The following is a 288,358-nucleotide window of genomic DNA, read 5'->3' as shown; positions in this document are numbered from 1 at the left end:
CCATTGCTTCACACACACATTCCTAATCACTTTGAAAAGACAGTAAATATCAACTCATAAATTAATTATTTGCATCTGCCTGCTAATACCACAGTCAGTATATAAGAAGCCACCTGTGGGATATCTTTATTCTTTTCTTCTATGTGATAAATATGGACAGATAATCCAAGGTGCTTCAAAGAACTGTGTTGTAAAGTATTTGAACCTTGATAGTGTGCCCCAGCAAACCATTTTTAGTTATTTTTACCAGAGCCCTCAGAGTGGGACCAGGCTGGAATTACCCTCACCAGCTTCACCTGGCCTTTCCACCTTCACCTGTAGCACATCAGCCCCAAGAGGGTTTTTAAGCTCCAGTCTGAAGGCTCTAGGAGAGAGGTGGGATAGGTTTATAGTTGTTTCCTGTTGTTTGCTGGTTTCTTGTTTGGAGTTCCTGGACTAACTTGGCTGCTGATCACTGGATGGGTTTTGTTGCTGTATCCATCTTGATGCTGCTTGCCTGGATCAGGAGCCCTGCCTGTTAGCGCCCTCAGGAATTCATTGAGGACTGAAAGGTAAACTAAATTGGGAAAGAAGAAGCTGAAAAACTAAATACCAAGGCTGCAAGGAATAGATAAAAAAGGACTGTGCTGTACTAGATTAAAACCAATCATATTATCAGAAAAGTGCTTGTGGATAAAATAGAGAAACCAATCAAGTAATGCGAGATTTCATGCACAGCAGTTGTAAAATGTATACATACTGTATTATGTAAAAGTTGTAGGGTGTATAAGTAGAGTAGTATGTATAAGTAAGTAACATGCATAAGTACTGTGTTATGTAGAAGTTGTAAAAAATGCAAGTAAGAAAATGTATAAGTAGTATAAGATAAGCAAGTGAAATGTACAAGTAGGTAGAATGTATAAGTAAGCAAAGTGTATAAGTAAGGTATTATGTCAGAGTTGTGACATGTGTGAACATAGGGGTATTTTAAACAGTAAGATGCTTCTGCATAATCGTATTGATTTGTTAATCAGAAGGCATGACTTACCACAGAACTGGTCAGGGAATTGCTTATTTTCCTCATGAAAATGCTTGATTTCTATGAAAATCAAACAACCCTAAAAGGTCACAAGTCTCAAAACTATGTAGGAATTTTCTTTGAGGTGAAAAACAGATTTTTTTTAATGAAAATTTCTGTATTTTTACCTTTTACAATGCAGATGGGAAGTTTTTTGCGTGGTTCTTTTTGTTTGTTTGGGGTTTTTTTGTGTTGTTTGTTTCTTTTATTTTGTTTGGGGTTTTTTGGTTGGTTTTGGTTTTATGGCAAGTTCCAGCAGTTTTAGTTTCTGGTTTCCTTTGTTTGAAAAAAATGTGTCCACATATATTGAAATTTGTTTATTGAGGTATGTTTTATAAGATTATAGTACTGAGGCCTTTTTAACATTAACTGAAGCATTTTTTTAAACTCTTTTAGAAGTCTGAAGGCAATTTGACCAAGTCATGCAAGTAAAATACCCTGTCCCTTGTTAGAAACTAAATGTGGATGTTTTTAGAAGTTTTGGAAATGTATGTTGTACTGCTGTACTCCAGCATTTCTAAGGCATCTAAAACAGGTACTATCCAGTTTGTTGAGTGGAAATTTCCCAGTACAGTAAATTGGAAGCTTTAGTTATGCCATGTGGCATTCTGTGAGAGTATTTTATTCCTACATTGAAAGAACCCAAGGTTTAAAAAACACAAAAACCACAAGAATACTATGTGTTTTATGGGCATTCACCTCAAAAGTTGTATGCCAAAAAAATGCAAATATATCTAAAAGGCCTGGGCACATATGATGGAAAATATAAGACATTAGAATGTTTCTCTACCTTTGACTGTAAACATTGAATTTCTTGGTCAAAGAGAAGGGATAGAAGGAATATTCAACAAACCGTAAAATGGGATTAATAAATCCAGTATGTTAACAAAGTATGGAGGCTACTTGGATGGATGGCTGCCAAGCGCACGGGAAGAAGTGAAAACTATTGAAGTGACTATGCAAAAGGCTTCTGCTTTCCTTTTGCTAGAGGGAGATACCCTTCAAATAAAGGCAAAGGAGGTTCAGTGTGGTGGGGAATGCATTTGCCCAGGTACACACTAAACTTGTGTTTCTCAAACTGGGGTGTTTATGGAAGGGCAGTCTTGAAGAGCTGAATCTATGTTTTGAAAACAATTTTTCACTACTAGGAAATATTTCTGGAAAGCATGCATTTATTTGTTTTTACTGCCAGCAGCTGCTCATGCTCTAGAGCAGGTGAGTCAGTATTTAGACTTGTAGCCAATATTTGCTGGTGCTTTTCACTCTGTCTGGTGGGGCATAACAGCTGCTCCCAGTGGAGAAGTGCTGGTCAATATGGCAGTGGCATCAAAGGGGGGGGATTTACTGCTGATAGCTGTGTAGGCATGGTTTGTGTGGTTTCAGACAAAGCTGGTTTGAAAGAAGGGAAGGATAACCACATGTAGATGGATAGGTGCAAATAGAGAGGCATGTCTGCAAAAAACCTAAGATATGTAACAAATTTAAGGAATACTGGTTTCTAGAGTCCTACCATGAGACAGGGTTTACTCCATCTTTCTCCTACCCTGCAGGGCTACTCTGAAGCTAAAAATTTAAAAATAAGAATGTAATACATACACTCAATAAATGTAAACGGTTTGTTTAGCCCTTTCAGAATGGGGCTCAGTACTGGGTGTGATACACAGGAAGGAATGGAACAGTGGTTTTTTGGTGTCTTTTAACCTAGCCTAAGTGAGATGGACACATCAGGACAGTTTGACCTCTGAAGTCTTTCATTCTTTCCAGTCTGTTGATACTGATGAGGCTCTCAGGCAGAATGATTTCCCCTTTTCTGTCATATCTTCACTTCATGCATTCCTGGCACCCTCTCTTTGTTCTCCACACGGAAAGCTCATTTACTTGTTGTCTTGCTGGCTGTAGCTGCTGGGGTTCATTTCCTTTCTGTGCCTTTTCTTCAAAAGGATTGAAATGTCACATAGCTACATGTCCTGCTGAGATGCTCTTGTCTTATTAATGTACCAATGGGTGTTTTTTAATGAGAAAACATGAAAGTACCATGAGCCTCCTCTGTACCTCCCCAGACTGATCATGAGAAATTGATGAATTGTGTGAAGTCTGCAAAGACTTGGCAATTCATTTTAAGTCTTTGGGCAAATATGCACAAATAAGAGTTTTTTCTTCAGGAAATGGTTTGAAATTGGCTTTTCCAAATAGCATATTTTGATGAGGGCTCAGAGCTCTGAGGCTGAACACAACCTGACAGTATCCCCAGAATAATATGACTAATGAATTCCCCTAGTGTCATAAAGGCAGCTTACATCACAGAGGCTTGCATTAACTGTTTTCACTGACCTCAATCTCTTGAGTTAGTAATTTGGGGCTCATATATATTCTCTAGTAAGAGCCATCAGATGCTCATGGGGTGGGTGCTTACTCTCCACTGCTGATCTCCTGAGGAAGTAAAAGCAGCATAGACCTACTGATGGGGACCAGATTCCTCATCTCAATACTGGGCTTGTAACGCTGATGGTGGTGGCTGTTCCTTCATTATAAGCTGAGGCAAAAGTCATAATCCCAGTAATGTTCTTGAAGATTTAGCAGGTGTTTTCTTGTGAGTTTGGGAGCTTCACTTTCTACTCTCCAACATCAAACTCTTGGTCTAAGTGATGTTTGCTTTGGCTGCACTTTTTGTTCCACAGTGTTCATTGTATAAGAGAGAAGAAAAGGCAGGAGAGCAAGAAAAAAAGGGTAGGCAGCAGGGTATGCAGCTGTGGCATCTCTGTACTGTGTTTTAAACAAGTCTGGAGATAACTGTCTCACTGTCTACAGTTACACTGTGTGAGGCAGGCCCATTGCAGCTCACTGAAGGAATGGTTTGGTGGTTTCCTTAGTGGAGACCTGTTCGAATTGTAAAAAGACGAGAGGCCTGGTGACTCCAGCGTGGGGAGAGGGTTGCAGACCAGCCAATATGGTTGATAAGAGCAAAACTCTGTTTATTAGCAATCCAAAGGCACTTATATCGTATACCAGCTTGTTAATTCCTAAGTGGCTTAAAGCTTATCAAAGCACATTTCTACTTCTACATAATTGGACTTACATTGGCAAACTTCTTCAGATATGTTATGATTAAAAGAATTCAGTGTTCACCCTCCTCCCTCCGGGTCTTATCTCCACAGCTGTACCTTTTCAAAACTCCCTCTTTGGTCCCAGCCCTGCTTGTTTTCTTCACACCAGAATTTTCTCATGGAGAGTTTTTTCTCACACACAGGCCCTTTGCTTCCAGGCCTATTGCTTGTACAGTTCTTCTATTGATCCCATAATTCTATCAATGATCCATGCCCTGGATCCTTTAATAATTGCAACAGAGACCTCCTTCTCTTGGTTCTTTCTACCCACCATGTATGGTCTGTGCATGACTTTGAATTACGGGATGTGGTTGGTATCAGTAGGAATCAAGTACTTCTAGAACCAGGGCAAAATACCCAGGACCACAGATTTTTAAAAGCCTCAGCTTTGGGTTAACAAAAGGGTAACTGCTATGGCAAGGGTTTTTTCTGTTTTAGTTTTTGAGTGTCTTTGAAAGTATGTCAAGCTCAAGAGGTGATATAATGAATTATTTGTGCCTACATTACTTTCAGGAGAAACTGAAGCACAGATTCCAGACCTCAGGAGTTTCAGAATAGTCACATTGGATTATATGATAGGTGGGGACATGTGCTAGGCTGCAGCTGGGAGTGTGCCTTTGACTGCTGTATGGCTTTTCTGAGCAATGTTCCCTGCCAAGACACCTCCCATGCTGCCATGCAGCATCCTGGTGTCCCTGCTGCTCCAGGGCTTCCCCATGCATAGTATTGCATAGTTCCAACCCCCAAGTGATGACAGGGGAGTTGGAACTAGATAATCTTTAAGGTCCATTCCAACCCAACCCCAAAGCTAGGGTTCTCTGATTCTATGCCAGATGGAGCCACTCAGCACAGCCTTTGCCCTTTAGGCTGGCTGGATGCACTGTGGGGCTCTCAAAGCCAGACTGGGCTCTGTGCTGCAAGCATGTGAGAGGCTGCACTCTCAGCAAGGAGTAGGTTCAGTACCTGAGATTTGCTGGGGCCTGCATTATATTGTGCACTTTGTAGCTGAGACTAATCTGCTTGCATGAAACTGGAACAAATGGGGCAGAGTCCACCTTCTATCGCCTACAAGCAGTTCTGTTTAAGAAATGCAAAGAGCCACCCAAAGACAGGAGAAAGGTTTGTCTAATCACTATCCTGTCACATGTGATAGCCAGCTGGGGAAGCCTGGGGAGGAACATAAGAACACAGCAAGCCTGTAGTGATCCCTCCACAGAATACCCCCCAAAATCCAGGGATTTATGGCTCAGGTACTCCCTAAAAGCAATGGTGGTAACTTTGTATTCAGGAGTCCTTGATGGATTTTCATTGTGAATTTTCTGATTTTGAACATATATACACCTTTACACCTATTCCTGCTAAGATGTTTTGCAGCTTTAACCATGTATTGTATCATAGAGAATCTCTTATTTGCTTTGAACTTCTTGCCACCTGCTAATTTCATTTAATGCCCACAGTGGGAATTATACTTTGAGACCAGAAGATCCCTTGCTGAGCATGTGATGTGTACTGAAATGTGTGCTGCATGGGCAAATGGGAGTCATAAAACGGAGATGCCTTTGGTCTGTGCTTTGTGAAGGCACGTCAGACTACCACTAAAACTCCTTTTCCACTGCAGGAAGAGCTTCCAAAGAGTGACTCACTTTGTACTATCAGGTACAAAAATTTAAATCCTGAAATCTAGTGTGAAGGCTAGGGGAGGAGGTGTGGGAAAGGAATGATAAGGAAGTTTCAGATGAGACCTTGTCTTGATACATGCATTAAATATTGTAACCTAAAATCCATTTATAGTTATGTCAAAAGTTCAAAAGAAAATAAAGCACTAGAGGAAAAGTACAGCAGGGATTTCCCTTACAAAAATACATCTCAAAATGTGAAACTGTCCTTGAAAATAAGAACAGTAAGATATAACAACGGAGCACAAGACTGGATACATAAGTTATTGATGGCAGCAGATGTTTAAATTGCATACAGTGGTGGGGAACACCCAGCATTGAAAGATAACACATGCATATCTGCATATTGACACGTTCTTTTCTAAAATCTGGCCTCCTGTGTTGGTGTTTTCATTGGCAGCAGCAAAATAAATTTTGCCTGATCTGATTTTCATTCCAGATAGCATCTTCCTTTTTCCAGCTGCCAGTAGTTACAAGGATATCATGCAAGAGTAGTAGCTTACTGGTATGAACTGGTGCCTTAGCCTTGCAAATCTCATCGTTCTGACTCCTGTTTTCATGAGCTGTGCAGCTGTGCTGTTTCCTTTGTGGGTTCCATACCTTCAGGTTAAAGGCCATTACCTGCATGAGTGAGGCTTATGGAACTGAGATAGTTGTGAGTGAATGCTGTGTGCTCAAATTAAGTTTTTGTGTTATAAAAGCATATCATTAATTCCTTCTATATAGTTGTGTGTGAGTGTATCTAACCCTTATTGCAATCCTAAAATCAAAAGAGAAACCACTCAGGGGCTTCTAGGATTGAGGTTTCATTATGCCTAACATTCATACATTTTTCCTTACTTACAGCCCCACACGTTTTGAAACAGAAAAGCACTGTTTTGGTGGGCTAACACATTAAACTTTGGGATGTTTCAGTCATCACAGTGGTATGCAAGCAAATGTAGAAACATCCATTTTGAGGTGTTTTACCCATCACTTTTCTTGAATGTCATCCCTGCCAGCAGGAGTCTGAACCAGACAGCTGCTGCTAAAACAACCCAAAAAAATCTTTTCTAGGATTGTAAGTGTAGGATCAGTGGATACTGTGAGAGCTTCTTGAATCCACTCCCCTTAATTGTTCTGACCAGATAATGTCTAATCTCTTCTTAAAACCTCTACTGATGGAGATTCCACATTTTCCACATACAGTCTTTGAGTGCTAAACTAACCTTCCCACTAGAAAGCTTTCATTATGTCAAATTTGCATCTGCCTTGTGCAATCAAAGCCATTAATTCTGTTCCATTGCAACAGGCAATTGGGAAGAGTCAGTTTCCTGCTTTACAGTAGCATTTTATGTACATGAAGCTTACAGTTTTCCCTCTGCCTTCTCTTTTCCATATTAAATCTCCCCCATTCCTTTGATCATAACCTGCTGTTCTCTAGATCTCTTCCCTGAAGTGGGCTACCAAAAATGGATGCAGTAATTCAGACCTTGCTGGAACATCATTTCACAAAGCAGAAGCTTTAGAAATTTCTTTGAACGTATTTCTATAGTCTAGTATGACATTTAGCTTCATCCATCTAAGGGTAACCTTTGGCTTCTTTGTGGCAGAGTGGAACCATAACAGGAATGGCAAACCTCTGTTGCTGAGTCACGTGTGGCCTGCAAGGGGAGCACGTATTGGGCTGTGCAGGGTACTTGGAAGCATTCCTTGTGAATGGAGCCAGAGAAATGGCTTAGACACTAGAATTTGTTCCTCAGACTGAAGTGTGGAAGACTCATTTTCAATTTGGATTGAATCCTACAGTTCTCCTTAAGAAACTGAGCTTGAAGAACTGGGATGAATGCTGCTGCCAGTTGAAGGCAGCCAAGTAGTCACCCAAGCTACCATTGTAAGACAGGGCAGTGGTTTTCCCTGATCATCCCTGCTACAAAGAGTAAAATCTAGCCAACCACTCCTCATTTGTAGTACTTGTGTTTAACTACAAAAGCAGCACTGTCCAGACAGAAACTGTCTGAGCTGAAGATATCCGAAGGGACAACTTCTGCTGAGTGAAGCCCATTGGTTATCACTGAGATGGAGAAACAGGAGCAAGGAATCACTGGGATCCACTTTTGTGATGCATAACACAGCAAATATAAAACACTGTCTAGAGCTAGTCTTACATACAAAGTACTGAGCTGTGTGTTAACAATCAGCACCAGTGATCAGCACAGCTCCATGAGAAACCTGTGAGGACTGCTTGTCTTCCCAAGTACAGACATGCATTTGCAGCTGTACACAAGCGCTTCTCTATTAGTCCAACCTGTGAATGAATAAACACTGATAAGAGACGCTGAAATGTTGTGCCTGAGCTATGTTTTGACAGCTGTTGCTTGTACTGTCTCCTTCTAGGTCTATCTTTTAATTACATCAGGTTAACACAATGTTTCATCTGTCACCCTTGGCTGATAGCAGAAAGGGACAAATTCAGCCATGGAATGAACAGGTTTAGCTTTTCTCACTGCCAGGATGCAGTGCTTGCTGCTCTCCTCTTGATTCAATCCTCTTGAATCACTCACTACCCATAGGCAGCTATCATGGTTAGAAAAAGAAATGGCCTGTCTGAGGGTTGAGCAGTGGTTCAGGGAATTGGGACGTGCTTAATGTGGCATTCTGGTCCAGCAGCTAAAGCATTTTTAGCTGAATCTGTGGCATGTGGTAGAAATCTAAATCCCAAGGGTTAACTGTATTTTCATCACTTAGAGGCATCTGAGAACTGACTAGAGAATGAAAAAAAGTAGTCTTAGCTCTTGAGCAATTACTTAAGCTATGTACATGTCTTTCCATAGCCACTTTAGTGTTGCTGGAAGTAGGAATTGCTCAAATATTCCCAGAGAATAAAATGGAGGGCCTTCAAAGTTAGTGTTCCCTCTATGTGCATCTTCTAGATGGGGGATGTAGGTAATTACCTTTAATGGCAAATTTATGAAGGCAGGATCAGTCTTCTGGGAAAGTGATTCCATATCACACATCTTTAGTGAGTTCTGTAGTGTTGCTGGGATCTCACGTGTGAATAACAAGTCTTGGAAATACTCTTTGCAAGTGGGTTGGCTGCTGGAGAACAAAGATTGAAACCAGTTCAAAGAAAAGTATCTGCTAACAGCTTGGAATATAATATATTTTTTAAATGACCCTGGAAAATGAATTTCCTTTGGAAAATTTGTAACTGGGAAGAACTCTGAATAGACTCGTTGCTGACTGCTGCAGAACTGTATTAAGATGGAGCAAAATATAGTAAGGTACAAGTAGTAATGTTACAACTTGAATATAGAAGCTCAGAGTATTGAAAGGTTTTCCAAATACAAGAATTCTAAATTTAAGGAAGACTGGTTAGATTTTCCCTACCTTCTACCATGCACTAATGTGCACTAATAGAAAGTAATGTGCACACTTAGTAGTTTCTTTGAGATGCATCCTTAAGTAAAAATAAGGACATTCATGGTAGTGATAATTCACTGGAGCTGACAATTTGTTATCCTTATGCTCCAGATTTTATTTTACCTTTGTCTCTCCCAGAAAAGGGAGAGGGTTATTTTTTAAATGAAAAATGAAAAGTAGTTCTACTTTCATGCATTCCAGCTCCAGCCAATTCTGCAAAGGCCACTACAGTGGCAGTCCTATGGCTGGCTGTCAGCCTGACACTCTTCATGCTCAGCTAGGTAGGTAATGGTAACACAGGACAGACCACACTGAGGGGCTGATGTTAAACAGGGCAATTGCAATGGACTGTCAGTGTCTTGTGTTGGCATGAAAGTCTGAGTTTCCAATTTCTGTCACACAAAACTTCACTAATTTGTTCTCACTCCTTTTCTCGTTTACATTCTAACAGTCTTTCTTTGCTTTTGGGATTGTTCTGACATTGCTGAGATAGCAGACAGAACACAGGTAGTTTTTCTCAGAGAAATAATGACTCTTGTGTTTATGTCTGATCTGGCAGATTCTCTCTTTTTTAAATTTTTTTTTTTTGGTTGTTGGTTTTTTTGTTTTTACACAATTTGTTTTGGTAGCAGATAACTTCCCCTATTCATCATCACTGTTATAACAGGTCTCCTGTTTCCATTCTGGGCTGCAATCTCTCTCACAGTCAGAGGGGAAACTGTAGATGACTGAGCATTCTCTATTCCAAGAAAAATCATGGAAGCAGAGGATATTTGTAGTTGGGAGAGACCCACAAGTATCCTCTGAAGTGAATGGCCCATATGGGAATCAAACCCACAACCTTGGCATTATTAGCACCATGCTAATATCCCTAAAAGAGATTGTCCCCTCTCCTTGCTGGAAGGAGTTGTCTGCAGGTCAAATGGGTGAGTTGAAATGAATCACAGAGGAGAGAGTGAACAGTTGGTTTGGGGTCGTCTTTATTCTACTTCCCTTGTCTCTTTTCTTCCATTTTCTAGTCTCATTGAAGTTAGCTCTTTCAAGATCTTTCCTGAGAGCAAAAGGAGGCAAAGAAAGCACATCTCTCTCATTTTCTCCCTAGTTGTCAGCCAAAAGCTAGTCAGACTTTAGCACCCGTGAAACTGTTGAGGAGTCATTTCTCTGCTTCTGTGCTAGTTCCTGCTCATCTTGGTGAAATGCCTCCTACCTTTCTACTTTTGTAGAAAGGAGAACCTATCTGAAATGCTCTGCATACTGACATAAACCCAAAGCACTTTCCTGGAGTGAGAAGAGGTTTGTGATAGCATGAGTGTTATGGAACCTGTGTGTGCTGCAAATCTGAAACTTCCCAGCAACAAGAAAGGAAAGGCTGGGGTATGCAGTGTGTACTGTGGCTGCTCAGCAGACTTCAGCTTCACCTACCTGCAGCCCTGGAGCACAAGGGCTCAAGGGCCCTGTTCCAGCCAGAGGGCTGTGGCAGTCCATCGTGGCACTGGCACTGGTTTGCTCTTGCTCACTGTTCCAAGAAGTGGTAGCCCTGCCCTTAAAAATCTTACCTGCCAGAGCTGCTTTGCTGCTGCTCTGTGCTGCAGTGGGCAATTGCAGCTGCACCTAGGTCTGGTGACATTGCTGCAAGAAGCATTAACTTTGACTGAAAAATGTCCTGGTTGTTAAAGGTAATTCTTTTTCCAGGGACTGCTGGCTGGCTTCTTGAACAGATTTCAAACTGCAGTGTAAATATGGAAGAAATTCTGCAAACTTACCAGGAATATGGGGCAAAGCTCTTTCCCATCTCATCTGTGCTTTTGTCTTGTCCTTTCTTCCAGTTTGCAGAGCCCTTTGCTCCTTTTCTCGCTGTGTAGTAGATAGGAACATTTGGCTTTTTGCAATCAAAGCAGCTGGGGGGGGTCTCAGTGGGATTATTTTTACATGTAAGCATTGCACAAGTCCAGCTCCAGGAAAAGAGGCCAATATTTTCTTTAACACATGCTGGTATAAAATAGGAACAATTCTTCTAAAAACTTAGGAACTGAGATGGCCTTGAATTAGATCCAAGGGCCTCAGATTAATTACAAAACTAAATCAGAATGAATGTTCTTTTATAGTTCTGCTGCACAGTGGTCCCTGGACTTAGTGAACCTGGATGTCAAATATATAGATAAGGATGATCTATACTGGAGCAGAATAAAGGGCATATTTATCTTACTGTGAATTAAGGGTCCATTCTTTGTGGAATTCTGCTGTTACTTTACTGTATTTTAACAAATCTAAGAGCAAAATTAGATCTCTGCTACGGAAGAGAGGAGTTTGCAAGGCATATGCAGCTTGTTTCACTCAGTTGTGCTCCTTTGCCAGAAACTTGTCTCTTCTCTCCCAAAAATGGTGCTGTAATGTTTTGTGTGCTACAGAAACCTACAGCACATGCCACAAAGGTCATCTGTCCTCCTTCTCATTTAAAGGCTGTCAGGGTAGAGTGTCTATTAACATTGTAAGTTTTAACTTGCAGAGTGAGAACCTGAATAAATTGTAAAGAACTCCCATTGCCTTTCACAAAGAGATGAACATTCCTTTTGTGCTTTACGTAACTGCAGCATGCATTGGAAACAAGGTTACATCTATTTCAGTCTTTATGACCGAGGCAATGCAGGCAGCACTAACTGCAGGCAGGTTTCCAAGCAGAGAAAAGAGTTGGGGCCTGCAACATTTTGGGAAAGATAGCATTTGGGAATGAAGGAGCCCCAGGACCTACACTTGCCAGGAGCCACACGTTCACACAGATGCCCGGTACTCCTTGTAGGTTGATTGGCACTGTCACCCGCTGAAAAGGAAGCATCTCCTGCTGGCTTCCTACCAGCATGCAGAGTCTCTAATTTAGGAAAGCAGAGTACAGTCTTGCATGCCAGTCCTGAAAAGCTACCAACCCTGATGTGGAAACAAGGACAGGCAAATCTGTAAATCTCTAGCCAAGAATAAAAGCACACTCGCTTCTGAATGGAAACAATTTCAGCACATGGTGAGATGAAGGGACTTTGCTAAGCCTGGAGGAAACTCAGGGAGATCTGCTTGCAGCTAGAAGGGGTGAGGAGATGGAGCCAGGCTCTCCCCAGAGTTGCACAGTGACAGGCATGCAGTGGCATCAGTCACACACTGCAATGAGAAACACCAGCTTGATACAGGGACAGAAATATCACAGCCAGGGGGATGCGGCATGGGGACACCTTGTCCAGGGAAGGTGAAGGGTCTCCATCCTTGGAGACCAGTAAAGCTTGCTTGACTGGACAAGGGTCTGAGCAACATGCTATCCTTTTGAAGGTGTCCCTGCAGGGACTGGAATGCTGCATGAGACAAGCTCCATACCTCAATTTTTCTTTGATTCCAAGTTGCTACTTATGTTATTTTTAAGTAAAGTGACTGTGGAAAGTCACCTTGCTCTGTTTCTCTCTGCTTCCTTACTTCCACATTGGAAATAGTATTTTACTTCCATGAAGCTTATGTCCTTCATTTTTATTGAGGTTTTTTTAGTTCCAGGCTATGCTTGAAGGTGTATGACTCATAAAGAAAATGCCAATCTTTAGGAAGGCAAATACTGAAAAAAATGGCAGGCCAGTAGTTCAAATACCCTGACACTACTGTAACACTTTAAAAAAAATGATAGGGATTGAAATTTTAAAGCGTATTTGTCAATTTTCCCCCTTTTAGGTCTCCAGATAAGCACCATTAAGTGGAGCAAAAATAGTGCCATCTGGTTATTCTCAGTCATGTCCACATGCACATTTGCTTGAAATGATGTAGAATTGGTCCAGTCTTAACTTACACAGACCTTGTGGGCATTTGCAATGTGAGGCTGAATTTAAACAACAGCTGCAGGTGGAAGGCTGCATAGGACAGGATGTTCTGGTTACAGATATTGAGAGACAGTTCAATTTCCTAAAACATCAGTGATGTAAAAAAAGACTTCTACTATGTAGCCACAACCTCCTCCTTTCCCCTTAGACACTTCACCCTTAGAAAAAGCAAAGCTTTTTCCAGTAGTAATGCTGGAAATATTTCATTGGCCTTCTTGCAGGGGAAGTTTTCTCAATGTACGGATACATGAGCATGGTCAGATAATGAATGAGCCAATTGGCTGAACATCTGTAGGTGCTCTATAATGACAACAGTTAAGCTATTCTCGAGTCATTACCATATTACATTAACTTACCACAATACTATTAATTAGAATTCATGTTCTAGAAAGGAAACAGAGCAGCAATTACATTGGTATTTAATGACCTGTAAAAGTAAAATATAAAAATGGTAAATTTCCTCATGTAATTAATTTAAGGCTGGAAGATGGTGGGTCAGACTGCTCCCCAGTGTAACTCCAGCCCCTTCTGTACTTTAGCAACATGAAGGATTATGATACTTGTTATGTTTTGTCTTGAAAAAATATTATTTGCATCTAAATAAAAAGCTCTTCTAAACAGCTCTTCAACAGGTGTGCCAAAAGCTGGGTATCAGGCAAAGTTCAGTTGTTCTCAGAAGTCTGAAATTTGATATGATTTTGGGAAAAAATAACCTTTGAGTAAGGTTTGTGACTAAAGCTGTCAGTTGACCTCAGCAATGTACATTTTACAGACAAGGTTTAGCAGTGATTGCTTTATTGAATAACATTTAAAGGCTTTCTCTTTACTTATTTTCTAGCCCGCCACACCTTGACAGAAGTAAATATAAGTGGTTTTGAGTTATTATTTGATACTGGAATTCTCAAATTCTATGGCACAGTGATTTCTTCAAGGTACGTCCTTGGAAAATGAGACAGATGTGTCCTGCCTAGCTCTCTGAGGGATTATAACATCAGGGCCTGTCTGTCCTGGGGTGCAGAAGCCTTTGCAGCTGTGTGAGTTCCATGGAGCAATGGAGTTCTCTCTCCTTGTGTGCTCAGCACAGACCTGCTTGGAGCCCTGAAACAGAACTGTTTGGGTAAGCCCAACCAGTTCAGTCAGGAACCCCTGAAACAGCTCTTGCTCATTATTTTGGGCTCCCTTACAAGTGGGTACTCTGGATACCATCCAGTCATGAATCACAGCATTGTGAAACAAAGTAAAGAGAATAAGCTGGAGCAACTGGAACACTTGTGGGTTGCTATCTGTAACAGCAATAGAAACTGGGCTAGACAGCTCCTATCCATGAGCTATCATCCAGTATAGGCTGAGTCCACAGAGCACCACGGGTGCTGCTTTTGGCCTGAGGGAGCTCTGAGCCACAGCTTCTTCCAGCTCTCCTTGATGATGACTGTTACAAAAGGGATAGTTGTGATGCACATTATACTTCTGTAATGTCCATAGATCCTGGCTGCTTGTCCACACATTTTCTACTGCATGTTTTTCATGGAAAATGCAGAACCATGGCCCTGGGCATTTGCAAAAAATTATCTGGGTGAGAAGCTACTATACTTACCCAGGGATCTTCCATAACAATGCCTATTTTCAGACTGATTTTCTTCCCCTGGTGAGAGAGAAGAAACTGTGGGATTTTAATGATTCATTTTATTGAGGGACCTGAATGTTTATTGTTGTTTTAACTATAAAAACGTACAGAGGCTGGAATCTATCCAGAGAAAAGAAGGCGATTTCTTTTATTTCCTTACACTGCATGGGGCAGTTGCAGGCGAATATTTCCATCCTTATTACAATAAGAATTTTCCTGAGCAACAGTGGGGCACTGAAGTCTGCAAACTTGAAGAAAAACAGGATGACAGTCAAAAGTCAGAGATGAACATTGTGGTGTCTTTTCTTACTTAATGTAAGTCCCTGGTTTTCTAATCTTCTATCTATGCAATAATAGTCAAAGCCATTAAAAATACTATCTTAGCAACTCAGAACTTCAGGTTGTAGTCTCCTTTACATCTGTTTTTCTAAGGATTGATGCAAGGATTCGGAGTATTTATTTTTCATTGCAGTAAGTTATTGTATGTGTGTGTCATGTGCTTTATGTGCAACTACAGATGTAACTGACATAGCCTGTATGAAATCCCAGGAAGGCAACTTCTGTTGAAATATTAAACATAGTTTAGCCTCAAGTGTTTTAAATCAGGCTTAATCCCTTTTACCTCTTAACCAGGCTATAGTACCCCATCGTTTTAAAAATAGTTTCATATACCTGAGCAGGGCAATGTAATCTTGACATGCTGCCCTAGTTGTCCTCCTAAACTTTTGAGGCAAGCTTTCAAGAGCAGAGATGGAAAAAAAGTCAGAAGGCCCATGACTCTCTTCTTGAATATATATAAAAAAGGACGATGTGGTGTTGCAAAAACGGATTAAAGGATTGTACGTAGAGGTTTGTGATACTTCAAACTAAGCCATTATAAACGTTCTGATTTGACCTTTTGCTTAATCTCTCTTGGAACTTTTCCTGTAGAATCTGTTGGAGCAGAGCTGTGAGACAGAAGTTCCTTGGTGAGGCTCTCATATGGGGCTCAATTTCCAGAACAAATTGTGTTCTGTATTAGTATTATTTTAGTTGTTATTTCATAAAAATGGCAATGCGCTTGATCAACTTTTCCTTTTAGTATGGATGGTAGAGGCTCAAAAAATAAAATTGCTTATTGCATCTTGGGGGCTATTTGTCCAAAGCCCAATATATTTTGAAATGTATATTAATAATTGAATCAGACCTGAATTTGTTCCTTGCAAATTTGGCACTAACTACTGTGTCCCTAATTACAGGAAGTTCCTTGTGTTAGGGTGCTAAAGTTTACTGGGAAAAAGATGTTTCAGGTTCCACCATTTGTTGTGTGGATTTTCACAGGATGCAGACAGAAATCCCAAAACTCTGCATAACACAATGGTCTCATGGTAAAATCTGCAGTGGATTCCTCATGGATGCACCTTGCCTTGGCAGGTTTGTAAATTCAGAAATACTTGGTGACGCATTCTCTGAAATCTTAATGTTATGTCCCAGGTGTCTGTCCACCTCAACAAAGCCATGCTTTTTCCTCTTACTTGCTGCTCCTGGTGATTAAACAGAGCCATCAATCCATGAGACACAAGTATGGGAAACAAAAAGCTTAAAATAATTTTTCCCTGCCACACAAGTGAGAATTTGGTGTAAGGATCTGAGCCCACACAGCATTATGGGTACTAATTTTAGACAGTCACCTTTTTGAAGCTTATCCTAACCTAATTAAGTCTCTGTTTTACCCTTAGGGTTGGCACTTTTAGTAGATGAGATAACAGCTGCATCTCTGTGAGAAGCCTTGTGAAGGGCAAAATATTTGTTAGCAGTTGCTATTTTCAGCCTTGCCAGAATAAACAAAGAACGAGGCACCTGCAGTCATTTCTTTTGAAAAGTCAGCACAATTTGTACGTGCTCTGGGGTCAGCAGAGGAAGGTGCAGGGAGGATGGGCAGGCTTACTCGTGAGGCTTCAGGAACATGCTTCTGGAGGGAGAGATGGGCTCTTCAGTTTGGAGACATATGGGACTCCTAGGTGATTAATAACTCTTGTAGCAAGGGTGAGGAATGCACAGAGGAACAGAGTGCTTTGAAATCATTAATGCATCTCAGGACAGCCCACTGTGAGATCCACACTGGCTATAAACAAGAGCTAGCACAAACAAACTGGAGGAGTTCAGTCAGAGGCGAAGAAGAAAACAAGAGATTTTATTTCTTATTCCTTTTTATAATTAACCACAACTAGTCTTTAGAACGTATCATTTTAGACCCTGATTGTCTAAACAATACATCCTCATCTTGAAAACAGTTAGGCATTGGGCTTAACATGCTTCAGAGGGTTACATAAACTAGATCCAGGATAACTCCTTACCAAAGAAAAACATTCCTGACTGTGTGGGAGAGCAGATGGCATTGATGTAAATTGTGTTTGCAGGAAACCCCCCTGTGCCATGAAATGGCAAACGGCTATTGTCACTGCTGTTCCCTTGCTTGGGTTTGTGGGAAGCTATGGAAAAAAGAAGAGCTTGACAAAGTATGCCAAATGCTGTGGGGATGAAGCAGGGCGTTAATCTGCAGACAGATTATTCCAAGGGTCAGCACTGTTGTACATTTACAAGTGCCTGTGGCTGGTGTGCCACATCATACTCTATTCTGGGCAACGGGGGAGGAATTAAGGGGGATTTGTGTGCTGGCAAGGAAAGACCAGGAGTCAATGCAGCCACAGGTAGGTCTGGATGGGGAAGACGGACCTACAGCTGCTCCCCATCACATGGCTGAGGGCATCTCATACTGGGAAGAGCTGTACGGATTGGGCTAAACATCTGAGACTCTTAAGCAATCTCATTTTGAAAGGCAGTAGGAAGACTATACCGATGTGTGGCTCTGAATTTTACACCAGCTGTTCCTTCTGTAGGAAGATCTATGTTGTACTGGATAAAGGTATGTGAAAGAAGAGTGTCATAGCCCTGGAGGCACTCACAGGTCTTAATGGCCCTTGTAAGTCTTACTTGGGATCACCCTGCCCATGATCCAGAGCCCCTTTTGAATCCTTGTTGTCAGTCCCTGCTCTAGTCATGTTGCAGCAGTGCTAGTCTCCATGACCCTGTTGAGGTAGGCCCATGTCCTAGCTTGTCCCTGTGGTGATAGTCAAAGTCCAGGGAAGAAGTCACTGCTTTGAGTGAAGGTAGAATGATGGGCCTGGAGTGGAGATTCAATGGATGTTTCTGTGGGTCTTAGGCTATTTATTTCTGTGTATTGCGAGAACTAGAGGAGACTGAACGGGACTGGAGTGGAGCTGATCTCTCCCAGCTACTTTGCTGGGTTGGGTTTGAAAAAAAGTTATTAGTGTCTGGTTTCTGCTGCTCTGCTCACCTCGAGACTAAATTCTTTATTAAACTTTTTTTTTCTGTGATAGAATTTATGAATTAATAATTAAACCCTTGTGACTCAGTAACCATGAGAGACATTTGCCCAAGAAGTTTAATTCATCTCCCTGGCTTTGGTCCCTCATGGTCTAATGCCTTTCCCACAATAACTGTTCCGCCTTGATTTGTTGCAGTTACACAAGGGTTGGTTTATTTTTGAGCCTACTTTTGTATTATTACTATTGTTACCTGTAGTATTTTTATAGGAGGATGGGTATTTGAGGGTGGAGAATATGCAGACAAAAATGCAGTATTTGATTGTGTTGCCATGAGTGAAAAAGCTTACCAAAAGTCAGATTTTCTAGGTCAATAAATGAATATTTATTATTAAAAAATCTATTGTGAAGAGGAAGAAGTTCAGAAACAATTCAAGTTATTCATCATTGTCCAGTTTTGAACTCAGAGATATCGAAGGGAAAAATAAATATCTTTTTATAGAAGGGGACTAAAAGAGACTGGCAGAAACGATATATTCTGCCTATTTGTAGAACAAGTGCTAAACAAAGAAGATTTTAAAGGTCTAGTGATCTCTTTCTCCCTTCAGTTAGTTTTTGCAATGTTTCACAGCCTTTCATAACTTCACAGTAGGTTGGGGCATTGTGCGAAGGTAGGGATGAAGGTGCCTGATCACTGAGCTTTCACGTTGCCAGCAGCTGTTCCAAAACCAGAGCTCTTCCAGCATGCTGTCAGTAACTCCATCTCTTCATTTGCTCAGCTCATCCATATAAATGAGCTCATCTTGCTTTCAAGAGAGCATGTTCAGCTGAGCTTGTGGAGGAGCAACTTTCCCTTTGGCTTGTACCTCATGGCCAATGCCAGTGGTAGGAACTTAGGAAAAGAATCAGTCATTTAGAAAAATAACATTAACTGAGTGCCCAATGCTTTTGGCACCCAAGAGATGGAGAGAGTACCATTCTTGATCAGTCTAGAGAGCAGAAAAGGATGCTATTCACAGGCTTCCAACCTATCTTTATGTTAATCCAGCATTCATCTAAGGCCCAAAGTTCACCACAGTAGCGCTGGAAATAAAGACTGACTAACGGTTTGTGTTGATTGCCGAGAACAATGACTATAATTTAAAGGAACCTAATTTAAACTTACAATCCTTCTTAGTTGATCTGGTGTATCTTAACCATCAGGTCAGCCTTAAAGTATCTCCAGTGTTTCAAATCTAGTTAGCTTGATCTAATTTCTTTTCCAAAACTGGAACTAAAGTGTGTGCTGTGAATTATCCCTTTGCTTTTGCCATCTCTCTTTTGGTAGAAGGGCTGTGTTTCCACCACAGGTCCTTGGACAATAAAATCAGAAGGATCTGAGAGAATCCCATATGTGCTTTCCCACAGGATAAAAGGAAGGAGCAAGGGTGTCTGGGGTGCAGCTGGCTGAAATGATTACTTTAGCACTGCAGGGATCATCAGTATGTTGTCAAGGTTGCATCATTGGGCCAATGCATCCAGCAAAGGCTGCAAGTACACTGAGGAAGGGCTATTGTACATGTGACCTTTTCTTAAGAGTTTTTACTGGACCTTTAGTTACACCCAGTACAGCCTACTTTGTAAGGTCTTAGATAAAACAGCTTTTAAAACTCAGTGTATAATTATTTAAGTAAGTGGCTAGTTCCCAGTGGAAAGGTCTTTTCAGCTTATCTTTGAAAGACAGGCTTTATTGTGCTCAGGCTCTGTGATAACTTCTCCAGTTTGTCCTCTGCTGAAGGTAAATGTGTTCCATAATTTACAGCTTCTTACTCTTGAATTTGTATGCTCTGAGGGCTAACACCTTTAAATGTGGTGCATCCAAAGGAAATTAATCTAAGAATAGCTGACTTGAAAAATATGCTTATTAAATGCATTAGTGAGATGTCAGAGTCTCCATATTGTTGTCAATCTGCATCTACCCACCTCCTTGCTTGCACTAAGTAATTCCAGGACTTGCTCCTGGAATTCAATGCTACTTCTGTTGTTAAATCTGATAGGTTCCAGCTAAGAGTTGACATCAAATGAGTGTATCTCCATGCTGTAAAAGCAGGCAACTCGTCTTTTTTTGCCTAAGGGAGAGTAACACAGAAGGCAAAGCTCTTGTTTTTGCCAAGAAGCCTCCAGTCCAAGTGCTTGAGAAATCTGACTTAGTAAAGAATTTTTTTATCTTTTGTTAACAAGTTAAAATTTCACTTTTTCTATAGTAGATTCAAGCCTGAATAATGTAATAGGAACTGTATTATAAGCTTTATATCCATGCTTAAAGCAATAGTTACTGGAATCCCAAACCATCTGAGCAAATATGCTTCAGATTTTGCTCATTGTATTTTATACTTTTGAGACCAGAAACCAAGTTTAGAGTCAAAAGTTAATTTCTTATGATGGGCTATAGAAAAAAGAGCATATCACACAAATGTATTCTGTGCTAACCCAGTCACTGTGGAATAGCTTTCTGTAGAGAAAGTATTAAGAAAAAATGTAAGAAGCTCTTTGTATCAGATCTAATGATTATGCAGGAACAGTGAAATCAAACTGAATCACAAAATGCAAAATACATTTATGGGTGGTGCTTTTTCCCTTGTGGAATAGGAATGGGCTGATAACGTTGTGGGGCAAATTTAAAGTTAAAAATTGCAGTTCCTACTCCAGTCATTACATGTTTAAGTGTGTATTTAAAGGATACATTCTGGATGGTTAAAGCAAAATTAATTCTAAATATAGAGGTTAAGTATCTATTTGATAGATACTTTTAAAAATTCACCATGAATACAATACAGAATGATTTATTAAGCCCACTAAAGCTGGAGTCATGCATAAGCAATGAAGGAAGGCATGCTCTAGCTTTGCAAATTCTGCTGCTGGTTTTAAAGTTCATAACTTTTAAAGCTCTCTTCCTTTATTGAAATGCAAATGTCAGTCCATCTGTTGTATGCCATGTGCTTTTCTTAACAATATTATTGTTTGAATGTTGGTTTATTTTTAAAAAAATCTTTAAATACTCTCTTCTTGTGCTTTGAAGACTCTTGTTTTAGTTTTTATAGATTCTACCAGTGTTTGCTGAGACATTAAACCTAACTTTTGACTTTGATCAAGCTGTCATTCAGCTTTATTCATACTGGTGCTCAATATACAGTAGTGTTTCAGACAACAATAAATTGAAAATCTTCTCCTGAAGAATTATTTTCTAGGCATGAAGGTGCCAACTGAATTGTCAAAATGAATGAATGGAAAACTCAAAAGTTTTGCAAAGCTATCTGTCTTTTGCATGAAGTGTGTGACAGTGAAGTCTTGAATCCAAACAGTTCTAAAAGTTAAAGAAGGATGTTGCAGCTTTTTATTTGGGGAAAATATAATCTGTGTCCAGCTGTGAAAGACCATGTCAGTTTTGAAAAGAGAATGCTTAAATGTTGCTAAGAAGGTAAATGTAATAAAGAGATACACAAATGAAAATAAGTAGTAGAGGGAGGTTCAATTCAATGATTTAACTGAACTGGTTCTACTTGGTTGAATGAAGAGCAGTTCTGGAGGTCTCAGATACAAAAAGAATAAAGACTGGAGACAGTGGGATCTGTAAGAGTGAACGTTTTAGTTTCACTTTCTGCTTTATTTTCGAAGTTCATGAGAAGAGCTGCAATATCTGCCCTTCCAGCTACATTCAAGGCTCTCTAGCACAAAACCTGGGATTGGGGGGCCCTGTCCTTTGGAGAGAAAAGATAACTTTGAGATTATGCTCTTCCCTAGGGAAAACTGGTTTATACCAATCTCTCCTAGATTGTGGACTGGAATCTGCCATATTGTGAAGAGGAAAATGCAGTTCTTGAATGGGAAAAAAGTGAGGTATGCTGCTCTACACAGGCATGCACTAAGATCTGTGGGCAAGGCTTGTAGGGATTTGGCTCCTTTTCCCTGCCCTTTCTATATGAACCATTGGATGCCTAGCCTGACCTTTTGATGTGAGCAGAGAGCAAGCAGCTACTTCCAGGCTAAACCAAAAATACAGCATTGAGATGGCACTGAGGGATTGGGTAGATACATGCTCTGAGCTTGTCCCAAATTCTCAGTAAGGTGCTTTATGCTACTTTGGGAAACCTTTTCTGTTTCCAGTCTGATCTCCAAGGCTACATGTATAATAGTAAATACAGCAGGCTGTGTTTACTCTACCTTCCAACCTGTCATCAAATAGAAGATCATTTAAACATCTTCACATTCTTTTTCTTCTAGACAGGGACAGTCTTACGTGGTCTGTTTCCTGGCAGCTGGCCCAGTCCATGCTGTCCCCCAGCCCAAGCCTGCACATGTGGACAGGGCTGCTGGGTGCAACTAAAGCCCAGCTGGTGCGCTGCAGGCTGTTAAACAGCATGGCTGTGCATGTACCAGGGCACAGGGCTGTGCTCTGGGCCTGCTTAGTTTATTATTTTTGACGTAGCCCAAGTACTATGTCCCCATAACCATTTGAATTCCTTTCTGATGTGAGCTCTTCTGTTGCCAGCAAGAGCTGGTGTTTGATGCCCTTCCTGATTACACATGGAAGGAAACTTCTTCCTAAACATTGATGGTAAGAAATATGTACCGTAAGTCACTTCCAGCATACATAGAAATGCATTTTCTTTTAGTGAAAATGCAACTTCTACTCTGACTCATGTAAATATTTACCTCTCTTTAGAGCTTCTTGAACTGCATGTCTTGTTAGTGTAGTTTGATAGCAGTTAAGTTATCCTTCTCATGCAAAATTGTTCAGGCATTTGAAGGGTCTGATCATACTGCTATGGTTTCATGTTATCATTAAGTTTTTGTGTGTTCTGGTGTGGAGGGGTTTTCAGCCACTGGGAGCTGGCAGAAGGGGGTTTTACCCCTCGTGTGCCGACATAAAGAAGCCCGGAGGTCAGCGCTGAAACCCCTCTGGAAGGCGGCACTCAGTGCCCAACACGCAATGAAAAGGGGTTAGAGCTCCTCACCCAAAGGGGCTGTATCCTTCTGTTGCTGTTAAGCAGGCACGCAGGCGAAGGCAAAGAAGTAAAGAGAGGGGACTCTCTGTATGTGTTCCACGCAGGTTTATTCCTGTGAAAAGACAGGGATGAAGAGGCCAATTGGTGGGAGGGTCCAGGGATCTTATACTGGGTACAGAATAGGTGGGGAAAGGGATCTCAGCCAATGGGATAGAGACAAGCAGGTGGGATTGACGGGGAACCAATGGGAACAACACATAGGAGGGACTCAAGGAAGGATCCAATGGGGCGTTGAGGAACAAAGAACTTTCTAGAACTAATACATATTACAGAAGGAAAATGACTATACATAACTTTATACATAAAATAAGGAGACAAAATATTAACCAGTCAGGGGAAAACATGCAAAAGGCAAAACAAGGGAATCATGGGTTCTCACCATGACTGAAAGTTACATGCTAAACTGGGGTTGCTAACCACCACAGGTGGTTGTCTGAGTTCTCCTCAGGAGAAAGAGTAGCTGCAGCCATGTGCACCGCTACACTGGTGGGCCTAACTTAACAATGACTGAAGATGAGTAAGGGACCTAAAGGATTTCTTTAGTCTCACTTAAAGGGTTTTTTTCCCCATTCAACTGCACTTTGTTCTACTAGAGTTTTGGTTGTTTATAGACATAAGCCACCAAAGTATGTTTTGTTCCATTACTCATAATTTGTTTTTCTGGATAGAATGTCCTTACTACCAATTACTTGCATGTTGCCTGACTGGTTTCATTTTGAAATTGGTGAGGGAAAATCCTGTAACAAATAATCACATAAACATTGTATTAGTGCCTGAAAGTTGACAAGGAAAGGAATAATGGCCAGCATGGACTTGTCAAGAGGAAATTATATCAGACTAATCTATTTTTTTCTATGACCATATAGACAGGCTGTTTTGATGGGGAGAATCAATAGATGTCACAAGTCCTGACATTAGAATGCTCTCACATTCCTGCAGATAAGCTGGGGAAACATGCTCTGGATGTGAAATTTCTCATGTGACTGGTTTTGTGTTCTCAGTCTATAGTTCTCCATGGGTCACTGATCAAATGGTGGTAAGCAGTAGTGAGGCATTTTAAGGGTCTGTTATGACTCTGGGCATACTGGAGCTTTTCATTAGAAACTAATTGATAGGAGAGGGAGCATGGCTATTATACTTGCAGATAATACTAAACAGGGAGAGACTGAAAGGTGTGCGAGTTCCTATGAGGTCCTAGAGAAACTTGCACTGGAGTAACAGTGTATAGGTTAGGGTACTGTATTCCAAGAAAGATGTGTATGGCTCTTATTGGAAAGCAACAAGAACGACCACTGGCCTGTGAGGGAAGGCTGAAAGAGCTGTCATTGTTTGGTCCAGAGGAAAAAAAAAAAAGAGGAAAGACAAGTCTTAAGTATACACAAAGCTCTCCTAAGAGAAAGGGAAAAAATTGCTTTCTTTGTCTGTGGCATATAAGAGGGAAAATAATGGACTTAAATTGTATCAGAGGACACCGAGGTTTGACACTGGGAAAACCTTTTAACATTCAGGATAATTAAGCACCAGAATGTCCTGCCTCGGGAAGATGCATAATCCCTCTTACTTTTTTTTTTTTTTTTTTTTTTTTTCCCCTATAAAAACAAGCTAGACAAAAATCTGTCAGGACTGATATAGTTACAAGTTGATTTTTGCCTTAGGGAAAGGGGATGGGTTAGATGAATTCTTGATTTCTTCAAGCACTATTGCCTGTAGTTCTGTATGTCACTGCTGAATTCAGCACTTCCCTATTCACATCTAAAAGCTAGCTGAACATATAGGGAGCCTGAGCTTTCACTCAGACCTTTCCCCTGTGCTTTCCTCTAATCCATAAAATGAAGCCCAGAAGGGGTAGGTCTAATTATGTTTTAGTTTAGAGGCACAAGTATTAGGGAGGCAAGAGATAAAGAATCTCGGGTGAGAAGTGCCTTGCTTTCCTAGTGACGTCCTGCCAAGTGTACTGAGTTCAGTGTTGTTATGCTCCCAAATGGCCCATCTATGATTGCCTTAGCACAAAGTATCGCCATCTGAGAAGAGTTCACATGCAGAATTTGTTGAATTAAAATTTAAGGCAATAAATGAGGGCTTAAAATGTATTGGCAACATTATCAGTAGCAAGATTGCCAGCATATTGGTGACTATGATGGATTGACTACTGGGGAATTCATTAAATTTACAAGAGTCTCCTCAAATGAATCCACTGGCTAAAATACTAATTGCTGCCCTTGGGAGCACTTTGGCCATTTAGTTTCCAAGCAGAGTGTACTCTGAGAAAAGGATTATGCTACTGATGTTTGCTTGAATTTAGGAGCAGAATCAATTTATGTTAGCATTTTTCAACATTGACAATAGTTTCTGTTTGTACAAAGCTTGCTGCCCTACTAAACATAGAGCCTAAAAGAAATAATTTTAGAGTGAAAAATACATTATTTAACACAAATGCTCCAAAAGCATAAATATAAACAATAACCAACATTATATTTGTGCAATGAAGCTTAATCTAAAGGCTGTGATTGTTTGGTTTCACAGAGGATGGCAGTGATTTCTGTCTGCGCAGTCACTTTTGCTAAAAGAGAATTGCTGAAGCTTTAAAAATGAATGTAGAGAAATCCTCTGCTTCTTAAGCTGATGGACATTTCAAGGTTAATGTTGCAAAGTCAAGTGTATCTGCATACTTGTGAAAGTGCACTGGAGAAATTCTCCAAAGATTGAAACTGTAACTCTCTTCAGCAATGTGGATCTGTGGAATTTTCTTGGATTAACCCAAAGTGGAAAGGTCACAATCTGGATTTAATTTTCTTATTTGCAAATTCTGATTCTGGTTTAGACAACTGGAGAAGGTATAAGCAGAACAGACCTTCTCCAGGTGCTTGTGATTGAATCGCAAATTGGTTTATTGACTGCAAAATTGGGATCTTTAATAACTTTCATGGGTCAGTACCTGCAGAGTCAATCCCTTCAGTGGAACTAGAATTAGAACTCAACTGTAATATAGAAAAGATGAACCATTTTTGGATGAGGTGACATTTTTTTGATAGACCCTTAGTGTTATATACTAAATGTTAAAGATAGCAGTAACAAGTTACCAATGGCTGAGAGAGCACAGGAAATCTAGGGCTTGTTCATCTGGTGCTGATGGGCTGCTATTCTGGGACCCTGAAGACCCACACGTGAATGAATCACTGTCTGATAGTAAGGTGAGTGCTGGGGCAGGAGTTTTCTTACACTTTTGATCTTTCTTTCACAGCTCCAGGTAAACCCAAATGCAGGTGCAGTGGTAGCTGGAATAGTCTTATTGTTACAAATACAGTCTTTCCTTTGGGCTTTTGTTTTGCACAAGATGCAATCCTGGCATGCCAAACCTGGAGAATCAGTGACTCATCTATTGTATTGCCCTGTCCTCAGTAAATTGCAGTGTGATTCCCAATTTACCTGCCATATGGTCAGTTCTTAAAATTCCAACTGCACAAGCAATTTATGCCCAAGAACATAGGGAAGGAGCACATTACTTATGAAGTATGTAATCAAGCAGTGTGATCCAACCCATTAACTGTGTGACATCCTTCTCTTTATCTGGACAGTTTACTGGCTCTGAGGTTTCAAGTGGGAGCTGTCACTTACACTTTCTGATAATAAAACTTAATTAAAATTTCATTCCGGTACCAGCAAGTGCCAGGTCACCAGATGGTTCCTAATAGTAACGTCCACATATTTGGTGCTGGATTGCAGCAGGCGATGTTCGTGCTAATGTTACTGGGACAATTGCTACGTGTACTTTGGAAATGTTTGATATGCATACCTTAGTGTTTAAATAATGTAAAAAGAATTGCTTCAGTATTAATCCATGTAAAGTAATAAATTCCCACAAGACCTAAACAGCTTTTTAACGTCAATAAACTAGTGAGTCCTCATTAAAAAATCAGAATTTGGGAGATTGTAAAAACTGTAATCCAATCAGGGAGGTAATTCAAGTCACACTGTCTTGTCATATCAGTATGTGCAATATAAGTAACACTTGTCCTGAGGCAAATGCTTTCCACAGTATGGGATAGGATACCCAAACTAGGAATTTAGAGTAGATGTTAACAGGAGAAACAAATGCAAGAAATCTCCTGAGTATAGCAGGTTTATGAGAAGCAAGAAAGGATACACACGGAGAGGATGTGCATCAACACACTTCATACTTCTGGAACTCTTGCTTAGGACCTTTTGGGCCCAGAAATGCACTTACTGTGCTGGGCTTAGAAGTGTGTGTCATGAGCTCCAGGCCTATCCTTGGCAGAAAGGGAGGATGATCACTAAAGCTGGGTAAAATTGCCGGCATGGATTGGACCCTGCTTGCCTGCCTGCCTGTGTCCTTGGAGTTCTTTTCCCTTTTGGTCATGCACATGAAGAAGTGCCTTTTTCTTGTCAGTTGGCCTTTTTCTTGTAGCTGATTCTGTGACTGTATGAGGGGTAATGAAGGAGCAGAAGATAAAGTGGTTGCAGAAGATTCTTGTAAGAGCAGACTTGAATTTGAAGTGCCTCTGAGTAAATGGCAAGAGGGAGCTGTCATGCAGAAATGGACACAATTATTTAGGTCTCTTCAGGAGTAACAAGCATGATACTGACAGAACCAGCTGCCCTCTTAGACATAGGAACTGAGGACAATCACAAAGACAGCTTTTGGAAAACGGAGTGTAATAATAGATGATGTGGTGATTGATGGATTTCCTTACCACTCCCTTGAGTGGGGACAGGAGGTTTCCTAGCTGATGCATTCGCTTCAAGACACAGTTTTGCACTTAACTTCTAGATGTACCTGAAACTCTTGCTGATGTTCCCTAATGCTGTCAGGAAAATAATGAAAAAAGAACAAGGAATCCCAGTCACCACTGGTGACTTTCCAGCAATTTCTAAACTTTGAGTGGCAGGGCTTTCCTCTTTGCTTCTTTGGTTGTTTTTGCTTTATTTTGTTGTCTTTAATTGGGGTATCAAAGGATGTGTGGTGATATGTGTGTTTCTGTGTGTACTGCTTGTTTTTATCCAGAACAAATCTCAAACTGAAAAGAAAGAAAAGATCAGCAAATTGTGGTGTGTTGTGCAGGAATAGTCAAAATGTCATTTCTGATATATTAGCAATTTTTATTCAGATTGTCTTAAAAGACAAATTCTTCCTTGTACAATCAGGAAGGTAATTGAGAGACCAGTTGAGATGCTTAAGTTAGCCAGGGGAGAAGCAAATGAAACTAGGTTCCATCCAAGAGGGACTCATCCCTAAAACTTACTCCCTCCTTCCTTTTATTGTCTGTCTTCATTTTAATGTCCAATGAGTCAAAATGCAAGGCCTATGGAGCTGTTCCAGAAACACATACTTTCTTTGACCAGGAGTGCAGGGATCAAACTCTTGTTACTATTGCATCAGTAAAGCTTTACTCTGCTTTCTGCTGTACATCTGATCCATAACTTTGGTATTTACTCCAGTTGAGGAACTGTTGGCAGGCCTGTGTGAAATGGCTCCAGTAAAAGCAGGACTGCTGGGATCTACACTATTGCTAAACTCAAACCAAAACAAAATGTGCATCTTCACAGTTCTTCCTGTTGAGATCAGAAGTAGAAATAATAAGTACAGTGAAGGACGCTGTTCTCAAATTATTTGGGATGTTAAGTGGAATGGGAAAGTGCTTGGAAATATTTCTCAAATGGTTTCTGTAAACATTCCTTGAATACCTTTCCTGTGTCTAGGTTTGGTATGTGTTTAAGAAGATAGGGACACTTCCTAGAAAATTAGTTTTGTCTTTCCATTTGTTTGTTAGAAATCTCATAGAGGCTGGGGAAACAAAATTTCAGTTCCATTTTAAGACTACAAAAGAAGCAAATAAAGTTTCAGAGTAACATCTGGAACTTAGCCCCCAACTTGACACACTTCTCTAAGTTTGGCCATGACTCACTGTTCTGGACATAAAAATGCGATGCCAGTAGCTGACAAGGGATGCTTCTTTGGCTGACTAACTACTGTGCTGCTAAAAGGTTTCAGAAAAACAAAAAGCAAATTTCAGTTAGGACTTTGTTGCAATAAGTGCTTCCCAAGCACTGGCTGTATCAAGGCATACTAAATTCACATGGCATGTGTGTAATTTACAGAATTTAATCAGTAGCTAAAAATTTGAAAAAAGAATGTAATTAAAAAGTGGTGTTGTAACAGTGATGAATACAAAGGAAGCATCGTATTAGTAAATCTGCTGCTCTGATTGAAAATGAGCTAAATCTCCTGTTGATAAAAGGTTTTGATAATGGTGTATGTGCTCCAATATTTTGTTATTAAAAATGGGTATGTAGGAAACGTACTGAAGTACCTTGAATTCGAGTTCTTGTCTTTTTGTTGAAGGATCCTGAACCCTGATGAAGGTTGTTTTGAAGAAACCCTAAGCATCTATTCCCCTTTACAAATAAAGCCACACAATGTTTGGAGGGCTGCAGAAGCAGCAGGAGATTAAAGACCTGCAACAATCAAAAGGCTGTTAACAAACAGCTTTTCATACGCACTGTAATTCTATTGCTGAATCTTGTTAGAGTTATGGATAAGAAAATTAAAACTGCATCCCATGGTACATCAGAGCTTTCCTCATACTGTGTTTGATGTTAGCAAGGTTTGACAATACATCCTAAAGAGTTTCCTTCACTACACATGCCATTAAATTTTGATCATTACCTTAGTCTTATTCCAGTGTTGACACCAGCTGTCAGGAGTAAGCATATGAAATGTTAAGGACTGCAATGTAGAGAAGATCAGACATGATCTGATGGTTTCTATCTAAAATTTTATGTCTGGCATGTTCCTGTGGACAAGAACTCTAGGCAATACAGGTACCCACAAGGCAGGAAGATCAGGGGTGATATGAAAGAAGGAAAAACAGATGTACAGCAATTTCCATATTTTTTAATTTTTTTTTTAATGGATGAAGGTAGAGTTACATAGAAATGGGTGCAGAGAAGGAAACCAAAGTTCACAGAAGGTGGAAGGGGATAAACCATGCAGAGCCCAGCAGACAATGGTCAGAACTTTAGTTTGATATCAAAGATAAGAACAAATCAGTGAAAGTGTCTGAGAAGTGTTAGGAGTTTTTCTGAATGATAAGTAGGGCAAGATGAATTCTAAAGATGGCATGAAATATGTGCTGAGAAACTGGAACAGGCAAGGCATCAAGATGAAAGCCATAATGGGGCGGGCAGGGGGAGATGTCTCTGAAATGAGGTTCTGGATATCCTGTTGGCATTGAAATTCAGGGAGGAGTCAAAGGTTATGTACTCAGTACATACGCATAAGGGACAGGAAAAATACTGACTCTGACAACAGTTAACTACAAGAGAAAAAGAGCTGGAATATCCTTGACACCAAGGGAGTTTCTTTCAATCATGATACTATTAACTTTCAAAATGCCTCTGAAAATATTTGTTGAAACATGACTTACCTTCTTTCAAAAACATTTTTGCGTTCCAAGCGATAATATGGTTAGAGTCCTCTACATGGGTTTCCACTCCACAGCCATTTTTGAGGTGACTAATTCTCATGGAATTTCAGGGGATTTGACAATTTAAATACCTTTACTTCCTTTTAAAAACCTGCTACCTTCTGTTAATAGATACATAGAGAATATGAAGGCATGAAGGAAACTTTTAGGCTAATACCCAAAATGTTTGTAAAATCTCTATGATTAGAATAAAAATAGTAATAGACATCTGAAATTGTTTTACTTAGCATTTTAGTTTTATGGAGGTTTTTTTGTTGTTTAAGAAGGGAAGGTGGGTTTGTTTGGCTTTGGGTTTTTTTATTATCTGTACCTGAATCAACTTTTAAATGTTCATTTAGTTAGGAGTAATATGTATTTCAGATGTTATTTAATCACTTCCTCTACTAAGCCATGCTATTTTAAACAATTGGTAAATGAATCATTTGCAGAGGTCTCTGCAGAATTGAAGATTAATACTGTTTTCTCCAGCATGAGACACTCAAATTTATCCTCTAGAAAACAATAGAGAACACTGACTACACTTCTGGGAATATGCAAGCAATTCTGTAAAGTCAGGGGAGGTTTGCATTACAGTTGTCATATAAAATTCAGACAAGTGAAATCATAAAAGCCAAACCAAAGCAAAAAGAGTTTAATGCAGGTGAATGTCAATGCCAAACAAGAAAAAGACAGTGAAGTTGCAGCTTGTCTGGGTGACTTCAACATAACAGAACTGCACGCATACAAGGGATTAAACATGAGGGAAGAACCTCAACGTGAACAAAACTGAAATTAGAATTGAGCAGTATACTGACTGAAAGAGAGGATGGAAAATGCAAGCAGCTATCTGGTAGCAAACATTAGTTATAGCAGATGCGATTGCCATTAGCTCTAAATGCATGTTAAATTAAAGCCAACATCTGTTCTCACAGAGATGGCCTCAGTCATCTTAGAAGAAAGGTAATTTGGAAATCAAAACTTTAGAAAAGGATTAAAGGCAGGGTTTGCTAGAGGTAGAGAAGCCTGATGTCTGCCACAGCAAATGATAACTACAGGCAAATGTTCACAGTCCTGGACAGTCGTTCTACAGCTCTGAATGAGTGGTGTTACCCAGCAGCTGGTGAAGGTACTGCACGTAGAAGTCAACAAAAAGGGTTAGGGTTAGGTTAAGTCACCTTTTAAGGGTGTAAATATAGGATTCAATTATTTGACTTCTTTTTAGACAATCAAAGATGAGCAAGTAGTAGATGCTGGTGACAAATGCTGATAAAAGCAAAGCAAAGTTCCAAAGATTTCTAAATGATGACTAGCATTTAACTCTGAGCACCGCTTACACAAAGAGAAACAAAATTATTACAATACCAGGCATGATAAAATACTGGGACCTAGAAAATGGAAAGTAGCAAGAATGGGTCAAAAGTTCAATCACACAGTTACCAAGGCTGGATGGAATTTCAGAAAACTGAGGGAAAGAATTTCCAAAATGATGAAGGGATTACAAGTAGTAAAATAGGTGGTAGGATCTATCATTAGAGAAATCACAAACAGAGAAGAAACTGTGTCTTCTAATCAAGAGTGCTGAGAGCTGAGGATTAAAAAAAAAAATGAAGTGGAGGAAACCTACCTGGCTGGGACTTCTTAGCACTGTTCTTAGCCACCAAGTAATAAGACTTGTAGGAAGTACTTAGCAGCAGGAAAATATGACAATAGAAGGGGAAAAGTGCCAGAAATGATCAATATTTGGTATCCTGCTCTTCCCATTCCATCATCAGTTACATAGTACTTTAATAAATAGTATGCTGAAATAACTGTTTAAAAAGCATTATAGCAACAGTCATAAAATCTGAATTAATGTGTAGCTCTAAGAATTTATTTCATGTTTTGGGTCTTGTTGTAAAACATTAAGTTCAATTTTATTTGGGCAGATTTAACCACCCTTAATTTAAGCAATGAAACTGTTTTTGAACACCCATCTAACTTATTTCTAAAATATCATACAGATTTAAAGCAATGTTACAAAAATAACAAGTCTAAGTAAGAAGTTAGATGCTTTGTTTAGTGAGGATCTATAATAAGTAATTACTTCTCACCTTTTAATTTTGCTGTAGTAAAGTTTAAAGTTTAGAACAATATAAAACTTGAAGTGACTATAGTTTCCTGTTTAATAGTGTGGAGCAAGGAAATTTTTAGATGTAATGAGTCAATGAGACCATGTATTCTTAAGTATTTATGCTACTGCTGGGACAGTTACATAGAAATGGGTATAGAATTGCAGTGTATATGCTACTATTATTTGCTTCTCCCAGCATATTGTCCTATCCCCTGCACAAACATCATCCATGCAATTCAGCCCTTAAAATTTAGAAACGATGTCTTTATGAAAGAATGGTATCATACCTCCATAAGAGAAATCTCTTATTAAACCTCTGATGTTAACTACTTGATAACAGGGGTACAGGATGCAAGTTATAATAACAAAATTGGCTAGCTAGTATCTGTAGGTGTAGAATATTACAGGAATTGTACAAAAGGGAGTTTGTTGCTGCCATTTAAAAAATATTTTATATTGGCAGTAAATATCTGTTTTGTTCTGTTGGGTTGACATAGAGTCCTCTTGTCATTAGCAGCTATTTCTTGTCAATATATTGGTTTATGAGTTAATAATAAAGTTATTTCCCATTTTTGTTGACTGAGAGTTGCTGTTTGAATGTTAAGTAAAAATTCATTTACTCTCACAAGAAGATAGTAATATCTGAAAAGATTATTATCCCTGAGGGTAGAAACTATCTGCTAACCTCTCCATGCAATAACTACCTGGAGTCTGTATTTGAAAAGAAAAAACCAAACTAAACCATGCAAGCGTGATGCTGCAGTTTTGTTCTTGTGTAATGTCTCCTATTGTCTTCCTAGTATGCGTTTTCTGTCATTTTCATTGTTCTCCTGATAAAATTATAAATGCTATTACATAGTAAACAATAGAAATGTTATTTCAAATAAAATTAACTGAAAAGAGATTAGTTTCATTATTTAAATAAAAGAAATATTGCTCCTACCTTACTTGCTTCTGGAAATTGAAAAGTGGAGATGGAATAGGGGATAGAAAAAAGACTGGAAATTTGCCCTATGTTTCAACCCATTTAGGGTTGAAAATAAACTTCTATTTTTAAATTAAAATTTTCTTAAGTAATGTTCTTCAAATTGTAGACTTGTAGCATTAGCAACTCATTGGTCAGCATTGTATTTTAATGATAGTTTTGCTCATGAGAAGTGCAAGACATTATTCCATCAATAAAATCATAATTACTGCCATGTATAAATGACAGTCTGAATCCATCTGTATCAAAGAAGTCCATGGTATTAGAGGAAAAAGGAAAAAAAATATTTTGGTCTAAAATTGTAGCTGATGAAAGACACCCTAAATAACATTTAGGAATTGCTCTGGCCAGAGATTCCTTTGGTATATAGGTAATTTCAGCTGCTTACCTTTAGATTAAAAATATTAGTAGTGGTGTTCTCAGACGTCAACACTAGATACTCCAATAATCCTCACAGATGTTCATACTTTAAATAGGAGAGGTACTGTCATTCCTACAAAATAAACACATAGTAGGAGGGAAAGGAAAAAATCCCTCCAAGATGCTAGAGTGTAAACACCAGCTCTTGCAGTAAAGTACATGGAAAATTACAGTGAGAAAGTAAAAAGTTGTGGAAAAAAGTCCGATTGTAAATTATAAAGAAAAGGGGAGTCAATAAACTTATCATTTAACCCTGAGGGTAACTGTCCTAATTCATAGTTAGGAATGTAAAGCTGACACAGGAGATGAACTACTCAAAGAGAAGAGAAAGGGGGGGGGGGGGGGGGGGAGAGAGGGTACATGAGACTAAAAACTAAGGCAGGAATTCAAGTCAAAAAAACATTTCTAAAATTTCTCATAGGGATATGGACTCTAGAAAAACCTCCGTAGTTAAACAGAGGACATTAAGTTCAGTGATCAAACTGGAAGCCATAAAAAGCAAACATCAGTTCAGTTATCTTAATGGCAAAGGAGACATGGCAAATTTCTCATTACCTTGTACCTTTACATCATGACATAATATGCTCGTTTATTCCAAGTTTCTGGACTGTGGGTGCTGACCCCACCTCTTTCCCCAGAGTCAGAGAATGCAATCAGGGAGTTGTGAAGCGTTGAAGATTTACTGGGCTCTTCCCCTACTCCTTGCACCCCTTAGTCTTCAAGGTCAAGTAAATTCCATCCACTTCTTAAAGCTTTCCCAGATTATATAAATTTACTCTTACTGACCAATAATTCTTATGCTATTCTATAATAAATTGTGAAAATCTGACTTAAATGAGGAACTTCAACCTAAGGAACTCTAGAAGGGCTTATCTAGTTCTGGTCACTGTATTTAGTGAGGGAACAGGCAAACAAACACATCATTATACAGACTGGCTGATAAAATTCTGTGTTGCTGCTCACTGTGACTGTATGTTTTAAGTAACTATTTGTAATGAAAAGGAAACTTGGAAATTTTCAGGAGAAATAAAACCTTATGTTCGGTTAGCAATGAATTTTGTACTTGGCTGCTTTGGTAGCATGTTATTACTTCTACCCTGGACAACTTTTGTGGATGCTGACTGTTTTTGCTGCTTCCGTCTTCATTTCTGCTTTGACAGTAAGTTATGTTTCATGTGCTGTTTGGATTACTTTTGGGTTAAGATACTGACACTGAAATCACGCTGTAGACACCAAGTGTTAGAGATTCAAATAGTAGTTTATTTAAAAAAAATCTCATAACTAAATTCATTGATGTAATAAATGTGCATGATAAAATCTTAAATTAACTAGCATATAGTGCAGCTAAATGTAACAGGATTAACAAAGTTTAAATATTTTATCTTAATCCAGACAGTAAAAACTTATAATTACATTGTGTATCCTGGGAGCTTGTTTATTACAAGTTCACTGATGTCTTTGTACTGATTAGGACCATGTAGTTTTTCCAGAAAATCATCTTCTTTGTCTGACATACTGTTTTCCAGGACACTAAGTTCAAGATCAGACATGTCAGATGGCAAGTAAGAGCTAACTTGAGTCACTGACTGCTTTTGTCCTGCAGAGATCTGCCCCTTTCCTATAACCAGATCAGTATCAGATTTAACCTGTTTGCTTCTCAGTGTAGATATTTCTTTAATATGTTGATCATGCCTGTTCTCTTCCTTACTTATCTGTTGGGCTTTCTGCTCTTCATCTAATAATGATGCCTCCATCTCGGCAAGGTTAAGTGAATCAGCAGATTCAGCACTAGTTCCCTTGCTGGTTTTAAAGTCGCAGTTTCTCCTCAAAGACTGGATTGGAGATGAAGCTGAAGGAACTGGCCCAAGATCTGAAGTACTTTGAGCTCTTTGACTTGTCTTTGAAATTCTGGACCTGCTGGATTTTGGCTCTGTATCTGACCTATCTCGCCTTGGGCTTTCAAGCCACAGAGGTTCAGGACTGCTGTCAAGAACTTTCGAGTCTCTGCCTGTACACTCATCATTGGTGAAATTTTCTGAATAAACTGTGTTCTCTAGACTAGCAACAAAGTCATCTGAGTATATGAATTCAGAGTTGTTTTCAACACTCCTGCTGGGGCTTAGTTTATGACCGCTTACAACAGACACATCATCGTGCTCCATGGTTTTATGATGGATTAAGTGTATTCCATCGTCGTTACTTCCTTTTGCATTAGCATCTGATGGGAACGCTGCTGGGAGTTGAGCTTTTGAATACTTTTCCTCAAGAGCAGATTTTAACAGAGTTTCCTCCAGTAAGGGGGCTGCAGTTACTTTGTATGGACATTCCTTGCTTGCAATTGAATTGTTCCTGGATAGACTTGAGATAGCCTGTTTCTGCAAGCCAGGGGAGACATCTCCTGTCACAGAAATGGTCTTTGAGAGAGCACTGTTTTCCAATGAAGTCTGAACAATTTTATCCAACTGATTATTCTTCTTTGAACTGCCTCCCATGCTACAATGCCTGCAAGACACATGCTGTTCTTCAGTGTTTCTGACCAGCTTTCTCTTGGGTAAGGGGCTTCTCTCCTTCAGCATCTCTATTTGCTTTTTCCTGTATTGCTCTCTCCTTTCATGAATTATTAGCTTATCAGGGTTGGTCTGCTGCAGCCGTAGCCTCAGTGTATTTGTCAGCCCATACAACAGTTTCTTTCTGGGAGGTCTGTTCTCCTTAGCTTTGCAGTTCCTTTCGGAGGCTGGCTGTCCCTGGGGCACAGCTTTCTTGGGTCGTCTCCCAACCCCACAAGACCCTGGTGCGCTGGCCTCCTGACAGCCTTGTATGACTTGAGGGGTTGTGGCTTCACTGCTCCTGCCAGGCCCCACAGGTGTCTCTGCAGGCCTGACGGCAGCAGAGCAACTGGGGGACCGTGAGGCCATGTCCCCACTCCCCGGGGCCTGGTAGAGCCAGGCAAGATGGGGGTGGACAGCAGCAGCAGCAGGCTCAGCGCTGCGGGTGAGCACCGACAGCTCCGCCAGCAAGGCACTGAGTAGCGGCAGCTGCACCAGGGCGTTGTGGGGCTGTCGAGGGCTGGCGGGGTGCAGCAGCGAGGGCCCAGCACTGGGACGTGGTGGGCTGTGGCCCTTGTCCCGTTCCTGCAGTCTCTGGGGCTCGACATACTCCCATTGCTCCATTGCTGCTGGCGGCCGCTGGGGCTCAGCCGGCTCACGGCTGTAATAGAGCAGCGGAGGGCAAAAGACGTTGCCTTCCAGCTCCTCACCCTCCTCCTCTTCTTCCTCCTTCTCCTTCTCCTCCTCCTCCTCCTCGTCTCGCGGTTCAGGGGTAGTGGCAGGCGGTGTGGCAGCGCGGGGGCTGGCGGGATTCGCCTCACCGGCCTCCAGGCTGGTGAGGCGGTAGCCCAAGACCAGCTCTCCGACGGGGCGGCCCGCGGTGTCTCGCAGCACGAAGCGGCCGCGGCGGCCGCAGGAGGAGGGCGCCCCGGGCCGCTGCAGCAGCTCGGCGGCGGCGGGGGCCAGGGACACGGCGCAGCTGCCGAGGAGGCGGGGAGGGCCCGGGGCGAGCCCAGCGGGCAGCGCCAGGAGCAGAGCGCGGAGCGGGCGGCGGCGGAGCGCGGCGAAAAGCGAGTGCGGGCGCCAGCGGAACAGGCAGCGCTTGCCGCGGCCGAAGGGGAAGGGCTGCCCCGGCCGCAGGGGTGGCGCGGTGGCGGCGGGGCGCAGCACGAGGGTGGGGAAGTCCAAGAGGCGCAGCGCCACGGTCGGGAGCTCCGCGGGTCCCGGGAGCTCCGCGGGTCCCGGCTCCGCCACCCGTACCGCCTCCACCAGCAGCTCCAGCGCGAAGAGCGCATCCATTCCGGCCCGCGGACCCGGCTCTCGCGAGAGGCTCCTCTGGGTGCGGGGTCTAGCCGACGCGGGCGGCTCTCTCGCGAGAGTCGCGCCGCAGCACCGCTGCCCGTGCGGCGCGTCCCGGGAGCCGCGGCCTCGCAGCCCGCAGCGCTGGGGAACTCCGGCCCAGGGGCCCTGGGGGGTACTCGGCCCCGGGTCCCGCGGGCAGGGGCTGTGCCTCTAGCAGCTCCGGTGTGCCTCCAGCAACCGTGTTGCCGCCTGCCCTGGCGGCTGGGTCGTAGCCCGTGAAAACCGGTGCTCCCTGGTGTCTGCTCACAAGTGCCCGGTGTGTCGTGGCAGCAGCCGTCGTGTCCCTGCCCTCGGCTCTGAGTACCGTGGTCGTGTGTTCCACACTGTAGTTCTCAAGAGACAGGAGTGGGAGCGAGATGGGCCCTGTGCTCAGGCAGCAGGAGTGGTGTTTGTGGAGGCATTGAGGGACCTTAAACTGTATGCACCTTCACAGAATCACCGAATCAATTGGGTTGGAAAAGACCGCTGAGATCATTAAGTCCAATTTTTGACCGACCACCACTGTGTCAACCAGACTGTGGCACTGAGTGCCATGTCAAGTCTTGCCTTAAACACCTCCAGGGACGGTGATTCCATCACCTCCCTGGGCAGCCCATCCCAATATCTAATCACCCTCTATGTGAAGGAATTCTTCATAATGTCTGTCTAAACCTCCGTTGGTGCAGCTTAAGACTATGTCCTCTTGTCCTATTGATAGTTACAGCCTGTTCCCGCTCCAAGAGAAATATGGGGGTCTGTGTCAAGGGCTGTATGCTGAAAAGTCTCTCCACACTATCTTGGATAGGCATTGATAAACTCATATTTTCTCTCCTGTCTGCCTGTAAAGTGGAAGTTGAAGTGAACACACCTGTGAAGAATTTGACTCCTCAGTCTCCTGCCTGGCAAAGAGAGTGTCCTTCCCTCTCTGGCTGTCCTTCCCTTACACCAGTCTCCTTGCCACAGGCACAACAAACACTTGTTGAGATAGAAAGAAAATTGTGTTTGTTGTTTTCTTCAATTAGTAAGTTGACTCTAAAACAATGTGTCCTAAACTGAGGGTGTTGGGTTAAAATTACAGTACACCCCTCACCAGTTACCAGCAGGAAAGTAACTGAAAGAAAGACCAGTCTCCTCTCTCTTTCTGGTTATTTCCTCCTTTTTTCCACTTTCCTTCAGCTATCAATTGACAATTTTTTAGAAAAGTAGAAACCAACAGGAGGTGGTCAAAGAATCCAACTCTTCACTGTTGGTCAGGTCCCTTGATTATTATTTAAAGGACACCTTTCATTAGCTGTTGCATCTGAGAAGAGAGTTAAGAAGTCTGACTTCTGTGTTGTGATCAGGACTTAAGAATTACATAAATGAGTTCTCAGTTCCTCCACTGCCACTATTCTTAATAGTGCTTAAGCATATGAGTCTGAGAGCTGCAAGTCCTCTGCCATCAAGGCTGCCAGTGTTCACGTGTGGCATTGTACTGGCATTGCAGCAAACAAGACAAAAGGCCAGTCCATTTCACTACTGCATTCATGTCCTGCCATCTGTCACCTGCTTTCCTTGTGTTTCCTTTTCCTCCAACCAGTTCCCACATCAGGAGGGCCTGACAGTTTAGTAGACATTCTCCATAAAGGAGAAATGGCAGAAGAAAGACTTACACTGAAATTGACAGAGATTTCACAGTGGTCAAAGGTTGCCCAGAAAGACAATGGATCGGCATCTTGCCTATTTTATAGACAGACATTACTGTGACTATGAGGTTTAGTCCATGATTTCTATTCTCTTATATTTGAAACTTCCAATCTTTGTAGAGGAAGATGCATCTTTCTGTGTGGTAACTGCAGCTGGAGTTAGAGGGTGAATTATAGAGGAACCATATTCTTGTTTTAAGATGCTGAGCCTTTGCACTCTGAAGTTTTCAGTTTCATGGCCCTGAAAGTCAGATGATTCCTGTATTCTCTTCTGCACAGACAATATGAATAAAAAGTACTGAATACTTGTGTAAACTATAGATGTTAATAAGCTGTGAAAGATCAGTCAGCAAGCTAGTGACAAAACAATTATTTAAATAGAAAGGAGTAAGGAATTTTAAGTTTGTTCCAGTTGGTGTGTTTTTAAGTCAGTCCTCTGGTCATGAGAGTATATTTCTCTTCAAAATAAACAGAAAACAACATTTTTGTTTTGAGTTGCCAGTTAGGAAAAAAAAAGGTGGTTTTCTTTCCAGCAGTCTTAGTTTCTACTAACCACCATTTAAAGGATAAGAGTTGTGATAAGACTTCTTTAGATTGCATATCACCGAAGGGTGATTTAGAAAACAGTCATGCTGTGGAAGTAGGGTTATGGAGCCAAGTTTCATGACCTGTTACCACCCCAAATACCACAGGCACATATTCAGATCTACATTAGTTATATTTAATAATCTTTTTAAAATAGCTCTGCTTCTTCTCAGTCCTCCTTTCTTACAAATAGATTTTAAATCTTCTGGGTTTTTTTTCTAAAAGACTGGAAGACTGAGGAATTTTTGCTGATTCAGTGAAGTCTTTCACTGACCTTGTTTGTATGTTTGAAGTACCAACTTTCTGTCTCAAAAAATTCCAACCCGGACAATTGGTATCATTAGCAGCAACTCAGCAACTTTGGTTCAAATCTATCTTTTGAAGGCTTTGAAATGTCTTTTTTTGCCCTTAATTCCTGTACAATTTCAGATTTATCGATCTCTCTACACAAAGAGATCTATCTATACAGTTGTATGTCTGTTTATGGATTGAGACATATGACACTTAAAAAAAAAATCTTGAGAAAGCATGGATTTTGCTAGATTCACAATTAAATCTGTCTATTCTGGTGTTGTTCTAAAAATTGCATTTTTTAGAGATCAAATGCTAGTGTAAAGAGCCACTGCTTACCTGGATATAAAATTGCTCTTCTCTGTGCAGAATGTACAGGGCGATGCTTGGAATTTGTGCAAATATTTAGTGTAGTGGCACTCTGATTCAGAAAGGAGTCAGACAGTCTGCTGGAATATTCAGCTGCAACATAATAGCAGTTCTTAAAATACTCCAGCTTAAAATGCCACCCAGAGAAAACTTATTTAGTCTTTTCTCAGTTGTCTGTTGAGTCAGCCACTTGTGAAAGGGCAATAGACATGAACAAATTCAGGAATTAGCTTGGCAGCCTTCGATAACTCTCTTCTTAAGTTCAGAAAAAAATGAAAATTTGTAAAATACATGAGCAAAGCATTTGAAGTTTTTGCAATATATTTAGGTTTCTCTCTTGAAGAATCTAGAAACAGTTTTGAAAAGGAATAAGGTCAAATTAAGAAAGCTAAATCTGTTCAGAAATTGCTGTTTGCATATGTTTCAGTACATTGTGCAGTGTCTTACAGGGAACTTTGCTGTTTCCTGTGTCCAGATTCTACTTAATGATCCTTAATTTTGTGCTGACCCATATCTAGTGATGTATGGAGCAGTCTAGGAACAGTTGCAATAGTATTATTGGCATAGGCATTTTGTTATCCATCAAAATGAAGGATACTGTGCTTTTGCCCCGCTTCTCGGTGTGTACCCTCCTGTCCACAAAGTGCCCCATTGTTTGGGTGGTCAGAGCAGCTGGTACAGAACCTACTCAGACATACAGCTCCAAAATTCCTCCCTTGTTGCTACCCTAAAGATGCTTGTGAACTCCTCTTACTTCAGTGTGATAGCTCTCACGTTTATTTTCACTCTCTACTATCTTTAGCAGACTTTGGGAGTGCTAAAATAAACATTCTTTGCCTAGTCATGTGGCCCTTCTCCATTTGGCAAACATCCATCTGTTTCCTGTCTTTTTTAATGATTTCATTGTTGTCCTTAGTATTTTACTTTTTCAGAGTGGTGAGAGTTGGGGCTTATGGCAGAGTACTTCTGCCAAGTCAGCAGGGGTGGCACACAGGATTGGTGGGGGAAATGATTGGCCTTTGAGATGCATGTGGCTTTCACAGCCAGCTGAGAAATACAACCCGTGCCAGGTTGTCTTCTGATTCCAGATTTCTTCAGGGATTAATGGGACTGTGGCAAAACACAGCTTCTCCTTCTGTACTGAGCAGTCATCATCGTCTTTCTTACATGCAATGAAACTCAGTCCAAGTAGACACCTAAGGGAAACATGGAAAAATCTGGCATATACTGTGAGAGCCAACAGAAAGCAGGATGTCACAAATACAGGAGCTCAGACAACTATATTGAACATGACAGTGACACATGTCCATAAGGGTTGCATCTGAGGTGATTTCCTTTATTTTAAAAAGGTTCTTATTAAAGCAAATAGACATTTTTGCTTAAAACAAAACAATAGTGAGGGGTCAACCTTAGGATTCAGCTCATTGAATATCCTTTGTATAATGCCCAGCAACATTTAAAGCCAATTTCCTTAAATATCTGGGTGTTATTAGCACATGGAGGCTTTTCTATCAGTTTCTCATTTTATATAAACCATCATAAAGTCATTTGGTATTAACAGAAATTCCATGGCTTCACATGCTGTCATTTATAATTAATTAATGTATCATTGTTTAAACTGTGTTACTTCCCATCCAATAGCTGTGAAGCTCTCAAAAGTCCTCAGAAGGATTTGATTTATTTACTTTGGCTTCATGGTTGCAGCCCATACTTGTCATGCACATATGTAGTGAATGAGGAGAGGATTCCAGGTGCTTAGCCAGCCAAAGAGAACAGCTTAATCACACAACAGAGCAGTTGCCTGGATGTGTTTGAGAAGCACAGAAAACCTGCAGCAAAAGTTTTTGTTAGGGTGTGGGGATCCTTACAATTCCTGTGGCAACTGTACAGCCAGAGAGGTCCTCAACTTCTCTCAGAGACATTGTCTTTGCAGGCAGTGATTTTTCAGACTCGTCATCTCCTAAGAGGATATGTTTACAGCATTTCTCTGGCACAAGCTGGGAACCATTGGGGGCAAATTGCAGTTCAAATATCTGACAGAGCTTCTGACAGTGAAAGCTCTTGTGAGCCTCAGGATGGTTCTTAAAGTCAATTTAATAGTTAGATGAGATTTCATTAAAATAAAAAATTGGAGATGTCTGCAAATATTTGAGTAGGAAACATTATTGTGTGCTTTGTACCATCACACTGATGACACTCATTGTTTATCTGTCATAATTACCATTGTAAATTATGTTTTTTCAGAGCTTTTTTTCACAGTACAGCTGTTTTGTTTGCTGCACATTTTCAACTTCTGCTGTTTCCCTTTTTCCCTTTAAAAACAACTTAAAACCAATTTGACTTTTTTGAGAGCTCTCCTTTAGAGAGAGCAAAGTAAAAAGAGATAGGGATGTTGCTGTGCAGAGCTGAACCAGATCCTCCTCACTGGATGTACATGAGGCTGAGTTATGTCCAGGTGCCTGTGCCTGGTAGGAAGGAGGGCAGGGAAATCCCATCCCACTTAGTGAATTGAATTTATGAAGCTGCTTGTTGAGGTTGCAGAAAGAGGAACCAATTAGTCCTGTATTTTTCATGTCCCTTCTTGTTTTCCAAGGAGACATGATGGAAATCCCATGGTTCAGTAAGGTGGATTGTGAGAGAGATAGCTCTCTCGTGAATGTTTGTCCCTGGCTTGCCTGACTGGGATTTCCAGTCAAAAGGTGAGGTCCTTTTCTTGGCAAACTTGTTCCAGGGATCTCAACAGTGATGTCCCTCCATCATGCTTCATCCTTTCTAGCTTCTGTCCTTACTCTTGCTTTGTCAGGCAGAAAGTGTGGAGTACTTCCCACTGGTGTCCTGCTAATGTCGGTAACTTGCTGACTCTTTCTCACTGTGGTCATGGCTGTGATGTGAAACTTAAATGTATGGACAGGGAAAAATCATGGCCCATAACATGGCTTTATTGGTTAGAAAGAAAGAATAAATTGTATTTTAGGATGATAAATGTGAGAATCTGTAGATCTAGCTTCAATTTTCTCTTTTGACATAGATTTCCTTGGGAAGATTTAGTTTCTCTGTGCTTGAATTCCTCTTAGAAGACATGACCAGTGTTTCACAGAGGTGCTGAGTGATTAAGTACCCCCTGGAAGGGAACAAATATCTGATTTGCTGAGAACACAGCATCCCTGCCCACCCCCCGCAGGCCCCTTTACCTGGGAAGTGATGGCAAGTGGCTATCATCTGGTTTGTTTTGCTTGCCCCTGAAATGCAGCACCACAGCGCAGTGGTGAGGCCGCCAGCCCTCCACCGGCAGCAAAGAGCAGCTGGAAGCAAGCAATTCCTTATTGCAGGACCCGCCCAGCTCTTTCCCGCGTTTCCGAAGTGGCACTGCAGCACAAGGGGAGCCACTGAGAGGCCGGTGCATCGGCGAGGCTCCCTGTGTTGCCATGCAGGGCTCTTAGGCGCTGAAAATGTGGCAGCCTGCCTGAGCTCATCACCTTCCGCGCTCCTGAGAGGGCTGGTCCGGGCACGGCACTGTGCTGACACAGCTGCGCTGCTGCCGCTTCCTCAGCTGGCCCGGGATGGGGATCCCAGTGCTGCGCTCTGTTGCGGAGTGTAGCTATGCCTGTAGGGACTTTTTACAGCTAGTCACAAAAGTATTCATTCACTGCAGTGCAAACAGCTAGGGAGGAAAATAGACTTGTTTCTCTTGTGCTATGCTGTGTAGTCTGTGTGGCAGGACAACAGAGTGCTGTCTGTTGTAAGCCCCTGATGCAAGCTCAGACAAAAGCTGTGCCAGTGCAGAGGCCTGGCTGGCCAAATTCCATCCTTGCGAGCTCCATTGACCTTTTGTGAGCTAATTCAGGGATGTCTTTGGCCCAGTAAGTTCAGCTAAAGCATCTCTATTGCCCTAACACAAAACTTCCTGGGTTTGCTGGTATGTATTTTAAGCTTATTGCTATTTTAGTGCAGTTTCTTGCATTTCCTATTTGCACAGTTCCTGTCGGAAGCTTGTATTGTTTGGGAAGACATGGCATTAATTACTGTGTGAATTATTTGTTGTGCGGGTACCATGGAAGAAATACATGGGACCTGTTCCAAAGAGTCTTTAATGAGTTCAGTCATCCAAGATCCTGATTTCCATCTCATAAATAATAAACTGTCCTTAATATGCTAATTTAAATTTGCCTTTAAATTGCTTGTTTTCATTTTGCAGGGGAAATAATCAAGAAGAAAAAGTTCTGAAAAATGCAGGCCTGTTCTGTTTCTGTGCTAGGTCACTGAGAGGTGCAGTGGCTTGTCCTCTTCTCCATGCTCAGTCCTGAGACAGTGAACGTATGACTTGACTGGTTATGGTTTCATGTTGTGAAGAGTGAAATTTGAAATGCAGTGAATGAGAATATATATGAAATCTTTGCTCCATAGAGTGTAACCTTATGAAGTGAGCTCTTTGCCATGTCCTTTTGATGGGATCTCCAGTCTCAATTTCCACACTGCTCGTTTGCTGTTCGGGCCAACGGAGGCCAAAAGTGTTGCTCTGACAATAGACCCAGCCTCTGGCAAGGTAATAAATAGTGTGTGCTCAGCAGTGACCCATCTGCTTCATCAAATGCAACATCAACAGTCTTTTAGATAAGTCTCATCCAGTCTTGCAGTAGTGGGTGAAGGTTTTTCAAAAAGCCTTCTTATATTTGCAGACACTTGTTCAAGGCATGGATGTACTGGTAACTGGACTAATGATTTCTCACTGTGCTGACTATAAATAAAAACGTTTCTGCTCCAGGCAGGCAGATCATTACACTCAGAAGGTTTGGTACCAATATAACAGTTACCCGTGAGATTTTTCTGTTCTGAAAGCATCCTTTTAATTCCCTTTTTTTTTTTTCTCCACTCAGCCTTTTAGCTTCAGTAAACACATTTCATGATTTTACATGAACCTGTGTTCTCTGGGCTGTCTGTAAGTTCAGACTAAACAGTAGTGCATAGCCTAGCAAAAATACTTCAAGAAAAGAAAAGTAAGTGTGTTTTGCACATGTACTAGCTGATCACACATCATTCAGATTTGTTAAAACTCAGTACCAGATAAATAGATGGAAAGAGGTCTGGATGGTTGTGCAGACACATCTTACTGGAAATACAGTCACCAAAATTTCATTTCAAGAGCCAAACCAGTGAAAAAACCCAAAGTGGTTATTCTCTTTCCCACCCTGGAAGGAATAGCAGCTTTTTAAAACATTAATATCCTCAGTCAGGCATCACAAATACTAGTTCTCAGTTCCTTCAAAGGGTAAGAGGAGATAAAAATAGAAGCCAGTCTGAGACCTCCCAGAAGCTGACAAATGCATTAATTCATTTCCTTATAATGACATCTTTCATGAAAGCCTTAACACTGGAAATTCTCAGAGAAAGATTCCTTTCCCCCAATAACTTCTCACTTCTGTTGAAAGCTGTCTGTATCATTGCAAGCAGGCAGTGGGTAAAATACTTTCTGAAAACTCAGCTATGCTTCTGTAGGCTGATCTTAAACAGGAAAAAGTCTCATTCTGCTAAGTGCACTGAGCAGGTGGTGCTGTGAGCTGTAATGGTGTGGAGTGCCTGGCTTGACAACCCACAAGAGAGGGGATGGCTGTGTGCAATTCTTAGCAAGAGGTGAGCAGACTGAAACCCCTGCACCTCTAATCTGTGTGTGGAAAACACTGCACAAAACAGATGTCAACTTTGCAGTAGCTTTCATTTCACTCTCTGCTCTTCTCATCTGTATGTCTACCCTGTTTGTTCATCTCCGCTCTAAGGCCTGCTTAGAGGAGGCAACCTGCCCACATTAGCCCTCTGCTGAAGGGAAAGAGAGGCTCTTCCAGAAGTGTCACATCTTCACATTAGCAGACTGCCTCCCTGAGGAGCCTCCTGTTGTGTGTTGGTTGTACAGGAGCAAAGACATGTTTAGCTGCCTTGGTTAAATATCTGCAATTGAGTGGGGTGATCTTGAACCTACACTTGGATCTTTGGTGAGGTTGGCAGACAAACAGAGCAGTAAGTTGCTTTATTTTTCTTGCACTAAATTTTAAGAGTATTTTTCACAACCAGAGCATAAAGTGAAGCCCAGCACATTGATGCTGAGAGTTAGAGATGGAGCCTGAAATGGTACCGTTATTGCAGGTGGAGCTCGTCTGATCAAATGCAGGCTGAATATAGAGATGAATAGAGATGAATCCTGAAATATTCTGTTTCACTTGTTACACTATAAATGAACCCACAGCCAATAGCTATGGGGTAGTTATGTGAATCTAGGATTGCATCCACAATTCCCTGCAGAGCTCCCTCCATGGCAGTCTTTCCAGAACAAGGGATCAACCACACAGATCGACTGAAGACATAGGACTGAATGGCACCACCCAAGTTGTCCTGTCAATGTCTCTCCAAATGCAGAGAGGCATGCCACGGATGTGCAGTTATGTGCTCTGTAGCTCATATCACCCCAGGATGCTGTACATTTCCAGGCTTCTCACTACAGACTCCAAGGCTGTGTTAGAAGACAAAATGCCACAATAATCATGTCACAGGAGGATAACAGGGGAGATCAAGGGCACTTCTAAGTCCTCCTGACTAGCAGGAGATTTGCTGGGTGACATTTGCAGATGCTTCTGGACCCCGCATTATGCTGCAGAGAAAGATAAACAAAACCCAGCAGTGTCTGTTGAGCTAATCTGAAAGGGGGTTGCTTCCCAGTTCCAAATCTGGTGATTAGCTCAGCCCTGAGCATGCAAACAAGCACAGACAGCTGATGGATGCTGATACCACAAGGAACACTGTTGAACCTTGCATCTCTCAGTGACCATGTTTACGCCCTTAACTGACCCAACATGAAGTAAAATGCTCTGTCTTAAATTCCTGTGCAAAAAAAAAATGGGATCAGGAAAAAGTATATTGTTCAAGAAAAATGCCAGCCTTAATTATTGAACTGCTCTAATTTTAGTCCTATAGTTTCCCATGTACACAAGATCTTCAGTAGGAGGTTATTTTTTCTTAATAAACAAAGGCTTTGCTTTGTAATGTACTGCAGATTGGCACAGTTGCTGTATAACATACAAAGGCAGATCTTTAAACAATGTGCTGTGTTCTTATCTGATCTCCAAGCTGGATAATATATTATCAATATAATTTGTGGCAGGATATTTGTATAGATGTGGTGAGGTGTGTTGGAAACTCCTCTGAAATCACACAGACAAAAAGGAGACAGTATAAAAGATGCTATCAGCTTTACAGCTCCATGAATATGTGTTCTTACTAGAATAGGAAATCACAGTTTGCAGATACTTAGAGCCAGCTAAGAGAAAACACTGTCGACTATGATTTTCTGTCACTAAAATGTTGGATCACACAGGGAACCAGTAATTACCTACAGAGATTTTCAGCTGTTGTTCACAGGTTTGTATGTGGCTCTGTAGTTCCATCACTTGTATCCAAAGGCTGGTTTTGGCACCAGAGAAAGAAGGACTTGAAGGGCCTGGCCCCAGAGCAGGGCGCTGCTGAAGTACTTAGTAGTTGAGAGGTGGCATTCTGCAAACAGTCGCTTCTGCCACAAACAAAATTAATTGGTTCCTCTGCTGGTATTCTTGAAAGGATGAATGGACATTGCCAGCACTGTTCAGGAGACCAAGTTAAATTGTCATAATAGACCCTTCTGGCCAAAAATTCTGTGCATCACTGAGAGGTGCTCCTTTTGTGTCAAGGGACAAGACATCTAACAGTATAATTTAGGTACCAAGTGCTGATCATGGTGTCAGTGACTCTACTCATACTATGGATGAAAATATACTTTAGCTTTTACAGCAATAATTTCAGCCACTTGCACATACTCTGTGTTTGCTTGAAGAAAATAAGTTGTGCTATATAGTTCATAATAAAGGGTTTCTCTTTCCTGAACAGTACTTAAAGTTGTAACCTATTAAGAATACTAGGGAGGCTGGAAACATCAACTTTGCCCAGACGACCAAAACTTTTCTTTATATCGTGCCAGTGGTTGCACCTTCTGGAGCCCTGATGCTGTAATGGGAAGTGTGAAGGCTAGAGATAGAGTAAAGCTCCAGATCTGGAGCTGAAGCTTCCCCAGTGTGAGAAGTGTTGGTTATGGTTCCTGTCTAGCTGCTTTTTAAGTTGCAAAAGGTTTCCATGTCTAGTATAACACCCTGTAAAACAAGAGCATGCGCTGACTTCTCTTGTTAAAATTCCGTTCAGTTTCTTAGTTCTTTTTCCTCCCTTTATTAGTAAGGAATGGTAGAGGTCAGTGGAGCTTTGTAAAGGACCTTTTCATCAAGGGCAAAACATATTAATCATGCTGCAAATCCTGCCTGCTGGCTGATGGGGTGCTTCTTTGTGCTGGTGTACAGGCCTGTCAGAGCCCCAGGAGAGCTGTATGCACATGTGTGCACCTGATGTATGGGTTATCTTGCAGGGATGGAGAGCAGCTGAGAGTTGAAAGAGTGAAAAGCAACAGTTCTGCCAGATGCAAAAAGTAGAGTAGAAGAAAATCCAAAACTACACATTTTCTTCGTCTGGACAAGTGTGATATCCAAAATAGCCACATTGTCTTTTTTTTTTTTCTTGTCCTTGACTGTATTTGTATCTTTGCATTCATTACTAGGTTTTGTCATGTTATCAGCTTCTAAGAGTGGTATCCCAAATCAGACATTTCTGCTCAAAGCAGTAAGTCTCCAAATGAGACAAATGAGTTTGATTTCTTCCCTAAAAGTTAAAAATGTCCTTGCTTGTTCCAAGGGTCCTCTTTGGACTGCTATTCGTGTTAAATTCAAGAGCTTAGTTCCGGAGTCTTTACTCCATGAGGGAGATCAGGCTTCTTCTTTGAGAGTTTGCTCCTGCCCTGAATAACAAAGGAACTGAAACAAGCGCAGGGTGAGACTAGGGAAGGTTTGCTCGCTGCTGTAGCTCATTAGAAGACTTCTCTGCTTTGCTACTAAGCCTTTTGGTTCTGCCAAGTTTCTTGACAAGAGCTGCAGGACTAACAATGGAAAAGTAGGTCAGGAGTAGATCTTGTAAATCTACTCAAAGGGCCAAGAGCATAGTTTGTGTAGGAAAAGAAGAAAAGAGAAAGGAAAAAAAAAGAAAGATTTTAGGGTGAAGAGAAGGACAGGAAGGCCAGAGGTTGGTAGGACTTCTTAAGTGAACCCTGATGCGTAATTATACATCTGATTACAGATTACTTTCTAATAGGGTCTGAAAAGTTCTTTGGTTTCTTCAGCAGGGCTTTCATTAGCACTTCAGAATCTTTTATTTTGCAATTGCTGTTAGCAGTAAGGCCAGCCTGCCTGCTTGTCTGCCGGGATTTTGTCTCTGCAGTGGGTGAGCAATGTGCTGGCCTGCTGTATACACATTCAAGTGTGTAGCTGCACCCCTACTGAGACCCACAGAAAAGCAACAGCAGAAAAACAAGAGTTTTTGCAGGATGGACACTTTCCTTTGTAATGTGGTAGGTAAGTGGCTTCTTTAAATGGAAGAAAAAAATCAATAGAAGGAGTTTCTAGGTTGGAAAAAACACCATCCCCAGTGTTGTCTTTGGGAGTGATCTTCGAAACACATCTCAGTTTAGGCAATGTGCACTGGTTAAACAGAACACACACAGCATCCACCTCAACTTTTTATTCAGCTGAACTTCTTGCCACACTGGTGAAATTTCTAATATATAGCTGGTGTCATGAGTTCTTTATACTTAGGCCTAAATTCTTAGGAGGTTTCTGTAACACACAACCCATAACACACTGAACTGTAATCTGATTTTAAGCAAAATCTGACTGTGGGTTTTCCACCACTTCCATAATTCCAGCTAGCTTCCAGCAAATATTGTATATGTCTACATTCTATATGTATTTCTTCTGCTTTATATTATAACTCTTGTTAACTGCTAGAGTTTTTGCCATCCTTTTTGGTTGTGATTGTTTTTAACTTTTTACTTTTGTTTTCCTAGCAGTTAGGATACAAGTTTAAAAAGCATGCTAATGTGATACACCATTTCAGCTGAAGTAAAAGCCCTTTAGCATACACCTTTACTCAGAGAAAGTGAGAGTGAGAGAGCAGCAGGAATTATTCTTACAAATGTCATCCTTTCATGTACAAATTTCCCCTTAAAGATGGTTTTGCATTTGGAACAGTTTCCTGTGAATCAGGCACTTTCTGCATTTGGTTTACCAGCCAGGATGTTTGCCCACCCTCAGTCAAACTGAGTGCAGTGCTGCCTGCTGGTTTTCGCCTATCAATAATTAATACATCAGTTGATGGGCAGTGAACATTTTATAGAGGCCATTTTAACAAAACAGAACAATGCCTTCCTTGCATCTATCAGTGAGAGACTTTTTCATCTGTCTTCCTGAAATTCTCTCATTTGCCTTCGGAATGTTGGAAGCTTCTTCCAAGAAAACACAAACAGGAGACACTTCATTATCATCGTGACACAGAATTTTGAAGGAATGCTCTCAACTTAAAAATCTACATTTCTGCCTGAAATGTTTTACCTCCTAGTGTTACAAGGACAGCATGAAATTCACTGCGAGGTTAGGGAGATAGCTTTCTCCTTGTTTTCCACTTACTTCCTCCTTCTGACAGTTTTCTCACTACCTAGCCTCAAGGTTTGCCCCCAGCCCATCACCAAGCTCCCTGTCCTTGTACAATAAGAGCACAGGCCAGTTTTAATCATAAGAGATGCAGAATTTCAGTGTATGTGCAGAAATTACAGGTGTACAGCACCAAAGCTGTTTTGAAATTAGGACTGGGGTTTATTTGGTTTCTAGTTTATCTGAAAATCTTGGTGGTTACTCTTTAGACAGCTCTTTATTTATCTGGAAAATGGATTTGATGTGGTCAGGGATAGTTTTCATCCACAAATTCCCTCCTCCTGCAACTGCACCCTGCAACATGACTTGGAGGCTTCTGAAAAGGCACAGGCATTCCAGGGAAGGCTAGGGAAGTCATACACTACAGAGGTAGCAATCTGCAGGAGTGGTAGTGATGGATAGGAGCTATTTATATTTTGGGAAGTGACCACAGAAGTCCACTGTGTGGAGGCCTGTGACCACTGACCACACTTGTTTCTACACTGGAAGAGTCCCCAGGGAGTAGCATGCTATGAGTGACCTCACACAGTTGGCAGAACCAACCAGCCTTGTAAAAATCTTCCTGCATATTCTCACTCTCCCTACCACAAGTGACAAAATGTATATTTACTCTCCTGAAAAAATGTTCTCTGCTTGGGTGAAAACTTGAAACACTAATTTTTTTCTTGGCCATCACCTGGACTTGTAACATGGCCTCAGAGGTGCTGTGTGCTCTTTTCAGATGGCTGGGGGTATTTGACCTACCTGCCAGGTTCCTTCTCTACCTGCTCCACATGCTCTTGGTGTAGGGCTGTTTATGTGTTGTTTGGTCCACTCTCAGCACTCCCATGTGCAGTGCCAGTACTTGAGCTGAGTCACAGGTTTGTAATAACTCTCACTGGCTGAGGATCTGGACCATCATGTGCTGCAGTGTCCCACCAGAAGGAGTCCAATACATGAATTGCAAGTACATAATCTGTGCTTTGCAATGAAGGGTTTAAGTCACTTATTTCTTGGCATTTTAAGCTTGGTTTTTGCATGCTTTTCAAATAAAATATAACAGTTTCTGGACTACATCAGACTCTTTTCCATTTTTGTTATGTTTCATGTCTTTTCCTCACACTATCTTTCAATGGCTGGCATTTCCCAAGTGTTTTCTAAGACAGCTGTAAAATTTTAGGATTATAATAGGTATATAATAGTTGATGCAGTTTTACATAGCTTGCTATTTGTACTGTACATTAACTTAATGTTCCTTATGAATTATAAGATTGTCTTTAATAATGAATTATGTTCCTTACTGAATCGGTTTTCTTTCCATGGAGCTCAATGCCAGGTTTTAGTTGAAGGAAACCTTGTGTGTCCATTGTCTTTCTCCCTCTCTTTTGTAATTATTATTATAATTTCTAGGTTGTTTTCAACCAAAATTATGTGGCAGGACAGTGAGGAGTTAAGATTTAGACCAGGCAGAATTGATAAACCAGCAACTATTTTGGGGATAGGCACAGAAATATTTGGAATGTTATCAAGCAGTTGTTTTGGTCTTTTAATCCTCTAGGGTGGGAGTTGCTTGGGTAGGGAGACAAAATTATTTTTCTCCCCATTAGTGGGATGATGCATGTATACAGATTACTTACAGCTGTATGAGCAGAATAATAATGATGTTACTGTGTTCTCACTGAAGTATTTCTCAAAGATTTCCCATATACCTGTATTTTGTCCCCCATCCCATTGCTCAGTGTTTTAATTAAATTTTATCCTGAATTGATTACATCTACATTTTCCCATGGGGCTGTAGATGTGAATTTGCTTTTCTTCTCCTATCTGTAATGCTTGTTGTTTAAATCTTTTCTCTCAGTCTGTTTTTTTTTTAAGAAGATTTGCTGATTGCAATTTGATTACCTGTTCACCATTTTACAAATTATGTTACTCTAATTGAGGCCTAGAAATAGAAGTCCAATAGATGGCTCTATTCAGAAATGTTTGATTTTATATTATTCTATTCTGTTGATCTCAAACTTCCATGTTAGAGTAGATGATTTTTTAAAGTAGAAAGTACTAAACTAAAAAAGCCAACAAGGCAGAATACTTGCATTTATTTATTCAGTAGCTCTTCTTAGAGACTGCAAATGTGGACAGATACTGAGTCTATTGTCATTTTCAAAAAATACAACTGTTATCTTGGTGAAAACTGGGATTTTTAAAGAACGATTTTCAAAACAACTCCTTAGGAGTTTAGAGGCATGAGTTTCATTCAAAGGCAGATTTACACCAGTCAGAGATTCCTCTTACATGGAGGGGGAGGGGGCAGGGGGAAGGACGTTGTCAGAAGGATAGGCGAATTCACTTTGTGTATGTCTCTGAGTGAATTTTGCTTGTGGGCAAATCTGGCTATCTGCAGCAGAAACTTGATATTCTTCAGTGTCCCAAGCAGTCCCAAATTCTCACTTCAGCGCTAAGTTGTGCATAAACACTTGTCTGGCTGGAAAGGCTTTTCTTCACAGCATGCTTTCCCAACACAGTGGTCCCAGCAGCACCGTCCCCAGAAGCGTGTTCCCCACGTGTTTCACACAGAGGCATTTCCATATTAACCAGGTGCCGTGGGACACCATGGAATGGGCTGTTTCATGGCTGTTCACCTTTTGGTTCCATGCTCCTCTGCCTTCTGATGTACACTACAGAATTCATGTACTTTGCTGCAGCTTAACTGAATTACTCTTCTGTCACCCAGGCTCTGTAATGCTGTAAAGGCTGGTTAACATATATATGAAAGCCATGGCTCACCACTGCACTTTCTGTGACACGTGCTCTTGTCAAAGGCTTTCATCACAAAAAAAAATTAAAAAGTCGTGGTTGCTACTGAAAAGATCCAGAAACAGGACTAACAAGTAAAGAAGTCAAGAAGTACCCTACCCCCTCCTTCACTGGGTTTTGAATGGGAAGAGAAATCTCTTGGTTTAGCCAATTTTTATCTTCTGTGCTCCCTCAGCGCATGGTGATACAGCAGTTAATGCCTCACTTGGTTCACATGAAGGCCTCTTGCTGCCGAACACCTGCGATCAGTAGCTCACCGTTTGGCTGGGAAGTCAAAGGCAAGACACATGTGATGCTGAAACCACATCTCTCCCTTCTCTGAATGCTGCAAAGCTGCAGGAGGGGCACCCAGCAGTGCCTTAGGGTTTGCAGTCAGCTCTAGAGCATGTGTTGGTCTTACATGTGCTCAACAGTTATGTACAGAGAGTCTCTGTGGAAAGCATTGCATCCCTCAGGATCAGAGATAGTGTGCTACATGGACAGGATGGTGATAACAACCCTGCTGAGGCACACAGAAGGCCAATTTGTAAGATGTTGCTCATGTTGTTCTCTTGAACAATTATTATAAGCCATGTGTGTGTAAAATGTGCTTTCTGTGGTTGTATCATTAACTGTAGCATGGTCAGTGTGCTCCCCATCTGCGCTTCCTTTATCCAGCTTGGCAGGGTTAAAGCACGGGACACACTGCAAAGGGGGAGGAGTGTTCACAGCACCAGCTTTGCTGGTGCCCGAGGAGAACAGAGAGACCTATGGATGGAGCCTGGCTGTGGAGAGGCACTTGCTTTGCTGCAGAGGGACACGGGGAGCCACTTAATCTGCTGCTGCTCACTTGATGTGGGGGAAGGAGGATTTTCTGCCAGAGGTGTGAGTCCTAGGAAAAGGCCATATCCCTAGGAAGCGATGGTGTCCACATGGTAGTGTGGGCAGAGCAGCTGCAGCCATATGTGGGAGATACTTCTTTCCTCTTGTATTCAGCAGTGCTACTGCCAGTTAGTACCTGTGGAAGTGAGAGAGGAGACAAGCCATGTTTTCAAGGTTTTGTGCTTTTCAGTGCTGTGAATGCAAAGAGGTTGTTTTGAGGCTGTTAGCCACTTACACATATAGCAGAAATTAAAACATGCAAACTTTAGATTGTTCTGCAAAAGGTCTGCCTACAGGACTCTGACTGTATATAGAGACTTTACAAACATTTAAAATGTAACAAAAATTTTGGTTTGTAAACATAATCTTTTCTCAGAGCTCACAGTGTTGCAATGGTTATTTTTTTCACTGAAGTAGGAAAAACCTTTATACTTGTTCTCTTACCTCCAGATAAAACCCCATCAAAATGGTTTCTGTGTAAAGATGGTGACTATTTACTGTATTCAAGATGTCTAAGTATATTTAATATCTTACCTAAAGGGCTAGAGAACACTGGGTCTTTAAATGAAATCTATGTGATGCTGAGGGATTTAAGACATTACTGAGCAAATGTCTAGGCTAATAGAGTAAGAATAGGGATTGAATTGATTTGCAAAGTGCAGAAAGACTTCTTTGCTCTCAGTGTCTAGCTTGTGCTGTTAGAAAATAGTGTCCTTTCCTCAGGTGTACTCTGACAGCCTTCACTGAACTGCACAGAATCTCGCACCTCTGGCTTGGGGCTTGTCTGCAAGTGCCTGCTGGGGGATGATGAGGGTACGTGCAGCTGCTTCTTACACCATTGGTCGTAAGGATAGGCACTGGATGTTTTGGGGATTCCTTTATGCCTCTGTGGCTTTCCTTTCATACAGCACTGAATTAGAGCTGGGAGAATGGATCTCAACCTGTCTTCCTTCCTTCCTACATTTTGGAGAATGCCTGATCTCACTGTGGGGATCTGGACAATGCAGCTCAGAGGAAGATGCCCAGCTTCATTCTCACAATGTGCTTATTTGGCCCTAATGGTTAATGGTAGCTGATGTAGTCACTGATGGTCATTTGGGATAGAAGTATTGCGGTATTGTGAGGATGGACTGCAGGCAGACTTCTGGCCACAGTGCTGACCAGCTTCCTACTTTCACCTCTGCCTCAAGATGTTAATGATTTTCCTGTGAGCTGCTATTAACTGCTGGTTTCCTGTGCAGGGTAGCAGGCCAGGTGCTCATCTACCTACTGCCACTGGCTGGGGCGAGGGGGTGTGTGGCAAAGGGCAGGGCTGCAGCAGTTTGCCCTGATCTGGGGAAGACCCTGTCCTCTAACACTGATGTTGACATTAGTCTCAGCACAGTTTCAGTCTATTGGTTCACTCTCTTCTACCCCAAAACATGTACAAAAATAAATTGAGAAGTTTTAATTGGCCTTTCAGAAGGCCTGTCACTTAGCAGTGTTGCCAGGCAGTTGACCATGGACAAGTTTGCCAGTGACCCAAAGGAGGGCAGAGTCATCTTTCTCTCTCTCTTGCCTAGCCTCCTACAGATACAGATGCTTCAGCTTTCCTGCATGGCTGTTGCAGGAGTCTGGTCACACACTTGAGTGCAGTGCAAACTGTGAGCAGGAGGACTCAGGGCCTGGGCAAGGTGGCGTGTCTGCTTAAACCCTACCTGGTGAGCAGGCACTGGAACAGATAAGTTGTGGGTACCCCCTCCTGGGAAGTGTTTAAGGACAGGTTGGATGGAGCTCTGAGCAACCTGGTCTAGCAGAAGGTGTCCCTGCCCATGGCAGGAGTGTTGGAACTAGATGATCTTTAAGGTTACATCCAAGCCAAACCATTCTATGATTCTATGAGATTCTTAACCCCATGCTGTGTCTCTTATCAGCAGAAAAGGGATTATTGATGAGATTCTCAAGGCTGAGCTGTATAGCTGCCATTGAAATCAGTGACAGTTGCACGCCTAAACCTGCCAGCTGGCTTTGGGAACACCAGCTTCCCTCTGTCTGTTTACTGGAGAGCCCTGCTATAAGAAGCTGTAAAGTAACAGAGGATGCCTTAGTATTTAGTTGCTGCAGAAGCTAAAGACAATTAGGTGCTCTTTTTTTGCCAGATTCTCCAGCTGTTGTAAACTGGCTGCTCCCTGCCAAAGTCAACAGAGCTATACCAATTTGCTCCAGCTCAGGATTTGACTCTATCAGGCTGTAGCAGAGTATGTGTCACTTCCCTTTGCAGGCAGGTGAAACAGCAGTGAATATAGAAAAAGATCTTGCAGCTAGGGGAATTTAATAAATAAAAGTATATTAACAAAAATCAATGCAGGGCTGTGCCTCTGTCAGCATTTGTTCTGTGTGTGTCTGTGTGTCTGTCCCACCCCATTCCTTCTTTGTTCACTGTGGTTGCATCTGCATCACTATGGCAACTAATGAATGATTATTTAATTTACCAATCACTGGATGCAGCAATTTAGTGTTTAAAATATTCCAGCCCTGTCTGTCATACACATATGCACAACCACATACAATCTGTCACACAGGAAATATTATAGGTGCTTGATATTCATATTTTAAGCTAAATCTATTTATCTGTCTCTCCAAATGGGACATGAGAACTTTATCTACTCCGACGATGGTCACAAGCTAAGTAGTATGTGCAGATAATCATAGTTGTATTATTTCATGTTTGCTGTCTGTATGTGTCAGCCGACAGCCAGCACACCAGAAATAAAGGTGGCACTGTTTACATCCCAGAGGATTTCTGCCTGACTCCCAGGTCTTAAGAGTTATTTAGTGTTCACAGGAAGTTTTCAGAAGCAAAATGGCATTTTGTGGTTTTGGGAGCCTGTCTAAAACTGTAATTTTGGAGGAATGAAAGGGGAAGGACAACTGTCGCTAGCTTTTCAAAGGGATGGTGGGTGCCTTCAGCCATTTGAAGTCTTCAAGAAAAGGATAAGTAATTGCTGGAGGAATGCTAGGGAAGCTGCATGCTCTTCTGTGGGGCTGATGTAGGTGGGCACTGGCTGGGAAAGGTAGATTAGCATCTACTTTCACTGTGTTTTCTCTCAGCTCTCTACTTACTTTAGTGCTGTAGTAAGCTGGAGATTTTCAGGAGATCCCTAGACACCCAGGTACATTTTTGCTTGAAGGGGACTTGGTTTTATTCTACCCTACAGAATTGTGCAGCTGACTTCTAATCTGCAAAGGGAATACATCCTCAGTAGAATATACTCCTGCTACAGGTGAAGCAGATAGTTTTAATAAAGTTACTGGTTTTTTTTTTTTCTTTCTTGGACTGCTTGAGGAAATGGGTGTAAAAGAGTGAAGGGAGAGGAGTGACAATATGCACCCAGGCATGAAATCCATTTATGCCTGCTGAGTGGTTGCAGGAGAAATGACATTTCCCTCATGGAGATGATGGGACCTGAGACTTGACCATAGGTATTTTGCTCAGGGCCTGGGGAGAGAGGTTTGCCTGGGCTTGAGGAGAAGGAGGAGATTTCAGATACTCTGAGAAGAGTTATGAGAAGTTTAATGCTACACAGTCCTCCATCTCTGCTGTAGAGGGCAACCACAGTAAATTGGACTGCACATATACTTTGTTGCCCACGAGCTGTGGAAGGTAGCCTCCTTCTTTTGTCCATCTCTTGAGCCATCCTGGAATGCTCACAGGTAAAAATTCCACACTGCAGGCAGTTGTTCCCACATCGCTTAGCTGGATGTGCACATATGTGTGTATGCAGACTGTACTTGCAATGGCACAACTCAGAAACAGCTGGTTTGGATACTCGAATCTTCTGGGTAAACACCACTTTGCCTAAATCCTGGCCCTAAGAGCAGCTTTTGACATGGTGGCTGTGCTTCATTGTGGTTTCATATCTGAAACAGCAGGACCACAGACTCCTAAATCATGTCCTGTTATTGATATATGTGTGCAGTGATCCAGACAGGTAGTTTTACTGCAGGTTACATGAAACAATAACCGGTTGTATGATGGCCCCCAGTTAACCTGTGCTAAGGTGAAAGCAGGGGCACTGGACTAGAATGAACTGTTATATCCCAAGCTTGATTTAAGGCTAAAATGGGACTGAGATTCACCCAAACTGCAAAACTGTGTGCTCACTCTACAATAAATGTTTTGTTTCATTGCCTATATCCAAAGCAGGTTGCCTTAAAAACCTGCCCTGTTCCTGAATCTGTATCCTGGCTGAGCATGAAGCAGAAGAGCCCTGGTAAACAGACTAAATACAAACCCTGCAACTTCTTAGCTCCTGCAGCTCTCTCCTTCTATGTCCATGTCTGTTCCCAAACTCCAAGGAGTTTCATTTAATCTGGGCTTGCTTTAGAAGCCCCTCCAGTTCAGGACATGTCCATTATGTGCTGCACTGCTGCTCACTTGGAAGCTATTGAGGAAATTACGGCCATCTCACAGGGATGAGTCATCTCTGACAGCTGGGTGAGAGATGATTTTCTAGTTGTACACAACTTCAAGGTTTAAAAAAACCCCAAGCCCTTTTTTGTTCCACATGGGGCTGAAACCAAGTTCCTTCTATTTTTATGGAAAAAAAATGGAGAAAAAAAGAAAGATCCTCACTTAGCACAGCCAACAGTTCATTAATCAGCTCACATCAGGTGAAAAACATTCAACATTGCCAGCCTCCCACATTCCAGAAACATTCTCTGACCACAGAAATATTAAGGATATTCTTCACAATGTTGTTTTTTTGTTTTTTCTTTTTAATGCTAAATGGAATGGTGCCAACCTGTGAAAGTAAGAGACTGGCTTTGGTAGGTAGCTGATAGCTCGGTGATTTATACTACCTGCCTAGTACACAAGGGTCCTAAGTTCAGGTCTGTGAGAGCCCAGGACTTTAGGCTATTGTTAGTTCTAAACCTCTCTTGGGTTTTGATCATAAATCACACCCTAGAGATGAAAAATCTTTCTGACAAAAGATTTGGCAATGCTGCTATGTTTGCCTGCAGAATGCACACTTGTTTCAGTCACTTGCCACTTTCTGGTGAAAAAACATTTCGTTGAAAGACTTTATGAACTATCTCTAAGTGTTTGACAATATTGGGTCTTTCAAAGTTTTCAGAAAAATTAAATGAATTTTACTGTATTTTGGACTGCGAAGTCTTTTGGTAGATTTCCAAATACCCTTTTTTTCCAGGGTGGTCCATTTTATATGGCTTGCTAGTATTTGATATGCATTTTTGATATCTTAGCTTTTCAGAGTACTTTGGAACACAAGACCCTGGTGCACTGTGTAATAAGAAGAAATAGAATTTCTAAAGCATGAGGAAATTTACACTTCCTTGTGGATGAAATATGAGAAGGAATAGCTATTTTCTCCCCTTTTTAGTAGAGTGAATTAAGAGAAATCTAGTAGAGTATTTGATGCCACATAAGCATTTGGGTTGGCTGATTACAAAAGGTAATTTTGGTGTCCTACTGGGATTCATGGGGACAGATTAAAAATTGCATCAACTGTAAAAGCAGAGAGGCTGTTGTAGTATCTGTGGTGACCTCTGGCATAGCACAGACCTGGCTGGGAAAGGAGAAAATGGATACCATCTGAAAAAGTGTAGCTCTTTTTGCTCCTAAGCAAACTGCCCCACTTGTTTTCTCCCCCAAGAGCTCTCCTCTGCCTTCAGCAGAGGTCTGCTCAGAGGGCTCCTTTCTGGGATTTCCCAGTTCTTAAACAAATGAGAAAGGTTGATGAATCTTTAACAAATCCTTCCCTTCAACTCTTTGCCAGGCTGCAGACATAAATAACACTGGCAGCCCCATCCCAAGTGTTTTTACCCAAGACAAATCCTATCTCAGTTACTGAGAAGTGGCATTTTTCATTTTGCCCAAGAGACTCACTTAACCCATTCTTGTCTGCTGGCTGCAGCCCATTATTGGGATTTGCGTTCCTGATTTCAACACAGAGCTGACTGAGGGCTGTAAGTTGATGCTTGAGCCTTACTTTTATGAATAAGCCTAGCAAGAGAAAGCAGAAGAGAATTTAATCTGCCTGTCTGCTTGTGGATACTGTACCAATGGGGAGAAAATCAGTTTAAGTAGAACAGTGAGGATGTAGGCAGGCTGAATCAAGGAACAAGAAAGTGTGATCTCAGCAGTGCTGACCAGAAGGATATTTCAGAAGGACTGCCTTCATGCAGTGAATTCAAGGGGAGAGCATTTCCTTCTCCCCGCACTAAGGCTGTCTCTGGGCTGAACAGCAGCAAGGTGGTGCAGAGATGTGCACTGGGCTTCTGTCAGCCAGGTGTTTTAGTACAGATGCTGTGCTCCCTGTGCGTTTGCTGGCTCTGGAGCTAGCTCGGGCATCTCTGCTCCGTATCTCGACATGTCCTTGGAGTTGAAGAAAAATCCTTGGGGGACTGCATCTTGCATTGCTTAGGGGAATTGCCTGCATGTGTGCGTGAGTATATGACTGTTCTGTGTGTAACTAAACTATTTTGTGCCTTGAGATCACACCTGAAGTGTCATTTCTGTGCTATTGCTTTCTCCTTGGATTTGAGAAAGAGTGAGCTCACTTGCTTACATATTTTTGTCTTTACTTAAATATCCTTAAAATTAATCTTTTACTTAACTATCTTTGCTCAAAACTCCAGTGGTCATGACTAGAGTCAGCATTTTTAGCTAGTTTTCTACTTAGGAAGTGCTGATAAAACATGAACAAGGGCATAAGGGTCCTTTCCCCTTCTGAGCACAAGCTAGCAGAGCTAGTCTTTGTTTGTGAGCTCCTGAAGTAGCCAGGGACACAAGAGAGAGGAGTACACTTTAATGTTGTTCCTCTCAAGTGTCGCCTTGGGGTGACTTTTTGCTTATAAAACTGCTTGGGGTTCTCTCAAGCTAAGATTGCTCCAAGGCAGCAGTTTCGATCAGGCATGACAGTGAAGTGCATCCACTGAGGCAAACTGTTCTATGCGTCCTGCACAATAAGTAGCAGCTGGATACAGGGACAATCCATGGCAAATCACTATGGCTGTCACACAGCACTGCGCTCTGTCCCATGGGCATCCCACAGCAGTCAGGATGTGCTAGTGGCCTTCCCCAGTGCCAGTTGCCAAACTGGGTGCAAGTTTCAAAGACAAAAAGAGCAGTGTCCTGAAATGCTTGTTACATTTTGTCTGTCTGTTGGACTTTCATTTATTTCTTAACACTTCAACAAGAAACAGCTTTGCTTCGCTCTTCCCTGCCCATCGCTGTCTATTGTTGCTTGGTGTGAATATTTTCAGTACTCTTTCCTTCTTCTTGCCAAGTACAGTAACAGGGGAGGAGGAACTGGCTTAGGCTGCTAGCAGTCTCTCTGTGCCTCCACTTCTTTGCAGAATGGGGAAATTATGCTTCTTTCTTTTGCCATTTTTTGCCACATCATGTTGAATTGCTGCTCCATGCAGAGAAAAAAAAGATTAGTAATTTTCCCTTTGGCTACTGCTGGGCTGTAATACTGAAGTGTAACAGTCTGAATCTGTTTCCAAGTTGATGTGAAAAGGAATGTACTGTCCAACCAGGATGATGTGTACTGAGCACAAGTAAGGGTTGATGTACACTTTAAACAGTATATTTAAACATGAGTTTCTGTCTGAACATCAGGAAACACTTTTTAATGTGAGAATGACTGAGCACTGCCACAGGTTGCCCAGGGAAGTAGTGGAGTCTCCATCCCTGAAGATATTCAAAAGCCATCTGGACAAGGTCCCGGGCAATCAGCTCTAGGTGGCTCTGCCTGAGCAGGGGGTTTGGACTAGGAGACCTCCAGAGGTCCCTTCCAACCTCAACCCTTCTGTGATCCTGGGTTTATGGACTTCAGGTTGTTATAGCCGTAACTCTTTCAGGTCAGAAGGGAGAAAAAGTTTGTGAGTAGAGGAGTTTTATCTTTTATAAGACCAACAATATCTTTAGAAGAAAAATGGCCAGAGCTTTAAACAGGTGTTTTCATCACATTCTGTGCACCTAAAATCTTAGGTTTTTTTAATAAATATGGTAGATGTTTTAATAAAAGATACTGACTTTATCCACACAATTTTTTGGGCTTAATATAAACACATATATACAATGCAGATCCTGATAGCACTCAGAATTTTGGAGAAAGGTGAATTCCTTTATAACTTAGGAATGTGATCCATGTGCACCCAGACCAGAGTGACCTCTCCCTGATCCCAGTAGCTCCTTTTTCCAAAGGAAAACCCTCAACGTTCAGATGTGGAAGTGGAAAGCCCTCAGGAAGTAAGTTAAAAAGGGGCACTGTTGCCAATCTGAGTCAGTTTATCAGACAGTTTCTTTGGGTTGATACAGTCCATTATGATGAGATATAAATGGTCTGAAGGAATAGGGAAATTTTTAGCAGAATTGTTGGCTTAGGCTTTTTGAATCAGCAAAGTAGATCCTTAGGACATACATGTGACCAGAAAGATGCTCCAGTGAACGATATGAATTACAAACATGAGGAACTTGCAAGTTCTAAGTGAGAGGCTTAGTCATGAACTTTACAAAATGCATAGCAAAGCAGGGTCTACTTTGTACTTTCCAGATCAGTGCTGCTGGAAATTGCCTCACCTAGAGCCAGCCAGTCACTGTAGTCTCCTCTTCCTTGGCCTTGCTATTTAGTCCCATACCTACCTGGTGTGTTTCTGACACATTTCCACAAAGTTTAAATAACACCACCTCTCAAATACGACCAGTTTGTCAGAAAGTGATGCTTCTCTTCAGGGAAAGCTGTGACTTGGTGCAAAAAAAAGATTGATAGGAGTGAAATGTACCCAGAGATGCAGAGGTGTTGAAGACAGGAACAGAAAAAAGGTAAATAGGCTATTTTGTGGCTTGCAGATTGACTTATTTAATGACATTTTCATTAACAGTTTTTGCTGCTAAATGCCATGAGTTTGTCTCTTTAGAGCTGCCTACAATAATAATGAGTGACTCCACTGGGAAGTGATTTACATAAAACATGCTTCTCTTGTTGCAGACAGGAGCTCTGTGCTGGGCTAGAGAGGGAGGGAAAAGAAAGGTGAGTGCACTCTGTAAATGAGGGGCAGTTTTGTAAGTTGAGTTGTGAGCAGCCATGGAAAATCACCCTCCCCTCCACTACCGCCTTAGGCCGAAATGTCTCCGAGCTGAGTCACCACACTGAGGTGAATGTTTTTACGCAGGTGTGACACACAGTACTGTGGAGAAAAGGTCAGGATGAACTGATGCAGTCTAACCATGCAGAGGAGCTGTAGACAGGAGCAAAATCAGCTTTCCCTGAAGGGCCTTTTCTGCACATATTGTATCACTTCAGCGCAAAGCCTCTGATCACAGCCTTTTGCATTTCTCCAGATTTAAGTGTCAGAGAAATAGATTCATATTTTGTGGTCTGTCAGGTTCCAGACAGACACCAATGTGAAAACATGGCAAATAGAAAACAGGAAATGAAATACCGATTTTTTTTGAACTTCATAAAAATTTATTTATTTATTTTCTTCCTTAGTAGGCCTGAGACTTTACATTATGGCTTTTTCCCAAAGTTGGATACAATGCAGTCTGGACCAGTTGTTGCTAAGTCATCCTCAACATCCTGTGTGGTTTTTTGTTGTGGATGAAATAGTTTATGTTGACTCATAAATAGAGATATACAGCTTCTTAGCTTCTTCCTCTAAAATTGCAGTAAATTAATAGAAAACATATTGCTGAGACTGTGCTCTCGAAGTGGATTCCAGTTAAAGCAGATAACAAGTGAGATCTCAGTTAAGTTGAGCTTTCTAAGAGTTACTCATCTAAGCTGGCCCGTGCATACTTTCCTAGAGGGCAAACTCCAAAATGGCTTAGGTCCTTTATCTAAGACACCTATTTTAAGATAAAATTTGTTTTCTGAGGGTTCTTATTTCTCTTCATTGACTATGGAGAAAGCTTAGTGACTTAGATCTGAAGAATTTCAAAGACTATTTTGGTAGCTTGAGATATGTTTTTTTAAGAGATGACAGAATAGTTTTGAAATGGAAGTATAGCTGCCATGAGTCTAGTTTAATTTTATATTTTAATTTATATATATATAAATAAACTATATACAAAGAAAATTTATACATGTAGCATGCTTTCAAGTTTTTTTCCCCAAAATGTCCTTGAAAAGGCAAAAATTACCATCTCTTGCCTATGGTAAACATTTATGCCGTTGAAATGAGGCTGTAGACACAGCCAAACACTTTGATTTCTGAAAAAATTAACATCTCAGACCACTGGAAAGTTGCCTACGGGAAAATAAGGCATCATTTGTACATAATTAAGTAAACAGTTCCTGTTTCTCACATCCCCATGGAAATAGGCTTGTTGTTCAGATCATTAGAAATGAACATTTTGCTGGTACTTCGACCAGGAGGACTAGCCTGACGGTGCTAGTAAGAATCAGAGAAGAAATCAAAGGCTTTGGAAGGTAAGAACTTATGTTTCATGGACTCTTGTTAATTTGATAGTTGGAAGTTAAGGACTGTTGATGAAAACTTACACTGGCACCTGTATTCATCTCACATAAATTGCCAATAAAAATTCTGCTCATGCTTTTTAATGGTAGATTTTATTTTGGAGTTGTTAGGAGGGCAGTCTTGTGTTCCCAGTCATGATGTCTTCTGTGAAACTTCATGCAGGCCAAAATGATTTGTCCACATAAGTTCATTTGCTATGTTTGGGCTTGTACTGAATACAAACTATTCTTTCAGCAGAACAAATTAGAAGAGCTGCAATTCAAATAGTTTCATATTTTGCCTTCCTTTTCTTTGCCTAATTTTTATGTCAACTAAGAACTTCAAAATCTAAAAGGTAAAGTATCCCAAATTTTCCTGGGAGATTGTGCAGATCAAAATTTCTGGGAAGTTGACTGAAATGTAATGTAAGCTTTTTATTCTTTAAATGGCCTCAATGAAATGTTCACAGTTCTTCTGTACTGTATCTGTAAAAAAGTGAGAAGATTAGATGTGAGGTTTGGCTTGAGAAAATCATATTGTTGTCTTTTAAATTAGTTCTGCTGTGGGCATGGTGCCTGTAGTTTTCTTAATCTGTTAAACCTTTTTTAGAAATTCGTATTTTGGACAATGATGAATATAAATAATTTACATCTACAGCTTTCATGTTGTATGTTCACTGAGCTGGATTTACAAAGGCATCAAGCCAGGATGTAATTCCTGGCTTTATTAGGTTATGCAATAGAATCTAGCCAGAAGATATAATGTCCTTAAGCTGTAACATCAGCAGCAACAGACAAACCTTAATGCTGCTGGACCTAATGGAATTAAATTTCATGTATGCTTAATGAATGCAAATGCCACTTAATTTTTACAGCCTGAGTTGTAATACATTGTGTGAGACACCTCTACTCCTGAAAAAAATATTCAAATATGCGATTCTTACACCCAGTGTCCAATTTCACCACTGTAAAATGTATCCTCTTAGGGAAGAGGGAGTGGAGAAACATGCCAACAATATTACTGCATAATTTAAAGCAGCCACCAAAGAGAAATGTTAAAATATGCACCAGGCAATTACAATTGTTGTATATGTTTTTATTCTCCTTTGCTGCTTTTCAACAAGGAGCAGTAAAAAGATTTAGAGCAAGTGGCAACCATAGCAACAAGGAATTTTTGGTTCAACCTGGTGCTGTATAACTTCTGGCAGAGAAATACATTTCTGGATGCTCTGGCAAGCGTTGATTCTTCCAAAGGATATGTGCAGCACTTCAGTTCTGATTCTCAGGGACAAGTCCCATGGAGATACATGAGAGCCAGTTCTGGTGCAAACCTGAGCTGAAGCAATTACGAACAGGTTACACCAGAGCTGGGTGTGATGCTTTGTTCAGTGATCCCTTTGGCTTGTTAGTTATCAATAGAGATAAGAATTCCCATTCTGCTCCCCATGAGAGAGAAGGGAAATAGAGGTGATGTGGAAGAAGGTTTCTATCCCTTACCAGTCCCTTGCTCCATCTAGCTGTGGCTGTGAGTGGTCCCAAGCAGAGCTTTGCCCCTCTGACCTGATCACACCAACTACCCTGCTCTGAGGGGTACAAAGACCCGCTCAAACACAGCTCCTCAGGAGTGGTAACTCCCAGAGTCAGTGTGTCCTTAGGCTTTTGTGTTTGCTTGCAGACAGCCAGGTGGGCAATGACCTTGAAAACAAGTAAGCAAAAATTCAGGGGACGTGGGATGGGTGGGATGCAGAACTCAATCATGTATGCAGAGAGCCCAGAAAATGTATTCAGTTGATGACAGTGTGAGAGGTTTTGAAATATAGCCGGTGTTCCGTCACTGTGCCTTTTACAAAATAAAGTGGGTGTCATAATATTGAAGATTACGGCAGACACAGTAGTTACAGAGAAGTCTAGCTACTGATTACAAACTAAGCTGTGCAAGGTCAAAAGGATCTGTGGCTCTCACTTACGTGAAAATGTTGACCTCCACAGCTATACACCAAAATTAAACATCCATCTCTTCCTGTGACTAAGAGTAAATTTGCACAGTTAATTCTGAAATGAAAACGGCAGCAAGATGACAGTACAATGAATGGTATGCAGTCTGAAAGATGAGATCGATGTTATTCCAGAGAATATGTTAGAAACAACTATAATTAAATGTCATTTTTTTCTAAATCTTTTGGAGGCAATCCTTCTACTTTACTGTATAAGATGGAACTGTTCTACAAGCTGACTTAGAGTAGGTTGAGGGCTCTTAACTCTAATTTGATGGCCCAGACACATCCTCCAGTAGATGTATTGAGGTATGTAAGCCTCTTTCATTGATAGTCTTGTTTTCCTTAACCTTTTCTTGTGGTCACCTTAGGAAGATACTTTGCATGCCCCATGTCTGCAGATCCCAGGCTGCAAGCCACTACATGATGAGGTGCCCCTTGAAAGCCCCTTAGCCAGTCAGTAATTTCTGCCACTGAATAAGTTTTACAAGTAATTTGCCCATTGCATTCTTCCAGATGTGGGGAGTTGGGGATAGATCCCAGAGACTATGCAGGTAAAATACACATCTGACCATTTTATCTAAGAGTCCTTCAAAGGTTAGTTATCACAAAAAGCTGTGATAGCACATAGATCTCCTCCACCTCATTACACCTTAATTTGGAAACCTGAGACTATAAAATCGTTTTGTAAATTACCTGGAAATAGCTATGTCTGACTTTGGATTCCAAAGGGGGAAACCTATTGCCCTTTGGCAAGACATATGAAGTTACCTATAATCAAGGCAGTACATTTTTAAATACCTTGTCTCTGTATGTGCAATCACTTTATCAAGTTGCAACAGTAGGAATTAGAAGAAAAGTATTGCCACTTAAGAATATAGATGTTTACAAAGGAGTGAATTGAGGCAGAAATCTAGGGTCTGCTACTTTCATTTTTTTTCAGTAACACCATTTCTTTGACAGCCTGGCATAAAAAAAGCAGAAGGTGGGTAGTATTATTTGAACAAAGTTCCCAGCAACTGTTGCATATGGATAGTCTTCATAGTGTGCAGATTGTTTTCCTCCACATACGTTTTGTTTCTTGCACTGGAGCACTTAAAGCATATCCAGCAGAGTTATAAATCTGCATAAATATTTGATAACTCTAATTGGGCAGCCTGCACCATACTTTCACCCTTGGGCATGTAGTGCAAGTAAATGTGCATAGCACCCGTGTATAAAACATTAAGGTGATCAGGGAATGTGTGAGACTGCCTGAGGCATCAATTTAAAGCAACAGCTCTATTTGTGCTGTTTCAAAATCAAAGGAAAAATATGTTCTTATTTTATGATTAAAGAGAATTTCTGTTAAAAGATTTTACAGTATTTGTTAAATTAACATGACTATCATCAACTTCCCATTGTCACTTCAATTATAAACACGTGTCCTCCAAGGAATCTTTCACATGTGAAAGAGTCTCATCTTTAGAAATGTACACAAGATAAGAAAGATGTTTGTGGCATAGGATGGTCTAAATGCCATTTTGATTCTTAGCAAAAGCATTGTTAATCATGGATTTAGTTTATTTTGAAAAGAGATGAACTATAATTATAGCTCCTAGAAATACATACTGCAGGATATCGCTCTTTTATTTTCTGCTAAATATTAATTTTTAATTAAAAATTTTTAAAAGCTAGTTATATTATGAAAAAGCTGCCTCTGAATGTCTATCAGTTGACTCTGTTTTTCCTGAACCATTGACAAATTGAAATACTAATATTGAGAAAGAAAAATCTCATTTTTTCACTTCCTATCCACATCCATCTTAAATGCAGAAAATCTGAGGTGATCCTTGTGGGTGGGCATAAGACCAGAGTTCTCATCCTGTGAAAAACTCTGATACTTCTAATTTTTCTTATTCATGACTTGGAATGAAAAGTTGAGACAGTTTAGGGAAGTCCCAAACTTTCCAGCCTCACATTTAGTCATAGCACTTGTTTAACTGAAATAAAATGCTCCTTTTAGTCTTTTGCTTTTTTGTTTGTTTTACCTTCGATGTGTCCAGAAGGCTGAGAATATGAGTCTTGTGGGACTTTTCCTTCCAGCTCTTCTGCTTTCAACTTTCCTCCCCAGTCTGAGTGTCTTGATTGGATTGAACCTGCTTGACCACACCACAGCCATGCACTGCCCATCTGTGTGTAATGTTCTGGCCAAAGGGGCAGCATAAGAAACTTTCCCCAAGAGAATGCTTATGTTGTGCTGCAGTCTTGTGTGTAGCCCTGCAGCAATTCAAGAGGACACAGCTTAGTGTTGAACTGACGCTCCACAAATTCATCTGAGACATTTCTATCAAGGCTGACATGATTCAAAGACATTTCATTTCTGTGTCTAATGAAAAAGTGAAAAATTACTTGTACCCACAGAAATTTTGACTTTACGAAGAGCTGTATTTCCAGTTATAAAGACAAAGGCATTTCTCCTGAACAGCATAAATCAAAATTGTTGTCCTGTTTGCAAACATTCCAGCCTTGCCTACGGGTTGTTCATCTGTATTTCAGTATAACTGCCCCCCCTCAGCTGTCCTTCTCAGCTTGGTTGAGTGTAATGGGAAAGGACCTACATTAAAAAAGTAACGATACTCACTTTCTCCTTTTCAAAAATAAGAAAATGTATGTGGAGAGTGGTGCTTCTTTAGCATGTCTCAGATAATCTAGGCCAAGCCCTTGGCCTTCTGCTTGCATATCTTCCCCTTCAATGTGTCATAGTGCCTGGGGCCATTACCAAAATGAAGGTAGCAGGCACTCCCAGTGGGAGTCTTCTTGCTGCATGTGAAAGTCTCCAGTCTCCGTGAGCTGGGCTCATCACCCTGCACACCTTTTATTGTTGAGGGAAGAAATGGTCTCTTTTATGGCTCTTTGCCAGGTTCTTTGCCCTGTCCTGGCACCCGTATCAGGACAGGAACAAGTGCCCTGCAAGTGTTCCTTTGCTCTGCTGTCTGTTCAGAGACTCAGGGCAGCTCTAATAAGGTCTGTGTTTTGTTAAATTTGTCAAGGAGCCTGAGAAGATACCTCCTAACTCCAGACATAAGGAAGTATGACAAGTATTTCAAAACTGGTAACAATCCATCATTATAAGTGCTTCATTGAAATTGGTTTGTTAGTTGTTACATGTTGTTACATTGACACTGTTGTACTCTTAGTAATATACTCTTAGCCTGAGAAATGTTAATTACTGTGAATAAGTCAGTTTCAGATCCAGAAACCATCACCTTATGAAAGTTAAACATTTGCCCTCAGCTTTAACAGAGCTTTTTTGATAGTAAAAATAGCTGGGTATATGAGGCTACTGCTCAATATACTGGAACACTTAAGTAGTTTTGGCAAATGTCTAATTTTTAAATGGCCTGGCCTGTTTTACATTGAGGCATCCAAGACCCATCAGAGCTCTTTCACATGCATCCATAAATCTGAGAAGGTACATTTACAATCAATTATCTATTTGAGGTTGTTAAGATTCTTAATTTTCTTCAGAAGGTTAAAACCTCAGTGGCAGCTCAGTACTAAATCATATGAACTGAGGGGTTTCCAGGTTTCTGAACACACAAATGAACTTAGCAGCTAAGGAAATGTTCTTTTGTCCCTAGTGTAAAATTGGCTTTAAAATGAAGCAGAGGGAGAGATGGGTTGGCTATTGAGTCTCCTGGGATAGCTAGCAGAGATTTTTTCAGCTAGGAAACTGCCTACTTTTCTTTACTGGAAGAAACAAGATTTATGAAACTATTCAGCAATTCTAGCATCATTTGAAATGCTCTGACAGTATCCTACTTAACCTCTTTCCTCTCTCTCCACTGAGCAATGGTCTCAGAAGCCCTGCATCGGATGTGACTTGGATGTCCTAGGAGGTCTGAAATGGTGCTAGATATGTCCAGAATACTTTATATCTCACCCCAACAGAAAAAATCCAAAGCTCGCTACCTGAGCCAAAGAAAGGTCTTTGTAGCACCTGTAGAATGTTCTTTTTAACCATTTGCCATCCTGCCTGATACTAGTAACTTTTTCCTGTACTAAAAGAAAAGCAATAAAAGCAAATGGCATTTCAGTTAATTTTTATACATATGAATTCTAAATCAAATATTCTGAGTGCACAAAATGTGCATTTTTTGCTTGAGAATGACAAATATATGGGAAAATGTTAGGTTTTCTCTGGCAGAGGAAGAGGGCAGACAAACCTCTGAAGTAAAACAAACCTTTAAAGGCTTTTATTCAGTAGCACCATATTTTGCTTCCTATAAAAATTAACTGTGAGAAGTGCAGATGATAAGTAGGATGTTTCTAAAAGCATTTGGCGATGTGTTGAGGCCTAATTTGCTGGGTTAGGGTTGCAATTCAGCACTGTGCTGCACCCTGCAGTGCACTTGGGTGGTGTTTGCAGACTGCCTGCTGCTTGCTGGGTGGGGAGGGTGAAGCAGAGGAAGGTGGAGACCAGTCCTAACTGTCTCACAGCCAGGTTTGTGATTGGAGTCAGCCAGGGTGCACTTAATGTCAGCTACATAGAAAACATTTGAAAGAAATCAGAAATTGAAATGTTTTTAATGAATTTAAATCATTGGTTCCTTGAGCACATATAGTTTAATTTTAGCAAAGCATTCCCGGGAACTGTCACTGTAAAAGGAGGAATTGTAGGGCATATATTGGAGCAGGGGTTGTGGTACATTCCTGGAATGTAAGTGACCAATCTGATTGCTGTGAGTTAAGACCAGCAGTCTCATATGGAAGTACCTGATATCAGCCCCAGTAAAGTAATATTTAGGCTGCTTTCTATATCTGACACTAAACATAGTTGTCTCTGGAGGCAGCCATGGTGCAGCCACCCTGCCTTCATAAGTGCTTATTAAGGACAGAAAGTGCTGCAGTGCCACTGTGTTTGTTGCCTTTCATCTCCAGCATTTGGATATCTTCCTCCTATCAGGAGAAGTAAAGGCTAAAGTTATGCCAACCTATGGCACCCTGACACCAAAAGCAGTGCCTGCTGCTCTGGTTAAAGATCTCTGGGGTATCTGGCAGGCAGCAGTGGATGCTTGCCCTGCCAGAGGTGCTGTGTGCTGCCTACAGACAGTGGACTATAGCTTGTTCCCAGGTTTGCTTATCCCGGTGCAATGGAGAGCAAAGGAAGTGGCAAAAACTGACACCATGCAGTCACAGAGTCATTGAGGCTGGGCAAGGCCTGAGGAGGTCATATTTTCCTTGGATATAGAGGTCTTAGTTTTGGAAAGGGGTCTTGGAAAGGGTCTACGATTTTTACATGGTTTACATAGGTGTGCCTGTGTGATTTGGATGAGTTCTGGTAGCACATGTTTAAAAGGAGGGGTCCTGATACTGGGGCCCAGGACTTTTCCTAACTTGAGCTGTCATTGCATCTTCATCTGGATCACCAACATTCCTGCTTTTCCAGTCTTGGGTTTTCCCTCAGGTGTGTTACAGGTTGATGAATTTATGGTGGCTTAAATGCTGATGAATGACTGATTGCCAACATGAAACAGATGCTACTCATGATATTAGGCTAGAATTGGGCCCTTCTTTTGAGAGCAGAGTGAATGGATTAAGCCCTTTCATTACTTTTGCCCTCTTGAGAGGTAAAATATCTGCTTGTCTTCTGGCAGACTGGCTAGAATGTGTGACTTCTTGTGACACATTGCTCTGATTTTGTTCACCGCTGCAATCTCACGTCGCTTTGCAGAGTTTTAGGTACGTGTTGTTCTATGCTGAAAATCTATTTGATTTGGGCAGGCTGCAATAGAGGTTTACCACTGTTCTGTACTTTATTAGACAATCATTCTGGCAGGTTGCCATAGCTGCAGGTGCCAAATAATCAGACTTTTCCATTTTCCATGTAGACTTCAACTTCTTTGTCAAAAGAAAGGAAAGATGTTTTTTCTGTCGTTTGCAGCAGTAGTTTAGGTCATCATTACTGAAGTGTATGTAGCAAGAGTGCAGGAAGTGATTCACCAGTGTGCAATACAACAGATAGAAAGAGAGTTAAGAAAACTGTCTAAATTACACAGACCAATGGAGAGGTCCAATTTTATACTGTCTTATTTTCATTCTCTATTGTTTTCAGAAAACAGTTGTGTAAAGTTGCAAGACCTTCTATTCTGTTTTAATTTCTTCATACAATGTTTTTCTCCAGTTCTAAGTAGCACTAGTTTAATGAATAGTTCAGGTTTCTGATGCTCATTTTGTTCTATGGACAGTGACAGAGCCATAATGATAACAGCCTTCTTGAAATCATCACTCTGTCACAGTTGCCTCGAGGGAAACATTTCGAATCAGTGGCTAGAGAGGGAGTTTTACCATCGCATTAACCAGAAAGTCACAACTAGTTTGAATTTCCACTAATGTAAATCAGAAGCGAATCTGCTTTACACCAGTGTGATTTCATTGCCAAACACATTGTTAGTTTATGTTTCTCACATTGACTGCTCTAATAATGCTCACTTATTTTCCTGCTATAGTAAAATAAATCCACATTTCTGTAGGAAATCCTTTTGTATATACAGTTACCATGCATATTACATTAACTCATTGCATGGATAAAATCAATGGCTAGTCTTTTGCAGTTTGTTTTCCCTGAGACAGGTTATATTTTTACCAATACATTCAAGACGTGTTAAAGTAAGCGTTGTTGAGTAGATATAAGTCAAGTCTGTTCTCCAAACTAATTCAAGAGATGGGTTTTTAATCCTTGACATGGTGTACTTTATTTAAAAGCAGACATAGTGGTGGGTTTTATGAGGATAGCTTTTGCTAAGGTAAGAAATAATGGAGAAAATAACTATTCAGTTTTTCCAGGGTTAGTAAAACAAACAACGGTAGAAGGACAGGTATTTTATTTTCCTTTGCTCTGTTTCACTAGTTTTAGACAGCTGACTTAGATGAAACCATCTTTTGTTAATATTTCTGAAACAACATGATCAAGCTAGATTTTCGTTGTGAAGTAAACTTCACTACTTGTAGACCAACAAAGCCAAGAGAACCTTAGTGTGGATGGTGATACAATAATCTGGCCCTGAAGAGGTTATAAAGATTAAACAACCCAAAACAAACAAACAACACAACCAAAATTCAAGTTCTCATCACACTGAAATAAGGAATAAAAAACCCTCCATGAACTGAAAGGGAAAATAATTTGCAATAACAAAGCTATTTCAGTTTTGAAAAGTTTGTTTGTTTTGAATGAGTGGTCTCATTTCTGTTTGGTGGGACATTCCTTACAGATGCATTGCTTCTCTGAGTATCTGATCACCAAGACACTCCTCTCCCACTGCCTAAACTCTAGCCTTCTCAGTGACCTGGCTACACGTGTCCTGCCCTTTGTTCAGCTGCCATCTTCCTCCAATTTCTGCCTGTAACAACTGTCTCATGCCCCCTTTGTCAGATGACTGAAACGGTACCTTTTCTCCACAAACCATCTCATTGGTGCCAAATGCCCCTGTCTGCACACCCTAATTGTAAGTGCCACAGGCCTGTCAAGTCTTGCACATCTGAAGTTTTGCACCTTGAGAGCTCTGAAGCAGAAAGAAATGAGTCTGTTAATAATGGACTCTGCTTTCCCCTCCGGAGCTGATTCTTCTGGATGACCTACTGCAGCATTTCTCTAATCTTCCAGCTCGCCCTCATCACTAGGTTTCAGACATATGAGTCCAGTTTGACTGGTACATGTTTGAGAAACTGTGGATATTTCTCATCAAGCCCAGAAAAGAGGGCAAGGAGGCAATGAGCTGCAAGGGTATAGGGGGAGGAATTGGGAAGACATATTAATTACTTATGTTGATTAAAATGAGGGCAGGGTGTACTGTAGCAACACACCTGGTATTGTTCACAGTCTGTGTTATGAGATACAGAAATTTGCATGACAAATGTCTGCCCTGAGGCCATCAGGTGACAGCCACATCCTGGCGATCCCCTTTTTGTGTATGCATTTGCTGATAACTCCTGCTGGTGAAGGTAAAAATGGAAAGACCTAAATGCAGAGGGGACTGACTGCATAGCAACATGAACAGAGCTTCATAAATCAATCTTTCCTCGGGAAAAAAAATCCCTGGAGACTCCAGCCTGCTACGGAGGGAGCATAAATATCTTTTAAATACAGGAAGCAGATCATGTTTCTGGAAGAAGCTTTACTCTCCAGAGTTTATATGTTACAGATCTTCTTTCACATAAGTTAATGTAAAGCTGGGCTAAAATTGTTATAAGTGAGATCAGGCCCTTTGTCAGAAGCTGAGATATTTATAAACATCTTTGTCTTCAAACAATGTGGGCCACCCATCATGTGTTTTAGCCTTAGAAAGTAGTGCATGGTTCTGAGGAGAGGGACTGGAGTTTAGTTTGCTTTGAAGGAGGCAATGTTCAAGAAAAAATGTCTTCTTTGCTCAGAGAAATTGTTCTGATTTCCATGGTACCACACGGAGCATGTTCTAAGGGGATTGTTTCTCCCCATCAACCTTAGCCACTGCTGCTGCTTCATCAGCTGTGTGAGGGCTCTTATTGCCTCAAATATATTAAGCTACATATTTCTCCCTGGCAAGCCCAAGTCATCTAAGAAAACCAAAGGAATTCAGTAAGTGAAATTTTGGAAGGAAGAGTGTCATGGCCATAAGAAAAGAACTCCCTACAGAAATATACTTCCAGCAATAAACTCTGAGTGAGCTGTAGGAATTATTTATTAAATGGACAAAGAAACAGTGAAAATTAGATGGTGCTATAAGGCACTTTGACTGGCAAAAATTGGTTAGAAAGTAGAAATTCAAGTATTTGAAAATTCACACTCTAAATAAGAATCAAAGTTTTGAAAGTATTTAAAAGGAAATCCCTGCTTTAAAAATAATTTGAAAATATTTAATAATCTCATTCTGGTTGTAGTGCAATAGTTTAATATAAATTATTAAATGTAATGCTTTAGTATTTCAAATAGAAAGGTAAATAATACTGGTTAAATGTAAACACTTTAGCATCACAAGAACAGTTTCACATTAACTGGATGGAATAGCTGATGTAAATGCTGTGGAAATTTATTTAAGCTTTCACTTACATGAAACTTGTCCCAAATCACTGGATTCCCTTTCAGAGTTTCACTTCTGGAGAAGCTTTGTAGAAACATTTGGCCACCAAATATTTTTTGACCAACACTAGTGTAATAAGTGTGTCCCACCAGTGGGGTGTTCTTACCAGCAATCTGGCTGCTCACAATTGCTCCATGAAATGGTGTTTCTTACAAATAGGCAAGTGTTAAGGCACCTTCTCACCAGTTGGAGATTCAGCCTCACAGCTGTCCCTCCAGAGCAATAAATCTCTGACCAAAATTGTTCTACTTTCTGCAAACAGTCGTTTCAGGCCTTCAAAATTGTGCATGCTTGCAATAACTAGATGTCTGGCTTGGCTTGATCCTCTGTGTTAAAGCAAAACACAAGCAAACCAGCTTCCTTTCTGTTAGTTAAATTTTACTGTTTCCTAGAAGTGTGACAATTAACAACACTCGTAGAAAGAAATCCCTCAGGTCACTGGAACTTTAAATAGTAAATGTGATAATCCTCTTATATTTATACTTCTCTTTCTAAAAGGAAATCCTTGAACTTGTGGTACTGTTCTCATTTTCCACACAGAAAGTGCAAACAGTCAACTAACCTTAAAAGCCAGGTTTGCAGAAATGACCAAAACAGACTTTTGATGAAAGAATGGGGTAAAAAAACAGTTTGGAACCCCCTCCTTCTCACACTTGCAAGTAAGAAAACTGAAGCCCTGGGATACATCTCCTCTGCTGTTTTCTTTATGGGAACAAATAATGTGAGATGTAAAGTAAGCAGATATAATGCCACTATGTGTTCTGTTGAATATTAATATATATCTTTTCACATAGATAATTTACTCCAAGATTTTATGGAATCTGCTGTATCCATCTTTATCCTTTTTTTTTTTTTTCTTTTTTTAGCATGCCATAAAAAGTAATTTTAAGAACTTATTGCTTTAATAGGTTTTATAGTATCTTCTATAATAGAAATATTATTTCTTCTGTTGCTTTAGCATATTTTTATTTTCTTTTGCACTTCAACTTTACTGCCTACAAAATTAAAATAGCATGTTACCTCCTATGAAAGGCAGTATACATGGAGCAGTATAAAAGATCAAGATATTAGTGCTCTTCCTGTTTTTATCCTTTCTGACGCAAGTGTTCAGCTAAATATAAAGTGTCATGATAGATTGTTTCCATAGCCAGAGAAAATGGTAATGGAATCAAGGGTTTCTTTTAATTTCTTCTTCTCTGTCAAGCCAGAGTCTTGGTTTTTTGATGGCAGAGGGATTCCAGTTGGTTGGTGCCCTTGCCTGTGGTGTTGAGCCCCTTTCCGCTCAGCATGTAGGTGGAGAAGTTCCTTTGTTTTAATTTTCTTTCGGACTGTGCGCCTTGCGTTGTCCTGACTCTGAGCTGCTGTTTCTTGGCAGCCTTGTCCCTCAGCTTCTCTGTTTCTTTTCGTGTCTGTAATTGATACTCAAGCCTTTGCAAATAAAGAAAGTGTTCTGCACACATGTGTCTTTGTTTTGGGAGACCTGGGCTTGCTTGTGGGATTGGGGAGGCCTTGGACCCGCTGGCCGGCTCCATTAGGGCTGTCCTGGAACTCTCTGAACTCTGTGGTAAGTGATGGGCAGCAATTACACCCAACCTTTACCATTGTTTTAAGATGATAATAACTATTGTGAAAAAAAATTATCAGTGACACTGCTACAGCATCTGATCACCTAATTGCATATTTCATCTCCTACTTATATAAATAGCAGCCATGAAAGAAGTATAATTAATATTGCAGCAAGGAAAATGTTCTAGCGGCTGTAATTAGGGCTGGATAAATCATTAACTGTGAATAAATAATCCAAAGCATTCTTGATCCTTTTGGTTTGTGAATCACTTAGGGAGTTCTAATTTCTCTCTTTTCCTCTTTTTCCCTTTTTTTCCCCCTTAAATGCATCTCCTACTAACATGGCAGAAAACATCAAATTTCCATGGTGTTCCAATTGTTTATTTCATGAGGTAGAATTGCTTAGCCAAACTTCATGGTGCTGGTGTGTAAAACTTTCTGAAGAGCGTAACAAATCAAAAAACACCAGTAATGGAAGGGGAAGGATGCAAAACCTCACAAGGTGTGATTTTTGAAGGTAGCTGAAGATGTAACTTCAGATGTCATTGGTGTCTTTGCCAGCATGGAAGAGTGAGCACTGGTCCATATTCCCAGGGCTTCCCAAGCTTTGAGGTGAACGGACTCTCTTGTGAGTAAATAGCAATTAATAGCAGAGATGCGTGTGGTCAAGGTGAGCTATGTTTGGAGTTCAGGTGAGCGGCCATCATGGTGACTGGTCTGGATTGCTACTGCTCTGTGTTTTATGTTGGTGTTTCTACCAGCATGGAAGGGATCCTGTATGATGTTACAAAGTAGCACAGTAATTTTTACAAGTCTTCCTTGATGTGCATATCTCTGTAAGGTCCATGATAGTGAAGGGTTCGACTGTGCCACAACATTTTGCTTTAGGTCTGGTGTACCCAGCTAGCACACAGACACTGCACTGTGTTGGAATTTTAGACTCAGCTACTCTTTTTCTCAGAGAATCAGAATCACAGAATATTCTGAGTTGCAAGGGACCCACGAGGATCATTGAGTCCAACATTTAAGTGAATGGCCTATACAGGGATTGAATTCACAACCTTAGTGTTATTAGAACCAAGCTTTGACAAACTGAGCTGAGGAAAGGCACACAGAATGGTACTCCAAATTTACTGAAATGTACTGAAAATGTTTCCAAAATTGTTATTGTTTTGCCACAGTGAACCCATCCGTCCAATGGCTGCTCCAAGTGGGTGATTGGAACCACTTAAAAGCAGATGCTGCTTCAGACAAAATTTAGTCTGAGAATACTCAGTAAGTTATGAGTCCCTCATTTTCCCCAATTTCCCACAAATGTGAGATTTCAAGCAACCTGCGCACAGCATTGGCAGAAAAATCACAGAAGGCAGTTCAAGCTCTGGCTGTCAGTTGGGAGGACTGGCTTGTCAGCAGTGAACCTTGAATTTTACTGTTGTTCAGTACCAGTTGGTCCAGAAGAATGCAGAAGGCATGCTGAAGCATTCTGTTTGTTGTTGCAATTGCTGATATAAATTGGTTAAACCTCTAATTACCCAAGTCTTGGGACTAATAATTTACATACTCTATTTTCCACTCAGTAAAATTTATTTGAGATCCAGAGGAGCACAGACTTTAGCTACTTAAACGCCAATTTTGAAAGCCAGAGGCTAACTACGTGTACTTCAACATATGTGCGGGAGTGTCAGAAGCATTCGGGCTCAGCCTTGAGCTGACTACGCTGACTTTGCAATTTAGCCTAGAGCTTATCTCCTGGTTTTGGCAGAAGCAACAAAATTTATGATCTGTCCTGGTGACATTGGAAACCACCTCATGAACATGTCTGAGTTGTTTTGTTAGCTTTGCAAATTCATGGCTGAAAACATCAGGTCTCATCTTGAAGAAAGACCTGAATACATCCCATTTCCAGGTTCTGTAAAAACACCAAGAGAGTAATTATTTTTTTAATATATAAGAGACTTTAGGCAAGCTATTCTGCAGAGATAAGTAGGATATTCTCACGTGGTGGGACAGGTGATGAGAGATGCTAGTTGTATTGATCAGAGATACTGTGACAGAGGAAACCAATAGAGTGGTGTCTTTGCCTGACCTGTGTTCCTTGCTCCTTCATCTAAACCACCAGCACTGCTACATTTGGTATTCAGATATGAATGTTTATTGACTCTGACACCATTACAAGCAAGGGAGTGGTTTAAGACGTGGCCTTCGCTACAAAGGCTGCTGGGCAGTTCAGTCTGAGAGATCCATCATGTGTGCTTTTAAGCCTCAGCCGCCCTGCAACTCACAGTGAGGCAACTCAATGAAACAAATGAAAACAAAATCAAAGCAAGTGCAGAGAGGATCATTAATATCATCTTGGTTTCCTTTACATGGGCATGATTAACATTTTCACATAAACATGCATTTGTTGACATATTCTAAACAGTATCTGAAAAATATCTGCTGGGTGGGTGGCTGGCTGTGATGTGCAAATGGAGGGGTGGCAAGATGTGATGCTCACATGTCATTCATTTGTTCACCTTGTCCTTCTGAGATGTGTTGGCTTTGCCCTTACTTGTTGTGGGGGAAGTCTTTCATGTACCATCTAGCATGGCATTCCTATCAGCAGGGAACAAATTAAAAATCCCACCACAGCCGACAGTTTTTAGCCATTACTGCTACACAAATACCTAATGTGCTTTCCTGGGAAGTTTGGGGGTGTGACACCCCATACACATGTGTGAGTGTGTTGACATAAACCTATGCAGGTAATCCGATGAGATTTTGGTCTCAGTAGTTCCTGGACTGCAATAGCATCACGGTCTGGGCTCCTACCTATTCTTTCTGCCCAATAAGTCAGACATTTTGTGAATCCATCTCATATCTTCCCAGACTAAAATTTCTTGCAGCACTTTGAAAGGAACGCATATCAGACAGTACATATGGTTTTCTGCAGAGGGACGTTGCAATGTTTGCTGATTTTTTCCTAAGTCTATGATACTGGTTTTCCTGCCTTGCTTCCAGCTTCCAAACTGAACCAAGAGAAAATATGATATGGTTGAATATTTATGACTTCTCTATATAAAAAAGTTCTGGAGATGACCTGAAAAAAGCACTCCACAGTTATGAACAGGAAGAGGCAGTTTTGCAAACTGAAGGTGAAGGAAAGGTCTTTTCACCACTGTTAAATTCCAGCCTATGCAAACAGTAGCTATATTGGAAATCAATAGCAAAACCCCCATGGACTTTGATAGAAGAACAATTAGGTCACTGCTGGTTGTCTTTGAATTCCCACACTGGATGTCTATTGTTTGCTTGGCTGGCATTGTCTTGAGAGACCAAATGGCTTTTTTTCCTTAGTTTTGGGTTGCTTATGTACATTAATTGCAGCAAGTAGGCATTACAAGCCTACTTGTAATGGTCAGGAATAGACCAACTTTTAAATTGTATGGGACTTGTTTCCTGGCCCTTTTGTGGTTTGAAAGGCTGCTAGCAGAGTAAAGTGTTCATCTAACACCTTACAAAGAGTTAATAAGCACAGTTACATGAATCTTACTGTGTATTCCTGTATGATTATTGGGAAAAGAAGAAAGATAACAGCAGTTTGCCCTGAAAATATGACCCTCCCTTGAGGCACTCTTACAACTATCTGGTAGTGGTTTGTACCCACTTATGGTATCCTCGCAAGTTCCTCAGGTGTGACTAAGAATTGAAGCAAGGGTTGGGGGATTTGCTCATTTGCTGCAAAGCAGAGGGTGCGGTGACCAAGGCTGCGCTGTGTGTACCCCTGCACTCGAAGTTGGGTTGGGGAACTGAAAGAGTTGACAACTATGTTATGTTATGTTATGTTACGTTATGTTATGTTATGTTATGTTATGTTATGTTATTTTGGATCTGCCCATTCCCTTGGTTGCCCTGCAGCCAGATGATCACTAATGGCAGAGAGGAGGAGGGAGTGGGGTGTTTGTCAAGGTGGGAAGGAAGGTGGGCTCACCCCCTTTCACAGTAAAGCTCCAATAAGTTTTTTGAGGTAGGTAGGAGCCTGGGCACCTCATGGGAGGGTGCAGGAGGACCCTGGTCCCCAGTGGGGTGGCTCCAGCTGAAGAGAGAGCACTGCTGGGTGGGACAGAGGCTGCACGGTGGCTGCTTGGGTTGAGGAGACTCTTGCCTGCTTGGGCTCTTGCCCTGGTGGTGGGTGAGAGCTGAGACAATATATCCTCAGCTGGCCTAACTTAGGACAAAATCACTAAGTTCAGAGGAGTTGCCCCATCTCAGTGAGCCGAAGATATGCCCCTTTGTGGCTGTGTGAAACCCAGCACTGGTGAGCAGCAGGGGTAAGTGTGAGAGAGAGGGGTGATGTTCATTCTCGTGTGGGTGGAAGGCACATTTTCACACATGGGGTTCCCCTTTTGTTTACTGGTCTGGTCTAACAGGGTCCTCTGAGCAGGGGGTAAATTGCAATGCCTTCATGTTTTGCCAAGGCAAGGCTTTATGGTGGTCTCTGTGGTGCAGTTCCATGGGGATGAAACTGAATGTAAGAGTGTGGGTAGGCTGCTGGGGTCTCATCCCTCTCTAATGGGCATGTATTTATTGTTTTCCTTTGTGCCTCAGGTTTCTCTCATATCCTGTGTGTTTTTTAAAGCTCACACGAAGCCTTGCTGTGGCATTGGCCTGGAATTAGGAAAGAAGATAAGAGAGCTTCCTGTTCAAAGATACAGATAATGATAAATGTGTCTTGGTGGTTTTTTCTGCACAACATCCTCTTTCTATGTGTGTACTTGGAGAAGCTGTTCTTCACTTCTCTAAAATGCTTCTGTGCAGCATTGCTGATGCAGAATGGTTGCCACGTCCCCTGCAGAGGGGACTGATTGATCCCCACATACACATATATAATCTGTTGAGGGGATTCTTCACAATAAGAGGCACTTTGCAGAAGTAAATTATTATTACTATTGTACCATTACTTCACTCCTTTGGAATAAGGCCATCTTCCCCCCACAAACTGTCAGCATTCCCTGCTAGACAAATAGTAGTACAGATACTCTCAGTATGAGTCACTGGACTGCTGCAATAGAAAGGCAGCTCATCCTCAGATAAGAAACACATTACCAGTGCAATGCCTCCAGTGACACCTGACTCAGAAACTGGAATCCCCAAGGCTGCTTTTGAATCCACATTGGTATGATTGTCACTACCCTGCCTTAGCTTGCCTGAGATTGTCACTTATCATGATGTCAAAGCGGGACCTGTGTGTCTCCAGTGGATTCTGGATGACTACTCTAATCCATTATCCTTGTGAAAATAATTCCAGGGTAGGTGCTTCCAAAGCTGTGTTCATACAGAGCCACCCCCTGGGTGAAATGGCAACCTGAGAGTTATGCTAAAAATTTAATCTTGAAAGTCATACTTTTCCATCTGGTTATATAAACAAGTGTTTGTCCTGAAGCTGGAGTCCCGGTAATGGGATGCCCTGGCAGCAGCTTGGTGCTCTCACCCCCAGATATCCCCTTAAGGAGTGACTTGCAGACTCATCATCAGTTGTCCCATTCTCTCAAGGATAGGCACAACTCAAAACTATTTCTGGGCCTTACTCAGAAGCTTCGCTGAAGAAGAGTTCAGGTCGGTTTGGGGGTTTGTTCCTTAAGCAATCCTGTAGCAGTAATGTCTGCTTTAATGTAAAGTGAGGGATATCTTTAGATCTTTACTTCCTCCTGACTTTCAATGACCAGGGCTTTCGCTGTTGTTAATTTTCAGGTACTTTTCATACTTGGGAAGACTGTGGCTTGAACTAAACTGGGAGAACAAAGGTACTTTGGCTTAAACTGAACTGGGAAAGCAAAGGATGCCTACCTTTTCCATTGTATTGTCTTTAGTCACTGTGGTATATGGGAGAGTGCACTTTTTCCTGTAGTGGCAGGATTCAGTTCAGTTCAATGTGCTGTGGTGTCTGAGCTGTGTGGGACAGTCATTGATCTGTGCCCAAAGGCCTTGGCAGACAGTGGTTTGAAGACTGAGTGCTGGTACCTGCATGTTTGCCTCCTCTGAGGTGTGATAAAGGACCATATCTCTACATCCAGAGCCTTGTACAAGTGTGTAATGAAAATGAGCACAATGTACAGAACAAGCCTGTTCTGAGGAGTATGGCACACTGACTCTTGCCAACCAAACTGCAAGAAGGTTTGAAAAAACAGTTAAAACCATATTCAGAAACCAGTGATAAATATGAAACCTACTTGCCCTTAGGAATTTGGCTGATTTCACTACCTTGATTTAAGAATCAGCAATAAAAGGGAAAAGGCCAGACCTGCAAGATGGCACAAGTCAGTGCAATTTCACTGAACTAAATGGAGCTGTGGTGCAATGTGCATCACTGAGTCATACAGTTCAAGGCCTTAAAAGCTTTAAGTTGATGGATATTCCCTGCTGATGGCTGATTATTATTGGTACATTTTGGTACATTGCCTCTGAAGTGCACTACTTTATCAATTCAGCACATTACATGAGCCTCAGGCTTGCTTCACTTTTATTCAACTTTTTTTTGGGCACCAGAATTTGCTCCCATTTTATGGTGATGTAAGTTTGGAATAAAGCCACAACACATTGGCAGCACTCCTTCATGTACGGATTTGTGCAAACAAGAAGTATGTTTGTCCCAGCCTGAAAGTCCTTGCTGGTTTGATAAGTTGGATGTTTTTCAGGTTATTTTTATTTCTTTCTTTTCTTTTTCTTATTGCTCACTCGCTAGAGCAAAAGGGCTAGCCACACTTAGAGTATATAGAGATGTACATGCCTTGGCCTCGGATTCCCTGCAGCAAATGATGATAAATGTGGAGGAAAAAGAAAGATGGCTTTTAGACAACGACCTTAGGAAACAAAATCTGCAACAATAGTTGCTGTGCCTCATGTTTCACTTCATCAGTGAATACCCAGTGAAATTAATTGAAATGCAAATGGGAAGCACATCCATACCTTTGGGTAGAAGAAACTGAATATTTTTTGTACAGCAACTGGTCCTTTGGGGCCAGTCTTCTGGATGTATCCATGGGTTCCTCCATTGAAAGGGGAAAGAGGTCATTTCTGGAAGATATTTTAAATATCAAATGTGCAAAAACTCTTTTTTTGCCTAGTAGTACTTGTGTTTCTTATTACCTGTCAGATCTCCCCTTGGCTTCAGAAGCAAGTGTCTCCTGAGGTCAGTCTCCATCACACAGCACTTGGGTTGTTTGTTTTATTAACTATTTTCAAGATTTAAGTCTTCTTTTTCTTTCTGTGAAATACATTTACAGTATATTTGGTCTGATTGCCTTTGGCATGGATTCTGAATGGTACGTTACCCAGCAGGATGGTTGCATCACTGGACACTTATATAAAGAATTAATTTTTGTTTCATTAGTTCCACAGCCAATGTCGGGATCCTGCAGTAAACCTACTCTTGCCTTTGGGTGTTTCTTCCAGAATGTTTTTATGCATACAATTTCTGACATTCCCCTTGTCAAAAAGGAGAAATGGAAAAGTGAAATTGCTACTGACAAAAGCCCAGAAGAACATTCAGTTTGAAATCTCACTTTTCTTTAGGAGCACAGTTTTTCAGTGAAGGTTAGCTATGCACACAGGGAGACAGTTCTGCCTTGCTCTTTAGCAGTGGAGGCAGAAACCCTTTCCTGTGCTCCTTTTGATTTCTGGTGTCACCTGAACATTTCTAATTTCTGCAAGTGCTGCCATTTTCTGACTGCATTTCTTGCTGAGGCTGAGGGTTATTTGGCAAAAGCACATTTGAACCTTATGGAAATTACAGCTTTTTCAGAACATAAAGAAGCAGGGCCTGAAAGTTATCAAGGAATCTTGAAAGTAGGAGAGGGAGAAATAGTACACAATAAAATGAAAGTTTTTTCTGATCTTTTTTAGATTGTTTTTAGTTACTTTGGATATAGTCTTGTTTGTCATTGGTCATATAGATTGGATGCTCATCATCTTTAAATCTACATCACTTTACATGTGTCTGTAGGAAAGTAAATTCCATCTTCTAGGGAATCAATCTCAGCTTGTGCTGGGCTATGAGAAATCAATAGATGTAGTTCATAAATTATGCTAGGAAAGAGCTACTCTGAATAGGCACCTCTGAGTTAGTAACCTTAACTTCTCTTTAAAGTCAGAGAAGTGTTTTCCTTTCATGTATCCAAAACTGCTTAGATGACTCATTCCCTAAAACTATCGATTTCTCTCCAAAGCTTATGAAGAGATCCTAGCTTAGCTTAGCTCAGTTGTAAATGTATGTTGACAGATGCCTTAAGGTCTGGTGAATCCCACTCTTGATAGCTCTAAGAATGCAAAGGGGAGCTGAGGATACTTGCAGTTTGTAGGAAGTGCCAGCTCCAGATTTAGAACAAGGGAATAGCTGTTGAAATTAGATACAACTGACAAATCAGCCTTAATTCATCAAATTGCTAGTAACATCACACTCAGCACTAAAAGAACATGATGTTTCCTGCTCTCCATAGGCTTTTTTAGACATGGGAAAAATTCTGATATAGCATAAAATTGTCACAGAAGACTGCATATGGCTGATGCCTTATATAGTTTTAAAGGAAATTCCCATGACCGCATTTGACCTCTTTTTTTTAAAACACAATCACCTTCCATAAAGTTGTGCACCTGTGTATTATCATGTATTTTGCACATGATGAAGCTGCTGAGTTATGTTAGAATTGGCAGGATGCAAGTTAATATTCCCACCAAGGCAGGAGAAAAATAAGTTGTCTGTAAAAAAGCCTTCACTTTAACAAACTTGGTTCAGCTGTGGTGTAGAACTCATCAGGGTACTAAATAAAATGGTAAATCCAGTCAATACAGAAAGAGTACCAGAGTGTGTTTTTCGAAATACACACTCTCGATGCAATTCCCTTGCTTAATACTTTCTTCTGGGAAATAAACATTGTTGTACATGGTTCATTTTGCTAACAGCTCATCTCATTTATTCACCTGAGTTTCAAACAGTTCAGTTTTAATTCTGCAGGAGGAAAAGTTACCATATAAAGGATGGGCTCTAAGCTACTGTTTGACTACACAGCATATCATACAATACCTTGAATAACAGATTTTTTTTTTTTTTACTTATTGATTTTTATACTTCAGGAAAAAAGAGTAGATGACATGAACAGTTTTCCTGATTTTAGACTAGGGCCAGAATGTGCAGAACCTTGTGGGATTGAGTATCTAAGAACCAATCTGAAAAGATTCATACCCCTAATTAGCATCAGGCACTGTGCACGATCCTATTGACATCTCTGGACACAGATGCCCAGCATACAGTTAAGAAGTCTTCGGCCAGCCAGAGTTTTAGCTTCCAGGTTGATAAATGTGTATTTTAAAAGCAGCACTGAACCCCACAAAGGCTGAGTTTTAGTTTTCTTTCAGTTCTAGATTAAGTGTTACTTCACCTGGGACGTGGCTCATATCTCAGAAGGAAAGTGTGCTGTTTGACCAAATGGAGCAAATTGAATGCCCAGGATATAATGTACTCTAAATACAATAAATGCTTTAAATTTAAGTAGGAATAAGTAACACATAAGAATCAATTGGCCATTTATTTGTTTATTTACTTATTGACAGGATTGTATTTTTGGCACTGAAGAGTATAGATCCAGACAAGTGATGCTGCACTTCACTGGATTTGGCAGACATTTTATTTCTAAATGTTTTACCAAGTTTTCTTGCAGCTGCAGAATTTCTGACTGAACCCTGACAACACATCTGGTCTCAGCTGCTGCAGTTTGTAGTGTCACTGTCATAAAAGAAAGCTTGGGCAAGTACACACTGCCAGTGTCATGCTCATGTTTTGGGATCTTTAATGACATAGGATCAGGAAGGAGGATCCTAAGTAGGACGAATGACTAGAGGCAAAAGTAGGATCTGAAACTATTTCAAGGAAAATACAAATGTGATTCCAGGCCTTTGTGTAAGAGTTTCTTCCCGGGAGAAAAAGAGGATCTAATCTCACCTAATATTAGACAGGTGCAGTGTAGGTGGCTGCCTTTGGGATAATCTCATTCATAAGTGGAGTGAGGGGCCTAAGGATCATAATTTATTTTCTCTGTTCTACCATCTGTCTTAGGATGAAATTGACCACAGCTGCACTTACAAAAGCCTGTTTGTCCATTACCTGCAGAGAGACCTTGGAGGATAGTTGAGGTGTACATGTCTACACTGCAGTCCTATACAGTTAAAGGAGGTGATTTTTACCCCTGCACCTCTGGCCCAAGACCCTTCTCTATCCTTGCAACTGAGTAAGGTAGTGATGTTCATCTGCTATGAAGTACTTCCCTAAAATTTTCCCAGTCCTTCTGCTGAATTTTCAGCCAGCAGGTGACAGGAGAACTGCTTTCAAGAGGCCCCAGTTTGAATCAGATATGTAACTTAAAGCTAGGCAAATATTGAAATTACCTGATGAACCTATGTCTCATTGACTTAGACATGACTTATTCACCTATAAGCAGACTGTGGAATAAAGCTCTCAGACCCAAACCTATCAAACACTCATATGTATAAAATACTGCATCATAGGTAGAGTCATTTTAGATTGTTGCAAGCAGTAAGTAGAAGAGAGTTTTATCTACTGTTATGGAGAAACTGGTTAAACCAATTGTTCAAAGCCTTTGTTGTAAGCACACTGCACTATTATTTTCCCTGGAGGTGATAATGAGGATGCAATAACGCAAATTCCTTTGAAAATTAAAAATAACACATAAGATCATTGTTTCTATGCCCTTTGGTTGCAAAGGCTAAAATAAAGATCTAACTCTTCTTCCTCTTCTTTTCAGTAGTCTGTCTCTTTGCAAGCTTACTTTTATTATATCCTCAAGTTCATAAATCTCATGCAAGCGGTAAGGATTGTGAGGAGGGGAAAATCACTCTATCAGGTGAGTTTACATCCTTCCTCCTTGTTGCCCTTGTGTTCAATTATTTTCATCCTAATGGAATTATTTTCCCTATTTACAAATCAAGCTACATACACACGCAAAATTAAGTATAGTAAAATCAGCTGCTTGCTTTTTTGCCTCATGAGGATATGCTACAGAGGTATCTGATGCTCCTAGAATCCAGGGAAAAGCACCTGAAAAAGAATTGCCATTTCGTGCAACATTTTCTTGATACTGTCTGCGCCTTCTAACTTCCATCTTTAAAAAGAGGGTCAGTATGTATTGGCCTGTATATCAGTGAGTACTTTGACCACACCAGGGGAAGATGACAGATAATAGGCCAAATTCCTTAACCTCCATGTCTCTTTCTCATCTAAGTACTTGCCTTTTAGAAGGTTCTCATGTTTCACACCAATAAGGCTTCATATTTGGAGCTACAACTATTTTGCTATAGCATTTTTCATAAGAAACTTAATGGACAATTCTAAGGAGAATGAAGACCTTAATTTATCTTTTTTACACATGAGTTTTCCACTCAATAAGTTGAGTTGGAATGTAAAGTTCTGCTTTTTGGGTAAGTGCATATGATTCCTTAAAAGAACTGGCAGGTTTTCCTACTCCACTCCATTTTACCAACTGGAATGGTGTTTCAAACTTAGCATGAGCTGTTGGTAAGCTTCCCAGTTCCCTCATTTGAACAAGCCCAATGGTGTTTCTTACTCCTTTGATTGTAAGATTTTCCTGACCTGTTTCCTTTTCTTGTACATTTACAAGCCCTAAAAAGAGCGGGATCCTGATTCTGGCAGAGGCCCTTTTGCATTGCTATATGAACAGTAAACATTCAACTGCTGCAATCCTTCAGGTCATGACAGAGTAGGTCAAATATTTGAACTGAGGTAGGAAATATTAAATGACCCATTGATTTGGAAACTATCTGATAGTCTAGAAACAGCACTGTGTTTTAACTGGTATAAGTCATAACTTTTTTGAGGTCAATGAGTCTCATCCTGATTTAACTATTACTGGCCATTTGGAATAGTTTGGAATGAATAAGACAGCTGAAGATTTCTCTACTATAGATGATACCCCTTCTACAGATCTGAAAAAAGCCAGAGCTTAGAAGAAATGAATAAGGCAGAGACCATAAAATAGGAAAATAGTTGAGAAACCAAAGCATGCATCTCAGAGGGAAAAGAAGTTGAAGCTGGAGGGCTCAGTATTTGTGCTCAGGTTTGGGATAGTCTACTTAGAGGAAGACAAAATGGCAACTGTTTAGCTGTGTGCAAATCAATGGGGTATTTTCTATACAGAGATCTTGGCAGCAGCACTCTATGAGTCAAAGAATATTTGTTTGTTTTCTAATGATTTTTAAGAAGTTAATGCTTTTTTTGCATTGCTAGTGCCTAACTATCATTGCATGCAGTTCTCTTGGGAAGGTCACTCAGCTTTGTAACTCACCAGCTTTGACTCGTTTTCTTTGGTTTGTTTATTTTAATTCTTCAATTCTTCTTCTGCTGGGGTGAACTTCATGCCTGTGCTTCTTAGTCCACAATAGTGATCTTTTATTTATGCACAGAAAGCTGTGATACTGGCCACATAGGTGCAAGCTTCTATGCTCCATCCTGGCACTTTGGTTTTGGTCACCACTTTCCAGTTATCTACACAGCCCTGCCCTCTTAAGTGATCATTTGACAGTAACAGGGAGAACCAGTTGTGACAGCATCTTGACCACTTACCTACTTTGTCTTGGATTGACACTACCAATTTATTTCGGGCAGAGCTTCATGTAGGCATGCAGTAAAAATACATTAAGTTTTATTGTTTTGAAGCTGTGACACTGGATAAAAGAATCTGTAAGCCCATATGGCCATCCATACCATTCTTCTTTGACTGAGAGGTGCTGGTACAGTCACACCAGGGAGGCTGAATTACACTGTTCTCTCTCCATGCTTTGCTGCAGCGCTGATTATTTACTGCGGTAGCAAAGTTCTGAGGGTAGAACACTGGACCAAGATCCAAGAGAGACGAGGTAACTCTTGCCTTGGCCACAGATGGTCCCTCTGATCTTGGAGAAGTTGTCAGTGTCTCTGTGACTGTTACAAGAACTCTGACCTGTCTCACCGGACTGTTGACAGAGAGTTAACTTGTTTGTAGCAATTAGGACCTGCTGAAATTGTGCATTGGCTGAGGTGCGGAAAACAACAAATGAGAAGGAAGGCAGAAACTGCTGTAAGGGATAAGCTGAACACATGGGCCCAAGGCAACCAGGCTACATGACTTGTTTTTGTAAAGAAAAATTGATTAATCCTTATGAAGTGCTGAGATATGTAAAATCCATAGAAAATTCCAAATATAAATACACTGAATAACAAAACATCTGCTTGCAGTCCTATGAAAATCCCTGCCAGTTGGGGCTTTTTTTTTCTTTTTTTTTTTTTTTTGAAACTGAACCTGGTGTTTGCATCAGTTTTTTTTTTTTAATCTGTGGAATTACATAGTGCAAAATTCAGAGCTGGGAAAAAATGTTAAATTCAAATAAACCTCAGGATTGAATTTTTGGCTATGAGATAGACTGAGCTGAAACTTAACTGCATGGTTGGAAGCTAATCCAGTGGCCATTTGCAGTGGGGAGGCACATTAGGGAGTTTTTTTCCATTCACAGCTTTCTTTTCTAATATATATTCAAATGTAAGAGAAACTTCTTATTTTAGAAATACATCCAGAAATAAATCATATTTCACCAGTGCAGTAACAGAGCCAGGCCAGGGGAGTGAGGATTTACACTTTCAGTTCTCCATTTGCTGCCTTTGAAGGTGTCACCTTCACACAAAGCATCAATCTCTTCCCACTGAAGAGAACAGGATGGCCTTTGCTACCTGCAAAACGCACCACACTGCCACTGATCCCCCATTTCTGCACTGTGCACTGATTTCTCTAATTGCACAGGTGAAATTTGAATTAAAATGGATGTCTCATTAGTTCCAATCTGACTGAATTAGCCTACAACAGGATTCCCTCGGTTTTTGAAAGTGCTCAAAGTCTTTCAGACTCTTAAATGAGAGAGCCATTTTTCCGCAGGCACTCTTCAACTAGAAAGAACAGTGATGGAGTGAGGGTTGTCTGCATTTTTCTGAACATCCAGCCAGAGACATGCATGAAAAAAAGTCATCTGCCTGACTAATGAGAAAAGCAACCCCCCTCACATACTTAGTTTATACTTTTATTAGTGTTTCTGGGAGGTGATGTACATAGAGCGGAACACTAATGACTTGCATCAGTGACTTAGAGCTTTGCAAATGTGCTGAAGTTTTTGTAGCATAAACAGACTTTGTAGGTGGACCCCTGGCTGCAAAGAACTTTTCAAAAGTGCTCTGAAGGTGAGAATTTCTTCATGCTGGCATACCACAAGTCAGTGCTTTTACACTAAGTAAGGACTTGGGTCTGTAACCATTGTATGCCTTCAGCCTTCATAACTCAAGTAACCAAGGGTGGAATAAAAGGCCATGAAGAAAGAGGCCCTTAGTCACCCGGCAGCCTGCAGGGTGAAGCAAAGGCAGGCATGGGCCATGACCATGTGGATGTTGAAGTGGTGCCAGGGACTCCCTGATTTCATTGTGCTCTACTGGGCTCAGAAGCAAATGGGCCCCTGTTCAACCTTTCTCTCCCACCTTCCGCCTTTATTTCCCTCTTTTTCTCACCCTCTTTTTCCTTATTCTCACAAGTTTCTTCCTCATCTGCTAAAAATCCGCTTGCCTCATCATGACATCTCTTGGCAAGTCTGTGTGAACAGCACAGTTACCAGAGCACAGACACAAAATTTGGCCTTCCGAAGTGCTTTGTGGGCTTGTACTCCATGCTCATGAACTCTTGTAATGCCATTGCAGCTTGCCACCCCAGAGAGCAGAATTAAGCAGGGAATGTACTCTACTCTCAGCAGCTGTGTTTGCAGAGAGTTAGAACATGTCCAATTTTTTATCTCTTGCTTATGTATGATAATCCCATCTGCCCCATGATTTATTTCTCTATATTCAAAAAAATTCATTGTTTATGAATTCCAATTTGCAGAGACCAGAGAGCTGAATCCAAAGGACTTTCATAAAGAAATCAACGTTTGCATCAAAGGTCAAGGGAAATGATCAGACAAATCATCTGTCTTAGTCCATCATGTCCATTTTGCCTTGAGAAGATCAGATGATCACACATACTTTTGAATTCAAACTGAGCTAAGATCCTAATTTCTACCTACTTACTCTCGGTAGAGAGTAATTAATTTCTTTTCTGTCACACAAAATAAACTTTAAGTACTTCGTGAAAGACTTACTGAGGGCAGATATAAGTCCTAAGGTTTCTGGTCAATTCTGATCAGAGGAAGTAAGAGAAATACAGGTTTAAAGAGGAAAACAAACAAGCAAAAAAGGAAGCAATCGAAGAACCTCTCCTTAGAGTTACAAATCCCATTTTGATAAGATGGCATTTTACATAGATACTTGAATGCTTCTCTTTTGCACCCACCAATACATTTATTTTACTTTTTTTATTACAAAAAAAAAATTGCTCTGCAAGTAACTCCACCTGAAACATTGGAAATATCTTTTTCCCATAGTGAGAAAGAGCCTTATCTCCATTGGAATTGGTAGCTCACACCCCATGAGCGCCTCTCACCTGGAACTGAGAAGCCTACTGCACTTACTCCCTTTATTTCTGTCCTGTTGATGGTGACAGGACAATTCCACGTGTTGTTTTTTCAGTGAAAGGAGGTCAGTTTTAATTGTCATCCTAAATGTAGTTGCAAATTCCAGTTGAACATTTGAATACCTGTTTTAGACCTTTTTTGTGAGTGAAGCAAATTTCACAGCCCCAATTTCTCCTGTTTTGACACTATCTTTTATGAAAGTGTCAGTCTCTGACTTGTAATGTAATTATTGCAGTGACACTGACACCTGTATATTGGTGCTATTAACACTTCCATTTCATGTCGTCTAGATAAGAGCTGGCTCTTGGAAATCCTTCGGTTGAGTTATTTGCCTTAGGATGTGCCTGCATTGCCAAGATAAACAACCAATAGGATTTCTGGCTTTTTAAAGTTGATATTAAAATCTTAGTTGTCTTTATATGTGACACATTCAGTGCACACTAATTTTCAGTTGAAACTGCATTTTTTATAGGTGTTAGTTAATGTGGGGTGTTGATTGAGAGACACAGAGGACTAGAATAGTTCATATTAAATTCCTGCAGGAAACTCCTTTGTAAAATACAGGAATTGGTTCAGATTTTTGCAGTAGGTATAGAATTTGGCACTTTCTGGCTGACTAGCTCTACGAATTTGTATATATTATTGCTGCTCAATACAAGCAGGGGAGAGGAAGAAATGCTCTTGCCATGGAAGTTCCAAACAGAATTTCTCAGTGTCTCTAGGACACTAGTAAAACTATAGCAGCAGACATTCTCTCGAAAGCTAATTAGAAACAAAACCCACAAAAAGTTTGCATTTCACTAAGCATGGTGCTTTAAATGGTTGCTTTAATCCAAATTAAACTGTGCTGCCATTTGTGCTGCCATTTGTGCTGCCATGAGGTCATGTTCCATCTTGTAACCCTTGCTAACCACCTGTGCCTGCTGCTGCCTCTTTTGTGGTGACATGAACATTGATATGATTTATGATGAGTCAGATGGGAGAACAGATGGAACTGAAAAGTACCTCACCTGAAAATATTATCTGCTGGGTCACTTGCACATGCTTGCCCAACACTGGTGTTGGTACAAGGGAGGCACTGAGAGCAAGGAGACAGATGAAGAAACTGACTGGCCTTGGCCTTGGTTCTGCCCTACAGAAAAAAATACTTCTATCACAAATATTCTCAGAAAGAGTTCAGCTGGTCCTGCTGCAGAGAGCAGTTTGAGTACAGGCTGGTTTGTCTAGTCAGAAGAGTGGGTGAGGAAGAGTCAAGGATCCTCAAGTCCAGAATCTCATGCCGGTTCATGACTCAGATACATAGAGATGTACCAAGCTCAGCATCAAGCTCAGACTTTCTCATGGTTCTCATCACGATTCCCAGTCAGTTTAGTTCAGTCTGAATCAGAAGCAACTCTTTCATAGTCAGCAGAGTTATGCTGTCATAATACCAGCATGACAGGACAATTAAGCCTTATGTCAATAATTATCCAGTTTCTTCACTTTGAGCATTCCCAACCATTTTAGTAATGCTTTCTGCATCTTCCCCTTGTGTTGTTATCTTGTCTGGCAAACTGGGGTTGCTTGATTTTCCCCTGATGCCAGCCATTGCCTTCAACATGGCTTTTGTGGCTTTGTTTGAGGAGCAGAGGGCTGCCAGTGCTGTGAGATGGGTTGGCATCCTCCCCCTTGTGCTGTCTGGGAGAATGGATAGATGATGCATTATCTGTGATGCAGATGAGGAATCCTGGTGCTCACTCCCCTGCTCTGACAGGCACTCCAATGAAAGTCTTTTAATGTTCTCTCGTCTGAGTTGTCCTTTTGAACTCCAATTTCACCAGTTTGGAAATGGTTTCTGCATTAATTAGTAGGTCTCTGTTCTTGAAATTTTCAAGTCAAACAATTGACAACACACAGAGAGATATAGACACAAATATATCTATGTTTATTCATTGCTATTAGTATTTAAAAAAAAAAATCCTGGGTAAACTGCTGTTTATGAACCTGCATAAGGTACCATAAAAAGAGGATAAATTAGTAGTCCTGGTATAAATCTCTTTTGCAGCAAAGTACATTCCTTCATGCTGAGAGCTGCTGAAATGACAAGTTTTGATAAGCTTGCATCCACAATTTTTTTTTTATACATCTTCCACTTTCCACAGTGCCGGTTGTGAGGCTTATTTAACAAAATGTAGCACGTACACATTATTCTGCACTCCTTGCAGCCTCTTGGCAAAAGAGCCAATGTTCATCTCAGAAAAATCAGAGGTGCGTAATCAGAGTTGCTAAAGGGTTTGAGTCAACTTTTTTTGAGTTCATTGAACAAATATTTTATTTACCTGGAGGAACCATCAGATGCAGAATAGCAGATGGCTAGATATTAGTGCTTTGCCTATAAATATTTTAGAGACAAAATACAGTGCGTAGCTTTTCCTTAACTTTTCCTTTTTTGGGCGGCTTAAGCTACATGAGATGATTGTACCCACCGTGGCTTCCCATTGCTGCCAGATGACTGAAAAAGAAAACTTGAAGCTAAATTTGGGTGTGCTTTCTCTTTTGGAATACATTTAATATGCAGTTCCCTTTCTTTCTCAATTCAAGCATAGCTTCTAAAGCATATCTGTGAATCACTCTTAAAAGCATCAACCACAGCCATTTGAAAGCATTGCTGCTTAACAAATTCAAAGCAGATTGACCTGTTTGCCTATGCTAAAGCAGTTTAACTGACTTGTTAATTTTAGGTGATGCTTCCGGACAGTAGCTTACTTACACCCTCGAGTCAGTAATAATTTACCCTACGTATACTAACATAACATTAAGGATGAATAAGTGTGTCACCGTCAAGCCTTACGTAAAATTGTTTCAGGCTCACTCAGTACACTAAATTCTGTTCTCTCCCCATTCTCATTTCTCTATTTCCCTTTGATTTTCTGATAGTCTTATCAGTTGTTTCAACAGCATATTCTGTCCTCTAGAACGACTCTGTTACTGCTCCTTGCCTTTCCAAATCACTCCATATGGGATCTTATAGTGGTGAAACCTGTTGTCAGTCAGGTGTAAAATTTAGATACTATTAGAGAAGCAACACATGTTGGTTTTACATCACCTTGAGGTTTTTTGGTACTGGCTGATCTTCCAGTGTCCAGAGCCTACAGATGTGAGGCTGGCAGAGAGTAATGGGAGGTTGCTCATACAGAGTCACTATGATAGAAATAGAAATTGCCAAGAAACTATTTTAGGTACCGAAAACAACATAACTTAAAGAAAGAACAAAACCAAAAAGGCAGCATAGAGCTGGTCTGCTGCCTAGACCCATAGGAAGCTTCACTGGGTAGAGGATCGTGGCTCTGCAGCTTTCTGGGCCCAACGCTGCCCTCTGCACAGCCCCTGCTGAATCCCAACCCTGCAGCCTGAGAGAGGGAGGAAGCAGGGAGAGACCACTGGAGACCTGTGTTCAGTTCTCAGCTGTGTCAGGGATTTACTCTCACCTTGAATATGTCCTTATCTTCTGTTACTATTTCCATCTGTAAAATAAGGAGAATGTGTTCTAACTCCTCATAGAATATTTGGGAAAGTAAATCCAGGAAAACATTCAAATACTGTTATAAGAACTAATAATGCTGATAATACTATTTATGAATGGGGTGGAACAGAAGTTCCTATTTCTACAGAGGACAAAGCTTATTCCAATTTCCTTTTATAGTAGTCTTTACTTTTCCAGAAGTGTTTCTGGTTTCCTAATTAAATATTTTCATAAAGAGAACTCTTCTCCCTTGCTAGTGCATTGTAACCCAACAGTAGAGCACTCTCAACAGGTGAAGCTCCTGGGTATCATCTATTGGTCATGGATCTCTCGTGGTTCAACTTCAGGCAAAATATGTGTGCAGCCATTTAAAAGAAGACCATAATATGTAAATAAAAAGTTGCATTTTGGTGTCACTGAAGACTCGAAACACTACCTCTGTCCTGTGCTTGATCCTGTTCCCACTAGAGGTGATAGGACCTTTGCTGCTAATTTCACAGGGAATGGGTCTGGGGTGGGCTAACTGTGTTATTTAAAGAGAAATATTGCCAGCTAAGTAATAACTCCCAGAGCACTGGGGAAGGCAAGCATGTTTCGTATGTTTCTGTCTGAAAACACAAGACTCTGACTAGTCCACACAGCCAGGGGCAGATTGCAGAATTAACATCTCCCATGCTGGGGTTTGCTAAGCCATTCTGCAAGAAGGCTTCATTCCCCTAAGGGTGCTTTTATTTTCCTCTACACTCCTTCCTTCTTCACCAGTGCAAAGCAGGTTGGCACCTGGGCTGCCACATTGCATCCAGTGAAAGGAACTGTGCTCATGGAGGTAGCCAGAGATGGCAGAGCTAAACCTGGTTTGCTATGTTTAGCACTTCACAAGAGTGAGCCTCAGTTTGCATGAGGAAATATGGATCTGCTCAGGACAGATTTAGGAGTGTGCACAGAAGCATTATCTCATGTTACTATGTCTTCATTATTTCAACAGTGGCCTGTTTCAACTGGCTGTAAGACAGCACTTCATGAGGCATTAGGCATAATTAAAATTAGCTTTTTACTGCCAAAGCAAATAGCCAGACTAAATGCATTTTCCTTTCTTTTTTTTTTTTTTTGAGTTGTCTTTGTTCCTTTACTGAGTGGTACAGTGGTCCTTCAGAGCTGTTTTCCCAATCCTTCTCAAGTTAGAGTAATCTGAAGCAGAGAACGGATGATCACCTGCAGTATCTGGGCTCGGTTCCATCCAGATGCAAAATGAGGTGGGAGTTCCTGTTTGGGGAAAAGTGAAAAGCACAGTGCCAAAACAAAAGCCAATTTACAGCTTTTCTGTAACTCACCATGGAGGAACATTGTTTTGACAGGTGAGAGGCAGCACAGCTCACTGTGCTGTGGGAAATACTCTGAGTAGCCAGCATATCCCTTTGTAATGTGTGTGTGAAAAGGAAAGTAGGCCAGAGGAAGTCTCCTAATACAGTCATTCTTGCTCAACAAAATTAGAAGATAGTATCTACCAAAATACCAGCCTTCCAAAGCAACACTAATTAGGAGATTACCTGAGTATCACTACTTCATTTACCAAATCTGTGAAAAACTGGAAACTCAATCCACATGCCTGCTCATTTTTGGCTATTATGCTGAAAGTAATTACATTATCAACCAACCACTCAAACAGGCAAAACCCCCTGGTGAATGCTACCATTTCAAGGATCTATTTAATGGATGAATGACCTTTCCGTTGCATCTGCATCTGACTTGTAAAGTGAAGTAAAAGCAGAAAAATTGTGAAAAAAGGGGATGGAGATGTTTGCTTTGTTCTGAGGCGCCATGCAAAGACACACTTTTGACCAAGTTTGCACTGAGAAATGCATGTGACTGAATACAGCCGTGCATGGATCTCTGTGCCCTGAGAGCACCACAGCCCTGTGATTGTTACTCTACCAGACTGCACAGACCGACCCCTCAGCAGGGCTTATTTTGGGTACTGCCCTGCAAAGCGTGGCTGGCACAGCTCCTGCACTGGTGCTCAGGCAGCCTCCTCAGGTTTACACCAACTCCATGGTGATTTGTAAATGTACCCAAGCTCTGAACCAGTATGACATTTTTTATGCAAAGAGAAGAGAGAAGAAAAAGACCTATTATGTCTGATATTTGAAAGCTGTGTACCTTACCTCTCTTTCCTTTTCTGTCTACCAGACTCTCGCAGTAAGACTACAGTAGAAAACACACTAAGGAAAGCGAAAAGATTTCTACAACACCAATGAGCTTTCAATCAGGCCAAAAGAGCAAGGTTATGTGGTTGTCTGTCTGTTCCAGTTCTCCAGTGTCCACCGTGGCAGGCTGTCAAATCTAGTAATCCACATTAAATAAGCTTCTAGCAAAAAATGGAAAAGCAACACTAACAAATGATAAAACCAAGGGGAAAAAGAAAAAAAATCTAAACCAGTTTATTTGTTCGTAAGTTTCTCAATTACATAAGTAGTTAAAGATCAAGTAGCTACAACTGAAAATATCAAGGCTCAGCTAAGGCATTGTGTGTCTGTCATAATTTCCCTGTGGTGCCCCACTGGTGGGATCAACCAGCCCAGAGAACCTCTTTTCCAGGCGTGGCAGAGTGTGTGTGTCTCCTAGTGACTGGATTTTGCACACTGTGGCCACCTGAGTAGCTGTGGGTAGCAGAGCTGCTCAAACTGACATGAACAGGCTGAGCAATAAAGCTTCTGCTGTAATGTTCCCTCTTGGGCTGACTATCCCAGACTTTCATTGCTCAAGTTTGTTGTTGCCCCTGCAAAGAGAGTCTGCCCAGAACAGGCACGCAACTGAGAAAAGCTGACGTTGCCCTGGCTCTCCTGGGGTGCCAAGCCTTGCTGCCAGAGTAGTGCAAATAACTCATTGGTGCAGCAGAAAATCAGGTCTGAATCACAACTTAGGCACAAAGCAGCCAGAGGGTATTGGCAATGTTTCTTCTGTGGCCAGTTCATTTCTGAGCAGAGTGCCCAATGAATTCACAAGTTTTAATGCAGTGTCAGAAGAAACATAAAGGTAATGTTATACTACTCCAAGTGCCAGGTGCAGAGTCATAGCAGAAAAACAAACCTCACCAAACTGTTAGATGACTCATGATAGATGAGTCAGAAACTCTGTCTTTCCTGCTATACTGTTACCAATTTAGCAGGCTGCAAAAAGAGAAAATGGAGCTGTGGATGACAAAGAAGAGATAATTTGTGAAAAATGCCCACAGCTTGTGGGGTAGATGAAAGACAAGATATGGCAATTAAAAAATACCAGCAGACACACTGTGTGGGTACAGGGCGTGTCCTGGTTCTCCAAGTATTTGAGCAATTAAATCCAAGTTATCATTCTTTCCAGCTGTTTTCAATGAGCAGGAGCAGGTGCCTTCTCCAAAGACCATTAGTAGGTGCATTAGATACAAGCAGTGTCTGGTACCAAATTAAAAGCAAACATGGATTCTCTAGTGATCCCCAGTTTGCATCCTTTGTGAATTTTAGGGGCAGAAAGTGTTTTCTGCTAGAAAACTGTAGAAGACAGTGCTATCAGTGGATGTTGTAGCACTGAACAAAAGTAGAAGTTCAGAGGTTATTAGGAAGCCCAGGTTCAAAAATAGTCAGCTTTGCTTCTCTCACGTGGGCCAGATTAACCAGTGAAATGTGTTTCATGTGTACGTGATCCAAGAAAGGCTTCCTCACCTACCACATAACACCAAAGAGTTAAATACAGCTTTGGGCCATGTGAGAACCATCAAAAGTAAGTGAATTTGCATTTTGATTACACTAGGAATGTAACTAGTTTGGTGAACTAAAACAAATAACTTCTCTAAGATCTGTGATTCCTCTTGTGAATTAAAATATTCTTTATTTACACTCCAAATGGTGGTCAGCAGAACAATGCTATATAATAGGCCCACAAAATAAGTCATGATTGTTTCCTGTCATTCTACTGCTTCAAGTGGAATGCTTTAAAATGAGAATTGGGAGATGTGAGATGGAATGGGAGCTTAGATTCTAATGGCACAATCTGAGAAGTAACAAAAATGGTTCAATAGCAACTTAACAAAGATCCTTGTTTGCAGAAGGCATCTCCCTCGGGTTCTTGACAGTATGGCATCTACATTCTCCTACATTTCAGGAATTTAAACCAGCTCAGAGGGAAAACAATTCAGAGAAAACCCATGAAACTTATTATGGGAAATGAGAAACAGATCATAGCAGAAAACTCTCATCGCTGTATCTATTTCCTTTATAAAAGAACTGACTGAGGAGTAACACAGTTACTGTCAGTAAGTACCAGCACTGAGCACACAGCGTGAATGAACTTTTCAATATAGTGGACAAAAGTATAACAAGATACATTAGCTGAAAGGTAGACATTTCAAACTAGGAATAAGGCACACATTTTTAACAGTGAAAGTAGTTGAAACAATATAGCAAGAACTTCAGTGAATGTTCCTTTAGTGAGAATATGTATAGAACGACTGGAAATTTTTCTAGACGACACCTAATTGAAACAAAAATTAATTCACAGAAGTTCAATGACATGTCATATACAGGAGGTCAGAGTAGCTTATCAAAAATGGGCCTTTAGAGCTTTAAAGTCTAGGACTTTATGGAACATTGAAAAGGTATTAACAAATTTTCTTCCAGTAGAATGTCCTTAACAAAGATCAATTTCTCTGTCTATAAATGGATTTTCCATACTTCTCAGCACTGTCTTAAGTCTTTCCCAAATAAATTAGTTTGGTGTAGTGAGATCAATAGTGATTTCACAGTGCCTTCTCTTCTTCACCCTACTTCAATTATTGAAAGAACTCTCTAGTCTAAATATATACAATCTTTTATTCCATTTGAGAAACAACCCACCCAATTCTATCTCATTACAGCATCTGAAAATGAAAATTTAATAAACATAGTAAAACTGCCAACTAAGAAATGCCAAAACCTTAAAACTTCTGAAAAAATTAGCTCTGAAAATTTTTCTATTAAGAGCTAACTATTTTTTAAAAGTAATTTTGTTTAAAGTTTCTAATTTCGGATTTTTCTGAGTTAAGTCAAGTGCAAACGTTTTGGTCATGCCATGTGGAAAATAATCTTTGCATGCTTTAATAGCTCTCCTGATTTTCTTTCATCTTTCAAAACTTGTCATGTGCTAATACCAAGTCTGGAAAATGTCAGCCCCAGAAAACAAGCTTGTCAAATTAATGGCAACAAAAAAAAAAAAAAAAAAAAAAAAGAGGACCAGTCATGCTAAAAACTGAACTCAGTGATAATTATAATGGAATTTTAGTGCATATTATCAGTTTGCCTGACCTAAGATGCAGACATTAAGAGAGCTGCCAGCAGAAGTTGCCCTGGAGATGTGCTGAAGCAGCCTGTCTTTTGATGCCTAGACTGTCTTTTCTCCCTGGCTGACTTCATTCACACACCTCGTCATGCCAATTTACTCCAGTTCTTTCCCCTCCCTCCTTCAGCAGTTGGATGTTGCAAGCTATTTACAGTGAGGAGATTCCCTTACTGGGTGAGCTTTCTGTTACCTGGCAGGAGAAATTCCTTGGGAATGAATGCAGTCTCAGTATCTGTGGAACACCTAAGGGATTAGAGAGGTCTTTTCAAGACACTGAAGGTTTCTGATAAAGACCACAGCAGCGTTCTGCCAGAACTGCAGAACAGTACTTATCCCATAAAAATCTGTGGGAGATTTTGCAAGTAGAAACTGACCATCCATGTTAGCTATTGGTTAATACTGCTCCAGTCTCAGTGAAAAGTGGTGTATACAATGGCTGCAAATGTCACAGGCTTTATGCAAGTCTGCTCACGCTGCTGCAGGGAGTTTATACGTTACCCAGCGTAACAGGGCATAAGGAATTCAGACTGGGAGTATCTAAGGTACAGGGAGATCAGAATGGTACAAGAAAAAATCACCTTTTTTCCTGCTTCTGTCTGCCTCTCTTCTTTCTCATCTATGCTCTTGAGGTTTTGTGTCCATTCAAAGACCCTCAGGGGAAAGCTGAGGTATGGAGTCAGGCACACTCTTGTCTCACTGCCACTAGAAAGAAGCCACTTGGTGACTTTCCAATAGCTCCTCATCAGAGCAGAGCCCACAGCTGCCTTGCTCTAAAATAGTCTTAACCCTTGAAGATACATCCACTTCCAGGACACCTTGCTTTTTCTTCCTATTATATTCAGCTAGGGTGAACCTGGATTATTGTCTGAAATGCATTTCAGTGAAAAAAAAAAATAAAATAAAATGGCCCATTTCAAGTGAAATAGTTTGGGAATTAGTGAAGTATTGTGGACTCAAAAGAATGTTTTATTTCCACAGTGAATGGAAGCCAAAATGGCTGTGAATCTTGTTTCAGCATCTAGCAGAAAAGCTGCCAGCCTGGTTATAGTAAAGATGATAATATTATGTTGTTTAATCTTATCTGGATACGTCCCCTCCAGTGGTTTCCTGCTGGTAAACCACAGGGAAGAGAGGCAGTAGTAAGTAAACTAGAGGAAGTGAGATGAAATATAGCATGCTCTTTTGGTTAATAGGGGATTCATGTGAAGGATATTGCTAATTAAAACCAGTAGTATTTTCTGCCATCTGGGCTTTCAAAACCAGTTTCAGAGGATACAGAGGATGTTTTGTTTCACTGAATTGCTCGTATCTTAGGGAAGCCACTGGGATGAAATATTAGTATTGTGGTAAACTCTGCTTGTACTTTAATAGCAACGTGTAAAATAAGCACTTTACAGAGTGTGAGTACATGGTTTCACCCACATAATGTCCAAATGAAAGGGCAGCTTGGGGTTAGAAGAACAAAATCCACCGTCAGCCTACTCTGAGGTGCAATAAACTGCCAAATCATAGTGGTTACTGGAATAGGAGCTCTTGTGTTCACCAGGCTATGCATGTGTGGCTCCAGGGCTGCTGGATCTATGGAAACATGGAGTCTGAGGATTTGCCTGCAGTGCTGACCTTTGGAGCAGCCTGCGGATGGCATGGTGATTCACTGGGAGTGTGTGAAGCCAGCAGCTGCCTTGCTGCTACTGCTCACAGCTTTCCTCTGGTTGACCAGAGGGAGTTGCAGTTGCTCCAAAGACCTAGCCAGAATTCCCAAATAGAGCACCTCACCTCATTAACTGCATCACGAAACACTGAGCAACCTCAGCAAAAAGATTTGTGAGTGAGTTGACATCTTTATGCATTGGTGAGATCTTGTGCTCAGCACGCGCTTACTTCATCTGGATTCTAGGGTTGTGCCCAAGGCTGAGGAAACAAACCTAAACTTTCTTCAGCTTGCCTGTTCCTGAGTGCCTTGTGTCAGCAAAACGAGCCTCATCATGTGGCTACCGGATGTCTTTTCCACCTCCCACACCACTTCCAAGGGTCCCGGACAGACCCGCTTCCCTAAGAACGAATGAAAAAGTCCACTTCTGTTGTTAGAGTTGTCTTTACATCACTGGAAACAAACAGTTAGTAGGCGATGTTGGAACAATTCCTTGTGTGCTAACAGTGTCTGAAGACTAGCTTCACATGTGGCTGAGCTGGGTACTTTGAAGTTAAATATGAACAGGAGAAGTGAAGAAAAGGTACTGCAGGAAAAAGTTGGCACCCATCTTAATCGGAGCTGCCCAGCCTGCAGCCTATAGGATGTCTTCTGTCTGATTTCTGCTTGCATGTTGCTTGTGTAGCTGAGCTGTTGCAATACCTTCTGGGTCCATATTGTCAAAGGCTGAACTGTCTGCTGTGATTTATCCCAAATTTGTGGTGAGTGTCCTTCACTAGGCAATTCAAATAAATAACATGCGTCCTGCAAGAATTGGAACCTGAATGGAAGTCAGTGTCCTCTTTTTTCCCACCCTTTGTATGTTTATCAGTTTTTAGTTTGGGCAAGAGATTCCTCTTGCCCCATTTGCTCTTGTGCTCTTGAGGCTTGAACATTCCTTTATTATTGCAAGAAGATTCTGTTTACCTCTTTTCACCTGTGTTCTGGTTTCTGGCCCTTGTTCTTCTCTTGTTGACTCCCTGAGGGTACACAGATGGTAGCCTGGAAGCCAAAAGGAATGATACTGGAGGAGTGAGAAGGAAAAGGAGTAAGAGAGAGAAAAAACATAAGAAAAATATTTTTAAAAAAAAAGCAAAAAAAAAAAAAAAAAAAAGCAAAGCAGTGATCACAGCAATATTACCGACTGACCTAACAGCAAAACCCTAAAACCCTAATATGTATCAGTGTGCTAGATCTTGTCAAGATACAGGTAATGATTATTTTCAGGAATGCAACCTAAACACCATTTAGTGTGTTGGCTGTAAATGTTTAGACCTGTTAAGTAAGTAAGGTATCACAGTTCCATCACAAAGTACATTCTGTCAGCTGAGAAATATTTTTTTTTTAAATTCAAAGGCGTTACCACAGTTTGTCTGTTCTTTAATGGTGGACGTCAGCCTCAGAGGCACCACGCAGCAGAATGCCTAAGCATTTCTCACATCCAGATTAAGCCCCTTTAGACAGGACAGTATGCAGAGGGATGAATGCACCCTATGTGCAGGAAGAAGTTAATCTCACCACTGCAGTAGCCTTTTTTCAGAGGATAAGGAAATACCACGACTTACAGATAAGTTGTCAGGTATTTTTAAGTGTAGTGTTCTTTAGGATAGTAGGTGAAACACCGAAATATTCTTGGAGGAAGCTGATTTGCATCCAAAGTGCTTTATAAAACGAGGCTTTAAAAGAAAACAGAGTAAGTATATGCAAATATTATTCTTAGCATACAAAATATTACAGCTATTAGTACAATGCGCTACTGCCTTCCTGAGTTTGCACATGAAATATAGCCAAGCCTATAAAAGGGCTATTTAGCTGCACTGACGGTGAAGGCAGGAGAAAATCAGCCGCAGCAGAGGTGGGTCAGGCACTACGCGGGAGAGTTCAGCAAAGCGGAGCGAGAGCGCGGCCCCGGGGCGGCCCCGCGCGGCTGCCAGAGGACACCTGGCGGCGGCGGGCGGCTCTCCCGGAGCCTCGCCCCGGCACCGCGGGGCTGGGGAGCTGCGGCGCTGCTCGTCCAGATACCCTTCCCTCGGCGCAAGAGGTGCAGCGTGCGAGAGGAGTGGCAACAAGGAGAGAAAATTCAGCAGCTGCTGCAGGGTCTGCCCTCGGAGTGAGAGGGACTCATCGGATCAAGCAGCCAGAGCCCTCTAGCACAGAGGACTTGGTCAGCAAAAAATCAGAGGCAAGCACTGCCTACCATACTCTGTGCACACTCACACCTCTCCCGATTCCCTCTGTTTCCATTTATATTTTCTGCCATTTTGTCATTTCATTGCGTTCTAAAGGAATGAACCTTCCAGGAAGGACACTGCCTATAACAGGACAAAGTGAAAAGTACACCGATCCTTTCACTTGTGGTGCTTTTTTTCTGAGGCTTTTTTTTTGGACAATAATAATATTATTTCTGTGGTCATGTCAGTACAGAGACAGTCTTCTTCCTAGCTGGACTAGTGATTTTGGGAAGAAAGGATAACATTCTAAAATAATATTTTAACCAAAAACAATAACACTCGAGCATATCCAAACCCTAAGTAATGAATGTAATGTTTGCCAGTGCTTTTAATCTTGACACCTCAAAGTTTGTTCTAATAAGCCTGCATGAACCTATGCTTGGATTTTTGGTTGTGGACTGTATTTCTTGATGTAAAATGTGCATTAAAGGAACAGTTAAACACAATAAACCAAAATTTGTCTTTTGGATCTTTTGCATACATGTGGCAGTTCCTTTCTACTATAGTCTTCTGCTGTGTTTCCAGCAAAAGGTAAGCAATGAGGAGAATTTTACTAGGCAGTGGAATACTGGTAAATGTCAACATTCAGCCTGCTTGCCAGAGCTGAGTGAACTGGTACAACCAGAAAGTTACTTACCTAGAAGGGGTGGGTATGGGCGGAGGGGAAAGAAAGCAAGAGAGGACAGGAAAAACATAAAAGAATCCTGGCTCGTTTCTGTAGAGTTCTGTAGGAGTAGACTTTATTCCAATGGTATTGCAGGCCTCATCATTTGGGGTAGCAGATAGGAGCAGCCACATCAGTCCTGATAACATCTTCTATTTTGCAACCTCTCTGTAGAAGTGGGGATTACAGATATGGTTCTTTGCAGAACTAGCCCTCAGAGTAGAAATAGGGAAATTCAAATTCTGAAAACAGCCTTTAGTTTGCTTACCAGAACGTGTGGGGGAGGTGGAGGAAATGTGGATACCTTGCCATGGCTTATTTGGCAGGCAAACTAACCTGTTCAGGGCTGCACAAGACAGAGGGAAAGCTCCATGCTCCTGACCATGTGAAACTTAAGAGTGGTACACAGGAGACAGAGCACACAGGGCAATTCTGAGAACTCCACTGCCGTGTGTTTCTTTGCTATAGGTATCCCCGGTTTCAAGATGTGGGTACGCGCAGACACTACCGGGATGCAGACACAGCATCCCTGCCGCAAGCCCAGAGGGTCTCAGACGGACTTCCGCTGAGGCAATGCAGAGCCTGTAGGATGACAGAGTCCCGGTCACCCTGCTGCTCGCCACTCTCCGAGCTCCCGCGGGAAGGAGCCGGGGGTCTCAGGAGCCCGAGGGCGGCAGCGGGGCAAGGGCAGGGGGCTGAGCGGCCGGGCCGGGCGGCGTTGTCCAGGGTCTTGAAAGCGCAGACGAGTGCCCCTGCGGGGCAGGGGAAGGTGCCGGGCCGCTCGGCTGGGCACGGCAGCAGCTGGGGGACCCGGGCCGGCTGGAGGACAGGGCGCTCACCGGCTCCCTGCCGAGGGGGACTCTTCCCGGGGACTGTGTCCCTCGCTGCGTCCCTCACCCACCTGTTGCTCGCTTCCGATCCCGAGCTGGCCGCCTGTCCCCGGGGCACCCCGGGGATCCCCTCCTGCGTCCCCGCCGCGGCGGGCGAGGGGCGGCGGGGGAGGCAGTGTGAGGCTGCCGGGCGGGGCGCGGGGTTTGGGATGCGCGACAGCGCGAGTGGCCAATGCAGAGTTGGCGGTCCCCCGGGGCCGCGCCGGCGGAGCCGCTGGAGGCGGGGCCGGCGGGCGGGGCGGGGCTGCGGGGGTGCGGGGAAGGCGAGCGGGGGTGTGAGTGCCGCTGCTGCCCCCGCCCTCCCGCCGCCGCTCCGCCCTCCCGTCCGGCGGCGGAGCCGCACTCCAGACCCAGCGCCGGGCAGAGCGCGGGGGAGCGCCAGGAAGGGGTGGCGGGGGAAGGAGAGGAGGAGCAGCGGCGCCCGCGCCAGCCCGCAGCACCCCAGAGGACGCCCCCCGGTTCCGTGCAGGGCTCCGGCGCGCCGCGGGTGGCGTGTCCCGCGGGAGGGGAGCGGAGCGGAGCCCGGGTGCGCCGGGGGGCATGGGGGTCCCGCGGCCGGAGCAGCCGGAGCGCGGGCAGCAGCGGCGGCCGCGGCAGCACCAGGTAAGGAACGGCGCCCGCCGCCGCGTCCATGCGAGTGCCTTCCCTCCCGGGAAGGACTCGGGAGCGCTTCAGGGAAGGGGGTGCCGTGAGGATAGACCCATCTCCTCCTTCCTCAGGTGCCGTTGGGAGGGAGGCTCGGCTTCTCCGGGCTCCGCGGGAGGACGGAGGTCTGGGGCGTGTGGGGAAGCGGCGGGGAGCCACGGGTCCCCCTTCCCCAGCAGCACCCCCTCCTCGCCCCGGCCGCCGCACGGTGCCCACCGGGGCGGGGTGGCTGTGGCCGGGGGGGCTCGCTCCCGCACGTCGCCTTTGTAAATAGCGATGCGATCCGCCCCGTAGCGAATGGCGGCGGGGGTGTCCGGCGGGTCGCCAGTCACCTGCGGGGTGGTTCTGCTGCCGGCTGCGGCAGCCCGGGCACGCCGCTCCCCTCTCCGAATCTCACTCCAAGAATAATGGCAATTACCGAGTAAGTTTGCCCCGATCGGACATCTCTGGGGTAGAGCCGCTGTTCAGAGCGGGGACGGTGCGGCGGGGACCGCCAAGCGCTTGGGGTAGCAGAGGGAAAGGCTCTTCAGCCCGTGGAGTTTCTTTAAATTATTTAAATGCCTTTTTTTTTTTTTTGTTTGGTTTTGGTTGGTTTTTTTTTTTTTTTTTTGGTCACTGGATGCAAGGCGCAAGCTGCATCCTTTTGCACTCTTTGTTACCTTGTAACACTCCGATAGCTGTTCAGGGATCCGTTCTCCAAACTTGGCGTTCGAAATTGTAGCCAGCTGGGCTCAACTTTGCTTTAGGTTTTATGCTGGTGGCCCCGCAGCCCTTCTGTGCTGGGCGGCAGCGCTCGGCTGCGCTGGTGAGAGCCCCGGCGAACGGGGAAGTAGCGCTACGCAGGCTTGACAAAGGCAACTCCGAAGCTGACAAATTTCAGATATGGCTGTTAAGGTTCACGAAGTAGGTCAGTAAACTACCTTAGTACTTGGTGCTGCATTATTTTAATACATCGGTAGTTTGAATACTTGCTTTCAGCCTGGCTTTTCTGGAGGAAACGAGTTTTATTTTTTTATGATGCAAAAGACATGCAAAGTTAAACAGAATTGCACATGTAAATTTTCCCGAGCTCTTTTGTGCGCAGTTTTCACTTCTGAAAGTTAACACTAGATGGCTTTCTTATATCAGCTATCCTGCAGGGAAGGAGAGCGTGTAATCTGTCTCTGCAGCCTGCTATTTCTGTATTTGTCTAATTTTTTTTTTCTTCACGTGAATAGTAAACTATCTTCTGGTCAGTTCTGCACCAATTAGACAGGAGCATATTTGAAGCTTGCTTACTAGATGACATAATTCGTTGTTTTGATCAGCTCATGTTGCTCCTTTAGACTTTATTTTACATGTGTGTTACTAATATCTAAAAGTTTGTTTAGTTGGAAGGTAACTCTGCAAAATATTTACGTTGCTTTAAAGGAAGACAGCTGGATAAGGCAGGATGTTTGAAAATGGGGAAAAGCCAATAATTCAGTCTCAGTTTTTACTTCGTTTGATTTTATTTATTTATTATTTTAATAAGGACCACAGTGCATTAATATTTTTTGTTCAGCTATTTTTTTCCCTCAGATTCTGTGCCTAGCTACCTTAGACTGAAACGTTTTGGAGCTGGATTCAGAAACATAGTGCTTCACACTGCTGGGTATAGGAATGCCTAAGCTTGATGCCTTATTACTCTATTTATTGTGTTTTTTCAAAACTGTGTCTTTTTTCAGCGGGAATGCATTATTTGCCCTCCATTCGCTTCTTCGGTGGTAGCTTTGAAATACTTAAATCTTAAATTTGATCTTTAAAATATCTTTTATTATTAATGTGAACACGTTAAAATCATCAAGAGCTCTAATGCACTATAGATATTTAAACATTACTTAGGGTCTACAACAGTTGATTTATAATTTATGTAGCATTCATATTAAGCTAGGTTTAGAGAGGTCTCTGAATGTATTGTCTTGGTTTTGCATGCCCAGTGGGTTAACTTAGCAGGTCATGCAGCACTTAGATGTAACAAGAAGGAATACTTGTAAGGATGCCAGACTGTTTCACCAATCCTATTGGATCAATTAAAGATCATTTCATTCATATATGCCAAGGATATAATGTGAAGCCTAGAACTAAACAAAACCTCCATTCTTTGTAGCTGGTATTTGCTTACTGTGCATATCAGAGTATTTTTAAAGGTTTATATTTCATTTTCCTGAAAGATGATAATATGGTCTTCTTTTTGTAGGCATTTACTGACATGCCATTACTCAAGTGCATTGTGAAATACTCTTGCAAATGAAGAGAGTCAAATGAGGAACTAAGCAAAGCAGTGGTTAAACAGGCAAAACCATCCCCTTTTTTGCTGTTTTTGACTTTTATGACTGAACCAAGGCAGTTCATTTTTTCACTTCCAGCTTCATACTGGGCATAGGCAGGCATTGCACTTAAGCTCTTTATCTGCAGATCACTAGTTCAAACTGCAGGAGAAAGGAAGTATTTTCTCCTTGCCTTGGCTGGAATTAGGATTATATTTAGACGGTTGGATGTTAGAATATTTCTGGTAGGTTCCTGCCTTTTACTGCTGAGAGATCCAGTTTGGTAATACAGAGGGAGAAATGCTATGCTATTATGATAATACAAGTTACAGATTGTGGAGAGAGGGTGGGGCACTGGGTTATCTAGTTTCTCACGTTAGTCATCCAAGATTACCAACAGTAGCTGTTTTGACATCTTGGAATGAAATCAGGGTTTGACAAATGCTCTTTTCTCTTTCTATGCAATTTTTGCTTTGCAATTTAAAATGCTTTGCAATTTTAAAATGTTTGGGTAAGCTGGGTTGTGGATCAGTGAAGTGGAGATGCCTGTTTATTCTATGTATGTTGCAATACTGTCCTCAGAGTAGAATTTTTTTTTTTTTTTTGCATTAGGCAACATAATTTATATCTGATTCTTTAAAATGTTACCTCTTGCAAAGTCAAGACCAACTTCAGTTTATCTCTTTATTTTCAAGAGAATCTTCATCCTTTTATAAACTGGACAGTTCATGAAGTTTAAGGCAGGGGTGCCCCTGACAGTCTTTTTCAACCCTGATTTTTCTACCTGAATTTTGAGAAAAGAGTGTGAAGACTGTCTACCAAATCCAAGAATCCCATAAGAAGAATTTATGAAGGAATTTGTATTTAGTAGATTGAAAAGTATGTTTCATGGTTGTTTGTATGCTTGTTTGTTAAACACTAGTTGTTCACATAAATCACATTAAGAATAACATTAATTCTTGATGACATTCAGTGATGATGCCATATGACTGGTAAGATTTTTAAGAACTGTCAGGATTTCACATGAATAGCTGTCTTTTTTGGTTTTTTTTAGTTTATTGTGAAAGGGCAAACTTAATGTTAAACATCTGATTTATTCTGACAGAAGCAAATGAGAGAGAACCTGGCTTCCTTTGTAGTAAAGCACTGACCCCAGATTTAAAGCCACTTTGAGGCATAATTGAATGAGCAGAAGATTGAAAAGGATTATTATAATTGGTGATACTCTTCTAGCTTTTAGTTAGACAGGACAGCAGTAGGCAGAAATGTCATTGTGATTCGTTTGCACCATAGTTCTTAAAGGAAGATATGTAGGCTCTTATTTGGATCATGAAACTGTAATTACATCAGCAGTTAGCTACTCAAGATTTATAAGTGGATTCTTCTGGTTTTCTGGAATTTCTTAAATAATGAGCAGTGCATACATAATTAAAGGTTTTGTTTTTAAAAATGCCTTGAATCCTTATGGAGGTAATGTTCTGCTCATGTAATAAATGTAAGCAGCTGCTGCTGTCCCATCTTTTTGGATATGCAAGCAAACAGCTTTATTGGATTTGATGCTTGTAAGACATTTTAAGAATAGTAGATCTTTGAAATGAAGTAGGCATTTATTTTAGTGCTGTTAACTGGGGAATCTGTGTTCCTTTGGAGAACGACCTGTAACTACTTTTTTTTTCTTTTTTTTTTTTTTTTTACAGCTGTGACATGTAATGTAGAAAGATACCATAGCTATTTTTTGAAAGTGAGGGAATCTAGAAGGAAGCTAGAGGAGTGGTAGTAAATTGGCTTGTAGTAGCTGGGAGGCTGGAAGGTGGCAGTAGCTGAAGTTGTCTGGCTGCCCCTCCCCCTCACCAGGTTCAATAGAATTCTGAGCACAGGACTTGGAGTTTTGCCATTGACTTTGAATCTTTTCTTATATAATGTCTTCATTTTTTGTTCTGGATCCTGCAAAGTCGCAAACCCAACTCTGCAGACATTTGTGTAATGCTCCTGTCTTATTTGTTGTTTCTTCTTTCCTCCCCCTCTCCCTTTGCTGCCTGAATTCTCACTGGCACAGTGGCTGTGGATTGTGATAATGCCTGCCTGCGTTGATGTGTATCGTGTGTCCCCTAACATAAATCCCATCAAATCATTTTTGTGTAAATTACACATGAAAAGTCATATTGTGAAATACCTATGATTTAAAGACTACCTAAAAGATTAAAGATACAAAGCTCTCATAAAACTCATCAATTTCCCCTTCCATTTCCCTTTAGGATCACCAACTTTTTTAAACCTTATAAAAACTGATGAAATTGTAGAACTGTTTTACATTTTACAGAAACAACAGATTATAGTACTTAAAATGTTTTTATAAGGAAAGGTACTCTGAGAACACTAGACATTCTGTGGCAGGTTAATTTAAATGCAATAAAATGTGTTTTAATAACTTATAAAATTTTTCTAGTGGTTTGGCATTTTTTTGTGTTTTGTTTTGAGTTGCCTTTTTTTTTTTTTTACACTTGTTTGTTCCATGTATATGAGATGGAAAGGAGATTCTGGGCCACCTTATATTTAATTTTGGATCTTTACAGTCACTTCAGTCAAATCTGATAAATTGTGAAAGGATGTGTCAATGAAATCGCAATTAAGGTGAGTAAGGGCAGAGTAAAACATTCTAAAGTATGTGTTATAAATGCACATACTGTTAAAATATATTTTGGTAGTTCTTTCCTTTTCATGTGGGAGAATTAAAAAAAATACTGCAATTAATGCAGAGTTGGAAAAATTGTCACTGCAGAAAAGCAGCCCTATTTCCTATATTTTGCAAAGAAGGTATTTGTGAAAGGAAATTTCAGTCAGTTGGGGTTTTTCCAAGTTTGTTTTGATTTTTTTTTTCCACCTGAGAGTTGTAAGTTATTTAATCACTCTTCTCTGGATGTTTTCATTTGTTCATTAGGCTTTCTTCTCAAAACTAATTATTTCCTACTTTTAGATACCTGAAGTGCATTCAAGGAAAAAAACACTCCTGTGCTTCTAGTGTTTTTCTGACTTCTCAGCTCTGAAAATTAATACCTGATACGTTTTAGCATGAAATCCCATTGTAATACTAGTGTGACACGAAGTGGAATAAAGAAGAGAAGAGTGTGGCTGTGTCTGTGAATATGTTCTCATGCCTAATGTGCTTGTCATCTACAGTGTGTAAGCAAGTGTATGTATTTTGCTGTGCTGGTCTTGCTTATTGCAGTGGCAGCTGTTCTTGAAGAATTAGGAGCAGTTTACAGTGATCAGGTTGTCCTTAGTGTTCTGCTGCAGTAAAGTAAGCCTTGGTTTTACTTTGTAAGGTTGTCAGGACAACAGCTTATTATTCTTGCTTCTCGTGGTGTTCCCCTGTAGCAATGGAGGGAGCTGTTTCAAAGGCAGTGGCTGCCTTGCCTCACTGGGCTGCAGGATTGCCAGCTGTGATTTGGGTTAGCAGGATGCTCTGGGTTTGTCATGTAAAAATTCTAATTGATGATGAATGCAAACTCAGTGTGAGAATAATTTTTCTTCATTGGACTAATGTAAAACTACCCATTGTATTTACAAACCCATGGCCTATTTTCTCTGCAGTAGTGTCATTAAACTACTGTTTTCTTCCATCTGAGGCTCAGAGAAAACTGTTGGAAGTTTGGCAGAATGGAACCAGTGATAAGAGTTGAGACAAGGTAGGAATTAATTTAAAGCTATGTTATGTCAGTGTGCTACAGTCTGACACTGGAGCTAACAAGTGAAACTAACTGGGGATTTCTGTTAGGTTGAGTTTGTGATGTCTTTGACAAAAACGTCAGATGAAGTTGGTGTTCAATGATAAGCCACACAGTAACTGTTGAGGTGTTGGCATTTTGAAGAGCTACTGTTCTGTTCTTGTTATGTAGTAAATTGGAAAAAGAATGCAGGTTGTTAAATACAGCAAACTAAATTACTACAAGGTCATTCTCTGAGTGTGGTCATTATATGCAAGAGGTGCAAATATTTTCAACTGCAGTAACTTTTAGATTGCTGGGATGTTCAACAGGGAAGATTACATGAAGAAAGCTTTTAAATAGGGCTTTTTTATTATTATTTCATAAAATATGCTAACACACAGGACTTATTTTGGCACTTCCATAGCTTCCTTTATATTATTGTTATAGAGAGATTCCTTAGTTTGATCCAACTTCTTTGATCTGGGTTGAGCTATAGTAGTCAATTAAGAAATGTCCAGGTACTTAAAATCCTTTTATCAAAACAGTAACCTTGTATTTCAAATTCCCTTTTCAGACTACTGAAACAACAGTCCATTCACAGAGTACTTTGGCAGTGATACATAGGCATCTGCATTCAGTCCTGGAAGCTGCCTGGCAGAATTAGAAACTATTAGGATAAACTTGTCAGTGTTCAAAACATTTTCTCCCTTGTCTGGCTACCATTTTTTTGAGAACAGGCAGGTACTTCAGAGGTGGATGTCTTCCCTCCTCTCAAATCCTCTGCTGTTTCCATCCCTTCTCCCCAAAATTTTCTTAGTATCTTTGTACATGTCTTTGAATCACACAATCTTGTTTGCATAAGGAACCATTTCAAAAGATTATTTTTAAGGTTGGTGAAAGGAGATGGACTAAATACAGTGATTGGTGTAATCTGTAGCAGCGTGTGAACAGGTTTGTTCACTTCCGCTTCTCTTTAAATGTATAATTTGACCAGTTTGTTACAAGAAGGAATCAGGATAGCTGAGATTATCTAAATTGGTCAAGGGCTGTACAGGTGGTTGCTCAGAGTGCCACACCGAAAAACCTCAAATATAAATTGAGCTCCAATATTTTCTATACAGGATGAAGTTTCTACTGCTAGAGCAGAGGGGTTTACTGACATTTTGTGCCAGGCTGCTTTACCTGGAACCCTGGAAATCATTGCTTCTGGTGCAGATTTCTGAGTGAAGGGCAAGCAGTACTTCATTAGTCTGTGAGATTGTCAGATTTGATAATTTTGCTTATGTCTGTTTCCATCACATTTGGGATGCTTTGTGCTTTTTCTCTGTGGTTGTTTAACCTTTGAAATGAAGTTTCTGTGAGCATTACTACCCTTGAAACTTTATCTATCAGATTCTGCTGAGTCAAATAGGCTCAAAAAATCATGAGGTGAAGGGAGGTGTTGCGCTGTATGACTGCATAAGCCTTGTTTCCTTAGGAAATAAAAATTGGTGGCCATTCTTTCCGTCATACTGCTCTGCAGTAAACAGACAGTACATTTGAAAAGTGTACTGTTTTTACTTTGTATTTTACTGCGATATTTCTTAAAGTATTGTCACATATATAAGATTACATTAAAACTATCAATGTACAGAGTGTGGCTTTGTGCCTGATGATGGGTATACAAACTGTGTCTTTGTATACACGGATTGCTAATTGAGTATTAGCCCTTGCTTTGTGTGGCTGAGTGTTAAAATAGAATATTTACATATATGCATAGTAATAATCCTTTCTCCTGGGGAAAATAGATGCTTAATGGTAATGTTTTTCTCTTTCTTATGTAGGCTGTATCCAACAGTATCAATATTCCTATCCCATCATTTTACAGTGTTTAGTACGCCTGTAGGTCAGAGGTGTTTAAAGTTGCAAGTTAGAGATTTTTTTTTCTATGTCAGCTGTCTCAATTGCATCTCTCAGTACAATTGTATTCTTTATGGCAGCTAGAGGAATCGCTGCAGGGAAAAGTAATAATAAGAAATATGTAAAATCTGTTAGATATTTCTCCTTGTGACTTAGCAAGAAGTTATAAGAATGAACAAAACAACTCCAAGATATAAACTATTCTCAGCAAGTGTTGTCTTCTGTGGGTGTGAACGTTTGTTTGACTAGAAATCCCCTAAGTAGAAGTCTTTCCCATTTCATGATTCATGTATAAGGTGGATAGTGACTTTAGGTTTCCTTGGTTGGGTGATGAAATTAGTTTTTATTTTCATGGACTATATTTACAGATTCTGAAACTTAAACCCATTCTGTTTCATACATAAACATGTTTTTCTTTAATTATATGTTTTCTTCCTTATTAGGAAGGAATCTACTGGAGTTGTTTAGGTTTTGTGTTTAGTTTTACTGCCTTTTTTACCCTTGAGTGGTAATTAAAATAGCCTTGTGTGAAGTTTCTGAGCATCTTTTATATACTTATTCATAGTTGTGGGACCTTTCTGTGTACTACTGAAACTGTAAATGCCATCAGATTAGATATAATATTGCTTATGGCAGTTGGACCGTCATTTATCTTGAGTTTATCCAGGCTTTTAGCATGATTGTCATAGCACTTAATGGTTTGTATTCCACCTGGAGACCAGTAACAAGCAAAGTACTGTACTGGGACCTTTTTTGTTTAGTACCTTGATCAGTGACCTGGAGGAGGAGATGAAGTCTATCCCATCACATCTGCATGTGACATCACATTGTGGGAGTAGCTGACACATTCGAGGACAGCGCTCTGTGGCTTAGAGAGGCTGGTGGAACAGACCCTGACAAACCCCGTGACATTCCACAAGGATAAATGCATGTTCTTACCCCTTGCCACAGGACTGGGTGGGAAGGACCTGCACTTTCTACACACGAGTCAACATGTCAGGCTTCTCTGGCAGTGACAAACGCCAGTGGCATACTAGGCTGGATAAGCAGAAGCAGAGCCAGTGGATTGCCAATACTCAGTATTCCTTAGACCACCACACTGGATATGCCCCATCTAGTTTTGGTTCCCCAAACACATGAGAAACATTGACTAAATTGAATCTAATTCAGTGGAAAGCCAGCAAAACGAGGGGCTTGGAGGACATGAGGAGAGGCTGAGAGAAATGGCTTTGCACAGCTTGGACATCAGAAAGCACAAGGGATGCTTAATAGCTGCTTCACAAGGTGATACCTAAGAGGTCATCAAGAAGATGTAGCCAGGCCCTTTACAGGGGTACATGACAGGAGGAACAGAGACAGTGGCCACAGTCTAAAACAGGTGAGGTTTTGATTCGGCACCTGCAAATAAAAATCACCCTAAGGACACTGAGGAATTGGGATAGGTAGCATAGGTTGTCAAACTACATCCTTTTCATTTTTTTTGAAGACTAGACGGGACAAAGCCCTAAGCAAGTTAGTCTGCATACAGTGCTGTTGTGGTTTCCAATGTGAGTTAATCTATGAAATATCACAACTTTTTTATGGTACCAGTTGCTCTAATAATTGAGAATTTTGGTTGATGTTCCAGCATACTGTGATTCCACTTTGTTATAGTACACAATTTGTACAGAATATTTCTCTATTACAATATTGTGAAGATCTTTTTACAAGACCCATTATGGTCTTGCATTATTGGCTCATATTATATGTTCTTTGTTTAAACCAGTAGTCAAGAATTCCTAAATAAATTATTAGCAGTTAAGTATTTTATAACGATAGAACTTAACGATAAAATAAGTGCTTAAAGATGGTAGCATGTCCTCTCAGGTTTGGCTTCAGATATGCTTTGCTCAGCTTGTCAGTGAATTTTAAAACATGATTAGCAATACTGGAATTTGAATGTGTGAATTTCTATTGAGCAATTCCATTGAATCCCTTCCAAAAGATTGTTTTAGTGTTAAAGAGCAGGACATGAATTTGAAATTGGCTCTCAGCAAGTCAAACTTAGATTTCTATTTGGTTCTTTTGCATTAGCTACTAATTTTAGTACTGTGAAACTTGTGATAACCTACGCTAGAGGTACCCCTGTGTCTGGAAAAAAAAAGCTGTTATTTGTCTGAGCATTTGAAAATACAAATTAAAATGCTTCAGTTCTGAGAACATCTTCTGTTTGCACTTTTTTAATGTTCAGCCTTAACCTCTTAGTTTCATTAGCTATAAACAAGAGCCAGCAGAACCTCAGAAGCTTGAGATGATTCCTGTTCTTGCTCATCCAGCTTCACAGTGGTTACAATTTTAAGTATTTCTGTGTTTACCAAAGCATGAACCAGACCTTCAGATCCCTGTTTTGGTTTTTAGAATCCATTTTATGAAGTGTTTAAAATTTCAGGCGTTTGTATAACATTCAGCTTCAGTATGAAAGAGGTTGCAAATACATGCTGAGATAATCAAAACAAACAGGAAAGGGAATGGAAAGAATTTCCTTTAGGGTAAAATTCCTTAAAGTTGAAATAACCCTGAGAGATAGTGCTTGTCAGTTGGCAGGGAAAGTTAGGACTTGCCTTGTGAAGACTTTTTTTCTGGAAGTGGAAGAACATGGAAAAGCTCAGTTAGATGCTCTTTTAAAGCCATACTTTCAGCAAAATGAATTAAAACATTAAGTCTATTAAACTGATGAATCTCCAAAATTGTTGCATTATGACTGATGATAGCTACAGATCAGCAGCCCAGGCCTGAAATCTCCTTTGCTCTGAACTGAACTACTTGTTTCTTTTATAATCCAGTCACTGTAGAAAATAACTACAATTGTCTTAACTTGTTCTCTTTTTGGTATGGTCCTGTGTCAGGTGCTTCCTTATTCCCAGGTTGTACCAAAAGCAATTTTTTAAAATACTGTTGATGACCTGATCTATGAATCTTTCTACTATGTTGAGCCACAGCTCTTGAAGCAGCTTCTCCTTGATGCTTGTGGGAGTGCAGCTGAAGCAGTAGTTCTTGCTGAGTTCCTAAATAGGTTGAATATGGCTTATGTACCAAGCAGTGACAGTAATTTAAAATACAATCTGCCTAGAATTTTCATAGCTATGATATGTGAGCTGCCTTCCTCTAAATTATGTTCTTTCATGGAGTCCAACTAATCTTTTGATTTTATCAAGGTCAGCACAGTTGCTAATGGAATATACAGGGGAAAGCAGATCTTCATGGAACCTAATGTCCAACCAAGTTCTTTAGCTGGCCAGCTCTCAAATGAGACAGTGTAGATTTCCTGCTTTTTGTAAGTAAATGTCTTATAAAACCTTCAGAACTAAATAATTCATTAGTGAGTTTAAATGCCAATGAACAGACTTTTTAATTTTCAGAGCTGGACTAAGCTTTTGAAATTAATCTTCTGATCTTTCCACTTAATATTTTGTTTGCATGATGGAGAAGTTTCAGAGAATGTAAAATATATTCCTTTGTAATGAGACTAACCCAAATAAAATGTTGACCTTAACATAAACTGCGTTTCTAATTCTGAATGCTGTACAGTGATTGAGAAATGGAAGCTAAAAAGAACACTGCTGAAGGTGATGTGCTTTACAAAAATTTAAGGTGAATATATGAGAAAAAAGCAAATAGCAAGATTAAACAATTTATGGAGTAAACACTTATTTCTCAGTATTCAGGAAGTAAATATTTTTCTAACTTGTTATGACTTGGACAGAATTATAAAAATATTGTCTTCATTTTGTCAAGCTCACTCGAATTGAGTGATTGAGATATGGTTACTCAATGGGAAGGGTACTTAAACAAAATAAACAAAACCCCCCAAAACCCCCACATTGTTAAGGAAAGTGATTGAGAGCTGTTGTTCTGCAGGTTTAAAAGCATTATATCCGCTGCACTTACTGTACTCTTTAGTTTTTTTCCAAGTTTTTTTTAAGGGTCAGGTAGAGGTGGAAAAAATACATATTCCTTAGGCTGTCCTTCATCTATCCTCCCTTTTCTCCTCATGAAGGCAGTATAGCTGTTACATAAATTCCTAATGGAAAGATCACAGATCACTATCTTGCAATGGTGACTTTTTTCAGTGTTTCATTTTTATGGCTTTTGCTTGCTATAGTAATTTGACTCATAGATTTGATCACATACCAGTGTTTTGGTTACATGCACTGAAATAAAAACACAGCTTGCTATATTTGCTTTGTATTTTTCTGTTTCTTTACTGTTTTTTTTTTTTTTCATTTAAAGTAGCTTTCAACAAAATTGCAACTAATTGCCAGTAGCCCAGTTGATTTATAGCAGCAATATAAAAATGCTCATAGTCGAGCTGACCACAATAAAACCTTGCAGTTATGAGATATTATGAAACCTAAAATCTGAGCTTCTAATAAAACGTTTATGGCCTTCAACCTTTTTGGCAATAAATTTAAAAAAAGAAATCTGTTTAGAATGCATTTTTTCCTTAAACTGTAATGACATAATTTCTACTCTAATACTTTTCTCCTCCCACATACAGTCTTTCATTCTGCAGTAGAAGTTTTCATGCTCTTCACTTGTACTCTATTCTGTCTCCCACACCCCTCTATTGACTTGCCATTACCCACTTGTGGAACAAAAAATGACTTTTCTTTGTTTAAGAAGTGTAGGCCTGTGGTACAGCTGGGTAACTGACTGAAACCCTGGGTGGTTTACTGTGCCCAAAGGGACCAGTGTGTGCTTAGTCTCTCTGGGGGCTGGAGGCAGAGTGCACCTCCTGTTGAAAGACAGCTGGCTGTCAGCTCCTGGGCACCTTCTGGCTGGGAAGTGTGTGCTCAGATTTGCTTCCTACCCATAAGGTTTCGCATTTATTGCTGCCTAGAGGATGTGCTCTCAGCCCCTGTGTAGTCCAACACCACGGGTTGCCCCTTGACCACTGGCAAATTGGTGAAATTCCTTTTCCAGCTAGGGATTTTAAAAGAATGGAGTGTGGAGTAGGGGAGTACATGGAGTACGGTTTTTAGACATAGAGAATATTCTTTCCTTTCAAACAACTTGGACTTCAAATGATTTTCTGTCTCAGCAGTTAGAGGAAACAAAAACGTTGCAGGAAGTTCCGAAGACCAGAAAGTCGGCATGTGGTTCACAAAGATGGTGGTGGAGGAGGGGGCTGGAGAGGGATTGTTTGTTTAATGGACTTTAAATGCCTAAATACTTTTCAGCATACAAATCTTGCCCTTTTTCTTCCCCCCCCCCCCCCCCCCCCCCCCCCCCCATTTAATACCTATGGGACTAGCACCTTCTATCATACAGATGAAGTATTAAAATGAGCAAACTGTGTGATGTTCAGGTATGGTGGCAATAAAAGCCTCTTGAGCTTCTATGTCATCAGTATTTTAAATAGTTTGACAGAAAGATTTTGCCTCATGTAGAATCAGGGTTTTTTTTCTTGTTTCAACATCTTGCCTGAAACATACTGTTAGCGTGTGTACTCTGGAAGTTGTTCATGAATTTAATGATAGCTCTGCTATCCTTGACAGAAGTAGCTTCACTTTTCTTTTTTCTTCTCTTCTGCCATAGCCTCTGGTATGTTTTAATATTATTTTTGTAATCAAAGATGAACAATCTGTAGAACTTCCACACTACTAGTACATGGAGAAACTAAGTTAATGAGTATGACATTATCTTACTAGAAGAGTTGATAACATTCATGTTTAAGAGGCAAGAAAGTGTAAGGCAATGTCTTCTGGGAACTTAATACAGTAACAACAGTTTCTCTCCACAAACTGATGGGCTGTAGAATAGGTGGATGTTTTTGCTTTCAAGTTGCTCTTGAGGGAGAGTGAGAAGACCAAGTGAATGAAAACACATGGGAAACATGAAAATATTCATTATGAATACCTCCATTAATACAAAATGCTCTAAATTTTTGTTACATTAAAAGAATTGTTCATCTGAAAGAAAATAAATCACTTCAAGCTTCATTGTTATATGTTAACCACTAGATTAGATGAATTTAGATGGTGGGTTTGGGTTTTTTTCCTTGTATCAAAAGAATCCCATTCAGTTCTTTCCTGACTGCTCTTTGATAATTACAGATGGGAGTGCAGCTCTGTAGTTTGTGATCATTGATCTTTTGAGTAGAATATTTGAGAATTTGGGCTGTATATTAAGCAAACCTCAAGCTTGCTTTGTATGTCTTTTCCCTGTATTTTTTTCCAAGACTAATTTTCCATTATTATGTTGTAAGCAGTTTATAACAAAATGACGGCCTATTTGTGTAGCAGTGCACAAGTGAGTAACTTCTCTGAATGCCTTAACCTCATGGCCTTCACAGAACAAAAGTTGTGTCCAAAACTTAATGCTGTCTTTTGTGATTGAGGGATATATGAGAAAAAATGAAAAACTTGCAAAGTGGTTCTCTCTTTGTACAGAACTGTCACTGCTCTGTTTGGCTGATATGGATTCTTTTCAGCTGTCACTTTCAGTAGAAAAGAGACAAAGCCTGTGCCTGTACTTACTCCCACTGTCTTAGTCTGATTTTTATCTAAAGGGTTTGATGCCTGCAAGATTATTGACCATTTGTCCCATCAGAGTGCCAAGGTCTGGAATCTTGACCTTTCTGTGTTTTCTAAGTTCATGGTCAGTTTTTAAAGTATGTTTGTTTCAATAATTAACACTAGATACCATTTTTCTCTTGTGGCAGGGGATAAAAAAATTGTCGCGCAAAAATATTCTGCTCTCTTCATGGTCCAAAGTATATTAGATGGTCTTTTATGTGCTTTTTTTTGTTGTTGTTTCTTTTTGTCTATACTTCTTAAAAGTAGGTTAACTTGAAAATACTTTGGTTTTCTGCAAAAAGCAATTGTGTACCTGTTTTTTTCTTAAAAGCATGAGCTGCTTAAAAATCCTATCGATGATAATCATGACTGAAACCAGAAATACTATCCCTTTGTGGTAAGGGGGGAAATGTGCTGGGTGATACTGAGGATATTTGTGATAGAGGCAAAGTGTGTATACTGCAATTGAACAGTTGTCTCAAGCAGGAAAAGAAGTAAAACAAAGCAACAGTAATGATCTTGGGCTGGGGAGCAGGGAAATCTTTGCCACATGTGAGAGGGGTGAGTGACTCAGATGTGTGTGTTTGCATGCCTGTGCACACATCTGAAATGTAGAAAGAGAAATAAGACATAACTGTGAGTGACTCTTTCATTGTCTGTTCCAAGTGGGCAAAAGAAGCAAAGCTCTCAGGACTGAAGCACAGCTCTGGTAAAACTTTTGTTGTTGATCTTGGATTTATAAGTCCAAGAAGGAAACAGTTTATCCTTGGTCTGTGATGTTTATGATTTACAATTTTTTCTTTTGACTGCTAGATGTCTACTCCTGGTAGAAATGTTATACTGTTTGGCTGCATGATTCTATTACTCTTTCATTCTATTTCAGTCTTTAGCATGAAATAAATCATACAACCTTAAATGGGTATAAACAGTTATATAAATATATAATTTTTATTGAGATAAAACTGTTTGGTGGCAAACACAGTTTCAAAATATGTTGTAAATCAGTATTTTTCTCCAGGCTTCTTCCGAGGAGAAGGTTTATAATAGAAGGTTTTGTCTTGGTTTAGTTTTGATTCAGTGGCTGAGATAAAGGACGTGTTGCTAGAACTTTGACAGCCTTGAAAGTTTGTTTCAATTTAGATTAAATTCCTCGAATTTACCGAATTTTTTAACAAGACCAAAAGTCTGTGCTCACAACAACATGGCAGATGAAGGTGCAGGTGCAGAATGCATGAGGGAGACTTAATTTTGAGGCAGAAGCTGTGGCATGGCCTAGGGGGCAAAGCTGTGCTCAACCTTTACTAGGTATCAGAATGTACGCAGGTGCAGAGCCTTGCTGTCTTCCTCAAATAAGATACCTGTACATCTGTGTATAAAAGACAGCAAGAAACTTGGTGTCTTTTTTGTCCCAGACAAAGTACACAGCCTTCATTATTTTAATTTGCATTCTCTCCTATGCATGGACTAGGAGAGTGAACCTCAAATGAGAGCTACTATAACTAATGTTTGGGGGAAAAAAAATTAAAAATTGTGGCTTAAAAAACACACGTTGAGAGAATGAGTTGCTCTCTTTGTATAAACGTGGTAATTAATTCTTTTTTTACAGAAAACTTATTTGAATATATTGATATTATCTTAATGTAGGCTCCTGATTTTATGTTTTCATTTATTTTGACTTTCTTAAATAAATATGTCCAAAATCTGCTTTCTATTGTTTTATTTAGAAGTAGATTAGGTCATATCTGAATCGTGCTGAAATCTGTTAAATCTTAACAGGTGGATTGTAAGCTAAGAGTATAAATGCCTTCTTCAACACTGTTTTTATTGCTTTGATGTGTGCTGATATCTAAACTGTGTAATTGTGTGTAGACATATGGGGAGGGGATTTGTTTCCCGGCCAACTTTATTTTTTTTTTTCACTGATGTCATAGATGGCTATGACTCCAGTTTCTCAAATACTGAATATCTGTAACTACTTCACAGTTAAGGGCATTTATGTAAGTTCAGAAGAAGATGGCCTTTTAAAATACGCAAATGCAGGGTCTATCCTACTGAAGGAGAAAAATCTACTGTATATGGCACAGGGAGAAGTGAAAATGTTATCCCTGCTAATTGTTCAATAATTTAGATGTGTTGTATTTTTTTCTTTTTTCCAGGCAGTAAAATCTAAAAAAAAATCCCTGAAAAACACTGCTTTCACATATTTCTGGTACAGCAAACAAACCTGGTTCTTAGCAATTTTTTGTTTTACAGGAGGCATGCTATTATCTGCCTTTCCTCATCTCTCTTTTCATGCAATAGTGCCTTTGGGAGGCTTCAAGTTTGATTGGCAGGCTGGCATATTTAGGCATGTCTGAAATACAAACTGTGTTTTTTGTTCAGAACCATACAAACTGTGCCATATTTGAAGTAAGTTACTGAAGCTTCATCTGCAAGAACAATGACCTTGAGAAATTAAACTGGAATTTTGCACAATCAAAATTCTCTGGTGGTTTTCTATTTTTTTTTTTTTGTAATAGAAAAGAAAAACTGTCTGTCAAACATAAATGGAAAAGGAATCAAAATGAGGTAATCCTGACCAGAGACTAAGCTTTAGTTTTAAGTTAGCTTTAGTTTTTGCCATTCAGTAAAGAACAAAGGTCTGGGAAACAGCAGTAGAAGTGGTAATTGTAATTGCCCAAATTTAAAATGCTTTTTATTTAGTAACAGTTCAGGAATTTTGGATGACTGAAGGGTGGTGAACAAATTTTTTTTCTCTTTTTGGTCAGGCAAACGAAGTATACTCTGGGCTATACTGTAAGTATATTGGTCTCTAGTTGCAGTGGGAATCCAAAATATAGCAAAAATGTTTCCTTAGTCAAAGGTAATCAAAGAAGAATTCATTTATAATTTTTTAAAGCATGTAAAGATCTATGGTCCCATTCCAACTTCCCAAAAATGTTTGTTCAAATCAAAGCTGTTATACAAAATTTACACTTTAATGGGCTTCAAATTTTTTTTAATATAAGGCAGCTACCATATCCAGAAACATCTGGTATTACAGCCTTCAAAAAAAGGTATTCTTTCCAGGTCACTTAATGGGTGAAGCCAAATGATTTTTTTCTGTGGCAAACTTTCTTTGACTTTTGTGAAATCAGAATAAACATGTACCCAAAAATCTGTCACCAAATCCTGTTCATCTATGGGTATGGATTAATTTTATTTGGGATGCTGAAAGTTTGGTCTGCTTCCAAATTAGTCTCTCTTGACATAAGAGGGATCATGTTCTTGTTACAGTATGCTATAGTGTACATACCAGCTCAGGTATGTAGCTCAAGTCTTGGTATTGCTTGAAAGGATCTCCATTAGTTCTTTCTCTTCTGTTGTTTATTTGCCTTGTATATTCCTCTTTGTTTTGCATTCTGTGTGTTTAATCTGGCCTATTTCACTCTACTATTACGCCCGGTAATGAGTGTTGACTATAAAAAGCAATGGTAGTAAATTATGAGACTCATATTCTTGGAATGAATTTGATCACCAATTATGCTATTTTTGCCTTTGATGTTCTAAAGGAGATGGGAGACATTCAAATGCAGTTCTGGGCATTGTCAATCTTTTCAGTGTTGTTTCAGAGTTAAGGTTAAAAGAGGACTACAGAATTTTGATTAGGATTTTCAATCAAATGTGTAAGTTCAGTGTGTATGGAAAGCACTATGAGGCTATAATTGAATGAAAAATTAATTTCTAAGTTCTGAAAACTAGTTTGTTTACATTACTGGATATTTCAGTAGGAGAGCCAGATGAAATGTTAAAGATCTTGATTTATGTTAAATATCTAATTTTTGTTCCCTAATTTCAAGAGGAATGTTGAGAAATTGGGGAGCACCAAGAAGGGTAGAAAGCCCTTGTTTGGAGCAAACAAGGTGCCAGGAGAAGCTGACAGAACTAGGCTTGCTCACTCTGACAAAGTAACAGCTACTGAGTGACCTATGTCACTTGAGGCGCTTGAGGGTCATTCCAAAAAACGGTGGAGGTGAATTTTTTCCACTGTCGCGAGATCGGCCACAAACTCTGATATGGAGTGTTTGGGTTAGATGTGAGGAGGAACGCTACCAGGAGGCCTGTACAGGCCTGGAACAGACTGCCTGGAGAAGCAGCTGAATTTTACATCTTTGGAGGTCTTGAAGACTCAGCAAGACCAAGCCATGCCTCATCATTTCCAGTGCTGATAAGAGTCCTGCTCTGAGCAGAAGATTGAACTGCATGACTTCCAGAAGTGTCTCTCAGCCACTCCAAAACTTAAAATGATTAGGCTTTTGCTCATCCTTTAGCCCTCTTCTTTTATTACCTCATTCTAAAATGATTGTGGCTCATATGTATGTTTGAAAAAGCAAGCAATGCTGTCAAAAGGCATATCCCACAAACATTAAGGCATTTACAAATGATACTCAGAAAACCCTACTCTTGCTTTTGAGAGAAGATATTGATAAAAAAAATTCCTTTTCACTGACTGTGTTTGAAAATCATCTTACTTTTCATGCTTGATGAAAGCAGACCTGATAAAGAAATGCTTTGGGTTTTTTTCCATAGTACTTAATATCTTGCTTTCTACTCAAAAATGACAAAAAGTATTTTTTCTACCCCAGACAAATGTCAAAGATAAATAATATATTGAGCAGACCGATGGGAACAATATAAAAAAGTATTCATCTTATTTCCATGAATAGCATTCACAATACTGTGATTTAGTTATGGGTTTTTTTACACTCATTTCATGACTTGTGAGTAATTTTTGTATCTTTCCTATTTTTAAGCTGTTGCCTTAAGTCAGTTGCCATGTTCTACTTACCTTTAATTGAAATAGTCAGGTACTACCTCATCATTCAGTTGAATTTTTTAAAATTTGCTTTCCTGTGGATGCAGTCAATAATTTCTGCCTAATTTAGTAACTTCAGTTCCAGGCTGATAATTCTCCTTTACTGTTAATAGTTTCAGCATTCTTATTTTCATGAGGTTTCTTATTTTTTTGTGTTCAGGTGGTATCAAAAGCAGTGCAGATGTCTTACTTTTCTGCTCTGAAAATGGAGGGAAGTTAAGAGCCCCTGTCTTTCATTTTGGGGTGTGGTACTCAACTCCTCAGTGGTTATACCAGACTACTCACATTTAAGCTCTTTATCTCTTCTGTGATGAAGTCTGGTAAAATAAAAAGTTAAAAATAAAACAAACAAAACAAGAAAAAAGGAAAGACTATGAGGACTAAATGTTGAGCTACTCCTGAAAATAGCTATGCTATTTAATCTCTCTCATCTATTGTATTTTCTATAATTTGTGGTCCAAACCTGTTATTTGGTCGTGCCAGAGATGATGTTGTTTCGTGCTCTCTTTGTGATCTTGCTTATTACATGCTTTTGCTGTGTTGTCAAAATGAGCTATTGCAAAGGGAGAAAGCAATGCCTGGAGCTGAACATTGTTTCATAGGAGAAAAATAAAGGTGGGAATGAAGATGGTGTTCACATTATGTGTGTGGAGTGTCATGTTGAAAATATAAATGATAAAGATTGAGCTCTTTGTGTAATACCTTTTATTAAAGATACTTACATTTCATATTAATTGCAGATTTACTGCAGGTAAAAAGATATCTATTTTAATGATAGGCATCATGGGGTGTTCTGTTAATTTCTGACAAAATCATTTTGATATAAAGCACAGATCCTTTCCCAGTTGAAAAGCAAATTCAAAAGGTAGAGCTATCTCAAGCTTACCTTTTCTGTTTTCATAATAAAGAATATTCTTTACTTGGGGTTATATTCTGAATGTGGCAGAACTCTTTCAGGTCAGAGCAGGGTTAGTTGATTTTTTTTTTCATATTCAGGATGATGCTATAGTGGCATTTGAATGTATGTAAGAAAATTCTGATGGCCTAAGGATAGGTCTATTTATGCTGCTACTTATATTAGAGAGTGTGTCAGTAGTGTATATTTACTCTTCACCTTATGTGTTTCTTAGCAAGCGCTTTTTGTTATCTTTCTCAGAGAAAGGACCATCCAAAGTTGCAGGTTCTATAAACAATTCTTCTCAGCAGTCAGACTGAGACTTAAGCAAACAAAAGGTGAATGGATATTGCTTTTCAAATTAGTGCTGCTGTGTAATTAATTGTGCTTAATTAGCAAATCTTTCTTTAAGCATCCACACTGCAATGATGTAATTTGTTTTCCCAGGTAACTGATCACAAAGTATGGAAAGCTCCTTTTAACAAACTCCAAGTAATTGCACATTTCACTGGAAGTGTTTTGATTGAACAGTGGTGATTTATCTGATGACCTTCAATCTGTCTTGGGCCCATCCAGTCCTTCCAGCTGGCTTGCTGTTGCTTTAAGATATGAAATGGGTGTTTGGGCAGCGCACTCCCTGATAAATTAATGTTGTTTCCTGTGCTAGTCAGCTGGAACAGTTTGGAAGTGCATCCACTGGGAAGGCATCCCTCCTTTGCTGCCTGTGCTGAGACTGGTATGTAGAACTAGGAACAGTGTTTACTGTGATGGTGAAGGATCTGCAATCTGACCTGTAGCTGGTGAGGTTCAGCCAGCCTGGATCAAATAAGGTATCCTTTCCACAGAGAGGCAAATATAACCTTGTGATAATATTTTTAGATTTTATATAATTTTATACTGTGACAGCATTCGTGATAGGTGTGCTGTGATATTATGTGATAAAGTTCTCAATTTCCTTTTGAACTGAGTGATATGTGTGGCCTACAAGAGGATTAGTGCCCTCATGTGCTTGACTTCTTTTAGAAGTTGAATTTTCTACACGCCACTGGGCAATAGAGAATTGCAGATCTTAGAGATGAATGTAATTCTTACTATGATGGATGTTGGTATTTCTGAAACTCAAAAACAAGTGTACAAACTGAGATGCCATACATCCAGAATGAACACAAGTTATTTTTCATTGTCCTTGTGGCTTTTGTTTAGAATAGGGAGTTTGAGAAAGATCTGTTACTGGGGAATTCCATTTTGGGTTTTAAATAGACATTGTAGCATTGTGGCCAACATTGGTATTAAAATCAACGATCTTGTCAAATAAGAGAGGAGTTTGGTATTGTTGTTGTTTGTGTTATTTTGGAGTTTTGTTTTGGGGGGTTTTGGTAGTTTTTCTTTTTTGTTGTTTTTGGTTTTTGTGGTTTGTTTTGTTGGTTTGTTTTTTTTTTTTGACAAAAGTACCTGTAACACTGATCTCTACACCTTTATCTGGGCTGCAAAAAATTAAGAAAGAACTTACGGATTTAGAAGGAAAACCCTGTTTACAAGTCAATGTGTGAAATAATTGTGTTGTCCAAAGCTGGGGATTTCACAAGTTTTATAGCAATGGTTATTGTATATCTTTGTTTTGTTTCACAGTAAAGCATGCTGCTACTTCCTTAACCTTATTGTTTTCTATTTCTCAGTCTGTATTTCAAAAAGAAGCAGCATGTTTTCTCTCTGAAATGAAGAATTAAAAGAGATTTCTTGTATGAAACACCTGCACAGTAGGAAGTGAAACAGAACTTTTTAGCTCTCACTATTTTATGGCAAGATTTCTGTTCCCTTTCCTTCCTGTAAACAAAAGGAGTCACTTAGAGAGTGGGAAATAAGCTATTTACAGGACATTTTCTGTATGAAAGGAAGGAAAAGGCCTTTACAGAGATCAGTCTATTGTGTTGGGAATATGGAAAGTTATACGGAGTTAAATTGAGTTTAGTTCTTGGAGAGGAAATACATGGCAAAATACATGTAATCACTTCAGTCTTGACCCTGTAAAGTGCTAGATGCCCCCATTAGTTGCTGAAATCAAAGCAGAAGCTAGGACATGGAGTGCTGTGGTTTGATCCCAAATCTTATGTGTAACCTGTCATCACTGTAAGAACTAGATCAGAGAGAGACTACACTTTAAAGTAAAACTAAGAGCTTGTGCAGTGTGGCTTTTATTTATAAACAAGCACTTTCGATACTTGTACTTTTAGATAGATGTTCAAGTCACTTTTGCACATCTGTTTTCCATCTGTCTCTTTGAAATACAGTTGTCTTTGCTAGACAAGTGTCATAGTTGGATTTTTCATGGAAGTAATGGTTTCCAATGTGCTTGTAGAGTGTGTATATTTTCAAAGTTCTGCTTCACATATGAAATACATTAACTACTATTCTGATGTGAACCAGGTGATCTTATTCTTGCCTGTGTTATAAAATTAATTTCTGTGAATAGCTACTTGATTTTCATTTACCTTCTGTAGCACCAGCAAGAGGCTTTATCACCAGTAAGAATTGCGGATTAGGTATTTAACTCTAAATTCTGCCTGAGCATTATGGAATAATGTAGCTTTCTTGAAACCTTGGGTGTATAAGATGATAGGACTGACAATAGCTTTGCCAATAAAATTGAGCAGGTAGAGAAAAATCTTATTATTAATTGTATCACTTTTATCTGCAGTTCTTGTACTTAAGTCATACTTGAAAATGGAAATTTATTGTAGCAGTTTTTGTCATTTCTTTTGCTCAATATATTAAGTTCAAGATTCCTAATACTTGAATATCATGAATAGGCAATTGTAAGTATGGGCAAGAGGAAAGTAAAGAATTTAACTTAATAGATACTGAACTCCATTTTTGTTTCAAAAGGGGTACTTAAATACAAAAAGCTTTAATAGCAGTGTTAGCTGTTAAAGAAATGATGGGGTTTTTTCTTGCATGGTGGGTTCAGTTCCTCACACAGAAATCCTAATGTCTGGGTGTTTCAGCCTAGGTTGGCAGATAAGGCTGCAGTATGTGCATGTGTGTTTGTAAAAGGCAGCTGAGAGTGGTGTATCTTCTGGCATGTCTTGGTGAAAGGAGAATGTGCCCTGTCTTTGTCCTGGCAGAAGAAAAGAATGATTCCCTTGCTGCCTGTATTTGGGTTTGTGTTCTTCTAGACCAGAATTGTTTGTCTGCTTGTTTGCTTTCTCTCTGTAGTTTTCTAATTCTTTTTTCAAGACAGGGTATTACCGAAAGGGCTACTGGATGAATGAGACTTGGTCTAGGTGTAGAGGAAAGTGTAAGGTTTCTTCTTGGAAGTTTGGTGTATGACACTTCATCGTGCCATAAATCGAGTCTCTCCTGATGGGAGAGGATTTGCTGAAAGTCCTTGCAAGGCGCTTAAAAGATAAAGTGAGACGTCTTCTGTAGTTTCAATGCTTCTAGATAGTTGTTTATTAAGTCTTATCAGAGAAACTGAGCCACTAGCGTGACCCAGGTAAAGCATGGAAGGAGGAAAAGTAGGAGTGAGAGCAATTATCAAAATTTACACAGCCTTTTTAAAAACATTTTAACCAATAGTTACTAAAAACATACATTATTTTTACTTTCTTACCAATTATTCAGTAACACGACTAGGAACTGCAGAATTTTCTATCCAGTCATTCCAAACTACTTTTACTGCAAAATATGGAGTGGTAGGAGAAGTGGAAGAAGGTTTAGAGAACAACAGCAATCCTCCATTTTGGTATTTTTTGCTCTTATCTATATACTATAAGGAGAAGCCTAAAACCTCTAAAATTTTCACCCTGTGACAATCTTACATAGTAGTCTATAACTTAATTCACACCACTGTATTTTCTAGCTGTTGTCTGACTGTTGGTAATTTTTTCCAAGGTTTAAAGCTATACCAGTGGTGTCCAGGGGGGTAAAAACCCTTAAAAACAGGCAGAGAAATATTCTCGGCACTCTGGGTTCCTACAGAGTGTTGAAGGCACAAATGTCGATAGTATCCCACAATCTAGAGCAAATGACTTGACAAGGCATTAGCTAGCCTTCATGGTCCTATGTGGAATTTATTTTTTTCCTTGGATATGCCATCAAAAATACATCTCCTACAATGTAAATCGAGTGCGTCCAGGGTACCTCAGAGTTGCCAGGTAGATTGACTGCATCAGGCTGATATTCTGGACATACTGAACTTCTGTGGAGCTTATCTCTGCAGTGACCATCTGTACAGTGTTTTGGAGCGCTAGGAAGCTGCTTGGAGCAAGGCTTTCCTGATGAGGATGCTGCTTCTTTGCCCATTCTTTCTGGAATCAATTTCTTCTGCATAGCCGAAACTTTTGGGTAGAGAAAGAAAACTTGCCCAAGGAAAATGAGAGATCTTGTACTAATGTTATTCTATCTTTCTGCTTTTCCCACAACAACAAAATAGGAATAGAAAATATTAAAAGATTGGAACATAAATAATACCATATATTCATGCAGAAAAGTAATTTTTTTGTGGCTGAAAATGACGTGCAGTATATGGCAGGCCGCAGTTACGAATGTCTGACTTTTAGCTAAACAGGGCTACTAACAAGGATCGACTTTGCTATGCAGGAATTCTTTCTACCTGCATTTCAGGTATCTTTCGATGTGAACTCTTCTTTGCCTTGTCTTTGGCCAAACTGACTTCCTCAATGACAATTCCTGTAGAAACAAGGTATTAGTTTTCAATTCCAGTGGACATTCAGATAAAGATTAAGAAACCAGCAAATGAAACCCATGTGTTACTTCCTGGAGAATAAAGAAACCCAGAGGTGACTCCATAAGTAGTTAAACATGAGACGTCCAGGACAAACAGATCTGTGATGCACAGCAGTGTTATGATGTCCAATACTACAAATAAGTTTTGAAGCACGTGAAAGAAAATAGGCACCATTATTTCTGTTTTGTAATTTGTTACTTTATGTGAGTTTAAAGCATTACTTGAAATTCTGAGGGATTTTTTTTCCATTTGTAGACCTTCATGAATGTATGGGCAAGATGTTATGAAGAAAACTTTCGAATGCTGGTGAAATAATAAATTATTTTTGAAATATATAACATTATTTTTATTCTAAATTCTTAAATTCTTTTCCTGATTTGGTGTTCTGTATAAGAACTTTGGATTAAAGAAAAAAATTAGTATGTGGGCAAGGCCTAGTGTTTTCCCATTTGGCTGCCTCACACAAGAGCAACATAATCCTCTAAATCCTACTTTACTCTGAGGATCAATTGATTCCACTTTCTGCTCCCATAAGCAGACAATCTAAAAATTGTCTTTGAGACAGATATTTTGAAGCTTGCTCTTCCAGTGATCTGAATATATGATTACTTTTTTTTTGTGAGAAGGACAATGTTAATAATGATAATATTCTCATAAACTTATTTATAGAAACTGGAAGCAGTTTCTTTTGGAAAATGGACCAGATTCCATAGCCATTCTAAAAAAAATTGGCTTTCATTTATGCAGTTGCTTTCTTCTCGTGTTTTTACTTTTGACTTTTAGTACTTACTATGCTTTAGTTTCAGATTTTACTGGAGTGAGCTTTATGTGTGAAATTTGTCTTCATCAGATGTCATTTTTAGGTTAGGAATGAGAAATTTCTGTTTAATATCCTGGGGGATTTTAATTGTGTCTTCTGCTGGCAAACAGATTAGTTATCTAATGATACTGGTCCACACTACTACTGATAGAATTTAGGGCTTTTTTTAGCTCTCCCATGAAAACTGCACTGGTGAATGTGTTTGCTCAAGTTTTAGGTTGTAACTACACCAGGAGTTGGGGTTTTTATGCAACTGTGAGCATACTGGTAAAAGTAGACTAAAGTGATTGCCTATTTTTGACTAGACCTAGAAGGAAGATAGTAGTAAACTGTCCTGCATCCCATCTGCCGGTGTCCATAATACCTAGATATGCAGCTGACGTAGGATTTTCAGGCTTTGTGTTCTTTTCCATTGTATGCACTATTCTGTAAAATACCTATTAGAATTATATTTATCCCTATGGTGGTGATTTAGTACAGGAAATAACATCTGTTCCTGCTGTGTGTGTGTGTTCTTTTTCCTTTCTTTCAGTATGAATATAATATTGTGTATTTTCAAGCTAGATTTTACTATCTGAGATCATGGTAAAACGAATGCCTTTTGAAACTTTGTTAGCTCAGATATAAAATAGCCAAATTGCCTTATTGGTACATGACAGTTTTATGATTTATCTCTCTCTAATGTTGATCAGATAGACCTAGCTAAAATATTTTTATTTTACATATGCTTTTATTTACCTTCATTCAGAAGCAAATGTAAAATTGTCACATGTAAATTTTGTGGTGTTAGATACTTTCTTCACTGTAAGTCATCCCACAGAATCTCAGAGCATGTATCTAAACTTTTTGGATCAACTCCCTACTCTTTTCTCTCAAAACATTTTATGGAACTTCATGACTTTTTCTCATTCTTGTAATTGAAGATATTATTAAGCTACTTGCTTTTTACAATACAGTTCTAAGAATAGCTGTGGACCCTTTATCATGACCTTTGAAGCAGAGCCGTAATGAAACAGTCTGTTGGTTCAGCACGTACTGTCTCATGACCTTTTGCCCTAGCAACGCTTTTTTTCCAGTTATTGCCAGGAGCTTCCATAGATAACACCTTTAACTTCTCTGTTGCAACATATACATATGGCACTATGCTGAATTTTAAAGCTAGTGAGTTGTTCTTGATAATTTATTTGCATGTAGAAATTAGTAGATTTTCATTTTACACAAATGTTTATTTAAGTTTTGGGTTTTTTTTTTTACTTATCCCTTAATACCATAACGGGACATGTTCACCTAAAACCAAAACCAATGAACCTTTCTTATTTGACTTGCAGGTATCTCCATTTTGTTGATATCAGAAAAAGAGTGGCTCAAGTTGACATCCTTTGTGAACTCTTCTAGCCAAAGGTAAATTTCTAACTGGTGGCAAATATGTTTTTACTATGCTTGTAGTACTGCCCTACCTTTTAAATAAAAAGGCAGCTGTGCTGCTGTCTTCCTTAATGTTTGACATCTCACAGACTGTATTTCCTTGAGATACCTAAAGCACCCTAAAAAACCCCTAAGAGAATCATTTAGATGGCTCAGCATACAAGTGAATAACAGAATCATAGAATGGTTTGGGCTGGAAGGGACCTTTAAGATAATCTCATTCCAATCTCCACATTATGGGCAGGGCACCTTCCACTAGCTCCCTTCAACCTGGTCTTTCACAACTTCTCAGGGCAGCCTGTTCCAGTGTTTGACCATCCTCACAGTAAAGAATTTCTTCCTAATATCCTACCAAAACCTGCTCTCTTTCAGTTTGAAGCCATTCCCCCTTGTTCTATGATTGCATGCCCTTGTAAAAGTCCCTCTCTGGCACTCTTGTTGTCCCCTTTGGATACTGGAAGGCTGTTATAAGGTGTCCCCAGAGCCTTCTCTTCTTCAGGCTGAACAAAACCTGTCTTCAGAGGAAGTTCAGCCTTTTTTTTGAAATCTGTAACTTTGCAGATTGCCTCTCATTAATATTAAAGTGTATGGTACAATCAATATTATACAGCTGTTACTATACAGAAGGACTATTGTGTTCCTTAATGCATCAGATAAACCAAAAATAAAATCATGGTTTTGGTGATTTGGAAATTCTTAGCTTGGTTGTCTTCTCGAGAAGAGCTACTATGACCAGAAATAGACACTAGCATAGTGGGATGAAAGAATGTCCTTTGTAAGTGCTAATTTAGCTGCTTGTAGACAATCCCGAGCCTCCAGTCACCAAAAATCATGACATCTACATGTTTTCTGCACCAGGAATCAGGAGTTGCCGTTATCATTCTATGCCTCCTATCTCTACAAACTCCTTGATCTAGTTCAACTGGATTGGTTTTAGTTCTAGGGTATGGCTCAGGCTTAGAAATACTTCGTGTTGGCTGAACACAGTCTGTCATCTAAAGACATTCAGTATAGTAGTTTTCTGTCTCTATCATATTTCTGACACCAGTAAAACTTTCAACTTTCATTTCCAACTACATATTGTTTCAAGGAGGAAAAAGAAGTCTGAAACAAGAATTAAAATATATCTCAAATTGATTATGCGTTCAGAGATTTGTAAGAAGTAAGATAACTACTTTTTGTCAATCTATTCAAAGAACCATAGATTTAGGAGCCTGAATAATTGATCCTCCTTGCCATGTTTGCCATGTGCTTTCATGCAGGAGAAAAATTGCACCTTCTCTCCAGCCACCTGAGCCCCTCAGCCCTCCGTGTGCTACAGCAGTTAAACTAGGTGGATGCTCAATAGATGTGTTGCTGTTTATCAGATTTTAAGTGGCTCCCTTTGCTCACATCAGGTTAATAGTCTTTTTCCCCTTCTCACCTGAGACTCCATTTTTTCAATAAATGGTCAGTTCTGTAATACAAAATAAGATCACCACACTCCTGTGTTACTGAGCCTGATGAAGCTCTGCTTTATTAATGGCAGTGTAGAACATAACTCTGAAAATCTTATCTACTACTTTTCTTATAAACAATGTGTTTTGTTTTGGAAATAGACTGAGAGGACAATATTGTAGCATATTTTGCATTATGTGTTGTCAATAATATCTTCATTTGAATAATGCTACTGTAGTAAAAGAGAACTTTACACTAGTACTTCTAGTCTAGAATTGTGTGCTAACCACTTCTAGTATTGCATTTGCTTTATCTTTTGGCTGTACAGTTGGCCAATGCATAGCAGATGTTAAAAGAGATCTGGAAGAAGCTATTTTGGTTCCTAAAGGCAGGGAGCCAAAAAAATATCTGTGCTATGTTATGTTTCTCTGCACTGTGCTACACCAAGTCTGTAGTTCTGGAAAGATTTATTGATTTATTTGGATCTTTCCATTTAGCTTACTGGAGCTTGGAAAGAAGTAGGACTCACTCACCTCTTCAAACGCTATATCACTCTAAATTATAAAGAGATAACAGTAAGAAGCACAAGTTGACTACTTGTGAAAGCATTAGTGAGGTCCTCCAAAATAGAAGTCAAAGTAAAATAGCATGCGTGTTAATAAAATGGAAGAGCTTACTAATGTGCATTTTGGGGTAGCTGTTTTGGAGAGGGAATAGGAGGGAAAAAAGAGGGAGTATTGGCAGGTTGGGTAGGATAGTTAGGATCAAGAACTGTAGAGTGATAAGTCTTAGAAGAAAAAGAGGCAGCTAATTAAAAAAAATATGGGAGAAGCTAGTATTCAACTTTCTTTCCCTAGCCCTCAGCAAAAGTAGGACGTATTTTCTCTTTGAGGAAGAGGCTGATGTGCCACTGGTGTTTACTAAACAGATGTAAGAACAACAAATGCCTTAATAATCAAACAAAAAGAATTGAAAGAAAGTTGTTGGGAGGGAGGGGTTAAAGGCTGCATTCCATCCTGATTCCTTAATTAATGTAACCTAATTTATTTCAGTAAAATGATTTGTGTATTATTGTTTTATACAAAGTAAAGGATTACAGTAAATTATCTTAATTGAAATCCTTTGTTTCTGGCTCATGCAGAAAAAGACTTCTATAAAATATTTGAAATAATTAAGAATTAATGCAAATACTTTTGAAGACAAACTGCAGAATGGGTCAAAAATATCCTATGAGTTTGTTTCTGGTTAGTGCTGCAACTGTGCAGGATGAGTGAGAAACTTGGAAAAAAGAGTTATGCATTTGTGAAGGAGAGACTTCTCAGAAAATTGGAGAAACAGAGCATGGAACAACATGGCTAAATGAGAAATCAAAAAAGTTCAAGAATTTGAAAATGGTTCAGGGAGAGCTAAAATCATTCTGGAATTAAAGCTGGTGAAGAATGTGAAGGGTAACAAAAAGCCTGTTGGAAGTACATAAGGAGTAGAAGGAATGCTAGGGAAAACGTGAGCCCACTGATAGTGGGGTAGGGGATCTGGTGACAACAGATCCCGAAAAGCCTGAAGTGTTCAACACAGTTTTCACTTCAGCCCTCACTGGTAAGACCGCCCTTCCAGAATCCCAGACAGTGTGGAGCAAGGAAGACTTACCCTCAGTGGAGGGTGAATAAATTAAGGGATATTTAAACAAACTGTGCATAAAGCAGTCCATGGGACTTGATAGAATGCACCCATGAATACTGATGGAGCTGACTGATGTAAGTGTGAGGGCACTCTTGATTTTCTTCAAAAGGTCATGTGGAGAGGTTCCTGAGGACTGGAAAAAAATCTGTGTCCAAGGAGAGTCTGGGGAAGTACAGATAAAGAAACCTTGCTTGTCCCTGTGAAGGTGATAGAGCAAGTGATCCTGGAAGGTATTTCCAGATACATGGAGGACAAGAATATGACTGGGAGTAGTGAGCATGAATTTAGGCGTGGTAAGTCCTGCTTAACCCATCTGATACTCTTCTATGATGAAATGTCTGGCTTGGTGGATGAAAGGAGATGGCCTTGATAGATGAACAGTGAGATAGACTGAAAGATGGCTCAGCTGCCAGGCTTAGAGGGTTGTGATCAGCAGCACTAGCTCCAGTGGCTCGCCAGTGGTATACCATAGGGACCAATACTAGGTTCAACACTGTCTAATGTGTTTGTTCAGTGACCCTGTTTCTGGGGCTGAGCACACCCTCAGCAAGTTTCCTGATGATACAAAACCAGGAGGAGTGTTTGATATCCCAGGCGGTTGGGGTGCCGTCCAGAGGGACCTCAACAAGATGAAGATTGGGCAGACGACAACATTCCTAGTTTTAAAAAGGACAATGCCAGTTCCTGCAGCTGAGGAGAAATGACCCCAAAAACCAGCATGTACTGGAGGTCAGCCACCTGCAAAGAGCACTGCAGAAAAAGACCTGGAGATTTGGGAGGACAGCAAGCTGAGCATGAGCCAGCAAAGTGTCCTTGTGGCAGCACTGGCAAGGCCACACCTGGAAAGCTGTGTGCAGTTCTGGGTTTCCCAGTACAAGAGAGATAAGGACATATTGGAGAGCATCCAGTGTAGGTCACAAAGAAGGTTAAGGGATTGGAGCATTTTTCATACAGTGAGATGCTCAGTGAGCTGGAACTATTTGGCCTAGAGAAGGCTCAGGAGGATCTCATCAGTGTATAAATTCTTGAAGGGAGGGTGAAAAGTGGATGGAGCCAGGCTCTTTTCATTGGTGCCCAGTGAGAGGACAAGAGGCCATGAGTGTAATTTGAAATACACAGAATTCCATCTGAACATGAGAAAAGGCTTCTACTATGAGGATGGTTGGGGTCTGGAACCATCTCACAGGAGAGGTTGTGGATTCTCCATCTTTGAAGATATTTAAAACCTGACTGGACATAGCCATGAGCAGCTAATCTATCTGAACCAGTCTGAGCAGGGGAGTTGGGGTGGAAAATCTCCAGTGGTCCCTTCCAATCTCAAAGACTCTGTGATTCTGAGAACATAGGAAATGGGAAGAAATTGATGTATGTTTTGCAAGCAGGAAAAAAGCTTGAACGTATTGATAAATTTCATTAATTAAAAGACTAAGTCAAGGTCACCTGCAGCTCTTTCTTAATCAAGTTGTCGAGAAAATGCTCAGGTCGTTCATTCCTTGGTTAGTGACCTTAGGTAGCAGGGCAATAGACATCAGAATATTTTTCAGGCTCAGTTAATCAGGAGGGGAAAAGATTTAATGAGGTTTTAGAAGCATTTTTCATGGTCAAAACTGATTGTCTAAAAAAATCTATGAGAGCTTTGAATATTGTGAAACTTATTATGCTGTAATATTTTCTATCCTGTCTATCCAAGGTCTAAATTTTTGTATTCAATAATCAAACTCAGTAAATTTGAGTCAAATTCAGTAAAAATTGTACTCAAATTCAGTAAATTTGAGTCTTAAAATATTGATAATATGATACAGATGACCTCTTGCTATATTTGATCTTCTCTTGGGTAGCCTGTCACATCCACTCCTATCTAAAAAATGCAGACAGCTTAAAATAATCTCTTGCAGGCTGACCTGGTCTGGTTATTAACCCAAAACACTCTGAGCCCTGTCTGTTTGCAGAGTTGAGGGAGGAGGAGGGGGCAAGAGGCGAGGAAGCATCTAGTTTCAAAAATAGAAACCTCACAAGTACTCTAATTATCTTTTATGGTCCTCTAAAAAGCTATTCATTTGCTGTGAATATCATTCAAATACTTTGTAGTTCTTAGCTGTTAGGGCTTTTTTTTTTTTGCAAATTTTCTTTTGTTTTGCCATCTCACTCCTGTCATTTAGCCTAGTAACCTGGTTTGCTGCCTTGTCAAATTCTTCCCTGTGAATGGAGTGTGTACTCTCTCTTGTATGGCAGCCTGTGAAGAGAGGGAAGGAGGAATACAAACTTTTCCCAGGTCCTCCACTTCATCTAGTGTCTGCTTGTATAACAGGTTTTCTGTTTTATCTTACTGCAAGTATGGGAAAGTGAAATAGATGGGAAGAAATCATACTTTAAAAATAAATAAAAAGAAAAATTTTTTTCCTGAAATTTCTTGAGGTTTTTTGGTCATATTTAAGACCAGGGATGTTAACTGCTTTGAACAGCTTCAGGAAGGGTGGGGCTATATGCCATCAAATGCTGAAGATCAAAGTCAACTGCAGCAGCAAAGTTTTCTCAAAAATATAAACTAAATTTGTAAACATTTTTTGAAGTGGTTATTTCTAAGGGGGATGGGAACACATATTTCCAGTTCATGTACGGTTTGTTAAGCATATACACTAACTCCTTAGAAGAAAAGAGAAGTTGAGACATTTCTGTATGTGACATCCTTCCTTTTGTCATTTGCCTCTTGGAGATTATAGAAAAGTCATCTTTGTTATTGTTAATGATGATAACAGCTAATTATGTTGAGGTGACTGACAGATTAGATAGACTATTTCTACTTTGCTTTTTTTTATTTTTCAGTTGGCTCCAAATCACCATCCACAGACATTTACTTAATTTCCCTTACTTAGGGATGGATGTTATTGCTTATCCTGTTCAGAAACCAGAAAGAAAGAATGTGACTTTGATTTTTGGCTCTATTTTTATCTTTCCCTAAAGTGGGATTATTTTTTTTTTTTTTTTAAGAAGAGAATGTTTAGAAATTTCTTCCTGCATAATTTTGGAATTTAGAATACACCTGTAAATTGATTTCTTTGGGGTTTTTTTTTGCCTGTTTTGTTCTCTTTGGCAAGCCTTCTTTTTAGAATTTTGAAGGTTGGAGTGGGCTGCAGGTTTAAGTCAAAACTATTTTCTAAGTACAGATAAACTGAGGGTATAGTCCAGCCCTTTTGCTTTACATATGCTAATTATTAGATAACATTTGGCAGTTGGTAGCTTTGTCTAAGCAGGAGGAAGAGTGTGGATTATATGACAGCTGAATGCATTTCAACTAACTTTGTCTCTAGGGCAGCTGGAATTTACAGTACTTTTAGATTTAGTAAGGTAAACTAAGGTTCTCTCTTACTTTGCATTTGATACAGTTTGGCTTAGAAACAGTGTTCTTCAACTAGAAAAAAATAATTGAAATACTTTGTTTTTCTCAACTGAGTTAGTGTTTGCAAACATGATAGATTTCAAATTAATGTAGTATGGTATTACTGGATGAAGTAGGAAGGAAATTTGCTCTATCATAGGATTATTACCACTATCAGGAGTTGTTGGAATGACATTTTGTGTAGCCAAAAAGTTAAAATGGAGTTTATTTTTTAATTGATTTTTTTGGGGGGTTTTAGCAGAGTATCTCTTTAAAGAAGTAATTGTAAAAATATAAAAATTGACAAACTGCATACTGAAATTATATTGTAGTTGACAAGTGTGTTTAATGAAGATGATTTTTGCCTTGAACCTCCATGTTTGTATTCCTGTTGCCCTTGTATTTTTTTGGTGTTAAGTTCACACAGGAAACTAAAATAGAGTTCTCCATTGTTTTAGGTGTGTGTGTGTACTATGAGGTTGTGTGCATAGCTTCTAGAACTGTGTTCTAAAGCAATTGTTTCATTGTTGAAAGCTTCGGGTTTCTTGGTCTCTAATCTCTTTTCTTTGTGAATATCAAGGTGAAGTGGGTGATGTAGTCTTAATGCTCCGCTCCTCTGGCTGATTTGAAATTATTTTGGGTTTTTTTTTTTTCATCTTTTACTGTAGTGCTGCGTGAAAAAATCTTGACTAAACTGGGTTGCATTATTTATATGTTTGTTTATTTGTTTGTTTAGCTTTCTTTTGAGATAAAAATCAGTTTCTCATACTAACCCCTCAGTGCTGGCCATAAGATCAATGGATGGGTGATGAGGTGGAGAGGAGGTTTTCCCCACCTTCTTCCAGCTCTGTGCCTCAAATATTAACATACAGCTTAGGTTTTCTAACTGACAGATTTAGTTTTTTAAATTACTCTTATTGACTTCTAAGTGTTAGCTGGGACTGGAATATACTTCCTGTCTCCTTTCAATCCTTGATAAGCATGCTGATTTGCATGCAAACAGCAACCCCCGTTTCTTAGATTCAGTTGTTACCACCCTGATGCTCTGTCCTTTTTACATGGTGTGTTTCCTTAAGTATTCAGCCCAGAAACTGCCCAACTATGTTTCGTATGCTGGTCAGTGAAGATTTTACTAAAATCCCTTTTTTACTTGTCTTCTCTAGGTAGCAGAAGCAGAGCTTAGTACAGTGTAAACAGATGTTTCTCTATTTATGTTTAAATTATGGAATGTTGTCAAATTATCTTGTCTCATAGCACTGGAAAGACACAGGCTCTGGAAAAAAGGCCTTAGTGGTATCCCATACCTTCTGTGAAGGCTGTCTGTATAATGGATTGGGGGTGAGTGGTTGGGGGTTTTTTAAGCACTTTTAGTTTGTGTCACCTTATAAAAACTGTCTTTACAAAACCAGGACAGAGGCGTCCACATGTATTCTATGGATGAATCTCTGTAGTGTATCATTCATACTTGCTTTATTCTGTAACATGCTACCTTCTTTATTCGACTGTTATGAAATCTGCTCATTAATTGAATCAGAAGACATCTGGTTTTGATACTGATTCATGTTTAAAAAAATCTTTCATTTGATCATATATGTGGTCTGTCAAGTGGTATTCATTCCGTCTCTGGAAGCAAAGATTTCCAGTAAAGTGCGTCCTACATGTCCATTGCCCAGACTCAGGATCTGCTTCTGTTGTCTTGTCTGTAATTATTAGATGTTGATTATAGCTAGAGCTGTGAAGATTTTTTGGTTTTCCTATTTCGTGAATAATTTAGTTTCTAAGTGTTCCTGTATTTGGTGAGGGTGGAGGATGCAAACTTTTGTCTAGATGCCTTCCCACTTCATACTAGCCAGTTGCTCCATAGTTTCAGTATTTCACTGGCACATAGATTGCTGAGGTTCCATTTAGTAGATATTTTTGCACTAAGATTTAATTTACTTTCCTATGTTAAATAGAGATGTTAGAGCTTATTTCTTGTGGGAATCTAGATGATATTGCAACAAAACAGGAATGCATAGTTAAAAATGTTACTTAGAAGGCAAGCTGTATACTGAACAGACTGTACTCATGTTTAATTAATAAAATAACCTTTTTTCTAAAAATGAAAGTCAAATGCCCCTCCCCCCCAAAAAAGCAAACCAACCAACCCACAAACAAAAAGACCCAACACAAAACCTGACCCAAACAGTAACAAAACGAATCAAACTCAAATTTGTATCCTTCTCTGAGTATTTCAGGCTAGGGAGATGCTGACTGTGTTGTACTGTGTAGCAATATTGGATAATTTTTTCTGTATTTGTAACTTCGTTCAACAGTTTCCACAAAGCTGCTTTTCTCCAGTGGACTCAGAATTTTTATGTTAATGTGTACTCTTTCCCCAGTTACTTCACACTGTCTCTGGGGTTCTGTGGAGTTCAATGGAAATAATGCCTGTCTTGTTTAGCTTAAGCACAGTATGCTACTATAGTAGTTTCACCCAACTTTTTTTTTATGTGCAAAGCAGTTTGCATCATGCATTGAATCCTTTCTCATTCGAATGTGGAGAGTTATTGTGTGTGTAGGAACAATTAATTGTACATCAGCAAATTGAATTCAATTTTTGTGTGTTTAATAACGTGCTTTTTTCTAACTTCGTTACAAATGTTGCTGATATCTGCTCGAAAAACTAGATTTATTAAAATTTATTTAAAATTAAGAGATTCAGCAAATGCTCCCTAGAGTTATAACTTGTTTGAGAACCAAATGTAAAAAGAACTCTTACATTAAGATGCCTTCTCCAGCCTCTGGAGTAGGGGGAAACACAGTGATGAAGGATGAGGAAAAAGCTGAGGTACTTAATGCCTTCTTTGCCTCACTCTTTAATAGCAAGACCAGTTGTTCTTCGGGTACCCTGAAGAACAGAGAGAAGCTTGAAGACATAGATGGGGAGCAGCATGAAGCCCCTGTAATCCAAGGGAAAATGGTCACACAGTTTTCAAGGAGGATGTGGCAAAATAATCTGCCATTTTCATTTTAGCTTCAAGATGAGTTCTGGCATTAATGAAATACTTCAGTCAAGAGCAGGTATTTGTTATTCTTGATACAAGTGTTTTGGGGTTGTTTTTCCTCGTACATGTTCCCTTTGTTTGAGTTATTTCATGGCTTTGATATGTATCTTTGAAGTTTCTAAGTAGCAGCCTGTGTTTAAACTCAAATATTAACACCTTCAAGTAGCTTTAACGAGTTTATGAGGGTATTTAATTATTAGCTTTTTTTAAAGCAAAGGTTATACATTTGTTATATTTCTTCTAAGAATAATAGCTGAAAAATGAAAAAGACTATTAAAAAATAATTCTAGTTTTAAAAAGTATTATATAGTACCACAAAGGCTACTATGTATTCTGTCTCCCTTTTTATCATCTTGTCTTAGTTTATCAATACTAAAATAATTTGTGATCTTTAGGATCTTATTTGTTTACTTATTTTTGTAATTGACAGGGTTGATGACAGAGTATTCTCTGAAGGGTTTTGTTCATTGGAATCTTCTCTAGGCTATTGTTTGAGCTAGATAATTTGCTGACTTTAAGAACATATTGAAGTACATATTTGTTTTGCCTTGGTTTTGACAGGAGGTGGAGGAATGGATTATCACCTAAGAGTAACACATGGTATTAACTGTTGAGCGTAGGTACAGACCCTTCTTATTCAGAGGAAAAGAAGCATCTAAATAGTCATAGAGCACAGTGAACATTTAAAGAGAAATCCCATAGCTTTCCTAGTCTCCTGGGAAGGATAAAGGAAACCGAGGTAACTGATACTAGTACTGTTGTACAGTGTCTCAGCTGACTGACTTGGATACCAAAGAGATGTGTCTTGGGAGAAAAGAAAGGACTGATGATACTTTGGGAAGATACTAAGGAGAAGGAAAAATATTGAGATAAAGGAAGTGACAGTAGAGGAGCAATAGTGATATCAAAAAGGACAAAACATTCAGAGAGGGAATGAATAGTAAAATGGCAGAATTCAATAAACCCTGAAGTATTTCTAGATAAGAAGGCTACAGCAAAGATGTGCTTTTAAAGTCAGATGAACTTAAATGGTGTGTTGGAAAGCTGGACTTTTGTCAGACTAGCAGACCTTGGAAAGGACAAGGAAAAGGATATTTATAAAAGAGGAAGAAATGGGCTTGGATGAAGACAATGATATAGGATGTTTCTTTTCCTTTCATGATGGTTTAGGAGTCTGAACTTGCCAGGACCAAACAGACCACTCCTTGACAACAGACTATTTTGAACAAGTGTTTGGTTTAATTCTGATTTTTTTCTGGATGGTTTTAGGAGTCAGTGAGCAGAAACCAATTGATTTGGGTGAAAAACAGAAAGAAGATAGAGTGGAAGCTTTTGGCTGGTGATTAGCTAAGCTGCTGGCTTTTGCCATCTCTGTAAGTGCCTGCAAATTAAATAAATGGTTGATGACAACCATTACCATCCTAACTTTGCCTAGCATCACAGTTTACCTTATTGGCCTGTTTTCATTCTGCCCAGCTATGCCTGAATGAAGGTTGTCTGTGAGCACTCTCATTCCACACCAAAGGGTGTCATGAGCCTGACACATATTCACTTGTCTGGTTTGTGCTCCTTGAGTGGAGGATGATAAACATATGGATTGAGATGGAAAATATTGCATGAATTGGGTATGATTTGGTGAATATATGGCACCTAGTGTATTGGAAATAGAGAAAAGAGGAAGTGAAGGAACACACTGGAATAAATATGGGTGGGAACCACATCATGAGAGGCAAAGAATTCCTGGTGTTATGCGCCAAACATGGCATGTAGATGTACACTATCCTTGAATGGAAAGAGAACTATACCCATACTATTTGGTTCTGAAATATAAATATGCATTAAAAAATCTTCCCAGTGAAATGGGCACAGCCTGGTTAATGGTGCTACATGCTGAAATAGCAATTAATGAGACTTTGGCATTGGGTTTTTTTGCTCAAGACTTGGCAGTTTTTTTATCCTCATGTACATTCATTGAGTTTAGAAAAGCTAGCTGAGCAGATTCTGTAGAATATTATTTAAAATTAGTCACATTATGAATTGCCATAGGTAAGGATGTTTTTCTTAAAGGGTCATACATAATGTTGACATGAATAGCTGTGACCTTTTGTGAGCAATTCATAATTTGTTGACAAATACGCAGTCAGTCATAAAGGTTATTAGGTTATAAAGAAAATAATATTTATTTGATAATGATCTGTGTTTTGTGGAAAAATAATCTGTGGGTTTTACCGGTAAGTAGTTGAGTGTGTATAGGGAAAGAGAGGGAATGCCATTCAGGTAATTTATATGTCAAATGTGTAGCTTCTTTTATAATCTAATATGAGCTTTCTAAGAGTCAGAAACATAGCAAATGTGATTGTTCCTTTCTAAATTTGGATTTCAAAATAAATCTGTAGTTTCTATCATGCAAATATGTTGCAAAAAAGAGGGAGATATGCACTGACAGCAAGTAAAAACACAGTTCCAGAAATGTGTGGTCTGTATAAATGATATACAGTTTGTTGGCTGACCCAAACTTTGTGCTAAATCGAAGCCAATAATGAAATTCAGAGGCAGATTTTTTACAATGCCTACACTGCATTACTATGCCTGTGTGTGAACACTTTGGATCAGTTAATTATACCCTCCTATTTGAACGTTTTCATTTACATAAGGAGCAGAACTTGATAAATCAAATATAAAATTCAGTGTCTGATTTATTGGATGGGGCGTTATGTAATCAGAATTTTAAAAGCAAAAGTTAAAACAAAATTGGCCCTATAAAAGCAATTCATTCCAGATGAATATGAATTTAAAATTAACATTCCCCATGCTTCCCAAAAGTGGACCACGGTTATGTTTTTCATGGTTCCTAATAGTGCTATTTCTTAGTGTGCTCAGATACCTATTTAAAGGTAAATTACTGATTATTGAACATTTCAGTAATTCACCTTAAAGCAAGACTTAATTTTCAAAAATTTTTGCCTTTTAGCTCTTTATCATAAAGCAGTAAAATTAGAGAGATGATGTCATCCTTATGGTGGCTTGCAGCTAAGAATCAAGAAAGGCTTATAGATATTTTCTCTAATGTGTCTCTAACATGAAGGAATACAATATTAAATCTGCATTCCTAACCCCAGTCATGATGATGACTTTGTCTGGAAAATGCATAAATACAATAAGGAGTCTTCTTTCCAATCTAGAAAAATGAGATCTTGCCTCTCTGAGTCAGAATACTTGAAAGATGTGTTTCCACACTGTGTTTTTGAAGACAGGTTTGGGGTTTTTTCTGTTTAAAATGAAAATATGTAGCATATTTCCTCAGCAGGACAGCTCCCGAAAGTTCTCAGACATGCGCTTTAACTTAGTAGACTAAAGCAAAACTATAGATCAATGATTACACTATCTTATTGTCTGGGGTGGGTTTGGTTGTTTTTGTGTTCTGTTGTTTGTTGTTCTTTGAATTTGAGGGAGAAGCAGAAGAAGGTGTTCCATAAAGTTGACATAAAGCTTTAACGAAATTATATTCAATTATAGCCCTCTTAAGTCTCATTGAGCACAAGCTTTTTAGCTTAACAGCAATTTGTTCCTAGATAGGATATCAAATGATCACTGAACAGATGGCAGTGACATTTTATTGCTATCAAGTTGTGCCAAATTTGAGTGGACTGATGAAAAATGAAGAACAATATTCTGCTAACAACTCCCTCACTCCAGCTACTGTTCTTCTGTTTATATCTAGAATTATGTAAAAAGATTTTACTCACTGGAAAAAGAACTGTTACTCTACAAAGCTGTGGAACAACCAGCCTAGAGGGTGGCTGTCTCAGAGAGGCACTTGTTTGCCCAAGCTGTATTGTTCAGTGCCAGGTGTTCCAGGCCAAACTGCATGTGCTTGGAAATGTCATGTGGACACAAGTTACCAAGTTATTTGGTAACTGCCAAAATATTTTTGTGTATTTTTAATATTACTAAGTCTGTTTTCCAAATTTACAGTGTAAAATTAAGGACAAATTTGTTTTTGAGTAGACAGACTATATGAATCAAGAGCATTATGGCCACCATAGATTTCCATGTATTTTCGTTCTATATGGAACTCCTGCTCTTTTGTTTCAGAGGGGAAGGATAGAAAAGAGTGAAATCTCTGTTCTCAAATTATACCTTTTAGAAAAGGTCTTGATCAGTGATGTGAAGTGACACTTTATAGCTCTACAGTGATGCAGAAGTACCTGAGAAATTACTTGCTGATATCTGAAACTGCAGATCCTCAGTCACCTTGAAGCTAAGGTTCCAAAAACTGGCCAGTAATATTATCAGTTTATGCTACCTCACAATTCCTGCCAGTTGATAAAGAATCAAGGTCAAACTAAAACAGTTTCCATAAAAAACAATAAAGACTCATGCTCACGTTTCCTTTTCTTTAAAACTTATTTTACTTTTAATTAACCACTTCCTTCATTAATACTAAAAATAATTCAGAACTGTGATATCAGGGCCACTCTACTGCCAAATGACATGACAGAAAACCTACTTCCTGTTTTACTTTCTTGAAAACATAAGAAAGATAAATATTAGCTTTGTTTCTCTTTTTTTCTGTAGAATGTGCTTCTGTGCTTTCTTCTTGGTGAACAGTTAAGATCTCTTATCTAGAACACTAGAATGTTTTGAGTTGTCACAGGCAGTGGTTTTGGATGTTTTTTGTTGCTGTGAACTTTTGCAATGGGAGAGGTTGTTCAAATTCTCCTTTGCTTTAGCAATGAAGTGGACTCAAGCCCTTTTTTTCCTCTAGAAATGAACTAACCTTAGCTTCTAAAATTGCATTTATCTGCTTTCTGATCCCCTCTTGGCCCAGATGTTGCAACGTGTTAGAAAGACTGGTGTTAGCTTTGTGTGACCCTTTCTAATAGAAAGATTCCAACAGAAATTGAAGTCCCTTGGTAGACAAACTTGAGTATCATCATAGTGTTATTGCAGGAAAACTCACAAAGAACATGGACATATCTTTGATATTTGGGGGGAAATATGAGGACATAGGTAAACAAAATGTGTTTAGAAAAGTTTCTCAAATCTTATTTTAATCATTGCAGTTTTTGCTCAAATTTCTATGTGCAACAGGAAATTAGATAAAATAGTATATTTAACAAAACATTGTAATTTTGTAGGCACTGAGTATTAGTGTCATATCCATATATTCCAAGGTACTGAAAGTTTTATACAGCTGATGGATATTTGAAAGATTATCTGTAAAATATATATTTTTCTACATGTGGTTTAAATGTAAAAATCTGGTGGAGGCAGCAAGGTCTGATGCAAGTAAGTATATGGAAACCTGTTGGATGACATACACATTTCTCATGAGCATGAGCAGAATGACAGTTTAACCTTTTATCACTTATTTTAAGTCCTTACACTTTATACCGCTAAAATGCCTTTTGAATGCCGGTTCCCATTGGGTAATAAAAGTCTTATTGATGGTAATGTGTCAAAACAGAAGATTTTGGGAATGAAATAGTGAGTTTTCAAGCTGTTCTGTACCTGTGACCAAAATCTATGCACCCTCTTTGACTGTCTCATTTGTTGATGGATGTACTGAGTGTGCCTTTGCTTTTGGGAGGCTCTTTCTTCCTACTTCAAAAAATTAGATGCCTTTAAAAGCTGTACGCATTGGAGAGAGTATTTCTGGTAGAAGTAGCATTAGTATTGTAAGTGGTTTGCTGTTTGGAGGGGTTTGGTGATCTCTGGAGGTAAGCCCAATGTATGGGCTTGTAAGGCCATACCATGGCATCCCAGCGAGTGCTCAGGTCTGACACCACCAATGTGAACGTGGCAGGCTTAATCCGTGCTCCTGCCTGAAGAGCATTTTTACAGTGAAATGCAGTTATGATGGAAATATGTAAAAGAACTTTCTTGTTCTGGCTAAAATTGGCTTTGTACATTTGAAAAGCTTTCTAAAGTAGTGTCAGCATCTGAAACCTCCTTCGTGGAATGGGCGGCCTCGGCTGTTTAATGGATGTATTGTTTCATCTTTTCACTGAGTGGCTGAAAAAGCTCTAATTTGCGCCTTACTGTACTAGACTTATGAAAAGTGGAATTGCCTCATGAATTTTTGTGACATACTGACTTTGAAAAGCCAAAGCTTGCAATCTTGTTCTCTCTTTCTGAACGATATCTCCTTCTGCAGTACTTGACTCCTTATTCAACCTCAGTGCAGCTTCTAAACCTGCTTCCAAATTTCTACCTCAGAATCTGAAGTAACAGTCAAAATGTTAGCACATCCCTACTTTCCTATCAACTTTTAATTAAAATCCATTTCTTCAGATAGGTAAGGAGGTGCCAACTCTAGTATTCCTACTGTTTTTCGGAATAATCAAAAGCAGTTGTATGCACTGTGTGGGAACAGCCTTACATACATATCCCAAAAGTGTCAGATAATTTCTGTAGAAAACACAGTGCTAGTGCATTCAGTCAGAAATTTATCTGAGCATATTTTTCAGTTAGAAATCTGTGTGTATCCATGAAGTTTTAAATTTTGAAGATTGATAATTAAGGTAATGATGTCATACAACTACTTCAAATTTTTCAATCCCATCATTCCATCTGTAGCAATTCGTTATATATTTTAAGGACAAAACTTCTTAGTGCGATTTTTCTTTTTTTTTTTTTTTTCATGGAATGGACAAGACATTTCTTAATATTAAGTGGGTTGCTTCTTATGGGTTTTTCCCTCTGGTTTTCTCTATGCCTGCTCTTGGCCAGAATGCTTTTCAATTGGAATTTCAATAATCATTTTGTCTGCTGATCTAGAGTTAGAAGAAATAATTTCTGATGTGACTAAGTCTGGGAAAAGGTAGAATATGTTCTTTTCTTTGTTTTAAAGTAATGCAGTACTCTTCTAAATTGCTGAGTTGCTTTTTGTTTCTGCCAGTATTTTATAAGAACTGCATAAAAGACAGCATTTGTAGTATCTGTAAATGTTTATTAAAAACTTGAAGGTAAAAAGTTTGTTTTGAAATGGAGCACATGTATGCTCCCTTCTCAACATACAAATATGAATATGCTCCTTTCTGCACACTCTTCTGCCAGTCAGTTTACAGGTGCTGTATTTCTCTTTCAGTGTTCTCCCAATGCACATACAATTAGTTGTCCTTTTCATTGTCTTCGAATAATGCGAGCAGGCTGCACGAGTCCTGTCTTTATCTTTCTAAGCTTTGCCTCTGACAGTGGCTTGGTCCACTTGTTGTTTACCAAGTGGATTATCATAGTATTTCGCATCCTGTACAGTGGAGTCATCGTATGAGGACACTGTTCCAACAGGACACAGGAGCAGTCCCTGCCTTGTGGATTATGCAATTTAAATGAGAATACATGCATTCAAGCAGGAAGGGCCAATTCAAGAATCAGTGGACTTTTGATAATTTCTGAGCCTGTAGACAGTACTGTTTCTACTGAGGTTTCAGATGTTGTCCAGCTTGCTTGAGAAGACCACTGAAAATTACTTTTTTTTTGGTTGCTTTTGAGTGGAACTTGCTTCAATGCAGTGTTTCTGTATTATAACTGAAAATGAGTCATCTTTACCCTTTCAGAATAATTCATGCTTTGTCTAATGTGAACTCCTTTATTGAATAGGTTCTACTGGCTGAGGAAAAGTACATGTCGTGCAAACAGATTTTTGGTCCCTTCTTTCTAAGATCTTGAACTACACTGAATATATAAAGTATTATGCAAAGTTTATTTGTGTTTATCTGCTGACTGATATTTGTTTGTATGAATCTTGTTTATGACATTCCTGTATCATTATGTGAAGACTCTTCATTCTCAAAGATGAAACTAGAATTAAAATTCTGCTTCATCAGTATTTTAAGGATAAATCTATTTTTGAGGAAATTGTAATTACTGTGAAATGTTGGAGGAGCAGGCATAAGTACTTCTAAATTCTTGAAAGCAGGGAAATGTCTTAGAATCATCCAGTCTGACATACTATGTAAATTACATTCTGAATGTCTTTTTAGTATCCAAGTAGAAACCAGATTATTTAATACTTATTAAGTAGGGTTCTTTTTTTGTTATTCCTGCCCTTTGACACCTAGGTTCTTGAATGGAAAGAATGAAAGGAAACAAAGAGAGTTTGGGCTATGTGGGTTTTTTTTAAATTTTCATTGATATCAGAGTTTGACTGATGTGTATATAACTTCTATTTGCAATTGTTAAAGACTGCCCAAAAAATGGTATTGGTTAACAATAATAATAATTTATGGGGAATTTGGTGCCTTCCTCCTGCCTATCCCCTGCCCCTGGAATAATTCGTGGTCAGTGCTTCTTTTCAACCCTTTCCTGGAACAATTCTTTGGTCTAGGACTTCCTGTTAAAATGTTTCCTTTATACTTCATTAATTAAGTTATGTTGTAGGCTTTACTGTATTCTAAGTTTCATAATTTCAGTTAAAAGTAACTGAACTGAATTGGAAGAATGCAAATGAAAGATACTCAGTGTGTTTGTCAGTGGCAGTTTTGCTATTGTTTAAACTCTGGTACTTTACATGGTTCAACCTGAATAAGATACAGCTTCATTTCCATTTTCTTAGTTGAACTGTGCATAACAGCTGTAAGAATAGGAGGGTATCCAGTTGGTTCTGGAAATCGAATTAGCCTTAATGCATCTCTGTCAAATCTTGCGTTAATGGAGCAATAGAATATTGGTATTAATATTCTAAGAAAACGCAGTGCCGAAACAGTCACAAATTTATCTAAATGTATTTTTTAGTAACAGAAGGTGATTTCTAACAGGAAGTTTAAAATCAATAACAGTAAAGCTATGGTCAGTAATAGTTCTGTATAAATAATAGCTCTCACTGTCGTTCACTGAGAGATAACCTCGGTTGCTTGATGAAAAACTTAAGCAGCGTTTTCTAACTCAACAAAGCATGCATTGAGATAAAATGTGTAGGACCAAACGTTCAGGAAAACTAATAGAAGATAAGCTAAAGGGAAGCTGCTGGAACTTTGTAGATATTCTTTGGTATAATGAGTTACACCTAAGAAAGTGTATCTTTTGTAATGGCTTTTTCTCTGAATGGATGCAGTATGTTTAGAACTAACCAAGCTGACACATAGTATTGAGTTTTGTATTTAGCAGTTGGAAGGTAAGATTTATTAAAATATTTTCTCTGGAAATGCCAACATGACAGGTGGGGAATCTTGACCATAAGATAAACAAGTCTAGCATTTTTAATGGGTCTACTTACTGCTACATCTTACACAATTATTTCTCTAGGTGGTCAGATTTTTCTCAGCCTGTTAGTGGAGGAGGACAGTTATGGTTGGAGAGGTCTCTCCCTTAAAAGTAAGACAGCTTTCATTGAACAGCACCAAACAGATGTGGAATTTAAAGTTCTGTTGCATCTCTGTCTCAATATTTATATGCATCTGCCATTTTCTTTGTTGGAGAGGGGAACCACGTTTGAAGAACAGAGTATGGTTTTTTATTTGTATTTCTTTTTTACCCAAAATCTTGAACCAGTTCAAAACTAGCGCAATTCCACTGTTTTGATAAGAAAAGTGATGGTCTTATACCAACACTGAGAATCATGTAGGCTGTTGTCACTCTTAGCTATAGCTCCTTCCCTCCCACTCCCCGTGATTGTTTGTGGATACGTTTCTGTAACTACATTATTTCAATAAAGGATTTTCTCAGTTTCTACTCTGACTTTTCTCTCGCAGAGACTATAAATGTAAAGAAATACAGCATAGCTAGGGAAATGTGCAACACATATTCACTACACAGCAGCTCATCTGTATTTCCATTTGTCAAATGAGGGTCTTCTCATCATTCTTCTGCCTCTTTTCTGTGTCTGCATGTTAATCAAGTGTCTGAAATATGCATATGTGAAGTAACCATTTATACTGTAGTAGTTATAGCTTTAGTTTTAAATTTGATGTATAACAATTTGAACCACTTTTTTTCATAAGCTCTGCTCATAATTTGTTCATTGTATTATTTCCAATCCATTTTCCACAGCTGCAATCTGAATAAGTGGCTCAATTATAGTTTAGTGTTATTCTCTAATATTCACTGAGCCCTATGGAAAACTTTGAAAGAAATATTTTATTTAAAGACAATTATGCTTAAATATCATCGTTTTCTAAAGACATTTGCATGAAAAAAAGGCAAAACTATGAAGAACTAATTTTTCTTTTTCATACTACTGTCTGCAGTAATAATTCTCCTGTGTGACATCATAATTAACTGTCACATGATATGATATCACAGTTTAGTGTGATCAGAATTCTCTGACTTGAACACACAAATAGCATTGCTCGAAAACCAGACATAGCTGTCACTTTGTTCTGAAAATTGGATAGTTCTTTTAGGAACCATTAACAATATTAAGAAATCATTAAGAAATAGGTGCTGTTAATAGCTATATTAAAATATGTAAATCTAAGAATGCTTGCTAATGTAATCTGTTTTTTAAAATAAACAAACAAGTTTGAACTTTAAATAAAAAACTTTTTTCCATTATTTTGTCATTTTTCAAAAATAACTTCTTCTTTGTCTGGTGGCAATCTTAGTTTTAGGAAATAATACCTCGTGACAGATTTGTTCAGTGAGTTATCTGTTCTAGAAACTGTAAAAATATAGGCAGCTTAGAAATCGTGTTCATTTGTCCTTTGCACTCTTCTTTTTCATTGCACTTGAAAGCATGCGCAGAATTTTCTTGCAAACTTTAGATTCCCATGAAGTGGCCATTGTGTAGCTGCTGCTCTGCTGTACTGGCCAAATACATAACACTAGTACCCCACTATGTTTTTCTTTGAAGACTGGAAACTAACTGGAGGGAGACACAGAAAATGCTGTGTAGAACCAATTGAATGCAAATTAAATGTCTGATCTTCAGCTTTTGGCATATTATTAGTGCCTATACTCCTGTTTTATCAAATTGCACTTCCCGTTTTTTTAAGATTAGTAGAGCTTGAGAGTCATGGTGTATAGAATTGTCATCTTGATAAATAGTAGAGATTAATGCTTTCATCCAAATTATGCATTCTTTTTAGGATGATAGCATTACATAATAATAGGGGCAGATTTCCAAAGTCTTGATCAACAAAATGATCACAGAGCGACTTCTTAAATAATTCATTTCCATCTATCAAGGCTGACATGAGGCAGCGTTACCAAACAGCCTCCTTTTGACAGGGTAGTCCAATAGCACAGTTCTTATTCATTGCTCCGCTACTGGCACAGGAACACTTGTGGGCACATATCCAGGTCCCCAGGAAACTTGGAATCGTTCCACGTTAAGGAACTGTAACTGTAGCTAACAAACCAGCTGCTGTATTGAGCTCAGAAGGAAGTCTTTGTAGCTGTGTGGAAGGAACTTAAGTTATTTGCATAACATCCAGCAGTCTTGGTGGGAAGGGCTGGCAGGAGCACAACAGCAGGGTAGGCATCCAGCTTTTCTTTTTTGACCTTATCTGTCACTGATTCCATTCTTCAGTGCTAGGGTAAGATGAAAAGAGAGGGAAGTCAAGAACTTGACCAAAAGAGCTGTACAGGTCTGAAGAGAAGAGTACTCATGGTCATATTGACAGCGTTCTTTGTGGAAGTAATAGTTTATTAAATTCAACAAAAAATATTGGTTTATAATAAATAGTATCAACATCAGTGCAGTATTTGTGAGTTGGTAAACTCTTACTGTGGAGAGAGAAAATCCTTAACAACAGATAAATGAGACTAAATGAGAATAAATGCTATCCATCAGCATAAGTCAGCTGTCAGCCAGAACATGCTGTTGTACTGAGTTACAGAAATTTACAGAAAGGGTCAATCATGTTAAAAACAGGGAGATTTTTTTTCAATTAGGCCGATTTCAGATTAGGAAAAAAAAATAAACAATATCTCTTAAATATATTGCATCACTTCTTCAAACATTGCTATTCCCAATAAAATATCGATCTACCTTTCCAAATAGGTGTTTCTTTAGTTCTGTCACACCAGCTTTGCACTGTAAAGAAAACAAATTCTCTATTTAAGTACTGTCTTTTGCAATGTACCTCTGTTAGAACACTCAGGCCATACTTCATCAAGTATTTAAGCTACCACCGCCACCAGAGGGAAAAAAATGCCTTGCTTTCCCGTGGCCTTCAGGCTCTCTGCTGCCTTCCACAAATACAGATGTTTGTGAGGCCAAACAGTAAGTCACATTGTGGATTTGGATTGAAAATAAGTAGGGTGCCAGTGTCCATCTGTTGCTCTTTCCTTCTGCCTCCCACCACCTCGCCTCCAGTTTCATTTCAACTTTCATTATGGTCCTGGTCCAATTCACTACTTTTGCACAAATGCTTATGATAGAAAAAGGGCTGACACAAGAGAAAAATGGAATTCTTGCAAGATAGCCTTTTCTTACCTTATATATATATTTTTTCCTATTTTTAAGAGATTAATTTTTACTTAAAAATGCATAAACTAATGACTTCTATGAATGCTTTTTATGTAGGAAAGGGCAGGAAGGCTAGAAAATGTAATTCACCATAATTTCAAAGAAAATTGAATTAACCTTTAATAAGAAGTTAAATACCTATCCCAGTACTTGAAATTAAACTTACTCTGCTCTCTTCTATATTCTGTCAGAAACAGAAAAGATGATTCTGGAATAGTTTAGTTTTCCTTCAGAGTGTGTATTTAGCAAAGGTTTCTTCCACTTCTATGATTGTATAAAGAACAGTCTAAGAGATGATTAAAGAGCTGCCAGCTGTTCATGTTAATTCGCACAGAACTTCCCGGTACTCAAACTTTGCAATATTACTTGTGCTCCAAAAATGTTGAGCATATTGACAGATCTGAGAGCAGTCCTGCAAAGAAAGGCTTTGGGTTATTGGTGAATGAAAAGCTGGACATGAGCCAGCAATGAGTGCTTGCAGCTCAGAAAGCCAAGCACATCCTGGGCTGCATCCAAAGCAGCGTGGCCAGCAGGGTGAGGGAGGGGATTCTGCCCCTCTGCTCTGCTCTGGTGAGACCCCACCTGGAACACTGCAGCCAGCTCTGGGGTCCCAGCACAGGAAGGACACTGACGTGTTGGAGTAGGTCCAGAGGAGGCCATGAAGATTATCAGAGGAGTGGAACATGTCCTGTGAGGAAAGGCTGAGAGAGTTCGGTTGTTCTGCCTGGAGAAGAGGTGGCTCCAAGGAAACCTAATTCTGGCCTTCCAATACCTAAAAAGGGCATACAAGAGAGCTGGAAAGTAACTTTTTACAGGGCATGTAGTGACTGGATGAGGATTAACTGTCTGAAACTAAAAGAGATTAGATATTAGGAAGAAATTCTTTGATATGAGGGTGGTGAGACTCTGGAGCAGGTTGCTCAGGGAAGCTGTGGATCCCCCATCCCTGGAAAATGTTCAAGGCCAGGTTGGATGTGGCTCTGAGCAACCTGGTCTGGTGGGTGTCCCTGTCCATGCCAGGGGAGTTGGAAGTAGATGATCTTTAAGGTCCCTTGCAACCCAAACTATTCTATGATTCTTTGACCAATATTTTTTTTTGTGTAGTATTTTCATAAGTCAGTGTTTAAAAATCCTACTTGCCACATTTCAAATGCTTTTTCTCTGAACATGTCAGTTGTTTAGATAATCTTTTGGACTCCTGTAAGGAACCCAAGACTTTGTTTTTAATTGTCTTCATTGGCTGTCAAGGAATTTGTATGGAGTAAAAGTAAGCTGCAGTGATACATTGTTATTGTCAGCAATTTCTACTACCAGTCACATAGAAACCATAGCCATTATGAGAGTGCTGAAGTCTAACTTGTGTTTGTTGCCTCGTTACTGCAGAAGTCTTCTAAAGTTTGCTGCATCAAACACAATTTTTGTTGATTTCTGACAAGCAGAAAGAAATAAGGTGTCATATTTTAATTTATATTATTCCTTTGGCCCTCATCCTTCCTCCCCATCCTCCAAGGAATTTTTATCACATTAAATATAGGAGAAAAAACACTCATCTTCTGAACTCCTCTTACCCCCTCATATCTTCATTGAAATCAAGAGAGAATTTATATTTCAAGCTAATGTAACCTGACTTCTTTTTAGTTTCTGGTAAAGGCATATTATCCTTATTTGCAGCATTTTAAAAGTTCATTATGTTGGCATTTTTGTTTGAGGAATAAAATCTGAAGCGGAAGTGCACAACATTCTGTCTTGTCTCTTGTTTTAGTCTGCTTTTATGAATGGATTAATGGATGGGCTCTGCCTGCAAATGAATCTTCACAGCATGAGTCATGGTCATTCTTAAGACTATTGAAGAGTATTTTATATCCTAACAGTTCCAATTTTGTAATAAAATTGAGGCTTATCAATAGAGCTACTATCTTTTCTTATTTATAGAAGAAAACAGACAGGTTCTTTATCACAATAACTGAGTTAACAGTCTGGTTTGCAACCAGAGGAATATAATATAACAGAAACAACTGTAACTCTTTTACACAGCTAAATAATAGTTTGCACTCCAAAGAAAGGAATGTAAGTAAACCTCCCTTTGGGAAGAGAGGGGGAAGGAAATGAAATACATTAATTCACTGAATTAATCATAGTGGAACAATTACTTTTAAATGTTCTTTTAAATGGGGCAAAACACATTTCTCTGCAGAATGTGCTATCTGCTCCATATATTTTACCTACCAGTCTTGCCCAGCACTCCTGTGCGCATTTACCATTTTCAGGAAAGCTTGGAAAAAAACATCTTAGATATTACATAAACAAACCCCAGTGATCAGACAGAGAATAGGTATCTAAGTTGCTGACAGTATTGCAGGGAATGCATAGAGAATTGTCTGTGGCTATTCTGCTTGTGCATGTATTGGGGAGGCCATGAGAGATGCAGGTTCAAGCTGATCACATCCTGTGGAATCACATGAAAAACTGGAACTGTTACATTTGCTGGGTTTTAAGGAGTCCAAGGATAGAAAATGATACAGAGCAAGTCACTTTAGGTCCATCCAGTTTCATGGGGTGTTTTATATATATACAAGCAACAGTGGAAACTTACTGTTATTAACTACAAATATTTTAATACACTTTCTTTTTATTTTTTTTTCCTTATGAACAGATTTAAGAAATTTGTCTGGATTAATACTGAACTGAATGCATCGGAACTGAAGGAAATGTTTTGAGATTAATCTGACAGAAGTCTTGCAAAAATGGTACACTGAGGTCCCTGCCTGCCCCTGTGGGAAGACTGTGACTGTATTTTTATATTGCAGTTTATTGGCCCATAAAAGACAATGTAATAACAAATGTAACAGTAAATTTATGCAATAGTAGTGGTTCCCCTCCCACTGACTGGATATGAGTGATCAAAGGTCTTTGCAAGAAGATAAGCACAAGGTTAGCAGAACTTCCTCCAAGTTCAGGGAGTCTTCGAGAAGCATGCAATCTGATGATTATTTCGCTAGAAAACTTAAAGCCTTGAACGGTAGCATGGGTCCTCCTGTTTCTTCAAATGCCTCTAGCAAAGCTGAAAATAATCAAACAAATGGTACACCAGCCGTGCCTAAAATGGGTGTTCGAGCAAGGGTATCTGAGTGGCCTCCTAAAAAGGATTGCTCTAAGGAACTGAGTAAAGCTGCGTGGGAAAACAGACCTCCAGCCACTTATGAAGGTGTTGGCTCAGTACTTCCAAATGGACAAAATGACCAAAGCGATGAACAGCAAGAAGAGCTAGAACTGGAATTTACAGAGGGAAAGTATTCAATTGGAGACCTTTTTGTTCATTCACCTCAAAGAGGACTTCATCCCATAAGGCAACGAAGCAACAGTGATGTGACAATAAGTGATATTGATGCTGAAGATGTGTTAGACCAAAATGCTGTTAACCCAAATACTGGAGCAGCTCTTCACAGAGAATATGGCAGTACTTCTTCAATTGATAGACAAGGCTTGTCTGGAGAAAATTTTTTTGCAATGCTGAGAGGATACAGAGTGGAAAATTTTGAACATAAAACCCTTGCTCCTTTTGGATTTTCTGAGTTTTTCCACTGTGATCCTACAGTTTCTCCAAGTCTACATGCTGCTGCACAGATTTCCAGAGGAGAATTTGTCAGGATTTCTGGGCTGGATTATATGGATAGTGCCCTACTTATTGGTCGAGACAGGGAGAAATCTTTCAAGAGGAGACTTAAATCAGAAGCAGTAGAAACATCCCTGTTTAGAAAACTGCGAGCTGTTAAAAGTGAGCACGAAACCTTTAAGTTTTCGTCAGACCTGGATGATAGGCTTGACAGAAACGTTCGTTCTTGGAACTGTCAGAAATGTTTTGCACATTATGATGTTCAGAGCGTTTTGTTTAACATAAATGAAGCAATGGCTACCAGAGTAAATGTAGGAAAAAGAAAAAATATAACTACTGGGGCTTCAGCTGCGTCACAAACTCAGATGCCCGCAGGCCAGACTGGAAACTGTGAATCTCCTTTGGGAAGCAAAGAGGACCTCAATTCAAAAGAGAATTTAGATGCTGATGAGGGTGATGGGAAAAGCAATGATTTAGTATTGAGTTGCCCTTACTTCAGGAATGAAACTGGTGGGGAAGGAGATAGACGGATTGCACTTTCTAGGGCAAATTCAGCATCTTTTTCTTCAGGTGAAAGTTGTTCTTTTGAGTCCTCTCTGAGTTCCCATTGCACAAATGCTGGTGTTTCAGTACTGGAAGTACCAAGAGAAAACCAGTCCATTCACAGAGAGAAAGTGAAGCGTTACATCATAGAGCACATTGATCTTGGAGCATATTATTACCGCAAGTTCTTCTATGGAAAAGGTAAATTTTTCTAAACTGTTCTGACATATCCATGCATTAGATTTAAATTGTTTAGTAAAGATTAGTTTTTGTTTTCCTTCTTCTCTATAGAGAGACTTAGGTATTCCAGAGGATCCTGAAACTCTTTATTAAAATTAAACCTGTTATTTTTGCTCTCTCAGGGCAAAGAAGTGGGTTATGTATGGTTGTGCAATACCTGTGTGAGTTCGTTAAGTGATTTTATGAGAGGTCATATAAAATAGCATGTAAGCTAACTTCTCCAACCCAAACTTTCTTGATCAGCAGGAGAAAAAGATGTCATTTATATCCAGTAAATGCATTGGAAATACTGATACCCAGAGTGGAAATAATTGTTTCCTAAAAGGTGACTCCAAAAGGGAATGTTTTATTATTGAGGCTTCCAACTCTTCTAGATTCGACTGTCTTCAAGTGTGTCTTGAGGCCTTTCATATTGTATGCACATGTACATGCTCCTTAAATAGAGAGCTTCTGATGTTATTTAGTTTTCCAGCTTAAAGAAGGATGTTTTATGCATTTCTCCTAGCCTTATACTCCTTTCTTTTAGGATATGATCAGTCTGCAAAAATGCCAGCATACTCTTGTCAGCAGAGTAATTATCTTGGCTTGAATCATTATTCAGATAAACTATTTCCACTCTGTGATCAGCTTTGATAGTTTGCATTCAGTACTGGCTTGTGCAATGAGTATGAAATCCCTGGTTTTGTGGGAGAACCCCAAAATACCTGTCTCTGTCCTTTCTGTATTATGAATTACAGCTTTTATTAAAAGAAAAGGAAAAAAAAGTCTGCTTTTGTTTTTAAAAAACTGTTCCAGACCAATTCTTTTTGTTCTTCTTGAAGTCATACTTCCTCTGCTTTCTAACTATATTTGAACATCAGGAAATAAGCACTGTACTGTTACTCCTTCCTGCTGTAACCCTTTAAAAGGGACTCAAAAGAGGATCCACATCAGTGCTGGGCACAATACAATAGACACTGAGAACATATTAACTGTAAAAAACCTGTATTTAAAAGGCAAGGAAGAGAAGAATTTGGATCTGTGATGGAAGAGGAATACGAAGACCCACAGCTAAGCAAGGAACAGGCAGCAAATCCACAGGTTCAAAATGGATTTCAAGCTGGACAGGTTGTAAAGTATATAAAAAGTGTTGATGAAGTCAGAGTTCAAGAGAATGAGGGGAAACTTGTAACAAAAGGGTGGCATATTTTTTGAGGGGCAGAGAGAAGAAAAGATTGGCACACACGAAAATGAAAGGAAGACTGTCAATAGACAAAGGTGGTGGCAGGATAGGTGGAGGGGGGAGGACAAGAATTGAGCCAAATGAAAGAGAACTTGTTTGTGAAGTGCTTTGATCTTGGATGAGTTACAAATGCTGAAGTGCAGAACACTTCTGTGAAGAAAAATCTTGTCAGAGAAATTATAAAAAGAAAATGCAGATGGATACTCAAAGCCACTTTAAATAATATATTATAAACAAACCTAATGACCTTTCTGGAAAATTGATGTGAATGTAATTAGTTTTAATTAACTTCTGTTCTGAAATAGTATCATAGTTTCTCAGAGTTTTATCCCACCTAGTTTAATACTAGGAAACTTGAATTGCAACTAATTGTTCCCTAGGTAGAGTTCTTCAAAAATAAATATGGTGTGATATATTTAATATCCAGTAAAAAATTGCTACCTTCTCACCTTTCCAGTGATATGTAAGCCATGGCCTGTTGTGCATTATCTTTTTATAGAGCTGTAACAGATGTTACGTGAGGGAAATCTGTATTTAATGGCTCTTATGATGCAGCAAGTCAGGGCCAACAAGATAATGAAACAAAAATCTTAATTTTTAACATCTACCATCTTAAGGTTTCATGCACATAAGGAATCTCCACATTAATTTCAATTGAATACAGTTCTCACCTAAGCAAAACTTCTTGTGGGTAGAGGAAATAATCCAGACATTTTGTGTTGGGCACCAACATGTGTTGCTGCTGGCCTGAACTTCCATATAAAAAAAATTGACATTTATGTTCATACTGGGTCTGCGTGATGTTCTTCCATGACAGTGAGCTCTCCTAGCTGATTTTTCATTGATTTGTAGATTTAGTTGTGCAGTTTAATTTTACCAAAATCTTTGCAGGAGGATGAATTAAAACTTTAGCAAACAAAGGTTACTTGTACATACTGCCACAGATTTTCTTTGCCTTTAAGAAAATATATATGAAAAAGAAATAGCTTTCTGAATATTTGATTTTGTTCACAGTCTTATAATTGGCACTTGTCAGCATACCAGTTTTATTTCTGTTTTAAGATGCATGGAAGAAACACCCTGGCATGTGTAGCACTAATTATTCCATTCCCCTTCAAGAAATATGAGATTAGGGATTCAGTGTTTTCTGAAATGAGTTGTAGTTTTATACTGCATATTTATAAGCTTTGTAACTATTGTTAAAATCAAATCCAACACAACTGATATAAAATATGTTATGTTTATTGAATATATCATCTCAGTTTTCAGCTGAGATTTGTAAAAGCTAGAATATATTGTTTTATCTCATGGTTTTGATAATCATTGATTTGTCCTTTTCCCTTTGTGCAATTATCCTCATAATTCCTCGAGACTTGTTTACTATTACCATGCTTTTTATTTGAGGGATGCTTGCAACCATTTAATGTTACTGTGTCTATCTGCTGATATGGGACTGCAAAAATGTCCTAAAAGAAGTGTACAGGCTTAGAAAGCTATTGGTATTAACTCAGTATTGTACAAGTAAGACCTTTGTGTTTGAAGAAAAATTGACAACTATTCGTCAAAATGAAAAAGTGAAAAAATGAAAAATATTGTAACATCCCTCTAGATCTCAGCTAGAAAATAGCACTTATTTTCTTCTTTTCTCCCCGGCTGATTCTTTTAAACCAACATAAATACATTTAAACAAGCTCAATGAGTTTGTACTTTTTGAAATTAAAAAAAAGATGATGCTTTTAATTAAAAATGTTTTCCCCAAATCCCAGAAGATTAGTAGCCATGCTATTCTTCAATTTACTTCAGCTTCCTTACTTTCCTTTTCTGAAACTGGTTTATCTATTTTATTTTTAATGCATATAAATAGTGTATTTGGTTTTCTGTCTTTCATGTTGTACAAGAAATTAGTAGGTATATTCTGCAGACACTTGCATTATTCTGCTCAATAGTACTGCAGCCAAGAAATCTAGTAACTGTGTAATACCCTTTTCTAGATTTACATCAAAATGGACAGCTCTAGACTTCCAGCTGAGGAGTTTACCTTATGTCAAAGCCTGAATTATGCAGCTGTGGGGAGTTTTATGTTATTGGAAGTGTTTGACCTCTGAACTTCTCTTTCTCTCCTGCTCTCAGTCTTTGTGAACTCCAGTTCCACTTGATAAAATTGCCCATCCAGGCTCAAAGTTTTAATTTAACACTGGGAAGTCCGTAAGGTACATTATTTATCCATGGAGATAGAATGCTCAGACTGGGAAAGGAATGGAGTTGGAGAGCATGAGCAAATAATTTAATGTCTGTGCCTCTTTGATTCCAGGTGTTCCTTCCAAAAAAAGTTGTAATGTGCTGCTGCTCATTTTCCTTCCATTGGGAGATGGATTGTAACCACCTACACACTTCATAGATAGATTTTTGAAAGACTACTGGAAACCTAATTTAAACTTGATTTGAGAAATAAGACTGTCATTTATGTAGAGATGACTTCATTCTTTCTATTAATTCTGAGAGTATGGATAACTTCTTAGTGAAAGACATTTTGCAAAAAACTTCTTTACTCACGTCTATAAATATGTCATTTCAAAAATGTATCAAACTAGCTCCGAAATGCTAGCAAAATATTTTTTAATCCAGACAATCTCTAAGGGGAAATTAATCAATCAATTGCTATTTAAAATTTGGGATTATGGCATGAATTCAATTGGAAGAAATTTCTGGAGGCCATCCAGTCTATTTCCCACTTTAAAGCTCCCTTTAAATATAGGTTCTGAATAGGTTGCTCAAAACCTGTTTCCTTTTAGCTGTCCCTTTAGCTTTTTTACTGTCTCTAATTCTCCTGGCAACCTGTTTGTGTTGGATTCCCCTCACTGAGAGGCTGCATGTTCTGATGGTTGCATCTTGTTCTTTCACTTTGTACCTTTGAGAAGAGACTGTTTCTCCTTTCTCTACAACCTCCCATCACTCGTGGGATCCAGCAGCTTTTTCCTCCTTTAATCTGCTCTTCTCCAGCTGCAAAAGCCCATTTCTTTTAGCCTTTCCTCATCTTTTATGTTCTCCAGCCCTCTAATTGTCTTCATAGTTGTCTGTTGGCCTTGTCCCACTCTGTCCAAAACTGGACGCTGCTTCTTACATGGCCTCAAAAGTACCAAACAGAAAGGCATAGTGTTCTCCTGAGCTGCCGGAATACTCTTGGCCAGAGTGCGATTGCCCTTCCTCTCTGCTGGGAGGTTCTGCTGGCTGCTGGGCAGCCTGTGCTCACAGGGTACCCAGTGCTTTTCCCCAGAGAGGCTCCTGAGACAGTTGGTCCCCAGACTGTGCTGTTGTATGAGCTTGTTCTGTTCTACATGCAGGTCTGTGTTGGTCTTCATAAGGCTTTTTCAGTCCATTTTCTTGGATTGTAAAAATGGGAGTTTGTTTTAAAGTGTCAGGTTGAAAACTTCAGATGGTTTAGGATTTGCTTCACATGAAGCTCACCTGTGACAGCTCAGCAGTAGCTGCCTCCAGGGGAAGGGGAGAGTGGGAGGTGAAGCACAGACACCCTACAGCTGTAGAACTCTGCTTGTATGGCTTTGCCCTTGCCTGCTTTGTTAAAAGTGCAAGGATTATGTATTTCCATGTCTGCCCCGTGCACATATTCCTGATTTTTCAAAAGCCTGCTGGTTATTCCCCTTCACCTGGTGCACCCATCTGCAATCCTAACCTCCAATACATGAACAATATATTCTCTTTGAGCTTGGTCACGGACATCAACTTGTTGGGGATGCACTCCATTCCATCATTTAGATAATGTAAAACCCTATTAAACAGTAACAGCTCCACTATCAAATGCTGATAAACATTTTAGTAACTGGCCACTAATTGTAATTTGTATTACTGATCACAGTCCATTAAGGCCAACTGTCTAGCCAGTTTCCATCCACCTTGTAATTTGCATGTCCAAAGCATGTCTTTTCAGTTTAGCTACACAGATACACTATGGGAGACTGTGTGAAAAGCATTACTAAAGTACAAGTGGGTGACATTCATTGCTCCTTCCTCATCCGTAAAGCCAGTCACATCACTGTAGAAAACAACTGGATTGGTCATGCATGATTTGCATTTTTTAAGTCTGTGCAGGCAGTTTCCAAGCATCTATTTGTCCTTCATGTGCCTGGAAATGTCTTCCATGAGAATTTGTTCCTTAATCTCCCTGGGAACTAAGATTTATGGTGACTGTTCTATGGCTTCCCAGACCCTCTTGCTCCTTTTTAAAGGTGACTGTAACTACTCACTATGAACTTTTAAAGGTGGTAAGCAGGAGCCTCAACATGGGTCCTGTTTGGTCACAATGATTTGAGTATGTCTGGTCTCCCTAAATGGTCTCTAATGTGATCTTTCTCTTCAGTTGATAGTGCTTTACTCTCCCAGACTGGACCAGTTGGCTCAAGGATGAATTTAACTATTCATCAGACATTGAAGAGTTACTAGACTCAGTTTTCCCTTGTTGAGGCTGAGTTGCTGCTTTGAATGGAAAGGTGTGAATAAGAATAAGAATAAGAATAAATCTTATTTGTTCAAAGACTCTTAGCTTTTATTCAAGATTATATGTAGATACAGTTTCTCCAAACTAGTTTCATACAGCATCAAGCAAAAAGATTAATTTCATTGTAAAAAAAGGAAAAGAAAATTTCATAGTAGCAGCAGTTGCAGTAATTTGAGTGACCACTCCTCTCATCAAAATTAGCATTTTGTGATTTATGTACTCATTGTACAGTTCAGAAGATCATAAGCTGTTGTATTCACAGACCTCATTGTTCAATTAAAAATAATATTTTTTCTTGCTGCAGAAATTTTTTTTTTTAGGTTTGATGAACATTTTCTAGGAGACTCATACTTTACTATTCTCTTATCTCTTCATTCATTCCTGTGCAAAAGAGCATCAGAACTACTTTGGAATAGATGAAAATCTTGGACCTGTAGCAGTCAGCATCCGGAGGGAAAAGGTTGAAGATGCTAAGGAGAAAGAAGGATCTCAGTTCAACTATCGTATAGTTTTCAGGACAAGTGAGGTAATGTTCATTCAGTAATTCTGCAAAGGAATGGGAAAGTTGACTGAGAGCTTAGGATACTCATTATTTGTCTGTGGGTACGTTGCTAACTTTGAAAGTAAATCTGTTAATGGGAAAGGTTGTTTCCTGTACCATTAGTAAATGTTGTTGCTCCTGAACAAAGTTTTCCTTTTCTGTACCACATAAATTTTTTGTCTTTTTGAGTGAGCACCCAAAAGGTAAGTTGGCTGAAGAGAACTGCAAGGTGCAAGCAAGGCTAGAGATCTTTAACATAGTTAAAGATAAGTGTGGATCAGGCTGCTTGATATTATGTTTCTAATGATAGAAATAAAAGATTAAGAAATGTAGGGACAAAGGGAGCTGTAAAGTATGAAAACTAGTGTAATGACATTTGTATTTTTTTGTTTTGTTTCAAAATACTTTCTCAGAAGCTTTTTTTGTGAGATGTTTCTATGTACTTCTACATGCATGATTTGCAGAAGGAATACTAATATATTCATAAAATAATGGTTTTATTTGAATGAAGAATTTGCTTGTGGTTGTTGTGTGCGAAGTCTCATAACTTCTATTTTAAGCAATTTAATATCTCTTGGTAACTAATTTCTTTGTCACAGCAACTACCTTAGATTTGTATGAAAACACACAGTGTTATTATTGCAGCAAACAACTGTAAATTTTTGGAATCCTTAGGACTATTGGTTTTTATTTTGATTAGGATATAGAGATGTGTTAACTAGACCTCCTGATATCACTGGACTCTTGTGCTTTTGCAAACAGATGTAAAAACAGGTACAGATAGATAGATAGATTTTTTTTTTTCCAGTCCAGGGTTTTTTAATAGCCAGAAAAGCGGTGTCCATGTATGTATGTGTGGAGAGGTGATCCAGGTGACTCAGTTCTAAGAAATTACTCTTTTTTTGTTAAATCAAATGAAGATAAAGCAGCATGGATTAAATAATAGGTGAATGGGTTAAGTGAAAGTTCAATTAGCTATAGCTTATCTTGTGTCCATCCTCACATTTGACTACTGTGTTTGCTAGGGTAGTATGCAAAAATAACTAGTTTTAGTTTTCCTTGTGTCTTTAACACTTTTCCCTTCCCCAAAAAAGGAATATTCTTAGTAATTGGAATAAATTGATAACATGCTTCATGAATTTCTTTAAGCAAAAAATGTATTTGTCACTTAGACAGTGAAAGCTTATCTGGTCTTTAAAAGTTACTTAGTAATGTTTCTACAGGTTAAAAAAAATAAAATAGGGATGTTTTTCTTTCCATTTCTTTTTTCCATGCTTTTGCTGAAACCTGAGGTTTTTATCTGTAGGGTGTAGAGTATTAGAGCTAAAAATGTTTTGTGTGTTTTACCTTTACTGCAGCTAACGACACTTAGAGGAGCAATTTTAGAAGATGCTATACCATCCACTGCTCGTCATGGCACGGCAAGAGGTCTGCCTCTCAAAGAGGTGCTGGAGTATGTAATACCAGAGCTGAGCATTCAGTGCCTGAGACAGGCTTCCAACTCACCCAAAGTACCTGAGCAACTGCTTAAACTGGATGAACAAGGGGTATGTAGCACATGGCCTTTCTTTAAAGACTATTCCTTAGATAAATAGACGAAAAAAATTATTAAATATTTTGCAGACAGTGCTAATTAACATGGATCTGTAATGCAAACTGTTGACTTTCTTGGTTTTAGAGAAACTGGTCTGTTTTCACTGACAAAATAAGGCTTGCTTTTCTAAGCAAATTCTTCTTAAAATGCATTTCAGCTGAAGGAAATAAATATTGGCCTATGGAGATTGTCTTTCAATGGCTGAGTGAGAGAAGGATTATTAAGTTTTAACATCAGTAAGAAGGGATTTTCACAATCTGTATTTGCACGTTAATGTGTACAAATGTTGAATGCAAATGAAAATACATCTAACACTTCATTAATATTTTGTATGGATAAGGAAGAAAAAGCATGTTGTGTCTTAAGCCTCTGCATCTAAAATTTATGGTTATTTTTTACAATACCGTTTGATGATTAACTTGCTGTATTCTTACTAGAATAGAATAATTCTGTGTTCATACAACTGACACTGTGATTGAGACTAATGAATTAACTACATGGCAATGAAATACTTGTATGGCTTAAATTTTGAGATAAAATGGTGAGGTTTATTAGGTTCAATAAAAGTGTATCTGCTTCATTCAAAGCTAGTAGTTAAATTTATAGTTTCTGAATACTTTGTGAAGGACAGGCTTATGATGGGTTTTAAATCATAGTTTTAAAAAAAGTGTTCATTTGAACTGAAGATTTTACTTCCTAGGTGAAAGTCAGTATATATCTGTTGAAGTCCAATCCAATGATTGAATCAGTTGATTATGATGGTGCTATTATCAATGTTTTCTTGCTAACTCAGTTTCAAATGTAGTGATGGTATTTAACATTGGTGGCATCCACCAGAATTCTTCTGTCCTTCCTTATGCCTGTAATGATTGCTCAAAACAAAGTACATGTAGTCAGAGGAACAGAATTGGCTTTTTTTGGATGGATTATTAAACTAGTTTTTGTATGTTAATTTTAGCACTTTTGCTCACACCGGTCTTTGAGGAGGACTTTTAATTAAAAATTAATTTTGCCAAATGTTGTTATTTTCTTCTGCATTTGTCAGTTTTTTGGGTAAAACCATACAGGGAATTCAGAAGCACTGAATTCTGAATCCAAGGGTTCCTAATGTGCTCTTGCTCTCTGCTGTTTGACCTTCAGAGAGAGTTAGGTTAATTTAGTAAATAATATTCACTCTGAGGGTCAGTATGTTCAAGGCAGTATTGAATATGACTGTGTTTGACCTGATCTGAATATTTCCCAAACTCACTAACAGTATTTCCCAAAAATTGGAAATGGAGATTATCCACTGAACTGACCGAAATGATTCTTTAATCATCAGGTCTTCATTTTGAGAAACAGCAATATATAGCACTTCCTTTTATTTTGTGTGATCAGTTCTGAAAATTCAGTCCTATTATTAAATGGGCTGTCACCTGACAAAATGTAATATTAATATATCGTATGTACTGCTTATTGCAAGGTAATTACTTGAACATAGACAGAAAGCTGTGCAAAGAACTGGAATGAGATCCATTCTTGTTTTTAATCCTCTTAGGTACTTAATGCTTTCAGTCTATTAATCAAGTAAATACAAAAAGAGTTATGCTTGGCAACTGAAGGTGATGACTGGTGGAAATACCATGAATTTAAAATATATGAATTATGATCTAGAAGATTAGTACTGTCACCAGAGTGACAGTAGAATTTTGTCTAACAGAGTTTAAACGTTTTCATAGTTCCGTAGCCAACTGAAGACTACTTTGATGTTTTCATTTAATTTTCTACCTGTTTGATAATTTTTCTGTGAAATCTAATATGGATTATGGAGGAAAAATGTGGCTAAATTTTGTCTCTAAAAATGACAGTGGAAACTAGATGTAAATTGGATGGTTGACCTAATTTTAATATATGAAGAACTTACCTTTTCCCAATTTATTCTGCCATACTATGCTGATCATTAAATTTGGCTGTAAATTTGCAAGAAAATTCAACTGTTTATCTGCTACTGTTGTTTTTTTAACCTTTCTCCAACTTCCCCCTAGTTTCCCTTTGTAATTTCTGCTAATGGTTTTTTATTCTATATGCTTTTTGGTTCCCCTCACATCCCCCTAGGGATGTTCACTTCTCTCTAAGCTATAGGATGAAGTTTAAAAAAGACCAAAGAAATTAAGATTGATTGCAGTGATATTTAGTGGCTACTGTGTGTCTAATCTCTTGATACTCTTTTACAGAAAAAAAATCTAAAATCTTCACATGATGAAAGTCAACAAGTTGTTGTTACATGATAAATAATCTGTGCAAAAAGTTGACAAGATGCCAAGATTCAGTAGTGAAGGATTCTGACAAGAACACAATCCTTTTGAGTCAGGAAGACTGCTATGCACCTTCAATATGTATCACATACCCAAGTAGCTAAATGGGTTTAGAAGTTATTTTGTGATGTCACGTTATTAAATTGTTCTCAGTGTAAAATATAACTGAACGTAAAATTTCTGTTTTGGAAATAATGAAATCAGAACCATGTCTGCAATTATTTACTTTAAAAGATTTGAATAAGCATGTGCTACCATTTCAAAACCGGCAAACTTTATCAGTTTTAAATATTCTGATAGTTCTTCATGCCAGTTGAACGTATGACATAAGAAGATCCTCCCAAAGCTCATTGAGTTATTTCTTTTTTAGGCATTGACATTCTAAATGTACCTTGATCTCTGCTTCTGCACAGCCACCATGATCTTGGCTGAGAGTTCTTTTACTCAGGTCTTCTAACTTCATAGTTGTGAAGGGTTCTAGCACAGGGGTAGGAGGTTCAGATTACTGCAAATGAGCTTGCAGCTCGTATAGCAATAGTGGTATTGACAGAATTGACTTCGTACACAATTGTGTAGCATTTACGGCGCTTGTCTGTCCATGAAGTGAAATCCCAGGATTAAGTCATGTCTTGGGCTGGTGAGTTTCACATCCTCCTTTTCAAATACCTTTTACCTCAATGTTTAAACTACGAGGTGTTAGATTGTTTAAGATAGATGTATACTTCACTCCTGTTTGGAATATTATTGATATTCATGAACAAATGCAGGAATGACTGGTGTCCACAGAATAAAGAAGTGTGACTAGACTGAATGTTTTGCCCAGGTGCCTCTTTACTCCTAGTCCTTGTTCCTATTGTTGGTGGCTCAATTTAGCATTTAATTTCTCTACTTGTCAATTCTGGTGTGAAGTCAAGGAAATCAACTTAAATCCCCTGTGGCTGAAGTTAAACTATTTGACACAGGGTTGGTGTAGAGGTGGCAGGATGGTCACCATCATTTTAAGTCTCTGCTGGGATATGTCAAGTAACAGTGCTGTTTCCTATAATCTAATGTTTATATGATCAGTTATCTTGCAGTTTCCTCCATGAATAGTTCATGCTATTTTACTGCTGAATAAAAGGCACCAGTGTGCAATCTGGAACCTTTTGTTAAATACCTAACTCTCCTTAAAATGGGGTCAAGCAAGGAAGCACTCTGGATGGGGATAGCATCTAATGCCAGTCAAAAGGAAATGACGGGAGCAAGCCAGTATCTTAACCCTGCCCTGCTCTACGGTTCATTGGTCTGACTCAGGCAGCTCCTACAGTGCATCCAAAACCCAGAACCCCGCTTTATCTCAGATGGTCATCCCTCCCATTCCACATCAAACTTTGGCACAGCTTCTAGCTCTTCTGTGTTCTAGGCTGGCCAGGTGAAACCTTATTCCTCATTCCTGTCCTTACGAAGCCTGTCCTTTGCTCCTGACAGCTCTCTGGTCAGCAGCATTCTGCCAGAGCAGGTTCCACAAGGGCTCATCCCTACACAAAGCAGTTATCTCCTTACGACTAAGGGGAAGCAGACTGTTGTTGTCACCTTTGCTCTAACAGAAGTACATACAGCCTGTGCATAACATGCATTTTGGACACTAATCCTGAGGTTTGATTAAGAGAGGTCTACAGCCAGAGAGCTGATTTGAGTCATGAATATAGATAAATCTCTGAAGGGAATCTGGTGTGACTGATGGTCTCTGTCAGTTTGTGAAGCTCTAGAAGGTGTCAGTTAAGAATAATGAGACTAATCCATTCACGTGGAGGTTTCCTCTTTGTCAGCTTAAGTGTGCATAAAAGCTAAGAAGACAACAGTCTGCTCAAGGAGTAATGATATCTCCTTATACCTAATGCTTTATAGTTTTTGTACTTTATTTTTGAATAGATGTGATTTATCTGTTTAATGTTCCGTAGCTGAGAATCTGTTTAACAAAACTATTTGACTGCAATCTGATTTCTTGCTTTAAGTATACTTTTGAAAATGGGAAATTGTTTTTAATGGTGCATGATTTTATGAGGAAGGCAAAAGATTACATATAATAGAAATTACTTTTCTGAGGGCTTTTTTTAACTGAACTACAGTGAACTTTAAAGGGTAAAAATGAGGGATGATAAACTCACCTTCTTCTAAATTTGAGAAAAAAGACCAATATACAAATATTGTCAATTCAATTTTTCATACTGTAGCATGAAGTAGAGTGTGCTTTTATAGTTAACAAATTGAGAAGTCTTTGTACTGCTTTTATCTGTGTTTGAATAGTGCAAATCCAGTTTTCTTTCAAGAGTTGGAGGGTGTTTTTTGTGGGGTTTTTTTGGTTGTTTTTTTTCTGTGCTGACTAAATTTCCCAAATCAGAACACTTATTTTTTCACTTTCAGATGCCTTCTCTCAGAGGTTATAACAGTGTTATATTTTAATTGTTAATATTTGTTCTAATACTGACTTTCCTTTGCTTCTGTAAATTTTCCTTTTCTTTTTTTATTCAATTTTTAATTTCAGCTGAGTTTTCAACATAAGATTGGTATCCTTTACTGCAAAGCGGGCCAAAGCACAGAAGAAGAAATGTATAACAACGAGATGGCAGGACCAGCTTTTGAAGAGTTCCTTGACCTACTGGGCCAGAGAGTACGGCTAAAAGGATTCAGTAAATACAGGGCTCAGCTAGATAATAAAAGTAAGTTATGTTTCAAGCTATGGGAGAAAGGGTAATTATCCAGCTGATCTTCTAATTGTGTTATCTTTTCATGCTCTTGACTGTGGGTTTTGATTAGTAAGATTATATGGTAAATTAGGAAGATGAGGCCTATGGTAAGAGCATGTATCAAACCTTTTCTGAAAGGTCATTTAGTTTTTCTGTGGCATTAGTAGAACTGAAAATCAAAGCAACTTATTTCATTTATTTGCATTTAGTTAAAATCATGCTATGTGAGTAATATTTCCCCAGGTACACTTTAACATCTTGTTCTTTAAAAGCCAATAAAAATATATGTAGTTCAAAATATGGAGTAGTTTTCCTTATTTCAGCTAAACTTTCATCCTTACTTTTACCCAACACACATATTTATGTTTGTATTTGAGGAGCAGTCATGTTTTCTAGTTTCTCACACATGCACAGTAAGCGTGTCATCATTCATCAGCTGATAATTATTCATCTACCTCAGTGCTGTGTTCATACTGCCATTTCTCCAGGTCTTTCAGTTTCCCTTAGTGCAGTAGTATAAAAATTTAATTGTATTGGTTGGGTTTTGTAGCAAAAATAGGAACTGAAGCATTTGTGTTAAAAAAAGTCAGTGATATGTTAACATGCTTCTTTATTAGCAATGTTTTCACTGCCCTTAAATTTAACTTAACTCATTCTTAGTATAATGATGTTTTAACAAGATTTTGACAGCTGATCATATGAGCCATGATCTAAGGGTATCTTGTTATTCATTTACTTCATTTTGTCATATTGTCAAGCTGTCTAAGTACCACATTTATTTACAATCATGTTACTGCCTTTTGCTTAAATCCATGCTTGTTTCACTTTATTAATTCAGGATTTTAGAGACTATTGCATCCTATTTCAGAACAGAATGATAACAAACCATTTTTCAAATTAATTCGTAGAAATACATATTAACCTGCTGTGGATGTCAGACTTCTGGAATGAATTGATAAATAGGGGTGAAAAATTGAAAAGCGTAGGGGGCGTTTGGGTTTTCCATCTTTTCCCCCAATCAGAGCATGACTGAATTCCACCTAGTAAGTTGTACATATGAAAATAAATGCTGGTCTGTCAGGAAATTCAGTTTCTGTATTTGCTGTGCTTCAGTATGAATTTACATTGCTGATTAACATTGTGTATGTATCAGTCAGTAACATGATTTTAATGTTTGATGAAGTCTGTGTGCCATTAACTATATTGTCCTGTCATAGTATGTTCTCATAGTTTGCAACAGGCAGAATGGAATTAAGAGTTCAAACCAAAATAGTCTTCAGTATTATATTAAATGTGAAGTACTGACCTAAGGATCTATTGTTTTTAAATGTAATGATGCAACAAGTATTACTGTGTGTCATATTTAGACTTAGATAATATATTATTCAGACTGCCTGCAGGTTCAGAAGAGTGGAATAATTTAGACTCTGTGAGCTATATTTTTGGCAGCCACTATGTTTCAGTAATAAATCTTGCTTAGTTCTCAGGAGTCAAATTTATTAAGTTTTTATATTCTCAAATGCTTGACTAACTGTGGGGTTTTTCTCTAAAAAGTTTTTTTAAAATTTGTTTATTTAATATTTGGATAATTAATTGGTCCATTTCTCATGTAATAAAGTAGCATATTGTGATGGGTTGACCTGTCTGAAAAATAAGCCCCCACCTCTTGTGTGCTCACTCACCCACCAGTTTGGGAGTTGAGATTAAGAGAGTTTGATGAGCGACGGGAAGAAAGGAAAACAAACCACCCCCAAAAAAACTCCCAAACAAACAAAAACTCTCAAACAAACAAAAAAACCCCAAACAACAAAAACCCACAACCCACCCCTACATCAATCAGCCAACAATACAAGTGATGCGAAGGCAGTGACGTGCCACCTCCCATTAGCTGACTGATGCCCAGCCAGTCTCTGAGCGACAGGTACCATGACAAAGCTCTCCCTGCCCCAGTTTTCCTGCAGAACATGACTTTATAGGGTATGGGATGTGTTTCTGGTCAATTTGACAGGCTGTCCTGGCTGTCTCCTTCCAAACTCTTGGCCACCCCAGCACAGCTGCCAGGGTAGGGGACAGTGTGAGGGGCAGAGAAGCCCTGATGCTGTGTGAGCACTGTTAAGGCACAGCTAAAACATTGGTGTGTTACCAACACTGCTTTGATTACACGGGGAAACCACAGCACCATATGGGGTGCTGTGAAGAATTTTAGCTGCATCCAAGCCACACCCAGTGCAAATGTCAAGAGCATATGGAATATATTAACTATAAACTCTTTTCTACCCTTCTGCGGTGCAGTTTTAGTGCCATGCAATTCCAAACCCCAAGATAAAGAAATAAGAAAATTAAATGAAACTTTACCAATTCAATACTATATAATTTGTTTAGTATATGTTTTAAAACATATCAATCTACCAGAAATGAGAAAAAAAAAGTATTATTATTGGAACATATTTTGTCTTTCTATCTCTTCAAAACTTTCTAAAATGCCACTGAAAGGTTGAAATGGAATTAGATTTTCAGCTAAGATTTTGAAATAGAAGAGTGCAATAAGATTCCCTTTTTAAAGCAATATTTAAGTAACAAACTTCAGTGGAAATTATGCTTTCTATTTCTTGTGCAACTGTAATATCTGTTACATAGATATTAATAAATAAAGTTAATTTAATCTCATACAGACATAACCAATGCACCCAGTTATTATATGAATGTGCTCCTAATTGTATACACACAAATATTTTTAGATTTAGGGCTGCAGATAAAGAAGTGTATATTTATATACTCTTATATACTTTTAACTGGAGAATTAGCATGGCTAATTGATTCCTTTTCGGAATATAGCTACTGTTTAAAACAAAGCAAAACCCCAAAACCTTAAACAGTGTGTTAAAGAGTGTACTGGAGAATGTTTATTGGTGCAGATAACATAAAATTATCTTAAAAAATAAGTGAACATGGAAAAAGAGAAGAAAAATTGGTAGTTGTCTTGACTCAGTAGGGTTTCCAATAGATATAAATCTTAAACTTTTTAGAAGTTCATTGTACTTACTTAAATAGTCTGTACAAATTGAAGAAAAGGAATAAAAAAATTAACTTAAAACTACAGTGTGAAACTCATTTACTGTAAACATCACAAAATGCTAACTATTAATAAACTTTCTAAACAAAAGAAATAAAATATTAATTTATATCATATATGAAATGTATTTTAATAATTTTCCAATATATGTATTATGCACATGTTTTATGTTTTAAAAATGTCTGATCTGCAACATGTGTTTTAATGTTGGATTTGAAATAGCCAGTTCATTTTTGGTAAAGTATGGGCTTAGTCAGTTGTCTTTATTAATGTTTAAATAATGAAAACACATATTATATAAAATGTCACACAATTAGCTAAGTGTTTGGGGTTTTTCATGCTATGCCAATATATTCAAAATTAGTTTATTTAGGTCTCAGAGACAGTAAACTCTTTGGGTTTTTTTCTGCAGGACCCCTCTATGTCATAATATGAAACTGAAGAGTAGATTTCTAGCTGATGGAAATGTTTTTGTTCAATTGAAAAAAAAGATATAAATTGCTTAAATAGATTTAAATCATAGCATGCTCTTTTAGGACACTGCTCTTTAGCAGTGTCCTAAAAAGTAGTACAAATGTTCTAATTTACTGACCTTCTTGCAATTAAATTAAATTTCAGCTGATTCAACAGGAACTCATTCCCTCTATACTACCTATAAAGATTATGAATTAATGTTTCATGTATCAACAATGCTACCATACATGCCCAGTAACAGGCAACAGGTATGTTTTTTTAGCTTTTCATTGTAATTTTACATCAGAAATGTTTGACATTGAGTGTTGGGTTTTTTTAATAGTATTGGTTGAAAACTGAATTGTTTTAAAAGAAGTATGACTCAATTATATTTTTTCTTCTTGAAATATTGTAAGACATTAGAAATCTTGTAGGATTTTTATTGTATATAATTCAGGAACTTATCCCATGTACCCTATTTCATTATATTATTAAAGGGCAATATTGCCTCTGGTGGATGAGTTATTTTCAGTTTGGACTGAATTCACATCTTATGTATGTTTTAAACATTGAATGGAATGAATCTTGAAAATAGTCTTGTGGCTAAAATATGCACGTAATAAGGTTTTTAAAACTATTCCACTTAATCCTTGTATTCCAGATATTGAAATGTTTATTAATGTGTGAGCTTAGTTATAAGTTTTAACTGTATGCTTCAAGATATCTGTGAAAACAGAAAACTGCAGTGTATTTTTCTTATTTCTAGAGAATTCTCTTTGCTTATATAATAATTCAGAATGTCTTCAAAGCATTAAGGATGGCTAAAAACCAGCACAGCATCCAAAGTGTGCAGTGCACCAGTAAGGTTACTCTGTCTTGCCTGTCTAAGATATTTCTTGCGACTTAATTAAAACATACAAGCACATTTGGTATAATATATCAGTATTAATGCTTAAAAGAAAGCAGTGGAAGAGCTCATAGATTAGACTGATGGTAGTTTGTAACTTTCTGTGCTGCTACTCTGTGTTCTTCCAGGTATGCAGAAGTAAGTGTTGATTTATTTAGTTAGTTTTGCAATATTCTCACCCTGCCATGCAAGTTACAATAATTTCAGCCGTTGTGGAAGGTTATCATAAAATAAGGATGCTATCTCACTTTGGTTTTGAACAGCACATGAAAGGTGCTTACTGATTGATTGTTGAACCATATGGGAGTTGTATCTTTCGTGTCTATCCTTCGTGTCTATCCTATCAATAGATCTTGTGTGAGGAAAAAGAGATGAGTCAAGGCAGCAAGAAAAAGATAAAAGAAAAGTATTGAAATTATTCAGAAGGGATAAATAAAAATAAAAATGGAAGAAAGTATATAATATATTTATGTATTTTAAATAATCAGTGCATAAAGCTCTGACCAGTTTGAAAAGCTGTTTCAAGTGAAGAGTTAAGACATTACACTTAGGATTTGGTTTAAAGATGTGGTTTAAAGAAACTAAATTAGGAATCAAAAGACAAACTTTTCACCATATGAATAATACAAAGTTTAGATGACTCACTTCTTAAAATGTGTGGCTTTCAGGAGACAATGTTCAGCTACATCAGACACTCAACTGTGACATAGCTAGTAATCTAGGGATTGGATCTTCATCACTGATTTCAGATTGTTCTGCTTCTCTAAACTTTCAGTTGCACCTTATTACAAAACAGGATTAATTTAGTAAATACACTAGGAGTTGTTCTGTCTGTAATCAGTCATAACAATTTTTCACTGGAAAGTTCACGTAAATAGGGAAAACTGTACCCTATTAAGAAGATATAATACACTGAATGAGCTTGCCTTAAAAGAATAAAAGTAATATTTTCATGGCAAATCACAGGCACTGACAGTAAATATGGCCTTACTTGGAGTTTATTACTTCTGTTGTCTTTCGTGAATTTTCCTTGTTTGTGAGAACAGGACATCCTCTTGCCATGATCCATTAATTTTCATCGTTTTTTGCTGTTTGTCAGCTTCACTGCTGTGTTGCTCAGCCACCCCCTATTATTGTCCTTTCACTTCTTCCTGTGCCTTCCTTTCATTCTTGTCATTTCCTTATGTGTCTTCCTTTATAGTCAGGTGCTGATTCTTGTGTACAGCAAAACCTTTCAATTTTAACTCCATGGTTTTCCCTAGCAACAAACACTCCTTTCCACAGTGTTTTAGTAAGTTCTCATCATTGTCCCTTTAACAGATTCAATATTTAGCAGAAGCACTATGTTGTTATTCATGGCTTTCTTGGGATCAAAATAATGTGGCAGTTTTCCAAGTTCAAGCTGTATGCCTATCTGAAGACCCACCACATTATTTTTCAGGTGATGAGATCTATCCGCGTTTGCACAGCATGTACACTGTCTTAATGAAACGTGACAAGTGCACCCAAATTACCAGAATTTAGCCAGCCTTAATGTGCAAAACAGATCTATAATAACTGTTTATTTTTTTTTTTCTCTTACTGTTTAGTTCCAAAATACATAATGAAGTCTCTTCAGGGTTTGGCTCACTGCATACCCAAGTGAGGGGAAGTTAGAGGCTACGGTAATTTTCCCTTTAGGTTATGTTAGGAATGAAGCTCCCCATTCAATACTTATTTTCTGCTAGCATATTATGTATGTACTGGCTGAGGTTGTTGCATCCTTTCCCTATGTCCCTTGTTTGGTAATGACTGGGCAAGGTATTCAGCCACTCCTCATAATGTACAACAGTAACCTTCAATGAGCAAGCACTGAGCATTGCTTGTGTTCCAAAGACCTGTGAGCCAAAAATAGGCCGCGCCAGAACTGTTTGTTGCTTCTTCCAGGATATAACTACGCCCTGCTTGGTCCCTGATCAGGACATCCCTCTAGTTTTAGAACCAGCAGGAGATCCAAAGAGCAAGGTAATTTTTATTTTGGCTGCAACATAGGTTGGGAACTTTGAAGTCAGCTGCTCCTCCCCTAGGACAGAGAAGACTACCAGCCCTGGTGTGGCCAGTTCCTTTTCCTTTATTGGCCTTTTCTTCAAAGCAGTTCAAGGCTTTCCCCTTTAAACTTTACCTTTGCAGTGTCCCTTTCCAAATCATTCCCTTGCAAGTTACCCATTCACACATTTGCAGTCTGCTTGTGTACACGTGGTCAGACCTGATTAATCCAAATCAGTTCAAATAATCAGTTTTCACCTGGTTTTATGAAAACTTATAAATGAAACAGATATGCAATAATGAAATAAGCTTGTTGCATTTAAACTGCTGTTAAAATAGTTGGGTAACAAGACCTATGGTTATACCGAACTCAGTTTAACCAGACCTGTCGAAAGATCTTTTGCCATTCATTTCTGGTTTTGGTACTGGCTAAGAACACAAATTGAAAATAAAACTTTTGGAAGCACTTATTTTAGAAATGTACTAAAATAAGTTTTACATTTTTCTTGTTTGACTCTTAACACTTCATCATTTAATTGAATGAGGAGTATATTTCACTGCTATTTCAACAAGAATTCCTTGTTGTTTTGCAGTTTGACAAAGCAATTCTACAGAAGTGGGTAGATTTTTAAGGCTGAGCAAAAGCTGTAAATATGCTAAGTTTTAAGACAGTTTATTCCTTCAGAGATGCATATCTGAAAATTAAGAATTGAGTCACCAAAATTTGAGAATTAATATAATAACTATCATTTAATGCAAATAATTTTAATCGAATGGATTCTGCTTTTCTAACATATTTTCATTACTGGACTCCCCTTTTGTCTCTTGTACTCTTACATAACACTTCACTGATTTCCTTTTGGCTGCCTATCATACTTGATTAGGTTTATTTTCAAATTCTAACATGACAATGATGCCTCCTTACTGTAAGTAATTCTCTGTGATCTCTGCACCCAGTTGAGATTTCCTATTGTGCTTGACATTGTCATGAGACTCTTGAGAGTATGTTAGAAAGGCAGATTAAAAAACATAATTGTACAACATCCAAAAACCCCAAACCTGAGCAGACCTCAAAATGAGAGAGGAAGGGGAAACTGAGAACCTGAAAAAAACCCAAACAAACTAGGAGGTAAAAATCTAGGTTTTAAAATGGAAACTAGAAAAGGGTTTCTCATAGGTCATTTTGCTTAGTTCTGGTTTCCTTCAATTCCTTTTTCATTTTCAGTATGCCATCCTTATCTCACATTTCCCAGACAAGTATGCATTCCCTCCTTCTTCTCCATTCAATACTTTATTCTTTTCCTGTTCCTTTATCCTATCCAGAGCACTTCTTTCCATGTTCCAGATCACCCCAGTTTAATTCTCCCCCCTTTAGAAGTTCTTTGCATTATGATCCTCTGTACACAGCCACAATTGTGCTTTGCCTTTGCATTGTGTTGAAGTTGACTGACCACTTTTGCATGACAACTATTTATAAGTGTTACACTGGCTTTACTTTAAATTGAAGAAGTCACTAAGATCTCTACAATCTTGGTAAGGTTCTTAAAAATAATGACCTGTCTTCCTATTTCTGTTTTTGTGCCTTGTAGAGGTTTCCACTCTTGAAAAATATCCTAGGGATAGGATATGGGAACTGCCATACTTTTGAAAAGTTGTTTGCTAGTAACATTTCAAACACTTCTAAAGCTTACCTCCAATTAAATGAATGTTATTCTTGCTTAAGCTATGTATGATGGCAAGTAGAACCTCCTAAAGGGGTCTACAAAAGCAGAAAATATTCTTGAAAACAGTGATTGTCTTGAGAAATAAATATAACTTTAAAGAGGATTGCATTCTCATTTTTATAAGCTGCTCTGTAAAAATGTCTAGGCATATACCACTATAGCCAGAAAGAGTAATTGAGTGGTATAACAAGGGCAGAAATTAATCACCTTGTACTTCATAATTGGAAGGTTGCTTACAAATTTAACTCAGTTGTAAATTCCAACCTGTGAGGTAGTAATAATTTCCAAACATTAACTTGTGCTGCCCTACTATGATCTAATTGTATGGCTCACTAGATAAGCAAATTAAAGTATCCCTGACACAATTCTGTGATCAGTTCCTCGTAGTGTGCTTCTATATGCTACAGGTTGTATATCTTAAATGGCTAAAATAACCAGTTATTTTCATTTTAGTCTTAAAAACCTGAAAACTTGACTGAGCCACAGGGCTTACCGAATACTGTTTTCTGTTCCTTTGTCTGTTGTAAAGTTTCATAAGAAGTCTTATTTCTTTACCTGTACTTGAGATATTGTTTATGTTTAAATTAATATGGATATACTGAGTGTTTTAAAATTGTGGCTTTGGCCCTTCTTACTACCTTCAGAATATCATCCTTTATGTTATTTTAAGAGCTATAATGAAACATACTTATGGGTTCCAGGCTTTAGCATGTGCAACTTTGCTTTTTATTGTTGGTAGCTGAAATACTAACTTTTAGTGGAACTGGGAAAATGCAGCAAAATACCCCTATTAGAAAGATTCTGTTCCATGAAATCACCTTGATAGAGAAATTTTTACTTGCTCTCTCATAAAGTTTTCAAATAAATTTATTCTTATATCCTTTTTAGTTACACATGAGCTAAGGTACACTTAAAGTGTTTGTGTGCTATTGACAATTCAAGATCTTTGGCAGATTTTGGGTAAATATTTTAAATGTAGCACATAGTAGACTACTTTTTTTTGTCTGTTAATATACAAAATTTGAAAGTTACAATATACTTCCATAAGGAAAGTGAACTTCATTTTACTGTGTCATTTTGTTGAGTTTTTTTAGGAGAAAGAGTAGTATCCCTTATTGACAGATATAGTCTGTAATTCTTACTAAATTTTAGCCTATAAAAATGATTTAGTACTTTAAATTAGTTCTTAAATATATTTTGATGATAAAAGCTACTGATTACAAGAATAAGTTTTTAATTAAAGACTTCCCAATAGCTGTTGTTTCTCTGTGAGTCTTGGCTCTGTTCCTCAAGCATGCAGTTGTTAACATTTGTGATGGGTATTCATGATAATAGGTTTTTTTAAAATAAGATCATAATATTAAGGGCAATATTTAATAGTATTGCAACCCGGAAAATAAAGTTTTATTAAGACATAGAAGCATATTTTTAATGTACAGACAAACATTACACTGTAAAGAGGGGACTGATGTACAGTTTTCTGGATAGTGAGAAATGTCAAGTGATGCAACGCTTTTTTATTACTGAAGTGATGCATTGGTAAGAATAAGAGAAATACATTTTTCTCATAGAATAAAATTGAAATGAGCAGAAACTATGGAGAACTAGTGTGGGGGTGTGAGAGAATTCACTAGTGTTTTTGTGAACTTAGCCCAATTTCTTTTCTCTATATTTTTGCAGTTCTGATATCCTTTATATGTTGTTATCCATGATACAATAAAACTTATTTCTGAAAAATTATGCTTTATTTTTATTGGTTTCACTTGTTTGGGTTTTTTCTAAGATGATGAAATTGTGATTTTTTAAAAAATTAACTAATTTTTCAATGCATGTTTCTTGTCTAGCTGCTAAGGAAAAGGCATATAGGAAATGACATAGTTACGATTGTCTTCCAAGAGCCAGGAGCACTTCCTTTTACTCCAAAAAATATTCGTTCCCACTTTCAACATGTATTTGTCATAGTCAAAGTGCATAATCCTTGCACTGAAAATGTGTGTTATAGGTGAGTATAGCCTTATAACTATTTAAGTTTGTTACTGAGACTACAATGGAACTGTGTTTTCTCGCTGTTTTGTGTTTCTTATAGATATTATGTGCACAATTTTAAAATTTCTGCTGCAGTTCCTGTGAATTTGAAACCCGAGTGTCTCCCTTGCACACATCTAGAGTTATGGATCTGCAATTTGCAGAACTCCATGTTGCTGATTTATGGCCACAAAATGTGGATATAACAAGTTAATAAAAATAAGATTTGCAGACAGACCAATAAAATTAATTTAGAATTTGTATTGCGCGTTTCCTTTTCTTGAAGAAAGTAATTTAAAGTATTTCAGAAGGCCATTGACCTGTATGAATCCCTGAGTATGACAATATGACACCAGGATGAGTCATAGCCTTTAAGCACATGTATGAGGACTTTTGGAGTATGGAAAACCATTATAAATTTCAGATGATTTTAACTCTCACATTGAAGTCACTGCATCATGAATTTTAGCCAGATAACCAAGGTGGAAACACAGTTGTGAATTAGTTGGGATTTGTGCAAATAGTGATAAAGACATGAAACATTATGACGCAAGTTTATGCATAAATGTTATTTATTCATTGTATAGAATGAAATTAAAATACATCATGAGAGTGGGTCATATTACTATCTTTTAGCTACCTACTAGAACTTAAACTGTATTTTAGAACTTGAGTTTGTTTTGGTAAGTGTTTTGTGTTGATTAATACATACATTTCCTAAGTTATATTTTTCTTACTATTAAACTATATCTGTCATCCCAAATGTGACTGTATTTCAGTCAAACAAATAGTAGTTTTATGTACTGTGTACAGTATTTTGAAATATTTTTCTGTTGAAATGTGTTACGTATATCTCAATTAGAGGTATAATTGTATCAATTAGGAAATATTCCTATTCTCTTACATTTTGCTGTGAACTGTCTAGATCAAGAATTGCAAGTGTCTTCCAATTTTATGAACATAGAGTAGGCAGCTTAAACAGGTGGAGAATGCTCCATTATAGTCACATTTGACACCAATATTTTTTCACTGAATTCACACTTCATTGTAGAAAAAGATTTGAGGATAAAAATTAATTCTGTTTCTATTTATAAATTTCTTAGTTTTAAGATGATGCAACTGAGTGACAGCTGAAAATTATAGACTTACATAAAAATAATTTTTAAAAATACTTCTCTCATTTATTTCTCACAATGCCTTTTTATATTTATTCCATTAAGGAAGGGAGACATTGACATCCTAAGAAGTTGTCTTTGATATTTTTTGTTTTAATAAGATACATTCATAATGTCCTTTATATATTAAAAAGAAGAAAGCCTTTTCAAAACAGACAACCCAATCAGTTTTCTTTGATGTGTCTGAAATGTCTGCAAAATTGGCATGTCAAAGCTGTACTCAATTGTGTAAATGGATTGCAGAGATCATAGTTCTGCTTATCATCTGATTTTTTTTTTCCTAGGGAATTAATAATTTTGTTGTGGTTTTTTGTTTTGTTTTTTCTATTTCCAGTGTTGGTGTTTCACGATCAAAAGATGTTCCCTCATTTGGTCCACCCATTCCCAAAGGAGTAACTTTCCCCAAGTCTGCAGTCTTTAGGGACTTCCTTTTAGCCAAAGTTATTAATGCTGAAAATGCGGCACATAAGTCGGAAAAATTTCGAGCCATGGCCACAAGGACACGTCAAGAGTACTTAAAAGATCTGGCAGAAAACTTTGTTACCACAGCTACAGTGGATACTTCAGCCAAGTTCAGCTTTATTACTTTAGGGGCAAAAAAGAAGGAAAAAGTGAAACCAAGGAAAGATGCACATCTATTCAGTGTTGGAGCAATCATGTGGAATGTGATTGCCCGAGATTTTGGCCAGTCTGCTGACATTGAATGTCTCCTTGGAATCTCCAATGAGTTTATCATGTTGATTGAAAAGGAATCAAAAAATGTTGTGTTTAACTGCTCCTGCAGAGATGTTATTGGATGGACATCTGGATTAATGAGCATCAAAATATTTTATGAAAGAGGAGAATGTATTCTTCTGTCTGTAGCAGATAATTGTACTGAAGACATCAGAGAAATTGTTCAAAGACTTGAAGTAAGTACAGTTTCTAAACTGGAATTCTAGTTTTTTTTATGAACAGTTATTTGTCTACATCTCCTTTGAGATATAATTAAAAATGTTCTATGTTTATAGTTCAGGAGTGTTTTCAGTCTTCAGAGAGCATTACAAATAGTAATCTTCAAAACAGCATGTGAGGTAAATGTTATCAACCTGTTTTTCAGGGGTAAGGATTCAGATACCATTAATCTGATTACTTGCCCAAGGCCATGGATGGTCCCAGAGTTGAAATCAGGACTGAAAAGCTTTTGCCACCTCTTGCTGTAGCCTGTTCTCAAATCACACCCTTGTAGGTAGAAATATCATTAATTAAAAAATAAATAAAATCTTAATGTGTAAAATGTACTTTGACTTTTTGTAATAATGCGTGAGAACATTAGTGGAAAATATTTTGTAAGTGATTCTGCTGATTTATTCCTCTGTACTGAGAAAGTGCAGGAAGTAAAGGAAACCAGACCAAGTAATGCCAGTTTTAACAGCTGACTGGATAAAGTTTTTCAGGCACTTGATGACCCTGTCAGTACTACTGTCATGCAGTCAGTACAGATGAAATGACAGGAGCTCCAAAGCAAAAGCGCTGATGCATGTAGTGGTTGCAGTTCACTCTTTGATCTTAATTTAAGTGATTTAGATCGTCTTAGGGTTCACTTCTACTAGAAAGCTCAGCACTGAAAAGAAATCCCTCTGCTTACAGTTTTCACGCTGGAACAGATGGATTGCAGCTGATGATTTAGGGCCTCTCTAGTACTGCAGTCACATTTAGCATTGCTCAATATCGTTGCCTAAATAATAACTTTCTTCCAAAGTACAATTACTGTTTCAAGAGGTGAATGTCTTTAAACTCTTCTTGCCACTGCTATATTATCCTTTTCAATTGAAGCCTTCAGTTTCACGTTCCTTAGACAGATATTTCCCTTCTAGAAAATAGTGCTCCCATTAGGTCTTGTTAACCGAACAATATAAATTTCCTAACACAAATGGAAAACAAGATTTAAAGTTCTAGTGAAAACTGCTCCTGTCATCAGTGACAATTTTTTCTGCTGTTTTTCGCTTACTCGGTTTTGCAAAACATGGAAATAGTGCATGTTGCCGAAGACGGATCTTTAAGATTTGGTAATTAAAAACACAAAATTAAAAGTTTATCTATGTTTACTTGAAGATTTTCTCTTTTTGTAGTCAGATTTGGGGTTAAATAATGAGAAATTGGTTTCAAGCCTAAAAGTTTGCGTCAGATATTATGAAATTTACCTGAATATTATCTTCAAGTATCTATTCCAATGAACTCTGACTGCCTTCTTTATCCCTGCCACCTATCCAACCTTCACTCTAATTAAAAGAGTTAACTATTTATTTTAGAACAATTTTTGTCCCTGTTTCTTGCCTCATCTTTTTCTCCTTTTCCACTGCTTCTTCCTCTCTTTTGAAAGCTGGATATTGATATTATTTTCTGGTTGTTTTATAACATTGAATGCTTTCTACAGTCCTTACATACATTTGTATGTATACATTAGAACCACTAAAAATTATTTAAAACTCTGATGCCACACTTTATGCGCATACTTTAAAAACCTTACAAGTGTCTCAGAACACATCTAAGGTTAACAACCACATGTGCCAGCAGATGCTAAACATGAAAGCTCAAACTCCATTGTAATATCAATCTTCAGTGGCCAGATGATTAACCCTTTTCAGTCATGAGTTAAAGCATTTCCTAAAACCAGTGAGCAGAACATTGTAATTACTAAATGAAATTGTCAAAGAAATTACTAGACTTTATTGCCTGGACTTAAATCATGCAGGTAAAAAGGACACCTATCTGAATATCCAGATTAAGAAAAGTTGTAAAAAGCTAGCTGACAGCATGATTTTAGTTTGAACTGAAACAATTGTTCCAGGACTGAAAAGAGAGCTGTGACTTGTCAGTCTAGACAAATTTGTATTTGTGGGGAGAATATCTAGTTATAGAAAGTAGAAAGAGCAGCAAACTATAGATTAACTTGGAGGGTTGTGTTGGAGGGCAGGAAGAGCAGTGGTTTTGAGCTTTAGGATAACAGAGAATGGCAGAGTGATAAAAGATGAAATGGGAACACTGAATGGATCTTTAGACGAGAATCTGAGTTGACAAAATTTCCTTAGTATCCCGTATATTAAAAAAACCTCTTCACCTTCTTCGTGGCACTTAGAGGATCTCTGTCTTTTAACTTTATCTGTTTTAAGTACATTTAGAGAATCCAGCTCTTAGTTCATTTGTGGTCACAAGATCAGTGAAGCTGCAACCAAGTCAGCAGAATGCCATGTTTCGAAGTGGAGCAGCACTGTGTTTAATGTGACATTATTATGTAATATGCAGTGTTACCTTTTAGGAATATACACTTGGGGAAGACTAGATCTCCTGCAATACTTCCCACTGGGAATAGATGAGTCTTTGGCAGGAATCTTTATCTTTCTTATCTTTTAACTTTTAAATATTTAACTAACTTGAAGAAGAGATTTTGAGTGCTTTGAGTTGGGGAAATCCATACACTTTGCTGGTGCATTCATTTTGCAGTATTCTATAATTGTGACATAATGATAAAGAGGTGTCAGCCCCCAAAAAAGAGTATTATGTAGCTTAATAAGGATAAAATTCCATCCCTCAGCTGGGCTGAAGACTGTAATAGCATGTTCTTTTCACTGCATGACTAAATGTGTATTTTAAAAATTTGTGACAGAAGTATAGCTAACAAAGAGCTGAAAATTTCCTTTTCACTTATCTAGTTCACAAATTATGAAAGTCTTATTGAAATTTAGTCATGACTGAAGGGTTGAAAATAAAAGAGCTAGGTTAACAATATGTTAAAGTTTTCAGTATGCTATATGCACAGTTATAAACACAGTGGAAAGTTCTATTTAAAAAGGAAAGTTTCTAAAATATACCAAAACCTCAGAGCAGAAAAATGACAAAGGAAACAGGTGCTTTGTTTTTGTTATGAAAACCCAGAACCTGACTTTGTAAACAAGGCCTCCAGAGTACATTTTGGACATCTCAAGAATGACTTTCACATTGTAGTTTTGAAACCTACATCTGGAGAAGTAACTGGAAAGATTATGAATGAAAGTGCTGCAGTTCAACTCACCTAAATTTTCCAAGCAATAATTCTCAGAATATCAGATCCTTGCAGTATCTTCAGTATTTCACAGTTCACAGAAGATTATCCCTTAATGAATGAGGGCTAGTTGTATTTCATTACCTCACAGGTTAAAAGCATGAGCATACACCAGCTTCCTCAGATCAGCAAAGTTAAAATAACTCATAGGTTTGTGGAACTTGGGTCTCATGTGTGCAAATCCTAATTCTTTCTGCTGAGTGACAGATACCCATATAGAAGTATTCTGTAAAGAAAACAGCACTTTGAAACTTACTAAGGTACCAAATCTTGTGACATTCAGTCATGACCAAGTTGCAGGCATGACCAAGTTGCAGGCACAAAGACTAGAAAGTATTTCCAGTCAGCCATTGGATTGGAAAGGGAGTAAATATTAGGACTTTCATCCCTGACTCTATAATAATTGTGGGCAACAGATCAATCTAAACAGGAAAAGTGCAAAAAAGGAAGCTACAAAAGTATGCTTTGCTATGTGTGAAGTTCCTTTGTCAGTGATGGAGGCATGCTTTTGTAATTATTACCAGTGAAGGAGACAGTCCCATCCCTTCCTTGCCTGCCACCTCTTTGGAACACTGTTTTGAAAAGCACCCTGATTTTTCAGCTGTACCTTATCCTGCTCTGTCTGCATGGCTGCACAAGTGCTATTGCAATACAGGGGACAGCACAGGGGCAGTGGTGTCTTGTGTCAGTTTAAACCTTCTGTGAAACCTCATCGAGTCAACTGCCTCTGACTCGGGTGCTGGAAGGAGTGGTTTTGTGACAGCTGTACCCCGCCACAGTGCAACATCTCATGAGCTATACAGTCCTGCTCCCTCATCATGCAGCCCTGAATCAGGTTAAGCCATTCTGCTGTGGCAAGCACACTATAAACTAGTAAGCTAGCCTGCCTGGATTCTGGCTCAAGCTGGCAATGGAGAGCAAGAGTGACTTTTCCAAAATAGCCTCCTGAATAAAGCTATAAAACAACCTTTGCAGAGATTTATCTGGCACAGCTGACAGTAAAGGACACTAGCCTCCTATCTTAAGCTCCTTTAATTAAATGCCCAAAATGGGTAACTAAATGCTCAAACTGTGTGTTTTTGTGATGCACACTAAACCCAGCCATAAACAGCATGAACACCTTTGTGGAACAAGGTATGGTGTGCCATGGAACTGCTCTTAGTGTAGCATGACCTTGGGAAGATCCCTTGATCTGTATTGTAACATATGCATCTCTAAAAGGCAGGTATTTGCCTTGGTGGAGTGTTTGTGGGAGATCTTTGATATGCACTACAAAGATCTTTCATATGCACTACAAAGATCTTTGATAATGTTTCATAGTGGTTAAGATTGTGTTCTAATTGTCCTAATGAAGCTAAGTACATACTGGCTTTGTGACACCGACAAAAGGGAAGGCTGGGGTAACTCTCAAACTTCCTTGTAATACAGGCTTGGATTTTGTCTTCTGCGTGTGGTGCAGTATCCCAGCTTACTTGTTGTATGATCATGTTTTACATGAAAAAACTGTTGAGAACTTGTTTCACAGTCTATAGAAATGAACCTGCTTAGCAAAATCTGAATTTGAGGGGTTTTGGTTACTCTGTATAAAAACAAAACTACTTTTCATTGAATATGAGGAAAGTAATTTTTTTGTATTCTAAGTTTTCCAGTGACAAGAAAACTCTCATCCCATTTTAGTAATATCCTCATCTGGAGATGATGGTAGTTAATCTGCCTATGAAGCAAAATAAATTAATACTTTCTTCATTGCTATTTTCCTGAGGAAAACAAGCTGCTAGAACTGAAGCACTTCACTCAATTTGGCTCATGTTATAGCTCGTGTTTAATACTGTTTAATACTGAGTAAAAAATTCTTGCATTCCTGCAGTCAGCCAAAAAGAACGAAGTAATTGACAGGGTTGTTTTGTATTTTGAAATATTTTTAGCGTCATGAAATTTTTTATTCCTTTTGTTTTATGTAGAAACCTTCATTCAAACATAAATGTTAAAATAATTTCATTTTAGTGTATTAAAGATACTTAATATCCAGCCATACATGACCTTATAGTGTTTGTAAACAGATGTGTCTGTGTGCCCTGACAATCACGTTAACGATCTGGTGCTTCTTTAGATAGTGACCAGAGGATGTGAAACCACGGAAATGACCCTGCGGAGGAATGGGTTGGGCCAGCTTGGATTCCACGTGAATTTTGAAGGGATAGTGGCAGACGTGGAGCCCTTTGGTTTTGCATGGAAAGCAGGCCTACGGCAAGGGAGCCGCCTGGTTGAGATCTGCAAAGTGGCTGTGGCAACTCTGACTCACGAGCAAATGATCGACCTTTTACGCACATCGGTGACAGTAAAAGTGGTGATTATTCAACCACACGAGGATGGAGCGCCCAGAAGGTAACCAGCAGCCTTCTCAACGCAACATTTGTATCTGGGTTTTTTTCCTCTGCTCCTGCTTAAATGATGGCTTTTATTGGAGGCCTTCAGTAAACGGATATTGTCTGTCGTGTTGGGTGATAGTATTATTGAGGGTCTTAAAGCAATCTTATCCCCAAACCCCATATTGACTTGTTACAAAAGGTAAAATAAGATCCTACAAGAAATTTAATGGACAATTTAGTTTTGTATTACTTTAAAAGGGCAGGAAGTAAACTTTAGTGTGTCATGACCAAGCTGTTCTGAAAGCTGATGTTACTTCTTTTCTTCCATAGGAGAGTTTTATGTTCATGCTGAATTTAAAAATGTGGAATCCTTCTTATAAAATTGTACCTTGTCTTTGTGATTTCTCCAATTCCTCACTATTGAAAAATATTTGTTTTACTTTTTTCTTCTATTGAAATTTAACGAAAATAGTGAATTACTGGGTTCTGGACATATATGGTACCAAGTACCAAGTACCAAGTCCTACTCACTTTCTACAGAAATCTAATTTCTTCACATTAAACAGTGAATTCCATCAATGGGTTTATCATTTAAAGCAGAGAAATCTTGTTGCAACTTGAAATATATGCTCACGCTCAGGGAAAGACAGTAAAAAAAATCATTACAGTGACTGTGTCAGTGTTTTCAGGAATGAGATGCGTTTTACTTTCATCAGTGTTCCTTTTTTGGTGACAAAATACATTTTTCTCCATCTTTAATATCATGAGGCAGAGAAGTAGGAAAAAATCAAAACTTTGTAACAGTGTGACTTTATTTCTCACTCTCCTTGCCTAGTCAGTGTTAATTTGGCTCATTCTAAATGAGAACAGTATCAGAGTATATTTAATTACTTCTCTTCTTGTAGCAGGCCAACTTTAAATCTCTTGTTGATTTTTAATTCAACAGAAAAAACATTAGATGTGTTGCTTTTGGCAAGACAACAAGCAATAAAATTTTACGTAGCGTGCAGCACTGTGAAGTCAATGCCAACTGTATGCGAATGCTGTTTAATTGGTGGCAATTCTCCAAGCAGTCATTGGCCTGATGTATGACACACAAGGGCTGTCCCCTGCCTCAACCTGCATGTTGATGCCTCCCTTTCAGAACAAAATGCCTGTGAATGTAGAATACCACCGTTTTGCTTAGTTGGATAGAAATTTGCAATTAAGCCTCTCTTTGCTTAGCTTTGCTATTCTCACCATCTGCTTCTGGGTATGAATTTTCACTGACTTGTTTGGTATACATTTCCAAGCTGTTTACAGAATATGAGCCTAATGAGCTGATCCTACTATATTGAAGGTAGAAATGTGTATTTTATAGGCCCTGATAGAAAAATACATACTGTATGAACTGTTTATATTGTCTTTGATATAAATCTTCTTCTAGAGGTAAAATGTTTAAATCCCAGATCAGTGTGATACATAGCACCCAAGTCTATGTGTAGGAGGAGTTTGAACTGAGTGTTAGCACACTGGGAAAAATCTGCAAAAGCTGCTCCTCTTTATAATTTTGAGCATTTTTAAAACTGTGACTAATTACTAAGAAAAATGAATTTTTTTTAAAACTATGTGTCTGTTCTAAAATTTTTTAAAAAGCATGTTTTAAGTTCTTTTTAGCTTTACCTTTCTAGTATATATATATTAAAAAGAAATGTCTCTCTGTCTCAAATACCAATTTCCCACTGAAACAGAGAGCTGCTCATTTTCCTGTTTATATCCCTAAAAATACAATTAGTGACTTCGATTGTCCAGTCTCTGGAGGGTTTTGAGCTTGCCTTTTTGCAATGTTTATAATCTAAACAGAGCAGACAGAACACCATTGTAGGTGTTGTGTGACAAGTCTGAGAATTTCAGTTGACAAATATGATCTATGACATCGTAAAATATATTAATGAATGAGGGGAAAGAGGAGAGGGCAGAAAGCGATAAATTATATAAATTTGGGGAAAAAAAGATAGCCTATCACTGCTACTTACTAGTTAAAACTTGTGCAAATCCATCTCCCTGTTTGCTACTCAATTGCTTCTCTTAGCCTTCTGCAGGTTCTTGTCACAGAAACAGAGAATAGTTGAGGTTGGAAAGGATCTCTGCAGCTTTTTGAGTCGAGCCCCATTGCTCAAAGCAAGGTCAGCTAGAGCAGACTGCTCATGGACATGTTCACTGGGTTTTGTATATCTCCAAGTATGGAGATTCAACCATTCAATATTTCAATTTCAGTATGCAATCATCCTTTCAGTAAGAAAAGTTTTTATGTTTACTTACATGGAATTTCCTGTACTTCAGTTTTGCACCTTGCCTTCTGTGTTCTCACTGGATACAACTCTTAAGTCTGTCATCTTTTTTCCTTATCACCCCATTAGATATTTTATACACATTGATAAAATCCCTCCTGAGCCTTTTCTTTCCCTGGCTGAATGATCCCAGCCCTCAGCCTCTCCTTATGATTCAGATACTCTCAGCCCTTAATTGTCTTTGATCCTTTGCTGGATTTGCTCCATATGTTCATGTCTCTCTTGTACTCTGGTATCAGGTTTACTGAGAAATTTACAGGCAGTAGTTCTGGACATAAAAGGGGAGTATCTGGAGAACTAAAATCTATTTCACCTTCATTTGACAAGAAATGTCACTGTCCATGGAGAGTCTATGCATGGCCAAATAGGATAGAATCAAGCCTCTGTGAGTGATAGCAAACACATACCTGTGATAAACATTTAAGGCAGGTGTGACAGTTCATCAGGAGAGAACTTTTTTGTATCAAGTAACTGTAATAATTATCAAATAACACTCAAAGCTGACATACAGATATTCCTGTTACATTTGGGGGTCCATCCATCCTTGACCCATACATTACACGTGTCTAGGGGAATGATGGTTAAAAAGCAGGAGAAAGCTTTACATCTATGCTACAGTAATTATTGCTTTTATTCACAGCTGGGTTTAGAGGTTTCCTGCTAAGAAATGATGCATCAGACTATCTGATATATGTAGGAAAAAATATCTGGAGGCTGAAATAAGTCCCTTGAAAGTTTGTCTCATCCTACAGAGTATATGATCTTTTGGCAGTTGGGTAGGCTTTTCTTCTCTGTATTTCAACCTGATTTCTCAGAGTACATACTGGTGGTTTGTTCTTTTAGGTTTTTTGGGGTTTTTTTGTTTTTTAACCTAAATACCATAATCTAGGGTTTCAAGTTCAGCCACTAAGATTTTTCCCCCAGTGCATGGATATAAAAATACATTCATCCTTGTTTCTAAAAGAATCAGTTGCATTAAAATTTTACACACATTTACAAGAATAGAAATATAATTTTAGAAGAAAAAATCCAGAGTTTCATGAAAACATCCATATGTATCATTTTATTAATGCCTGTCTTTAATTTTCTGAGATAATCAGCTGATTTTCACTTCTTGAAAGACTAGCTTCTGTTTAGCTTTGTCTGCTGGGTTTTATGAATACAAAGCAAAGAGGAATTTTTCTTTGCATTGCTTACTAGCACTGGTTCCTTGCTGGGATCAAATTCTGAAGTGAGTTTACACAGATTGGATGTGAGTGCCATGGAGTGTCTTGGGAATTGTACCCTTCAAGTGAAAATTAGTTTCAAGTGTATAAGGGTATTTCCAAAGCAGTCCCTTGAAAAAACATCAGCCAAAGTGGAGATCTTTAATCAAGTTCTTGACTTCATTTTTGTTTTGTCTGTTAGCTTACCCACAAATAATCTTCAATCCATCATTTTAAAAGAAAACCAACAAAATATGTGTGCACCCCCTGAGAATAAACTATTAGCAATAAACTATTAACAAGGATTTTTTTTTTCTGCATACCATCTTGCATTCATTTATTTCAGCATGAAAATAAATTATTTGAATGTTGAAGGTGCTTACAAAGGAATGTTACAGACTGATTAGGAAATTACAGAGGAAAATTCTGCTCAATAAATGTCTTCCTTTACTTAATGTAGATCCTTCTACTAAAGTCTTGATAGTAGTATATGCAAAAGCAATCATGGAATAAGGCCTTTCATTTATTATTCTATAGAATTAATGGACTTGAGACAAAGCTCCTGCTGTTTTCAGTTTGCTCCAGCAATTAAATAATCATGCACAAATTGATGCAGAAATCAAAATTATTTGTGTGGCATCAGGCTGATATTTAGATAGAAAGAAGATTGCTCTTTAAAACATAAGTTCTTTAAATTACAAAGCAGTATTAGAACAAACATATTAGTCATTGTTTTCAGATCTGAATAAGTATTCTTGTGTCATATTTGTTTCTGTGCTAGGTCTGTCCCTTCAGAATTGTTGGTTTGTTCTTGTTGTTGCCAATATTCCGTGGTACTGCAGCGCAGTAGCTGGGATTGTGTGCATTTGAGCAGGAGAATAATGGTGTTCATTCTGATTTGCTCTCGCTGGTGGTGTTACAGCAGTGCTCAAGGACACTATACCCTTAATCAGCCAAATCCAATCAAGGAATTCAAGCACTTCTAGATCTATTTTGAACTGTAGATTTTGTTAGATTCTTTTTTACTACGTTTTACCTATGTGTCTGTCTTAGTTCAACTGCCATTATATATATATATAAAAAACTGCTTGAGAGCTGGTTAAGAAACAATTTCTAGGAAATTTAGAAATCAAAAAAAACTTAAAGCAAAATTTCTGGGGCTGGGCTATAAACAGAAACTGGTGAGTTGTAGCAGCAGTAGTTTCCACTGTTGGTCTGAACAAGCGAGAGACTCTTTTTCTGCTGTTGTAGGTAGTTTTGAAAATGGAAATGTTTTAGTAACTATGACTGAAACTGCCTGTGGGCCGTTTTTAAGTATTACTGCAATTCTTTTGAGGTTGTTTTATTCTCGTGAACCTTGCAAACTCTTTCTTACAAATAAAATAGATGTAATGACTTATTTTTCAGTCCTGATGCCTTTTCCCCTTAAATGGTTGTGATTTCTTTCAACGAATTGTCTTTCTGGGGCTTTTTTTTAAAGAAGATAACCAGATAGATAACCAGCAGAGTATAAAGTGTTTGGGCAAATGCTTTTACGAAGAGGTTACCGTGTGGTGGAGTTTGAATATTGCCAAGGGGTGTATGCCATAAGCTGGTGGAATAGTTCATAGGGCCTTCAGATTCTTAAAATTTATTTACTTATTTAATAAATTAAGCCACCTAAGATAGAAAGAAACCAGGTCTAACACCACCTGGGGCAGGTTGAAGCAACAGAACTTGAAACTGAATGTTTGGTTGTAGAAGTAGAATTTGGATGTACCAAATCTTTACATTACCACCCCTGCTACTAGTTTAAGAAGGCTGAAAATACCTGAAAACTCTAGATTCTGATGTTTTGTAGAAGTAACTGAAAGAACTACCATTAAGAAAATGTGATGATACTAATTGGAAGCTGTACTACTTGCAAAAGTTAATCCTCTCTTCCCAACAAAAAGTAAAATGGTAGAAAATGCTTAGCTGTATTTCTTACCCAAGTAAAGTCTTTGATTTTTTTCTTACTGAGTTATGAATGAACTTATAGCAGGAGTTAATTATAATTGCTAAAGTTAATTATGTGTACAGTTGTTACAGTCAAGCAGAAAAAAACTCAAAAATGACTGGCAAAGCTCTGCTTGTCTCTATGGAGAGATGTAAAGAAGTGTTCCAGACTCTTTTTTCCCCCCCTTTTTTCTTTTCTTTCTTCTCTCTATTCATGGAATCCTAGTAGAATCATGTGGGTTGGAAAGGACCTTACAGATCATCTGGTTCCTGTCTGTATTTCTCTTTTTCATGTAACAATACAGACGTAGAGGCTCTTTAGGAGGCCTCTGAATTGCTTGTCAACTCATCATCATGAAGGTTCTTTTTAAAACTGAATAGTAGTCAAGATCAGAAGGACAATGATGAGTTTATCTTCAAGAAGGAGGGATTGGCAGCGTCAACTCTTTAACTCCATGGAGGGACTGCCAGAGTTATCACTTGCCTTAAACCAAAGTGATGGGGTGGGCAGCAGCCTTGTCCGAGGTTGGTGTAAACAATCTCATACATCTGTTGTGGTATGAAATTATTTTAAAATAAAATTGAATTACTTTTTTGCAATGGCTTTTTTAGATGATGTGTGTGTAAACCTGTAAATAGATTTCTGAGATGTCAGAACTTGACATTTTTGTCTTGACTTTTTGATCAAAATTCTCTTAGACCATTTCAGTATTATGCAGTGTCTTGGACTTGTGCTGTAGCTGATATAGGGAGTCTGTGGAGTTGAGATATTACCTCCAAAAGGTACTTCACAGTGTCAGGGAAGGGAAAATCTATGTATGTCTTAACTAACTACATCGTGAGTCCAAGCAAAACTAAGCTACTAAATTCCGCTTTTCAATTAAGTCCCTATAATTACCTGAAGTGAATCTGTGTTTTATTATGTGGATTTAATAGATTGCATGATGAGTCCTCAGTCTCATTGTGTCACTATGGGCACTACTATAGTGTAAGAACAAACATGCACTGTAATAGAACTGGTTGTTTTCAAAAACAAAGTTTGAGTTAGCAGAATGCAGTTACTTATTGTACTGCTAGATAAAGACTCTTTATTGAGCAGGATTAAATGTTTGGTATTGAAATGGTGGTGGTAAGGGATAACTTATCAGTGCAATAAACTGATGCACACCAGGGATTGTTTCTCTATCCCTGCATCTCCCTGCAATACAGTGAACTGAAGTTAAATTGTAACCAAGTCGTACCCAGTAGCTGATAGTCATAGGATGTAGCAGAAAAGAAGGCTTTTGTGCAGCTATCAAGGTGACAGGCTGCTGATCATGGTGCACAGGAACTTCCTAACTTTTCCACAGAGAAGGTTGTTTACTGAGTTTAACCAGCATCCCTGCCCAATATAGGTCCTTCACAGAGCCAATTACAGAGCCTTTATATAGTATCTGAAACTAATATTGCAAGGTTTGGTTAATGTAGTTTGAAAAATTTAATGGACTTCTTGATAAATCTTTCAGAACATAATGCTCCTTGCAGGGGCATTTGAATATTGCAAACTTTTATAGTGGACTCTTAAATTTTATTATTCTGTCATGACCTGCAAGCTGTATCCTAGAGTCATGCTCTCTGAAATTGCAGAGTAGGTTTTATTAACCAAATTTTTAATAGGATAATATGGCTCTTGAACCCAAGGTATTAGTAAGAGTCTGTGCTTTATGATGAAGGATTGATTTAATTAATACCAGACTCTAGTGAAGGGCAGGAAGTGCTATAATTTCTGATGTGTGGTTAAGATATGGTCACATTTGCTTGTTAAATATCTTGAGTCTGTTTTTCAAATGCTGTATTGAATATAATTGCGATAGACGTTTGATATCTTATACTTGTTTAACATAAATTTAAGTATCTTTTCAAAACCATAAAATAGAGCTTTGTCTTTATGTATCCTTTAAAGTGAATTTTAATAAAATATATATAAAATTTAAATTTAAAAGCTATCATTCAATACCAGTGCCAATGTATATTATTGCACTAGTGGAATAAGTAACAAAATTATGACTAAAAGTTAGATAAAGGTCAAATTACATATTTAAGAGGAAAATGCATTTATTTTTTGTGGGTTTTTTTTTCATGCAAGATAACTTACAGTTTGATCCATGGTGGGGAGTGGAGATGGGGATTGCAGGCATGAAGTAATTCCTTCTCTTTCACCCTGATATAGGAGTTAGCTACAATTATGACTTTACCTATCTCAGAATACTGCAGTATCTGTTCTTTAGGTAGTGCTTGTGAAGCAGTGAAGCATATTTTTTCGTGTAAATGTTGAAATGATTGGTTTGGTACTTTTAAATCAGAATTTAAAAGTCTTATGTGACAAAAGAAGCTATCTGAAACCATGGAAATTCTTTTTTGACCCAGTTAAAACAAGCATTCCAGGGCTCTGTTTTGAATTCATAAGGGACACTGCAGAATTTTTAAAGTGATTTGAAACAGGGTTGTTTTGTAAGCCTTTTTCTGCAGAAACTGTGCCCTCAATTTTTTTTTCTCATTTGTAGGAAGAATATGTTTTGAAGCAAACAAACACAAAATTTTACAAAATTTTCAGTTCTTCCTCAGTGTGGGAAAGCTTTTTGTTTACTATTATTATATCATGCTTTTGTTAATTAGTCAGCAAGCTAAGTCAAACTAAATAGTAGTAACAGTCCCTTTTGCTTTTAAAACCCATAGCTATTTTTACAGCATTTGGAGTACTTTATGGGGAGTATCTAATGAGGGATGCGATCACAATTACATGCTGTAACTTTCTCAATTACCAAGATGAACTGTGAAATTGATGTCTTAATAACAAAAGCTGGGGAGGGGGTGGTTTGTTTCTAAGTTTTAAAGCCCATAGGAATGAAGAAGGGGGTGAAACAATAGTAAGAAATTAGCAGAAGGGAGATAGAAATTTTTAGCCTACATATTTGTTCAACTTCATCCTCAAATAATGGAAAACTGTGTATATATTGCCACAATGGAAAGTTATGCTGTGCACCAAACTAATATTAACCTTGCTATGTCATCTCTGCATTCTTTGGTCTGTTTGTTTTGTATGTAAAACTTCTTATAAGAAAAGAAAAAAAGGATCATGGTTGCATTGCTGGAGGCTGTTGTCTCCTACACCTTCTTGGTTGAAGGCAATGAATGAGGCAGGGACTTGTATGAAGGGAAGAATGATCTTGGAATATAAGCAGTTGATAATTGCCCTGGAGAAGTGTATTCTATATATGCTTCAGCAGTAGAAGGGTTTGCACAGTTCTGTGCAATTCGCTTAACTTGACCTTTTCATGGTGTTCATCACTTTAAGAGCCCACCATGTGATTCTCAGAAGTATGAAAAAAGTTTTAAAAATCGATACCTGGACTGAGGCAGTTTGAAGTGGTGTTCTGAGTAACTGTGGCACTTTCAGGGTGAGGGAAAGGCTAGAGATATATCAAATTGACCCTCTGAAATGATGTGATAATTTTATAACAGTGATTTCTCTGTAGCACCATTCCATGTCTGTGAGAAGAGATTATTAGAGTGGTTTTACCTCCTTAGGGAAGCTCAAACCAGAAAATCATGATTGTGAAATTCTGTGATGCCTCCAGCGTGTCCAACTATGATTTGTCAGCAGAGGTTACACATGTCAAATTTTATTGGTGCATCTTACAGTGATATTTCCCATAAAAGAATAACCTTGAAAAACCAGGAATTCTGAGTTCTGCTTTGGAACATTCTAACTCATCCGCTCATCTTCAGCAAGGTGTCTTTCATCCTATATTGACTATTAATCTCCACTCTCAATACTTTTATCCTCTATATTTTTAAGTTCTTTAGCTTTTTCATATGTTTGAGTGCCACCGGGGCAGAGATTTAATGCTACAGAATAAACTTGCCTATTTGCTACAAAAAAATTCAGCAGAAATATTTGAAATATTTGGCTGGATCAGACTGGGCATATACAGAGTATCTAGAATGTAATTGCTACAGTTGCTCATGGGTCTTCTCTTCAACAACCTTGAATAAGACAGTTTGTGTTTTTCTAACTTTTTTTTTTAAATCTGTTTAGCAGAACACTGGTAATGAAAATATTCTTGGGGGGGGTTGATTCAGAAGCTTTAATGCACAGTAATTTAACATGTGAGAATTTATACAATTTACTTGCACTGCACATTTGTGTTAAGTCATTTATGCCAAGATATTTTCAGGATTAAGACTGTAAACTCTTTACACTCTATTACACTTTCTCTAAGTGATTTTAATTTAGTTGCAAATGGTAAATGTTGGGTTTTCAACAAAAGCAAAGGTTGATCAAGGCTCAGCTCAGGGAATGGAGCAGAATTGTACTTGAGACAGAGGAGTAAATTTTCACTATTTCTTACTTAACCTTAATGTGTTGCTTTAGAAGTATTTAGGGTGTTTTCTTTATAGATATTGATTTATTGCACACTGCCTATCAGACAAATAATGGAGATGGAATGTTGAGAGTATAAAATATCTCCAGTGATAATCAGTGCTGACTGAAAGGGTGTGTGAAGCTTCTATTAACCAATTTCTGAAACAGTAACCCTTAATTATTGAATATAGTCTGAGTCTACAGCAAATATCCCACAGGAACACTGATCTCTGTGGAACACTATCAGTACTTTTACCAGAGTTCAGACTGTCTGTGAATACTGTTAGTATTTAACCACACTGTAAACTTCAAGCAGAGGTGGTAAGCCAGACTGTTTCTGATCTTTCTCTTCCTTCCAATTCCCCATCTCTTCCAGGCATACAAATCCCCAGGAAAAGAGGCATTAGAAATACACTTTGAAAACACAGGGAGAAATATTTAGGTTCCAGTTAATCATTTACATTGTATTCTATGTGCTCTGTCATTTGGTGGGGTCAAGGTGGGATTCTAAAGGAGAGTTCTCAACCCCACTAAGAAATGTTTAGTTTGCTGCAAAGCAACAAACCTATTTCTGAAATTTAAACAAACCAAAGCTGGTTTAGAAAAACTTGATGCTTTATGACTTCTAAATTGTTTCTAAAAGTTTTTGTTATGTAAAATTCAAGCTGCAGATTAATTTATAAAAGTTTAGTATGTTCCCTGTTCTGAAGGGTGAGGAGAGAGTTCAAAGATCTTTGAACACATGACAGCAAATCTTTTATTTTGAAATGTTTTCTACCTGCTTGGTGTGACAATTTTGAAGTGTTTAAAGTACAGTGCTGTATGAACACCTTTGGGCACCTGGAATCAAAATGTGCACATACTTCTGACTGTGAATGCAAGATTCCTCTCTCTGTTCTCTCCTGTGAGACTGATGAGCGTTTTTATTTGCCCCACAGGGGTTGTTCAGAACTTTGTCGTATACCCATGGTGGAATACAAACTTGACAGTGAAGGCACCCCATGTGAGTATAAAACCCCTTTCAGAAGGAATACCACTTGGCATCGGGTGCCGACTCCCGCTGGGCAGCCTCTCTCTCGTGCCTCTCCAATCCTAGGAACATCTGACAGACTGCAGTGCCAGCAGCTTCTCCAGCAGGCTCAGACAGCCATTCCTCGTAGCACTTCCTTTGATAGAAAACTGCCAGATGGTGCAAGGTAATACACTCTCTGGTTAATGCCTGTCATATTCCTAATGTGGATTACTTTTGAAATCTCTGTTTTCTAGAACTTCGGTGTCTTATTTTTTAAACCTCATTTTATTGAGTTTTGACAGTAATTTTAATTCTGAGGTTGTATTAAATAGCATTCACTGCAGCAGTCTGCTTGAAACAAGTGACTTTTGGTGTTTGTGATGGAAGTGGGCTGTACTCAGGATCCTACTGCTGAGGACAGCTGACCTTTCCCTTTTGTCCCAAATCAGTGAAGTGGGAAACTGCCTTGTGACTTCTGCATCTTAATAATGTCCTGTTCCCCACCTTTTGGAAGACTATTTAAACAAATATTGAGTGTAAATAAAATGAACTCATTCCTTTAAAAATTAATTATTTAATCTCGTTACCAAGCTATTGGCATAGTTTCAAAGGGTTCTGTAACTCATTACTAGCCCTTATGCTTTGCTTTGCTTTTAATTAAACAAAGCAGAGCTTGTGATTTGAATATGTAACACCTCTTAGATGATGGGATGGTATCCTTAAATGTTAGCTCTGTTCTAATTTTATCATAATTCTTCATAAGATGAAACTTCTTTTTTAAACATAAAAATTTGCAAATACATTTGACCTTTGAATTATTTAGGAACACCATATGTCTTGAGCAGAACTCTGCCCTTTATTGTTTACAATTATTTCCTCTTATGCCCTTATCTATGGGATGATGTAGTTCTAATTTCCAAGGAAATAATTACTGCATGTTGAAAAGATCTAATTGATATAAAAATCTGAAATACTAGTCTTAAATGGGCTTAAAAAAATTCTGAATGAAATCATGAAGTACCACTATCACTACATTGACTGCCTTATTTAGTAGAAAAGAATTAATGACTTTTTACATTGAAATGTACACAAGTAATAACAGTACATATTTGAAAATATGTCTATTTCATGGTCTGGGGAAGGAACACGCCCAGTTATGACCATTTGATCATTTGCGTTCTTCTTCTCCCCTATCCCCCTCTTCACCCCCTGAAAAATTGAGAGGTGTGTTTCTGTAAGAATTTTTGTGCCATTATAGAACTTAAGCTTTTCCTAATGTCTTGTTGATTAAATTCTTGATAACATCTAGCGTAAGGAAACAATGTATCAAATGTCTAGAAATACTTCATCATCTATGAAGCTTTATTAAGCATACTGTTTGCCTATACAGAAAAGAAATTAAAGTTTTCTGACATGCTACTCATTTCCAAGAAGACTTCACAAGCATAAGTTGTAGTTCTCGTAACACTCTGCAAAGCATGTGAAAAAATGCTTAGACTGAGTCTGCTCTTATCGTGAAGAAATTCCTGTAGCACTTAAACAAAACATGTGCAGTGCAGAAGTGCTATTATGGGGAAGACATGATAAAGAGTATAAATAATGAAAAGATAGGAAAATTATGGATTCTGGCATATAGGTCCTGAAACATGTAAAGAAAGGTACCTAATTGGCAAGGCCTTTCCACATGGGAGGAGGCATAGTTGATGATTTGGCAGAGAGATGAGCCTAAAATACAAGTGTGCAGTAAGTTGGATGAGTGCTTCTAAGTAGTCTTGCAAGGATGAAAGTGTATACTCAGGCTAGGAAAATGATGAAGAGATTTTAGAGGGTCAGAGACCCAGTATCAGTTTAAGAGTACAAGAGGGGAGAAGCAGGTTGATAAAAAAGGGAAGGTTTAACAGCTGATCTGAAAATGAGATAAGGGGGAAGTCAGCAATAAAATTGATTGAGAGATAAAAAAAGGAAGAAGCAAAAGAAATGTGGACTAGATATAGTAGAAGACTTAAGCAGCAAAAATCCAAGTACCGTGACATATAATTTTTAGGTGCCCAATCCCTGGAGTGAAATTAAAAACTGAGAGCTGAACGCTTATGCTACAGTTTAAATCTACAGTTAATTCTACAGTTCCTGAGAATTAAACGCTTTGAGAAGTCGATCCAAGTATTTTTGTGTTTTTCAAGGAATTTCCTCTAATTACTCACTAAGAAATACAAAGATATCCTTGAGCTCTACTCCTGTTTTCACAAAGTGGCTAATTCTGTGACAGCTTTTCATAACATGTGCCTAAGTGAAGCTTCAGTCAGACTCGCTCTTCTGATTTTTGCACCAAGAAGTCTCTGCATACTTTAGTCCCTGAATCACACTTGTAGGCAATGCATCCTATCACCTGGAGTCTGGAATCCATTCCTGAGAGCAGATGGCTGGAATTTTTGTGTGAAGGAGCTGCGTGAGGCAGTCATTGATGGCATTTCTGTGGTTCTCCTTTTGTAGCCACTCTTTGTTTACTAGGCTAAAGTCTTCACACTTGTCCAGCAAATGGGAGGTAGACATATTTCAGCCTTGGAACAGGACAAAGCAATGTCCTGGTTTTGAGGACAATGTCCTAAACATCAGTCTGGAGGCTGGGAACACATGGGATCATAACTTACTTGTTCCTTAATGCCGGGTCACTTAATCTGTGCACAAAATGCATAATTCTTGGTGGTAAGAACAAGTACATGGAACTGAATCAGGCTGTGGCCTACTGACTACTTCACTTAATTGAGAGAGGTTCAATCCTGTCAATACTTCTCAGAGTCAGACATGCTGAGAAATTAGGTACTACACTATTTATTTTACATTGGCTATTAGACAAAATATAATACCTAATGTCTTGAAAATGCAAAATATAATAGCTAATGTCTTTAAAATTTTCAAGCTGAACAGTAAAGTTGCTTATTGAAGGTCATGTCCTTGGGAAAGTGTTGTGCAAAAGAAAAAACAACCTCTTCATTTCCTCCCTGAGTACATAGATTCATTTCCACATGTAAAAAAATGGGGGGAGAGAAAAGAAAAAAGGATAAATACAGGGAATTGAGTTCAAGATAGTGTCATTGAACAAAATTATGTTGTAGTTATGGAATGATGTGCACAGAAGTGAAGGAAAGGGTAGTCATAAAAATAAAATTCAAGCATTAAATTTCAACTGTCTGGAAATCTAACAAAACTGCTTAGAGACATTGTTAAGACATGAGGTTCAAAAGTTTAAATAATAAGTACAAAATAATACTCTTCCTGAAAATGCTTTTTTGTTGCTTTTCTATGTCAAAGGATTAATGAAATAAAATTTTAAAAAGAATTGCCTCTTCCAAATTTACTATCTTTAAAATTGGAATTAGTGCCGTGGAACTAACAATCATTTCTGATGCACTATGAGAGCTTCCCACACATGTATTTAGAGACCTAATCCAGCTGCTCTGACTCCTGAGTAATCCCACTTGTTCAGAACTAAAGGCAGATCTAAGGAAAATAGGATTTGGCACTTAGTCTTTCTCTTTTTGTGCCTTTTTTATATATTCAGTTGGAAGTATTTTATTAGTGGATAAATACTATACATTTAAAATTCTTGTTAAAGTTCTATGAAACTGAGATAAACCTCTTAAATTCCCCAAATGAATGTAACCAGGTGTTTGTACTGCATCTGTATTATCTGTGAAAATGGATGTATTTGATAAAAGAAGCACAGCCCAGTTCAAATCTGTAACCCTGCAAATACCTCAGTGCACTGTTAATGACTCTAATCAACATTACAGAAGTTCTCCAAGCAACCAGTCCTCATCCAGTGACCCAGGACCCAGCGGGAGCAGCCACTGGAGACAGCAAGTGGGATATGACGGGTATTGGTGGTTTTTAAAAGCTTTTGTTTAAATCTTGCCTTAGCTCCCATGCATCTTCTTTCTTAAGCAAAATTTATATGGATGTTCTAGATTTTGTTTTCAAACACTGTTAGTATCTTTTAAGATGCACAGGTCTACTGATGTTTGATGTAACATGCATGCAACTACAATTTTAAAGTCATTCTAATTTAACTCTTTAGGATCATATTTTTAAATTCAGTTAGATAAGAAATGGTTCTTAGGTTTATTTTCCCAGTAATAGGCCAGAAATCAGCTAGTAACTCAGAACTAGAATAAATAATAATAGTTCCTCTTCCTGCTTCAGGAGGAAGGTGTTTAGCTAAAAAATCTTTATGGTCTTCGAAGGTTTTATTTCCTGCTATGTTTGTTTCAGTGACACCCATTCCCTAGCATATGTCCTCAAAAAAGTAGGAATTTCAGAGGCCTCTTCTCCCTAAAAGGCTGTACATAGATGGTCATTTCACATCCCTGTTAATCCCTTGGTACTGAAATTTCAGAAGTTAGCTATCTGTATATAAAAGGCCACACTAATATAACTCATGTTATAAGAATATTATGTGAGACATCTGTTCTAAACTACTTTAAATTTATGACTTTGTTGTATATATACAGCTGCCGAAAACATTACAAAATGTTGAGCTATGGCAGTATCTACAATAGAGTAATATAAAAGCATTCCAGACTTGCCAAGTGGCTTTCAGAAGCTACTTTTCAGGAAAAAAAAGTGAATATTGAAAGCATCAGCTTGACTCCTTGAAGTTTATTAATGCTTTGGCATGATTGATTGTGGATAAGGTATTCTGTGTAGCAGATATATATGTAGTATCTTGTAGACTCTTCAAGGAATTTCACATAACTCAGTGAAATCTCTGGCAGCTAAACAGATGCTAATAATTCAAATAAAAAAGTAGCTTTTTTTTTTTTTTTGACAGTCAACTCATCAAAATGCATCTTGTGTCATTTTTTCCAGCACAGTTATTTCTGACAGCATTCTAGGTTTTAGTTTGTTGCTTTGTGAAATGTTTAAACTTTTGCAGTATAATGCAAAGCAGTGCATCTGGTACTAGCTTACATATTCTCAGTGTGAAACCTTGCAAAACTACAATTACTCTCTGTGGGGCTTAGATCACATTTCTTCTTAAAGTTCATTGTCTTCTTGGCATGTTTGTACTTCAGGTGCAATGGTGTGCTTTTGAAAAAATTGCATGTAAATATTTCTGTGCAGAGTTTCAAAATGTTTGGGAATGATGATTAATTGAAAAAGTCACAAAATACTTTTAAGAGTAAAAAGTGGTGTCGTTCATCATGTAACTGATCTTGCAGGATGCAAACCTTAACAGCTTAATTTTCTGCTTACATTAACAGGTGCCAGTCCCCATTACTCCATGAACATCACCCAGGTTCAGGCTCACTGGAGTGTGAAGGAGGCAGAGAACGAGAGGAAACTTTGGAAGGAACGAGACATTCTGGTAATAAAACCCACTGTATCTTTAAAGTACATGTTCTTTGCAATGCGGTGCCTGTTGAAATGCAGCCACCTCCCCATGTGGAGGTTTGACTCACCAAGAGCATGTGATGTGACAGTGAAAGCAGGGACTGTTATGATGTTCTGTGAAGATGCATGTGTCTGATTCCAAAGTGTGCAGGTCTGAAACCTGATGCTGAGTCCTGTGCCTTTCTCCATTATTTTTGACAGAAGCCAAGTGGCATGCACCATCAACCAAAGTCCTGAGCTCCTACAAAGACCGAGCTTTACAGAAAGAAGGCAGTGGCAAGGAGTCGCCAAACAAGCTTTCACACGTAAGTCTTTTACTTGGATCTCATTCAGAATGCTAATAACAAACAAACCCCACAGCAGCAACAAAAAACTACTCTGGACTTACAGAAATAAATCTTAAAAATACACTTTAGTAATTTATGAAGACCACGTGATTTATGAATTTATGATGTGTGTTTTAGGAGGCAAAGATAATGCTCACCTAGATGTGGGTTGAATCAAATATGCTTAATCTGTATTTACATACTCAGAATTCCAAGAGGGCTTGGGTCTGGGGCATTGAGGAGATAAAACTAGTATAGTCTCCACTCAGCTGTGAATTTACAGCTTCATTTATACTGGCTTGTTTAATCTGTGGAGTATTTAATTACCCTTTAAAAGAAAATAAAATTATATTTACCATACTGCTTTTCATCTTGTGTGAAATACCCATGGAGTGTAATTATCAATAAGCACTATAAAAATGTAGCTTGTATGTTGGGAATGCTGAACAGATTTTCTAGTCTACCTAGTTTAGTAGCTTGTTTTCAGTAATGGCAAAATCCTCAACAGCCTAGTGATGGAAAGTATGATAACGCTTGTTATGTAGAAAGTCCTGCTATATGTAGGAGGAGTCTGTACACTAGTTTGTAAATTTATATTTTATGTGTGAGCAAGAGCATCTCCTAGCATCTGCTAGGAGAGGGATCTCATAAAAAGGTTACTCACCCTTCCCATTTATATCCTACCTAATAGAGGTCTGTTTGCCCAAGTAGAAGTACATCTGCCTTTATTCTGGCTACTCTGTCACAGAGATAAGTTAATCCAACTCTCTATAAAATTTATTTTAAAAGGTAAATAACAAATTCCTCCAACTTTATTGGCACAAATGTCTGACATAATTATTCCACTTCAATAGCCATGCTTAGTTTAGGGCCTTATGACTTAAGTGGCTTTCATCTGGTACACATACATCACAATTGGCTTCAATTTAACTAGCCACACATCCAATTGGATTTGATCCAATGAGCTGCATATTTCAGCCACACTGAGAAAAAAGCCAACAATAATTCGGTCTTTGGCTTTTTTCAGATTTGCAGAAGAGCTTGTTTAAACAAATAATTACCAAAGCTTCTAGCTTTAACAAATGCTTATTTTAACTGTTCAGAAATGCAATTTTATGGATGTTAAGCAGGCCCTATAATCAGAAAATTCAATTCTGATCTTAAGATTTGTGATAGAAGATGGAACTAGAGCCTTTTTATTTGCAGAGAAATCAACCTTTAATGTGTCTAGCCAGCTGTGCAATTCATTTCACAGAAACTGGTGGTATAATTGGCTCTTTTCATACTTTGCAGTTATATGATAGCATACTGTAAAAAAATAATAAAATGGTCTTTGAATGGTACAAATGCAGTAATTTATATGAAAATAGATCTCTTACTATTTAATTTGAGGGGAGTCTTTTTTGGTTTGTTTTCTTGTTGTTAAGATTGGGGACAAAAGCTGTTCAAGCCACTCAAGCAGTAACACCCTATCCAGTAATACATCCAGTAACAGTGATGAAAAACACTTTGGTTCTGGAGATCTGATGGATCCTGAGCTGCTCGGATTAACGTATATAAAGGGGGCTTCCACTGACAGCGGGATCGATACCGCTCCCTGCATGCCGGCTCCGCTCCTGGCCCCTCTGCACCTTGCTGGCAGCAGGTCTGGAGTGCACTGTCGCACGGAGCAGTGGGCCGAGCCTTCGGATCCTGCCGGGCCGGACGATGATCCAGCTAAAATCTATGCTGTTCATAGCTATGCCTCTGCTATTTCGACCAGTCATACAGCTGAAGGCAGTATGGGAGACCTAAGTGAAATCTCCTCTCATTCCAGGTATGCGTTTTCTTACAAATCAGGGGCTATGGATTATAGATTGACATACGGATAACTCTTTGGTGTTGTTTTTATTCTGTTTGTCTTTCTTTGAAACGGAACTTAAAAGATTTTGGTATTTTTGTTGTATTCAAATGCCTATATGAGCAGTTTTCAAGTAATTTTTGATGAGTCTGCCTGAAAAGCATAGCCAGACCTCCTTCCACATCTGATGGAGGCTTTATATGTGACCCTTGCAAATTGCTTAGGTTTTTAAAATTGGGAAGCATCCCTGAGTAAAAGAGAAGTTTGCACCTAGAACTTATTTCACATACTTTTGGTTTTTTTAGTACACTGCAACAAATTACCTTGGAGTTAATGCTGAGGGAAATCAGAAAAATTGGACAATGGACAATCTTCACATATAGAGAAACTGCATTGCATATCATCCCCCCTAATTTACATTATTCTGATGTACGCTTTACAGTTTTTCTTGTTGAGCTGCATTTCTGATTGATTTTCAACTTTTCTCTTTGTTACCAATGAAATGTGTGCATGGTACATCTGTTGTAAAGCAAGCCTTGAAAGTACACTTTTACAGCTCGTTGCCTTTATCTTCCAGTTCCCATTTTATGGTGACTTTGAAGTTGAAGCTTTGGTCTATGTGTTAAGGTTTTTACTCTGTAAAGGATAGAAGGAAATTGTTTGTTCTTCTTTCCCTCTGATTTTCCTGTTTTCAATGTCAGTCAGTACAGGAAAATAACCAAATAATACCTTGTATCCTGATTTCCTTATATGCTTAACATGAGTGAATTTGTCTTGTATGGTTATTCTGAAGAAATTTATTCTTCAAGGAAGTGTTTGTTTTAGTTTATTTGAAATGGGGTTTAGTGTCTTCACTAAAAGGTTTTCTTAGTGCCTACTAGTGCTATTATTTATAATAAAAGGGGCTGTTAAAATTATCCAGAGGACTGTTTTGTTGAACTGAAATTTACATGTTAAATTTGCTGATAATTTAATATTAGTGTGTCTGATTGAAAGGCACAGCCTAATCTTGCATCAACTGGCAAAATCATTGTGAAGTGGAAAAGCACATAGGTTTTATGATTAGGGAGATATTTGAGTAATTCCCCACGTAGTTTTTATGTAAATGTGTGAGTACATATTTACTTAAAATTGCACAAACAAATTGAATATCTTGAACTTGGGCTTTTAGTTTTGATTCACATCAGTTTACATTGGCATTTCAGCAATCTGAATTCCCTGCATTGTTTGTTCTAGAAACTCATCACAATTCTGTTCTCAAAGAGCTTTAATGTATACGCAGTTGGTGTGTAGAAAATTACTGTGCCAATTTTGCTTCATTGATTTTAACCTTGAGAAAAACTTAACTGTGAGAATTATTGCTGCATACCAGGCAAAGCATTCCTGATTTGTTGTTGCATAGCATATTAAATTTTTCCTTTTGTGTGTTTCGTTCACTTTTCCAGTGGGTCACATCATTCAGGAAGCCCATCAACACACTGCTCCAAAAAGAGTGGCTCCCTAGATACCTCCAAAGTTTATATAGTGTCTCAGAATAGTAGTCAACAGATGTCTGGGTCGATTTCAAAACCATACCACAGACAAGGAGCAGTGAGTAAATATGTCATTGGATGGAAAAAATCAGAAGGAAGTCCTACACCCGAAGAATCGGAAGTTTCAGAATGTCATGAGTAAGCACTTTGTTTTACTTCATTTGGGGAAGAATTGTAGTGAAAAGAAATTTTAAAACAGGATAGGAAAAAATTACAAATTCTGTTTTGCCTTTAAATGTTTGGGGTTCATTTTCTGTACTTTTATGTATCTAATGAAGCTTAACACTTCTTAATAGTCCATGAGAAATGTGTTGTTCTTAGGTGGAAAAATAAGGCTTGAACTCAGAGGAAAACATGCAGTACCTCAAATATAGAGAGATAATGCTTTCACAGTGGTGCATCCGTAATAAGTAATGTTTGAATCTCCTGTTTAAAACTAACCTTGAAATTCCTGCTGGCTTCAAAATTATCTTCATGGATAATGTTCTTGCTTTCTTTTTGTGCACAAGCTATTTGGTTCTCGATAAACCATAGTCAGTCCCTGTCTATCTCAAGAAATTGACAAGATGACATGCAGTACCTGATTTTCAAATGTTTAATTGGGATTACTCTTTGTTTTATGGGAATGGGTTATTTTTACCTAAAACCTAATCTTGCATATGTGCGTGTGTTTATGGCAAGAGTCATATTTAAAAATATATTCTGGAATATATATGCTATGAAATATGAATCCGAAGTTAAGCTCTTAAATTCCTAATTTTCAAAAGTAGAAGATGTTACTACCCTCCTGTCCTGGTTATTTATGTTTCTTTGTGTTAACGTAGAGGTGATTTCATTTCTCCCCGCAATGTTTTAATTGCATAATTTGTTCATTCATAGTAGTATTTAAATTATAATGTGGTAACTTCAGGGTTTCCCACAAATTTTGGATTTTGAAATCAATGAACTATTGAAACTCTGTCTCCTTATTTTGAATGGCAGCCTTAAAATAAAATTGCTTAATGAATCGGAGTATTTAGACTGAAACAATGGCAATTTAGAAAATTTTCTTCAAGAGATAGTTCTGTTCAAGAACTATTAATTGACTGCGACAACACTCCATATACCAAAAAATGTTTTCAGATTTTTCCATGGCACACAGCATTGCCTTGCCTCTTTCTTTCTAGGAAAGCTCTCAGTATGACAGAGAGGAAATATCTCTCTGAGGATAATTATGTTGAAATAAAATAGCATCTCTAATTACAAGTGATGATGAATATCAGGTCAATTGCTGAATGTTGTGCCACTATAGGTTATAATTCACTGAGAATTGCACTTTACCATAGCAAAGCTTATTTCCTCTGTGCTGAAGACAGTCACTGATGAGGCTGCACTTGGCAGTAAGCAATGGCTTCCAGTGTGTGTTCTGTGTGACTCGCAATCTTCAGTTCTTTCGATTACATTCTCAGAGTAAACCTGTTAAAATCCTGTGTTTCCTTTCTCACTGGAAGGAGCTGGAGGTTAATAATTCAGTTTGACAGTCTGTTGTTGACTGTAACTAGATTTTTATGTGCTGATAATTAAAGAAGGCACCTGTTTAATTTATCTAAATAGCTTTATGAAATTGCTGATAATAAAATATACTTAGCACACTGGGAAATTGATTGTCAATACACTTCAAACGTTGCTGTGATGACCACAGTAATTTTGCTAGATTGTGAAGCTGGATGCAATATTGTACTGTAAAATATTGATTTTTTTTTATTTGCTATGGAAGTAAAAGTTAAAGTATTTTGTGATGAACCTTTGGAACTGTTGAAATAAATATAACTTTTGTACTGATAGAGAAGTGTGCTGTGTAAAAAAGAGAGAGGCAAGCTAGGAGAAACAATGGTTATCCTTTTTTAAATTGTTCTTTAGAATTCCTAAACTCTGCTTCTCAGTGGTTTAAGAATGTCATTTTGTACCCACAAACAGTTTCATAAAGTGTTCAAAAAAATTTTATAAACAGAGTGCGCTGTGTCAGGAGATAATTCCAGCAATTTTCACTTTGACAGAAAATGATTGCAGTCTTTCAAATCTAATTTCTTGCTAAAACCACCAATTTTCTCAACAGAGTGTATGATGATATTGATGCTGTGTCCGCATCGAGTCCGCTCCAAACTTCTGTGAGGAATGCCATTGTTGAAAGCCAGCAAGTCTTGTCTAAAGAAGATTTTCTGAAGTTGATGCTGCCAGACAGCCTCTCTATGGAGGAAGGGAGAAGAAAGGTTGGCTACTTTCTTTGGCTCTATGTGTTTCAGTCACAGTTACCTTAGAAATGGGTTTCTGGTATGTCCATAATTGCTACACAGAACGCAATATTGTTTTGTACAAGCTAATTTTATTCTATGGGGATGACTCTAAGTCCCAAAATATAACTTCCTTCAAGGATGGGAAAGGTTTGTTAGATGATTATGTATAAAATCAAGTGTTTAAGTATGTCTTTGCTTAGCTTGACCAGAGGTGGGTGCAGATTGAGCAACTTCATTATAATTTGAAAGGTTAAAAGTGACATTTTAAAGGGAGGATGCCTAAATTCGTACATCTTGTATGATATTAAAGCACATGAATAGAAGTAGCCAACTTTCCTCCGCCCTGTAATAGTCGGTACCAACAATTCTGCTAGAAATCCAAGTACAGTTTCATGTAAGTGTCAGTGTCAGCTGCTCAGAAGGCATAATTGTCAGTGCTACCGGAGAGCCAGGATCTAATCTTTATAGTATGATGATAGTTGGTAATGTTTAATAGTTCACAATAAGTGGACAGTGAACTTAAAATTTGCTACTCCCCTTAAGTATAATGGTTCTGAATTCCGTGCTTAATGTGAAATAAAGAACAAAGCAATTAAATTACTTGAGATAATTGTCACACTTCCATATTAACTCAATGCTCTCTTAACCCACTGTGTTTATACAATATGCTAAATAGCGTAATCGTCATGTCTGAACAAAAGTAACACATGGGAACCCTCTAAGTGCAGAGCTGAATTTAAAATTCAGATCACATATATTTTTTAACATGTGGTATGTTAAGTGTGCATTATATGTGCTTGAATTTTTGTGGGTCATGTCCTAGAAGTTTTTAAGATTTATGATTGATACAATAATTGGAGGGGTTTTGTGCAGGTTTCAAGAACTGCCAGTGTTTCTGGCTACCTAAATAAGAATCAACAAAGAGTGAGGAGGTGTGGCTGAGATAAATGAGTACTATCCCCTTCCCCTCCAAGGCACCTAAACAAAAGTTAAGTAAGTGAGATCATGGGCCCTGACTCATAAGAAACCCTCGCCACAGGAGCTGGCAGTATACAATCTTTGGTTGTGCCTTCACAGAGGGTAGTAATCTTGATATTGGCAAGCCAGTTACCTTTGACAGCGAAGTCAGAAACGAATTTCCTGAATACATGAGATTATATTCACTGTTTTCAAAAGCTATTCCTCTTAAATATTTGTTCTGGATAGGGAACATGCAACACATAATTAATTACTAGAAAACTAGACATTTAATTGTTGTATGCAGGACAAACCAGTAAAATAATTAAGGCATTAACTGTCCTTTGTAGATGTAAAGAAAACTGGGTTTGCAGTCCTGAAAAATGATTTACAAAGTGCAATGGTCAAACTTTACAATACAATAATATCTTGTTTTACTGTAGATATTTGGCTTGTGGTCTACATAACCTTTTGAAATGCATAAGCCGTTTTCACTGAACTCTGTTATCTTCTCTTCTAAGCCTGTTTTGTGATATCCGGAGAGACATCGTGTCTCAAGTCACTTTTATAATCCAATGAATTATGTGGCAGCATATATCAGTTCAGAATGTTTAGCATTAAAGCATGGTCGTTTCAGATTAAAATCAAACAGTTCTATGTATAGTCTTGCATTCATGTTGCCAGAGTTGGTAACCTTATATACATTTCTGTAAAACATTGCTGTCATAAGGCTATGAAGTTTTCATTCACATTTCAGAATTAATAAAACTGCATAGTATCTGATTAATTCACAGTGATATGTTCCAAAATATTGAGAGGAAGTCTGAATATCCAATTGAGTAACTCTTTTGAGGCCCCAGTAGATCTGATATGGTAGAAAAATCTCTGATCCTTCTGTATTAGTTCAAGAATTCCAGAGTGCTTGTCCAGAAAAACATTCCCAAGAACCGATGATGGGATATGATTGTATTAATCACTTCAACCAGCAATATGGGTTCTTATTTTTATCTTTAGTTTTCATTTTATGGAAACCTTTCCCCACGGAGGACACTTTATCGCACGCTCTCTGATGAAAGTATATGTAGCAATCGAAGAGGATCTTCCTATGCCAGCTCTCGAAGTTCAATGATAGACCAGGCCTTGCCAAATGATATCTTGTTCAGCACTACTCCACCATATCACAGCACATTGCCTCCCAGAATGAGCCTGACTCCTGGAATGGGAAATCTGAGAAGTAAGTGATTGTCACTGTCATTGCTGAGTTTGGAATACTTGTAGTAAACTCAAACGAATCACCAAGTATTAAGTGAGATTTCACTTTCAAGGTGAAATTAAGAAATGTCAAACAATGTTCTAGTTGTCCTAGTAAAAGAATATTTGGCCAACAGTACATGCTCACGCTTGCCATTAGTTTTCAATTCATATTTATCATGTTTGGAGACAGCATTCACATTACTTCCCAAAGAATTTTCATGAGACCAGTGGTAGGAAAAAACTTTGTCTGAAGATATTTCTAGTTATCATTTTATTTTTCTGTGGTGACCTAATTAAGCCAAGCTGACCTGGTTTGGTTTTTTTTTTTAAATTTTATGTGCACTCAAATTATTGAAATATTTGCAAATATATTTGAAATAACAGCTAAGTGGAACAGCTTTCATTTAGATGATCCTTTTAGTAGCATCGTAAAAGGAAATGGGCAATAAATGTTGACTTTGACTTCAATTTCCAAATTGAATTTGCTGATACTTTTTTTTAACCTATTAGTAAAAGTTTTACAAATGACACCTCATTTTTAACGGCAGCAAAAGAGTAGTCTGAGGTCCTAAGTTAAAACTATTTTATGAATGTGGTTTTTATACTTGTGAGGTTTTCATAAGTGAGACCTTTACTGTATGCTTAGCTTGCAATAATTCCAGGACGAGCTATGAAGTTTGTAGTAATTTTTTTTTTTTTAATGGAATGAAAAGCCCAAATCTACACAGACAGATATGCAAATTTAGATTACATATCTATATTTGTTTATTTAATAAGAGTGAATTGTTTTTTCAAAAATGCTGAATATATATGCTTCTCAGTTAGTTTAGGCTGACATGTAGTGGACACCTGGAGTTGACACGCAATCTGGAAAAAACCCCTCTTTTCTTTAACTACTCTAATATTGCATCACAGCTGACTGCAATTTAAAAAAAAAAAGTGGACTCTGAAGTCCACAGTTAAGAAGCTGTGGGTGAATTTCTTGAAAGCTTTAAGGACATTTTAGGCCCATGTCTGAGGTGAACGCAACCAGATGATTTAAAAGAAGTAGCAATAAAAAGGGCTTCGTCATTCATCATGTCCTTCAGGAACTAGCAGTCATTTCCTAACTTTGAGAAATAAGTTTCATGTACAAAACACTTTTCTAGTTAGAGTGGCCTCAGGTATGAGACTGAGTTTTGGTCACTAACCACTGGTTAATTTTAAACTGGTATCTCAAATGAGTGCTAAACTCCTGCCTCACATGGGAATGCATGCTTGGTGTACCTTTTGGCATTCTAAAGATATTCTTCTATCAGAGTGAAACTCTTTACTATAAATTTAATCTGAGATGATCCTATTCTTTTGCACATAGAAAATGGAGATCCATTTTGTTTCACTGAAGATGAATTAAGTAGATTTTTGTAGTCTATGAAGGAGCTAGGCATCCTGATTGTGTTTTCTTTTTTTGTTTTCCATTATGTTAGGCCTTGTTTTTTAGAGCCATTTCTTGTGAAGTAAACATGCAATGGGATCAAATCTACAGCTTGCTTTTCTTCAGGAGATTGGCACAAGGCAATTAACTGTGTACATCCAAGCTTTATACTGCTCCTCCAGCAGTGATATTTTAGCGCATTTTGTATTAGTTCTGTCTTAGACACCTAATATTTCATTCTTGCTGCTTCTTAGATACAGAAAGTTATATATATACATAGCTGGAAAAAAACCCTATGAAATCGGTATCCTGTCAGTCAAAAACTGATCCAAGGCAATTCATGCTGTTTTCATATGCAACCTCTATTTTCTGCTTCAGGTTCTGTATTTTAAAAGTGCTTATCAATGCCAGCTATATCGAATCTTTTGTGGTGTTTGTTTCAAGGAAGATTTAATTGGTTATCTGTAATTACACTCTGAAAAAAACCACATAATGGCTTGCCCACCTATGTTTCAAAAATAAGGTTAGTCAGTATCTCCATATAAGAAGCTAACTTTGGGTCTTTTTAGGAAGGTTTTTTGTAGTCAGTGCCTAGTAGGTATTTACATTCTACAGCAGTGATGTGGTATAATTTTAACATGAGGTTGTAGTTTCAGATATCAGGATTCATATCCTGTCATAGGAATGTCTTTTGTATGTGATCTCAAAGCATTTTAATTTTACTGATATTTAATGTTCATAGAAACCAGTGGAAATAGCATGGCTTTGGCTGAAATTAATTTTAGAAAGGTATATTCTTGCACGTTATATCCAGCATGAAATACTGTGGCAGCACCAAATCTCATGAGACCCCTCTAACATGGAAAAGAGTGTGATTAATAGGTAAGCAAGGCAGCACCAAAACCAAAGAGTAACAGGTGACCCTGAAGGGTTTCAGTTTACTGGGAAATTAGAATCATGAGACAGAATGACCATGCAAATATAGAAATAGGAAGTTTATCTATGTGTGATGTTGACTGTAAGAAGATGATGGGAAAAGTGAAGCTACAGGACTTTTTAATTATTGTTTTATCACTGGGGGAAGTGATGTGAAAAAAGACTTGCTTTCAGTAAAGCCTGAAATGCAGTCTGATGGTCAAGGGCTGTTGATTGCGAAGAGTACACAAATGTAGAAATATCACTTAATTTTATCTTATTTTTAACTTAAACCAAGAAGGAGAATTCATGTAGCTAAGAACTCTTGAATTTTACCTTGGGGACATTAAGGATTCCCGGACTGTGACAGTGCTGCTCATGCTGAGTGATTCTAACATGCAGGTGCAGGTGCAAATCTATGCCCTTCTTGCAAATTCATGGCAGGTGAATGAGCAGGGAAGGAATGAAAACTATGAGAACCACTGATACTGAGCTAGTGTAGTAACATAAGTCAGGATCCCAGGGAGACACATGGAGACAATCTGATTGACATTGCGGGCACCATGATCCGCTCTATTATGAAGCACAAAAAGAGAGGGGAAAAAAAATGCCCTAAGTGAAAAACTGGCAGGATGTTCCTGTGCTATGAGGGAAGGATTAAGGTGCAGGATAGTTCCAGTGAAGAGGGTCATAAGGAAGGGAATATTTTACAATGATACACTGACAAATTCTGAAAGTTCTCAGACTGTACATGTCATAGGGAAAAGGCTGCCAGAAGTGCAGGAACTGTCTCTGCAACTCTGTTCATAGACAGAAGTCTTGTCTTCTAACTGCCTTACTACCCATGTTAGCTTCAATCCACAATTAACTTGTTGATAAGGAGCACTATTAAAATGAAAGAGCATCACTGTGTGTTGGTGGTGTGCAATGGTAGCAATTTGGAAATCAGTTTTTCAGTAAGCAGATAAAGGCCGTTGATTAATTCACGCAACCGAAGGAGAACATGTTTGCTGTTACCTGTTCTCACAGTGAATAGTTCACCTTATTAGAACATGCAACTATCTTCAATAACAGAAGGGAAGGAAACAGTGCTTATCAGGAGCACATGTCCACAAGAGCCTATGAGCAGGCTGGCATCTTTGAAGGGGGACTTTGGGCAACCCTAGGCAATACTAAAGAAGGGAAGGGTTCAGCAGGCAGAAGCTGTTGCTTAAGAGGACTATAGAGATGTAATTACTGATTACAGGAAAGAAAAACAGACATCCCACAGAGAGTGGGATTCACATTTGCATGAGATTTGATATATTTCTTCACCTGCAGCTGCTTTGGAGAGAATCTACTTGTTAAATGACATGTCTAGTTTGAGCACAGTAAGCAAGCAGTACTTAGCAGATAGTTTTTTCATGATCTCCAATCTCTGCATAACAGTAGCAGTTCCAGCTGAAGCAGGATAATTGTCTTGGAAGTAAAAGAGGTTAAGTTGGGTGAATCTTCCTTCTTTCTGCATAACTATTTGCTCTTTGAATACAGATGTATGTAGGACCAATAACCATCAATTTCAGGAGCTGTGTTGGAAACTGAACTGACCACGTAATTTTGGTGAAAATAGGGACTCTTGAAAATGCTTTATACTTTTATGCATCAATAATAAAAAAAAATAAAATTCCTAAATGTAGGAAGTGACACAACTGAAAGAAGCAGAAACTACAAGATCAATTATTTTGTGCCAAAAGGAGTACAGCAAATAAAATAATCTTTAAAACTGAAGATAACACTGAAAATGTTTCCTCAGAGGAAACTGTGTTGCTTCAAAAGTCAATCTTGTGTGCAGTAAAGTAGTGGCCTGCTAGATTAGGCATATCCTCCTAATACAGATATTAGGACACACGGAGGTGGGCATGCTTAAGCATCACTTGCCACCTTTGCACAAATCAAAAAGGGAAACAGGCAGCAGCTGCTGATGTGGCAGTCATACACAGACAGAGTGAGGCAAGAGCAACGTAAGAGAAGCAGGGAAGAAATGCAAATACAGGAGGCTAGAAATAATTTATCTCACCTGGAGCATTCCTGGAATACAGACAATATTCTCTGAAATTCAAAGGCCTCTGTCAGTGGAGTTCCTGTTTGGTATTTTTATTCTTTTTCTTCTTCCCCCTCTTTTCCCTGCCCCATTGCAGAAGAACACAATTTATGTCTGGAAAATGAATTATTCTGTGGTGGCATACTCACGCTTGTTCAGTTATTCCACTTAGAATTTCAGCCATCAGCATGAGCACTTGCATTTTCAGACCTATCAATATTCAAATCTCTACTCTGGCAGGCTTTCTGCAGTTGAGTGGCTCTGTCAGGGCTGAATAGGATCCAGCCTAAGGTGAACTGAGGTTCTCACAGAGACAATGCATAATGAAGGATGACTACTGGTGAATACATCACTCCTACACTTTAATTTGGAAAGCCAGCAGAATCGTGCTGGGAGCAGGCTTCTTCCTGACAGGTTTCACAATCAGCCTCTGTAGGCTGATCAGACAAAAGCAAGGACTGTCCCTTAGGGCCTGCCTGCTGGTCTAGAACCAAAAGCTGGCTTGCCAGTCTTTCAAGTAAGGTATTCTGTCTATTTTCCACAACAGGGATGTATGAAACATTTGTACTTGCATAAATAAGGTTCTTACAATTCCCAAGTCATATACAAAAGTTCAGAGACTGCTCTGACTTCAGCTGTCAGTATACTTGCACAAAGGTAGCGTTAGGTAAGGCTTTATGTCTGTTTATAAGGAACCGAAAATAAAATCTTAGTACAGATATACAAGTAGAATATATGTCTGTATTGTATTTTCCATTTCATATAACAACCATTTTTACATCCGGAGAGAGGTATTGAGAAGGACATTTCTACAGAGTTTTGTCAAGCCACTTCCAAGTGTAATGTAACGATACTGCATCTTTCATATAAGTGTAACAAGATAAATTCTAGAGTAAAGAGAATTTCCACCTCTTCTGCAGGGACTCCTAATTTTTGACAGAGGATTGTAAGCCTCCTTCACTTTCCTTTTCCTCATATTTTGTATTCTTTTTAAGCAAGGTTTATGCAAAGCATAGAGCATATCATATGCTTTAATCATTCCTCTATCCAGTAGAATGCTTTGTAACAACCTACACTCTTTGGATTTTTAGTTCAGAATCTTTAAGTCAAAGGGACATTAATTTCAGGAAAATGACAGCATGCCATTTCCTTAAACAATAATGTATCTTCCACTTGTATGAATGCATTTCTTCCTTCATTGTTTTTTGCGTTTGGCCTTTTCCTGGAAAAAAATACTCGTCTTACATATTATAGTTTAAATCACTGGAATAACTAGATGGAAACTTCCTCCTGAAATATTTGAGGAAAAAATTACTATGTTGACCTTTTTGTTTAATTGGAGCGGATATATTTGAAGCAAAAATTATCTTTGCCTGACTATACTATGTGATAAAATTATTATATTCCATTTCTGGCTTTATGGTTAAGATGAAATGTGATTGCAAATAATAGTTTTGGTTTATGATCAGTTTTAAGAAACTGTATCTGTTCAGTATTCTTTTTAACATGTTTACATTGCTCAGTGTGAAGATTGCTTTAGACAGATTAGGAAAATGTAAAACTATTCAAAAAAATTATGAAAATTAGCATCTCCTCTACTAAAATGTATGTTTGTGGTACATTCTAGAAGTCTGCATAGCTGAAAGGTTTGTTTGAACAATTTATAGTGTATACATTTCATTTAATATATGATCTGTGTACAGTATATGTGTGACAGCTCACTCTGATATCACACACAAGTCTTACATCCTCAGAGATACAGCTACAAATGTGAAACTAATAGGGTAATATTTTCAATGTCCAAGGGAGTTTTGGATATAGGCTAGAATTTACAAATGCATTAAAAGAAAAGCAGATGATTCTTTTTAATTGCTTCTGGAACAGGAATACTTTCCGTTTCAGAGTAAAACTGTGCATGTAAATATCTTGCATGTTGTTTCACAAATATAACTTTGTGTATCTAGCAACTTTTGTGCTCAGTGCCCAGGTTTAATATGCTATGCTTTAGAATGGATGTTGCCTACTCACACAGTGTCCGTACGAAAATGTGAGGGACATGTCATGTGCAAAGTGGCACCAAAAAAACCCCTTTAAAACCTTCCCATCTTACTTTGCCAGCATTTAGAAATTGTTCCACGCATACTGAGTATTGAACAGGAAAAGACAGACACAAGAGAAATGAAGATAAGCACTTTTTGCTTATACATTTTTTACAGATCATTATAGTAGCTTCAAAATTAATTGCACATAATTGTTATAGGAAGACTAATTATTTTGTTTATTGTTTAGATGAATTCTGGTTCTCAGATGGGTCCTTATCTGATAAAGCCAAATTCAATGATCCTGGCCTGATGCCCCTGCCAGACACTGCCACAGGGCTAGACTGGTCTCACCTGGTAGATGCTGCACGAGCGTTTGAAGGTAACAGGAAAATTTGAATAAAGATCAATGTTCAGTACACAAACATGTTTTGTTTTTTTTTTTTTAATATCTGTTGTATAGCCACATTCTGAATTACAAAAATCCAGTGTTTGCCTCTGTAGCCCTTTAGTTCTTTTGGCAGTATCAATTCTCAGTGTGGAAGATTGTCCCTGAAATTTTGGGTCTTCATGTTACTCTCTATATCCGCTTTAGATGCAATTCCTCCACTTTAGTGATGAGTTCCTTCTGTAATGAATTGAAAAATCAATTATTTGAAGGAGAGATTCAAAGCATTCAAGTTAGATGTTTAAAATGAAATGGGGAGTAACACTTCCCTGGGTTTGTTTTGTTGTGTTTATAAACCGGCATGTGTAGTCCAAACGGTGTTGCAGTCCCTCTCAGTTTTCATAAGCCCTTGAAGACCAGGAGAAATGTACAGTATATTTTCCAGTAGCAGGACTTGAGATGCAGGATATAGACCAGGTTTGCTTTATTAAATTATGGAACCAGATTAACCATGGAAAAAACCTCATCCGCCTCCGGGAGCTAAACTTACACTTAATGTCTAAACAGAGAAAATGGATGCTGGTTTCAGTGTTTATATGAATATACACGGTTGAGTGTTTGTGTTCTCTTGTTTGAGAGGTGTTTTTTTAGGTTGCTGTGCTGTCCTAAAATGTCTGATGTTTCTTAACTGGTGTTGCTTGAGTTACTGAATGTAATCTGTGAATAAGGATGACATTACCACAGTCATCATTGTATAAGATACAGGTCTTAACTTTGTGAAAACTGGTTGTCAAGTTAGTGATTTGGGTCTTTTTTAAAATGATTTGGGTCTTTTTAAACTTTTTTAAACCCTGGAAATCAGTTTTCTGGTTCCTGGTGCCTTCCCACAGTATGAAGTGATAAAAGTTCACTTTCACCAAAAGCTCTTCAGAACTGCTTGTTATACTAATTTAAGTGGCATTGTGAAAACCCAAACCAACAGCAATGATTAGGAATTTGAAGAACTGTATCATTTCTTGACCTGATTAATTGTATGCGAATTCATTACTATTCAATACTACTCAAACATGGCTGTGGTAGCTGGCAGGAAATACTGTGACACTGAGAATCTTGACAGCTCTTCCCATGCATTCCTACGTTTGATTGCTCAGGGAACACCCTGATATTTGTTACTGACATCTTAAACTACTGAAAAAAGATTTGAATCAGTAAATGACTAGCTCTGCAACTTTGTACTTGAAGAATATTTCTAAATGCTAATAAAAATTTTCAGTTCAGTTGAGTGAAAGATCATTCTGTACCACCTATGCTCCTGTATTTTTAGCTGTCTTTGAGAACTAATAGATTTTCATTCCTTTTACTACCTAGTATCATGATGAAAATAATTTCACTTTGGTAAGTGTTATGTAAGTGTAATTACATTTGAATTTGAGAATGAGAAGTAGAACAAGATAGCTAACCCACAGTGCTCTATCCTAGGGAGGAAAGGTATTCACTTGTTGGGTTTTAATTGCAGATAACTTAGATAATCTGTAGATAATGCTGAAGAATTGGTGGTCTGAGTTGTAAGATAGAAGCTGCTTATTGGATTGTAAGAATTTGAGTAGTAAATATTAACCTATTTTTGTATGAAGGAATATAATTCTTTTGTGTTTAGGACTCTACAGTAGAGACATCTGTGTATATGTTAGATGATTTATACAATGTTTTGACTAAATTCATAGTGCTGCAATTAGAAACTTTTGCAAGAAGTGGAATTTTTAAACCCTTACTCAACTTTATCCTGTCTTGCAATTTGAAAGTTATTTTAAAAAGAATAACTGATAGGCATGTCATAAAAGATCACTGAAAGGGAATGTGTTGGATATGAATTAACAGTGCAGTTTTCATAAGTATTTTAATGTTGTTGACTTAGAAGCTGCTTCAACTTTCTATTTAAAAATAGCTTGGAACTACTATTCTGCATTCCATCAATGTGAAAAAGAGAGTGGATGATTCTAAAGTTTGTCCACTTCTGAATATAAAGCTGCTTTTATCTTTTTTTTAAACTGGCTGGAAATGGGATCACATTTCATATAGGTCCATATAAAAAACCTCAAAAGTAAGCAAACACCTGCTCCCCCACTTTCACTGGAAAGGACCACTAAAAACATAATAACTTTTTAATACTGAATCTGTGAAATTAGAGTTTTTCCTCTAGTCTGACTTTGCCAGCCTGATACTTTGAAGTTGTGTTCTCTTCTAGAACCTAGATACTAGATTTAATTTTAATTTTTTCTTTGTACAATGTCTTTTCTTACTATCAGTTTATTAGGATTACCAATCTGATTCCAAGGTCAGAGTTTTTCTCTTGTGATCTCTCCAGATTCTGTGTTGACAATTTATATAATTTGATCAGTTCAACATCCCTAATGTGGGCCTTTCATCTGTCTGTCTTAAAAAGCAATTCTATCTCGATTAATGTTAGATGTAGACTTTTTAGGTGCTTATATTGTTGCCATCAATTGGATTAAGAATCAAATTCAGTAGCAAGATTTTTGCTGCCATCATCCATACTCAAAGTTTACTTATGGGTGTAACAAGAGCAGTAGTTTTTTTCACTTTCTTCCTCGTCTCAGAAGAAGAGTGGACAAGGTTGTTTATTAGTATTAGCTTTTACTCAACTGAAGCCTTGGTCCCATGTGGAACAGCAGTTTTTAAACTGTGGTCCATGAGGGTGGAAGAAGCTATTATTTTCTTTTTTATTTATTTCTTTTGTTTTGTTTTTACTTGAAAGTAGGGTGACAATGCTTTTCACTATGTCAGGATTTAATTTTACTGCATTTGCTTGACAAGAGCCTTTGTGGGAAGCTGAATATTTACTTCAAACTTTTTCTGAAAATCTTCTGTTATTCCTAAAACGGGTCTTCACAGTGTAATGGGGAGCTGTGCATGCACTAACTCCACAGGCTCCAGAAGCTGCATCAGGGAAGGGTTTTTGCTTGAGCTGCCTCTGTGAAGGGTCAGCACCTGTAAGCTGGAGCACAGTGGAGCATTATTTTAACACTCTGCACTGCCTTCCTTAGCAAGACATAGTTTTGACTCTGGTATTTCTCCAGAGAGGATATTTTGCATGCATGCTAACATCAGTCCAGTCAGTAGCAAGGGGAGTCCTTCCATTTCTGTCATACATGGATAGACTACTTCCAGTTCCCTTCTCTTATTTTGTTGGGAACTGCAGAGAGACAGTAACCAGGGAGCAGCTGATGCGATGGAAATCACTCTGTTGTAATGTTTTTGTATCCACCCCTGAAGCAAACAATAAAAAATAGATAGGACTGTATGACTGTACAGCAAAAGAAGGAGGACAGTAGGGGTGAAAAAGCAGAATTTAAAGAACTGGAAAGAAAAATTAAAGAAGCAAAAAAAGAAAGTATGTTCAACTGAGTAAAGATAAAGATATGGGGATTTATAGAATAAATTGGAAAGCCAAATTTGAGAAAGGAGAAATCCCAGAAAAGACGAAGGGAAAATAAGAGAATTAATGTTTGTATTCTCTTTTTGTAGTATTTTTCAAATAGATCTCCAAGTTAGGGAAGAAGGACTCGCCTTCAACATATGTATTATGTTGCTGATGACATTTTAGATCTTTTCCATGTTTTGGGGACCAAAAGAAGAAGCGTTTTTGGATGTCTATACCTGCTACTGTAATTACAAAAGGGAACTGACACAAATACAATATTGAATATTGTTATTAATAGAACATTGTACTATTTGTTCTACTTCAAACTGGGTTTATTATGCTTTAAAAAAGCTGTTTAGTGTTCGATAAATCATATTGTGAGCACTAATAGCCTAAGATAGTCCTTCTGATGTCCCTGTTCATTAAAATTGGTGGTTTCAATTCCTGATTTGTTTCCAGGTGATTTTTATGAACGTCTACTGGTGCCAATCAAAATGCAGTGTTTCTTAATGCAAATTTATCTTTGCAGAAACATCTGTGCTATTATAAGTAATGTAATTTTAATACTTTGATTTAAAATCTTCATAGCTAAATGTAATGCTACACATAATATAATGAGAAATAAGTGAATCATTTAGCATGACAGATAATTATTTTAACCCAAGTAGTGTGTTAGACTGCTAGAAAAAGAAAAAATGACAATATATAGTTAACGTTTGGTTATTTGTAGGGCATGCATGCCTCTTTTTGCTTCAATGCATATGTCAGTGAATGTTTGTGGGTAGACTTTACCTTAACAATGACAGAGTGACTTAATGCTCTATACCTATTTTAGCCTTTTCTGCTTTCCAGTACATCAAAATTGCCTGAAGTTTTTTCTGGCCTCTGTTAGCAGTCTGGAACAATGAAAATCGAGATTCAAATTCTCAGTGGTTACACTGTACAACTCTGTTACTGTGAATAAGAACAATTTAAAATTTAAAAAAATTGTCTCATCTTTGGTCTTACTAAGTCAATTGTTTAAATTTTTGATGCAAAGACCAATATATTTTTTGCAAATAGTTTTCTATGGGTGGGCTCTATTTGGAGTTTGCCAGGGACATCTCAGTCAAAAATAAGAGCTCTGAGATTGACATGTATTTTCTTCTGTTTAGTATGTACATATTGCTTCAATTGAATAGGAGGGGTCCCTGTAATTTGGAGGAAGCAGAATGTAGGTCCACAACACCATACCACAAATACACTTTTCTTTATAAAAACCAGCTGTTGTAATGAAAAAGTTAATAGTATGAAGTTGAAATCAATAATTATCTACTTCAGACTGCTTGTTTACATTGTCTTGTTTCTGGCCTGCATAGTGCGTTTGATCTGGGAAACTAATTTTAATTTATCCCTACTAAGTAAATCTATTTAACTTAGTAGGTTTCAAATCTGTAAATGATGTCATTGATTATGCATTTAAAATTATATTCTTACCTTATTGTCAGCACATATGGAAAAGTCATGTTCATATTTGCTGAGATGCATCAGTAGTCAGAAATCAGGCTAAAAGCAGAGGAAATGAGCTGCAGTCTTTGAAATTGGACAGAATAAGGCATGCAACTTTTGTTCATTGTATTATAGAATGAATTGACAATCTATGCTATGCTGAAGGGATTTTTTAAATTGACAAAGAGCTTTTTAGTGATTTCCTATTTTTGTTTGGTAGGACTTTTCCTTCCTATTTGAAGACATCTGGCCTGTATTCACTGTTTGTGTCCTTAAGAATTTGAAGGATTGTCCTCTCATGTACCCTGCCAAGTTGCCATGCTGTGTCTCAATACTGGGTGTTGCTGTTAGAGACATGGGGTGTGACACCTCGTGCTTACTGTAATGTTGGTGTTGTGTAGAAATGGCCTGGCAGGGCTGGGAGTGAGTGCCAGCAGGAATTGCACGGGGAACATCCCACTGTGTGCGCTGCCACAAGGGCCACAGCTGCTCCAGTGGAGATGGACTGTCTTGTTTATAGGAACATTCTAAATCTTATTCCAGGTTTTGACTCAGATGAAGAATTTGGGCCGTTCTGTCATCACACGCCGTTTCTAGGTGATGGTCTGGGATTGATGACTTTTGCCTTTTGTAAACTTTTTTTAATACTTCCTATGTTTGCACGTTTGCATGATAATGCAAGCTTTGGGCCTGGTGGGGTGGCAGAGCAAGGGGAGAAAGGGCAAGGCAGGCATGTTGTCACCAGAATTCATACAAGCCTACAGACATGGATTTTGTTTGGCAGAAATAAGCTAAATCAATCTCCACAGAATATGGATTTTGGTGTTGTTTTTTTTTTAAAGAAGACAAATTAAATCCTAATGAATGCATCATTTACTCCTGTTCTGTGCAATGATGATCTGCATGGCATACTTCTATTATGTGGTGACTGATGTATTTTGGCAACCACACTGTATATCCATAGGTAATTACATCTGTGCTTGTTAGAATATTTTCTAGTGAAATTCACTCCAGATAATAGAGTGCTGTAGTAATACCTATAATAAAAACTCAATTGATAAAAATAGTGTGAATTTATTGGTTTTCAAGTATGCAGATTACCATCAGCTTCTGCAAATGCTTGAGATAGTAAAGCTGTATGAAATGAACAGCGAAGATTTCTGAGGAATCTTCCATGGGCTTTAAGTCCATGGAAAAACTGCAAATCTTTTTGCTGAATTATTATTGTCATTCTAAAATGGTATTCTGCATGTTTCATTAAGACCAATTTACTGTTCATATCAGCATTATGTGGTCCAGACAAAACTGTCATACTGCTGATAGACATAAAAAATTGCTTTGGGGTTGCCTTTGGATGCAGGTGTGGGGAAGCCAGCTAGTTGGTACATACATCTGCTGATTATCCTCAAAGCTGAGATGTAGAAGCCTACATCCATTTCGCTAACTGAACCAGGATAATGGCTGTAATATAGCCTTTCATTTTGTCCAGTTTTAGATGTATCCTTATGTTACTTTTTTACAGATCAGAGAGTAGCATCTTTTTGCACCTTGAATGATATGCAGCAAGCTCAGGGCTTGGAAGGAACACAAGAATTACCTTTGGATGAGAGTCCCCCAGATGGAAAAGATTTTCTTGAGGATGCTGGGTATGTCAGAATTAAAGCATATTTCCTACAAAGGTATTTTAAGGAAAGGTTTTCTCTTAATGTTGCAAATCAAATTGCCTGTATGCATGCTTCACAGCTGTTTGATGGCAGACTTGCCTTGACTGATAGTTTCTTTAATTCTGAAAAATGTTGTTTCTTCGAATCAATTTCTGAGAAGCTTTATCTTGAAAATATGTAGTATAGTCAGAGAAAGCTCTCTCACTTTAATAGGTCTGTAGTGCAGATCAAGGTTAGATGAAGAGTTTCAGATAATCAAATTTCTCACTGTATTCCTCTACAATAATAATTTTTGTTACATTTATTTCTGTTTTCATTTAATAAAACTAATAACAGGAGCTCAACTCTGTAGGATGCAATAACCTGATCTGCAGCAAATGTCTCAAACCTTGGAACGGGGTCTATCCTACCTTTGCAACCATTTGCTCTTTGCAAACCCATAATTTTTCTTTTATACAGCGGTAAATTAATCAAGATAATCTGTAATGGAGGACTGTAGAATTTATGCCAAACTACCCAATTCTTCAAATTCTTCCCAGCACCCTGGGACAATTTTTGTTTTTCCCTCTCCACATATCCTGCTGTATGGAGTCTGCTTGTTAATTTAAAGATTATTCTTGTTATACAGATTCAGCACTATAATCTGCCCACCACCATTCTTTAATAGAAAACACATCTTTGATTAGTTTTGCTCTTCAGTTGCAGGAATGGAAGAATGGGAAATGGAGGGAAAAGTCTTCTTGCTTGTTAGATGATCGCATTTTAATTTCAACCAATTTTACACAAATTAGCTTGCTTACATGGTAAAGCACATTTATTGTAATGACTTCTAAGTCCACATCTTTCCCCAGGCTAATGATCAGTAAGGATTGCAAAAGACTCTTAAAGATGTTCCCCTTTTAGCCACAGCAAACCCGTCAGATTCGTGCAATTGCATGAAGCAGCTGATTCAGCTTTGTATGTAAAGCCCCTCTCTTCACCTTCTCTCTTTTAGACACAATTACTCACGTGGTGGCTAATTGCATCTATAATGTACATGAGACTGTCTGCCACAGTGCTCATTGTCATTCAGGAAATAGAAGCTGTTCACTGTATTTTCCTTCAGTCATGCATTTGATTAACCTGTGGCAATATTTTATGTGTTTTGACCTTTAAACAAAATATTTGTCTCCATTAAGCCATAGGTTTATCCTTTACTGAAAATGACACTACTGCACAACAGACAAAAGAACTCTTTACAGCTCTTTTGGTTTGCAGTAATTGTTGCTGCATCTTGCTTGAGATTAGTACAGTCCTTATCAGAAAGCAGCTTGTTAACCAACGTGCCTGCACACCATGGATCAGTGAGTGTGACTTGCACTGTGAGGGTATGCGCAAATCATTCCTAAAACATTCCTTCTTAAAATCATTATAACTTCTGCCTGATATGCATGAGAAGCAGTGTCATATTTCAGATATTGCAGGATTGGATTTATGTTCTAGTAATAGCCTTTTACTGATGCTGGTTTTGTCTCTATTTTCCTAACTATGCCTAAACTGATTGGTTTCCTTTACTATTACTAAAGCTGTAACTCTGCTAAAGCTGGGAAGAAAATGTTTTTCACTGACTCAGAGTGAAGGTAGTGGTTTACTTTACAGGGAACATGCTCCAAGTACTCTGACTGGAAAAGTCAACCAGCTGGAAGTCATCCTCCGGCAGCTACAAACTGACCTGAGAAAGGTAAGAGACCATTAGCACCATAACCTCGCCCCAGTTTTAGTAGTTTTATTTTTGCACACAGATCATCAAGGGCTTGAAAGAAGTACATCAGCTAAACAAGACAGTAGAGCTCAGTGGCTGGTCAGAACGCTGAGGTGCAGAAGGTCCTGTGGGAAGAGTTATGTGAGGAAATTGGCCAGAGGCTAAGTAGTTTATAGGCCTTTACTCCAGAACAACTCTCCTACAAATAATCATACCCCAGAAAAAAGGAAACACTTTATCTTCATTTATGGTTCTTTGGATTTAGGAAAGGATAGGGATATGGATATGGGCACCATTGCTAAGTAGTTAGCACTCTGGTTTTGTCATCCTTGTGGTCTTATCTTGGTCACTTAGCAATGACTTGATGTGTGCCTCATTTGTTGTCAAAATTCTGAGCTGGAGACAATGCCAGGATAACAGAAATGAGGCTGCTTTTGCTAAGAAAATAATCACGTAAGGAAAAATCTTGAAAGTAGGTATTTTTCTTCCTTAAACATATGCTTGAAATCAATTACTTACAACTTGGGCTCTCGCGTATGATTTATTATAGCTAAAAGCTTCTTATGCTTTTAATGCTTGATTTATTTTTTTTGTTAAATGGAGTAAACGTCTTTAATTTTTCTATTAAAGTAACGTCTAGTTTTCTTTTTAGCTTGCAGTATTTTCTTGGAATGAATGAGGTAGTTGGAGCATATTTGGGGAATTAACTTTCAGTTAACAGTTGTCAGAATGAATTAGGGAGCTCAGCAAAATATAGCTGTTATGACTTGCATAGAAATATTAACAACAAAAATAAACGTTGTCATCACAACTACTCACTTTGCTCAACTTGTATCTTTGTCAACCAGGAAAAACAGGACAAGGCAGTTCTCCAAGCAGAGGTACAGCACCTGAGACAAGATAACATGAGACTTCAGGAGGAGTCTCAAACTGCAGCCGCTCAACTGAGGAAATTTACAGAATGGTTTTTTAATACGATAGACAAAAAATCCTAATGGCTGGGGCCCTGCAAAGTACTTATTTGAACAACGTAACAGCTGTATCTTTGGAATTAGCGGGGTAATAATTTCACTGTGTTCACAATCCATTTTAGGTGTTTCTGCTACATTCTCTATCCAGCTTTATTCATTTGAAAAGGAGAGAGAATTGTGGCAATCGAACTTTAAATTCATATGAAGAAAGCAGAGAATAGCAGATATTTGTTTGTGTGCAGATGAATGTAAAAAATCCTTAGTGTCATTTTAGACATTTTTAGAAGTTGCTCTGGCTGGGGCTTGCCTGAAGAGGAATATTTGGGGTTTTAGTTCCTGCATTTCAGGTGCGCTGGTGAAGATGTTAAAGCAATTTAAATTAGCTTGGGCTTCAGTATTGTAAGATAAAAAGAATAACCAGACATATACTTTAATGTTTAAAAGGTGCTCTATTTTTTTGTATGTACAGTAGTTTTATTTCCACAGTCCACATTGTCATAGCAATAAGAATGGAGGTATAGTGAATAGTCACAGAGCTGTGTTTATAAAATGTTAGCACTGATGTGTTTAACACTAGTTTGGATGCAGATGCATTAGAGATTATTTATTTGCAGGAACAAATGGTGCCTGAATATAAACAGTGTTCTGATTTTCTAAAAATACACATGCCTTGTAAATGGCTCACTGGGGTTAGCCCACTCCCAACTTCACTTACTTTTGTATAGTTGATGTTCAGCTAAACAGTCACACTGCTTAACTATTGAAATCATGTATGGTGTGAGCCAGCCAATCAGTTGTACAATGCCAAATTTGTTTATCTTTGTACAGAAGCTTTGATCAAGTGTCTTGTATTTAACACCTTATTTAAGCTTATTTAACCTTAAATTGTTGTTTTTATAAAGTTTGTTTTATCTGCACTATGGTGAGGTCAGTTGGTTGCAAGTTGTAATATTTTGAGCTTGCCAAGACTGTACTGAGGAGTTCTAGAAAATTCTAACAATTGGATGCTGCTAGTACACGATTTGTTTGTATGCTTTAACATTTTTAACTGTTTAATTTGAAATGAACATACATCCTGCTTTTTTAATAAATGTTAAAAATCTAAACCTGAATTATTTTATCTTGTATTATCTGTAATCATTCTTACCACTAATAGCTCAGGTTTCCGTTCAGCCCAGTTTCTGGGCTCTCCATCCAGAGACAGTCCAACACCTCAGAGCTGTCAGGATCCCTTGTTACCAAGGAAGGGTTGCCACCATTATCACAGTTAATTTCTTTGGTGCATCCAGTCCTGGAACCCAGGAGGTGGCTTCACCAGTCTGAACAAAAGCTGTTTGGGCTGTTCATAGGCATTGATTAGTGGCCTAGGAAAAAAAAAATCCTTCTTTACTGACAAATACATCCTAGAGAAAATTTTCGAAAGAGGTCTAGTTTCTTCATATTACCTTATGTTAGTTGTAGCAGGAAATAATTTGCCATCTTCTCGTGCCAGTGACTGCGGATTTGATTGCAGTGTTAGCGTATGTGAGATGTTTTGTGTACAGTACTGAGCTTTAAGTCTACACCAAGAAAGGACACCTTTGCAAAATGAAATTAAGCTAATGAGCATATTTGAGTAACCCTGAGGAAAAAGACATTTCAAGATCATAGCTATATCCCAGTTTCCTCTTGACCGCTGAATGCATTCAGGCAAACCTATAGAAAATTGGTGAATAATTTAAAAATGCATTCAACTCATGCAACTAAAATTCCATGTCCATTGTTAGTGCACATTGGCTGAGGAATGTTTTATAAATTGAACAAATGTCTGTAACTGCTGTAACAATTGTTCTGAGAGACTCTTCTTAGGAAAGGTTGTATATGGGCAGATAATCAAGTCTTTGGTATCCTTACACTGAAATTAAAAAGACCATTTTGTATTGTACTTTTCATCAAAAACTCTGACTTTTACATAACAAACAGTATCCACTAAGCTGTATTAACAGGGTAATTAAACATGGCAGTCATGTGTTACACTAACTTCTGATTTAAGCCCTTACAGAAGTCATTAGCAAACCCATCTGGCTGGAGACCTTGCCAAATAGCAGTGCTGAACAACTTGGGCAATTTGTCTGTGAACACGTTTCTCTGCGGATTGGTCTGTTCCCCTTGAAAAGCTGTGCTAACTGAAATGAACTTGAGGGTAAGCTGGCTCTGAAGGGACACTATTAGGTTTGTATAAGAGTTTATAGTCCAATATTCATTTTAGTTCTTTATCTCAGTTATTGAAAACCAGCAGTTACAACTATGCGCACAAAAAAGGACTTTCAGTAGTAATTTTTTCTGGTTTTCCCATCCAACGGAAAATATTTGATTTCCAAAAGTGACAGAAAACTTTGATTACAGATCTCCTATTTCTTTTGCTGACCAAAGCAGTTGTGTTGGGGGCACATGGTTCTTCCTTAATTAACCTTCACCATGGGGAAAGATTTTTAGTCTGGCTTTCAGTGTTTTTATGACATGGAAATACAATGTTTATCAGAGACCATAATACAGCTTTGGCATAGGTAAAGGACATTTAATTGGGTATTTTAATTAACTGGGTTTTTAAAGAATAATCCTCTTGGAAGCATTTTGCTCACAAAAAATGCCTGGTTTAGACACATGAAGGCAAAGACTACATTTAGGTGAGCAACAAGTATGGAGCACTAGGAAAATTCAGGATGTTGCTGACCCAGGTTTTGGGGATCTTTCAGGCTCTTCCATGTCCAGTTCTGTGACTGGATGCTTTTTAGTGGCTGAAATCATGTTAGGTTGGCTCTGTCTGAAGGCTCTGTGCTCTAAGACCATTCTGTATGATCTGAAGCCGAGTAAGTGGGGGTTATTGGGAAATTGACTTCAAAGATGTGTTTGTGATCTGAATTAAAACAGTAATATGGAAGTGTTCAAAATGTCAACAAAGTGCTCCCAGCACCACAAGCCATGCTGTGCAGTGCTGAGGTGCCAAAATCAAATATGGACCAATGCAGATGTTTACATCTGTAAGAGGGAAAGACACTAACCATAGCAAAATTACAAAATGTTCTGCTTCTGCCCAAGAAGTGACATACCAAGATTTATATGCAGATCTTTACTGAAGGGATCCTTACTGAGGCACTTATCACAATGTGCACTGTATTTTATTATGCAGAGGTTTTTTTCTGAGACCACTATTACAAACATAAGGGATAATTTCTAGTATTTTTCTGTTCCTGAGAGGGTAGTCATATTTGGTTTAGGCATGTGATAGCTTTATAAAGAAGCTGTTTAAGTCCTCTGTGTGTTATTCGATATAAATTCTCTAAATAGTTCATCTTTTTTTGTGCCTAAAATCCAGTAATGTGGGAAAATGTTTAGAATATTTGTAATGTAAACTAGCCAATTGTAGAGCAGTTGTTTAGGAAAACAATTTTCAGTATGGAAAAAAAGAGAATTGCTATGTACATTATGTTGTTGCAGCACTTCTTGAACTCTGTGCTGACTGATTCTAATATATAAGGAAGTCAGTAAAACTCAGGAATTTGTACTGTACAGTTTGAAGCCATCAGAACCATTAATTATTGCCAAAACAAGTTATTCTTTATCCCATCGTCTTTCTTCCACAGCAAAGACTATAATGTCTTTCAACTCAAAAGCAAATATAAATCTTGGTCTCAGCTCTTTTCTCCATGCACACAGCTTGTATTTTTCCTTTGATTCCTTGCACTTCCTTTATTTTTCTCTTTCAATATGTTGCCTTTATTCTCTCTCATGGATAATCCAATGGCAGAAGGAAAAGTTCTGTAATAAGTGCCTGGTCTGGCCAGCCATAGAGTGGCAGGGCCTAAGCATTTTGCTGTGTTTCCTCCAGTGGCCACAGAAGAGAAAGTAAGGCTGGTACGATTTCATCCAGTCTTGCCAATGTAAATCTTCGCATTTTTGCAGACTTTGAAGTCAATTGCTGTCTTACACAGTGCTAGCTTTCTGAAGACATTTTAGACTCATGGGTAAAACAACCAATCAAGAATACGTATTTCCATAATAACTGTATCTAGCAGATTTCCAAAGCTTTCATCAGGGATGCAATTAAAAAAAAAAGGGGGGAGGGGGGGAGGGGAAGGGGTAGGAGGGGAAGATAGGGGGTTTTTTTAGGTTTTATTTTGATTCTCCTTTCAGAAAGACAGCCAACATCTCTGGCTGTTGCACTGTCTTAAAAGGTCATAGCAGAACCAAGGAATGGAATGACGAGACCAAATTGCTCATAGCGTTCTAGTTTAGAAATCACTGGAAGGCTTCAAAGATAGTGATGGAATCCCATTTATTTTATTGAGTTCTCAAGGGAAATTGTATTATATCCTTTGTTTCATTTTTTATTTTCCCTCACTAACCATGGCTATTTAAAGGCTTCTTAGCTACACAGCATCACAGAATTACTCTAGGAGTGGTCATTGTTAAGGAAACTTCCCAGTCTGCCCATTCATGAGAATCCCTGGCAGTCACACTCCCAAGGACAGTGACTTTCACTGCTGGGACCGAAGCCCCTTCAAAAGGGTGGCTCGAGGGAGCTGACAGATGCCCCACTTGGCTCCCCACACGTCCCACTCACAGTCAGACCAGGTTTCCTCACCAGTTCAGCCCCAGCTTTCCCATGGCAGAGTCTCAGATGTCTCATTCCATGAAGTCATTTATTCACAGTGCAGCAACACAGACACAGCTTGATCTGCTGCCTCTGAGGAGGGACCCCCAACGATGGGCCCCCTGAGCTTTTATCCCCTCACAGTCTACCTGGGCACAAGTCTTGCAGTTCCTCCCTAGTCTTTGGCTCCTGCCTCCCTCTCCATGTCCATCCATCTCACTGGCTCACCAGTCTTCACCTCCTTTTTTATCCAAAAGGTCAGCAATTCCTGTTCCTGCTGTGTTTCTCAGTGTCCTATCACCTGGCTGGTGTCACTGGCCTTCATGGGATAACAACCTTTGTTATCCTAGAGGTTGGCTGTGCCTGGCCTCTTGTCCCAGGGTCTTGCGCAGAGCTCAACCCACATTTCAGACCTCAGTCTGCAGCTGCCTGGGCCAGGTGGGCTCCTCAACAGTCATATTGACCTTGTCCTCTTTGGAGCAATCTGGGGCTCATAGAGGAAGGACACTCATGTGTTTGCAGAAATGCTGTACATCTATTTCATGTTTTCCTGTGTTCCTCCTATACGATGATAAATCGTTAAATCTCAAAAGCTAAAAAACAGCAGATGAGTGTTTTCTGACCAAAGTCATTAAATTTTTTTAAAAATTTAAAATTACTGACTATGCTGTTGATACCAATTCAGGTGCCCTTGTGTCTAGACAAGATAGCTGGAGGTGTTTAAAATAATTCTGAGGAGTGATTATGGGAAAGTAAGGAGGCAAAACCATGCCATGTCAGGGAGTGGGATGTGTGAAGTGCAGCGGTAATAATCATGGGAAATATATTGACTGATGCTTCTATGTCCAAAGACTTGAATTTCAAAAGAATAGGAAATTTTCACAACCTGTTTTATGTTTTCCAACTCCACTCTTTGGAACCCAGAAAACAATTGTGAGCTTACCATGAGAAAACCCATGTGTTAGCCCTGACCAGAGACCTGGGAGCAGGTTTGCAGAACTCAGATAGTTGTGACTGAATTTAAGCTGTGGGGGCTTGGTTATACCGAACACAAATTTAAAGTGTTAGAAACTCATTCCTTTTTAAATTTGATTCCTATTTTGAGACGGATGAAAATGTATGATTATTTGGGTGACAAGACCTGTTAATAATAGAATAAATGAATGACCCCAGGGCTGTCCAGTAGCAAATAGTAGTCTGGTCATCTGTGATTCTTGTTACCACTAATACTGTGGTTTCAGCTTGCTTTCAACTCAGGCACAACTTTGATAGATAATATTTTCGGAAGGAATTTTTTTGGTGGAAACCTGAGGTATCTGCATTCTTGTCAGTGCTGTGTTTCTGCCTCTGCATAGACATTCTATTCAAGATGACGGATATTCCTTTCCCAAATCCAAAGCACAGTGTTTCTTTGCAACAAGCAATGTTTCTCCTGTGTGTAAAACCAGAGCTTCAGGAAGTATATTCTAGCACTAGTGCGACTTTAAGCTGTTTATGTTCAAGGTTGACGGTCTGTCTTCTGCCGCACAGCTTCTGGATTGTTGGTCTTCCTTTTGTTTGCTAAGAACTGAGTTTCTCAGTAGGGGGTTCAGTAAAAACAAGCACAAAACAAAAAGCTCCTTCAGACTTGCAATGTCTTCATTTTTTAGGAAATACATAGGGTTCTGTAAAGGTACAAATATTGTATGCTGATCCTTTCTGTCGCTTCTCTTGTCAGAAAGCTTAGAAAGGGTGGCTCAATATTTGAACAAGTCAAAGCCTGTTTGCTGAAATGCTTGTGTATGAGTAGGGGATCTTCAACATAAGCTCCAATTAATATACAAATATGTTCAGCGTGCTTTTAGCCTGTATATAGACCAGAGGCAACCTTGTTTCCAGTGGGGGAAATGCCATTCCATCAGTTGCAGTCTACGTAGCTTGGACAATGAGGAATGAGTAATCTGCCATTCAAAGGAGAAAGCAAACAATGGGCTCATTCCTACATATTTTTATGTCACATAGCCAACAGAAACTGTATATCATGTAGCCAGAAAAGCTCCAAATGGCACCATTAAATCGAGCTGTGCTTTGTAAGCTGGGTTGCTGATTTCCTTAAAAAATATCAGAAAATGTATTCAGTTCCTCTGGTGCAAATCAGATTTAATATAATAGAAATTACTGAAGAGAGCAAAACTGGGAAGAGAATCAGTCTCTTTGTGTGGAATGGTGAATTACACCCAGACCATATTTTAAAATGAGGTCAAGTGATTAGACCAAAAACAGGATATGAAAATAAAATTGAAGTCGTTCTTTATTAACCGTGACCTCAGTAGTCCACAGTGGTTTGGCTTATTGATTTCTAATGTTAATGTGGTTTAAACTTCTTAGTAAGCTCTGAAGAATGTTCTTTCAACAGAACCATATCTATTAAATGAGTCATTTGCTCTTTAAAACTAGATAGCTTTACAGCACAGCATGCCATAAGCCTCCTAACGTCTCGCCAATTGTCCAGCAGGATTGTTGATATTTATACAGAGAAAGTTTAAAGGGATGCTGACAGGAGAGTTTCATCATCTGTAAACAGCCTTATTAAGGTTCATGCATAAAATCCTCTTGGATTTTTTTAACTGTGAATTCTTGCTATGACTGCGTGTCAGTACCTTCCTTCCCAGCCTGTCCTAGTTTGTTATTGCAGAACAACCCAGTGTTGTTCAGCTGCTGATTATTTTTAGTTTGTTTGGGGTTTTTTTAATAAATCAGACATGAACTAGAAGAGAGTCTGAAAGAAACCTAAGGAGAGAGAGTGAAATCAATCTGCAGACTAACACAGAGGAGCATCCTTTTAAAATGTTTTTATAATGTCACAGACATGCTTTCATAATCCTCTTAGAGTGAAGAAGAGAGAAATTACTAGGCTTGCATATGTAACAGGCCAGTCTATAATTCCTGAATGCACCACAGTTTCTCTGTCACACCACGTGTACAACAAACTCCATTGCAGTGAATGGCTACAGTATGGTAATAATGATTTGTCCACGTTTTACAAGAAACGCTACAAATTCCCTCCATAAAAATCCCTATTTTTCATCTCTAGGAAAGTTATCAGAAATACCCAAGCTGCATTTTTTAGAGTGAAGTGGAAATATTCACTTACTGTTGATGGCATGAATCCCTTAGTCAGTGTTGTGAATGAGAGTGAGCATTCCAAGCTCATTCTAAGCTGTGCTGACACTAAATGCAGATGCTCAAAGGCATCAGACTTGCACATATACATGCACCTTCTCCGTAAAGGGAATATGCCAGAAATATCAAAAGGCTGTCTAGTGTCTAATACTTGATTTGGTCAGAATACAGATGAGAGCAAGGTGGTTGCTGACAGAGATACTCTGGTCTTCTGATGGAGACAGGTTGTTTTTACCCAATGTTCACAATCAAATCTTTTGTCCCCACCTATGAGGGCTGTTTTTTACCTCTTGCTCCTGTTGCAGAGCTTTGACCAGCTTCCTAAATTGCATGGTCCCATCTGGCACCTGAGAAAAGTGTCATTTTCCCTAGCATCTTGCAGATTATTTTGTGAGTCCTTTTGTTACAGAAAAATCTCCCATTCCTCTTATGAGTCCCCGGCTGGCCTACAGGCTCCCTGCTCTCTTTTACTCCCCTTCCTCCACTGGCTTCATCTGGCCCATGTGCTGCAGCTGCTTACCTGCACACTGGAGTAAAGCAGCCCCTGTGCTGTCCTCCTTTAGCCTTTCAAACTGTCCGCAACACACAGCACACATACACTCAACAGTGGTCAAACACCGGGTGCCACATCCAGACCCTGCTTTTGCCAAGACAGGTAGGAGCAGATGATCCTCGAGGTCACATCTAACCTGGTATCCTGTGAAATACAAGAGGTAATGTCCTCCCCACTTACCTAAGTGCTTTTGAAACATTTGCTTGTGGTCATATAATGATAACTCTGGACAGTCTGATGTTACCAGTACTGAGCACGAACTGTGGATCGCAGCTGGAAATGCAGGAAATAAAGTGGGTTTGAAAAAATGTAAACAGCTTTGTCTCATTAAAGTCATCTAAAGGGAGAAATGGCGCAAGAAACTTCAGATATTTTGAGGAAGGGCTTATTTCTTGGCCACATGATCTTCACTGGTTAAATCTGATTTTTTTGTTCTTTCTTTTTTTATGTATGTTTTTAGTTTTAAACAAGCTTTTGCAGAAGCCACGAGATTATTCAAACTCGACTGTAGAACTTTTTCTAGTGGCAGACAAATGAACTCAGGGTTCCTAGGTTAGCCAATGCCTTGGCCCGTACAGCAGAATAGCTATCCCTTTGAAAGTATATATAACTCCCAGTATATATTAGGTATTTTACTGTCTAAAAGTGCCCTTCTCTAAGAACCTTTGGGGCTTTATGTTCCAGCTCTGAGCAGGAAGTATGGAGAATTCTGGTTTTTAATGAGGCTACTTTTTGTTCTCTTAAAATAATCTGATGACCTTAAACTTGCTAAAGCAACATTTCCAGAAAAGTGAGCACTCTCTTTCATCTCCAAGTGCATCTTCATCATTTGGTCTGTATGGATTTGGAAGGTTCAGAGTCCGTTTTTTCATACAGGCAGAGATATTTTTTCCTCCCCTGTGAGGAACCACATTTCCTTTTGAAGCTGTTTCATTTACTTTCAGTTAACAGGACTTACTTATAATTTGTGACAGAAATTTTGGCTGGAAGGAATATCTGGAGGTCATCATGTCCAACCTCCTGAACCAGCGCTGCCACTTTACCAGGTTAGGTATGGCTTTGTCCAGCTAAGTCTCACAAATCTCCAAGGACAGAGGTTCCACAACCTCCCTGAGTACCCTGTACTATCTCTAAACTAAAGCTGGAGGTTTATTCTAATGTCTATCCCAGCCACAATCTGTGGATTGTCCCCCTTGCGATCAGCTGGCAGTACCAAAATTTTGGCTTGTTTCATTTGTGTGAATACCCCAAAAAATACTTGTAGACTACTACCCAATCATCCCTTAGTCTCTTCTTTATCAGATTAAACAAGATTAAACAATTCAATTCTCTCAGCTGCCACTTTTTGCCTTAAGGCTCCTGACCTTCTTAGCAGTTCTCTGATGCTCTCTCTCGAATTTATTATCATCTATCTCATACTGGGGGTCCAAAACTGAACACAGTATTCCAAGTGAAGCTTTACCAGACAGTTATTCACCTCAATTTTCCAGGGACATGCAGCATAACTGTAGTTTCTGCCCCGTTCCTTCTCTTTCCTACCAATCCCAATGCTCTTTGGAAATGCAACAATTTTTTTTTCCCTTTTGTTATATCTTTTTGTCTGGCTATGGTTTGGGGAAAGGAGATGCTTTGCTATTGATGTCATCTGTGGAGGTGCCCACAAGGTCACCTTTGCAGAGACACACATACTGCTGATAGACACAGTCAAAAAGGTTGGTGTTGGGCAGAAGTTGAAGTAAAAACCACATATGTACACCTTCTGTGGGATCCACGTTTGCTGAAACTCCCCAGAGGAGTGTGGTTACTGAAAGGAAAATAAACTTCTCTAGTTTAAGGCTGTTTCCGAACATGCTGTTGCTATTTGTTGCAAATCCAAGAAGGATGCTTGGCAGCAACCCTCTTGCTTGTGTTTCTGCTACAGATTCTCAAGGAAGATCTGTCCGGATGAAGCCTCCTACATCTGAACTCATCATGTACATTTTCTTAATAGCTGGAGAAGGAAAACAAGGGCTTGCAGAAGGTGGTTCAGCTGGACGATATCCCAGAGCTCCTCTGAAGTGAGTTACCCACTGACAGTTCCTTTCTCTCTCCCTTCAATACAAGAAGAGCACCAGAAAAGGAGCACAGGTGTGGAGTTCAGCAGTATAGTATGTTTTATGGAGTATTTAATTGTTCATTGCTTTGATGCCTTTGATGTTTAAATGAATGTTATGAAATTCCTGAACAAAATGCAAAACACCCTGACCTGCTTTAGCTACAAACTAGATCAGTGTTTGGATTATTTGAAGTCAGCCCTGTTTTGTGTTTGACACAAGGTATTGTCCCTTGAAGGTGAGTTTTCATTTTGAGTAAATGAGAACAGGAGATGTGAGATACACTCTTCCAACTTATCTTAGCTGAAACAAGTTTGAAGTATGATTGGATGCCTCAGTAAATGATATATGATCATCTGAAAACAGGTTTTTATAAACCAGGTTTTCTATCCTTTTTGGACGTGTTATTCTGAGAAGCAGAGTTCAGCTGGATTCCAAGCTGGTGTTAAAGTAAAATCTAGTGGAGGCTCTAAGAGAGTATCTAATAAACAAAGTGACTTTGAGCTTGGTCTACTAGTCTGTTTTTCTAGTTTACTTCTAGAGTAACTCAATTCACTTAACCTTGCTATAATTTATATTAGCTTCAAACTATAGCTGCTCTTTGTTGAATCAAGTCTTGTGTTTTGATCAAGATACAGAGAACTGTATTTTTAAAAGTGCTGAAGTCTTTGTTTGTTTTGGAAGATGTTAAAACATGTTAAAGAAAATTAGTTCTAGGCTGAATATTTGTATGACAAGTTCTGCCTACAGCAAAACTCTATGACTGAGCTGCAGATCTCTCAAAATGAGATTTCAAATTGGAATGTTTATGCAAGTCTTAACTCTTATGGTACCAGAATGTGTTGCCATAATAATAAGTGGAGTAACAGAGTGTTGTCACACTGCAATGAATTTCTGACCTCTGTTTCATCTTGTGAGATAAATTGATCCTCGAACATTAAAGCCATAAAGGATTATCTGAGGAAAAATATTTTCTGGGTACTTGTAGTGAAACTCAGTATGCTACATGGTTCAAGTAAACAGCAAATTAATTCATTGTTGTGACCAGTTTGTAAATGAGAGTGCAAAAGCAAAGTGCAAAGCAGAAGCACCACCGAACAAAAAAATAGGCAATAACAGGGATTTTTTACCTCTGCCTTTGTCTTACACTCCACAGATAAAAATTTCCAGAGAGCAAAATGATACAAAACTCAATAACTCTGTGTTGAAATTAAATTCTCTGGTTATTTCTAACACACAGCAATGTGAAACAATGGAACATTTCTGGGTTTGCCCTCTCCAAAGTGAGCCACCTGCAGCCAAATACAGCAGTTGTAGAAAATATGTTAGGGAGAGTTGTGCTGTCTTTGTCACTGCAAGGCAGGCTGGTGCTCAGCATCCCTCTGGCTGTGCAGGAACTGGAGAGAAGGGGAGCTACTGAGATACACCATTGCTTTTGTGCCTCCGTAGCACCAACATACTGAATCATCTCTGGAGGTTTTTCGTACTTGGTTGATCATGTTACTGGAGTTGTTTGGATCATTCTTCAAGGTAATGGAAATTATGTTGGGGAACAGAGCCAGGATCACAAGAGCCAGGGCAGCTGAAAGAGCAACAGCTCTGCTTGCCTTCCCCTCTTCATGCCCTGGGCTTCCTTGCTGCAGCCTGGGATATGTGCCATGGACTGGAATCCCAGCAGGCTGGAGTGACTCACCCACCAACATGTCGAGAGGTTAAAGCTCACCCTCCCTCCCATTTATACCTATGGAAGATTTTGGCTGGGAATGTAGTTATTTTGACTTACTAAAATGGGGCTGTGCTTGAGGCAGGCCAGGCTGCTGCAGTTTAGTCTCCTTTCTTCAGAGTCTGGCGAGAACTACGTGCATTCCCTAAATAGAAACAGGCATCAAAAAGCACTGCCTTCAATCTGGAAGGAAACACCATCATGCTTTTGATGTAAACTGGTGCTGTGGCAGGAAAACTTGTCCAGCTCTGTGGAGCCTTTCTGTCACTCCCTCCAGAAAACAGAGGGCAGAGCATCTTTGATATTGCTGATAGAGCCCATTACCCCAGAGGTGAATGTGCTGGTGCCAGGCACAAATGACCCATAATCCAACAGCCAGTATGGAAACAGTGTGTATGAAATCCCCTGTGAAGAGACCATATTTGTTTCTCCAAAATTAGTTGCTTTTTGCAAGACTACTTTTAGCCTATAAAGTATTTCTTCTTTTATAAGTATTTCTCCAGTGGCTTACCCAGAGCTGGGTTTATGAGGGAATGCAGCAATTTATATGTCAAACCTCACAGGAGAATCTCCTTTTGGGACTATCCTGTATTTCGTATCATTTGACCTTCTTCCCATGTTCTCCACTGTTTCAGAGATGAAGGCCCTTTTGAACATACAGATCTCAGTGCCTAGATCTGATAACCAATGTAGGGAGGGTAACCTTGCATTAGGTGAATGTCTTCAGGGAAAACTTACATCATTTTAAGCAACTACAACTCAATGAGCTGCTAAAAGAACCAGGGGTTCTGTTGCTCTCAGTTTTCTCCAAAAATGTCTGGGACAGAGTTGGGAGTTTCAAAACTGAAGGAGTCTTTCTTTGCTGGTTCTGCTCACCACTTCCCAGAAAAACTTTCGCCTTTTGTCCTTACCCTTCAAGTTAAATCCCTGCACTCTTGGTCAGGTGATCTACTTTGATTCACTTGCAAAATGAAATCAATAATCTCATTTAAAAGACTTGCTGAAGGCAGGGAATCTCCCTCATATTGGACATACTATCAGAGAAGAATCTTCCATTCTGGATGCAACCTGACCTCCATCCTGTAAGGATAACTAGCCTGAGAGAGCATGAGGGATTTAGAGGCAAAATCAAATGCGTGAAGAGATTGTGATAAGAGCTCTGTGCTATTACTGAGGAATTATTAGGATTATACCACATTTCAGCTTTTCAGTCACACATTTTTTCCACAGGTTTTCTAAATAATTGTGTTTGAGCCAATATACACAGGGTGATGTAAGGTACAGATGGATGAATGTGTTGATACACTGAAAGCATACGTAGCAAAAGACATGGTGTTTCTATTGCTTGCCTCATTACACACAGATGACAGACAAAGTCACAGTGTCTCTGTGAAATCATGACTTTCTTTGATTATAACTGAGAAAATGTCTGTTTCCCTTTTTCAGAAAGCTGTTTCAGGCACTGCTGCAGGAGAAACCAGCTGAAAGCCTGAATGTCATATTTTGGGTTCCTAGTGCAGAAACCTGTGTCATTCTCCCCCACCCCCACCCATTTTGTTGTTAAGTACAAATATACACTGCAAGTCTCGTGGTAGAGGGGACCTGTTTTGAGAATGGGAAGTCACACTGTACCTGACTTCTAGTCTGTATCAGGTTCCAATCTTTTAGGGAAGAAATACAACAATTTTCCAAGGCTAGATTTGGGACCAGACATGTATATTTTATAATAATCCCTAGCAATATATCAAATGTCCTTTTAGATTTAGAGAGTGTAGAATTTCACAGAGTGGCTTCATCTCCTGAGGCCTTAAGAAGGGCTCTTTAACAGTCTTGGAGTAAGCTGCACCACTGCTGAGGGAAGTATGACACTCAAAGATAAAGGAGAGTGCAAGGAGAAAAAAACCAACTCTGCTCTGTGAATCTGTAAACAATCAGATTTACTGAGGTGCCACCTCCACCTCTCCAGTTATTATCTTGTGGGAGGGTGCAGGGTCCCATCCACACCCCATGCTGCATTTGCAGCCACACAATCCAAGTGGCCCCTGACAAGTAACTCTTTCACATTCATCAGCTACCAGATCTGAGTAGCCCTGTGCTGATCCTGAGAAGTCACCTGAAGCCTCATTGCACCTGATACAGCAAGAGCATTTGAACTCTGTGGTCCTCCTTGTCTAACCCCCACTGACTGTAGTGGAACTGGGTTTCCTGTTTGCTGTGACTTTGAGGTCATTCATAAATAACATCGGTCAGGCTGGCAGCTGATGTAAGACCAGTAGAGCCACTGACGGGCAATGAAAGCAGATTCCTCAGTACAGAGTCATGGTTACATGTTCTCTGGATCTTCTGCAATGCAAACAGTCTGCCTTCATTTTGCCTGTTTGTAGGATGTTCATCTGGTCTTTTTTACTGAGCTGATGTTGACTTCATCATTTAAGCCACCTGCAAGAGTTGTGCACACGTGGGAAGGTCAGGGCAGCTTCAAAGGCAGCTGACTGTGAATGTCTAGAACTTTTTCAAAAATAGAAGGTAAAGGCTGGGGAATGCAAGTACAGCTACACAACAGGGAGGCAATGGAGAGCATGGGAGTGACAGGTTCTGTTCAGTTTTTCCTCCTGGAGCTCTGGCCTTATGTGTTTTTACAAAACAACCTCCCTGTTGGGAGTCCCATGTGGCTTCCCATCCCAGGTGGATCAGGCTGCGGCACCTCCCAGGAGCACCCGAAATGCAGATTGTCTTAGCCAGAGGTGACACAAGCACCATCACTGTGCATAAAGGCATACCAATTGCTGTTTTAAGAATGAAAAAGCAGTGACATGACTCATTAACACCAGACACCCAGCTGGCTCCCAGAGTTATACCTCTTTCCTCAACAGCTGATTTCTGCTGCTTGAAGCTGCAGACAGCTGGGGTAGTGATAGTCCTTACATGAGTGCTGTCTCAGTGTTTTCTCTGCTTGTGCCAGAGCCCTAGACAGCCAGACCTGGGAGGGGAAATTGGATTAAACTGAGCAGGAGGTGGGGAGACCATCCTGCAGGCCAGAGCCACTGCCATCCCCATCATATATTCTGTTGACAGCCTGCTTCAAGCCTGAGGGCTCTCTCTCGACCCTGAAGAAGCCCTGAGTCAGATCTGGATAGTTCTGTTGGTCTGTTGTTGAACCTCAACCTGTTAACAGGTTCGGTGGCACTTTGATATGAATTGGAGCCAGGGAAATGTTATATTGAAATCTGTTTATTTCTTTTCTATGATGATAAAAGATGAACAATGCATAAATCTTTGTTCCCTCTCTAGTGCAGGAGGTTAACAACAAACTCAATTTCACCCGAGATCAGCCAAGAAGAAGCGGATTTTTTCCTTTGAAGCCTAAACATTGATCATGAAATAAATGATACTATTACTTTCTTCAGGTGCATGGAGGGAGTCTTTGTAGCCACAACGTAAGAGATGTCCTATTTTTTCTTGGTTATTTCATGTTGTACAAAGCAACTACTCCTATTTATAACGCGTGAAATATTATAGCCACTGGAGTTTTCTGCCTGGCTGATTCTGCATTAATTTACAATGAACATTAGTCTTGTGATTTATGGACTGCCAGATTCCCTGAGTAAAATAACTTCCTTGAAGAAAGCTTCTCACCCACAGGATGGCTCAGACAGACAGTTTCACTTGTCTCTGCCAGCTCCAGCCTGGGATCTTGAAAGAAGAAAAGGGGCAGGCAGGATGTGGCAGGTGAAAAAGCAATTTTTGCACAGCAGACGGCATTTGCTTTGGGTAAAAAGTCTAGCATGGGCTCACCCTTCTGTCTTGTTACTTCCAGGTGCCTCCCTTGGATGCATGGGGTCTGTCCAGCCCCAAAGAGAAACTACAGGTCTGTATTTATGTCTTCTGAAATTTTTGTATGGGAAAATTCATCAAATGGTTTGCACTTTATAGCTCAAGTGTTTGTGCCTGCTCTTCTTAGGAACTGGGGTGGAATGTCTCCAGTTGGGAGCTGGGATCTGAGCTCACTCAGGCATTACTGTTGATTTATACAGGGATATAAAAGCAGAGTCAGATTCCACAACTTGCAAATCCTAGGGAACTAGTTCTCTTATTTGGTTACTTGGTGTGGTGTCAGCATTGTGCTTTGAGGAGACAATAGCTTCAGAGGAGCATCACCCAAAGGAACTCCCTCTTCAGTGAACAATTTGGCAGGCACAACACCTTTGAAGACTTAATATTGTGCTCAGAAAGACAGTAACTACTTCTGGCTTGAGAATAAAGCACAGGGAAAGAGGAGAATTCAGGAGTTTGGTTGTACCTTACGTGCTTAGAGCAACAGTCCTGCCCCACTCTCTGCACTCCTCCCTGAGCTGCAGGGAGCAAAGAAAGCAGCAGGGGTTTTGGCAGCCTGGATATGGTGAGGCAATATATTGCCATTCTCCAACTAGTCACTTAGAAATGCCTCTACAAGGTATCCATGTCACAACTGATGCTAGTTGGCACTTATGTTGTCAGTCTTGAAAGAGGCTAAAAGCTGAGTTACAGACAGGAGATAACCCAAAAGTGCTTGTCCAGTTCAGACATGAGATGTGATCGTTGCACAGAGTGAGTGAATTCCTACTCTGGCTGCTCAAGCTCCACATGTCCTGTGTGACTGTGCACAGTGCTGCTGTGTCAGGGCTGGCACTGGGGAGGCTCTCATGAGCTCCAGGTCCGTGTCAGTAAAACAAAAAAAACCCCTAAGGTTTCTGGTGAGTTTACCAGCTTGAATTACCATAGCAGTGGGAACTGAAGGCTCCGATGTTTACAGTAGTTCATTGTAAGTGCATGTAGAGAGGTGAACATCACATGTGGCAGGAGAGATTATCTGGGGTGGCTTCTCTTACTAATACTGCTGGATGCAATCAGCTCATGAAAGCAAAGCAAATTCCAAAGCAAATTTCCAGGGTTCACACAATTATTTTGTGGATGAAAAGACCTTGCCATTTAAACACTTCAGGAAATGATCTCACTTCCTCCTGGAAATTTTCAAAGACTGAAGAGCAGTTATATTTTTTGGCCACTTACATGTCCTCCATTTCCAGGTGTTAGAACATCACACAAGACTCAGCTGTATGGCCTGTCCAGCTCCTTCTTGGGAAAAAATTGTTCATGGTGGTCTTTTGCCAGGTTCATTAAAACTTGAGGTCTGAGAAAACATGGTTATAGACCTGGATGTTGATCAGGGGAGGGGCTAAAATGGAAGGACACCAAAATGGGAGGCAGAGAAACTGAGAATATTCTTACTGTTGTGTTATTCAAATCAGGCAAAAAAAAATGCTGTGAATCTTGGAGGAAATTTTATTTACAGCACTTTTTCTAAACCAAGGTGGTGGGCATATCTGGAAAGAATTTAGTGGCCAAATTCCTAGGAACCAACCTCTAGGAATCACCCCCATTGCTTTATCTTGTGCTTTAACTGTGTTTTCATTGTCTGGTCAAGTTTAATATCCCAGAAACTAGGACTCATTAGAGTAACTGCCTCATCCCTATGAATCATCTCTTGTCCGTGGATTGGGCTTTGATAAACATAAGAAATACGCTATTTTATAGGAGAGGCCCAAAGACACTTCTCGCATTGCCTATTGCTAGGAATTTTTTTTTCCAAGTGCCAATTATGAATTTATTTTCATTAGTGTAAGAATGTCTTGGTTAAAAAAGAGTTTTTAGACCGGGCTCTTCTCCCAGCTGAGGTAGCACCAAATGAACAGGTCTGTGCAAAAGTGCCCTTTTTTGAGCCTGTTTGTATGAAGCATCCAGAGGTTTGAAACAAAGCAATCAGTCACACACATAAGCCTGTTCTGGTGGACTTCAGCCAGGTCATTAACATAACAAAGAAAATATGTGCTTATTCAGATTCTATTTATTATCCATATTTCATAACTTCTAGAGAGGGAATTGCTTGAATAATGGCAGTAATAATATATTAGTAAAGTTGCTTGTTTTAATCTTCGATGCGATCTGACAGCAGAAAAATACTGTCCAGTGTCTTAAAGTGTGTGTTTGTATGTGTTGGGGGGGATATGAAGAAAGGTGTATCTGTCTCAAATGTCATAGGAGCACTTACTAAAAATACTGTTAAGTGCTCAGTGATGTAGAGCTCACAAGAATATTTTCCCTTTTTTTTTTTCCTTTCTTTTGCTTCTCTTTCCTTTTTTTGGCCTTCTTCACTGTCAGCCTGAAGAGCTCCTCTCCAGTTTTCTAGTTCAGCGCTGTGGTCTCTGGCCTCAGGCATCTTTGCAACAGTGAAAGCCCTGTAGAACACTTGAGGGTTTTGCCAGCACCCACCTAGGAGTGCAGCCTGTATAGGGTTTGTGTGGATTGCTGCCCAGCAGTTAATGCACAGGCATGGAGGTAACTCAAAAAAGGCTATTGAGAAAAGCCAGTAGGCTGCAGTAAGAAAGATTCAAATCTACATGGAAGTGCCCTGGAATAATGTCTATATGCCAGCAAAGACACCACTTTCACTAGCTTGACTTGTATTTCTTTAAAAATAAATATCCAATAACTTTTTACTGACAGGTTTTCGTATCATTCTTCTACAGGTACTGGAAACACAGGAGCTCAAGTAAAGCAAGAGTTCTGTGAGGTGCTTTCCTCTTCATTTTTCTAAGTTTTCTATAAATAGTACAGCTTGGGAATTGCTGATGCCTAATTAAATAGCTGGGCTGCTGCAGTTTTCCTATACAAGAGATTATATTTTTTTAAGGATTTCTTTTTCTGTAATTGCCCATAGCAGATGGTTAGAATTTGGCATCTGGAGAGATGTTGATCTACAGATATACCTTGTCTTCACCCACAACAGTCTGTTCTAGAATTAGCCCACTTATAAACTGCTACAGATGTTATTTTCCTTCATTAACCTTCTCCAAAGTTGGCAGCATCCCAAAAGAATATGGGAACATGGCCATGGCTAGGTGCAGGTTTCAACACCTGCAGATACAAAGGGTGGTGAAGGATGGAGAGAGAGCTAAAGCCTGCACGCACCTCTCAAACCTTCCAGGCAGCTGGGTTGGGGTTTGGCCATCTGGGCTGACTTCCAGAGGCAGCAGCCCTTGCTGCAGAGGGGCACTGCTGTCCATGGGCTGGTCTGGAGAGCACCACTCTGCCTCTGATCACAGGAGCCCAGCCCCACAGAGGCACACGAGGGTGTGAGAGAGAAGGCTCACTACTGTCTAGTGGAAAAAATTGTTTGAACACTCTTCTGCTTGAAAATGTTGGTTCTGCCCTGTTGAAGATGGGGGTACATTGCAGTCACATATGGTTTTGTCCCAGGACCTTTGCCTCCTGCAGTACAGTGGCCGGCCACATAAAAGTGCAGAAATAACATAGCTAAGGACAGGCTCTGTATTTTTGTTTGATTTTTAATGACTTTGTTGTACAACACAAACTATTGTCTTCAAAATGACTAGACAGCACGCAGTATGGTAAAGTGGATGAAACTATCAGAATAACTTCAGAAATAATAATATCACAAGTAACTTCTTGTACCATACCCGAAGGGATGCTGGTGAGATAATAGCAATAATCAATGTGAGTACCTTACAGGTACAATTTATCCTGCACATATAAATGTAAATACAAATGTAAAGGCCTTATTTTTGTTCTTTCACTGATTCAGAACATTATTTTCTTTATCTATGGGAAGTTATTCACCCTCTCATCCTGTGTTTCTCAGATTGGCCAGGATCCAGGGACTAGGTCTTTTGCTTTACCAGGAATGCTTCCCCAGGAAACTCAATATGTTTTAGCTTGTACTAGATCCTACTTAGGATCTTCTCAATTGTCCCTTTGTAAGAGAGGGAAGGGTAGAGCGTAGGATTTGGGGTGGTGTTTGAAACAGGGGTCCAAGTAGGGATTATTAAGACACCGACTTAAAAACACCAGTTTAGAACCTGAAACACCCCAAAGTAAAAAGCAAGATACTGTTTTCAGGGCGCTGGTGGCCATGCTGCTTTGCCACCTTGTGTAATGGACACACAAGGACATATGAGAAAAAGTGCGCCTGACTAAGGGATCCTTGCTTTGTTTTAGGAGGGAAGTGGTGAACACAACATAAACAGGTACAAGATCAGCTGTGCTGGTCTTTGGCTCTGATTCAATCCTACCATGGATTACAGAGGCAGAAAACACTGTAGATATAGACACACTGTAAGGTCTGGCATTTCTCCTTAGGAGCATCCAGACAACAACCTCTGGTGAACTAAGGGCTTTCCACAGTACAGCACTTGCAGCATCTCCATCAGGACATCTGTATTCTCAGCAAGAGTGAATCATCTCTTATGAGTCACTTATGTTGCTCTTCCTTTGCAGACTGACCAGGTCTGGCTCTCCTTAGGGAGAGCTGATTCATAAATGGTGAGACTCAAGTGGAGCACAGCAGCTGCCACATTTGACCTCTGGGTCAAGCAGGGCCAAAGAGTTTCTCCTGCCTCAGGTCCAATGAGCTGTGGTCAGTTTAAGCCTCTGCTGTTCTTACAGGCTGAGATGATATGACCATGTCTTTTCCAAATTTGTACAGGCATCTTCAGTTTCTGATTGTGGTACGACAAAGCATGTTTATGTATGATGAGGCTTGCAAAGCGGGCAGAAGTGCTCCAAGTATGATGCTTGAAGGCATGCTCCATCCACAGCAATTACTTAATTACTAGGTACATGTCTCCCAAGTCCATGTGACACACACTGAAAACTGGCTCGATTTGAGCCATAAATAATATAACCAAGTCCATTTGATGAGACAGAAACAAAAGTAATGGAAAAAAAATTGAGTCATATATTAAAAATGCTACCTTGGGTGTAATAAATTTCATCAGAAAACACAGAGCGCAGATGATAATCATTGCTGCTCTGGAAAGACCAAAAAATTCTGTTCACTCAGGGTGTTGATAAAGAGAACTCAAAACTCATAAGGCCATGTTCTGGGCTGGCTATTTTTCAGGAAGACAATAATTTCTTTTTGGTCCTACCTGAATTTAATGAAGAACGGGTTCAGAAACACAATTTAGATTATCCTTCCACTATGTAGTTTGTATTAGGGTTATACATTGCTGCTATTACTCAGTTCTCTGAATATTGCAGTTGACTGAGCACATTAGACAATGAGAAGCATTGCATTCCAGGAGCCTGTTGTTCTTATCCAAATTCAAATGGATTATGGAATATTACAACATTCTTCAAGGCAAAGATAATGGGAAGGATTAAAATGTTTAGTTACTGCAGCCTCAGTTGTGAGGCACCAGGACACAAAAGTAACCAGTTTTTGGTATCTTCTAGGAAGCTCCTTGGGTCATCGGCTGTGGAGCTGACACTCCTGTGCAGGTGGGAAAGGGAGAGCTGGGCAGGTGAGTGATCAACTCCACTTGGCCAAACTACTGCAATGGAAAATGAAGATCTGGCATCCGTTTGCCAACCTAATGAGAAATAAAGGGCTGGGCCCAACTTTTCCAGAAGGAAAAAATATCCAGTTTGCATAAGAAAAACAGATCTATGTCTAAACCAAGTATCTCCCCAAAGAGAAGGTCTGGATTTATTCAACCATTCCCAAAAGGCAGAACAGCTGGTCACACAGGTATGCAGCAGTCCCTAAACCTGATCTCTGCTGAGGTCAGCAGTCAACAGGGTGGGGTCAAGGCTTTCTGGTGGTATCTTTCTAGTGGTATTGGGTAAATATATCTCCATATGATGACTAGTGACCAACAGACAATAACCAAGTGTATATTTTTATTGACTAATTAATTAATTACATGGCTCTCACTTAGAGGAGCTCTCAGGCTGAGTATGTGAGCAGGCTGGCATGTACATTTGAGCTGGCTGAGGTTTGCACTGTGGCAGCTGCAGCAGCATGCTGATGCCTGCGTTACTTTCCTCACACCCTGCACGTACCTTCTCCCAATCCAAGTACTTTGACATTCCAGCATGCTGCCTCAAAGCCAACCAAGCTGACAGTGTTGACAAGATGGTTGTGTTTGACCCCACTGGCTGCAGGACATGCACCACCCCAGGTATGGAGAGGCTTTCATTTCCATACTCCTGCATTCCTCCTTGTACACCCAGAGTGAGGGCCTGGCATAAGAGCCTTTGCTCAATCAAAATTGATTCAGAGCACAGTGTGGACTGAAAATTAATTCCTTGAAGTCTCTGATTTAAGGCCAATATAAATCAGGTGTATTTTTAATAAGAAGAAGATTATGGAAATAACCAAATATTTGTGCTTGGTACCTGAGTGCTTTGCACTTTATAAGCACAGTTGTGGTAATTGTATACAGAAAGGAGCTGCCATACACAAATATATTGGACCACGGTCGTGTTTTAGCTCTCTGTTAACCTTCTGGATTTACAATGATGCTGTCCTTGTCACTTTTTGCTGACAAATGGGGCCAGAGATATAGTATCAGAGCCATCAGCTCAGGCTGTGGCTGTACATCTGACTGCAGACAGCTCAGATTGACATTAGCCCCATCAGTGCACCCGGCAAGATGTGTGTTGTGCAAACAGGTCGAACAAGTCAAATTTTTAAATAGGCAAGCAGGAATGGAGCCCCAGTCCCTGTAGTGGTGGGCAGGAGCTTGAATCCCACCTAGCACTAATTGGCACTTTTCATCTTTCACAGTCTCTCCTCAATCTGCCCCCCATCACTGTGATAGTGAAGCACTGATTAATGACCCCAGTGGAAGTGTGGGACCTTGTGTGGTGTGGAACTGAATGCTTCGGAGAGCCCCTGGGTTTCTGAGCTGAGGCAATGCTGAAGGTGGTTTTCTGCTGCCCTTGGACCCTTTGATAAACAAAAATGTTGTTCTTCGAGTCTCTTGAGTGGGATGTCTGTGTGTACATATGCAAATAAGTTGATAAGAACTAATAATCAGCCACTTTTTGACTTTAGCAATAAAGGAGAGTATGTGCATTGCATGTGAGGCTGGTACCTGCTGAGACAACTGTCTTGGTTTTTGTATTTCTTAGGAATTTTTGATGTCTCCTGCTGATAGCGTTAAAAAATCAGAAGGGAATTGCACAGGCAGTGCTGCCAGACATACAAATGGAGATGTTACTTTGCAGGAAAAATGTGTGATGCTGGGGTACATTTGCACATTCTGTCAGTCATTTTGTCCACCTTCACATGCAATACTAACCAAGTAAAGGATTGCACATGGAGGAAAATAGAAGTTGAAAGAGATATGAATGACAGCAAATTGTGGTGGTGGGGAGAGATCACCTACTTGGACGTTAGGACTGTCATTCAGAGGGACTTCAACAATCAAAGAAAATGGAATGATAAAAGCCTACACAGAGCTGCACGTAGAACAGAACAAGCTCATAAAACAGCACAGTCTGGGGACCAACTGTCTCAGGAACCTCTCTGGGGAAAAGCACTGGGTACCCTGTGAGCACAGGCTGCCCAGCAGCCAGCAGAACCTCCCAGCAGAGAGGAAGGGCAACCACACTCTGGGCAAGAGCATTGCAGCAGCTCAGGAGAACACTACGCCTTTCTATGAGGCACTTTTGAGTCTGCATAAGGAGCAGTGTCCAGTTTTGGACAGAGTGAGACAAAGCCAGAAGATGACTATGAAGACAATTAGGGGCTGGAACACATAACAAATGAGGAGAGGCTAAAAGAGATGGGCAATGGGCTTATGCAGCCTGGATAAGAGCAGTTAAGATGGATAAATAACTACAGGATCCCATGAGCTGATGGAAGTTATAGAGAAGGAGGAGCCAGACTCTTTTACAAGGTACAGAAAAGACAAGATGCAACCATCACAAGATGCAACCAGCAATATCTGGGTTAAGTGTCATGAAAAAAAATTGCAGTGACAGTAGTTCATCACTGCAACAGGCTGCCCCTTGAGGTGGCTGGATGTCCTTCTCTGGTGGAATTCATGGAATGGCTTGGGTTGGAAGAGACCTTCATGATCATCTTCGTGGTCCTCCTCTGAACCCACTCCAACACCTCCATGTTGTTTCTTGTGCTGCAGATCCCAGAGCTGGAGGCAGCACTCCACTTGGGGTCTCAGCAGAACGGAGAAGAGGGTCAGAATCCCCTCCCTCAACCTGCCGTCCATGCTGCTTTTGTTTCAGTCCATGATAGACTGTGAATGCACGCTCGGCTCATGTCCAGCTTTTCATCCACAAGAGCCCCCAAGTCCTTCTCCACAGGGCTGTTGTCAAAGGGTTTTTCTCCCCCTCTGAACTCGTGTCTGTGGCTGTGCTTACCCAGGTATAATACCTTGCTGAGGTACAACACTTGAACAGGTTGAGTCTCATTAAGTTCATGGGCCGACTTCACAAGCTTGTCCCGGTCCTCTGGGATGTCATCCCTTCCTTCTGTTGTGCCAGCTGCACATGTTGAACTGAGATGTTCAGAGGGCAGCTTGTCAAGGCTCTGAGCAACCTGCTCTTACACTGAATTTGGGCCTCTTTGAGAGGTGGGTGAACTCCAGAGGCTCCTTCCACAAAAAGTTATTCCATGGGTGCGTTGTTTGGACTGTCACTTCCCATTCCACTTCCCACTGTAGCCTGCATAACTCAGTCTTTTCTCCTTCCTTGAGCTCACCCTTCATGTGCCAGGGGTACCATTTGTATGCCTTGGCCTTGGGATGAAAAATTCTGTTTAGTCTTCAGTCAGGTCTGCCTCTTCACAATACTGCACGTCTGGTCAGACATTTGCATGGAGAGGTCATATGGTTCTATCCGATTGCCACTATTACTGCAAGGATAACTTTAATTGAGAAGCTGTTTCTGACAGCTGGATTGCAGTCACTGATGGAAACCTGGTACTAGTGGGGGAGCTGGATCTTCGAGTTGCTTACAGAAACTGCTGTGACTTATAAAATATGATTGATTTCAATCACTTCGCCCCTCAGAAAGTGTCAACGGCTGTTCACAAAGCCCAGGTTTTCATTTCAAGTAGATTAATATGGTTTTCTGTCATCTTCAAGATAATATCAATAAATCAGGATTGGGCCACTCTGGCAGAAAAGATAACAAATATTCCTGCTGTCTTTCCAAATAGAATGTCAGCTACTGTTTAAATTGTTATTGTTTTGCTTCAAAATTGCTATTGCCTATCCTTCTTCAGTCTAACAGTGCTTTCTTCTCTCACAGCATCTGTACAAACCCTCACTCTCCCTTGGTTGCCAAAGACATTTCAATGACATCCACTATGGGATGAAGATGCACATAAATATACATATAAAAGCATGCACAAAGAGTGCAATATCACTCCCTGGCTACTCCAGCTGCTGTCAAGCTTTGACCATCAGCTGAGCCACAAAACTGCTGGGTTCTGGGAGAAGAAAGCAGTGACACTTACAGTAGCATTAACCATGTCCCAGGCCTTCCCTGAACAAGATTTGAGTCTCTCCTAAAAGAAAAAAGAGAGGTATAAATGTTGGAGGGTCAGGGAAGGCAAACCTGAAGTTTGTCCCACTGCCCTGTCACGGTGACACCACACAGGTGTTGCCATTTCCTCAGGCCCAGCCCACCCCAGGAAGCCAACACAGCTGCACTCACCCCTGTCCTTGGGAGTGCACACAGCCCACTCACAAAGGTGCTTGTTCAGCTGTAGGAGAAGGCTGCAATAGCCAAGAGTGTGAAGCTCATTAACAGAGGACAAAGATATTGACATTAGTAGAGACCTGAATATTTCAAATGCAGTGCTACAGGGGCACCAAATACCATTTAAACACAGTGTGAGAAAATGTTGGCTTTTCCCAAGCTCTTCTCTCTCCTTCCCACTGACCCTACCCCTGCAGAGGTGCCAGGCACCTTCTGGGTCAGTGCTTCTGCTCTCCACTTGGTGTTTTCTCAGCTATTTCTTTGAAGCAAGACCCAGAGGAACCTCTCTCCTCAGGCCTGATGTCTGGGCTGTCACTCACAGCTTTGCTTTCTTGTCTGTCTCTCCTCTGTGAAACCCTCTTGTCCCCTGAGAGCTTTCAAGCACAGCTTGTTGCTCTCCCCTGGAAAGCACAGCAGCTGTTTGTGCTCATAAGGAAACAGCACTTCTAAATGCAGCAAAGATAGTCCTCGGGAAAGGGATGAGGCAGAGTGCTAATTCAGCAGTCTGGAGACCTGGGCAGGCTCTCTGCTTTAACCTCTGCACCAGGGGCAAGGAGTGGGTGAGCATGACTGGGGCTCTTCAGGGGATCCTTGAAACATTTGAAGGAACTTCCATGATCCAGAGCTGAAGGTACAGGCAGAGTTAACTGTCCTTGGGCAGAGCTAACACCACCATGGCAAGTCAGGCTCTGTCTCTGCGATCGTAGATGTCCTGGAAGCAGCAAAAAAAGGGTAAAGCTTTCCCCAGTTACTTTCTTTGAAATCATCTTTAACAGACTATTCCACCCAATAAGTTGTTTACTCAGTTTTCCTACTCATCTCGGGGACAAGGAAGTCCTGCTGGGAGCCAAAGGCTGTCTGCTCACAGTTGTAGCCTGCCTGCACCTTCCTGCATGGGGCGAGTGGGGAAACACTGCACCTGTCCTCCGGAATGCTGCCCCTTCCTTGCCATCCTCCCCTCCAGGGACATTCCCACAGCCAGCACTTATCCCAAGCTCTGTTGTGGTGAGCTCACCTTTCATTTACAATGTTAAAAGCTTTCTAAATCTGGGTGGGTATTTTTTTCTTTGCAGCTTCCCCTAAGGTAAACACCTCAATTTCTGTCTGAGTCATATCTCCTTGCACCACCTGTCTGACGTGCTGAGGTAAGTGGTGTGTAGTGCCTGTCTCTGGCTGGATGCTGCAGCCCAGCATCTCACAAGTGTGAGACCCATAAAACTGACATAACTGCTCAGGAGCTGAAGATATCCAGTATTTTTAAGACTGAGATGCAGACAACAGCTCATCACTAGAGACGAGAAGGCTCTGGGGAGAACTTACTGCAGCCTTTCACAAAGAGAGATGGAGACAAACTTTTTGGCAGGGCCTGTTGTGATAGGAAAGGGGTAATGGTTTTAAACTGAAGGAAGGTTTATTGAAATTTGATGTAAGGAGGAAGCTTTTTACAATGAGGGTGGTAAAACACTGGAAGAGGTTTCTCAGAGAAGCTGTGGATGTCCCATCCCTGGAAACATTCAAGGTCAGGCTGGACAAGGCTCTGAGCAACATGATCTAGTCAAAGATGTCGCTGCTCATTGCAATGAGATTGGACTAGATGACCTCTAAAGGTCCCTTTCAACCCAAACTATTCTATGATAAGCATTGCAGTGATGGAGAAATGCCACGGTGGCTTCCATAATGCCACAGAGCAAGGACCGGTCTCTCCCTGCTCTTTCTGCCTGACAGTGAGGACATCACTCACAGGGTTTCCCTTTTATGCAGTAACATCTGCTGTAACTGCTTTATGGGAATACTGGCAGCCCACAATAAGCTGTAGCAGCCTTCAGGTAGCTGTGCCTTCTGCCAGGGTATTGCTTTTGTCTTGGCAGCATGGGATCAAGGGTGCACAGGTCAGGTGGCTTCTGTCTGTGGCATAAACTTTTCTTGCTCCTCTCTATTTCACTGTTTTTTTCCCACCATCAGCTCTTCCTTACTTGTTTTCTTTTGTTTCAACCTATCTGTCTTAGACAAAAAGCTGTTCCCTGCAAAATCACCCTATAACTGTGTTGCACTCTCAAGGGGAAGTGCCCAGGACACAGGAAGTGCCCTGAGAGCAGTCCCGCCGAGGATGTTGGGACATAGCACCTGCTCCTCCCATTGGAGGAAAAGCCCAAGTGTCCTGCACCGCTTACCCTTAGGAGGGTTCGGAAGAGGGAAACTCCCAGTGAGAGCAAAGCAAAGGGGAGGGAAGGCCATGTCACCACCAAGAAAGCCAATTGGCCTTTTGTGCGTAGATGTCTACGCTCAGTGATGGTTCAGTGAGAGAAAAACTTGATACAACTGAACTGTGCTATAAAGTGAGTATCAGGAGTACAGAGTCAGAGAAGAATGTGAAGGAGAATCTTATTCTGCCTTGCCACCTTCCAGGTGACAAGAATTTACTTCCTCTGTGAACTCAAAGCCTCGATTTTCTCATCTCTGATTCCAGAGCCAGCTCTTCCAAGGAGCACCTTGATGGTGTGCAGACCAGGAGCTGGTCCATGTTCTGCCTTGTGACAGCTGTGGGTTCACATCAGCTATTTCCAGACCCATGCAGAGCCATTCTGGCTATAGGCTCAGGAACAGCAATAGTATTACATTAGATCGGTATCGTAGAGATTAACTCTGTTCCAAAGTTATTATTTAGAGAAGGATTGAGAACCTGGATTGTGTTTCTCGTGGCTGATCCCTCACAGTCTGGTGTTTCTCTGGAATTCTTTGCTTTCCTTGTGCAGCTGCCAGGTTTTCTGAGCTACCTCAGAAGCTAATTGGCTCGGATTTTGCCTTTCTCCCCTTAAGCAGAATTACTGATGACTTTCTTCTGTGCATGCCAGTGTCACTGCAGTAGCAAAGCTAAGGTCTCACATGTTGCTCTTATAAGTTTGTCTGCTGTGTGATGCCATTTTTCCAAGGCAAGTAGAAAACATTTTGGTCTGTCACTAATGCAACAGGCATCCCTGAGGTTTCTAGCGAGCAGAACAGATGGAAACCTCTTCTCTTTTCATTGATATTTATTTGATTTTTCCAGTCATTTAATTGTTCTTCCTTAATTCAGAGGAGGTGAAGAAGAGAGTCCAATAAAGAGAGCTCATTTTGTTACTGTACACTCATATTCCCATGATACTGCTGGTGGTCAAAGACAAACCGAAGGTCTGAAAGATATAGCTCATGTTTGATCTTCTTTTATCTACAGAGGTCCTTTAGCTTCTTGGATCTATTTTCTGAAGCTTATTCTCTCATCAGCCCACCCAGGGTCATCTTCATCAAATAGGTTGTCAAAATAGGTGGCATATATTGACTTTTACAAGTCATTGTCTGTTGTTCTCCCACAGCTGTTAAGGGCACCCATGCAGACTGAACCTTAAACCCCTAAAAGAAGAAAGGTGAATTCCAGCCTCAAGTGCTGAAACCTGAATGTTGCTCCTAGCCCAAGGAGAGGTGGCTGTGCTACCTCCAAGGCATTGGGGGAAATACAGAATCAGGCAGAGCTGGTGGGGGACTGATGTTCGCCCCCCTCACCCTTTTGTCCCCATTTGGCGACCCTACCACTCCTTCCTCTGCTGTACTACTGGATATGTAACCTCAGGGGAGCTGTAGCCTGGAAGCTGGATGCTTGAAAACCTTTCAGCCCAAGGAGCCTGCTTTCCTGTCAGGAGTCACATGGCAGAAATCCTAAATAACTCCTAATTAAAAGAGTTATAGGCTGCGGTACCATGTCCTTCCAGCCTTCTAGCAATCTCAGATCTTTTTGTAGCTGGGCATTAGAAACACTAGATAGTCATTTGATTCTGTGAGAGTGCAGTGGTGTTTTGTCTGAGACACAAGGAGTAGCATCATTATCCAAACAGCAGATTTACAGCCTGTTTATTGAGTTATGCACATCAGATACTTGCTGAGCCACTATTTTGCATATTAAACGCTTGGCCTTGGGCTTGTCCTGGGCCACAACTTGACCTAGTTCCCACACCCCCAGCGAGAAACTTGGTGGTCCCATGGGGTGCTCAGTGGCTAGCAGTGTATCCCAGGAGCCCTGTGCAAGTGTGGGGCCATGGAGGCAGGTTGTGGGTGCTGGAAGTCTGATCCCTGCAGCAGGAAGGCACTGCTCAGGCCACACAGCAGATGTAAAATAAAACCGAAATCTGGATAGTGAAAAATAAATAAAGAAAATGAAAGAAAAAGCTCATCCTAAGGAGGTGTCCTGATAGCACTGATTTTACTAATTTTTTCTCTTATGCTTTTCTATGTAACAGTTCACTTCCTTCGTCCTTACCCTGCCAGGACTGGAAGAGATGCATTTTCCATGCAGTGGCTCCTGTGGGGATTGGAAACATACCCTGTTTCTCTGCTCCATCCCTGCCTCTCAACACTTCCCATGGGCCTGAGCCTGTACCATGATGTGCATCTGGGATGAAAGACAGGGTCCCTTCCTGAGTAGCAGCAAGACAGTGCAGAAATATTGATGTATACCTTTAATGAGATAGAAGTTGCACTTGCTAGGAACAGCCTTGTGAGGCAGATTTCTGGTGTATATTTGGTTCATATTTGGTACAATGGTTTAATAGATATCACTGCACACCCTGGTTCATTGAGGGTCTATTTAATGGCTGTACCTGTAAGGATGGTGCTGTCTAGATCCTGCCACTTCCCTAGCAAAACTGAAAAGAAAAAGGGAAGAGGTGCAGAATCTCCTTACATTGCACTGTGCGAGGCCAACCTTCCTGCAAAGACAGACAAAAGCAAATCTTCTTTTCTCCCTTCTCTCTGGCATTAAAGGATCTCACTTGCCCTGCCTAACTTCCGTGTCTGCCTGTCTCTCTGTTGGCTTAAAGGCATATAGTTTTCCTGGTTAAAAACCATGCTATAATAGAATCTCTCGGAGGATCAGTAAGCACAGCTGGATCCTGCCAGTGTTTTATGCACAGCCAAATGTACACATGTGCCTGGCTGTGTTTGGGAATGTGGTCTCCTCTTGAGATTTTTTTTTGCCATGTTCCCATTCTCACCACCCTCTCACATGAGACATGTGACACATGAGAGGACCAGCACTTAATTACATGATGGAAACCCCCTCACATCAGCTCATCTTCTGCTGTTTTAACTTAAAAACTCCTTTAATACCGTGTTGGGCAAAGGGGGGAAGTGATGTCGTTTTTGTATGAGACACATGAGTTTCAGTCTGTAACTAAAAGAGCAATCGCACATGTGACATTTGCACATGACCTAACCCAGAGTTTCTCTATGTTGCCAAAACAGGCTTTGCTGTGACTGATGTTCTCAGCTGCTGTTTTGTTTCCTTAAAAATCTCAGTCCGGGCAATGTGTTTCAGTCCATTTGGGAGCTGCCAAGGGTCAGTTTGAGAAATGTGTGGAAGCTAGTTAGGGTGGCAGGGGTGGGGTGAGGATTTTGTTTAAACATCTCTGGGCCAATATTTCCAAAAGCATTTAGAAACCTAAGGGTTTAGAGCAGGTAGGTGCCTAGTGGATTTTCAAGAAAACCCGTACTTCTTATCTGCAAATTGCAATATTTAAGTATTTCTGAAAATCCACCCGTTAGTCATGAGCAGGTGAAAGCAGCGCCATTTACGTAAGGCATTGTCAGAATTCTTGGTGATGCCTGGGTGCAGCACTGGAATGAATGCCAGCAATTTTTTTTCCCTGTGGAGTCGCACAGCTGACTGTGCTTTGGCTTGCCAGGACAAAACACCACACCAAGGCAGGCAGAGAGTGAGGAACTGCAAGGGAAGGGTTTTTGTTGATAATCTCTGGGTCAGGTCAGAGCTGTTGTGTTCCTTGACATCAGGCCGCACGGGAAGGGCAGCTGTGTATTTTTAAAGATAAACAGCCATGTCACCAATTAAGCTGGTGTCTTAGCAGAGCAAGCACAGCTGTCTGTAGGTGGTTGCTTGAGAGCATTGAGATCCCTGCAAGGGGAGGGAGAGCCCTGCCTCCCACTGCTGTTTTCCTGGTTTCACTGTGGAGGGAAGGCAGGTCTCTCTGCTTGACAGTCTCATTCCTCTCAGATCTGTAATAGGCCACTGTATGCAACCCAAAAAACATGGGAGCCTCTCTCACTGCTGGATTCATACATTGCTACTGAAAACCTGATGCTTGGCAGGCTCTCTCCCCTTCTGCTTAGTACCCTTGCCCATATTGCAATATTCCCAAATCCCCTCCCACCTGATGTGTCCCACTAAGGTGTAGCTCCTGGTGGTGTCTTTCCTTTCTAATTTTTGTGGGAAGGGCCAGCAGCTCCTTGCGTGCCCCAGCTTACTCTCCTCTTCAGTGCAATAGCTCTCACACACTGAAATCTGGGAACTGCAGATGATATGCGGTTTCCACTTTAAAGCATGCTCAGGCTCATGAAAAGCCTCCCTGGTTGTTTGTCTGGGGCTTTGTTTGGAGGAGGCTCTTGGGATGAGCATGGGAGAAAATAATGGCCTCAGGCGTTACATGAAGAGCCCTGAGCTGGGCTGCACACTCAGCATGCACTCCACAAAATGGAAAATTATTTGGATATTATTATCATTCCCAAATCCTGGACTTGCCATCTCCTCAAGCTGGAGAGGGATTGCAAAGCACTTGTTGCCCTGGATTGGATCTTTCTGGCATGAGTATGCTCCTGTTGCCAGCGTACTATGGGCTGAACGAGGAGAGGGAGCTGCTCTCCACAGCCCAAGCATGAGGGCAGGCAGGCTGCAGGGAACTGGGGGAAACAATGAAGTTCTGCTTTGCTGGTGCAACAGCTTGAGAGTGGTGGAGAGGAAATGTTTTGATGACAAGGGCAGGGTGAGCCAGAGGCCAGAGGGCACGTTTTTCATGCTGTGAGGCCTTTTTGGTGTCAGCACTGCTTCTGCATAATAAAGCTCAGCATAAGGCAATGCTTGGCAGTGCCCCTCAGTGTGGGGGGAGCCAGGAGGGCTCCCAGTTTGGGAACTGGGGAAGACTGCAGGAAGAAAAGCCTTAGGAGTTGTCCCTGAGAAGGGACAAGCAGTCTCTGTGAGAGGTAGCAGTGCTGCCTCCTTGTGCAAATCTGAGCTGGAGACAAATAGTCCCAGAAGTATCTTCCAGCAGAGGGAAAGAGGCACTGATGAAGCCCTGCTGCAGGTCTGCAGCTGCATTCAATGTCTATCTCAAAATCTGACTCTTGGTGAAGCACTTCAGAGGAACTAAATTCTTTAGAAACTCTAGCAATTAATTACAATCACCCAGCTCCTTCAGCTCTGCCCTTACTGAGCCTTTAACTTCCTCACCCTGCTCAGGGTAGTATTATGAGGCTGAAATGGTTGATGTTTATAAAGTGCTTTGAAGATAGAAAGTGATGTTAAATTTTACTAGGCCAAGTTCTCATTTAATTTTTGTCAAGATATCAAACTCAAATCTCACTCCAGGGGTTTCCTGCATGCTGCTTGTAAGCGGCACATGGATCTGCCCTGGTTCCCGTGCCCACCCTGCCCTGCTGCAGCCTCGTGCCCTGCCAGCTGTCCCATCACAACTCTGTACCTGTCTGGCTGTAAGCCAGAGTGCTAATATGATCCAGGTTATAACACTTCAGGACTACAGATTCACTGAAACAAAGAGAGAAAACGGGGCGCAAAGAGGAAACTACACATGAGGGAGAAGACTGGCATGAGGTTTGTGTACATGCTTATATTACCCCAGTCATCTGAGACATGCATAGAATCATAGAATCATAGAATCATATACTATTCCAAGTTGGAAGGAACCCACATGGACCACTGAAGTCTAATTTCTGGCCCCACACCGTACATACCACACCAGAATCACACCAGAAGTAATCTTTGAAACTTGTTTTTATCTGAGCCCCCCATTGTGCTCAGAGTCATCCCCTGCCCCATCCCTGCCCCAAAGTGGTAGACAAGGCAAACGATGGATCTGAATATGAGAGGGAGAGGAAGAAGAGAAAAGCTTGGCAAGCAAGCCAGGAGCCTAGAGAACCACTCTCCTTATCATTGTCAAATTTCCTGCAGGCATTGCAAGGAAGAGAAATTTTAAATTGCTTTTACACACCCCTGCCTGCTTGAGTGCACAGAAAAGACAGAAGTGGTCTCAGAAGGAAGACTGCTATTTTGTGCAGTACATGGCCCAGTGCCTTATTTGCAGATTGCTGTGTAAGCACTGTTGTCAAATGGGAGCTATTTGCTTCCTCCAGGCTTTTCTATGGGACTCATCAGTATGACACGGGAGGACTTCAGACATCAATTAAATTCTTTCCAGAACAACTCTATGAGACTGAGGAACAGGAAACAAAAGGAAATTTTTGTGGCTCTGAAGGCTCATCTCTGCTGCAAACCGGCCCAAATTTCAAGTTAGGCACGTGGAAAACATGAAAAAATGATGACCTTTGCTTTGTGTGGGAACCTTGTGGCAAAGGCCGTGTTAAGGTCTAGTGCTCCTAGGCAATATTCAGAGCAGTTAACCACCACAAAATTGCTCCTTCTCCTCTTGCAGTCCCTTCCCTCACTCATTCACTACACAACTTCTTCACCAAAGGAGACTCCCTCTCTATCCAGCCATGATGCATCCACAAGGTGTCCGTATACTGTGTGCTTCAGGGGCCGAATCAATGGCTCTAAAGATTGTGTGCTATTAATGAGCAAACAAAACTGAAAAACTAGGTTTGTTCAGGCATATTCTAGTCTCTGAGTACCTGGAATTTGTGCTCTAAATCCCCTTTTCTGCACTGAGAGATGTATGTGGGGTGTATGGTAGGGAACAGGTGCGGTAGATTGTTCAACTGTTTTCATTTTTCTGCCTTTCCTGCTTCTCCGAAGCAGGGCTTTTCCTTGCCCATTTTGCCTGGAGCTGGGCAGCACCCTCACACTGCCTACACTCATCAGTGACACCACTGAAGTTTCAGCTATGCAGCCTGGGGTCATTCCCCTGTGCCTGAGGCTGAGAGATGCAGCAGAGCTTGCATTGCCCACCAAAGGTTTTTCTTCTGCCGTCAGGAAGGCTTGAAAGGGTTATCTGCCACAGCCCAGCCATCTGTTTCGCCTTGCAGCTCCAAGGATGTATTGAGGTCTGCGAGGAACCACGGGGTCTTGCAAGCTCTTCCGGAGTCTCAGAGGTGCAGAGGTTCAGCACCAAAACCTGCTGTGCAGGAGCTCTGCCCCATCAGCCCCTCTGAGGCCACATGGAGGGGGGCAGGGGACTCGGCGTGGGGCACGATACTGGCGTAAGGCAGCCAGATGTTCTGGGGGAGGGCAGGGCTCTGCTGCTGCCACAGCTGCTGTAAGCACAGAACAACCACTGTGGGAATGTCACGCTCTCCCTGGGCCAGACCCTCCCACAGCTAACCAAGACCCAGCAGTCCATAACGAGCTTCATCAAACTGACATTATGGTCAAATTGAGGCAGCTTTGGATGGGAACGATAAAATGAAAATTGTCCCTCACAAAAGGCAACTCCTGCTGCAGGTTTCAGGCTTTGACTTTGAACTAGGATGCTGTGGGTTCTTTAAACCAAACCCCAAATAGGTAATTTTTTAGAGGAAGATATTTGCTTGGCTATGCTCTTGTGGGTTTTAGAGGTTTTTTTAAAAAACAGAGAAGACCTTTTGGCAGAATCTCTCCTTCACTGTGGAAAGGACACTGGAGCGTGGAAATTTTAAGGACCTAAAGCGTTTGTCAAAGTTTTAAGCAGCAGACAAAAAAGGCTTATACCATGAAGCATAAGTCTCAACAATAAATAATTCTACCAGTTCAGCTTAAAATACATCTAAAATATTTTTTTAAGGCCTCATATACTCTGCTAGATTAAGTTGCTACAGCACTAATGTACTTTACCTCTCAGAGAAGTGTGTGGGCTTCTGGCAGCAGAGGAAGCAAGAGTTAGCAGGAGAGGACGTGAAAGAAGAGCTCAACGCCTTCTTGCTTTTCAGTCAGCCAGTTCTTTATGGTCCCTGCAGCTGCCAAGAACTTTTGTATGACAATAGCAATAGTACAAAACCTGTTAAGTATAGATTCAACTGAATTTAAATTGAGGAGAAGCATCTATAGTAATCAAGGTTTGTTGGATGTGTCTTGAATACGGTGTTGTTCTTAATTATTGAGCTCTGCACACTGGCTGCAAACATATTAAAAAAAGTTTTCCAGCCTGCTGCTGCTTACTAAGTGAAATGAAGGCATGACAGTGTGGTTTTGCCTTTAAAAACTCAAGACAGTGAAACTTTACCAGTTCTGTTTCTAGCCTTTTTCTTTCCAAGTGCACAGGTCTCTAACATACTTCAGACTTTTTCACTTTGTCTTTAAAAAACCTTTACTAATGGGGGGGACGGGAGGGGGTGCACCACATCTTATCAAGATGCTCATGAGCTGTGACCATACAGGCTGAAAACTAGAGCTGAATAGGTCTGAGAAAAGCCAGACTCTTTGTGTGATTTGGCAAACAGTAGCTACAGACAATACTCCTGGCAGGGCTGTGTGCATACTTGAAACCCTTTCCTGGGGCTTTTCAAAGACCCCCACAATGTGCTGAGGAGCTCCAGCAGTGGTGTTGGGTCTCCACACAAGGGGCAGTTCATGGATATGCTGGAGGATGGAGGGATGGAAATCTGCATTATGGTGTGCCTCTTCCACTTGTGTGACAGTTGCATCATAAGCTCTTCCTTTCCTCAGGAAGGGGGAAGGTGACCACACCTGGCCACCATGGCCACATCTACTAGAGATAACCCCGCTCTCACCTTTGGTGTCAGGAGTCTGGTGTGGGGCTACTCACAGTGCACTCCTGCAATACCTGGCTGGGGCAGGCAGCACAGTTTAGCGTGCAACTCCTGAACCAGGCTGGTTTAAGCAGCTTATAGCAGTGGTAATTGTGTAGATACAGTGGTACAGTGCTTGGTGCTGGTCAGATCAGACCACAGAGACATCTGTTGCATGACAGCAGTGCAGATACACTCTTCAGGAGTAACCCATAAATACATTTCAGGGGAAAAAAACCCAAACAGAAGTAAAATATGCTGAAAAGCAAAGGTTTACAGTAAGGTGTTTTCTCCAGGATGTCTCTGAAATAGCTCAAGGTAGCATGACAGGAACATGGAATTGTCACTCCTTCCATTGCCAGAGTTACTGTGCAAAAAATACAGAGTAAAATGGAGCAGTGCTGTTAGTAAAAAAAACTGCTCTGAGAATGCCCAGGCCTGAAGCCATATTTGAATGCATGCCTTGTTTCACTGGATGGTGATGAGTATGGAATGGCTTTTCTTCTTCTCCCCGCCCCCTTTTTTTTTTTCTTTTCAGTCTGTGGCTGACAGTAACCACACTGTCTGCGTATTTATAGAAGCATATATGTACCTCAGTGCATGGACACTTCCCTTAGGAAATAGTTCCCTTACCTTAGACTGCAATGGGGGTGAATCTGGTTTCAGCCATCACACAAACAGCCAGGCACCATGATTGCTCCTGCAGCTCCATCACTTGGTGATGGGACAGGGACATGAGCCTTTACCACGCTGCCACAAAGGAAAAAGTCCTGGAGGGTGACTGTGCTGAACGTGCCTACCTTTCTGATTCCTGGCTCCTGGGCCTGCCACACAGGTGGGCCAGGGGAGCAGTGGGAAGGGGGTGGAGAAGTGTTGAGTAATGTGTTGACACTGCCTACAGCAGTCAGCATTGCTGATCTTGGTAGCAGGGCGGAGCAGAGGGGAAAGCCCTCACCACCTGGCCAAGGACAGCTACAGAATGGGTCCTCCAGGGATTAGAGGTAACTAGGGAGTCGACTGTGCCCTGAGGCATTTCCTCATTCAGAATAGCACCTTATTTGCCCCACAGCCCAGGGGGAATCAGAAGTGATGCCTGTGCCTCGAAGCAGGAAGGAAGAAAAATGCCATCAGTGACTGCTTTCAGCCCAGTATCCTACTTCTATTTTATCCATGCAGCAGAATTTTCACCTGTGATTTCCTCTTTTATTTCCATCTTTATGCCAGATAATTTTTTATTTTATATCCATATGGTGCTAACAATGTGGGATTCATGGGGAGAGCTGATGGGCAATGCAGAGTTACAATACAAATATATCATAGTGGCAGTGTGAGAAACTGCAAAGGTCTCTGCTTTGTCAAGTGAGGAATGAGTACAGCAAAACGATTTGGTAATTCCAGGTTATTTACAGGTACTGCTGGAAAGCTTGTGCTGGGCTGTGTTGTTAACCTGTTTGGATGCACTTATGGAGGAGAAATATGAAGCCAGAGGCTGACACAGCTGTAATTGTCTGATTTCTGTGTGCAGTTCCTGGAAACAGGGGAGCTGAAATTTGTGTTTGTGAGTACCCCATTTATGGTACGTGTGCCCCTCAGTGCTGCAAAGCTTCACATATTTACTTTCATCGTGGACACTGAAGGGCAATGAAGTGTGCAATGTATAGACTTTTCCACAAGTTAAAAGGAAAGGTGGTGACCTCCCTGTTCTTCTTTATGATGATCCTGTTCTCTGAGTCCCATAGGAAAAAAATGCATGAAAGAAGAAATTATTTACAATTACCATCACTGAACACAAAGTGAAGCTCTCGAAGGCAGTGAACTAGACAAAAGTCACCCAAGACAAAATGCCATTGCAGCCACCAGTGGTGGAGCTGAACATCAGCTTTTGTTTCTCAGCCTGAAGTCAGGAATAAAACCATCTGAAGGAAGTTCCCAGGGTGGCTCTCAGCAGAAAGATCCTCTGAAGCCTGAACCATTGAATGACAGTATCAAACTTGCCCATTGTCCATTTCAGAGCAGGCTAGATGCTGGAAAAGGTGTGGCAGGTTCAGATCCTTTATGAACTATGACCCCTTGGTGCCTTCCTTGTCCTCCTTCCTGTTTTTCTCTCCTCTCCATCCACCCACACTTCCTGCAGTGCAACAGAAGGGGTGGAGGGAGTGTCACTCCTCTTGAAACCTGGCTATCAAAGGCCATGATTAATCCACAGCCCTGTCCCTGTCCTGTTCCTAGTGGAACATTTGATGTTGTTGATTATTAACAGCATGTTATGCAAGGCCTAAAATCCTGCCTCCCAGGACCAAGCTCGTATGCCTATAAAACAGCGCAGACAGTGAGGGCTTCTCGCCCTGTACGAGCGTGACTTGGCTGACCTATGGATATTTCTGACACGTAGCTGGATGTTGAGCCAGCCAAACAATGAGACTTACTGTCCTGTTGTTTTGCTTCATTTCAGAGAAGAAAGATTTGCAAAGACGTACAAAGAACTTAGAGCTGTTGTTGTAGTGACATTTTATTCCACTAAGCGAAGCAAAATGAGGGGCTCCTCCCTAGAGCCAGGCTTTTAAAAGCCTTGGGATTAGAAATTTATGTTACTCCTAACCCCTCATGTTGTTACATTCTGTGACCCTGGATAGTTTAATAAGGCTTTAAAAGAGTGGCTCCACTCTCCACTCCATCAGAAGGCTACCCAAGTGAGATGGGGAGGCAGGATTCAGTCCCAGGCCTCATGTTTGCTGCCAACAGCAGTGGCAGGCAGCTGGGGTCACTGCCCTTAGGCTGCCAGGGAGCTAGTGCTCAGCTCTGCTCGGCTCTTGCCTGTCTCCCAGCTCAGCTCTGGCCAGCACATCCATCAGTGCCCTTGAAACTGCTTGGCAGTGGATGAGCCTCTGGGGAGCTTGTTTGTGCCCTCACAGTGACTCCAAACCTGCTGGGAGCTCTGTGCTCTTGGCTCAGGGGATGCAGCTGGACCATGGTGGGCATCAATCGAGGCTTCATCCACTGTGGGCTCTCTGGTCAACTGGGATGGGCAGTGCTGCCCTACTCAGCATGTGTGAGCTGCTAAGTGACCTGGCAGCCCACAGCTAACCCAGCTTTTACAGAGTTTACATGGGTTTGGCATCCCCCAATAGAACCTTGCTTTACAGGACCATCCTGGGCCGATATTAGTTAAGCATCTTTTTTGTGGTGCTAAACAGTTGTTCAAGTCTATCAAGCTTTTCAAAGTTATCTTTAGAGGGAAGAGGACTAGAAATGTACTGGGTTTTGTCTCATGTATATCTTTCAGTGGAAATAAGATGCATTTTTTTTCTAGCATTTGATATTAAACACATTTAACAAGGTGTTGCCGTTCTCTGTCGCACATGATGCTCTTTGCAGCACATCCCTTATCCCCTCCTGCCAGCTCACAGTCTGACAGCAGTCACCCAACAGCATCACCCAAATGGCACAGGAGGAAAAACTGGACTGCTAACCATGCTTGTGTTTCTCATTGCAAAGCCTGAGACTTGGGTATTACTGTTCCTTTTCTCTGGTATGAACATTTCCTGCCCTCCCCAGCTTCAACACAAACTGATGTTGCCTTCCAGGGAGCAAATCAGCCTCACTTAAATCACAGTCACCTTGCACAGCCATCCATCCCAAGGCACAATGCTGAGTTGTGGGGAATCATGGCTGAGCTCTGCAGGAAGTAAAGGTCTGAGTGTATTGCTGTGGCAGAAGAATACCAAATGCAATGATTTAAGGAGAAAAGATGAGTTCTGACATGTGATCTGAACTCAGGCAGTGAGTCAGACTCTCCTGCCACTGTGGAGGCTCAGCACCATATGAACAAAATCAATGTTCTGAATTTTGTGATATGGTTATTGGGATTATTAAGATGACTGTATTTGCCCATTGGAGTGTACAGGATGAAACATATGGTACTAAACAAGCCAGCAAAGCAGTCAAGGGGCTGCTACACAAAGGGATTTGTACATAAACATAACGGGGCAAGGCAAAAGCCATGCTCCTGTAAGTTAATTTAGCCACGTTTGCTGTAATGACAATGTAATTATAGGAGTGCAATTCAGGAGATTTATCTTTTTAATTAGTAAACTCCCATGTCCTTCAAAAATCTCCTTGCACAGCTACAGAGCCACCTGCGTCAAAGTGCAGCGGGGAGCCCTTGCTTACTCACGACTCCTGTGCTCCGGCTCGCCCCACGCTGCAGAACTGCCACAGCTCCAAGCAGATGGTCCCGCATCAAGCGTTTCCTTCCCATGTCACTTACCATTAATAAATTGGATCATTGTTAGTGTACATTATAATCTCCTTGGACATTTTCCTCATGGCAGTATATTTCCTTTCAGTGGTACCTTAAATACATGCACATATAAACCTATAGAGCCTGGCAGCAGAAGTTTCCTGATGGTAATTTCAGTTGAAAAGATTTTTTTTGCCTGGAAAAACCTCAGTGCATTAGAACTGCTCCCTGAGCTTGCTGTGCAGAAGCAAGCCAATCTCTAGGAACTTTGCCAAGAACCAGAGCCCACTCCTACAAAAGGCAAGTTGTGCCCAAGCAGTACACAGCTGCTCTCACAGAGAAGTGGCTGCTCTCAGACCAGCACTGTCACACATATACAGGGGAAGCCAAGTGTATATGAGCCCTATCCTGGCCATTTTTTGTGACCCTATATGTTCTTTCTTGTTTCCCTGATGTTGGTTTAACTACATTATGTGGAACCTGCTGGAAGAAAAGCCTAACAAAGCCCTCAGAAGTAGCATAATGTTCTTATTTCATTTTCAAATAGTGGTTATAAACTTTTCTTCTCTTGGAGTTACAAAAGAGTAAAGGTTTTTGACTGCGTCCTTGCTGTGTTTCAGGTAGCACCCATACCCAGGGCACCAGCCAGGGCTCCAGTGAAGCCAGTGTTGAGTGTGTGCATGCAATGAAGGATCCAGCTCAGTGGCTCTATCATAAGAAGCTAACAACAGGGATGGCAGTAAAACTTGATACCAATGCAGAACTGCCTCAGTTAAAAACATGGTGCTGTTGTTTTCCTTCTTTTTAAGTGCTGGGATGGGGGAAGGAACTCCACCATTCACCAAGGCCCAAGGAAACTGTGGGTCTGTGCTGGGGCAAAGCATCAGTCACCTGCCCTTGGGGAGCAAGGGACCTGGACAGTTTGCATAAAGCACACATTGTCCTCATGCTCAGCCCTCTTGGGAGATCTCAGGTTCAGGTTTGGATTTGGATTTGGCATGTCACAGCTGGCAGCTGCAGGGTCCCTTGGAATGTAGGCAATCACCGGCATCCCACATCTTCCTGTGTGGCCGCTCAAGCCACATTTCCCATGTTGGAAGGAAAAACACCTGGACTGGAAGGTAGGGAAAGGTACATGAGCTGGAGTGAGTGAAGCAATTGCTTTGCCCGGCTTCACCAATTGCCAGTCTGCCTGTGTCCCTACCACCATCCACAGTCAAAAAAGAAATGTGTACAAATGCTTCCTGACAGTAACACTTTCTCTGGGGCATTGCTGGAGGTGTCCTACCACTGCCAGCCTGCTGACAGCACTGGGCCCACAGAGGCTGTCAGAACGAAAGCATTGTTGAGGTGTTGCCAGCACTCAGGCAGTCCCTGGGCTGGCAGTGGGAGAGCACAACAAACTGTGAAGATGAAGACAGAGCAGGAAAAAAGACACTCCTCAGACCAAATCAACTTTCAGGGAAAACTTCTGCCCCTCAACACACAGAGATTGCAACACGAAAAATGCAAATGATAGACCAATCCAGAAAGCTCTTTTGTTCTTCTTCTAGCAATGATTTTACTTACATCTGAGATCTCAAGGCAAGCAGAAGTGGTAACATGAACACTTATGGGGAATGAGTATATTAGGATATACCAAAAGAGAAACATTGCTTTTTAAGTAATGCAAGATTTTCACTTCTGCTGAGTTTAGCACTGGTTTGAGCACAGTATTTCCTCTAAAACTTGATCACACAGAGCCACATCAGAACAAAGGGTGGGTGAGCTAACATGACCTTACATATACCTGCTAATTTCCTACTCTTCAGGAACCTCAAAGCCATTTACAAGAGGAGTGAGCAGAGGAGTGGATGAATTAAGTCTTGCAAAACCTTTGGGAGATGGAGACAGGCAACAGTATTTTCGCGTTTTGAAGGTGGCAATAAAAGCAGTAGCCTGTCACCAATGGTTTGTTTCAAAGGTGTCAACACACAGAAGGAGTGGAAGCTTAGCTAACCTAACAGGGATCCTTCTCTCCCTGGATCGTAAAGCGAGTTAAGGGCAACTGACTCAGATGTATCCAGCTCCAACAATTTTTTGTTGATTTTGTATCATGGCCCAAAACAGCAGCAAGATGGGAAAAGGCCAATTTCATAAACACCCCTTTCAGTTTTGATTAGAAAAACATGCTTCCAGGCCTGACTGGGTGATAACAATTATGCATGAAGTGACCCATGGGTTTTGGTGTTTTTAATTAAATAGATCTGCTCCTTGGGGGACACCAGCTTACCAGCCAGGTGGGAGCTGTGGTCCCAAGTGTGTCTGTGGTCCATCCACCTTGGTGCTTGTAGCTCTCCAACTGAGTGTTGCACCGCTGGCTCATGTATCGTCAGCAGCAGCACAAATTCTCTCTCTGAACCACATAAGCTGAAGGTAGAAGTGCAAGACCCACCCAGCACCTTCATCATCTTCTGAGACATGATATTAAAGGGGCTGGTATCCCAGGTTTCTTCTTGGAGTAAAGTCCTCAGATCTGTGTTGGAGAAGGTGAATGACGGAAAAGCAGAGACACAGCCCAGGGTCATGTTTCCTAATTGACAGCTTTTTTGGTTTGCTTGTGCTGTTAAGAGTTGCTGTTTTGTTCTTCCCCAACAGCCCCAGTTCCTACTAGAACATGGATATACCTTTCATCAGAAACATGGCCAATCTCAATGTTACGCCTGAATTAGACATAAGTATCTCTTGTTGACCAGCATCTATTTGAAATTATATTTGAGCTATAACCTATGATTACTGCATGTTTTTAAAAAGGCCTTCAAATCAAATGATACTTAAATTTAGTCTGCTTTTGATTTGGACAGGAATCCGGATTTTATCTCTTTTTTTTTTTTTTCTTTCTATGTAAATTGGACTTGCAGTAACAAAATTCTGTTTTGGGGCAGTACCTTGCTTTATGCCTAGCTCTCAGCAAGACTCAGTGAGCAAATATTTATTTTAAATGTGAAATTCCTGAGGTCTGTGCACATTTAGCAGCTAGAATGATTTGCAGTATACTGGATCACTGCATGACACTGAGAAAGACCTTATTCATTGCTTCCAAAAAGCTATTAAAAATATCCCATAAGAAGATAAGTTGCTTAGAAGGTGTCTGTGTAGCAGAAGATTAAACCTACCTCAGTCAGACAATGTTTCATGGTTAGACCACCAGGCACTGCTCTTCTCTTCATAAACCCCATTCCACTATATCATTTCTTCTTTAATGTACTCTACCTGCCTTCCTGCTGAGGATGATCTATGTGCTTTGTGAAAGCAGAAACTAATATTATTCTGGGGAAGGGAATAGGAAATAGAACTTAAGCTGATTATTCAATTTTCGTCCAGGAAATTTTGAAGACTGAGCAGCTTTTTTTTTTCCTGAAGAAATTGTGGCTTTTTCTCTTTACTTTTACTGAGAACATGATAAATACAAATTTTCTAAGCTATATTTTGCATAAGGGGATATATCCAAGGCTAAAACCCAATGAACCAAATTTGCTTCTGGGAAGGCCATGGGTAACTCCAGGAAAGTATGTGGAGATAAAATAAACCTGTGGTTAAATTATCTGTGGAGAGGCTTGAAGTGCTCACTGGAATCAATGAAGCAGCCTTTTACAGCAGGAGAGGCTGTGGTCTGCAGGCTGCTAAGTGAATCATACAGCTATTTGCGGGCAGAGAGGCAAAGGAGCTCCATTGCCAGGGTATCACGGGTGCTTTTACCTTGGCACCGCACTGGGTGGGAACCAGAGAAATGTGGTGGTCAGTCTGTCCTCTGTGGCTTGCACCTTCCTCGCCTTTCCTGGGAGCAGGTGGGGTTCAGGAAAACAGCAATAAGGAGAGGCACTGGGAGCATACCGGGGACCTGGCCAAGGTGACAACAGGGAGCAATGACATCAGCCCGGAGGCACAAGCCCAGCCACCACCAGCAGTGTTCTGCAGCTCATGGCAGGAAGATTATGGGACAGAGTTTCAGGCCTGCAGACCTCCCTACAGGGAGTTAAATTTCTCAGTGCCTTTAAGTGCATAAAGTCAGGAGTGCCTAACTCTTCCCTCAGTCTTTTTTATCCCTGCTATTTTAAAAACAAATAAATAAAAAAAGCCGAACAAAAAACCAAACCAAACCAAACCAAACCCCAAAAACAAACAAACAAACAAACAAACAAACAAAAAAACCCAAATCAAAAACATCCCCCAAACAAACAGAAAAATCCCACATCATGAAAAGAAACCATTTCTCTAAAAAGAAGTTCAGGCACATGAAAAAGAAGAATGAGGTTTAGAAGAGTAAATGCTCACTGTGCTTAATTTATTTACCAAGGCTAGAGACCTGTTCCTAGACTCTGTCTGTGGTCAGAAAGGTGAGAGGATTTCCTCAAAAAAGAGATCCAAATCCTGCCCACTAGCTGTCTGCAGCCAGACTGTGTGATCATCCTGAGGCGGGTCAGCTCCCAGCTCTGTACCATGTCCATGGGCCGCATTGACAGCACCTACTTCATCTTCCCTTCCCTTCCCTTCCCTTCCCTTCCCTTCCCTTCCCTTCCCTTCCCTTCCCTTCCCTCTCCCAGCATGCAGAGCACTCTTTGGGGGTTTAAGGATCTGGGTTTAGGTGGGACACATCAGAGCTCTCTGATCTATCAGGCATTGTTATTCCTGTGTATCACCAAAATAAAAGTCTTTCCAGGCCACCTGCGTCCTTACCAGGCCATAATGAAAATTGTCACTGTTTTGGCCACTGTGGTTTAAGAACCCAGGTGAGCAAAGGGATAGACTTTTTCTAGCCTGCCCAGTCCTGCATGGGGTAGTCCTGCTGCACCTCTGTTGGACTTCTATACAGTCTCCATTTTAGGTGCTGTCTAGCTCATCTCCCCTTTCACTGATGTGGGGCGAGCATGTCTCATTTATAACAAGTATTTCCACTCAGGGTCAGAAAGTTATCACACCAAGATTATTTTTCAACTGAAAATTGATTTCTTCTTTTTGGGGGAAGGAGGATAAGGAGTGAGGAAAAAAGAGAAGGTGCCAAAGAGACAGAGAATGATGGGCAGCTGGCAGATAAGGGATGCAGCGAAGTGGAAATGAAAGCTTCCATATCATTGCAAACGTATAAATTCATGCACTGCACTAGGATGTCACAGGCTGTAATCATAAAAAGAATCAGAGATACATAATAGCACCATTACTGGAAAATATGAGAAAGACTTGAAATATAAGGTATCATCAAAACTCTCTTACACTGAATATTTTGCCTCTGTTTTGTGCAAAAATAGTCAGGGAAATTGTTCTTTCTGCCCCCTATTATAGGCAAGTTATCACCCTTTCTCCACATATCCTCCAGTTTAAAGCACAAATAAAGGCAGTACCTAAGAAAAAACTATATGACAAATGTAGTCATAAAACACCATACCAAAAGTCCAATATTAGATGAACATTTAGGTTTTCAAGGCGGCAAAGCCAGCTGAAGGGAAATGACTGTGATAAAGTTGCCTTTGGAGTTTTTACACCAGTAACCCTGTGCATGTGTGTGCATGTGCATGTACCCAATACAAACACAGATTTCACTTCACCCACGCATAATTGTTTCATCAGAACCTTTACCTCTTCCTTTGCAAGGATGGACACTGTGTAGCTGTGCAATGAACAGTGTACCTGTTCTGGTTTTCTTTTTAGCCTTATCAGAAAATGCATATCCTGGTGTCTCATGCAGAGCCTGATGAAATGTCTGCATCAGTCATCAGGAATTTCTGTGTAGCCTTGAACGTGTCTCAGATCATGTCCTCTGTTTCTATCCCGGGAGTTTCCATCCACCTTCCAGCACCTGAGGCTCCTTAAAGAACTATATACGTAAGTCTGTTTCCCCCATTTTCCAGCCACAGAACTAAGAAGAGAGATAAAGCAACTTGCTCAGATCTGCCACATCTCAGCCAGAAAGTTCAACAACTGAGAAAGATTTCAGCAAGTAATATGATTTTTTTTTAAACAGAGATGCGCCCCGGCAGCACTTCCAGCAATGTAGAAAACTGTACATGTAGGTACTCATATATGTGCAACTCTGTGTGCATAGGTGTTTCTCTGTAATTATACACACACCACAAAATCCTGGCAAATGGGAAGAGAGACTTCTGGAATAGAGGACAGTTAATAAACAAGATAAACCAGCAGCAAAAATAGGGGATTATCTGTGTCCATAATCCTCCCACATTTAGCAACATACGTGCTTGCATGGAGTGGATCTACTTTTCCACAGCAATAAAGCTTTTCTGTATTGACAGATTTAGTGAATTAGGTTTTAGCTGAGAGTTATTAAAACAACTCTGACAGATTTACTAACTCCTGGGATTCTTGTGGATGGGTAGAAATGCTGAACAGGAATGAACCTTTCACTTTTGCTTCATTCCTTTCCAAAATGCAGATCTTTAAAGTAACTTTGGTCTCTCAATAAGTTATCTCTCTGATGGGCTGATTTTTAACCCTCAGCAAAGATCTGTGGTATTCTTGGGGTCACAAGAAGCTGAAATCAGAAATGCTTGGCCAGTAGCCCCTTCCTTTCCTCACCAGTGATCCAGGGTCGCTTCCTGACTTTAAAGACCTCTCTGTGAAACAGGGCTAACAACCTGATGGAGAAGCCAGATGGCTGGCTGGGTCTCTCCAGCATTTTCCAATTAAGGTAAGGATGAACCATGTCCTTGACTCTTCTTTCAGCTCGAGGTCTGTTTCCTCCCTGAAGGGATGGAGTCAAGAGGAGTAAGAAGCAGGATGGCTCCCATGGACCATCTGCAGTCAAGTCCTTGAGGCAGGAGCTCCAGCAGAGCTGGGGATGCATGGTGTGGAGTTGAAGGTCAGTGGCCTAGGCAGCAGACGGGGTCATAACCGCCAGGCATGGGAAAGGGCATTCCTATTTCAGGCTTTCACCGCTTTGTGACTTCCCAGAGATATGAAACCAAGTGACACGGCAGACATCGCCTGTGTCCCAGACATACCCTCAAGGCTCCACTTTGGTTGCTGCAAAATGCTGGTGCAGAAGATGACTGTTTCCCCACAGCAAAAATCCTATAACAGATAAATAGTGAGGAAACAGTTAACAGTGTAGAGAACAAAAGCTAGTGTTTTAGAAACTGGAGGCTAAATGACAGGTAAGGAGGATGTTTGATTTCTACTTTCTAGATAACAAACATGTAATCTAGAAATGTGGCCCACAGCTCACATCACGAAAAGTAGTGTGGGTTTGGCAGTGGATAGTTATAATTTCAGAAAGCTCAGCTCTCTATTCAGACTCAAAGACTTCTAAAAAGAATAAGGCCTGGAATAATGTCCCTGGCTGATGTATTGCAAAGTATTCTGATGACAGTCCCTGGGGTGGCATTAAAGGGAGTGTGTTTAATACCATGTGCTGCACACTGCTGTGGGTTGGGTGCATTTCCTTCATTATGCTTCTCATGAGGACATGTCACAAACAAGCAAGCGCCAGTGGGAAATGATCATGATGATTCATGCCGAAGTACTAAACCAGTAAACCCAGGGGCAAGAGGGATCCCTGTGTGGCTGGTGTTGCAGTTTGTCAGTGGAGCTGTAGGGCAGTGGTGTGGGAAGCATCATTACTGGTACTCTGGCACACATCATAGCAGTGCAACTCTTTGTCATGGAGACCCAACTGCATTCTCCAGAGATCTCACTGTAAAATAATGTAAGATTGCTTCTGTGCCCCTGCCACCATCTCGATTTCCTACCCCTCTCCCTGCCTGGAGGGCTGTAAAAGGTTAGTCAAATCTGTCTTAGAGAGAACTACTGTGGATTTTCAGTGAGGTGACGTTAAACAGCTCAGAGCTACCCCCAAGAAAAGAGCATGAGGAGTGCCAATCATTGCTATTTCAGTTCCTAGGAAGGTACCAAAAAGGGCCTTATTTGTGCTAATCTGACCTGCCCTGCCCTAATACTGAAGCCATAGTAGGAAATCTGTAAATCCATGTCCTCATTCACTCTTCTGTTTCTCCCTGGGCTTGACCTTTGGGATAAAATACTTGGCTGGGCTTTTTCTCACTGACCAAAAAAAGAGGACCCCAGTGTCTCCTAGAATAACCTGTCATGCAACAGGATGCATAGGGACTGTATGGCCCAAGTGAGCAGGAGCACAGCTGGCTGCATTGCCACAGTGCTTTGAGTCCCCCACAGAGATGTAGCAAACAGGAGAACCTGTACAATGCTGGAAGCAGAGGAGCAGCTTTATCTGTGGCTCCTCTCTCCTCCTTAATGCAAGTGTCTGCAGCTTTTATGGTTCTCCCCATTATATTGAGCAATTTGGGCTTTGCTGTATAACCATATATTATAATACTCTGTTCAGAACTTCTCAGCCACTTCGAAAGGAATTCTGCCTGGAAAAAAAGGTGTTAAAGAGGGTTTGGTCAGAGAGAGATCATGAATTGCAATTATGTATCCCCTAACTGCAACCCGCCCATAGTAGGATAAAAAGTGATGCCTTTGAAAGCAAGCTGCCTTCAATTCTTTTTATCACTTCTTAAACTAAAAGACCTTGCACACATGGTAAGAACTGCCAACATCTCTGCACTGAAGGTTGTGTCAGCAGCACTGGTGTTATAAAGCCTCCTTTTCCCCACGAGCCTACAGCTCAGCTGTGAAAATTCCTCCAGGCTCAAGCTTTCTTTTAAAGTGCAAGCTAGAAAGTGATTTTATTCTCATTGATTTTGACTATTTTTACAAAGTAAGCAGGAAGGTAAGTGTATGTAAATTATACTAGAAGGCAGAAAAAGAAAGGCACATGCTTTTATTCAACCAATTTTGTTTTTCTCTCTTTCTCACGCTTTGTAATATTTACATTTAAAATAATATGCCACAGCAGTTGATCACGTGTAATGAGGTCTTGTCTTTAATCTCCTTGTGAAAAAAAGATAAAAATCTGAAAGGCTAGGTCCAATTCTGGTCTCATAGATCTGACTTCAAATATTTGACTTAGCAGGGGTCCAGAGTTTTCTGTCTTGCAGAAAACACTGGCTCTCTTTTACGTAGCATATTTAACCTGCAGCCCTTAATTGGTCTAATGATTAAGTACCACATTATTTTTCAGACACCCAAGCTCTTACAGATAAATCTCAAAGAGACATTATTTGATTTAAAATCACTATTAGTGATTTGATGGCTAATGACTTGCTGTTAAGTTCCACTGGCACCAAGACAACACAACGTACCTCAGTAGCAAAGCATCAAATATGAGTGTCTCATAGACTTCTAATTATGATTATCAATCTTCTTTTCTATCTCATTTTTTTCCTCAAGTCCACATGTTAATCTGTATGTTGCTCTCCAAATAATTGGACAAAATCAGGTCTCGTCCTAAGGAAGCTGCTGTAATTTTCCACAAGGCAAAGGATCTCAGAAATCCTGCAAAGCAAAATATCTTCCTGTGAGTCCTGGTGATTAAAAGACAAGATGTGAAGTAGGATATTTCCTGGGTGTTTTGTGGATTTCTTCTGTTCTCTTTACCTTTCATTCTTTTCTTCTGGCCAATTGCTTTCTCTCCCAGTTGCACTCAGGTACTTTTCATAGAGAGAGAATAACTACAGTTGTTAAAAATTCATTGGTAAAACATATGTGCATCAGAATAGCATTAATTTGCACTTAACCAGTAGATGCTGCAAATTAGGAAGTGACTAAATGCAATATAAGAGCAAAAATCATGCATTATAAAACATACTCTTTTCATTTATTTGGACAGTTGTAGTTCAGTTTTTAATTATTAATGGTAATACTTCTCAATGTGCTAGTAAATGTGCTGGTTTATATTTAGTAAAAAATGAAGTCTTAGTAAAACATGAAGTCATTACAGCACTCAGCTGTTAATTATTGCTTAGGGATAGAAGGAAGATTACAAATTTTGTTCAGGTTAATGAAGCATGAATCAGCTGCCTCCTACTGCAAGGAAGAGCTGAATATCTTACGTGCTACCACAGACACACTCATTCTGCAGTCTCTTTGTTTTTACACTGGCTTGAACACCAGCACCTGAGATCAAGCCTTCAGAGATGCATTTCAGAACTGTGAAAGGCTGTTGATAGCTGGGAAAAGTCTGAATTGATCCAGCTTCCACAGAATTCAGAGAGACTTCATTGGAGATTTTGCAGTGTCTGGGTCAGGACACTGTAAGAGTCACTGACATCGCTTGTGCTCTTTGGAAAAGTAAGAAGTGTGGACTGTCTGCATTGAATCCAGTCAGTTTTACCAGGAGGACTGCTGAAGTGCTGTGAAACTGCCTCCTCCACATTTGTGTGCAGCTGTGGGGGAGTGTGGCCAGCCATCAAGAGCTCTATGAATTGGAGCAACAATTTTGGATCCCTTCTGCTGACCCATTCCCTCCTCAGGTAGTGGGCAGAAAGGCTGGAGGGATGCTCACTTTGCAATGCTATCTAAAGCTACTGCAAAATATTTTGAGAACACACCTAACTTGGCCCTCTGCTTGGACAGGTTTTGCATACAGCCTCTTTGACAGTATTTCCTCTGCCATACAACATGCCACATTTTGTTTAGTTTGGCAAGAGAGACCCTTTGGTTAATACAACCAACGAGTATTCAAAAATGCCTGTAAAAATAAAAGCTGCTGACTCACACGGCTGGTGCCTCTAGTCCCTTTTATTACCTTTTACAGGCATGAATGGGTTCTGACTTGCAGAATTACTGTAGAAACCAAGTGTCATAAATACCAGCAGTCAAAGAAAGCTGTGCCCGCACAACACTCCTGGGTCTATTTTTTAAAAACCTCTGACAATCATGGTAGATACACTGAACAATTTTAAGTGAGAGAGAATGCAAGTCCTAGTTACAATTCCTTGATTGTCCCAACCAAAGAACTTGGATGGCAGCTTTGGTCACAGCTTGCACAGCAAAAGACTTCTAATGCTCAGAGATATTAACTCTAAAACAAATCCTGAACTAATGCAAACTCTTGTAAGAAAGCACATGCTTGTAAAAGGCACTTCCTCTTTGTAGACTCTTCGTGAATGAAACAAAAAGTTGTGTTCATTATATAGATTAGTAACAGTAAATAATTGAAGGTGCTCCAGTCCTGAGAGTTCATGTTAGAGGGAGTGAATTCTGACTGTGCAGGAAGCTACCCTGGAATCTTAACTGGCAGCATAGGTCTGGAGGCAAAAAAGGAGGTGAGAGGCCTCCCCTCCTCCAGCACAAAGAGGTAGCTTAGGGTGGGTAGGAGGACCACCCTTCTGGAAGGTTTGGTGGCAAAAGCTCTGTGCTCACCTCCATACAGTAGGGTTCTCTGCTACTGAGAGGCACCTTTCAGCTCTTTGCTATTCTATCAAACCAGACTGTTCACTGAAGGTTAAACATTTCTTTGTGTACTTAGCTGGCACAGAAAGAAAGCTTATCGCAGGAAGTTTTGCCACAGGAAGGTTTACCCCTTGTTAACTTGGTCTCTTCACCTGAGTCACTGGTAGTGAGGTTTGCACAGAAAGACAAACTGCTTTTCATTATTTGCTTTGTTAGCTGGCAATATTACCACTAGACCTTGATTTGAATAGAAATCAAACAATTTTTTTCCAAATTTTCTGCATGCTTTTTTTTTCCATGTAGAATTAAAAAATTTTAGGAGGGGTAGTACCTCAGAAGAGAGGGCGAAATCAAGCTGGAATGGTTAAATATGTTAATCACTCATCAGCTGGCATTTTCGTAATATTTTCCTGCTCTGTGAATGTGGTGGAATGACATTTCCCATAGACAGAGGGATGCTATGAGAAACCTAAACTGCAATGACTGAGGTCCTTCAGGCCAGCCTGAACCTGTAGCTGGGCCACACCCCTCATGCATGGCAGGACCCTCACAAGCTGGCAGCACCCTTGTCCCATCACCTGAACACCCTTTGACCACCAAGGAGAGATGTAGCCTCTGAGGGCTGCATCTGCCCCAGCAGCGATTCTCACTGTGATTCCTGTAAAGGATTTTGTTGGGATTTGTGCCCTGCAAAGACTCAGCTCCTGCCAGGATGGGAACAGCCTGGCTTCCCTCTTCTCCCTGCTTTTCTGCTTTTGGGTATGCAGGAAACCAGCCCTTGTGATCTGGGACAGAGCTGAGAAAGCGATGACGGTGTGAGTCAAAACAAGGTGTTCCTGAGGTTCTGTATTTAATCTGGCCTCTCCAGGAACACCACCTCTCGTACACCATGTGTCTGCTTTCTCCTGAGGATTATGGAGTCATGTTAGACAAAAACATGCTAAAATGGTACCTTTTTATGCTCTCTTCCAAGCAGCCATCTGGCAGCCATCAGTCATGGAGACACAATGCATCTGGAACACAATCTTGAGTAATCATCTGGGGTCTCATTGCAAAGCTTTCCACAGGTTTGACAATATCCATCACCAGATAAAAGTCTGGCATCACTTTCTAAGTGAAAAGCAAAGTAAAACCTGAGTAAGAGCACCTGTGTTGGACATGACTGTGATTATCAACCAAACTACTTATGAATTCTTTGTACCACATAAAAGAGGGACTTAATGCAGAGGTGAGACAGACAATGAGAAAAGAATACATGACTCTGGTTTTACACAGTTTATGTACCCAAAGTATGACAGAGTATGGTTGGGACTTACGGGATCCTAAAGATGGGAGCTAGCGGCGAATTTGCTGTGGGAGTCATTGCAGAGGCTGCCTTCACAAATGAGAAAAGGTAGGGAAACATTTGTCTGGAATGTGTTCAGGAAGAGACACAATGACAAAACAAGGTTTCTTCCCCCATCATTACCTCTGCCTCAGCTGAGTAGGCAGGGTGTTGTCTGTGCCGCCTGCCACTGGTGAGCAGAATCTAATTCATCAGCCTCACTGCAGATGGTGCCATCCCCTGAGACCTCAGCCAGCTCATGATCCATGCCAGCATCCTCACAGGGAGAGGGGAGGGAAGCAGAGAGCCTGGGAGAAAGCAGCCTCTGGGAGACTGGGGACACCACGTCCTGCTGTGGTACATCTTTGCCTTTTCTCCACGCAGCTGAAAAGGGCAAAGGCAATGATGCCATTCCCAAAGACTGTGAGAGCAGCTGGGCTTTAAAATTAAAGTGAACTTTTAGAAAGCTGTTGCCCTGCCTTCCTCAGAGCAAGGAGGTGCTCTGGTGAGGGAGCAGCAAGCCTAGGTGTTGTATCCACTTCTCATTTGCTAAAACCTTTGTCCTCTCTGGCAGCCCAGGCAGCAATTGCAACAGCACCTGGCTGTGGGAAAGCAAAGTATTCCACTCCAGTGACCACTGGCCTGTAGGATCTAGGACAGCAGTGGCCATGCTGCCAGCTGATGGTCTGGGCACTGCTTGGTGAGGCAGGCGTTTCCCTTTCATACTTACGCTGTATCAAGGAAAGGCTTATCTTTTATTTGCCCTTACAAGCAGGACTGAGAGTCAATAGATGTATTAGAAATAAATCCAGATGCAAACAGCAAAAGTAGACAGTGGAGACTGTTACACAGATTTTCATGGACCTAATACCACTGGCAGATTTCTGGGTGTTGCAGAAGGTTGGGGGCATTATGGGGGATCAGTTCCTACCAAGGCTCTGCCATCCTGTCCAGAGAACACACTTCCTCAGAATACACACGGTTCATACTGTACACAAAATTGAAATATGTATGAGCAAAGAAGTAGTCCCAAGTTTGCTTCCCTTATAAGCTCCCATGGGGAAAAAACACTGTGAAAAGAAAAGGAAGAAAGTTTCAAGTAAGTTATTATATTTATGGGGAAAAAAGGGCATGCCTTATCCTTGTAAAGAAATATTTCCTCCACCCCTTTCTTGCCTTTGAAAGGAATCAAATAGCTATTAAAAAGTACCTTCCTTTTAAAAAGGACAATGAACATTTTGATTAAAAAGAGCTTTAAAGTATTTATATGA

The 288,358-nt window shown here is 39.6% G+C and overlaps 2 protein-coding genes and 1 long non-coding RNA gene across 9 annotated transcripts; 2 read left to right on the top strand and 1 right to left on the bottom strand.

Moving 5' to 3' along the window:
• Positions 1-35,317: 35,317 nt before the first annotated feature.
• On the bottom strand, positions 35,318-37,943 carry MAP10 (microtubule associated protein 10). Its single transcript, XM_010391538.4, has one exon. It carries the CDS (start codon positions 37,921-37,923, stop codon positions 35,488-35,490), a length of 2,436 nt encoding a protein of 811 aa, XP_010389840.3. The 5' UTR covers positions 37,924-37,943; the 3' UTR covers positions 35,318-35,487.
• Positions 37,944-108,525: 70,582 nt separating this feature from the next.
• On the top strand, positions 108,526-234,855 carry SIPA1L2 (signal induced proliferation associated 1 like 2). 6 transcript variants are annotated; one of them, XM_039568696.1, is made up of 24 exons: positions 108,526-108,791; positions 135,930-136,002; positions 160,635-162,338; positions 168,505-168,638; positions 170,012-170,200; positions 175,066-175,240; positions 178,959-179,062; positions 181,627-181,704; positions 185,294-185,451; positions 186,984-187,560; positions 192,841-193,115; positions 203,955-204,212; positions 207,820-207,903; positions 209,290-209,393; positions 209,621-209,724; positions 211,173-211,561; positions 213,031-213,255; positions 215,213-215,366; positions 217,362-217,581; positions 224,300-224,431; positions 229,911-229,964; positions 230,890-231,013; positions 232,670-232,751; positions 233,621-234,855. In XM_039568696.1, exons 3-24 carry the CDS (start codon positions 160,874-160,876, stop codon positions 233,765-233,767), a joined length of 5,232 nt encoding a protein of 1,743 aa, XP_039424630.1. In that variant the 5' UTR covers positions 108,526-108,791; positions 135,930-136,002; positions 160,635-160,873; the 3' UTR covers positions 233,768-234,855. The 6 variants fall into 6 exon arrangements, with proteins under 6 accessions (XP_039424630.1, XP_039424634.1, XP_039424632.1 ...); XM_039568700.1 differs by lacking the exon at positions 224,300-224,431; XM_039568698.1 differs by lacking the exon at positions 181,627-181,704 and having other exon boundaries at positions 108,527-108,791.
• A 14,061-nt stretch (positions 234,856-248,916) lies between these two features.
• Positions 248,917-256,831, top strand: LOC120411603. Of its 2 annotated transcripts, XR_005604032.1 has the most exons (5): positions 248,917-249,775; positions 252,474-252,517; positions 255,202-255,269; positions 255,843-255,929; positions 256,538-256,831. It is a non-coding gene; the product is annotated as an uncharacterized LOC120411603 (long non-coding RNA). The 2 variants fall into 2 exon arrangements; XR_005604031.1 differs by having other exon boundaries at positions 255,202-255,929.
• Positions 256,832-288,358: the final 31,527 nt, after the last annotated feature.

The sequence above is a fragment of the Corvus cornix genome, chromosome 3, assembly GCF_000738735.6.
Source record: "Corvus cornix cornix isolate S_Up_H32 chromosome 3, ASM73873v5, whole genome shotgun sequence".
Taxonomy (NCBI): domain Eukaryota; kingdom Metazoa; phylum Chordata; class Aves; order Passeriformes; family Corvidae; genus Corvus; species Corvus cornix.
The sequence above is the reverse complement of the archived record's forward strand: the minus strand, read 5'-3'. Positions and strand labels throughout refer to the sequence as shown.

Coding starts and splice junctions, on each gene's coding strand:
- MAP10 (XM_010391538.4), bottom strand. CDS start 37,923: ATGGATGCGCTCTTCGCGCTGGAGCTGCTGGTGGAGGCGGTACGGGTG.
- SIPA1L2 (XM_039568696.1), top strand. CDS start 160,874: ATGAGTGATCAAAGGTCTTTGCAAGAAGATAAGCACAAGGTTAGCAGA. Junction 181,705..185,293: donor CAGGAGATCCAAAGAGCAAG/GTAATTTTTATT, acceptor TTTCTTGTCTAG/CTGCTAAGGAAAAGGCATAT. Junction 232,752..233,620: donor TACAAACTGACCTGAGAAAG/GTAAGAGACCAT, acceptor TTTGTCAACCAG/GAAAAACAGGACAAGGCAGT.